Here is a 288,358-nt window from a genome sequence, read left to right as displayed (position 1 = left end):
TGTATTAATATTAAGCACAAGGAAGTATGGACTACAAAAAGGATGCTTGATTTAGAGTTAAAATATGCTTGTACATGCCTGAAAAAGACCTTATTGAGAATGTGAATTCGTTTTTTAACTACATAAAAATAATTTCACTGCTAACTTTAAAAAATAGGGAATTGTAAGCTTGCAGAAGTAAGGCTCAGACACAAAGGTGACACTTTTTTTTGTAAACTTTTATTAGCCGGTAAAAGGGTTGGAAAGACGGCCTCTCTGTTCTTAAAACGAAGAGGGGTTTCCCTGTCTCAAAAAAACGAATGAAAATGTCAGGATGTCAAATACATTTTCAGTCACTGTCGTGTCCAAAAACCCTGCTTCTGACCCTAACACTAGTAACATAAATCTTATGTGATTGGATGTTATTTTCAGAACTTAAAGTGGTAATGACAGTTCTGGCCAACAGAAAAGTTCCCATTGATGTCTGGGGTGGTCAAAACAAAAGAAATTGTCCTTTTCCACAATGTATTACTGCAATGATTAGGAGTGAGCTCCTTTCCCCTGGATTCCTTCTGGTCCTTCTTTAGGAGCTTGTCTCCTTCTTATGAAGTTTCTTTTCCTTTTCTTATCTCTTTGGATCCCAGACCCCATACCTTATTGAATTAACTTCACAGTTTTCTTAGCTTTTCATATGGGTGCTAGTCCCAGACTTTCAATGTGTTGTCACAAAACTTGATTTACTCTCCTGCCAAGCATATGATTCCTTTTTGACTTTCTCAGTTTCTCTCAGTGTCCCAAACCCTCTTATTCTCCGGCTCTCATATGGGTGCGGGTCCCAGACTTGCGATGCACTGTCGCAATAGCTTGGTTTACTCTGCTGCCAAGCATATCCCTGTTTGTCTCAGGTTCCCAGACCATCGTATTCTCTGGCTCTCATATGTGGGTCCCAGACTTGCAATAATGTCTTATTGCTGGCTTGGTTTACTCTCCTGCTAAGCATTCAAGCATGTCTTTCTTTCTCTCGTATTTTCAGGGTCCCAGGCCCTCTTATCCCATGTTCTGCACTTTTCCCAAAATCCTCTCGGAGTTCTAGCACTTCTCGGTCTGCCTATGTACATGTTTGTGTGATTTGCTTCTTCTGAGCACCAGTGCTCCGCTGTGAGACACGGCAGCGTTTGGGTGTTCTTTCGAGCCACTCACCCCTTCTTTCTTCTGGTTCAGTTTCTTCTATGATGGTTCTGCAGTCAGGAAGGCTGGATTTGCCAGGGATTGCTCAGTCTGCTCCACCCTGGACTCTTCTCTCTCCCTCTTCTGTTCCACTTCCCTTGAGGCGACTCTGCAACCAGGAAGGATAGCTGTCTGTCATTCTCTTTCACTTGCCGACTGCAGATGGTCTCTGGTCCCTTCAGCCTCCTCTGTTTGCCAAGCTTGATGGCTTGTAGGCCCTTCATTCCTTCTGAGGTTCCTCCAGAGAGGTCTGGGCACTTGGTCATCTTCCAAAGGTTCACCTTCTTCCAGATAAGCAAAGTGGTCCACAACCCCTTGCAGCACAGCTTTCCTCTTCTTGCCTCCTTGACGGAGGGTTTGACCACACTTTCTGGTTTCCCTCCTCTATTTCTACTACTGCTGCACCAATAGGAAGGTGGTAACCACTACACTGTTCAATGTGGTTCCCATAGGTAATCTTCATGCTTTCGTACTTCTCCCTCATAACAGTACTGATATAATGGCTCCCTTGTGAGTCACTGGGGTTCCTCTTTGTCACAGTACTGGGAAAGAGATCTTCACTTAGGTAATTCCTATTCTTCCTCGAACCAATACTTTCTAGGGGATCAGTAGGGTAAACATGAGCCTATTGGCAAAGGGGGTCTGGGACAGTTGATTGGCAGGGACACCACGTTCTCAGGGGATGGTCGTCACTAATCCCATTAGGGGTTTCCTCACCCTTGTGATCCTACCCTTGTGCACCACCCCCATGGGGACTAGTGTACGGTGGATGCTCCCCCCTAGCCCCATGGAAAAAGGTCTCCCCATATCGGAGAAGGGACTGCATCCACAGATTTGTTACAGAATACAATGTTCCCAATTCAAAATATTACCTGGAGCCCCGCTGGCACGATCTTGAATTCATTGTGGGAAGTGGCCCCAACTCTATTGTAGTTTTTGTGCCAGGGTGAGTGGTACAGTGGTTTCAGAGTAGGAACGATGCCTCCATTTCTTGGCACCTTGTACTGCAGAAGAATGGAAGGTCGGGGAGCCAATGGTGAACTGACCAATGACAAACTACTGCCGAAGGCGGTCTAAATGCAAGCCTATCTGGGCCCGTCCGTGCCAGAATGTGGCCAGATGCCACAGAAAGATGACAAACTAATACCTCGATTAGATTTATTTAATTCAAATTATTTGTTGCAAAAAACATTAAAATGGGCCATGATCTCCCACTTGCATCCTCCTAGTAATATTCAGAGTCATTACTGTTTAACGCAATCAAAATTTGGTTTAAATTGCATACATGTGAATTCTCACTGTGCTGCAAAAAAGGTGGATTTAATATAGAATTGTAATGCAAGAGGGGAAAACTGGACCTTTATCTCTGAATCATTGGTCCAAGATCATTCACCATCTGTTCACCTTTATCTTATACTACAACATTATAAAGTCCAGATAAAAAATTATCAATGAGGGCTTTAGCCATAATCTATAAGCAAAATATCCATCTTGAACTGCTTGATGATGCTAAATGCTCAATAGTTGATTTTCTCCACTGCCACTGGGCAATCTCAGGAACCAAGCCAACAAATGTCTCATCGGTCTATAGACCACCAGTCTTTAGCAGACACAATGACAATAATTGACTAGATTTAACCTTGGATTTGTATGTACAATATTGCAATTAACTGTTGGGGGGAATATTTAATCTATGGTGTCACTCAAATGAAGATGCCAGTGTCTCAGCAGGGAGATGATGCTGCAAATGTATGAAACAATTCACACACATAGACATATACTGAATCAAATATCTACACAGAAGCTTTACTAACTTCCCAAAAACTGTGCCAACGGGGTGGAGAATTCACCAAAGATAATTTTTCCCAGTAAGCAGGGAGATAATGCAATAAAGGAAATGACCAAAACTACTTCTGTTGTTGTGCGTACTTAGAAAAAGGTAACTCCCGAAGCAGTAGCAGTGGCACTTGCGAGCCAACAGTCCAATTCTGGCTTTGATCCTGACCTGAATGATAAAAAATATCACACAATTGGACAAAGTTCTTGTGAACTGATCGTCAAAAAAAGCACAACCTGGAATGCAAATGATGGCAATAATATGACCATAGGGCAGCAGTCGTCAAACTGTGGGGCTGCCTTCCTTGTATGGCCTGGAAAAGTCTGGGGTGGTGCAAGTCTTTTTCAAATGGGAGAATGGCACCTGTGTTGAATAGAAAATATAAGCAGTTCTGTCCTCACTTGGAGGGACCTGCCAACAGTATTTTTACTCATGAGAGACAGCATAAAAAAGGTTTGGAATCCACTTCCCTCAAGGGAAGGCTCATTACTTCCTTTCAAAAAAGGCCTAAAAACACACTATCAGAACTGCAAAAACATCATAGGCTCTTGATTTATTGAAAAGATTGGAAATCTTCAGCAGGAAATTTGCAATTATGAACTCTCCTTTAGTTCACTCTGTGTCAATATTACATCTGCATTTACTATTACCGAGATGTTCACAAAATGTACACAACTATTATTGCAAGATCTAACACACTTAGTAAATCAAAGTAATGGCTCAGGATCTCCTAAGGAAATAATAATTCACAATTTGTGTGCTCCACTTATAGTTGGATAGTTCCGTAACTTACTGAATGCCTCCTTTGAGACTGATGGTGTTTCTTCAGAACTAAAAACAGCAGTGACGAGGCCATGGGCCTGAATATTCTGGACACATTTTGTCTAATGGCTTCATTTACCTATTTGTTTAAACTATTGGAAATAACTGCTGCATGTCAGTTGCAAGAGTTCTGTAAATGAAATAACTTAGAGCACAAATTTCCATCTGAATTTCAACTCGGATTAGGTTAGGGACATAATCACCTTGATTAGTATTAGATTAATTATGATTAACAGAGGACTGTGGAGGCTTCACACCTCTTAATTTAATTGAATGTGTCCATTCCATTTGATACCATGGACCACTGCATTTTCATGGAACAACTAAACACACTTGGCATACAAGGGCAGCATAAATTGAATTCAATTGTTGTTTGAATCAAAGAGTGCATACAGTTTCTCTTTCCCCATTTGAGTTTCAGCCTAGACCCTTAATTTGTGGTGTTCCACAGGGGCCCCCATCCTTTCACCTTTGTCTTTTAAATTATGTTTTCCCTTTAGCTACCCTGATTGAGTTCTTCCACTGAACATTTTCACATAGGCTAGGCTGAATATCTATGCTGACCAAATTGGATAAAAGATGTGATGCAATTGCGCAAATGTAAAAAATTTAATCACAGCCATTCATGGCTGAATGTATCTAAACAGACTTTACTTTAATTAATTTGTATAGGGCGCAATGGAACCATAGGCATGAGAGCGCTCAACTAACATGAAAGAGTAATAAAACTGTGGTCCTGGATTTATGGATCAGAGACTATATGGGGACTGAACTTTAGCCCATCTTATAAGGATGTGTGTTCACAAATGAAACCTGTGAGGAACATTTTAGGTGTTAGAGCTGATTCTCATTTATCCCTGCATTTGTCAGGACTCATCCATCCTTCAAGTAGGGGTTTGCCATCTAAAAGAATTGAGTAAAATCTTATGCTATCTTACGTTCAGCAAACAAGTATAATTGTTCACCTGCTTTATTTCAGAACATTAAGATTGTTACAACACACTTTATGCAGGTCTCTCAGAAAAGGCTATAAATCACCTCTAATATCTGAAATATTCTGCAGCTTGCTGAATCATGAAACTAGAAAAGTATGTCACTGTATCTCCGGCACAGAAAAAGGACCACTGGCTTTTGGTGTGGAAAATGAAGCCATAGACAACAGCCATGCTCTCTTTTTGGAGAACAAGCAGCCTCAGTGTGGAATAGGATTCCAATTGCTGTCAGAATAATTCTTGACTTAAGTTAGGTTAGAATTCCATTTGGGGGGTTCTGTTTTCTCATTTTATGGGACCCTTATACTTTTGGGTGTTTTCCCCTTGGTTTTCAGAGATCGTTGACAATATGTTTGTGGTTAGAGGGACGTCTAGTGAAGTCCCCCTGCCACTGCATCCTTTTACAGTAATGGCTTTTAAAGGGTTTTATTTTATTTAGTACCAGAATACACCGTTACAATCTGAGTAAATATGAATCATCAATTATTCAGTATAGCATTTGAGTTCCTATAATGTATTCTGTTATATATCAACTAAAAACAAGTACAACATGAAACTCATTAGGTTTTTAAGACACTTGTAATGTTGTAAGGATATGAATAATATGAAATTTGATTTCAAAGAAATGTATTACTCAAATTGATTGATAGGAGAAGATGGATAATAGGGTACAAGTGGAGAGAAATGGGCAGGGGGGGATATAGAGAAAAAATGAAAATAAAAGTTACATTAGCAACAGGACAGAGTAAGAAAACACTACAGCTGTAGACATGATTAATAATATATCAATTACATCAGATAACCATTTGTATTACTTATATAGTTATCAAAAAGATGCCATCTTCTATCATGTCTGACAAAAAGTGAGGGTGAATTTGGAATGCATTATGGACATCGCATATATTATTCCACCAACCTTTTATAGAGAATCTAGTGAAATCTTCCATTTTGATGGAATTAGGCGTATTGCCAAAAGTATGAACAGATTAAATATAGCAAAATAAGACCTAATCTTGCCCTCATTAAAAGCCAGGCGACCAAGGAGCATGTTGGTCAAATTCAAGGGAATAGAGATCTTAAAGATCTGTTGAAGGGAGGTCCAGACATGGTTCCAAAATATGTTTACAAAGTGACAGTCTAAAAACACATGTCTAAACATATGTTTACCAAGGGACAGGCTAACAATAAGGGTGGGGGTGGGGGGTCTGCTGAGCCTCTGCAAGGTCATTAATCCAGGCCCATAAGGCCATGTGCATGGTCTGGGTAGAATTTAACAGTACATGTATATCAGCAGGGATCACGTAAGAAGAGGGCCGCATGAGCCAGAGCTCCCGTTCATGACAGCCAACAAGAGATGATATTGGGCAGATCTTCTTTGTGCCTGCACTAAGATTAGGTGACATTGACAGGTGCTCAGGCTGGTGCTCGCATTGAGAGCTCCCATTTTGTCCCTACGAGCCCGGCTCCCCATATGCATCTTACGTGAAGGGGGCGACTGAGGCGTTGCAAGGAGTCGGAGAAAGTTGCTGCATCACTGGAGAGAGTGTGCTGCAGAGACTGCATGGTGGCCCCCTCCCATGTGCAGTAAACCCTACTGCACCAGCACTGGTGTAACAGTGTAATGCACATAGTGCACTTGCCTGTCATTACTTTCCCCGAGAGCGGATTCGGAAACGCTGGCAGCGTACTTGCACACCCCATGACAACCACCTCTGCCCTCACCAGCACTTCTCCTTCTTTTATCACCAAAAATCATCGACTCCATACCCGCACTAGAAGACCCACATTTGCCATCACCAGCCTTCCTCCATCAATCAACACCAGTCACTATAGTCTCTAATCCTGCATCAGGAGACACTCCACACCCCGATCCACCACCCCATCCACAGCTCATCCGCCCATCCATACCAGAAACAGGTTCCTCCGTATGCACACATGGCCAACCCTCCACCCGCATTGCCCAGCCCAAAAAAAAACCACCGCCCCTACAAATACCATTCTTCTCAAATGTGCCTTAATCAACACCAGGTCAGTCCCAGCTCATGCCCCTGAGATCCACAACATCCTGACCTTCCACAACCTTCACTTGCTTGCCAAATCCAAAAACATGGCTCCATCCTGCTGCTGGCCTGCATTATTCATTGCCATCCCCACTGCCTAAGCCATCCTATGGAATGAGAGAATCATCAACAGAGTTGGCAGAGTCACACTCATCTTCAAAAACACCCTTGCCATCAGAACCACCAACTTGAGCTCATCCCTAACTGCCACCAGGTTCGTCATTTCACCAGCATGCACCATCAATCTCCACCTCATCTATCGACCCACCAGCCCCATCACCTTGTTCGAGGAAGATTCTTACACGTCATCAATCACTCATTAAAACCGAGCTCCAAACTCATCACCTTAGGTGACCTCAACCTGGGCCTCAGCGACCCCTCTGAATAAGTGCCAAAAGTGTAGCCATGTCTCTCGATTACTCTGGCCTCCTTCAGCGAATCACTGACCCTTCGCACATCCATGACCGCACCCTTGATTGGATTGCTGATCTCAACGACAACATCTACCTGACCATCTCAACCTGCCCATGGTCAGATCACCACACCATCACCTTTGACATCTCGATGGGCAAACGGCCCTCCTCCTGCCACACAATGAAACTCAATGGCCATACCGCTGCACGCAGAACCTAACCAAGGACCACCTCCTACCATTCCTCCCAGACCTCAAGAACCCAACCAACAGAACAACTGACTCTGTGGCCCTAGTTGATCTCTGCATCGCCACGATTGCTCAAGCAGTTGACATGCTTGCCCGCTCAAACAGCGCAAAGCCAAACCTGCTCTAAAGAAAACTCATGGTTCACCCCTGAGCTCTTTGCTTCATGCACTCTGAAACGTGCTGCAAAAATGACTTGGCGGAAAAAACCTTCTTCAACTAACGAAGTCCAATTCACTTCTCTCACCAAAAGGTACAAAAAGGCCATACACGCCGACAAAATCAACAGCTACAACAAGAGAATAGAAAGCACCAATTGTAATCCTTATGCTTCGGATATATTCTCTTGTAGCTGTTGGCTCTTCACTATTTTACGCAAACTCGAGTCTCCAGTCACCCTTCCCACCGTTCACACAGCAGACAACGACTGGTGCACCAAGGTGCAAGAAGCCCTTACAGGAAAAATCTGCACACGGCAGAAAAATAATCTGCACCAAGCAACAAGTCATCCGAACCAAACCACCACCCTCCTCTCACCCTGCGGCACCACGCTCCCCATCCTCCATGCCTTTTGACTTTCACCCTGTCTTGGAACTGGAAGTTGCCAACATAATCAAAAGCCTCAAGCCATCCCGATGCAAAGGTGACATTTGCCGGATCCTTGACTGTGCAGCCGACATCTAAGTACAACAATAGCTTGAAGCCAACCACATCCTCGGCATCTGTCAATCAGGCTTCCACAGAAGGCATGGCACGGAAACTGTCCTGCTTGATCTGAAAAATCTCCTAGACAACAACAAAGACAGGGGCAAATCGGCCTTGCACCTAATGCTGGATCTCTCTGCTGCATTTGATCCCTTCAATCATCAGTTTCTCTGTGATGACCTCACCACCACAGCAAACTTCTCTCCTGCAGCCACTGACTGGACCAAATCCTTCTTAGCTGACAGATCCTCTCGGGTCTTCATAGAGGAACATGCCTCCTCACCCATCCCAGTTACCTGCGGCGTTCCCCAAGGTTATTGCCTTTCCCCGACTCTGTTTAACATCTATACAAAATGCCTCTTCGATCACCAGGATGTCCTCGGCATCTCCTACACGAACTACGCCGATGACACCCAAATTCTTCTCCCCTCTCAGGCTCTTACCACCAAGACACTGCTACCAGCAAAATGAAGAAAGCAGTCCAAAGCCTTGGTAAGTTAAAATCAGGGGATGGACAGGGTTTCATTTTGAGTAACTTGTCTCTTTATTCAAAAAATAAACCTCTCTGTCCCTATCCGTTCTTACCCTATCCTAAAGAAAATAAAAAAAGTCTAAAGGATGCTCATCAGGATGTCCTACAACATAACTTCCGTCCATTGTCCAGAAAACCTAGTCTATCCTGATCTCTGTCCCTACCACTACAACAGAACAGAAGCTAACATAAACCAAGTTAGGGCCCCTTGCACTGTGGGTGAATGATGGTTGGTTTCTGACCCAGTGATGTGTCTCTGTTTGTCATGGGGGGCTCTCTGACCCCATTGCTCTGTTCAACCAAACAGGCCCCAGAATGTCTCTTTCACCTTCTCCCAACTCAGCCTTTTCTGTAAATCAATGTCTTTTCTTCCGTCTTTAGGTTTTTGCCAGACACTTTGTCCCTCTTCCAGGTTCTCCCCTAGACTCACTTTCTAGTGTTGACAGTAATCTGTTTTCCACTCCTTTTGTCGATTGGCCCTCCCTGGGGTTTCGGGTTATACACCCCAACCTGGGTGTTCTCTCTCTTTGGGCCGACTCGAGTTGAAATGATTCTTTCCCTAGCTTGGGGTGATTCGAATCTCACCCTGTCTTGGGGTCATTTGGTTCTCCTCCCGCCAGGGGGTCGATCGATTCTCACCCCGCTCTGGGGCTGCTTTCTTCTCACCCTAGTTTTGGGTCATTTGGTTCTCACTTCACCCTGTGGTCATCTGATTCTCAACCCAATCTTGGGTCGTCTTTGATCTTGCCATCCACCTCCCAGTTTCCCTGAGCACCCAAATACCTCTTTATTTCACGTGGCACTCCTCTGGTCAGGTGTTTGGGAAGGTGGTGTGGCCTCGGTCTATCAGCTTCCTTCACCTCTGTTGGAGTGAGTGCTCCCTTCCCCCAGCTCCTGGCAGGGTCTTGGCGGCTTTGCAGCTTGCTGCTCTTCGGAGGCTCCATCTCTCTCCATAGGACCACCACCCTTGGATCTTCTGGCTGAGTTCTACGGAAGCTTTGCTGAGTGTTCCGCTGCCTCCACCGTGTTTTAAAGCTTCATACTGGGTGCGTGTCCCTCCCCGGGCCACACCTCCCAAAAGGAGCATTCGCCGATATGGCTCCATGGGCATCTCTCTTTGCTTCCACCAATGCGGGTTGGCTCTCTCCCCTTCAAGGGTGTGTGTTTATGTATTGTTCTCTGGACCGGATTAAGGATGGTTCCTGAGTAGGGTCAGAAACAACAACAGCCCTTGATAAATGAAGCAGGATCTCATTACATATGTCAAGTCCCATATAATCAAATGTATTGTATTCTTGAGACAGTGAGGTCCCGCTTTCCCTGTCCCCTAAGGGGTGTTAAGATTAATAGACTCACCTCCCTAGTCCCAAAGGAGGTGGCTCCCCCTTGGGAAGAGAGGATGAATTCCTGGGATTTGTCACACAGTCTACTGCTTTGAGATGCTTTTCAAGCCTGCTCGACTGTGCTCGACTCACTTGGAGCTGCTACAGGACTTGCTGTGCTGCCTTTGGCACTCCAACTATCCTCTTTTTGAGTCAACCAGACACAGAATCGACCTAATTAAGCAGATTGCCTAATCTCGACCCAATTGCTGACTCGACTACACGGAGGCAGCTGGCTCACTACATCTCGACCGCCGACTCAATCCTACAGAAGCATCTTCTTGGCCAGACTTGAGGGCTGACTTGACCAGCTGGAAGCCATCGGCTTAACTGTTTTGATTGCCCACTTGAACCAGTGGAAGCATTGTCTTGCAGCCGACCCGACTCACTGGAAGACATAGACACAACCCATCTCGAACATCAACTCATCCCACCAGCAGCCCTCACCTCGACCTGTATCGATACCGACTAGCCATTGGTAAATCAGGACTTGTCTGTCTCGACACCGGCTTGACTGCAGTAAAGTGCCTACAAGCATGGCTCGAGGCTGTTAAGCCTACAAGTCAGGTATCTGAAGAGGCTCTGTCTCCCTGGTGTGCCTTAAAAGATCCTAGTATTTTTTTAGCCAACCTTCTCTACCTTTTCAAAGATATATTCATTAACTGGCCTTTTGCTGCAGAAATCTTTGCTTTAGCATCCACGTCTGAAAACCAAGAGTGCCCATTCACTGTAAAGACTGATTTTGCAGTGTTCTCCCTTACAGGCCTGGGCCAGTTATGTTAGTTTAAATGAAGATCCTATTTTTATAGAACCTCGGTTGGACATTTTTTTTTCTTTTAGTACCACAGTCCTATTGTTGTTTTGGAATACTTTTTTACCAGCTCAAACTCTTCCTGAAGAGAATAGCCTGACCTTGATCCACGTTACCAAAACAGGTGAAGGAGGTATACCTGTTGTACTGGGCCTGCTTCACCTTTATGATTGGGATCACTGCTTGTTTAGTAGTAATGTGGGTCTGACTAGATGCTTTAGCCACTATTCACTCCTGTACTTCTGCAGATCAGTAGTCATTTTGTCCAGGGGTACGTTTGTACAATTAATTCTGCCATATTGCAGAGGTGTGGGAAATTGTGATTTCTCGTGTGACATTTTTGGTCCAGGCTTTGTAAAGGTGTTTACTGCTGTCTATGGATTCCTTTTTCTCTGAAACCTCAGCCTTATATGTATTGTGCCATCGGTTAGTGGGCATTGGTTTGGCTTAGGCATGGGTATGGTCTCCTATGGCCCGTTACAGTTTTTATACATGCACTGTGTTATGTTTACCCAAAGTACTTATTTGAATTTATGCATATTCTTCATGTGATTGTATAATGAAGTGTACATTTTTAAGTGTACGAGTGGGGTGTATTCTCTAGGGTTAACTAATGGGAGCAACTGTCCTTCACTGCCTACCTATCTCCTCCCTAGATTTAGGCCTGACTGCTCTGATATAGCTACCACTTTAGAGAGTCTGGTCTTACTATTGGTTGGAAACCCTGTCTTGCTTTTACGCTAGATGGTTTTACATCCTTCCCAAGAGGACTGTGGAAACATCACCTTAACCTGACACACTTCTGCTTATTTAAGTTGCATACCACCCTTCCACAGCCATCAGTCCTTAAATTGCCATGGGCAATTGGATGTCTTGTACCCAACACATTTCTCTTTTAGCACCAGGTTTAGGTGATGACTGTGCTTTATACATGCAAATAAATAGAAGCAGAGAAATATACAATGAGCACAGACCCCCGATGGCTGTCAGGCGTTGGGGACCAGTGGACTGCATGTGCTTTAGGTTGCAGCTAGAGTGAATTTTCCTTCCAGGCAGAGGGGTGTGACTGGATCTAAGCACTCTTGAGAACTTATCTGGTGGCTGGGATCAGCAGGAAACATGGTGGTTCCAGCTCCAGAAGTGGTAACAGGTTGTAGGGATGCTTTCTGAAAACACACTGTAGGCATTGCATTATTCTAATAGTTGGTTGGGTTTTTAGAGTTCTGCCTAACTCAGACTAACTGGTATGTTCAATTGTCCTTGGGCTGTAAACAACCATCTTGACAAAACCCTCTCTTTGGATCTCACTAAAAAATGAAACCATGGATGGAGCTACTGCTGACATACCTAGGTGATTTATCAGCCACTCTGAATTGGTGTGGGTTTCATACACAGGTGGGGGGGCACTAACTAACTAACTTAGTTCTTGTTTTGATCTTTGCATATTAATGATTATCCACACCTCGTAGCAGTTTTAGACTGCTGCCTGCCTAAGTTCTATCTTGCACACACACCCGCCTGGGCCAACCCTTGGCCCAGCCCTTCCCTTAGCAGGCATGTCTGCACCTTCCTATACCCCTCTTGCTCTCTTGGGTTTCAGTAAGAGGCCATCAGTTGACATGACAACCCCTTTGCTTGCAGAGTAGAGGAGAGCTCCAGGAAAGCACTGCATTAAAAGGAGAGAGAAGAAAGACTTGCATCGAAACCTGCCAATTCCAACGTGACATCATGTCATTTTCCTCACCCTCCAACTTTCACCACATCAAGAAGAAGTGTATAGAAAGTGCTGCACTTAGCTCTCTTTTCATAAATGTGTCATATATTCTATTAGCTCCAAAATACAGCAGTGGTAATACCAAAAGACTTTGCGCAGAGACACCAACATGTGTTCCCCACTCCTACGCATTTCCTTATGGTCAACGTGGTTCTTCTGGACTTGGTCTTTGCATAAATGCGCAATCCCTTTGGAAAATTCTGGCACGCTCTTATAGTAGGAACTATATCGATTTATTTCTATTCCAGTTCTGTATACCGATATATACATGTAGTCGGTTCTACTTCTTCGTTTGGATTTTTCTTGTAATGGACTGTAGCAAGCCACTGGTATCGACTTTGTTAGTATGCGCCTTATTATGTTTAAATTCATATTAGCCTAACCAGGTCAACTTTTATAATTAGTTTATGCTTAATGTGTGTTATACAATTAGCATTATCTGCTACCAGTTATGATCACATTGTACATTTACTTGTAGTCCGGGTGGTCGTGTTTGATTTCTATTTGTGAATAGGAGCCTAAAACCACTGGCACATCTATTTATTTCCATAATGTTTCATTGCTTGAAGTCTGTATGTATCTAGTGCAGGCTCGTGTAATTGAGATCATTCTATTTGACCCCCCTCTCTTACACAGTCCCCATAGTCACTATGACACATCATTTATTACTTTGTTATTAACATAAGGCTTCTTGCAGACGGTGGGGGCACTGGAGAGCCTGAACAAGATGGCTGCATTTAGCATAAGCTCTTGTACCAAAGATAACATTATGCCTCTTTTCGCCACTATCCAGAAGTAGTGAATTCGTTCCATGTGGGTCTAATGCTGGCCACTGGACCCAGACTGCACAGAGAATTGGCGGGTGTAGCGCTTTGATGGATGTGTGAGGTAGCCTGCAAGGTTCCAGAGGCGCAGTGAGAAGAGCAGAAGACGCACTTCAGGAGAAACCTGGCTGCGGTGCTTATTAGCCCCAGAACTTGAAGGCTGGAGGTGTTGGGATTCTGCCGGAGATGACAACGAGAGCCGGCGGGGAGCCTCTTCGTCTCTAGTGTACAACCAGAGGTGTGTGATCCCTGCGGCCCCGGCATTGGTCTGGCACCTGCTGGCACTGAGTCTACTCAGAAGTGAGGTGCAGGTGCTGTGAGGAAAGGGGAGGCAGAAGACAAACAGCACCTGGACGTGCTCACCGGCCCCCTGAGCGGAGGGAGGAGGGGTTGGCAGGGAACTGGAAATGCACCTCATGCCAGTCCTTCGAGGATGCGAGCAGCTGTCCAGATACGCCCTGTGGCAGTGCACGGTGAGGCCTGCATGAAGAAACATGAACTGTCGTTACAACAAACGCCGCTCAATGGCAGCACAACAGTGGCAGCTGACGGATTTTTAGTTTGGGCTATTGGGTGTGGACTGTGGAGACACCTATACGCTTAATCTACTGCATTAAAGTATCGATAGGGAGGAATGGAATATGAGGAAGGACACACAGCCTGTGGGAGTTATTTGACTTTGTGCCCACCCATTGACTGCCTATGGTCACGTTAATCCCTACGGCCATTCCCACCCAGTTCCTGCCCCTCCCCGCCCAAAACACCTCCTCATAGGAACTCTTTGGGCTCACTTTAATCAAACCTTACCATCAAATTTTGCACTCGAAGTGCCTGCCAGTTTTTGTTCAAATCAGTTTTATGAGAGTTAAAGAGTTAATTGGAGTTGTAAACCTGCTACTGGTGTAATACAAATATGGTGTGAACGCCGCGGCCGTTGATCTCCCGATCCCAGGGCACTTCAGTCTCCCCTTCCCTATCGTGCATTGCCCTCCCCAGGCAGTTTGAGTCCGAACCAAGCCCCCAATGCAGCGAAGACATGGGGGCCATCGGGCAGCTCCGACGCGGAGACCTGCGTGGCTTTCTTTGTTGCGGAGGCGCGGCTATCGCGCCACACCGGCGGTCACCAGTGAGCGTCGGCCAGAGTGAGGGGGCCGTGATCTTGGGGTCGCAGTGGCGGGGACCAGTGGCGTGACCTCGGGCGGGCCGCTGGAGGTGCGCCCCCCGCTACTGCGGCGATCCTCCTGACCCTGGAACCATAGCTCTCAACTCACACGCTTTTGGCGGGTGTCACCCGCCTTGTAAAGAGCGGACTCACCCGCCAAGCCTCCTGCAGCCCTATTCATTTCAATGGGCTTCTCACCCGCCAAAAACAAAATCGGGTGTTTTCACCCGCTTTTGCGACTCAAATGGTTGAGAGCTATGCTGGAACACCTCTGGCGGACGGAGCGGCCCATCCCTCCCGGCCGTGGAGGAGGATCCTGACTGGCGCTGGTGCTCTGCGGGGGCGGCCCTCGCCTGGGAGAGAGCGGGCCTCGGGTGCAGGGCGCGCCGTATCTGAGGAGGCGAGCGGATCAATCACCCCCCGGGATCTGGTGTGTGGCGGGGGGACCGCCAGTTAAGCAGAGGACACCGCTCCCCAGGGAGCACTTGAAGGTATGCGTGAAGGAGGGGGAAGTGGCTTGCACTCTTAATCTTGCTCAAATTAATTATCTCTTTGCCAGCTAGGAGAGGCACACGTACCCCCGCACCGGATCTGGTATTTAGGGGGGCGCTGCAGTGTGAGTAGAATGGGGCATGGAGTGACCTCCTCCTCAGTGAGAACTTCCCCACAGTACGAGGGTCCTTGGCCGGGACGGTGTAGCCACAGGTCCTGCAGCACCTGGAAGACGCAAAGACCCCTTGACTCCCGATGTGGTGATAGACACGGCTCCATCTCCGGAGGCACCCCAGTGATCTTTTATTAGATCGGGGGTTGACCTTGCTTCTCTTCGGTTGGGCTGAGGCCTATCTTCCGCTTAGCCAACCCCACACATCACAGAGGCCTCGTGGTGGTGAAAAGTAATCTATCAGTGACACTGGTGCCCGCCGGGCGATCCCCCCACTTGGAGGAGCAATCTCACCATATCGCACCCACGCCCGGGAGGGGTGGGGGGACCGGCGCAGAGACATAGTCTTTTCGCTGCACTTGCATTCCCTGCTAGTCTATTCCGGATTCCTAAACCCTAAACCCTGGGCACGTTCCCAACACCCATTGCCAGGATGTCTAAGAACAAAACCAAGGACTCTCAATCCCTACAAAGACCCATAAGGAAACTACAGGAGAACGCTTTGACAAAGATATGGGCTAAGGATGTGGAGGAGGCCCAGGGAACAACTTCCAAAGAATGGCTCGCTGGAGATTCACAGGTGGATTTAGAGCCCCAAGACCAACCCGTCACGCAAACGACTCTGAAGCTCCTGCTCGCCGACATAGTGGATAAGATCACTGCTGCAGGCCAAAAGCAAATGGATGCCCTCAGGGAGGACCTGGCGGAGGGCATCCAAGAAATTAAGAGAGATATCAGTAAGATAGAGGAAAGGGTCGATACGAACGAGAGGGCGATTCAGGACTTAGCCGAGAATGCACGGAAGACGGACTCCCTTCTGGACACATTGGCAACTGCCACGCACAACCTGGAACTCCAAGTAGAAGACTTAGAAAATAGGTCCAGAAGCTCTAATATCCGCATCAGGTCCCTACCGGAGGATACTCAGGATCAGGACCTAGCGCAGGTGGTGAAGGGCATTTTTGTGGACCTCCTGGAAGCGTCAGACACGACAGACCTGGTCTTTGATAGGATACATAGAACGGGGGCCAAACGAGCAGAGCCTGGCGCTAGACCCAGGGATGTCCTAGTGGCACTGCATAGTTATTCGGTGAAGGAGAGAATCCTCTCAGCAGCACGGAAGGCAGGCCGGATTACCTATAATGAAGCGGAGATCGCGCTATACCAGGACTTGACCCAAGCAACCCTAAACAGGCGCAGAAGGATGGGGTCAGTACTCACACATTTGCGAGCTCAGGCTATTAGATATAGATGGCTGCACCCTTTTGGTCTCGCCTTTGACTGGCATAGGATGGCGCAGAGGATAACTACATGCAAACAGGGTCTCGCCCTCCTAGGGGTGGAGGAGGACGATGCCCTGCCTCCACCTACTGCGCCTTCTTCCCAGCGAACTGGGCGAAGAAATTGGGAATGGTCGGCGGTCCGGTCGAAGAGGACAAGGAAGAAACCAGACGCAACGTCTAATCACTTCTGAAGGGGATGCCACAATGGAAAGGGCAGGTTCTTACGATCTGCTCTGACGTGATCAGGGAGTGACTTCAGCACAGCATTGGGGTGGGGGGGTGATGCGGGAGCCCCAATGTTCAAGACCCGAAAGTAAAGATCCTGCAGACAAGAAAGCGCCTCGTACGGGGGGAGGCCGCCTCGATAAGTGGGAGCCTCTGCGACCCATGCTATTGGCTATGTGACCCACTATGTCCACCCAACGATCACTGCTGGTCCTTTCCCTCAACGTTAACGGCCTCAACTCTCCGACTAAGCGTAAGAAAGTTGAGCGTTTTGTTAGGTGCGAGCGGCCTGACATTATTACACTCCAAGAGACTCGTATCCGGATGCCTGATCGTAGAAGGGTGAAGCTGTGGGGTTATTCTAGGGCTCTACATGCCACACAACCTGAAAAGAAGGCTCGGGTGTTCTTGGCTCTTAGGGATGGCCTGGATCTGCATATAACGGGGAGTACCAGAGACGATCAAGGAAGGTTCCTGGTGGTAACCTTGGAGGGCGATGAACTTCCCCTCACAGTGGCGACATAATACGCTCTAAACACAGCGCAAGATAGCTATATTCAGAGCGTGCTGGGGAAACTAGAGGATTTCGCCAAGTCTCCCATTGTTCTCACTGGCGATTTTAACATAGCGTGGGATCCCGAGAGGGATAGATCGGCGGGTTGGGCGGCTTCAAAAGGGAGAGCTTCACAGCAATTGAAGGAGAAATTCAGTAATTTGGGCCTGGTGGACGCATGGCGAGAGTTAAGGGGGGGCTGGGGAGTTCACCTTTTATTCACACGCGCACCAATCCCACTCAAGAATAGATTATATTTGGGTCTCTGTCAATTTATTGGGGAGGGCGCAGGAGATCACCAAGGGCTCTACAACACTCTCTGACCATGCCCCCTTGACTATAGCACTGAGACTGAACGGTAGGCCCCCGGGTCTGTGGAAGTGGCGCTAACCGACCGTTCTCTTTAAAGACCAGGTTTTGCTCTGTGAAATCGAGGAGGAAATAAAACGCTTTTTTGCAGAGAACCCAGTACAGGAAACGTCACCCCAGGTTAGATGGGGTGCCTTTAAGGTGACCCTGAGAGGAGCAATAATAGCCCTAAAAGTAAGAAGGGACAGGGAATTGAGGGTCGAGGAGGCACGCCTGGAGGCCGCACTTGGGGAGGTCACTGCAAAAATGGGCACACATCAGTCCTCCGCGATTATGAGAGAGTATAGGGCGATTAGGACCCAGCTGGACCTAATCCAGACTCGGGCAGCGGAGCACAGCTTATTACGTCTCAGGCAGAAATTCTACGTCAAAGGGAACAAAGCAGATCGTCTTCTCTCGAGACTCCATAGGAGGGACAAAAACGAGAAGACAATACTAAAAATTAAGGTGGAGGGAGGGGGTGCCAGCTCCAAGAATGAGGACATTTTAAGGGAATTCACGCGTTTTTACACCAATTTATATGCGTCCGACTCTCTGGCGCAGTCCTCCCAATTAAATTACCGGTCAATTTGCCCCGTATAACTCGTGAAGAGATAAAATCGTTGGAAAGGGATATTACAGAGGATGAGGTTAGGGACACAATTAGAGCCCTCCCCAATTTTAAGTCACCTGGTCCGGATGGCTATGTGACTGAGCTTTACAAATTTCATAAGGAACTACTCATTCCAGTTCTAACCAGCCTCTATAACCAAATAGGGCGGGACGGCGCAGTCACAGGAACAATGGAAGAGGCGAAAGTTGTCCTCATTCATAAAAAGGGCAAGGATCCTACCGAATGCACCTCCTACTGGCCCATAGCCCTAATTAATGTGGACTCTAAGATATACGCCAAGATTCTCGCTAAAAGGTTTGATCATTTGATCCCGAAGCTGGTTGACCCAGACCAATCAGGATTTGTCAGGGGTAGACAAAGCACAGGCAATGTCAGGAGGCTAGACCACTTAATTGAGAAGGCCCACAAGAAGGAAGTCCCCGCTCTCCTGATGGGAATAGATTCAGAGAAGGCGTTTGATCGGGTGGAGTGGGGATTCCTTTTTGCAACTGTGCTCCGGATGGGGTTTGGGCCCAATTTCTTGGATAAGATTAGAGCTAACTATAGACACCCAATCCTTAGACTAGCGGTAAACGGGCAACTCTCAGAATCAGTGAGGATCGAGAGGGGCACAAAGCAGGGATGCCCACTGTCCCCAATACTGTACGTCCTGCATCTGGAACCATTCCTCTAGGCGGTGCGCTCCAACCCGTTCATAACCAGCATTCCTTTTGCTGGGGAACTGCATAAAATCGCAGCATTTGCTGACAACATGATTCTCTCCCTGACCTCCCCGAGAGTGGCGATCCCTGCAGTGGAAGCTGAGTTGGCTCACTTTGGCAACGGGGCCGGCTTGAAAGTAAACCCCTCTAAAACTGAAATCGTCAACCTCCCGGTCCCGTCAACAGAAGCCCACTCCTTGAAACATACCTCTCCATACAGGTGGGTAGATCACTCTCTCATTTATTTGGGTGTAAAACTAACGACAAGTGTGGATTACATGTAACAGGCAAACTATCCACCCCTACTGGAGAAGTTAAAAAGTAAGTTGATAGATTGGGGGTCAGTAGCGATCTCGTGGTTAGGCCGTATCAACACCTTAAAAATGTCCATACTCCCAAAGCTTCTGTACTACTTTGCCGCCCTTCCGGTACGAGATCCCTCAGCCTTCTTTAGGAACCTGAACAAATTCACATGCAGGTTTGTGTGGGCCAATAAGCCCCCAAGGTTAGCGATCAAGCTGATGAGAGCTCCCATGGAGCTAGGAGCAATGGGATCTCGCGACTTTCGGGCCTACTATAGGGACGTGCAACTGAAGGTCGCCCGGGATTGGCAAAGGGATGACAGGGGGAAAGTGTGGGGGCCCATGGACAGGGCAGTCGTAGGGGAAGATCTGGAGGGGGTCTTGTGGAAGCCAAAACAGGATAGGCCACCTCGGATGTATAAAAGTGCAATTACGGCCCTAGTAGCCAACACCTGGGACGAGGCGGTGCAACAGGCCCATCTAACGGCCCACCCATCGCCCTTTACCCCCCTATTTAAAAACCCACAGTTCACACCTGGGCAAAATGCGAAGGCTTTTCAGCATTGGCACCAAGGGGGCTGTAGGATGGTACGTGATATGTTCAAGGGGGGCCAGGTTAAGCTCTTTGATCAATGTAAAACGGAATTTGCGCTGGATGAAAGGGAAAGGTACCGTTATTGTCAACCTAGACACTGGCTCAGTCATCCCGCCCTAAAGCAAGCTGCTACCCGGGAACAAACCTCCTTTCAAAGTTATCTCCGCAAGGAGTCAGGGGACAAGCACTTAAACACAGACTTCTATAAGCACATGAAAGCAGGTGAGGATCCGCCATCCCGACCCTATGTGAAGAGGTGGGAGCAAGCTACTGGCTCGGTCATCGAAGATGAGGATTGGGGGTGGTTATGGAGGCAGATCCCTAAGTTTACAAGGGCCCTTCAAATAAGGGAAATGTGGTTGAAGTTACTCATCAAGTGGCATATGACCCCCGCGAAACTTCACAGAATGTATCCTGGTGTATCCCCCCTTTGCCGGAGAGACTGCGGATCAGTGGGCACTTGGGAACACATTTAGTGGGAGTGCCCAAAGCTTGAGAATTATTGGGCAGGGATTTGGGACGCACTTAAACATGCCTTGGGGTTCAATTGCAGGGGGAATAGAGGACTGGCGATACTGGGACTGGGGGGGTCCTTGGCAGCAATCAAGACAAAGGCAGACCGCAAGCTTTATGTAATAATGATGATGGCGGCTGCTATGGTTTTAGCTCGCAGATGGAAAGCGAAGGACCCACCGCAGGATCACGAATGGGTGACACAGATGTGGTCCCTGGTGGCGCTGGAGTGGCTTACGTATTCAATACAGGGGGATCACTTGAAGTTCAGGTCGGACTGGGACTCTCTAATTGCTTTCTTGAGGGATGGCACAAGGCAGCAGTGGTATCCACGAAGCATGTAACTCATGGGCATAATAGACGTTGCCGAGGGGGCAGTCTAACCATGTGGCAGGTCAACGATTTATTGCCCAACTGGAACGGGGGAGCAGCAGCTGGTCGGAGGTTGTGGTGGTTGATTGGGGAGTGGCGTGGCAATTTTAAGATGCTCTTGAACCTGGGGTTGGGGGGTGGGTGAAAGGGGGGTGTTGGGTTACTTGTTACATGTTTTGTTGTTGTTTACCTGTGAAAATGCCAATAACAATCAAGCCAACACCTTTTGCTTGTGAATAAGCATTAGGCATTTGCCAGGGGCTGCTATTACATGCCCAAGAACTCACACCATTTTGCACCTGCTACCATCAATGGCCAGTTAATGCCACTACAGCTGTGCCTAGCAATTGCCTTTCCCATGCATGCACAAAAGACCAAACTGTTGGCATTGCGAATGGATGTTTAAATTGGAGTGGTGTAAATATTTCCTCCAAATATGCCCAAGCAAGCAATCGTAGTGAGGGAGCCCAATACAATCAAGTGCCATTCTAAGGGAGTTCTTCCCCTTCTCCCACGATGAACATTTTTTGAATAATGGGTTAAAATTGTGCATTTTCCACCACGCTTTAAGTGAAAAATTGGGTAAAAAGCCAGCATGTTTCCATTTGGTTTTGTAGGGTAAATCATGAAAAACAAATAATAGATGCAAGGCACCAACCGTACACATGAGTCTTTGCCAACACATTTTCATGATGTCTTTGCCCTCAATATATGCCAGTCTAAATACATGTTCTCATTGGCTGTGCCCATACATTTCCATGCTGGTTGCACACATATATGCCAGTATTCCCATATAAGAAAACACTCATGTTGCCCTTGCACATAATGCCAGTAATGATACTATATGAAAACATGTCCCACTGGTTCTGACAATATATGGCAGTACCCCTACATAAGAACATACAACAATTGGCTTTGCCTTTAAAAATACCATGCCACAATATAAAAACATGCAGTAGTAGCATCAACATGTAATTCTAGCCACATAATGACACATTCTGCTTGCTTTGTCATAGATGCTCAGTAAAAAATACATGCCAAACAAATAGCTAGACTGGCAGCACCAAAATGCCAGTCTAGCCAGTTAATAACACTTCTCATGTTTGCTTTATCAAAGATGCCCAGTAAGAAAATGTCATGCCACAGTAAGAAATGGCTTGACTGCTGCACCAAAACACCAATCCTGCCACCTAATATCCTAACATCATGCTGGATAGATGCCCAGTAACAAATGCAATTCCAAAGACATAGCTAGACTGGCTGCACCAACATGCAATTCTTGCCAAATAATAACACTTATCATGTCAGTTTTATCAAAGATGGCCATTAAAAAAAATGTCATGCCACAGTAATAAATTGCTAGTCTGGCTGCACCAAAATGGAAGTCTAGCCACATAGTGTCCTGCCTCCAGCCCAGTAAAAATTGATACAGTCACATTATAATTTTTTTACTTGCCATCTTTGATCTTGCCTGCATCCCGAGCTGCCCCAAGTCAGCAGCCTGGCGTGACACAAACACACACACCACACACATCTAAACAAAATGTAATCGCCCATTCACTCACTCAATCACACAGCAATCACTCGCACACCCACATCCCATACCCTCGCTCATTCATATGTGTACCCAGCACCCACTCATGCATCATACACTCATTCATTCACACACACATACATACATTATACATTTGTCTTACCTTCAGTCCTGCTCCTAATTTACTCCTCTCTACAAGCCAGTAGCAACACGGAAGCACTCTGGCTTACAAAGCACACACATAGAAACCAGGAAGAAAAGAGCGCTTCCTTTTTTCTGCCCAACGCACAGTCAAAGGTCTAATTACCCAGCCTGCATCCACAATGGACAATGCAATGATCATGAAGAAAAACACCCCTGTCCTTGCATGGTCCATTGTACATACGTGCTGTGGAACAGAAACTGTGGATGGAAAACAATGTTCCCCTTTGCCAGTTTAAGCCAGCACAGGAGCACTCCCTCAGCTGCAGAAAGCATCTGGGTGAGCACTCACTGTTTACAATGAGCTAGCTCGGGCTTGCCATAATGTATGAGGGCTCTGGCGGTTGGCGCCCCCTTGCCCACTTGAACTAAACCATGCAAGGCCTTTCTCTTGCGGTTTACCTATGATGATCTGAGGTTGCTCCATATATTATCGCAGTGACTAGATCTGAAAGAGTACATGTTTTTTCTTAACAATGAAGGAATTTCTATTTGTTTCTAAGCACCTTTTCTACCTCTTAGAATGCCTCCTCTTAACACTAGAGTTGGCAGGGCTCAAGCCGAGGGACCACGCGTGTGGTGGGCTGCCTCCGGTCACCGGGGCGGGCCGCAGATGGTGTTGGGGCACCCGACACAGCACCAGGACGCTGCGTGCACGCAGCGTGTGAGGGGCAGGGATCACCATGCCCAGTCCGGATCGCCGGCTCCAGCGACCCTAGCTGGGGGCACCCAGCTCAGATCAGCCATGGCGTGGGGGCACCCAGGCCAAGGCGCCCAGCTTAGGCCACGATCACGTGGCAAGGCACACCATCAATAAGAACACACAGACACGAGTTGCCGCTTCCTGGGGCTCTGCTGCACTGCCGTCTGCGTGCCAGCAGAGCCCCTTTTTATTAAAGGAGCGTCATGACACAGTCATGACGCTCACGCCGGAAGACCACTAGACCAACACACAACATCCCTCCTTTAATATAACAAAGAAAAACCACCACCCACTGCAAACAAACAGCGACCCTTGGTAGGGTCTTCCTTGGTGCATTCTAGTCCGCGCAACCATTGGGCTCCTACATCATCACTGCAAAGATAGGGTGCATTCCAGTCCGCGCACCACCTACTGCTACTCATAACCTTCAACTTTTGGCACTACAAAACAAACAGGTGTGTTCCAGTCCACACACCACGGCCCCAACAGCTGGCGGATGGAGCTCAGAAGATTCTGGGATGGAATTGGCCTGTGGCACTGCTGCAGGACAGAAAGAATATATTTTCTTTATCATACTGCCTTCTCCCTTGATCTTCCACCGCTTGGACCGCAGCCACTCTGGGGGTCCTTTTCCCCTTCGACTCACTCCCCTGCGATGTCCCCGCCATGCTGGCTGGTGTCGGGGCGAGGCACACCCGTGCGAAGTGATCCACCTTCCCGCATCTCCCACAGATGGGTCCTTTCGCCGGGCAGTCCTGCGGGTGTTGAAGATCCCACCCACGCTGAGGGCATAGTGTGGCATTGGGGTCTCTCCTTGGCCAGTCTCCCCTCCTCACCAGCTTTCCTCCTTGCCGCTTGCCAACAGCTGCCACCTCCTCCAGCTTGACTCACTTCCTGGGGGCCTCGAGCTTGAGGTGTTGTCTGGATGAGTCCATGACTGAGGCCCGCACCTCTGCCAGTTCCTGGGCCCGGCCAAGGTCTAGTATCCTGTCGAGGGTCAGCGTTGGGTCCCTCAGGATTTGCTTGCGCAGCTTGGCCGAGCTACAGCCATAGATGATCTGTGCCCTGACCTCATCCTCCTCGAAATTTCCCAGGACGCAGGACAGTGCGATGCCGCGCAGTTTACCGTGGAGTGCATCGAGGCTCTCCCCTTCCTCCTGCCTCACACACCTCACCCTGAACCGTTCATAATCCCTGTCGACCATCGGTCTGAAGTATTCGTTCAGGGAAGTGATGGCTGCATCATAAGTCTGATTTGCGGGCCTTGATGTCTTGAACAGCCTCTGAACAGCCAGTCCGGCGGAGTACAGGAGTGTAGGGCGTTTGGCAGTGTCCTTGATCTCCACCGCCTCGAAGTAAAACTCCAGGTTCTCTACCCAGGGTGTCCACCAGGGTCCCAGACTGGCAGGCGCACCCAGGACATCAAAATGGGGTATTGTTACGAGCTGACCCAGACATGTCCCTTCGTCCACTGACATGATGTATGCTGGTCACGATGCCTGTTATGGCCACTGCAGTTGGGTGTGTGGATTGTTCAGTCACAGGGCTGCAGGTGGCCTGACCCCCTTTTGTGGGTATTGATGGTGGCAGGGGTATCCAGTTGGGGGCAACCCGTTGACGTATTCCCTAGGCTGGGCACACACGTTCTTGTTGCTGAAGGCCCCACCCCTGGTACTCACTGGTAATAGGCCTCAGCGGTGCCAGCCAGCGTGTACTTCCCAGCGGGCGCACAAGCACTCCTGGTGGAGCCGTTATTCCTGGGGCGTGAGGCAGATGCAGCAAACAGGATGAGTTGATGATGGCCTCTTCTCCGAGGATGACCTTCTGCCGTTGTGTTACCTCCCCTTGTGAACGGGAGCATAGAACCACTGTTATCCTCTTCGCTGCGGCCCGGTTCAACAGGCCATGCCCCTTTTTTCTTTTGTTGACCCGCTGGGTACACACCCCTTTCCTTTGTGGGCCTGCTGGGGCCACGCCCCCCTTTTTGTGGAGCACAACACAGGTGAGAATGTCTCTCTCCCCCTCTCATCCACCGCCCGCCTTGTTGGCCACGCACCTCGCTGCAACCCGGGAGTCCCTGGGGGCCTTCCCGTCCTTTCCTCCGGGCGGGTGTTTGAGGTTGCCCCTGCGGCGGGCCGGCGCAGGCAGAGGCCCACCCCTTCTGCCATTCCCCGTTGATGCCTGGGAGGGGCGGGCCGTGGACCACGCCTCCCTTTCGGCCCGCTTCGCCGTCCACGCGAACTGCTTCCGCAGAATAGACAAGGAAAAACGATATTCGTTTCTTTCTCCTTCGTTATCCTTTTCTAGGCCCGAGTGATGATGGGCCTTCACCTCCTTGCGGCTGTGGGCCAGATGGAGGGTTGGCTCTGCCACCTCCTTTGTTCGGGGCCGGAGCAGACTACTCCCCCATCGTCCGGACCACAAGGTCACCACACCCGCTGGGTGCCCCGCACGGCCGACGCCACGAACGAAGCCAGCCACCCCAGCTGACACAAGGCGACCCATGCGGATGCACCGCACAAGGTCTGTGTCAACGCAGCTGTGGCCGCCTCCTCCACGCACGCGGCTTGATGCCCCTTCAGTCCGGCTAAGGGCTTCATGGAGCCGAGCCTGTGTGCTATGCACACCCAGGGCGCAATCCTCGTCGCCAATGTAGTGGCCCGCTCCAGTGACCGGGGCGGGCCACAGATGGTGTCGGGGCGCCCAACACAGCACCAGGATGCTGCGTGCACGCAGCGTGTGAGGGGCAGGGATCACCCTGCCCAGTCCGGATCACCGGCTCCAGCGACCCTAGCTGGGGGCACCCAGCTCGGATCGGCCTTGGCGTGGGTGCACCCAAGCCAAGGCGCCCAGCCTAGGCCACGATCACGTGGCAAGGCCTACCGTCAATAAGAACACAGACATGAGTTGCCGCTTCCTGGGGCTCTGCTGCACTGCCGTCTGCGTGCCAGCAGAGCCCCTTGACACAGTCATGACGCTCACGTCGGAAGACCATTAGACCAACACACAACAACGCGGGTGAACGGCGTCTACTCATTTTTAAGAGGGTGGATGCCGTCTCCCTGTGTTTTTAAGGAATTTTCAAAAAATGAACATTTTCTACACAGAATTTAGTGTAGAAAATGTTTATCTATGCGGCCAGGACTCGAACCAGGGTCGTAAAGTTGAAAAGCAACATGCTGAGCCAGAAGACCAGATAAAGCCTATATGAAAAGACCATTAAATCTTAAAATGTAGGAATCGAGGCCTGTAATGAGCACGCGTTTTTGTCAACTGGAAGGACCTTATGTAGTTCATCTAGGCACTGGGCTGCACCAGATCTCAGTGCACAATTACATGCAATACTTAATGAGATGAAGGTTATGAACCAGTGCATGCAGGAATCAAATTCAACATTATGGAAAGTGATTAAAGAGGTCAAGGAACTCAGCTGATGCAGGAATCAGCCATCCGAGCGCATCTCGGATAAAGGTGCAGAAGTGATCTCGAAGACAACTACAAGAGACTTTCTAATGAACTGGACTAGGCAATCAAGGAATTTCAGCATTTAAATGAGAAGGCGATTGACCAAGAAAAACGCTCTAGGAGGGATAATGTCCACTCAGTGGTGTGACAAGGTCCTGACAAGGTGACCTGACCTTCCCACAAGAGGATAGAAACCATTCTCAGCCTGGGCTGGGAGGCCTACCAAAATGGAAGCCAGAGGGTGATGGTGGCAGTCGATAGGCTGTAATTCCTGTTCCCTCCGCCAGTGCCAGGTTGTAAATGGGTAGTTGCCTTTTTCATCACCCCATACCTCTTGAAATGGATGCTGGCCAGGTTCTCCCTCTGTTTCCTAGACCTACAGTAAACGCAACAGAAACGAGGAGAGACCAGCAAAGTGAGCCAATATGATTAATGCCCCACACTGATTCATCATAATGCCAACCAACAAGCAGAGAGACAGCAGGGAAACCAACAGAGAGCTTATTCGGCGGCCTGACATGCCAACGCCCCCAACACGAACTCAGACACTGTGCAGTTCAGGCCACCATTAATATTATTATTCGCTGCGACCAAGGACAGAGAAAGAGACCCGCTATTTAAAACCTTTGCTGCTTTTAGCCCCTCCCTGGTGGGGAAGACAGGGCCAGATTGGCCAGGGTCAGGAGTCCAATGGGGGTAGATGGAGGAGGATAAAAGGGCAACACAAAGCAGGAAGTTGTGGGTTGTTTGGATGAGGTTAATGGAGATGGAAAAGGTGGCAGACGAAGAGATCAGCAGGAGGATTGACGATGGACAAAAGTGTGGAGGCAAATTGTAGAATATTGAGGTATTGGTTGTTGAGTGAAAGTGGTCCTGTGTGCAAGACTTGTGTGTGAGAATATTAGGAATGTGTAGAGTGAATTGGTTGTGAGAGTGAAAGGTGTGTGAATGGGTAGAAGGTGGGGAGGTGGGATTAGTGGTAGTTTGTCGTAAATGGAGTAATAGTGTGGAGAAGGGAGTAGTAGTATGAAGTCATAACATTGAAGGGTCGAGGCAGTAGTAAAAAGGGTGAGAGACACTGGGGGGACAGAGAAAGAAGACGCAGGGAGTAGACAGTGGGAAGATGGGTGGAGTTGGGAGTAGAAAAGTAGAAAGAGACAAATAGGATACCAAGGCATGGAAAGGAACATCAGTGCCTGAGAGGAAGGAGACTGAGTCAGACAGAATGTCTGAACGTCACTTCCCCAGCTCATCTTCTAGATACCAAGAAATCAGTAGCTTAGACGCCCCTGGAGAAGTCTAGATAGATGGGGTGATTGCCTTTAGGTTCTCTCCATCAACTAGGCTACAGGTTAGACAGTAGGTGTCAATATCCACTTGATATCAACACGGGATTAGGGACACCAAGGCAGAGAAAGCTAGGCTTACAATAGTGCGGCCCCTTAACGTACAGCAACAAATTGGATATACATAAACAGAGCCACTATTTGCTTTTTCAATAACTTCTCAGCTCAGTTGTCTAGTTGAGGCAGGTGTTAATCCTATATTTGAGATAATGAAAGGATCAAGCCATAGACCGTGATTGGTCTTGAATCGAATGTCCCAGCTCCGTTTCCCACTGTGTCATATAAGTCACTTTGACAGCGAGCAAGTCCATCTGCAATAATTTGTATAGAGTGGAAATTCTCCCTCGGCTCGGTGGATCAGCGGCCGTTAACTCGAGGGCGTCTAGTTCTCGCGTGGCTGCCATGCGGGTCTGGGGATGCGAACACCAATGTCTGATTTGGATATAAGAGTATCTATCGGTCTCAGTCAGGCCAAAGGTGCTTTTACATTGGGCGAACATCAGCGGCCGAGGACCTTCGAATAGCTGGTTTAAGGAATCGAGGCCCACGGTGATCCAGTTTTTAAAGTTCGAGGGAGTGGCCCTAGGTGAGAAGGCCGGGTTGTGGAACACTGGGGCAGCTGGGCTCAGGTCTCTTGGGATGCCTCTGGATTTGCGTGCCCAATCCCATGCCTTTAGTGTCTGTTTAGTCGACGATAGGAGGGATGGCCATGTCTGTCGCAAAGAGGCTTGCAGGTGCAACAGGAAGCGGAGGGGAAGGAGTAATCGGGACTGTTCTATGTCCATCCATTTGGGGCGCCCTGACGCGATGGTCCAGGCTCGAATATGAGCTATTTGTGCCGCCATCTGATACCTATGAAGGTCGGGGACCCCGAGGCCTCCCTGGATTGGAGTGCATAGCATGGTTCTCTGTGGAATACTTGACCTCTTCCCCCTCCAAATGAAGCTAAACATCTTTCTCTGCAGTCGCTGAAGCGGAGGGTGGGGAATTATAGTGGGGAGGGCGAAGCAGGTGTAGAGGAAACGTGGTAAGAGATTCATCTTACAGGCCGCTATGCGACCTATTAACGAAATTTCCTGTGAAAGCCAGCGATCCAGATCCTTTTCCAGGGTCTTGAACAGAGTCAGGAAGTTCATCCAGTAGTTGTCTTCAGGGCAGGCAGGGATCTGGACCCCAAGGTAGGGGATAGACTTTTCACTTAATGGAATCGAGTAGTAGGTACCAAAGGACTCCTTATCTCCCCTTTCCAGGCCTATTTCCAAGGCTGCTGATTTCGCATAGTTGATGGAAAATCCTGAGACCCTTCCAAATCTGTGGATTTCTGCCATGGCGGCCCTCAATGACTGAGAGGTGTCTGTAATGGTCAGCATCACATCGTCCGCATATAGCGCAATTTTATGTTGGGAAGGGCCTACTTGGAGGCCTTTAATTCTGGAGTTAAGGCACATCTGTTGGGCCAGGGGATCCATTACCAGTGCGAATAGCAGAGGGGAGAGAGGACACCCCTGCCTAGTGCCGCACGTTAGAGGGATCGAGCTGGATAATAGACCATTTACTCGGAGGAGGGTATTCAGGGCTTGGTAATTCGCTAGTATGAGCTTCGAGAAGAGGGGTCCCAGATGAAAGTATTCCACGGCGAGAGGGAGGAACGACCAGTCCACTTTATCAAAGGCCTTGGTTGCATCCAAGGCCAGCAGGACCAGCTTTCACGAGTCTCGCTTAGCTATTTCGATCAGGTTGAGGACCCTACGGGTGTTATCCGTGGTTGCTCTATTCATTACAAAGCATGTCTGGTCTGGGTCGATGATTTCCGGAAGAATCCTCGCCAGGCGGTTCGCCAGGACCTTTGAGTAAATGTTTGCATCTAAATTTAACAGGGAAATAGGTCTATATGCCGTGATGTCTCTGGGGTCTTTTCCTGGTTTGAGAGCTAACACTGTGATTGATTCTTACATCGACGGAGTGGTGCTTCCGGAGATCGTGAAAGAATTAAAAAGTGTCGTCATAGGGGCCAATAGCTGAGGACGAAAAAGTTTAAAGAAACGCAGTGAGAACCCATCTGGTCCCGGGGCCCTTGATTTCAGGCTCTTAATTGCCTCGTCTACTTCCTTGCTGCTGATCGGGGCTTCCAGCTCTTCCCTTCTTGCGGTTGTGATGTGAGGTACGGCTGCTTCCTGCAGGTAGACCTGCTGTTCCTCCTTAGATCTTGGTGTTGCTGACATTGTATCTGCGAGGTGGGCCTCCGCTACCCGTAGTTTATCACGGTCAGCGAACTGCACTATGTTCTGGGGGTCCCGCAGGCCTATGATCGTGTTTCTTTTCTTGACTCTCGCCAGTTCTTTCACTAGGAATTTGTTAGCTTTATTCCCCCTGGCGTAGTAGCTTTGTTTTGTTTTAGCTAGAAGCTGGGCTGTATCCTCCGCATAGTGGGCCTCTAACTTCTTCTGGCTGCCTGCAAGACTCAGTAAGTTCTTGGGGACCAGTTTTTAGCTTTACATGGTGTCTCCGCCTCCCGCACTCTGTCCTCCAGGTCGCGGCGCATCTGCTGCCTTCATTTATGGTAGGCTGCACCTTGGGAAATCAACACCCCCCTCACTACTGCCTTCATTGCGTCCCATGTGTTCACTGGAGAGGTATCTTCGTTCTTATTTCCTTCAAAGAACTCCTTTATTGCTTTGGCTACCACGTATCTTGTTGACATATCCCCTAAAATTGGGTCATAAAGGGACCATCTGCGTCACAGGGTCGGGTCAGGATCATGGCCTCTGAGCGTTAAGGTTATTGGGCTATGATCTGAGAGGATTCTTGGCCCTATGAGAACTTCGTCTGTAAATGCTAAGACCTCCGGGGAAGCCAGGAGGAGGTCGATGCGTGAGTACGTTCTATGTACGTATGATTAGAACGAGTAGTCCCGTTCCTCAGGGTGAAGAACTCTCCAGGTGTCCACTACATCTAATGTCCTGAATAGCTTGAGTAGCGCTGTCGCCAGGCCAAAGTCTCTACGAGCCAGCGGGTGTGACCTGTCTGTCAGTGGGTCAGGGACTCCGTTAAAATCTACCCCGATGATGGTTTGGCCTTCAGCGAATGGTGGGAGGGCGGATTCCAGGGTTGTTATTATACTTTCCGGCATCTCTGTGCTTTGGACCAGGGTTGCTGTTGCTGTCTCTGAGGCAGTTGCTCTGACTCTCCCGGGGGATGCAGGGGACTATGGGCCGCTGAGGACTCCGGAGAGTTCGTGCGCAGGATTGATTCCGCGTCCTCTAGATGACTTATTTTACGCTGGACTCCTTAGAACGTGAATTGCAGAGTAGACGGGAACAACCAACGATAGCGTATCTGCTGGTTCTGCAGGAACAAGGTTAAGGGTTTCAGGGCTCTTCTTTTCTGCAGGGTCATCAGCGAGAGGTCTTGGAAAATCTGAAGCTGGGTGCTCATGAACGAGAGCTCATCCTTAGTGTGGCTTACCGCCGAGATGGCCTCTTTAGTGGCATACAAATTGACTCTCGTGATTACATCTGGAGGAGCGTCAGAGTCAACTCCTCTTCTTGGGCGCAATCTATGAGTGCGGTCCAGGATGAGCTGGGATTTATCCATATGTGGGAGGAGCACTTGGAAGAAGTTGCCTACATACTCTGGTAGTTTTTTATCTTGGATCGATGATTGGACCCCTCGAATACGCAGGTTATTTCTTCGGGCCCTGTTTTCCAGGTCCTCCTGTTTAAACTTGAGCACCTCATTCTTGTTCTGTAACACCTGGAAGTCGTGTCTCAGCTCTGTTAGTGCAGCGTCGTGGCTCTGGGTTTGATCTTCCACCCCTCCCAACCTCTGCTCCGCTTCCGTGAGTTGTTGGTCTGTTTGATCCAGCCGAGTGGAAAGCTCTGTCATGCATGATCGAAACTCTGCTTTGATATCCTGCATGAAGGCCTGGATGTCTTCTCTAGTGGCCAGGATTCCCTGGTCTCCCGGGGCCTTCTGTGGGGTCAGCTTCGGGGAGGGGTCCGACTTCCTCGACTTGTCCGCTGCTAGCAGCATGGTGGAGATCTCCGGGGATTTGGTAGCTTTAGGCAGCTTCGACATTCTGTGTAGTTTATGAGTGCTAAATTCCTGAGCATGTGGTGTCGGGTTGCCTGGACCATAGGGGCCTCCCACTCTGGTAGAAGCTCCCAAGCAGTTAGTTGGTGGTAAGCTGGGGTTCCGTGGGCGAACCCGGAGTGTCAACAAATGGGCTTCCAGCAGGATGAAGAGGAGTGGGCTAACCCCTCAGTGGAGCCACTCAGAGACTGGTGAAATGTGGGAGGGGGGGAGAGGGGAGCTCCCACGTCACGGCGATGAAGATCCGGAACTCTCGAGGGGCAGCGGGGATTAATGGGCTGGGGCGCCCCAGGAAGCCACTGGATGGCGGGGGGGCTGCGAGAATTGTGATCCCAAACTCTTGTGACATAAAGTTCGGGTTATGCTGGAGTCGCTGCGTCGCCGCCCCTGAGGACAGCCAAGGGAAGACAGGAAGCCAGGCGATCCTTATCAGGGTCCAGAGGGGAAGAAAAAAAGGGGGGGTCCCGGGGGTAACGTCGCTGATGAAGGGCCTCCGGCTGTGCTCAACTTATGGGAGAATGGGCCGGGGCGCCCCAGGAAGTTTAAACAGAGTGGGGGCCCGGAAGAGCACAGCCCGAGGAGCAGAGTGGTCGCCACTCCCTCAAGTGGTGGTGAGTAGTTAGCACCCCCAGGGCCCTGCTGCAGCGCTCTCACCTTCAGGAGTCTGGAGGACCCCAGCCGATGCCCCCAGCAGTCCCAGGGGAGTCAGACCGCCGCAAGACACCGGAGCTTCCATGTTCTCCTCCCGGGTAGAATGCAGCCAGTTCTCAGAAGCTCCCGCTCAACCGTCACCACGGGCTCAGAGCCCGCTCCTCCTCCACTGGCGTCGCCTCCGAGGACCGGGAGGGGGAGGGGAAGGAGGCCATGCACCGCCTGGTGCACTCGTTCCCGTACGTCCCAGAGGACCAGAGAGTTGGTAACCTCTGCGTGACCGCTGCAGCCGATGTCACTGGCCGGACTGAGGCTTAGCTTCGGCGTCTGGGGCTGGGCGGGGATGTTCTCCTGCTTGCCTCGTCGCAGCACGAAGCCCTTCCCATCAGCCATCTTGAAGGTGCCGGTCACGTCTAGGCGCGGGTGGGGAGCCCAGCAATCCGGGCCTAATTAAGGGGTAAACGGGGCTCTACTGGACTACATCAAGAGCCCTGGGTCTTCTGAACGCTGTTAATCCGCCAGGCATAGCGATCCGGTCCAAAACCACTAAGTTATAGCTGATAGCCGCGGGCTCCAGGCGGAGGTGTCTCGTGTTGAGAGTCGTGAAGATATAGGAGACCTCCGTCCCCAAGTGCCGCACAGGGAGAACCACTATTTCACTCCCTGTGCAACCTTTGAGGCCACAGGTGGAGATAATCCGGAGCCAGAACCGAAGTACTAGGAACCCCAAGGCAGCTGTGAAAAAAGGCAATGATTATATACCAAGCAGACAGGATACTACATATATTAATCAGAAGACAATCAGAGTCTTACCGGGGATCTGATGAAAGGGATGGTGAACCTGAACGGGAGGATGGTTCCGGGACTCACGTAGGCAAAGGACCCACCCTGCGGGATAGGTCTGGATGTTCTTCGCCAGTCTCCACCTGGAGAGTGTATGTATTGTAGAAGGGCCCCAGGTAATCAGATGGCAGCCACCAACTAGAAAGCGAGATTACCCGTGCAGAGGTGCAATCAGGGAGGCCCAAGAGAGGTCCGTTGCAGAAAAAGGTCTGAAGCCAGGAAGCCATCCGAACCAAAGGGAAGAACAAAAACGTGATCCAGAGGAAGTCCGTAGTTCAGTCCGAGGTGATGAGCAGAAGAGCCGATGTATCAATAGCCAAGCGTGATCCACAAGAAGTCCAGAAAACAAAAGCCAGGTCCAAGGAAGCCAGGTAAGCAACATGGGTAAGTAAGCCAAACAGTGTTTCCAGGTAAACCAGCTGTGAAGCGTAGTGTACCGGCACTGCACTGCTTAAATATCGTCTACTTCCTGGTCACATGACACTAAACGGAGTCACGTGACCGCGAATCAGGGGCACGTGACCGTCTCCTCGGGTCACGTGATCGGGCCACAACGGTACGAGCGAGTGTGTTACTGCTCGAGCGGTGGCCTAATCTCCATGGCAACTGCCAATGGAGAAACGGCCGCAACCGCGACTGTAGGGTGTATGGTGTTTGTTTTGCTAGCGCGCGAGCCAAACTGGGTTGCCTGCGTGAGCCCCGGGAGACAGGTGAATGGGAGGGACAGGTTACTAGACTGGGTGTCGGGACATGGCCGGAGGAACGACCCGAAGGCATGACAGAGCCCCCCCCCAAAGGCCCACGACCCCGTGGGCAGGAAGGATGCTCCCGATGAAACCGAGAAACCAACCGAGGGGCATGGACATCCGAGGCGGAGACCCAGGTGCGCTCTTCCGGACCAAAACCCAACCAATCGACCAGGTACTGCAGGCGACCCCGAAGGAAACGGGACCCCAGAATGCCCGAGACCTCAAAAACATCAGGCGTATCCAGGGAAACGGGGGCAGGAGAAGGGCGAAGACGCGTCGAGGACGGGCAGGGCTTGAGGAGGGAGGTATGGAACACTGGATGTACCCGCCAAGAGGAGGGGAGAACTAGGCGATAGGCCGCCGGGTTGATGACACGGGAAACAACATAAGGACCCACAAAACGGGGCAATAGCTTGCGACAGCCCTTCAAGTGGAGATGACGGGAGGACAGCCAAACCCGGGAACCAACGGGATACAACGGGGCCATGGTACGCCTAGCATCTGCGGAGGCCTTCATGGATGCCTGTGCCTCCTGCAGATGAACGAGGACCTGGGCATGGAGGGCTGACATATCCCGAACGCAGGCTGCTGCGGCAGGGTTCTCGGTGGGTGAAATGTCGGGGATAGGGAGGACCCTGGGATGTTGGCCATACATGGCGTAAAACGGAGAAAGACCAGTGGAGGAGTGTGTAGCGTTGTTGTAGGCGAACTCAGCGTAACGTATGTTCTGTAACCAGGTCGATTGTTGTTGTAGCATCAAACAACGCAGATACTCTTCCATGGACTGATTTGTTCTCTCGGTCTGGCCATCGGTTTCCGGGTGGTACGCGGAGGAGAACCGTGCATCGATGCCTAGCAGAGCGGTCAATGCACGCCAGAAATGGGATGTGAACTGAGAGCCTCGATCGGACACAAGGACAGAGGGAAGGCCGTAGAGACAGAAAACGGTATCAAAGAAAAGCTTGGCCAAGGCAGGGGCAGACGGGATACCATGACAAGGGATGAAATGAGCCATCTTAGTGAAGGCATCGACCACTACCCATACGGTGTCGTAGCCCTGGATCCTGGGTAAATCGGTTACGAAATCCATGCTCAGGGTGTGCCAGGGTCTTGGTGGCACGGGTAAGGGTCGCAGTAGCCCCAATGGACGACCCCTACGATGTTTGCCCTGAGCACAGACTGAGCATGAGTTTACGTAACAGCCCACGTCGTGTCTCATGGAAGGCCACCAACACCAGCATTTCAAGAGGTCCAAGGTGCGGGCCTGGCCCGGGTGACCATTGATCGGGGCGTCATGGGACCATTCCAGGGCTAGGTTTCTGGTGTCAGTGGAAGGGAGAACTAGGTGATCCTGTACATATGGCAGACCGTTGTGGTAAGTGGGATCCCATTCTGACAGCTGATCGGGGTGCTTTTGTACCCAAGAACGAATCTCTTCTAGTAGTGCCAGAGGGGGTGTACATGTGCAGACAACATGCCCCCGGGATAAGAGCGTGTCAGGAAACACCGGTAACGAAACCCCCCCAGAGGAGCGAGACAAAGCGTCAGCCTTGCTATGCTCTGTACCAGAGCGATGTTTAATCTGGAAGTCAAAAGCGGCGAAGAACAGATGCCACCTGACCTGTCTACTGTTTACGCATTTTAGGGCTGCCAGGTCTTGCAGGTTCCTGTGATCTGTGTATACCGTAACCTTATGTTTGGCCCCCAACAGGTGATGACGCCAGGTTCGGAAGGCGTCCATCACCGCCAGTAGCTCTTTTTCAGTTACGGTATAGTGGGATTCTGCGGGGCTGAACTTACGCGAATGGAAGGCTACAGGATGCAACCGCCCTGTAGCAGGACAGGCCTGTGACAGTATTGCCCCCAATGCAAAAGAAGAGGCGTCGGCCTCAACGACGTAAGGCTGGTCGGGGTCAGGGTGTTGGAGCACAGGGGCAGTGGTAAAGGCGTTCTTCAACGCCTCGAAGGCCTGCTGGTGTATCTCCTGCCACTTGAATGGAACAAGAGGACTGGTAAGGGATGTGAGAGGTGACACGAGAGAAGAGAACCCAGAGATAAAGCGCCGATAGAAATTAGCGAAACCCAAGAAGGATTGCAAGGTCTTTAGGGTCTTTGGTGTTGGCCATTCGAGGATCGCCCGAACTTTGGCGTGATTCATGGCCAGACCACCAGGTGTGATGTTAAACCCTAGGAATTCCACGTTAGACACATGGAACAAACATTGTTCGGGTTTGAAAAACAACGAGTGTTTTTGCAGCCGGGACAACACTTCTCGTACGTGTTGTATGTGTTCTTTCAGAGTGGGAGAGAAGACGAGTATATCATCGAGATATACCACCACAAACGTGTCTAATATGTCCGAGAAGATGTCATTCATGAAATGCTGAAAAGTAGCAGGGGCGTTGAACAGGCCGAAGGGCATGACCGTATATTCGAAAAGGCCATACCGTGTACAGAAGGCGGTCTTCCATTCGTCACCCTTTCGGATGCGGACGAGGTTATAGGCCCCCCGCAAATCCAACTTGGTATATATGGAGGCGTGGGTTAACCGGTCCAAGAGGGGAGAGATGAGTGGAATCGGGTAGCGGTTCTTCACCGTGACGGCATTAAGCTGACGATAATCTACACAAGGACGAAGGTCGCCCTCTTTTTTAGGCACGAAGAATATGGGACTAGCTGCAGCTGACTTAGACGGACGTATGTGACCCAGACGCAGCGCTTTATCGATGTACTCCTTAAGAGTCAGGTCTTCCGATAGGGACAAATAATAGATGCGGCCTGAAGGTACCAAGGCCCTGGGAACTAGGTCAATCGGACAGTCATAGGAGCGGTGAGGAGGGAGTACTTCAGAGGAGCCCTGATCGAATAGCATTATGTAATCCTGATAAACCACAGGGATGTGAGCGGTGACTAAACCCACTATATGCGAGGCAGGGGGAATGTCGTCGCCCAGTATCGTGAGTTGGGCAACAGCACCAAGTGCTAATGCTGGGGTGTCTGCTTCTCTGTCCACGGGGAGGCAGAAGTTCTGACAGAGCTCAGATTCGAAATGGACGTGTCCCGTTCCCCAATCGATATGCGGGTTGTGTTCCCGTAACCAAGGTATTCCTACTATGACGCCGAACTGAGGCGTGGATATCAGATCAAAGTGGAGGGTTTCCCTGTGGACTGATAGGATGGTTAGGACGAGGGGGGTGGTCTGTTGCTTAATGGGACCAGAAGCGAGTTCTGTCCCATCGACTGCTTGAACCGGTTCGGGTCGAGGTTTATTGATCAGGGGTAGGTTCAGTGTCTGAGCTAGAGCGATATCAATATAGTTCCCGGAGGCCCCGGAATCAATAACGATCCGCACGGGGTGGATGATACCAGGGGCAGGCTGTATGGTGGCTTCTACCTGAATGGGCCTGATTTGACCAAACGGTGGAATGATTTTCGGGGAAGGGCATGGAGAACTCGATCCTACCCCCGTATCTAGGATCAAGCTGGATGAAAAACCTGTTTCTTGGGTCTGGGTCTCCGGGGACACTCCTTCACAAAATGCCCCCCTAAGCCGCAATAAAAGCAGGCGTTTTCAGCCCTTCTGCGCTCCCTCTCTCTCGAGGTGATGGGACTCCTAACACCCCCTATCTGCATAGGCTCACCGGTGGATTCAGAGGGGACGACGAGATAGCAGAGCTGGCCGTCTGGGTGATCCACCCGGCTAATACCACCCCCAGGGTCAGGATCAGGAAGTGTCTGCCTTTCCCTGGTCACCTGGCAGGAGACTTTAGGTAGGGTTTCTGTGAGGTCTCCGAAGGATTCATCACAGTAACCTGCCTAAGAGATGCAGATGTTCAACTATCCACATGATTGCCAGGCTGATATTATATACTTTCAGAAGGCACATCTAAATGCTAGGGAGTTAGAGACACTTTACAGAGTCTGGGTGGTGCAGGGATTTCACACTCCATTTGTGAGGAATAGAGGGGTGTTTATTCTCTAAACAAGAGTGTACAATTGATATTTGATCTGTGATGAATCTGAGGGAGTCCTCACTTCTTTCCCCAATATCCTCCTCTCAGGTGGCCAGGGAAAGGCCATCACTCTGGGATCCTGACCCTGGGGGTGGATATGCATGGGAGGACTACCTGGGTGGAGGAGACTTGGGGAGTGGAGTTGAGGAACCCTTGGGTGAGACATGGTATCCCCCATTTCTCTTTCTCCATGAGTCCCATGTCCCCCAAGCTTTTATAGGCTATTGTCAATCCCTTCCCTACTTTTCCCATATATCATTCCCCAGTAAACATCAGTCAGGAACTGGGACGAGGAAGCGACAAACCAGAGACCTACATCCTCTCTTTATTGACTTTCGCACAAATTCATACAATTTAGGTACTGGGACGAGGAGGAGGCAATCAAGAACGGTGCAGAACTCCCAAACCAGCAATGAGTGGTCTAGTCCTTTTTGGACCAATCAAGTTAGCGGGAGGTTTAAAAGTAGGAAGAACAGAGAAAATGGAGGCAGCTGTGGAAGCAGGTCTACGGACTGCTGGACGAGACCCGACTACTCCTGGAAGGCAGAGTGGCAGACAGAGTGTTCGAGGACCCCTGGAAGATGCAGAGTGTATGCAGCGGGAAGCAAGGCTAAAAGAAGCTGGATGCCGGAGGCGGACCACGGAAAGGGAACCAGTGCGACCAGGTGAAACCGTAGTGTGAAGCCCGAGCTGCAGGAGACGCATCGGAGGCAGAAGCGAAGGCACGGAGAGCCACTGGGGATATGGAGCGAGGCGCCGTACGACAGAGAAAGCTTGTGGCAGCTGGAAGCCTTGCTGGAACGCCATAGCACCGACCAGTGAGTCAACCTAGACAGGGGGACACAAGGATGGCAGGCAAACATGTAAAACTTGTGAACCCCTTAATGAATGCTGAATTAAATGAAAGCAAGTACTTTTTGAATACCGATCCGAATGAAAATGAAAGCAAGAATTTTTTGAATATCGATCTGATTGAAAGCAGTTTTTTGGAATTTCCTGACATAAGGAACTGTGTAATTTGAACAAGCATTGACAAACATGCATTGGCAACAGCCATACAAATATAAGGAACTGTGTAATTTGAGAGAGAACAAGCATGGTCAAACAAGCATTGGCAAGAGCCTTGCTTATATTCATAAGGAACTGTGTAACTTGAGTGAACAAGTATTGGCAAGAGCCTTGAGAATATGTGAAATATGAGAATATAATGAACTGAGCATTGGTAAGAGCAAACAAGCATTGGCAAGAGCCATGAGAATATAAGGAACTGTGTAACTTGAGTGAACGAGCATTGGCAGGAGCCTTGAGAGTATGTGAAATCACAACAAGTGAATGGTGGCAAAACAAACAAGGATAAAGCATCATGGGGATGTGACATGTAAATGAAGCAATCACCACTGTAGAACTGAAACAGTGGCACCGTGCCTAAAAAGAATCAAAGTAAGGTGTGTCGGTTGCGTGACCTGTAATGGGTGGACCATAGGGTCTGACAACTGCGCCTACACCAAGTACACCCCTCTATGGAAAAGTCACTTACAAAGAAGCTTGTGATTGAATCTAAGGAACTTAACTATATGTGATCTGAAAGTAAGGAAATTAACTATATGAAATTGGTGAAAAGAAGCCAAAAAAGAAGAGCTGGGAAGTATCCCAAGGAATTTTGTTGTTCTGAAAGGCTTGAAAGCTTGGGGAAGGGAACCCTGTTTTGCATTGTGAACTATTTCGAACCTTGGGGAAGGGGACCCTGTGAAAACCAACAGCTGGAAGAAGCTCTGAACTTTAATTTGAACACTTCTCATTTTGATGCTGACATCTCAACACATTGTATACAAATGGATGTGAGGGCAAGTATAGGTTTTGGACACAGACAGGCATTTGGTTTGGCCTTCCTGACAAACACCATCCTTAGTTTTATTTGGGATGGGAAATCCGACCTTAGCATAGGGCAAGTTAGGCCTTTTTCCAACCCTCGTTTTGATTTAATAAAAGTGTATAACCCAATCCTTATTTCAGGTGTCTGTGTCTGCTTCATGATGCCTTCACAGATCCCAAACGTATGGCCTCTGACGAATGGTACCTAGTTCTATGGGCACTTTCTTCCAACAAGCCACTATATTTCCCAATATCCATGATCTGATGGGTGACAATCCGGGTATTGTTTCTCACTTGTTTGGGATATGTGCACCACTTATGAGTACTATGATGATTCGGAGGGAGACTTCATCTAATGTCAACCAGTAAATATAGAAAAACGTTCATTTATACAAAACAATCACCTATAGTTTCCAATGCACTACAAGAATTTCTGGGAGGTTTGCCCTATACTGACGTTTGCCGGTCATTGTGCTCTAATAGTGTTGATTTCACTTTCTTTTCCTTACCCTGGTGGTTGGTACACTTGTTTGGCAATGTGGTGTACCCTAATACAGGACCTTTGAATATATAATTCTCCCTATATCTATGTCAGATCATGCCCCATTCCCTTTTGGAAGTTACGTTCCAGCAAATCATTAGAAAACCTATTCTTTGGGGGGAGCTGTTGCGCACGAAAGGAATGGCCGCTTGATCAGAGCGCTCCGGCCCGAGAGACATCCGTTGTGTAATAAATCCTTAACCTGGAGCCTGCTGTGGGGTGCCGAGCACACCGAGACGTGTAATAGGTGTGGAGGCACCTACATAGAAAATCCTGGACCGATCGATGCCTTGGCTGCGGAGTAACGTCGAGTCACGGTTTCTGCGAGGCAGAGCTGGGACGCGCGCCGATCCCCAGAACCAGAGGATTGCAGCCTCGGGCCACTGACGCTCTGGCCATGAGGAGCATAGAGAGGAGGGCCCGCGAAAACACGGAGCATAACGCCGGAGGGGCAGCGGTGCGACCCGATCTGATTAGCCTGTCCCCACCCTTCCATATCCGCACTGAACCAAGACGCAGACGGACCGGATCGGTGCTGTGACCGCTGGGGGAAGCTGCCTTACCGGCGCGCCCCTGCAGGGAGCCGCGCGCCAAGGCAATGATGGAGAGGAACTCCCGTGTAGTGGAGCCTGCGGCCCAGATAAGGCAAGTTCCGCTCGCACCTTGTGGCCGTCCGATTGCATCCGCCTCCTGGCACGGACATTCCCTGCAACCCCGCTTCAGTGGGGAAGCTGTACTGGAGGCCAGGAGACAGCTTGACCGCGCGGACCCCTGTGGCGGTGCGGTAGGTCGACGAGAGACACAGGGATCCTGTTGTGGGGGGCCATTGGGCGTCCCACTGGCCTGTTCAGCGAACATATTAATGTGGCTGTAGGAAGCCGCCGAGCTGCATCCTGCATCAGCAGCGAACACTAACGGCTGCAGGGCGCGGGTGTCTCCCTGCGCACTGCATTGAGGACCCACTGAGTGGCCCAGCAGCACAATAAACATCACAATTCACATATCAGGCTGTGTGCAGGCGCACGTTGATGTGACTGCACCTACAGTAGAATATACTGGGACGCTGCTTGGCCACCATCCACGTGAACCCTGCTGCGCCGGGCACTGCTCGAGTTCCGGAGCCCACAAGTAAGTGAATTCCATGACTGCTGCGCCAGCCTGCATAACTGCTAATACTATAATCATTCACTAGCTATTGAAATAACAAGCGGGCTGGGCGGGCTGCTCATCACTGACGAGCCTTAATATCCTGGTCCCAGAAACATGGGAGAGCACAGTCCATTGGCAAACGTGTGCGGGCTTTATGACCCCTGCGCTGAGATATCACCTACGCAAACTTGACAAGATAGCCTCGGTTCCGGTGCAGTAACCTGGAAACGCTCTGGTGCTCGGAATAACCTAGTCCTCTACCATCCCAGGCTAATCAACGGCGGCACTCACTTCCTCCTGGGACTACCCGGGTTGAACGCCCAACGACTTGAGGGACATGGGGAACACGAGGAAGCAAGATAAATTGGCGGAAGGAGCAAGTGCTAAGAAGAAAGGGCCGATGGATTCGTACACAAGCAGTCAGGCGGGAAGCAGCGAGCTTGAACCACCGGCGGCGTGTAGCCCTGAACCCAGTGTGGAGAGTGGAGACAGGGTTGAATACCTGACCAACATAGTTCAAAATGGCTTTCTATCCTTAAACATGAAACTGGACAATATTGTAACGACCATTGAAAACCAGAGTTTACAAGCATGACCTGAGACTGACTGAGGCAGAGAACAGGATTGGAACTACTGAAGATACGGTTGCACGTCATGACCAAGATATTGCCCAGCTCAAAGAGAACCCGAATAAATTACAAAACAAGTGTGAGGATCTTGAATCGCGTTCAAGAAGAAACAACGTGCAAATTGTAGGAATTCCAGAGTCATTTGGCAAAGATAAAATGGAAATACATGTGGAAACACTCCTCAAAACCCTTTTCGGAGCAAACTCCTTCTCAGAACACTTCCTAATCGAACGTGCACAATGCACTCTAGCTCCGGTGCCGAAACCTGGGGCCCAGCCTCGCACGATTATTGCAAGACTGGCAATATGAAGAAAGCCGTATACATATATACCCTGATTTTGCTACTAGAGTTTAGGCAAGTCGAAGGTCATATGAGCCAGTTAAAAAACTCTTGAGAGCACGACAGGTCCCATACGCACTAATATTTCCGGCCAAGTTGCGAATCCAGTATGGAGGACGGGCACACTTCTTTGAAACTCGTGCCGCAGCCCTGGCCTATGTGGAGGCCCCCATTCCACTGCCCCCCAGAGGCCATGGACCAGACCAGAACGGGAGACACCCATCCGCAGTGGAGGACTGAAACTCTGTCGGGGAATTGGGTCCATATAAGTATCCTTGTGTGTTTTGGGGTGCTTGGCTCCGATGAGGGCTCCAAGCAATGTTAAGCGGGTCGTGAGCCCGGCCGGGTAGAATCATGAAGGCAACAAAGCACCCTCAGGAATGTTCCTAACAGTTATCAGGGTCCATAGTCAAGTTGGGGCAGATGATGTGGGTGGAGGGGGGGACAGGGAAAACGGGGATGTTTGGTATTATTGCGACCACCTAGATGAGTTTGAGTCTGGGGAAAAAGTACGCATTGGTGGAAGTTTTAGGTTAATTGAAATATGGTCTCGCGGAAGCTGGCGCCGCTCAAATGTTGGTAATTTGTACACTTATGGCTGTTACGGTATATCACTATATGTATACATAAAAAATGGGTGATGGGTTAAAGATAAGACTTATGTCATGGAATGTTCGAGGCCTAAATAATCCAATGAAAGCCAGAAAAGTTGGTAACTATGTCACCAGGCATGAGCCACATATTCTAATGTTGCAAGAAACACATGCACAGAGCTTGGTTAATGAGATAATACTGGCAAAATGGGGCAAATTGCGCTACTATACGAACTACTACTCGCAGTCCAGAGGAGTTTGCACCCTTATACATCACTCACTGGGCTTTCTTGCCAGAGGCCACTTGGCGGACCCGATGGGCAGGTATGTACTGGTCTGGGGGGAAATAGCAGGGAAACAGATAACCCTGGTGAACACCTATAGAACCAACCTGGACGACCCCGATTTCTACTTAAATATGTTTGAGATCCTTACTAAACACGATGCACCTAGTGTTATATGGGGCGGAGACTTCAACGTTGCACTAGACCCAGCCCTGGATAGATATGCCACAGTGAACAGGACACCCTCTAGGAAAGCAAATCCTCCTGCAATTGTCCCTGCTTGACGCCTGGAGAGTACTCCACCCAACCAGTAAACGATACACATTCTACTCTTCGGTACACGATAGTGAGTCACGTATAGATTATTGGTTTATATCTTCAAACATTGCACATGCGCTACAAAATTGCTAAATCCTTCCCTGCACGCTCTCTGATCACTCCCCGGTGATAATGGAGATCAATCTGAAAGATACCCCTAGACCAACGAGAAGATGGAGAATGCCCAGAGATATACTAAAGGACCCAAATGTCGTAGAAACCTTACATGTTGAAATTGTCAACTTCTTCACAGATGTGAGTACAAAAATAGGGATACCCCTGGTGCTAATGTGGATAGGGGGGTAAGATACTATTAACAAAAAAGAGGGCAATCCACATAGAAACCAATATTCATTTCATTGTCATTGATTCACAGAGAAAGTAATAAACTTATGGAGAAGGATTTGAATCAGTGCCGTGTAGGTCATTAGAGGAAACAACAAAATACAGGTGCACTCTGGTAACTTTGCAGTTCTGGTATATTTAAATTAAGAGAAAAATAATGAGAACATCAATGTAACAACCAAAGACATGTGACAAAAATTAAAAAAACATACAAAAAAGTTAAAGGTATGTGCAAACAAAAGATACATATATATTTACATCATTAGATTCTTAGATCAAGACAAATCACAAGTAGTCAGAAAAAATAGTCAAACTGAAGTAATAATTACAGTCATCTACACAGTAACAGACTTGTGTTTAGAGAGTAAATTGAACAAATCCTGTTGGGCAAAAAAGGAATCAGGATATTGTTATATGTAAAGCATACAGGGCTGTAGTCATTTACAGGACTGTAGACCTGTTAGCTATTTAAACAAGTCTTCAAATTTGAAGACATGTTTAAATAGCAAATTTGAAGACTTGTTTAAATAGCAAATTGCTATAGCACGCTGCAGCCCCTCACAGACACACAGCCAGCACTTTGACACTCCTTCTTCCTCCTCTCCAGGCAGCTTCCTCTGCTCCCTCCTGCTTCGTGGCTCTCCAGGTCCTCTCTGCATCCCCAGCTCACTCAGAGTGTGCCTGTGTGCTCCACCTTTTATACTTGGTGGGAACGTCAATTGGAGTGAGGTGGGAGTAGTTGTCTAGCACTGCCCGACTCTGCCTGACCTAATGGTGGGGGACAAAATGGAGAAATGCTAGGGATAAAATGGAGAATGTTCATAGGAATCCATTGCCCATTGATCCCTATGGGTAATCCTCATGACTCAACATGTTCTTCTTCGTCCCAGTCCTTTGGCAGCTAAATGGGGACATGGAATTATGGGAGTTGTAGTGTCCCACTAAAAGAGAATGAAAGTTGGGTAGATTACTGTCAGGAAAGTGGGATAACATGCCTCACCTTTAGGCACTCCCTCCTTAATCCCCGAGGATCCTCCACCCAGGTAGTCATCCCTCATTAGTTTGCCCTCAGGGTCGGGATTAGGTGATTCCGGGGGAGCAAGGTGGAAAAGCCCTTGGGATTTTCACACAGACACAAATACTTTCTAATGCGGGCAATAGACCTCTTTGAATGATGGTTTAGATGTTGAAATGTCGACAACAGACCAGACTTATTGGGGCAAACAGGAATAGGCAGGGTATTTTGGTCAAAGAGGATCAGGTTATTCATGAGTGTTTTGTAAATGTTCACACTGACTCATATGCTGGCCAGAATACCATGGCATGATGGACATTTTGGTGAAAGTTGCATTACAAAGATTTCAGAGAAAGATTTGCAACACCATGACTTCCCACTTACTCACGACCAACTTGCAAAAGCAATCTATTCCCTTGCTACAGGGATGGTCTCTATAATAGTGTTTAAAGAAGATATGTCGAATCATTATCATCCAAACTGGCTAGCATCTTTGAAAAGACTGGCAGGTTGAGTTTGTTCCTGGATTCCATGTGTGAGACAGCAATAGTAATTTTTAGAAGTCAGGTTGGGATCCCACACTGTGTAGCTCACAGAGGCCGCTGTCACTCATTAATACAGATGCAAAAATATTTGCCAAGTGCTTAGCAACTATAGTAGAACGCCAAATTCTTAAACTGATAGCTCATGGCCAAGTGGGTTATGTGGATCAGTGACATTCAAGTGACAATGTTAGAAGGTTGCAGCATATTCTCGTCAGACCCGCTATCCCTTGATGCTGGAAAGGCCTTCAACCATATAAACTGATCGTATATGTTTAAGATGCTGGAAAAATTCATCTTTGATGGATCATTTCTCAATAAAATAAAGCTGCTCTATCGTTGTGACAGGGCTTCCGTGGTCACTAACAGCTTCACATCCCCCTCCTTTATACTCTATCTGGGAACACACCAAGGATGCTCCTTATTCCCAGTGCTACAGTTCAAGCCATAAAATTCTAGCAGCTAAAATTTGATCAGATAAAAATACTATTAGGTTTTTTCCGGGTTGAGCAAGAATATAAAATGTACTTATATGCCGATGACACCCATCTTTATATCAGTAATTGTACTACCACCCTCTCCCTGGAAACTTTTCTTCTTCAGACTTTGGTCCCATAGTGGGTTATAAGTTTAAATATGACAAATTGGAGGTAATGCTGATCAGAACTCATATCTCATGGAACACTGGTGGGGTAACCACCTTCAGGCTTCAAGTACACGCCATCAAATATCTACAAATGTGTTTTACTATTAATCTAAACAGATGATATAACATTAATTATTTCCCAGTTATCGGGGCGTGGCTGAGTAGCCATGTGATAGGACGGGTCCCGAGAAGTCTCCTGACGATCCACAAGATCCTGCCGTGTACACAGGGTTAACCTGATACACAGAGGCGTAGACAAGGTAGGGCCTGAGGGGCAAGGCCCACCCAAAACCTGTAAATGCCCACTCAGCAGCGCTGTGTGGGTATTTACAGATATTTTTGTCAGTGCAGTGGCCCCAACTACATTAGCATCAGGCCCCATTTGCTAGACAATCCTGGCTACGCCTCTGCTGATACATAACTGAAGCAAATTAAAGCACTGCTGTATGAAGATGCGAGTCACATGAAGAGCCTATTCATGGATACACTGCTGCAGAGGAATCGCAGCAATGACGAAAACAAAGGTGAGTGTGTCCGGCGGTGAGAAGAAAGAAAATGGCGCCCGCAACAGAACAAAGAACTGAAAGTGAACTCTGCAGTTTGGGATGGAAGCAATCCGACCGTGACGCCTGATCATAACTCCAGGCATTGGAAGCTGAAGTAAGCAAAGATACATGAAGCGTCGTAACCCTGTGCAGACCGGGCGACCGAATGAGCAGACGCAAAAGAGAAAGACACTGTGCACACGGTCCACACAATGAGAGGCACTGAATATCGGAGCGGGTGGGATACACGAGCTGGGGCCTGCGGTTGGCAGCCTTGCAGGTGCCAGTGTGCACCAAACGAGCACCTGGACATTAGCAATATAGGCGGACACACAGGGATGTCGGTATGCCCAACGAAGGTCGGACGGAGAACCGAATCCTGACGGAAACATCAAAGGAAACAGGGTTACTGTCCCGAAAGGGGCATGAAGCATACATAAGCAGGATTTCAAACAGTACGGCTTCAACTAATATCATAGAGCAACATACCCCAAAATGGACACAATACACTGGTAACAGTAGCACAGAACGGCGAAGGAGTTACAGTAGCTTGGAAGCAGCTGCTCAAAGTGAGCCCGGACCGATCGAGACGTGTTAGCTCAGCAGTTACCTAACACGTGAAAGAGATACATAGTGTCTGCCCAGTCGCAACGATACACACACAAGCTCACACAACAGAGATCAGCACACCGGTGGCTGGAGACTCGAACGTGGAGGAGCCATGCAACAAAAACTTCATGATTGCAGGGCTGGCTCGGATGTCTAACACAGTGTCAGGAGATCTGAAGAAAGGGCACCTGAGCAGTCTGACTAACGGGCTATTGTGACATAGGAGGGTGTGTGCAGCAGTCACAAGAGGAAGCAGGTCCCAGACAAAGAAGGTACATTAATATTGGAACTAACACGGACGGACTGTTAGGCTTTCCGAGTCGGGGTAGTGCAGACTGGACATCAGAGCTTGGCACCCGTAATACTGGCCAAATGGTAGCCTTTGCTGCACTGCAGATAAATACCCCAAATTTTTGGCACCGGATAAAGTGAACAAAACAACCCTGCCGACACAGGAACACACAGTGGCGGTAGACAATTGCAGTATTGTGGTTGGAGCTGCAGCAGAAAGAGCTCTTTGCGATTGGTGGCAGAACTCATGGGAAAGCACAGACAAAACACTAGTGCCTGGCACCCGCATCACCGGCCAAAAGGAGGCAGTTGCTAGGAATGGTGAACACAGTAAGAGACTGCATGGAAGGTGCATACCCCAGCTTCTGGATACGATAAAGCGGAACAGGATAACCCTGTCAATACAGGGATAAATGGTAGTGGCAGACAATTGAGGAGTGGTGAGCAGAGCAGCAAAAGAAAAGGCTCTCGGTGAGGTGTGGCAGTATACATGGCGTAGAAACTGGGTAAACCCAAAGGAAAGCAGCCATCAAATGACATATTCACTAAACCGGCAGAAGCAGGAGACATGGCAAAAGCAGCGGGGTAGAGCACCCAGAGAGAAGTTGCCCCAGTACGTGATGACAGATACTGGAGGCCATTGTGGAATTAAAAGCGTCATGGGTATCCAAGATTGACACCGCTATAGCAGAACTTAAAACATCTCTGGAGGGCAAGATGGATGCCGTTAGTGTTGATGTCAACCTCCTGAGACAAGACGTCAGAGCATTAGCCGAACGCACAAGTTGTCTGGAGGGGGTGAAGTCAAATACGAGCATCGGCACCACTAACGCTAAGGATGTCTCTACATTGCAACAACAAGTGCGCAACTTGGAATGCAGGGCAGAGGAGGCGGAAGGACGAGCGCGGAGAAATAATATTCGCATTGTGTGGCTTCCTGAAGGGGAAGAGAGCCCCGACCCGACTAACTATATTGAAAATATGCTACTGCAAGAAATAGGCAGGAGCGCACTTTCCTAGGGATTTACAGTAGAGAGAGCGCACAGGGCCCTGTCGAAAAGACCGCCACTGAGAGCACCTCCCAGGCCAATTATCGCCAAGATTTTGAACTATAGGGACAGGGAGAGAATCCTGGAACACTTTAGTAAATGAGGTACAATCAGCACAGCGTTGGCAACCGTTACAGCATACCTGGACTACACTTTTGACTGAGGTACGTGTAAATTAAAAGAAGGTTGCAAGAGTCTGTCTTCAAATATATGTTAGTGTACCCTGCAAAACTAAAAGTCATACATAAAGGCTGGGCTGTGTTCTTTGATAACCCGGAAGACGCCACAAGGTGGATTGAAACTTTGAATTGCCCGGCAGGAGCGGATGACCAGACGTAGAAAGGAGAGGATAAGTGATGGTGTATTTCCTATATATCATATTGTCGGACTAAACGGGTGCTGCAATGATTAGTGATATACGGGTTAGGATCCTGAGGACAAAGATGGGTCCCAGAATAAGTTGAACTTGATATTGTGAGTGCACACGGGTACCCAGAGAAAAATGTATGGTGCAATGTACTGTCAGCGAAATGCAGGAGACACGGGTGCTGCTTTCTAGAAAGCGGCTCAGGGGCACATTCTATCAACCCCTAGTAGTTAGGTTAGGTAGGATGGATAAGTGAATCTGATGTTTCCCTGGCTGTAATGTTGAATAGGAATTGACTTTGGGACTTGAATATAACACAGCATATAACGAGATTAGTGGGAGAGGTTAAACAGAGAAGAGGTGAGATGTACCCTGAGCAACATACTGTTCGCTTAAGGTAGGAGACATAGGTGCCGCTTTGGATCAGCGGCCCAGAGGGACACGCTATCACCCTCCATAGGTAGGTTAGTCGGGATACTGGTCATAGGGTATCCCCCTGCTGAGCTCCAAGTAGCGGTATTGCATGTAAAGGGGCTAGATGCGGTGTAGCCTGAGATCCAGGGATGGAGTTGGGCCACAGTTGGGGATCGTTAGGAAGTGAGGTTGGGTGTGAGTTGGGCTAGTTACACAGTTGGGGTTATCGGGGGAATGGGGTGGAGGGGAGTTTGGGTAAAGAGGAACGGGGACCTGCGATCCGAAGAAGGAGCTGGGCAACAATTTGGGATGGGTAGGAAGGGGGGAGGAGGGGGATTTGGGGTGTTGAAGCGGAGGAGGGCGGAGGGAGTTAGGGGAGTTGTAAAGGGGCAAGCCTACAATCACAAGCCTGTGTTTAAGATGAGGAGGATAGGAGAGGAGGCGGGCAGAGTAGGGAATGGATGAGATGGGAGACCTGAGGATAGTGTCATGGAATGTCAGAGGTCTAACTAATGATATCAAACGGAATAAGGTCATGATGTACCTGAAGAGACAGAAAATAGATATAGCCTTGTTACAGGAAACCCACTTGACCAAAGATAAGCAGGAGGTGATGACGAGGAAATGGAACGGGACCACTGTAGGAGCAGCATATTCGGCATATGCCAGAGGGGTCATAACGTGTATAGCACCACATTTCCCATTGAAGTTATTACAGTCCATCATAGAGACAGACGGGAGAATGGTGTTAATAAGAGTGTTGATAGAAAGTGGAGAGGTGAACATCATTAACGTTTATGCTCTGAATCAGGACACCACTGGCTACTTCAGGGACCTATACGTCAAGATTAGCCCATACATGGATGGGGCAGTTACATGGGAAGGTGACTTCAACTGCACATTGGACCCCAAGCTCGACAGAACAGATAAGGTTGAGAGGCCCACCCCAGTTCCTAAGGCCTTGAGGGCCCTATTAAGTGATTTCCGACTAGAGGATGTGTGGCGAATGCACCATCCACAGAATAGAGAATATTCCCACTATTCTGCCCTACAAAACCTGCACACCCGATTAGATTATATATTTGCTGCATCGGAGTTGACAGGAGGAATGATGAGAGCGAAATACAAAGCTGTGGTCCTCTCAGACCATGCACCGCTGATAGTAACATGGCAGAACTCGCCTCCCGGGGCGCAAATCCCCACATGGAGACTCAGGGCCGAGGCACTAAAAGACAAAGGGCCTCATCACGAGTCTGGCGGTAACCCTTAAATGCGGCAGTAGCGCTATTACAGCCGCATTTAAGGGTCCGCCAGATCACAGCTCTGGAGGATTTCCCCCAGCTTTGGGAAATCTGCGGCAAATTTGCAGATTTTTGACACGATTACCGCCAGCGGGAAATCCACCGGCGGTAATAGCGCACATTTTCCCCATTGGGCCCAATGGGGAATGAGGAATTCCTGAATGGGCCCGATGGGGAATGGGCATTAACCGTTCCGCCAATCCCGTGATCCGGTGCTAATAGCGCCGGGGGTTTGGCGGTAGGGCTATTAGCGCTGGCGCTAATAGTGCCGGCGTTACCGCCCAACTCATATTAGGCCCAAAGTGTTTAGAGAAGACCTGAGGAAAGACATACGAGAGTACTTTGAACACAACACTGGTAGTGTGGGATCGTCTGGTACACTATGGGAGACATTTAAGTTGGTGGTGAGGGAGGCAGCGATATCAAAGTCAAAAGGATTGCAAGGCGGTATAATACAGCAATTACATGACGCAGAAAGGAAAGTGGAGATCAAAATGCGGTAGGGGGTGAATTCCCCAGAGGAGGCTGAGACCATACGCCAACTACAACAATATTGCAGGGATCACTGGGAAAGACTATGCAACCTAAACTATAAAAAATACATAGAAAGGCAATATGCAGAAGGGGATAATCTAGGCAGATTATTAGCCTGGTTGTATCAAAGTGAGACCCCCAGACAACCAATCAGAGCGATGCAAGGGACGGATGGGCAGACACAAGATACCCAGGAAGGTGTGAACAAATGTTTTTTTAGTATTATCAGCAATTACACACAGACATTACTGAGAGGGAGGAAATTGATGCGCTGGAAACATTGATAGAGATTAATCTTCCCAAATTTGAGGCAGTAGAAAGAGAGAACCTAGGGGCTCCAATCACATTAGAAGAATTAGAAGAAGTGATTAAGCTACTACTCACGAATAAAGCCCCAGGGGCAGATGGCATCCCAAGTGAATTTTACAGGTCACAATTGCTCCCCCCGATGCTAACAATGTTAAAAGAGGCGTTTGACAGGGGTACGTTGCCAGAGTCCCTTAGGGAAGCGATCATCGTTCTGCTTCTTAAACCCAATAAACCGAGCACAGACTGCGGATCATACAGACCACAATCAATGCTCAACCAAGACAATAAGATATTACAGCAGTGCTGGCAAATAAGTTGAGACCAGTTATAAATAAACTCGTACATCCGGACCAGACGGGGTGTGTTCTGCCAGGAGTATATCCGACAACTTGAGAAGGCTCCATCAGGTTATAGAGCAGATGGAGGGGGGCACCCAAGAGGTGGCAGTAATCTCATTAGATGCAGTGAAAGCCTTCAACTCAGTCAAATGGCCCTGGTTAATGGCTGTCTTGAAGGAATATGGCATTGGGCCCGCATATTTGAAGGGGGTCCAACTGCTATACAGCAAAACATTGGCTCGAGTCAGAACGGGAGCAACGATTTCAGAACAGTGGCAATTTAGAAGAGGTAATAGACAGGAATGCCCGTGGTCCCCCATGCTCTTCATATTAGCACTCGAACCCCTAGCGATATACTTGAGACAGCAATAAAGAGAAGTAGGGATCAGCACGAAGGGAGGGCAACATATGATATCGATGTACGCGGATGATATTTTACTGTACTTGAAGTTTCCTGAGGAAAACCTGCAGTATATTTTGGAGGTTATGGAGCGATACGCGATGCTGTCTGGCATAACAGTGAACCCCAATAAGTCTAGCATATTCCCCCTCGGTAGACATGTGGGAGTGCCACAGCATAAACTGCCGTTGTTACAGATAAAGTGGGAAACTGAGACGTTCAGATACTTGGGGATAGCTGTGTATCACAATATTGAAATTGAACACAAGCAGAACACAGAGAAGGCGGTGTCCAAAATTGAAAATAACATGATATTTTGGGCTACGCTCCCCTTGACCATGATGGGGAGAGTGGCACTGTTAAAGATGGTGGTACTGCCTAGGCTACTACACTACTTTGCGAACATACCATATATGGTACACAAGCGATTCTTTGCTAAAGTTCAGAGTATATGTAGGGGGTTCATATGGCATAACTCCAGGAATAGAATAGTGTCATGGAAGCTGAAAAACCCATATGAACTGGGGGGCATTAGATTGCCCAAATGTGAGATATACTATCTGGCCAGCCAACTCCAATACATAGCAACGTGGTTGTCGGAGGGCCCTACACCAGAGTCCGCACTGTTGAAAGCAGAGTGTACTCCTTATTTCCTTAATGAATGGATATGGCTGCCAACATCGCAGTGGGAAGGAGGGACAAGACTGCTGGATTTGGGTTGGAAAATGTGGCGAAGAGCCTGCCAGGTACTGGGGAACCTGATCCCGTGCTCCCCACAGATGCCGCTAGTGGCACTGGAAGGGATGGAGGAGCAAATGAAGAGGATTGTCAGAAGGCAATGGGAACTGATCCGTATAGCAACCCTTGACATGTGTGGCAAGATGGGAAAGCAGTAGAGTTTGATACACTGGTGGAAGACACAGGTCTACACTGAGGACAATACATCACATACGCTAGGCTGGTGAAGATCATAAAAGATACATGGTCAGAGACAGTGTTGACCCGACAGTCTGACCCTGCCATAGAAAAATTTTATGATGTGTCAGATGACGGCCATGAGGTCTCCCGAATATACAAACTGTTGATGTCTAGGGTGGGGAAGGAGATGATCCAGACGAGACGAGATTGGGAAGAGGAGGCTGGGGAATCAATGGGAGACGGGCTGTGGATAACGGTACAGGGATACCACAAGAAAGTATCAAGGAACGTGAGATTGCAACAGATTCAGTTATATGTTACCCACAGAGCATACATGACTCCTAAGAAGATAGCCAAGTTTATAAACGCGGGAATACAGACATGTCCAAAATGTGGGGAGGTGAATGCAGGAATGATACATATGTTCTGGGCAGGCCCTGAAATAAGGAGATTCTGGGGCGAGGTGGCCCACCTCATGACGGGGAAGGAGATAAATCTGGATGTGGGTGTGCATGTTAGTTGGGTTTCACAGGCCGCGTAAACTGAAACACGCGAGTAGACTCAAAGAGGTGGTGTACATACTTGCTTAACGCAGGATAGCAATGAGTTGGAAAGCAAGTAGAAGACCAAGAGTTGAGGCCTGGTGGCACAATCTGCAGAAATAGGCGGATGCTGAAACAGTGGTGTGGGGTGAGGCAGCAAACAGAGGGGGGGAGGAAGAAGTGGACATGTTAATAGCCTGGAAGCAAATAGTAGCTACACTCTATGGGTCTGACCGGGCAAGCCCAGAGGAAGACAGCTCTTCAGGGGGGGGCGATGTTGGGATGCCCAAAGGAAAGGTTGTGGAAGGCGGAGGCGTGGGGTAGGCTCGGGACAGGGAGGGGGTAGGTGGAGGGGACAAAGCAACATGAAACTGTAAATGAGATTTGACATGTATACTTGCTGCTACACAGTATGGTTATCAAGTTGAAACTAATAAAAATAAATTTAAAAAAGAAGGAAAAAAAAGAAAAATGATTTCCGAGTTATCGCCAAAATTAAAGGAGAACTGGAAAGAGGGGGCATATTACCTTTACACTTAACTGGGAGGATAACCGCCATTGAGATTAACTCATTAGAAAAACGTACATATTTCGCCCAGATGCTCCAGTGCACCCTCTCACAGTGGTAATAAGAGATCGAGAAAAGCATACCAGTAGCTTTGGCTGGGTCCACAAGAAAGCATCCCAATCAACAGGGAATAATAGGGGATTGGCTTTTCCTGACACTGATGAATATTTCCTGGCAGCATGCTTGTGCTAGGCTATTAGATGTTTTCGGATTAATGATTGCCCAATTTGGAAAGTAATTGAACAAAGGGAGATTCTAGTTAATCTCAAAATAACCTTCTTAAATTGAATTTCCTTCATCCTATCGCGGTGGCATGTGGACATTAAACATACAGCTGCGTGGGCAGAATAGCTTGAGTTTTTGGGAATTTTAGAAATAAAATGATGCTGATAGCTCTATCTCTGAAAGTGAAGTTTGCTAATCAGGCCCACTTTCATAATGCTCCATGCTAAAAAGCATAATGTACACGTGTATCTCTTCAGAGTCATTCTACTGACACCGGTCAGCAAGTGCCTCGTGGTTTGGCAAGAGGGCAGTCAATAGGTGATATGTGCATTCCTGCCAGTAGCTTTTGGGACCAAACTCCCAGCAGTCAGGATCTTCCTTTAACCGTAGGCAATCCTGAGTCTAAATTAAACCATATAAATGAGTGCACCCAGAACCTTGTGGCATAAAAATATAAATATAAGCCATGTCTGATTATGCAATGGAGGTCTCTGAGAATCCACAATTATCTGTGTCAACCCGACTAATGTGCTTTTATTGTCAGCTTGGTTTAAAGTGACTTTCCTGTTAGGGCTTCCTATGTATTCAGTGCCTGTGACTGAGTCTTGCCCAAAGCAGAACATTTGGGCTCTGCCACACCAAATCCTTGTAATTCCTGGGAAATGGTTCTCACCTTCCAGGAAGACAGGGAATGCCCCCTGGGGTCAGGGGTAGCTCCTGTGCTTCAAAGAACAGGTTTGGCTAGGCCGAAATAAATCACCCCAGTGTGGTAATTGACAGAGGCTCTTTGATAGAGGAAGACAGGAGAAGGATGCATACTTAGAGTAACCAGAAGAGAAGCATTAGTCCACAGAAGGGTCCTACCACCTTACATTTTCCCAGAGCTACCAACCTCCCTGTACCCCACTTCCCACTTCCTGCAGACAAAACACTCTGGGTATGACATTATCAGGCAGAAGATTCTGAAACATCAGCCAGGATTGTACCATTTACAGCATGCTAGAAGGGTACCAAAGCACTGTAGACGATTGCATATTTCAGGGGGCGAGACACCACATTCATCGTTGAACACTTGAAGGATTACATCTGGCATTTTATTGGGAGTAAAGTATGTTCCAAAGTCCTCTTCCATAGCAGTGAAGACTACCAAGAATTGGGCAAACCTAATCACTCAGCCATCCCAGATGAAAACTTGAGGTGACCCACTGGCTAGAAAAGGCATTTTGCGGCTGAGACCACTGGTACCCAGGAACCTGTTCACTGAAGATATTCACGATTCGTTGAAACCCTGCAAGTGCTCCCTAAAAACCATTACATGCTGGAAAGTGTAGGACTAAGGCCTTTCCCCTGGAAACCCAGGGCGGGGTGCAACAGCACCCAGAAGTCATAGAACAGCTCTAGACCCTGTTTTCCCACTTCAGTCCATTTCTTAGGTGTCTCAACTGTCTGGGAGTGCTTTTCGAGCCACTGCAATCATCCAGAGCAGCCTTTGACACTCATCACTTTTTGATCTGCTATCAGGCTGTTGAGCTGCTGACTCGACCCATCATCTGTCTGCGATTCAACCCTTTTCAAGTCGATTGCAACTGAAGAGCCACATCATTGGAGATCTTTTAGCCGACTCAACCATTTCGAGACGCCATCTAAACTAGTCGTTTTATCCACTCATCCCATTACTCCTTCAGAGGAGTATTCATTTTGTCACAGCGTATTATTCAGCGGGTAGTGACTGGCAATTCACATGAGAGAACGTCATCTCTAGGGTAGACTGACATGTTTCGGGAACAGGATATATATTCACAAGGCTATGAACCTTGTATGCATTACTTATGTCACAAAACCTGCAAAACAGTTCTGTGTTAGCTGCTTTGTGGTCTGAAGGTCTAGGGTATCACATAGATGTGCTGGATAGATCTCTATTTCTGGAGTTAGTGGCTTTATTTGATTGTAACCTAAATAATAGAGAAATGCAATTCAAACAAATCCATCACATTTATTATGCTCTGACTAAAATGTTTGCTATGGGACTTGAACACTCACCTGACCCCGACTGCTGTAGGGGATGTGGGTTGCCTTAAGTTACTTAAGTTCTGGACATGCCCTATGATGCAGACATTTTGGAACACGGTGATAACCAAATAAGGGATGTTTGCAGCTGTTTAATAGATGCAACACCTACACTGATGCTATTTGGTAAGGACGTGGAGCACTGGGTGGATGGAGAACTTCAGATTAAGCTGATACATACCATCTGGTTCCCTGCATGAAAGACTATTCTTACCATGTGGAAGTCTAAAGTGCCACCAAATGTCTGCATGTGGGAAAGACTATTATCACAACTTTGCATGCTGGAGAAAATTAGTTTTGGAAAGAGATGTTGATTGAACAGTGCTGATTGTCTGGTATCCCTAGCTGACATATTTATATGAAGAGATTGATGATATGCTTCAGCTAATTAAGCCCACTGTGCACTGTTGTGTAATATATAGTTTACATGATCATTTGCTATACCTCCACTATACAACAATGAGTGTCGCAAGTGGAGCATTGTTGTGGCCTCATATTCTTTATGTGACAGTACATACCATGCACTATTGAATTTGTTCATGCTGTGAGGAACCAGGAATGAGGCGCGGACAAAGAAGACTAATGTTTGTGGATACACATTTTTATTGAAATAATAATGAGGTTTGAGAAAGACCTCATTGTCCCTGATATAGGAGGTATTTCCCTACCTCAACCAAAACTAAAGGTCTGTCCATTGTCAAGATGTCTGAAGCAAAATTGTCTTGTGTCTGCAATCCTATCCTAGCCCTTTCACACTTAATATAACTGTAAAGTGCTAAGGGTAATGTCTTTGGCTTGAAGAAAATGTGTACACATGTTTAAGTTTAACAAATGGTGTAAATCCAACAGAAATCTCCAATGCATAGTGTTCAAAGTGCCAGGGGATGGCTCTCCTCCCCAGGTTCCTTTTCACCAAAGCAAAAATGTTCAAAAAGAATAAGCAAGTTCCTGTAGCCCAACAGGATAACTCCCTCCTCTTTGTGGTGCAATTCTCTCCCAGGGAAATGACTCTTCTCCAGGTTTCTCCTCTTATGCAATGCAGTTAAAAATCCCAAGTCTTCCTTTGGACTTTGGATTCCCCCTTAAAAATGTCACAACTTGGTTGCAGGGCCCAGACTCACTCAACACCTGGTATACTCCCCTGCCAGGTCTTTTGCACGGTTCCTTTCAAGAAGGGTTATTCCTCTTCCTTTCGGTTTTGTGTCAGTTCTCTACCTTGCCTGGTATACTCTCCTTCCAGGACTTGCAATTTCAACTTTATAGTTACGATTCCCAGAATCGCCGATCGCCTGGTGCACTCTCCTGCCAGGACTTTCAATATCACAGTCAATGGCTTCGGGCCCAAGGGGTTATTTTGCCTCCCCAAGTTCCCCTTTTCATTAGGGGTACTTGTATTTTCCTTCTTCCCCAAATACTTGGACTATGAAGATTAGCCACGTTGTAAGCCTCTCACTTGTGATTAGGAGTGCCTTCTCTCACTCCCACCGGTGCCCCGGCCTTCTACTATGGGCTCACCAGTGCTTGCATGGCTTTCGTAGCTTCTCTGACCTCCGTTCAGGTCCTGCTTCATGCCAGCTGTCTCTCTTCTGTTCGGATGGCTCAGCTACGTGGCAGATGGTGTTCTGCATGTTTCCCCCGCTTCCCTTACCAGCACGAAGTGTCTTCTCTTCTTTGTGTCGCTCGTCAGCATCTCTGGTGCCTGGGGAAGTGCGCCACCAACACAGATTCCACCTTTCCTGCTCTCCGCTCCATTCTTCAGTTTCACTCGCGTCCTCCTTTTTCTCCACGTTCACTCACAACTTGGTATTTGCCTGTCTCTCTGACCGCTTGACTTACCCGGCGTAGGTTAGCCGGTCCGATCTCGCCGTGTTGCTCAACTGTTCCTACCTTTCACTCCAGCGCTGGGAAAGGGAGTTGCTCATAGCCAATTGAATTTCCCCAACAATAGACGGCTCCTTTCGGTTCAATCGAGCGATCTTCATTCTGGTTGCCCCCTTCGTCGTGTCAGGGTTTGACATTGGGTTGGTTACTGAATATTGAAGGATACTGTCAGGAGGTTTTGTGGGTTGCTGAGGGGGATTATTACAATATGACATCAAAGCATGTGGAATTGTGGGGATATCCCTGAAAGGGAAAGGGGGATACCATGTCTCATCTGACAATGCCTCACCCCCCCCCCCCTGAGGGTCACCTCCCCCTTGTGATCCTCCCTCAAATAGCCGGCCCCAGGGTCAGGGTTATGTAGTGGCTACCATCCCCTGGCCACTCGAGTAGAGGCTAGCTCTGGGTAAGGAGTGATGACATCATTTTATTCATCATAATGCTTTTTGTTAAACACGCCTCATTTTATACTATACTATATTATGTTATATTATTTTTTGTCTGTTTATAATATTCTAGCTATCAACAGTATGTGTACTTTTTTCTCTATTACTCCCTGATAGTTATGCTTCAGGTAACTGTTTCTTCTGCATATTTTCTAAATTAACTAAGAAATAAAATAAAATAAAATAACACGTGAAAAAAGCATAAGGTTTCTTTCCTTTCTATTATTATACATATTATCACAATGCTGATGCTTGTCTAGGTTCAAATGCATTCAGAGGAATACTGACTATCTTCTTTTATTATCATCCATGAACAAATGCAAACCTTCCATTTTATTTTTCCCTTTGGGATGCATTATAGCAAATTGCATTATACATTTTATCCCCAGTTGTTTGAGTCCAGGTTTCTGAATATCTCCTTGTATGGTGATCATTTTAAATCGTTCTAGAACAAATAACGAGATCACTTTTTTTGTTGTTGTTGTCTCAATTGTAGTTATTAGCTTCATTCCTCTTGTTGTCCCCCAACTGGTCTTGCCTTTGTGGATTCAGCAGAATAGATATCTTGACACATTGATATCTTACAGAGGAACAGGCATTTATTCTACTTTCAAAATGTGTCTTTTTTAAAAAAAAATTTACAGAGGTCATTATTCAGTTTGAGAAAAGAGTGCTGGTTTAACTTGTACTGTGGCATTTTAAATAAGAGCCACGCCAGTTGTGTTTGTACCTCTTAGTCAATTACAATAATTGTGTGCATTGCTACGAACAGTATTTTGGCCATGTCCATTTTAACATACACTTTGAAATTAACAAAAGTTGGGAAGGCCCTTTTGAGCTTGGCCAAAATTAAGACACTGTACTACGCTACTGCGCTGAGTGGAACCCTCTGTAATACTGTAATATGCAGGTCATTTGACTCTGGACCAACTGCATCTGCTGTAAGAATCCTCACAGCATATCAGTGAAGATTTGAATGTGTTTGGTGACATGGTTATAGGAGTACAGGTTTCACCTATGCATAAGATGGCGGAGATGCAATTGACACATGTAGAGACATAGGGCCTGATCACGTCTTTGGCGGTAACACCGTTGGTATTACCGCCGGCGGTATTAGCCCTACCGCCGAACTCCCCGGCGCTAATAGCACCGGATCACGAGTTCGGCGGTAATGTAATTCCCCATTCCCCATTGAGCCCATTCGGGAATGCCCCATTCCCCATTGGGCTCAATGAGGAAAATGTGCGCTCTTACTGCCGGCGGATTTCCCGCCGGCGGTAATAGTGTGAATTTTCGGCGGATTTCCCCCAGCTGAGAGCTGGGGCGAAATCCGCTGAAGTCCTGATTTGGTGGACCCTTAAATCCGGCGGTAATAGCGCTACCGCCGGATTTAAGGGTTACCGCCAAAGTCGTGATCAGACCCATAGTCAGCAGTATCGGGGAGCCCCTGGTGTGGCTGTTATTGAAAGTGAGCCGCCTGAGTGGACAGAGGATCAAGACACTGGATGCGTGCTTAAGCCGGACCTAATTTGCAGGAGGAATGTAGAGCAAATTCAGAAGTTTGGTGCCAGACTCTGAGGGCTGAGTTGAACACTCCACCACAGCATTGAGAAGCTCCCGCCCCATGGTACAGGATAGTTGCTCATGGGAGTTTGGTTAGAATCCTTTTCTGGTTCTATTGCATTCTGGGAGGCTTGCCTTCTTGGACCAGGGGGGCTGGGTTCCTATGGGAAATGTGGATTCTGGAAGATGTCATAAATCTTTGACCCTCTCCGATACCACATAACATTTATCTCTGGCAAGTATATGTGTTCATGCTTTACACTGACTCTCTTGAAGCTCTGTTGCTTAGGGTCTTCCCAAAGGTTTACATCTCTGCCAACAAAATTGGGAGATGTGACCCGACGATGTGTGGACTTGGAGCAGAATCATTAACAAATCTGACTATTGTATAACAGCATGGGCTAGATAATCAGCAGTGAATCGAGAATCTCCACGGACAGTTAACACAGCTCAGAGAAGACCGCCATGGGGAAGGTCATGATTGTAATGGTGTGATAAGAATGACGACTACTTGTGACACAACCCTGGTTTTTAAGATGTTTTACTTCAAACAAATAATTTTTTTTAAAAAGGAGAAAGCACAAATCAGTTTTCAGTGTATATATTTTTACTGGATTGCCGACACGTGTTTCGACCTTATAGCTAAGGTCTTCTTCAGGGTGTTTGCTGAATATTGTTGGTCAGACTTGACTGACAACCAGACAAATTAAGTAGTTTCTCTTGTTTCATCAAAATATTAAAAGGATAAATGCCACGTTTGGTGGTCGAGGGCAAAAAAACGACCATTATGGAAGTTATGATCTGGAAATAAACCCTAGAGAAGTTGAAGTTATAGAACAAGTATAGCTGTAATCGCATGCAGTGATCCTTCTTGGTTTTCAAGTATAAGGAATAGTTTTGAGCTTGGGTTGAACCCTGTATGGTTGAATGAACAATACAGCATTTGCAATTGTTGCACGTTTTTGCATTTTTATTTGGATTGAAATCGAAGGGGTTCGAGTAAATAAAGAACCTTGATTATACTTTCATTATTTTGATGAAACAAGAGAAACTGCTTAATTTATGGGTTGTCAGTCAACTCTGACCAACTATATTTAGCAAATGCCCTGAAGAAGACTTTAGTTATAAGGTCGAAACACTTGTTGGCAATCCAGTAAAGAATAGATACACTGAAAACTGATTAGTGCGTGCTCCTTTTTTTTACGTAAAATCATTTATTTGTTTGAAGGTGAAACATCCTAAAACCAGGTGTTTGTTGCAACCGGTCGTCATTTAAATCATGTGTTTAACTTAGTGACCTCGGGTTTGTGTCACTGCCTTTGACCAATGCCGACCAACTCATCATAATTATAAAGATTAGTTATAATAGCAAGAGTTTAGGTTTTTGAATACGAAGTAGATAGCTCAATTAAGTGTTAGCCCCTACTTCATATTTCATGGTTGTAAAGGCAATGCATGGAATTCGAAGACTTGAGTCATTTGTTTCATAGACTGTGTCAATAGTGTGACATAATCAAAATCGAGCAAAATGGAGGTCTCCTTCCAGACATCAAGTAGGTACAAGAAAGATATGATGGACTTAGCGAACTTGCTAAATCCTTCAAGGCCATTGTTCCAAAAATGTGGACGAGGAACCAGGGACTTTAGACAACAAGTCTTGCAAGAAACCAAAGCTCCCACTGGTCAAATGAATCAACATATTGACCAGACCAAAAGGCACATTAGCAAAAAAAGTAAACTGTGAAAAGTTGAGTCCAATATTGGATACAGCAGTGTGTGAAATACAGAAATTCAGTGCTAAAGTTGACAACCAAGACATTTCCTCCAGCCACATTAATGAATGCTTTGTGGGAATGCTGGAGAACAGCTTGGAGAACATTACCTTCATAGAGTCATAGGAAACCATCATTGAGGGATAGATCACGGGTCATCATATGTCATTTTCTCAATTTTCAGAATTAAGTCATCAACAATAAGATTATCCAATGTGTACTTTGCCAAATGTATGTCATAATAGAAAGACATTAATAGGGTGTTTGATGTCCTAAAAGGCTCCTCCCCCCATTATTACTCGAAAGAAACAGTAACCTTTCATCTGGAATAACAACCAACTTGGCAAAATTATAAATCAGCAAAAGAAGCAATTGCCTACCTGTGGCAAAATACCCTTTTAGGCGTAATTGTCCACAATGAAGATCTGCTGCCCTCCTCTTAAGACCTGTCTCATTCTGCACACCCAATACCTCAAAGGCAAAGGTAACCAGAGTGAGGTATCACTCACAAGTAATGGGGAAAAATCTTCCAAGGGAGACTCCGAACACGCTCGCACGATATCGAAGTTCAGCTGGAATCTTATGGACAGAGTCCTGTAAGGACGACACAGAATGAACTTCACATGATGGCATAGGGTGGTCAAACAGTTTGTTTACCGCATTCCTTGGCTTTGGAAAAATGTCACCTCATTCCCACTGCTACAAATGTCCCTGATGGATGTTAGACAGAAAAGGCCTTTGGCCTTTAGGTTATCCACAGAATGTCACAGGTTTCCCCCCTTCTCACCTGTCTGTGTTCTTTATTGGAGTTCTTTGAAGGAGTCTTCTTGCGCACAGTTCGGGTCTTGTATAACCCTGTGCGAACGTCCTCGAGTTCCAGCGTGCGTTCAGTGTTCCGACTCCTGGAACGTTCAGAATGTCCGGGAAGTCCTGAAAAACGATGAAGAGTGTACTCAGAAACGGGTACACGGAGATCCGGGATGCAAGAGGTAATAAAGAGGAAGGGAGTGAATGAGGAGGGAAAATTAGGGGCCAAGAGCCAGGAACCAGGAATCAAAGAAGGTAGCGAGAGCGAACTACGGCAGCACGCGTCTAGCCACTGCAAGCGGTAGCGTTGAGACGCGCGGAGCCGCGGGGCGTGTCTTCTTTATAGAACGTGCTGCGTCCGACGCAGAAGCTGGTAAACAACGTTCTGTGTTTGACGGCCATGTTGGGAGTACTGCTGAGTGCAAGCCCCTATGTACCAGGAAGTCCAAAAGGGACGCGTCCGATGGTTCATGACACAGAACTTCAAAAGTAGGATTATAGACTAACCTGGAGAATAGGGGTGCCCGAACAAGGGTGGATTGGTGCTTTCTAGAGCTGATAGACTGGGATGGCCTATAGCTGTGACCTATCTCCTGCCCTAGCTCACCAGATACCACCAGCCATGGCCATTGAGCATGTACACTGTCCACATTGCAAAAATGCGGCTAAACGTCTGTGGCCATGGCAGTTGGCAAGGCCAACAGCTGGTATTCCATAGACAAAAGCCCCCTCACAATTAGATTATCAATTTGCACCAGCAATGGGAGCTATACCTGTTGCACCCTGAACCCCATATATTTACATTTTGTAAAAAAACAGAGAGTTAAAATGAAGAGTACAGTCAATTTTGCCTGATGTCATGCTTCACTTTTAAACTTTGTTCTGTAACGTTTACAATTGCAAGAAGGGGACGCGCATAAGTACTAATATTGTTATACCACTACATGCCATCAACCTTTTTTCACAAAATGACCCACTTATCTTTTTAGCTTACACAGGAAAAGGTGTTTTTTGGCAGCCTTCTGTTTCCATTCAAATTTACTGTGAAATTTACCAAGAATTTACCAAGAAATTACTGCAATTTTACCACATAATTTCAGTGCAAATATCTTGCATCGATGATAAACAAGATGGTGTTTTTTCATTTCTGAAAAGCCTCGGTTTCTGCAATGCACCATGCGAGAAAAGTATTTTGGCAACAGGGGCCCACGTTCCCCATTGAATTTAAAACTACTAAATGGATTTACACAAAACCAACAAAAGGCTCGATGCTTTGAGTCCAACTTATTTCTATTCATACAAACACACCCGCACACTTCGAATGAATAAGCCTGGCCCCCTATTTTAAGAATAATTTAACATGTTGGAACAAAGCCTAGAGGAAGAGCGAGCCTTTCCCATTTTAGGAGCTAGTTGCCTGACTTTATTGGCATCAAACACTGTTAAACTCGCTGAAGTGCACAGGAGATAAGATTAGAAGTCTCTAATCTTCTGCATATCCCTTCAAAAACATCATGGTCCAGATTCTCAAAACAATTGAAAATAATAAGGAGCAGAGGATGTTCCTTTTTATTTGCACTTGTTTGTAAAATGCACAGGTCGCCTTATTCTTGAAGCTGACCTGCACATTCTCAATGGGGCTGGATAGCAGCCAGTGCTGGAAATGGAACACGTGTATTGGGAGAACTGTCACCTCTCTAGAGGGGTGGGGCTGTGGGAGGGGGTGGGGTAAGAGGCGTGGCCAAAGGCCAGACTGCAACATAGGTTGGAGCCCCCACAACCAGAACACCCACATCAGTCCTTGATATGCCAAGACGTGTGACTCAGTGGTCATGCCATGCACATAGGACTTCACACCACATGCATGCATTCACTGGGAGATGTGGCAGCATTGGCTGCCAATGCGTGCACAGGTGACCTTCATCTGTGCAACGGTGGGAGAGGGATTGCAAGGCGTCTGCAATCCGGTGGCCACTGTATGTCAGGGCCCCGATGGTGGCGCTTAAACAGCTCTGTGGTATGCATCCTGTGCCTAAAAACGAGGAAAGGGGTGCTTTTTGATGTGTAAAACACAGAGCTTTGCCTCCCTGAAATCTTAACAATAGTGCAGGTTGACACTAATGAGGGCTTTGAAGTAAAAGCCATAACTGGGCTTCACAGGCCCCCAGGTCATTCCCCAAGTCTGTTTGTTTGATGTCTTATCTTTTATTATAGGGCTGGGGCAGACACATATGCAGTGCTTAAAGTGGGCTGGGGCCTGCCGGGGCCAGGCCCCGGCAGTCTCCAAAAAGTGGGACTGAGCTGGGGCCCTGCCGGGGGCCCCGTCCTACCGCAACATTGGCAGGATGCATTATCCCGTCGCGGCCGCAGCTGCGACGGGATGATGCGCCTGCAATGAAGTTAGGCTAGCTGACAGAAGTGGCAGCCAACTGCAGCGACGCTTGTGACTGGCTGCCACTTCCGTCAGTCTTAGTAACTGCCTTTGGTGACCCCTCGCGCGAGAGGTCACCAGAGTCAGTTACTGTTCCTTTGTTTCCCCAGGTCTCCGAGGCGTCTTTAACCCTCGGCGAACCTGGGGATTCCTCGACATATTTCGAGGTTTATAAAAGATGGCTTTGAAAGTACACATTTCAAGCCATCTTTTATAAAGCTTTGCCGACTGACAATTTTGTCCGTAGTCAAAGCTTTATAAAAGATGGCTTGAATTGTGTACTTTCAAAGCCATCTTTTATAAACCTGAAATGTTTAAAAAAGATGGCCTGAAAACTAGGCAAACCGTAGGGTATGCACACAAATATATATAAACGTTATATATTTGTGTGCGTAACTTACTATGGTTTGTGTACCATCTTTTCTAAACGTAGAAATATATTTCTACGTTTAGAAAAGATGGCTTGCAAAGTACATAAACCATAGTAAGGTACGCACACAGATATATAACATGTATATATATTTGTGTGTATACCCTACGATTTGCGTACTTTTTAGGCCACGCCCCTCCCACAAGCCACGCCCCCAAATGAGGGCCCCCCTCGATTTCTTACCCCACTTAAAGCCCTGCACATATGAATTGGAGAGTGCTAATGACCCCTTTCCCGGACAAATCACCACTCACTGGGAAGGAGCTATAAGCATTCAAAGCCTATCATTTTGCCTATTTTCCACAGTAAATGCGTGCATTACAATGCAATGGTTCTCCTATAACCTGTGTCTGAGCTCCATGGAGTCAATGGTCCTTCTCTGCCCAGAGTCTGATCTCTGTAGATGAAATGGTCCTTCTCTGCCCAGAGTCTGATGACATGTCTGCCCTGAGTCTGAGCTCTGTAGATACAATGGTCCTTCAGTGAGTGGTGGCACTGAAACTGCTGTGTGGTATGCATCCTTCTCCCCAAAACGAGGAAAATGGTGCTTTTTCATGTGTAAAACACAGAGGTCTGCCTCCTTGAAATCCTAATTAAAGGGGTGTTTTGTGTGTGCATAATGTATGTTGGCACTAACAAGGGCTTTGAAGTAACAAAGCCAAGCTATGGTAAAAGCCATAGCTGGGTTTCACAGGCCCCCAGGTCATAATCCGAGTCTGCTTCTTTAATGTGTTATGTTTTATTATTGGGCTGGGGCAGACACGTGTGAATTGGAGAGTGCTGATGGGCCCCTTTCCCTGACAAGTTAGAGCTCATAGGGAAAGGGCCATAATCCTTCCAAAGCACCTCATTCTGACTATTCTCCACAGTAAATAGTTTCACCACATAAGCCTTAAACAGTGTAATGCATTTAAACGTGCACTTTTTATTCAGAAGGTGCTTGTGTAAAACTATTCTGTGATGTGAAGACTAGTAGAGCAATACACAGAGATGTCTGGTTGTCTCCTGCAGGTAAGACATTTTCAAGCATCAGGGTGTTGTAAATGTTTGCAGACTCCTTGATTCCTGCTCCTACCTGCAAGGCAAAAAACCTCGGGGTCATCTTCGACTCCACACTCTCCTTCTCTCCTCACATATCTGACGTCTCTAAGAAGTCACAATACCAGCTGCACCTCCTCAGTGGTATTCTTCCTTTCCTCTCCTTCCCCCAGAAGCTCACTGTCTCCACAGCCCTGGTTTTCTCTAAGCCGGACTACTGTAACAGCCTCTATCTAAATCTGCCTGCCTCTACGCTCCGCCCTCTGCAACTCATCCAGAACAGGACTGCGAGACTTCTCCTTGGCCTCAAGTCCAGGGACCGTATCTCTGCAGGACTGAAATCTCTGCACTGGCTCCCAGTGGCTGCGAGGATTAAGTTCCAAACCCTTTGCATTGTCCACAAGGCCTTCTGGGGCCTGGGACCAAAATACCTTCAACTCTCTCTTCCTAAATATCTTCCTTCTCGAGCTCTTCGCTCATCCGCCTCCAACTCCCTCAGGGTCAGCCGCTTCTCCAAGCAACGAGTTGGGGGTAGATCTCTCCGCAGCAGGAGCCTCAGTCTGGAACAGCCTTCCTGCCTCCCTGAAACTTGAGGGGAACCATCTCCTGGTCTGGAAGCACCTCAAAACCTTCCTCTTTGCTTCTGATTTCTCTCCCTCTCTCCCCTGCTAAATTCCTGACTGAAACTGCACTGAATCTGCAACTGGACCACTCTCACTGATCTCGGTCCATGGCCCAGCCACTCTCCCCTTGCACTGCCTCCTTGGCAACCCCTGCACTGCTGGATTGTCTCTGTATCCCTACAGCCCCTCTTCCCAGCACTTGTCTGCACTTACCTTGCACTTGCCACCAGCTGGCCCTTATTATTTATCTTGTTATTCTACTACCCCTGTACTGCATTTTCCCCTCTCCCTTTCCCCTTTCACTTTCCCTTCCCCTCTGCCCATGCACTTGCACGATCTGAATGACACCTGGCCTAGTAAGATCGTTGTCTGTCTTCCCTTTGTCCCCCCCTCCCAGCTTCGTCGCGGCTTGAAACACTTGTGTATGGGCGCCTTACAAATGCCATATCATATCATATCATATCAATAAGGGGTGTTTAAAATGAATGTTGAAAACAAGTTTATGGTTGTTTTAAAAAAAATGGAGACGAGCATGGGTACAACTTTAAACTGAGAGTACCACCACTGGGGTCCGGCCATGGTGACTGAAGTCAGGGAGACCCGACATGCACTTGACGAGGAGCTGAGGGAACTGAGAAACATGCTTCACTGCAAGAGACATGCTGGCGGGTGACATTGTGAAGCTGTATTATTGTACATAGTTTGAAATCACAGCAGATATTATTTCCAGTTGGGACTAGGGTCCATTGCATTTATTTGGACTCTTTATTTTGGAAGAAGTCAAGACAAAGTAAGCCATTGTTGGCAGTAGCATGGTGTTGCGTCTCATTTCACATATGTATGCTATAGCAAAGGTACGGTGGTGGCATGCGGTAATGTCCAAGTTGAGTGATGGCACCCACAGAACAAGTCACAGAGCTCTGTCCAAGTTCAGGGCTTTGTTAAAGTGATTAACAATGGGTTTTGATCTGCAGGCTTTAGGCCGTGATGGGTGCCTGTTGGTGCCACTGGGAAAGGGCTGTACGTAATGCAAGGGTCTGGGGTAGCTACATATGACTATATGTGTCCTGCTATGACAGGGGCATGTCGGATATATTTTTCAAAAAATGTAGCAGGCGTCCTTCTCCAGAAAGAACATGGCATGATAACCTGTTCTGTGTTTTTTTTTCTCCCACTTTGAGAGGTCGAGCCATCGCTTTTTGCTCACTGTACCTTTCACAGACTTTGCATATCAGTCTTTGTCCTCCCCACATGGGCAGTCCAGCACCGAAAAAATGCATGTCAGATATAGTCACAAGCCCATGCCTCGATCAGGTTCTCATCATGCATGCCAATGTCACAGGGCCTGAGTGGCACACCATGTGAAATACCTTGCAACCAGGACATCCCCTGATGGCTGCTGCTGTGTTCCTTGGGTATGGGCGCAAATCTCCTCGGCTCTGCGTGCAAATCATGACAGTTCTGCATTTGCAGGCCACTCCTGCCAGGGGTGGACTGGGAACCTAAAGAGGCCCTGGAAATAATGTTCAAAGTGGCCCCATATTACACATTTTTACCAAGCCCAAACCTTTTCTATGAGAAAATGTGGAAATAAAATATTTGACCACACAAAAGAGGCCCAGGGTGCAGAGGCCTACCAGCAACTCTCCAGAGTTCCATATAGGGCAGTCCACACTTGACTCCTGCCCAATGCCCTCCAGAGTGGTCGATGCTTTTGAATCGGGACTTAAGAAAGCCAAATGTACGCTGTATGCTATTCTTGTGGCATTCTTGTAAATGTGCTGACCTCTGGAAGAGAGTGAGTAGGTGCCACCTCAAAAGTTAACCACCGTTAAAGCAGGAAGAGACAGGCATCAATCATGAGATCTGTTCAACCATGTGTAAGGCAGGTTAGGTGCCGTGATTTACTGAGCAACCATGTATCCAATACGGTCTTGCCTCAAACTGGCGAGTGATAGCAGAGTGCCGGTAGATGTAGCGGGCATGTGTAGATTCTGTGATAGATGCAGCGGGCATGTGTAGATTCTTTGGTAGATGTAGCGGGCATGTGTAGATTCTGTGATGTAGCGGGCATGTGTAGATTCTGTGTTAGATGCAGCGTGCATGTGTAGCTTCTGTGATAGCTGTAGCGGGCATGTGTAGATTCTGTGATAGATGTAGCGGGCATGTGTAGATTCTGTGATGTAGCGGGCATGTGTAGATTCTGTGTTAGATGCAGCGTGCATGTGTAGCTTCTGTGATAGCTGTAGCGGGCATGTGTATATTCTGTGGTAGATGCAGCGTGCATGTGTAGCTTCTGTGATAGATGTAGCGGGCATGTGTAGATTCTGTGTTAGATGCAGCGTGCATGTGTAGCTTCTGTGATAGCTGTAGCGGGCATGTGTAGATTCTGTGATAGATGTAGCGGACATGTGTAGATTCTGTGATGTAGCGGGCATGTGTAGATTCTGTGTTAGATGCAGCGTGCATGTGTAGCTTCTGTGATAGCTGTAGCGGGCATGTGTAGATTCTGTGATAGATTTAGCGGGCATGTGTAGATTCTGTGATGTAGCGGGCATGTGTAGATTCTGTGTTAGATGCAGCATGCATGTGTAGCTTCTGTGATAGCTGTAGCGGGCATGTGTAGATTCTGTGGTAGATGCAGCGTGCATGTGTAGCTTCTGTGATAGATGTAGCGGGCATGTGTAGATTATGTGGTAGATGTAGCGGGCATGTGTAGATTCTGTGATAGATGTAGAGGGCATGTGTAGATTCTGTGGTAGATGCAGCGTGCATGTGTAGCTTCTGTGGTAGATGTAGCGGGCATGTGTAGATTCTGTGGTAGATGCAGCGGGCATGTGTAGCTTCTGTGATAGATGTAGCGGGCATGTGTAGATTATGTGGTAGATGTAGCGGGCATGTGTAGATTCTGTGATAGATGCAGTGGGCATGTGTAGATTCTGTGATAGATGTAGCGGGCATGTGTAGATTCTGTGGTAGATGCAGCGTGCATGTGTAGCTTCTGTGATAGATGTAGCGGGCATGTGTAGATTATGTGGTAGATGTAGCGAGCATGTGTAGATTCTGTGGTAGATGTAGCGGGCATGTGTAGATTCTGTGGTAGATGTAGCGGGCATGTGTAGCTTCTGTGATAGATGTAGCGGGCATGTGTAGATTATGTGGTAGATGTAGCAGGCATGTGTAGATTCTGTGATAGATGCAGTGGGCATGTGTAGATTCTGTGATAGATGTAGCGGGCATGTGTAGATTCTGTGGTAGATGCAGCGTGCATGTGTAGCTTCTGTGATAGATGTAGCAGGCATGTGTAGATTCTGTGGCTCTTCAGTAAATGGGATTCCTGCTCATGATGCTGTTGCCGGCATCACACACCATCTGGATGTTAATGGAATGCTCGTATGTCTTGCTGTTGTACATTTGCCAGATGCCCAGAGGGGGCCTGGAAGCCACATGGATGCAATCAATGGCAGAGCACACCCCAGTGAACCCTGCTCTGTCACAGAATGCCCCAATACTGCTGCACTTCTTCATGCATCATGGGGTATGAATATGTATTGTTGAGATGAGGAACACGTTGAGGGCCTGAGGTATGTATTGTTACTGTGAGCAAGGCGATATCCCTACTGGGAGTCCACGGCTCCTCTAGAAGCAGCCAGTTGCAAGGACATGCAAAGCTGCCACCAGCTTCACTAGCATGGTTATGACATGTTCTTGTTTAGTAGATGCACTATGGCGACTCCCCACTGTGTTATCATACCCATGGTTACACGGGGAGGGAAGCAGTACCTCAACATGGCCTCATCTTCCAGTGTAAATATGGATGTCCTCCTCCTGTTTATTCTTTCCACCTGTTTAGCTCCTTCTTCTCCTGCTCCTCATACGTTGATGCAGCGGCACAATTCTTCATGGAACAACCAATGTGGGGATGTGTAGCTGCTGGAATGTCCTTGCATGTGATACTGTGTTGAGATTTCTGATTGGGTGAGATGTGCCACTTATTTTGGTTGGAAAATGACCTGCTCATATTCCTGACTTACTTGATTAAATGTGTGATTGGAGTACATTGTGATGGGCACTTCGTGGAACAAATAATTTGCCCTAGTTTTCTGAATAGGGGGTTGGCACATTTTCGATCAGTTATCAGGGGCACTGTCCTCCTGCATGCATAACGTGGCTGATATACATGCTTTGCACAAGGTCGTTTGCCCTGATTTTGCATGTGCTCTGTGCACTCAGGCCTCACATATATGTACGTTTCTGTGAATCGTGTGCCATCTATTTGCTGTGCATTTCTTGAGCATTTGTGGTGCATCTCCAACTTGCACCAACATTTTTTGGGATCATTCTGCCCCTACTTTTTTAAATATTTAGTAGTGCTCTTACAGCATACTCCTAAACATTTCTTTCAGAGTTGATCTATGAGGGAGATGTATTCTACAGTTCCTTCTAAACCATATGTATACAATCCTTATCTGTCTGGGAGACCTATTCTACCTAAGATGCTACAGCAGAAACAGGGGTTTTCAGCATACAGGACCCCCTTCCTTTTGTTTGTTTGTTTGTTTTATTCACTTATAATGCGCACCAGACCCGAGGGTAATAGGGCGCAGCAGTAAGGATGTGCGAAGCTTAGGTTACATGGTTACAGATAATATACAGGCAGTGGCATTAATACAGGTAATAACATACAGATAATACTATACATGGTTACAGATAATATACAGGCAGTGGCATTAATACAGGTAGTAGTATACAAATAAAAATATAAGGCAATATCAGTAACACAAATGCACAGGAATACGCAGGAGTGGGAGTGTACAGATACTGGGTGGGGAGTGTATACAAGCAGGTGGTGATGGGAGCTGGGAAGCGCTGGCTAATTGATAGAATGCTTCAGCTGGTTGATATAGCTGGATCTAAATTTGAGGTAAGATTTCTCAGCACGTATAGGATGGGGCAGAGAGTTCCATACTTGAGCCCCCGGACGGGGAAGCTGGCACCCCCGGCTTTGGTCATTTTGAATCTTGGAATGATAAGTGTGTTGACATTGGAGATTCTTGAGGGTCTGGAAGAGCTTCTCTCTACAAATCTATCTGTAAGATAGCGAGGTGCCGCATTGTTCAAGGCTTTATGCGTAAGAGATGCAACTTTTAGGAGGATTTTGTCTTGGGTCGACAACCAGTTGTTGTTACGCCTTATCTTAGATATATGTGATCTTTTAGATATACCAAGAGCTGCTCTCAAGGCATTATTTTGTAGAATTTGGATTCTATGTGGAATATATTTATTAACACCAAAATATGAAGCATTGCAATAGTCGAGTCTAGATAAAATGAGGGCTCTAGCTAAGATAATGCAATTGTCGTCTGAGATAAAATGTTTACCTGCTCTGATGAGCTTACATGTGTAAACTGTAGCTGAAGCTAATGAGTTCACCTGTTTGTTGAACGAGAGGGTGGCATCTAAGTGGAAGCCAAGTGTCTTCACTTCCTTGGCTACCTTAATAATATTCCCATCGATCTCGAAAGAAGATTAGTCCTAGTTTTCTGAGATTGCAATGTGTGCCCAGAATGATTAGTTCTGTTTTGTCATCATTCAGGCATAGAACAAGAGTTGCCATCTATGCCTGGATGATGAGATACACCCTATTTACCAAGGCCAAATCCTTGTTCTAATCCCCTGAAAGTGGGAGGAGAATCTCGGTATCATCTGCATAGTTAGTGTAGGTGATACCAAGAAGGTCCAGATCATCAAAAAGGGGCTTAGTAAATATGTTGTATAGAGTCGGGGATACGCAGGAGACCTGGGGAATGCCACACAAGATGGGGATTGGGTCCGCCACATCTGAGGGGGAAAACACCCCTGTGGTCCTATCACTGAGGAAGGATTCAACCCATGTTATAGCTTTGGAGAAGTGTGCAGCAGAGTTTAGGTGGCTACAAAGGACTGTAATCGACAAGGTCGAATGCAGCCGAGAGATCCAATAGTAGAAGGAGGGCTGTTTGACCTTTGTCCCGTAGCTCATCTATTTGAGCCTTCAAATCGATGAGGGCGGTCTCGGTGCCATGTTGTGGACGGAAGCCCGATTGCCGTACTCCTAGAAGCTTGTGGTGTTCCAATAATTTTTGCATTTGGGTGTATGCAATCTTGTTAAGGATTTTTAACAGGAACAGGACTGTCGTTATGGGGCGGTAGTTGGTGAGGATGAGGGGGTCTAGGATTTGTTTTTCCAGCAAAGGCAGTACCCACGATTGTTTCAAGTTGGTCAGCACAGTGCCTGAAGCGAATGAGGCCTTAACGAGTTGGGATATGAAAGGGGAGAGTTCTCTGGCGGTGTCTTTTATGAGTTGTGCAGGGCACAGGTCGCCTTGACAGTTGGAAGGCTTAAGAGAGAGGATGACCTCTCCACCTCCAAGATAGACGTTTTGGCGAATTGAATTGAATAGTTGGGTTTTGATCCTTAGGAGGTGGGTTAGTATTGGCTAGTGGTGGTTGATTAAGTGATGCTTTCTTAGAGCTATTTTCTTTTGGAGCATGGTTATTTTGTTGGCTAGTGCTTGTTGTATCTCTGTGCACCACATTTTGTCTTTTGTGCATGTATCTGGAATGGTTGTGGGCGACTCTAATTTCTTGAGGATGGAGAACAGCTCCCTCATACTTGAATTGTCCATAAAGATACGCTTGTTATATGAATTGCGCTTGGCCAGGAGGATTTCCTTCTTTTAGCGAGAGGAGATTTCTGTGAGTTTGTTTTTATGGTCTTCTGATGGGGTGAGTCTCCAAGTGGATTCACAACTCCTTTTAAGTTGTCGTAGATCCTTCAGTTCAGGGATGAACCATTTATTGAGGTGGGTTTTAGGTTTACTTGGTCTAAGTTTTAAAGGGGCAATGCTGTCAAGAGTGGTTGGTATAATTTTGTTGTACTCTTCAACGAGCAACTCCGGGTCTAGGTGTTCATCATGTTGGTTTAGAGTGGGTAGGACAGCAGGAATCACTTTATCCTTCATGATACTCTTTTTATTCCTAGTTGGACATGGAGGGGCCATATTAGAGGCTGGCGGGAGTGGTCTGGTGGTGTATAGATTAAAGGTCTCCAAGTAGTGGTCCGTTCATAATTGTGGGGAGATGGAAGTAATGGAGGCGGTGCAGTTGTAATCTGCTAACCAATCGAGAGTTCTCCCTCTACTATGGGTAGGTTCTAGAATTTTCTGAGTTAAACCTAGTTCAGTGAAGGTATTGGCCACAGTGATGGCATGTTTGTCTAATGGGTCATTATAACCCAGAATGAAATCCCCCAGAATGAGCAGTTGTGTGGATGTTTTGAGTTTAATGGACATTAGACGGTTAATACCTTCCTCGAATGTTCCCACCGGGCCGGTGGGCCTGTAGATGAGGTAGATAGTCAATGTCTGGGAGCTGTGAAGCGGGAGTTTGATAGCTCACACTTCGCAAGAGTTGGAGACCAGAGTGGAAGTGGTTCTCATGCCTACACTGATTTTAGCGATGATGGCAATGCCACCACCTCGCATGTTACTTCTATCTTGTCTCAGAATGGTATAACCATCTGGGATTGCAAGAGACAATAGAGGTCCTGCTGCCTCATGTAGCCAGGTCTCTGTGACAGCGAGGAAGTCCAACTTATTAGTCAGTATAAGTTCAAAGATGTCAGTGGCATGCACCGTCAGGGATCTGGCATTCATTAGTCCGCCTTTGAGTGGGGGGGCCGCTATGGTGTGTTTAGTTTTGGTAAGAGAGGTTTGAGGTGTCTGAATTTTGCTATTGGTGGTGTAAGCTTGTTGGCTATTGGTTCTTTAGTTAGTGGCAGGGAGGGATCTTGTCAGAGGCTCATGTAGTCTTGTGAGTCTTGCTCTAAGTCTTGCGTTTCTGGTGGGTAAGCTGCATGCTATGCTCGGAGGTCCGCTAGTAGATCTGCTCATAGGTCCACTAGTAAGGTAAGGTTGCTCCATGGTGGTGGAGATAGTTGTAAATGTGCAGGATAGGTTGTGTAGGAGATTCTTAGTAGTTAGGTGGGGGCTGATATCTGATGTTTGGCAGGTAGAGAGCAGTAAGTATATGATGGACCAGAGGCAGTGGGTTATGATGCTCATGGTGTGAAGCTTCTAGGACTGTTTTTTTTGCTTAGGGAACACTAGCTATATGGTGGGCGGGATGGAGGTCGTCTGGGCTGGTGGTGTGTTAGGTATACTTCATATTTTAATGGGGCGACTAGGTACAATTTGAGGAAAATGCAGGTCTATTCTAGGCCCTTTGGCAAGGATCAAGAAGAGCTAAGTTACATTCTGTCCAAGGTCATGCTAAAGCGTGGAATAAGGATCTATCCTGGTTGCTTGGCCTAGATGCCACAGACTGGGTCACATTCTAACCAATGGCATACTGGATATGAATATTGATCAGCAAAAATCATAGTGAGGCATAGTAAATCACACATTGAGTGAGTGGTTGAGCAGTTAGTATGCCGCCCGTAGGTATATGCGCCTTACAGGTATCAAGTTGGCAGAACAGAGTGTATGGTACTCAGTCTGGGCACAGTGAATACAGCAACTATGGCTAGTAGCAGCACCTAAGGGCTGGTGACAGACCAGTAGTACAATTGTTATAGACAAGTTCCCATATGAACAGTTAGCACCAGGTCTAATTCTAGAGTTTCAGGCATCACAAGAATGCAACAAATGACAAAAGGTGGTACGAGTATGGTTGAGTAATTAGGCAGCGTGATAGTGTAAATATGATATGTAACTCTGGTACGGGCTCTTACTATGCAAAATGTGTATACAGACATACGTAAGAATTACAAAGGCAGTAGTACAAGTAATGGCATAAGGGACATGTCTAATAACCACAGTCATGACAAACAGACCAGAGCGGTAACTAACGGGGAAAAGTGGATACGCCGGTCATCGTTTACGCGGTGAACTTATGATAAGGTTATATTTGGTTGGGTACGCAGGACGGGTCAAAGGGACTCCCAGGAGGGGGGCAAGTACAGTACCTTGTGTTGAACCCTGGGCGGAGGGTTCTGCAAATTCGGGCAGGGTTTCTGGCAGAAGGCAGTTCAGGCATAGGACAGGCACCAACAGGCCTTGTGAAAACAGGCCTTAGGAAAAGGAGGCCAGCTTACGCCTGCCGGTGGCTTTGGTTGGCACCTCAGGGGCTAGCCAGCCAATCAGGCAATGCGGCAACAAGGAAACAAACTGCTCAGTGCAGTAGATAATACAGCGGCCATTTTGGAGGTGCTATTTTCGAATAATCAGGGTGCTGGTTGCAGGAATCAAAATGTGCGGCAAGGCTTGCAGGACCTCGTCTGCGCTTGCAGGTTGGTCAGAGGCAGTAGTAATGCTGGAGGGCAATTATGGCACAATTGGGGCTGAAGGTGTGCAGGTCAATGCACGCTGGGTAGTCTCACCAGAATGCAGCATGGAGGTCAGGCTGCTGTTACTTTTTTTGCCAGGCACCATGTGTGCTGGAGAAGGGCGCCAGCCCTCTCTTCTGCGACGCTCATAGCTGGAGTGGCAGACTTGTGACAAAACCTGTGAGGGTGGTAACAGCCTTCACTTTTTTCATTTTATTTGATAAAATGATGCAGGAAACTCTGACTCGGAAGGTGAACTCTGCTAATCAGGATCACCTTCATAAATATTCCATGCCAAAAACCATAGTGTATCCATGTGGCCCTGCTAGGGACAACCTCCTGACAACCCCCATCAAATGCCTTGCAGTGGCAACAGGGCAGGCCAAGGTTCACATGTACATTCCTGAATGCAGTCCAGAAGGTGCCAAGAGATCCTTCAGGTAGGGGATGTCTTGGTAATCATAGGCAACCCTTTCCCAAAGTAATAACGGTCCCAGGGGCCTGGTGGCAAGTTCATATCTAAAGATAAGTAATGTCTGGTGTCACTTGGTGGCTGCTGGGATTTTGCAGTTATACAGCCACAAGTCTTTGATGCATTAGATGGTCTACCTGGTGGGCAGTGACCCTTGCATTACAAGGATGGGTGTGTATTCAGTTTGTCTGGGCTGAGCTTCGCTCAGGCACCATGTATATGTTGGGCAGGAAGCCCCCCCATTTGATGCTCCTGGGTGGCATCTCCTCTCCAGAGTAAGAAGTCTCTTTAAGAGGTGGCTGGGAATGGAAGCTTCAAATCCACCCCTCCCAGTACAATGGCTAGTTCTCACCAGGATGCTGATTACTGAAGACCATTCTATGTAGGCAGAGAGGGGAAGGGGTTCCAATTAAAGTAGCCCAGAAGAGAGATTCACACTACAGATGGTTCTTGCCATCTTGTATTTTGCTAGGGCTCCCTAAACATCCTGCCCCTTCCCAACTTCCTGCAGAAAAGGCTCTCTGAGTATGACATCAACAGGAAATTAACACTTTACACAACAGCCAGGATTCAACCCCTGATAACAGGCTTACTGTGGACCCTGTGAAACCCTCCCCTTAGTGGAATCATCTTTGGGACACTTTTGAAGAAGGATTCACCTCAAGCATTTTTGGGGATACAGACTATTCCAAAGTCCTCTGCCATAGAGGATGAAGACAGAGACTTCCAAGTAAGAGGTAATCTCTTGCCTCTAACCATCCCCATGGCCTATGTGGGATGACAAGCTGACTGGACATGGCCTACTCCAAGCGAGATACTGGTACAGTGGACCCTGCTCACTGGAGGTAACAGAACCCTGCAAGTGCTCTCTAACAACCTTGTGGACAATTCATTTGTTGAGGAATCATTTTTCGCAAGAGTCTGCATGCACCATGCGGCCCAGTCCACCACGACCTTGTAATTACCCTTTGTCCATATTTCATTAAGATGAACAGAAAACAAGGCATTTGGCAGTGTAACAATACCGGCATATAACTGGAGATTTCCCCAGTCAATAACCGTCTAGATCGGTAATTGCCCCAACTCGAACAGTATTCCTGCTATTGGGACTGAAGCCGGTAAATGCAACACTTTTCCCCACAACTTATCATCCAACGTTGCCCAGCTTACTCAATCTTCCCTTGTTTGTGCCCCAAAAACCAATTTATGAACAATTTTCTGCTTAAACAACTTCATAACAGGAAGAAAGAAAATCTCCCAAATGTATAGTCGAATTGGACAAGATGACAAGTTGCAGCTTGGAATTTTGACTTTACTTCTGCATCTGGAGCATTACCATCCTTTCCATACATGAGCCCAAATACTTATACGTGTTAACCACCTCCAGAACTTGACTTCTCAGAAACCAAACCCATGTTTTCTATTTACAGGTCCCCCTATTCAGCATCAAGATTTTAGATTTCATACTATTAATCAAAAGGTCCAATTTACTCTGGAAATCATCGACTGCCTGTAAAGCTCTTTGCAAGCCTGTACAGGGTCATGTTGCAGATGACAATGTCATCCACGTATACTAAGTATTGTACTGTTACATCTCCTAACTTTGGGGGATTTTTCCTTACAGTCTTCCAACAGGCTAGCATATCCATAATATAAAAACAGAATAGAAATGGACCAAGGACACATCCTTGGCGCAGTCCCCGATTTGTCTATATCCAGTCAGAGAAAGAACCTTATGAGTCCAGTCTGGCTTTAATTTTTGGCCCCCGGTGCAGTGCATCCAAGATACCAATTAACGCTTGTAAACAGCCACTATACTGCAAGCTCTTCCAAAGGGTTGCACTATTCACATGGTCAAATGCTTTGCTAACATCCAGGAAGTCCAGTTAAACCGACCTCCCCTGCTCCTTAGCTTGCCTCGATAAAAGTGCTAGGACAACACTATCAAGGGCAGTTCCTACTACCTTTTCGAAACTTGCTTGGTAAGGGTCCAGACAGTTGGCGCCCCTGGCCCAGATTTGTAATTCAATCAACTTGGCAAACATTTTATTTGAGGCATCCAACAGGGAGATGGGCCTATATTGCATAGGTGACAGTCTTTCTCCTAACTTAAAAATCAAAACAATCAAAGCCGTGCCCCAAGTCCCCGGTAGCTTTCTATTTACCAAGATGTTACCAAACAAATGTGACAAAAGCTGAGCCCATAGCAAGATATTTGATTGGAAAGTCAGGTTGGACAATCCATCCGGGCCAAATGCATTTGATTTTTTACTCAACCTAATCAAGGCAGCAATAACGGCCAAGTTCTAACTAAACGCTCCCCCAACTAACATGTGCGGATTAGGCACATCTAAGTGCGCCCTTCTTTACATACACTTCAGGAAAATGCTTCACCCAAATGTCTTCCGATATTGCTTGGGTTTGTAATTATTGGTCTGTCCTCTTTCACTTAATCAACTGCCAAAACCTTGTAGTGATATTGCCCAGCATGCAGCTCAACATTTATTCCACATCGTTAATCCCCATTATGAATGTATGGCCTTTTAGCCCGTTTTTGTAATTTTGTTTTACTCTTTTGACCTCGTTGAGCTCCCATGGTGTCCCCGCCCTCCGTATCGTCCTTATCTCTAGTCACATATGCTTTTTATACTTTTGAACCAAAGAATCAAAACCATGGGTATGCCCAACCTTCATTGCTTCTTTTTCCATGTGCTTTGCTGGCATTAAGCAGCCCCCCAAGACCATGGAGACACAAGGAGCAAATCCATTCAGGGAGCACAAAACGCTCCCTTCTTCACAAGAGACTCCCAATGTTGTCATCAAAGGCCATAGCTATTCTTGGCGACCACTTTACTGCATAATTACTTGTGTTAATTACAACCTGTAGGGCCCTAGTCACAGGTTGTTCAACCCTAAGGAGTGGAAGCTTACAGAAAAACATAGAATGGTCGCTTAGGTCTGTAGTTTTCACATTCAAACTTCCCCCAAATAATTTCCATTCAAAGGCTCCAAGCCTCCAACTCCTGTCGAACTCTTTTCCCCTCTCCTGAGCTTCCCTTGCCGTTTTTACCCTCATCGGTTCTTGGTACAGGAATCATCCATGCATCCAGCATTAAAGTCCCCAAGGACCATAACTGAGGCTCCCTCTTCAGGGATTTCCCCAAGTAATAAAAAAGACAGAACATTCAGAGCTTCCTCCATTTTAACGGACTCTGGGTTTAAATATACGTTGACCAACAAACACTTGCTAGTCCCCACCTCGCCCATTCCCGTCCATTCAAGCAAAATGGCCAACATATCCCTCCTATTTAGATCTATTTTATGGAAAAAATGCCCATATTTCTCTTAATAGCAATCAAAATCCCTCCAGATGGACGACTATTACTAATCTGCATGGCTGCTGCTGGTTGAATGAAACTAAAATTAGAAACCTCTCGGGAACACAGGCTGCATTTCGCACTTGAAAGTTTAAACTGAACCTCATTTCTGCTGCCAGGCGAGGAAACAGAGTGGATGTAACCTTTCACTTACCATGTTCCACCATACATTCTCTTAGCTGCCCAAAGGGGGGTTTATACACCAATAACGTGTACCCTAAAATTAAATAATTTACCAGACAGTTGCTTGTTGATAACGTGATAAACAATCAACATTAGCCCAGTCCTGTACGGATGATCTAGAGACTACTGTGGAAGTATCAGACTTAATTGCTTATTAGGGACTGATTAATGATTTCTCTTGCATCTCCAGAAGTAGGGAAACCCAATATAAAATCCTCCAGAGGCTTTATTGCAAACTTATATAAACTGTTCAGACACATGGTTAATTGGGATCACCGAAATGTTGACAAGAGTGGATTCACAATAACGACATGCTCTGGTCCTTCAAAGAATCCCAACGATTCTGGGATGAGATTGTAATTTTGCGTGGCAGTAACAGAAAACGAATTTTGAGGTAATTTTCTAAGAATTAACATAATGTTACTGCCAAACTTGTAACGAGGCCAATTGTCCTTAATTGTACGATATCAGTAAATAAAATATTGTTTTCTGCCAGAAAAGCCCTTGTGCTCTGATGGAAATCCGGGTTTGATGATATTGACCTCAGTAAATGGAAAGCCTTCCCTGTGTGGCGGAGAGAGTGGCCTTTAAAACAGATGTCTTCTACATACGCCTGGTATTCTTTGGGTTTTGCATGCCCAATGCATAGATTAATGATACATGGCTGTAACAGGTGGTTATGATTAATTAGGTGGTACTTGTAGGGATTGGTGCAAGCAAGGAAGGCATATTTGCTGGTAAGGATGTGAATGATTTGGTGTGCCCACAGTTGTTGCTGATTGTCCTATATTGAATATTTGTATATTTCATCGCTGATGCACTTTCTGCGCTGGCCTGCCGGTGTTCATCTGGTCTGCCTGCCTTGCCCTAATATGAATGCTTTGCTTCTTTCTAAATATATGACAGTGACAGCCCCAGGTCTCAGCTTCATACCTAGACTTTGGGCCTCATTAGGACCCAGGCGGTAAGGGGTTTACGGCAGCGTAAACAGCGCCGACCCTTACCGCCTGATTCCGAGGTCCCTTAGCACCATGGAGGATTTAACACCTGCTTTTAGCAGGTGTTAAAATCCATGGCGCTAAGGGACCTTGTTGTTAATTACGCCACCGTAATTTACGGTGGCGTAATTAACGCCTTCCCCACTCCCATTATGCCCTATGGGGCAAAAATGGGAATGGGGAAGGGTAAATGGGGATTGGGGACTTACCGCCCCGCCAACCTCGGAATGGGGCGGTAAATCCGCCAACCACCATGGCGTAAACGTAGTTTACGCCATGGTGGTAAAGGTACGACCCAGGCGGTAACTTACCGCCTGGGTCGTAATGAGGCCCTTTGAGACTGGAAGGCTCTATGTAGATGCAGTTGATGAAGCAATAACATCAAGCCTAAATTGATGAAGAGGTAAGCACTGCTATTTTAGTTCTAGCCGCTACCGGCAGATTTTTTACTGAAGCACTGGCACTGTTACTAATGGTGCCAGTGCTTCAGGGCTCCCGTTCCCGTGGAGTCCTATACGACTCCACGGGAATGGGAAATCACTGTTGCTCTGCCAATCGTAATATTCCTGTATTATCGGGATATAAGGCGGCGGAAATGGTAAGGTGAGTCTACCGGTAACCCGCCGGTATTACCAGCGGACTCGTAATGAGGGCATTAGTCTGTTAGCTGCAGGTGTCCGCCATGCTTGGAGAAGCATGTTGGTTCCCTAAGGGCAGCTTTTGCAATGCACTCTTCCAACCCTACCTTCATGGCAGAATTATCAAGATGTTATATGTGTTCTTTGTGATGTCATGGCAAGCAACTCTCTGCCACAAATCCGGAACCCGTTTAGCAACACAGGCCCAAACACTCCAAGGTGTTCTGAGGTCATTGGAGAAGCACTATACACAGGTCATGAAACATATGCATCTAATGGTCATTACTAGTTATATATGCATGTGTAGATGTATCACGACTGAAGGAAAAGCACGACCTTTTACTTACCTCAAGAATACATATTCACCAAGGCCTGTCACACACTCATAAGTAGACATATCTGGCATGTCTGTTCTATAAGAGATATCTTATGTAATAAGATGGATAAACTATGGGGTCAGTTGAAAAAAATGCAGGTTGAAAAGAAATGCAGAGCCTCAATCAGCTTCATTGGGGGGTTATGGCATGCCCTTGTATGGTAGTTGAGTCTTGGCAACCCCTCATGGTGTCAGCATACCCCAGGATGGCATGTGGAAAAGCGGAACTTCAACATGGCCGCCTCATCTGCCATTGCAAACATGTATACTCTCCTCCTGTGGTGACATGTTGTTCCCTTGAAACAATTGTTGTGCAGATCATACATATGCCAGACTCATGTTTATGATAACAGTTCGGCATTCTCCGGTCACAGTTCAAAAATATCAGGCTGCCAGCATGGGAGACAATGGCATTGCCTCAGCCACAAAACAAAAAACATGGAGGCCTTCAAGGGGCACTCCTATACTTGCACAAACTCACAGAGACGCGGCTGCAGGGAGGCCTGCAGGTCCCGGAAACCCCAAGCTGTTGTTTGATCGCATAAACAAAGAAACCCTCAGCTCCCTCCCTACTTTGTGTTCATGTATCCTATCTTCATGTTGGTGGCATTTCTCATTTTTCAACAGTCAGTAATGTGACTGTGAAGTGCCCTGTCATGTATTGTATATAAAGATCCCTTTACTAACTTGCTGAGTAGCAACACTTTAGACCTTTGGACTCCGATTTGCCTACCTGCATCACATGGTTGTTCTCCTGTAGAAATGACAGTTTATGTGGAGCTGTGCCTTTCCCTCTGACTCGCTGAAGCATCCCCTCCTTCCTCTAACACTTCCCTGAAACTGGTGAAGAAGACTTGTATGCTCCAGGTTAAGTGGCAATTGTAAACTGTCAAACCTACTGGTGTTTCTTAATGATATGCTTTTTTTATTTAAAGAACAAAACATGGCATAACATTCTCATCATATAGAGGAATTAACATAAACGATAAAACACTAAGCTAATATCAATTCTACTAAGTGCATATGTCCATGAAGATGCTGGGGTTGACTTAGTTGATGAATTAATGTATTGAGTGTATTGATTGATGTAGTATGCTATAGCTGGGAACTTGGAAGTGAGGAGGTCTTTTCACTGTGCCAGGCCATAGGTGCAAATGTTGCCCCCGGTCCTTATTCTGATAGATTGTATGGTGTAAAAGGCACAGGGCCTCATTACATGGTAGGCGGTAAGGGTTTACCGGTACCGGTATTTTACCGGTACCGGTAAACCCTTACCGCCTTACTACAAGGTCCCTTTGCGGGTTGGTACATTAACGCCTGCTTTTAGCAGGCGTTAAAAAACGAACCCGCAAAGGGACCGGGGTGCTAATTACGGTACCGCAATTTGCGGTACCGTAATTAGCGCCTTCCCCATTCCCATTATGCCCTATGGGGCAAAACTGGGAATGGGGAAGGGCAATGGAGGAAGGAGGAATTACCGCCTTCCCAACCTTGGAATAGGGCAGTAATTCCCCTTTCCTCCAAGGCAGTACCAGTAAATTACCGGCATGAACCATGGCGCTAATAGCGCCATGGTTTACCGCCTACCGTGTAATGAGGCCCTAGTGTTATGTTGTGCACTGTACTTTGACAGAACCCACAGAGGTTCACTTTGCAGTGCTTTGAATTGCTTGTATTTTTATATATTGTGTTTCCTTTAACATACACTTCTACACCTCCCGTATCGCCAATGCAAACAACCCATGCAAAGAACTCTACAAGATCATCTCTGAGTTCAAGACCTCCTTCTGCTCTTCCGCTCTGCCCCTCGGCTGCCATGCTCTGTGCGACACCCTCTCCGACCATTACTTCAACATAGCCATTGAGAGGAACCTCGCCATCCATGCTAAACTAGCAACCCTGCCCCTCTATTCCAACAGCCCCCTTCCACTGCCTCCAACTCAGACACTCTTCTACTCCTTCTCCACAATCTCCCATCCCGAGTTTTCAAAGCTTCTCTCCTACAGCTGCCCCTCAGGTTCCTCGGGAGACCCGTGCTACTGGCCCTTCTAAAAAACATCCTCTCCTTCACCTGTGCAGGCACCCTCACCAGATCCATAATCAACTACTCACTAACAGGTATCTTCCCACCTGAATAAAGAACCTCTCACATCAAACCACTGCTAAAAAAGCCCCCTCGTCCCCATCCAATTACTGCCCCATCTCCAACAACCGCATCATAGCCTTATTACTAGACCGCACAGCCTACACCTAGCTCAGCCACTTCACTGAGGCCCATGGCCTTCTTGACCCTGCCCAGTCTGGCTTCAGACCACTCCATAGAACTAAATCCTCCCTGGTCTCTATCTGCGATAACCTGAAAAGAACAGATGACTCTGAGGGATGCGCTGCTCTCATCCTCCTTGACCTCGCAGCAGCCTTCGACACGATTAGCCACTCCATCCTCATGAACAGACTCTGCCCTTGGCATAAGGGGCTCCGCTCTCAGATGGATCACCTCTTGCCTCTCCGACTACTCACAAATCGTCTCTTTCCACCTGTTCCCCGTTTCCCCCTGCCCAGTCCTGCACAGAGTACCCCAGGTAACCTCCCTCTCCCCCTCCTTTTCAACCTCTACCTTTCACCCCAAGCTCATCCGCTCCCGGAATCTTATCTGTTACAACTATGCTGACGACACCCAGATCATCCTTAAGATTACCACCTCCCCCTCCTCACCTCACCCAGACCTTGCATCTTGCCTCCCAGACATTGACCTCTGGATGACGAACAATCACCTGCTCCTAAACTCTAGAAAAACTAAAATCCTAATCTGTGTCAAAAACAGCTCTCCCTCCCCAACCTATCCATGGGCTGCACTCATTAGGACCCACCCCCACTGCATCCCCCTCAGTCAAAAACCTAGGGTGCATTTTTAGCTCAGACCTGACCCTCTCCCGCCACATCAATGCAATCTCCAGATTGTGCACCTTCCACAGCCGCATCCTCAAGCGGAGGTGGAGGGTGGATTATTCCTTATCTCTCATACCCCAATAGAGTTTCCACAATCATGGCCATCATCCTCTTGCGCCTAGACTACTCAAACTTTCACTACCTGGGCACACCTACATACCAGCTAACAAAGCTCCAACAGGTTCAAAAACGAATTTTGAGGTAATTTTCTAAGAATTAACATAACGTTACTGCCAAACTTGTAACGAGGCCAATTGTCCTTAATTGTACGATATCAGTAAATAAAATATTGTTTTCTGCCAGAAAAGCCCTTGTGCTCTGATGGAAATCCGGGTTTGATGATATTGACCTCAGTAAATGGAAAGCCTTCCCTGTGTGGCGGAGAGAGTGGCCTTTAAAACAGATGTCTTCTACATACGCCTGGTATTCTTTGGGTTTTGCATGCCCAATGCATAGATTAATGATACATGGCTGTAACAGGTGGTTATGATTAATTAGGTGGTACTTGTAGGGATTGGTGCAAGCAAGGAAGGCATATTTGCTGGTAAGGATGTGAATGATTTGGTGTGCCCACAGTTGTTGCTGATTGTCCTATATTGAATATTTGTATATTTCATCGCTGATGCACTTTCTGCGCTGGCCTGCCGGTGTTCATCTGGTCTGCCTGCCTTGCCCTAATATGAATGCTTTGCTTCTTTCTAAATATATGGCAGTGACAGCCCCAGGTCTCAGCTTCATACCTAGACTTTGGGCCTCATTAGGACCCAGGCGGTAAGGGGTTTACGGCAGCGTAAACAGCGCCGACCCTTACCGCCTGATTCCGAGGTCCCTTAGCACCATGGAGGATTTAACACCTGCTTTTAGCAGGTGTTAAAATCCATGGCGCTAAGGGACCTTGTTGTTAATTACGCCACCGTAATTTACGGTGGCGTAATTAACGCCTTCCCCACTCCCATTATGCCCTATGGGGCAAAAATGGGAATGGGGAAGGGTAAATGGGGATTGGGGACTTACCGCCCCGCCAACCTCGGAATGGGGCGGTAAGTCCGCCAACCACCATGGCGTAAACGTAGTTTACGCCATGGTGGTAAAGGTACGACCCAGGCGGTAACTTACCGCCTGGGTCGTAATGAGGCCCTTTGAGACTGGAAGGCTCTATGTAGATGCAGTTGATGAAGCAATAACATCAAGCCTAAATTGATGAAGAGGTAAGCACTGCTATTTTAGTTCTAGCCGCTACCGGCAGATTTTTTACTGAAGCACTGGCACTGTTACTAATGGTGCCAGTGCTTCAGGGCTCCCGTTCCCGTGGAGTCCTATACGACTCCACGGGAATGGGAAATCACTGTTGCTCTGCCAATCGTAATATTCCTGTATTATCGGGATATAAGGCGGCGGAAATGGTAAGGTGAGTCTACCGGTAACCCGCCGGTATTACCAGCGGACTCGTAATGAGGGCATTAGTCTGTTAGCTGCAGGTGTCCGCCATGCTTGGAGAAGCATGTTGGTTCCCTAAGGGCAGCTTTTGCAATGCACTCTTCCAACCCTACCTTCATGGCAGAATTATCAAGATGTTATATGTGTTCTTTGTGATGTCATGGCAAGCAACTCTCTGCCACAAATCCGGAACCCGTTTAGCAACACAGGCCCAAACACTCCAAGGTGTTCTGAGGTCATTGGAGAAGCACTATACACAGGTCATGAAACATATGCATCTAATGGTCATTACTAGTTATATATGCATGTGTAGATGTATCACGACTGAAGGAAAAGCACGACCTTTTACTTACCTCAAGAATACATATTCACCAAGGCCTGTCACACACTCATAAGTAGACATATCTGGCATGTCTGTTCTATAAGAGATATCTTATGTAATAAGATGGATAAACTATGGGGTCAGTTGAAAAAAATGCAGGTTGAAAAGAAATGCAGAGCCTCAATCAGCTTCATTGGGGGGTTATGGCATGCCCTTGTATGGTAGTTGAGTCTTGGCAACCCCTCATGGTGTCAGCATACCCCAGGATGGCATGTGGAAAAGCGGAACTTCAACATGGCCGCCTCATCTGCCATTGCAAACATGTATACTCTCCTCCTGTGGTGACATGTTGTTCCCTTGAAACAATTGTTGTGCAGATCATACATATGCCAGACTCATGTTTATGATAACAGTTCGGCATTCTCCGGTCACAGTTCAAAAATATCAGGCTGCCAGCATGGGAGACAATGGCATTGCCTCAGCCACAAAACAAAAAACATGGAGGCCTTCAAGGGGCACTCCTATACTTGCACAAACTCACAGAGACGCGGCTGCAGGGAGGCCTGCAGGTCCCGGAAACCCCAAGCTGTTGTTTGATCGCATAAACAAAGAAACCCTCAGCTCCCTCCCTACTTTGTGTTCATGTATCCTATCTTCATGTTGGTGGCATTTCTCATTTTTCAACAGTCAGTAATGTGACTGTGAAGTGCCCTGTCATGTATTGTATATAAAGATCCCTTTACTAACTTGCTGAGTAGCAACACTTTAGACCTTTGGACTCCGATTTGCCTACCTGCATCACATGGTTGTTCTCCTGTAGAAATGACAGTTTATGTGGAGCTGTGCCTTTCCCTCTGACTCGCTGAAGCATCCCCTCCTTCCTCTAACACTTCCCTGAAACTGGTGAAGAAGACTTGTATGCTCCAGGTCAAGTGGCAATTGTAAACTGTCAAACCTACTGGTGTTTCTTAATGATATGCTTTTTTTATTTAAAGAACAAAACATGGCATAACATTCTCATCATATAGAGGAATTAACATAAACGATAAAACACTAAGCTAATATCAATTCTACTAAGTGCATATGTCCATGAAGATGCTGGGGTTGACTTAGTTGATGAATTAATGTATTGAGTGTATTGATTGATGTAGTATGCTATAGCTGGGAACTTGGAAGTGAGGAGGTCTTTTCACTGTGCCAGGCCATAGGTGCAAATGTTGCCCCCGGTCCTTATTCTGATAGATTGTATGGTGTAAAAGGCACAGGGCCTCATTACATGGTAGGCGGTAAGGGTTTACCGGTACCGGTATTTTACCGGTACCGGTAAACCCTTACCGCCTTACTACAAGGTCCCTTTGCGGGTTGGTACATTAACGCCTGCTTTTAGCAGGCGTTAAAAAACGAACCCGCAAAGGGACCGGGGTGCTAATTACGGTACCGCAATTTGCGGTACCGTAATTAGCGCCTTCCCCATTCCCATTATGCCCTATGGGGCAAAACTGGGAATGGGGAAGGGCAATGGAGGAAGGAGGAATTACCGCCTTCCCAACCTTGGAATAGGGCAGTAATTCCCCTTTCCTCCAAGGCAGTACCAGTAAATTACCGGCATGAACCATGGCGCTAATAGCGCCATGGTTTACCGCCTACCGTGTAATGAGGCCCTAGTGTTATGTTGTGCACTGTACTTTGACAGAACCCACAGAGGTTCACTTTGCAGTGCTTTGAATTGCTTGTATTTTTATATATTGTGTTTCCTTTAACATACACTTCTACACCTCCCGTATCGCCAATGCAAACAACCCATGCAAAGAACTCTACAAGATCATCTCTGAGTTCAAGACCTCCTTCTGCTCTTCCGCTCTGCCCCTCGGCTGCCATGCTCTGTGCGACACCCTCTCCGACCATTACTTCAACATAGCCATTGAGAGGAACCTCGCCATCCATGCTAAACTAGCAACCCTGCCCCCCTATTCCAACAGCCCCCTTCCACTGCCTCCAACTCAGACACTCTTCTACTCCTTCTCCACAATCTCCCATCCCGAGTTTTCAAAGCTTCTCTCCTACAGCTGCCCCTCAGGTTCCTCGGGAGACCCGTGCTACTGGCCCTTCTAAAAAACATCCTCTCCTTCACCTGTGCAGGCACCCTCACCAGATCCATAATCAACTACTCACTAACAGGTATCTTCCCACCTGAATAAAGAACCTCTCACATCAAACCACTGCTAAAAAAGCCCCCTCGTCCCCATCCAATTACTGCCCCATCTCCAACAACCGCATCATAGCCTTATTACTAGACCGCACAGCCTACACCTAGCTCAGCCACTTCACTGAGGCCCATGGCCTTCTTGACCCTGCCCAGTCTGGCTTCAGACCACTCCATAGAACTAAATCCTCCCTGGTCTCTATCTGCGATAACCTGAAAAGAACAGATGACTCTGAGGGATGCGCTGCTCTCATCCTCCTTGACCTCGCAGCAGCCTTCGACACGATTAGCCACTCCATCCTCATGAACAGACTCTGCCCTTGGCATAAGGGGCTCCGCTCTCAGATGGATCACCTCTTGCCTCTCCGACTACTCACAAATCGTCTCTTTCCACCTGTTCCCCGTTTCCCCCTGCCCAGTCCTGCACAGAGTACCCCAGGTAACCTCCCTCTCCCCCTCCTTTTCAACCTCTACCTTTCACCCCAAGCTCATCCGCTCCCGGAATCTTATCTGTTACAACTATGCTGACGACACCCAGATCATCCTTAAGATTACCACCTCCCCCTCCTCACCTCACCCAGACCTTGCATCTTGCCTCCCAGACATTGACCTCTGGATGACGAACAATCACCTGCTCCTAAACTCTAGAAAAACTAAAATCCTAATCTGTGTCAAAAACAGCTCTCCCTCCCCAACCTATCCATGGGCTGCACTCATTAGGACCCACCCCCACTGCATCCCCCTCAGTCAAAAACCTAGGGTGCATTTTTAGCTCAGACCTGACCCTCTCCCGCCACATCAATGCAATCTCCAGATTGTGCACCTTCCACAGCCGCATCCTCAAGCGGAGGTGGAGGGTGGATTATTCCTTATCTCTCATACCCCAATAGAGTTTCCACAATCATGGCCATCATCCTCTTGCGCCTAGACTACTCAAACTTTCACTACCTGGGCACACCTACATACCAGCTAACAAAGCTCCAACAGGTTCAAAACTCTGCAGCAAAGCTCCTCCTCGCACTCTGGCCCAGAGCGCACCCCCCCTCCACACTCAGGGCACTCCACTGGCTGCCCATCAGCCGACATACCTCCTTTAAATCCATGTGCATTACCCACCACGTAATCCACAAGAAAGGCCCGGAAATCCTCCAAAACAAGCTCACTCGCTACCCCCCCACCCGAATCCTCAGATCAGGCTCCGCACACCTCCTTGTAGTCCCTCCTATCAGGTTCTACAGATTAGGAGGTGTCTGTTTTCTATCTTCTCGCATCCACCTTCTGGAACTCCCTCTCCCTCTCGCTCTGCCTCATACAGGATCACCTGGCCTTCAGGAAAGCCCTCAAAACATGGCTATTCCCCCCAACTTCATGATCCCTGCGCCTACTCCCCGCCTATCGCACACATGTTTTGTCCATCAGTCCCCCCCCGCACACTCGCCCCACTTGTCCATCTGTCAGCTACTAGCCTCTTCTTCTTTCCTGAATGAATGAATATTGTGCTTGAGAGAAATATGGGGAACGCAGTGCATACAGGCCCTCATTACGACCCTGGCGGAAATCGAAAAACGATGGCGGAAATGTAATACCGCCATCGAATACCGCTCGGTGCGATTATGACCCGTCACCGTAAAGTACGATGCCATTAGCGACACCGTAGTGAACGCCAACGCTAACTGCACCAAGTACGCGCACGCGCGCCATGCAAAACCGTAATTACCACCATGGTGCAACGGTACGCGAATTCTGACCCTAGCGGACATTTACTTAACGCCATCAAGCATGGCGGAAAGTACCATTCCGCCATGGTGAGAATTACGGCATCGTGAACCAACCGTAAATGGCCCTACTGAGTGCCTGTACACCACTCCCTGCCCACATTGCACAACTCCTCGTAGGTGCAATGAAGTTACACAATGCAACCAGTGAAATGTACAAGTCACCCATGCATGCCAACGAACAAATGAATGTAGGGGCTCCAGGTGCCTTGTGAGTGGCCATCCATATTTGGCATGTCACCATTGCCGTACTGATGCAGCACAGGCATGTGAAGGTCCAAGTACAGCAATATGAACTGAAATATGAGACAAAACAACAACAGGCCCCCATCGCTTGACACCAGTGTAAGGCAACATTCAAAGCAGTATCCTGAGGGAGACTGCACCAGCCCTGTACTCTTGCCAGTAAACAAACCAACCATCAGCATAAGCATGTACCACACAAGTTGGCAGAGTGACTGAGCAGCCAGGCTCATCTCAAGAGGGGCCAATGGGAGCTGCAGGGCACAGATGGCACGAATACAGAAGCTATTCCAATGGACATGACCTCAGTCTCCCTCCAAGAAACGCACGCAAACACAGGCACCTGTGACCAGCCATTTTCAGATAATCACATCATTCCACCAATCCACCTGGCTGACCGGCATCTGTTACACAAAAGCTAATCCCCCGCCCCTGAGCATGACATCATTAAAACAGTCATAATGGCAGCCCCTATCCCTGACCTTACTGGGCTTCATAGGCAAACGCGGCCAGTACAGTACCACGCAACTATACTCATAAGCCGGAACCCAATGCAGATCTTCTCACAATACATCGCTCCACAAATAGGAATATGCCACATTACTTGCAAAGAATAACGCTACACGGTTAATATCAGAATAAAAATTTAATGCACATCAAATTCACCAAGCCCATACAGCTATTAGGTCATAAACTCCAAAATATTTTTCATTACTGTGGGCGGCATCCGCAATAAATGACCAGCTTCTTCTTGTGTGACGCCCTGTTCCTTCATGGTACACAGGGGCTACATTCACGTTCAAAAAGGCAACATGGAAGCGCCTAGAACCGCAGGGCCGTCCCATTAGGTAGGCACTAGTCCAGCTGAAAGGTTGATATGTTGCTCCTAGCCACTAGTACTGCGTAAGGGCATGTGGCCCATTGGCGATCGTCCCATAAGATCGTAATGGTGCTCCACTGATTAACTCGAAGCAGCAAGTGTCGGGAGTAAAAGCCATCTGCAGGAGTGGCATACAGATGCCAGCGGCAAAAGGGGAGGAGATACCTGTCACCCAAATGAAATGAAAAAGAATAGTATGTGCATCAGAACTTCATTTGTATTACTCACTTCAATGATCACACTAAATCCACAGCCATATGCATGCTAGCCCACTCAAAAGGATTATTTCCACCCAAAAATCACTTGCGAATCACAACTATATAAATCGAGGTGAAAACACTATTACAAACGAGTGTTTGTGTGCATGCGTCTGTTAAAACAGAATCCATTAGATGGGATTAGTAACGTGCATAGACACAAGTGTTTGAAGGCGCGTCGAGACAGGGAGGGTTCAACAAGGGCAGATAGACGATGGTCCCACTATGGCAGCTCTGCATCACATAGCGCAGGGGAAGGGGATAGATTCCAAAAAGCCATGTACATGGCAAACTCTCAATTAAATCATCTGTCCATGCATCCATACATCATTCCCTCATCCCGGTATATAAACGCCTGATTATTTACTCACATAACATTTGAAATTTCCATTGAGTCTGTGCGTAATGCAGTCTGCAAAATCCACTGTGCTCCAGCCCGGAATTCTAGTGTTGTGAAGTAACATGTATTTGGAAACGTCCTGCCTTATCGTCCACTACGCTATTGCGCATCCCATGCTATTCATATCAATCATTGCATTCTCGCCATGGCCCCTGTCCCAAGGACATTAAACAATAGAATGTTATATTTGCAGTCAGACCTGTGGGCGTCTCCTCACCGCTAGCTGAAAACCGAAAGCGCTGTCCTTCGAATTCCTCATTTGCAACATCACGTCGAAAAGGCATCTGTGACCGCTTGAAATCACAAATTCATCCATGTAGTGCGGCAGTGTGTGAAAATGGCAACTGGCTTCACTCACAAATGGGACGCCCCGCCCGTCGGTGAACCTCGGTACAGTGCTGCATGAGGGTCCACCGTTAATCGAGTACTACATTCCACTGACCCTTCACAAGTTTGTTCGCGACTGCAAAGATAGTATGTGAAACAATGGGACCATAGCAGAATGAACATATAAACCAATATTTCACTGCCATCGGGATTAAATACATGATTGTAATAGCAAGATGCCATGCGTCAAATTGCAGCGTTGTGTGCGGGACGTGCTCGCCCAAAGGGGATTGCAGCTGGCACAGGTGGAATGAATCACCACAGGTGGAGGCTATACAGCCTGAAAACACATAAATTGCACACCCAACCCCCTCCCACAACCACACCCACTCCAAAATGCTACCGGCAGGACTAGCGATGTTGGCCCTGGGGGACCTGATAGCACTGCAAGTACTCCAACTTCAAGAAGAAGACGAACACCAACTACTACATCAACCGGCCGCACAGAGGAGACGCAGGAGGAGGAGGAGGGCAAGGCAGGGCCAGCAAGGCCCACCAGCACAGCCACTACCACCACGCAGCAGCCCGCAATCCCACGCCTCCGAGCTCATCCGTTCAACCTCACTGCTGAGCAGATCCACACCCTCTACCGTTTGGACCGGGACACCATAACCGCCATTGTGAACATGACACACGCTGACCTTGTCAGCATGATAGATAGCCCAACCGCCATCCCACCCCTACTGAAGGTGGTGTCTGTACTCCACTTCCTGGCCACAGGCACCTACCAGCACACAGTCGGACAGTTGCATGGCATTTCACAGCCACTGTTGTCACGGACACTATTGCAAGTGCTCGATGCCCTCCTGAAGCACGCAGACGACTACATCTCTTTACCACGCTCGGAGCAGGAGATCACAAACACAAAAGTGGGATTCCATGCACTTGCCGGCATACCGGGTTGCATTGGTGCCATCGACTGCACCCATGTGGAATTGGTTGTCCCACATGCCATGGAGGTCCAGTACCGCAACCGGAAACAATATCATTCTCTTAATGTACAAATGGTGTGTGACTCCAACAGGATCTTTACACATTGTTGTGCCCGATTTCCTGGATCAACCCATGATTCTATGGTCTTGAGGAACTCTACAATACCACGCTACATGGAGCGACACGCAGGGAACAGATCCTGGCTACTCGGTGAGTCTCATTTCATGCATGATAATGTGGGGTATGTGATGCGGCAATGACCTGGCAGGAAGGGGGGGGGGATGCGTACGTAGCAATGTCATTCCACAAACATCCTTTATTGTCCACAGACAGGTGATGCCGGGTATCCACTGAAGAGATGGCTCCTTACACCACTCCGGAAATCACAGAACCAGCATGAGGAGGACTACAACCATGCCCACTCACGTACCCGTGTAGTCATAGAACAGGCATTCGGCCTACTGAAGGCTCGTTTCCGCTGCCTCAGCAAGTCTGGCGGGGCACTCTTGTACCGCCATGAGAAGGTTGCAAAGATGGTCATGGCATGTGTCATGCTACACAACATGTGCGTACGTAGAAATGTGCCCATGCCCCCTGACGCAGAACTGCAAGCACCTGAAGATGGTCATGATGAGGGTGGGGATGTGGCAGCACCTCAAGGAGTCCGCGAGGCACAGGAGGCCCGTGAAATTCGTCAGAATATCATAGATTCATGCTTCTAGCACTCACGCCTGGTGGCTGATACATGGACACGGGACTTGTGGCACTGTGTGTGTCTGGAACATGCACAATGTGGACTGTACGCCTATAAAGGCCTCGTACACAAAGATCAATGTCCACACATCTCATTGGATGATTATGAAATGTTTATAGCATATGTGAAATTATATTACACACCCCATCGAGCCGCCACCCAAGAAAGCCCAACACCCCCCTCCACCCTCCTACCTCCCCCCCGAAAACCAGTGTCCAAAGATGCTCATTGTCGGTGGGCAGACGCTATTGCAAGCCCCCTCTCCGGGTATCAGGGGCACCCCTGCCTGTGGAGCGCAGGTTCCTCCCAGATCTACGTTGGGGGCTGCCCTGGACGGAACTTGCAACGGATGATGTCTCTGCCTGCTCACGTCCATGCATGTCCCTGGGGTTTGTGAGAGCTCAGTGAGCACACGGCGCACAGCGGCAAGTTCACCACATACGTCTTTGGACGTCGCATGCAGTTCCCCCCTCAGGCTCTCGGTGCTTCTCTCCATTTGTACCCTTAGTGTCTCTGTACTTCTCTCCATTTGTACCCTTAGTGTCTCTGTACTTCTCTCCATTTGTACCCTTAGTGTCTCTGTACTTCGCTCCATTTGTGCCCTAAGTTTCTCAGTAGATGTTTCTATGGCTGCCTTAGAACCCCCACATTCATCAGCATGCTCCTTGAGGAGCGTGGCCAGTTGCTGCTGTTGCACGATCACCTGGTCGAGGGACTGTTGCCTCTGCTGGGCCATGCCCATTTGCGGTGGTGTCACAGAGGGGCTGATCACCTCATGTTGCCTTGCCACAGGGCTTGTGGGGGATGGCCAGTCGTTGTCTTGTGGGTGCCCCTGCGTGGTATCCTCATGGTGTATGGGATGAAACAAACAGGGGGATTGAGACAGGTCATGGATGGGTCCTACATCGACAGCACCGTTGTCTGTGTCGGAGCATGCTGGCATTAATGCAGTGTCACCTATGGTGCTGCTGCCACCAGAAGCAGTGCCTTCTGTGGCATCCATTGGGGGGACCTGTGGTGCTGCTGTTGTGGGCATGCTGGCTGCTGGGGTGCCTGTTGAAGTCCCCTCCTGTGTGCTGCCACTTGATTTGTGCTGCTGCCGTGTCTTGATCCGTGCAGCTGAGGTGGAGGGTCTTTGGCCGTTGGTCTTGGCCCTCTTTGCAGGTGTGCTGGTAGGGGTGTCCTGAAGCTCGTCGTTTGAATCGGACCCTGTGGTGGAGTAAAGGAGGGCGAGCGTTATTTATGGGTCTGTGGAAATTGGAATGGCAATGTATCACATGCATTGGGGTGGTACCTGAGGGTGATTTGGGTCAGGGCCTTGGAGGTGGTTTCATTTTTGTGTGGATTGAGGATGCAGTTGTTTTGCAGCCTGCAGTTAGGGTGTGCATGCTGCACGTGTAGAGGGTGTGTTTAGGATTTTTAATTATTTATGTATTTAATGTGACTTTTAAAGTGCGCTATCAGGCCAATTTATGTGGACGTTCTCCTGGACATGTGTTTCTGTTGCACTATGTGGACACATGGTACTTCACATGATTGGACATTTTGGATTTAGCATTGTTTTATTTGGCCCACCTACCTGATTCTTCGGATGTCTGCACTCCTTTCTCCATCCCTCCGACTCCCTCTATACTCTCCATTCCAATGGTGGAGGCACAGATTTCTTCCCAGGGGGTCAACTTGATGGGTGATTCCGATCCTCCCCCGGTAGTTGTGGCAATGTTACGGTTGGCTGATGGTATGCTCCGCACGCGTATCCGCAAGTCGTCCCATCGCTTTCTGCATTGCTGTGGGTTGCGGGGTGCGGTCCCCACCGCACTTACCCGCTGTGCCACCAGGGCCCATATGGCCTTCTTGTTCGCAAGTGCTGTCCTGGTCATTTGCGTCGAGAAGACGACAGCAGCATTCTCCTGGAGGGTCTCCGTGAGCACGGTGAGTTCCTCATGGGAGAAGTGGACCTGCCGCTTGCGGTCGCACGCTTTTTTAGCAACTTTTCCCATTTTGATTGTTTTAACTAGGGTGGCTAACGGGTTGGGATGTGTCTCACGGTCGGATTTTTCATGGTTGTGTTGGGATTCTGATTTTATAGGTGTACGGCGTGCTGTTTCCCGTTCCGGCCCCATGTTTTTACTTCCGTTTCCGTATATTTACGGTCACCGTATTTTGCGATTACCGCTCATTACGGTGACCGCTATGATGGGTGGCGGAATTGCACCTAGGGCGCCGTACGACGGCGTTGAGGGGCGTTTTGGGGACATTTCCGCCATCGCGGACTTTGCACTTCCGCCATGGCGTAATGCTCGTGCCCGATGGGTCAGAATTAGCCGCACTTTACTCCATCGTGCAATGGCGGAAACGCTATTTACGCTATGGCGGTCAGGTCAGTTACTTTCCGCCAGGGTCGTAATGAGGGCCACAGAGAGCGAAGAAGAAGTCAACATGGGCAGAGATAGAGAGAAATGTAACACAATCAGGACAGGACAAAGAGATCACGATTGGCAGAGAGAGAGAGAGAGAGAGAGAGAGAGAGAGAGAGAGAGAGACATGCAGCGCAGATCAGGATAGGATAAAGAGAGCAAGATGGGGAGAGAGAGAGAGAGAGAGAGAGAGAGAGAGAGAGAGAGAGAGAGAGAGAGAGAGAGAGAGAGAGAGAGAGAGAGAGAGAGAGAGAGAGAGAGAGAGAGAGAGAGAGAGAGAGAGAGAGAGAGAGAGAGAGAGAGAGAGAGAGAGAAACAATGTGTGTGAACATGGTGGTTGCCAAGAACTGTCTGGGCATTAGGTCTGGCAGCTCTTTGATCAGGCATAGTGCACTTTGGCATGTAATGCAACACGTTATAGCAGAGCTCTGAACCAGTTAATGAGAGAGAGTGAGCAACTATTATCAATGTTACCATACTCTGAAAAGGTAAATGATCAACACTTATCAATAGGGGTGTTATTTTAGTGCAAGCGTCCTGGCACTTATTAGCAGAGTTGCCATACTTCTGAGCGGGCTTGTTATATTTGTAATTGGACTGTGCAATCACTTCTCAGCTGGGATACCCCAATCCTAATGGCACATACCCCGTACTGCTCGGTATGCTAAATTTATGGCATGGAAACAGCACTTGGACGCAGGTCTACTATACTTTTAATGGGTCGATACTGCCACTTCGCAGGATTCTTAGTATGATATACTTTTGCTGGGACATTAATGGAAATTCTTAGCAAGGTATCTCTCCTTTTAATTAGGAAGTAAATCTCTTCTCAGCAGTTCTGTTATGCTTTTATTGAGACTGTGCCGCCACTTCTAAATAGGACTGCTATTCTTTGAAACATACAGTCCCAATACTTTCCTGCAGATGTGCAGTACATTAAAGAAGTAATAGCACTGCTTAGCAGGACTGTCATCACATTTGTTTGGGAAAGCGCTACAGAGCGTCCTAGGGCATGCAACCAATGAATGTACAGACAATGAGCCTCATTACGAGGTTGGTGGTAATCCTGTAACACTGAATCCAGCGCCTGACTTCCCGGTGACACCGGGACATTATAAGTCCGGGAAGTCAGGTGCTGGATTCTGTACCTCCCCATTCCCATAGAGTCTGATAGGGGGCGCTGGGGTGTGGGGGTGTGCGGAGATGGAAACGCTGGCACAGTTGCTAACGGTGCTGGTGCTTCTGTGAAGAATCTGCCTACGGGGGCCGCTGCGCCCACCAGGGTCAGACCTGTCAGGCGCAGCGGCGCCCGCAGGCAGACTCATAAGGCCTCATTATGAGGTGGGTGCAAAGGGATACCGGGCACCGTTAAGGACATTGGTGCCGGTAATCCCTTTGCGCCCTATTCCGAGGTCCCTTAGTGGGCCCTGCTATGGGCACCTGGTTTTACCAGGCGCCCTTAGCGAGAGCCGCAAAGGGACCAGGGAGCAAATAACGGCACTGCAAATTGGGGGCTCAAATGGGAATGGGGATTGCCATTTTCAATGGGAACTTACCAGTCCCTCCAAGGTCGGAATGGACCGGTAAGTCCCCATTGAACCAGGGCGGACTCGGTACCGGTATGGGAGGTAGTCATGGCGCAAATAGCGCCATGATTACCTCCATACTCGGAATGAGGCCCATAGTGTTGCGGTCCGGAAACAAGGGTGCTGGTAAGCTAACCGACACCCTTATTTCCGGATCGCCACACTTGTAATAAAGCCCAATGATGAGCTCAGAACATAGCATCTTAATCAACTTCCAGAGGAACAAAATATTGCCGTTTATTTAGTTGGACGTTACAGTATTTATCAACATAGCGCCCATATTCTAAATGGGATGCGTAACTGTCAATTAGGGCTCTGAGTCTAGCAGTGGTCCCTGTACGATTTCCCTGAACCTTGAGGAGGCTCCCTCCTCCCTAACCCAGGCTCCCATATTCCAAAAGACTATATAAAAGATGTGTTCACTATAGTTATGGTCCACCTACTGTCTAGGCTGACCCTACTCTTTGGAGACTAAAGGCCACAGCCTTATCTCCCTCACGCACTTCCTAGGTGTAACCTGGTTGTCTTTTTGTATGCTTCCGCTTGTGACAGTATTTCACTCCTTATCCTCTCTATATCCTGACACTCCTCTTCTCTGCTCCACCTCTGCTCCACCTCCCCAGCTCACTCTGCCTCTCTACCCTCCTTTCCCCTCCTGGTCGTATCTCCAATCTGCACCTCCTTCCTGATTGTATTCTTTCTCTCACTCCACCTCTCTATTCTCCTTCCACGTGCTGGTCTTATCACTTGTCTCCAACCTCCCCCTAACTCCACCTCTCACCCCTCCTATCTCATCTTCACTTCATCCTAACTCTCCTGATCCTACTGATCCTACTTATTTCTCTCATGCTCCCTCTCTCGCTCTCTCTCGCTCTTATTCTCACTCACATCTACACATGTAACAAAAGTGGTACCCCTTTCTCAGTCCAAGCTCTTTATCTTCACCCTCTCCAAATACCCCAACACTCTCCTCTACCTGCTGCACTCTCCTTCCTGCTCCATTGGTCCCCTTTCACCACCTTTAACCTCCTCCAAACACCTTTCACTGCAGACTGACTGTCCTGGTTTGGTCTAGCCCTCCCCTCCCTGTCTAGAAACATGCCTGAACCTCCAGTATGTACTTGGGTCAGCTGTGCTCCTGGCACAATCTCTTTATTGTCTATTCCCAACTCCTCCCCTTTTGGGCTGGGATTTCTCAGGGCCTTAACTCCACCCGCTTTTCAACCTCTATTTCCTTCCAGCCTGTCATGCGGTCTCTGGCATCAGATGTTCTCTGTTCGCCTACTGTAGGTAAGACACTCTTCACAAAGTTTTTGGAGAGGGTTTCCTGATCTCTCCCATTGCTGTGCAGCTCCATTTTGGTTTCAGCTCTATCGCCGCTGCTCCGCTCTTCCCATGTGTTATGTTGGCGGGGGTGAGCCAGGGGCCCCCGCCGGCATTCACACGTGCGCTCACACACTCATGTAATGAGCCACGCCGGAGATGTGTGACTTGCTTGTGTCCCCGGCGTCAACTGACGGGGGACCGTCTTTATTCTTAACTGCGCATGCGCGAGCCTCGATCCCGCTCGCGCACGCGTACATTAGCGTATTCCCTTTTCCCACGAACAATAAACATTACCAAACATTAGAATCAACAGTGCCATATTCAAATTGCAACTGACAGTGTGTCACTGGTTATGAGGCAGGGTCATAATGAAGTCTTGAAACCTCTGCGGCGGCTTGAGCCCCGCCCGGCTCGGGTACCTGCGTGTCTCAGCATTGGGCGCCTCTGGTGTCCCCGGAGCCTCTGGCGGTCCATCGCTTCCCTGTGGCACTTCTGCGTCATGATCTGGGCCTTGCATGACGACTTCTTCCAAGTTCGCAGCTCCTATGCGCTTGAAGAACGATACGTTCCTGGTGACTGTCCCTCGTGCATTGGCGGCGGTGACCATAGACCCCTCGATGTGTGTCACTCCCAGCGGTTGTGTTTCATATGGCATCGACAATTTTCCTTCCGATCTCCGATTCCGCACCAGCACGATGTCTCCCACTGCAATCTCTTTCTCTGGTAATCCTAGCCGGATTGTCTCACTCTCTTTCTGTGCGGCCCTCTCCGTTCGCACGTGGTTGTTGTCGATCTCTCCCGGACGTCGACCTTCAATTTGTCCTCTTGGTACCCGTTTGAAAAGGGCCTCCGCAGGTGCGACCCCTGTGGATTGGTGCAGGGTCGTGCGGTATTCTCGGAGGAAGTCAAACAGGTTGCGCCGGAGGTCTTCCCCCCATTCAGCGATATGCGGAACACTTTGTTGAGCATTCGCATGAAGCGTTCTACTTCTCTGTTCGCTCTTGGCCAGAGGGGGGTGACTTTACGATGTTTTATCCCCCTTTCCTCACAATAGCGAGCAAATTGCTGTCCTTTGAACGGTGCTCCGTTGTCCGAGCATATCTCCAGGGGAAAACCATGTGCGGCGAACATCTTCTCTTTGGCTAGGATGGTGTGGTCACTGGCCGTGGAGTCAACCAACTATACCTCTGGATAGCGCGACCACTGGTCTGTCACTACCAAAAAGTGTGTTCCTCGGCCCGTGGACCCGAAATCAGCATGCACCGTCCCCCATGGGCGGTCACTCCTCTCCATGGCCTGAGTGGGCGCCCCCCTCTCCGCGGGACTCGCTGCCTGGTAGGGGATGCAAGCTCTCACGAATTCTTAGACCCTGCTTTCCAGATCAGGAAACCAGACCTACAATCTAAGACGTGCTTTCGTCTTAGCCATCCCCTGGTGACCTTTGTGGGCGAGCTGCAGGACTTTGTCCACCAGTGTTCTTGGTATCACGATCTGGTGGCCTCTCAGCAGGAGACCGTCCTCTGCTACCGACAGCTCATGGCGCGCCTTCCAGAGCGCTTGCAGGTCTTTTTGCACCCCCACGTTCCTACGGGAGTTGTTCTGGAGGACTTCACGCCACTCCCCACTGGCCACCGCTTCCTTTATTTTCAGGAATGCTTCATCTGTGTTGGATTCGTCCGCGATCTCTTGGCGCGCTAGGGCAACAGGCAATGCCGATTCCACCACCAGGTGTATAGCCTCCATACAGTCTGCCACCTCCTGCGAGTCTCTGGGACGTCCGGTACCTGGATGGCGAGATAAGTAGTCCACTGGGTTGTGTGTCCCTGGGCGGTAGAGTAGCCTGACCCCATATTCCATGAGCAAGAGCATCCATCCTTCTATGCGAGGTGGTGGCTTGGATGAGGTTAATGACAAAATCGGGATGAGAGGTTTGTGATCTGTCACAACGACAACTGGCTTCCCTAGAATGTAGATCCGGAAGTGTTTGCACCCTCACAATATGGCCAAGGCCTCACGTTCGATCTGTGAATATCTCCTCTCTGTCTCGGTGAGAGCTTTGCTAGCGTAGGCGATGGGTCGCATGGTCCCCTGAAGGTCTGCCTGCATGAGGACTACTTCCAGCCCCACCGGGCTGGCATCGACCACGATCTCTGACTTGCGGTCCGGGTTGAAATAAGCCATGGTCTCTTGTCCCGATAGGGCATTCTTGATGGCCGTGAACGCCCTCTGTTCTTTACCTGTCCAGGTCCACGCTACGTCGTTTCTGGTAAGTGCCCTCGGGGGTTCTGACAAGGAGGCTAGGTCACGAATAAATCGTCCACAATAGTTGACCATCCCCAGGAAGCTTCTGATTTCTGCAGGGGACGCTGGCGGTGCTGCTTCTTGAATATCTTTCACCTTCTCGGGATCTAGGGAGATGCCCCCAGCGTGGAATATGAATCCAAAAAATTCCAGCCTGTCCTTCAAGAACTCGCACTTTTCTTTGTGCAGGGTCAGACCGAGGCTGCGAAGTCTCTCGAGGGTGTTTTCTAGGCGCTTTAGATGTTCAGCCTCCGATCGTGCAAAGACCAGGATCTCTGGTCTTTGCACGATCGGAGGCTTTGAGTCCTGACAGGGCCCCCCTGATGGCATTTTGGAAGACCTCTGCTGCGGACGAGACCCCGAAGCTGAGCCTTTTGTACTGGTATAGCCCCTCGTGAGTCGTAAAGGTGGTAATATATCTCGACTCGGGTTGGAGCTCCAACTGGTGGTAACCAGATCTCAAGTCCAGTTTTGAGAAGACCTTTGCTCCCTGAAGTTCGCCAACAATGTCATCTAGAATGGGCGTGAGGTGACGTTCTCTCTTGATTGCTACATTGGGCAGCCTCATATCCACACAGATGCGTACTGCGCCCGGCTGTTTGGGCTTTGGGGCCACTACAATTGGGGAGACCCAAGGGGTGGATCATTCCACTCTTTCAATAATGTCTAAGTCGACCAGTGACTGTAGCTCTTTTTCCACCTGTGCCCGCAGATGGAACGGGATGCGGCGATGTTTGAGCGCTGTCGGTCTCACTGACCCGTCAATGTGCAACCGTATGGGGTCGGCCTTTAGTTTCCCTATGCCGCTGAAAATCATCTCAAAGCGTTGTAACAGACGTTCCAGATCAGCATGATACACCGCCAAAGTGAAGTGCACAATGTTCAGTGCTTCCGATGCAGCACAACTTAAAAGGGAATGTGGGCTTACGCTGGTGACGAAGAATCTCGCTTTATTTTGTTCTGTCCATGAGATACTGGAGCCACGAACACTCCTTGGATGGGAAGGGGTGCGTCTCCTCCAAATGCGTATATCCATGCTGTGGATTCTGTCAAACCTGGCGGGCCTGGGAGTGCATTGTAGTGTTCGGTTGCTAGCACACAGACAGACGCCCCAGTGTCTATGAGGACTGGAGTAGGGACTTCTCCGATGAGTACTGTACATGTTGGTTGTCGACTTCCACCAGGGCCCTTGGCAATGCTTGAAATGAAGAAAATCTCTTCTTCATCCTCTTCCTCTTCTGCGATGTTGAGGTCTTGCATGCCCTGTTCGACAGCCGATACACCCCTCACTCTCCGAGCGTTGCTTCTGCCAACTCTCTCTGGCCCTCTCGAGGCTGCTACTGGTGTTGCTGCCCCACATACCCTAGCATAGTGTCCTGGTGTGCCACACCGGCTACAGACTCTCGATTTGGCTGGGCACTCACCCACGTGCGGCAGGTCATACCCGCAGTAGGAGCACGACGGAGCAGTGCTTGGTGCTGTGGGGCCGCCTCCACTCCTCGGTGTCCATCTCGCTCTCCCTGGAGCAGAACGTCCAATCGCAAACACCTCCTCCTCCTTTCTAGAGTGTGTGGCTGCATCCATCTTCGCCCCCTGGTCTCAGCCAGTTTGTAGGCTCTCCCCGTGTCCAAAATCTGCTGTAGAGTCAGTCCAGGTTCTCTTAGGACTTGTCTCCTCAGTTTCCCCGAACTGCACCCTTGCAGCAGCTGATTACGAACCATTTCTTCTTCATTCACCCACCTGCAGGAGCTTGCTAGGTGCCTTAGCCGCGCACAAAACTGGTCTAGCGATTCTTCTTCCAGTTGTTTTTCGGCACCCATGACAAACCTGTCAAAGTCTACGTTAGCCATGGGAAGAAAATGGTCTCGGAGTGCTTGTTTCACTGCGTCATATGTGACTACTGGGATGTTGAGGGAGTCATATATTCTGTGAACTTCCGTCCCTGCCGAGTATACCATGGTGGCTATCTTCGCCTCATCCTCTGTTTCCCCCGAGGCTCTGAAAAACATTTCCAATTTTTTGACCCATAGGAGCCATTTCGGTCCTAATTTGGATGGAGAGCCCGTGGTATCAAATTCGGGCATAGGAGCCAGAGTACTGTGCATCCTGCATGGGACTGGGGCAACAGCACCATCTTGTTCTCCCTCCTCACCCATGGTGGTGTATGGTACTCACAGGTGGATGTTGTTTCTAGTGGGTGTCGAGGTGGTCTGGTCAGGTGAGCCCACTCGTGATACAATATCCTCTTCCTGCTCTTCTTCACTACTACTTTTCTTTTTCTTGATGCCACAGCCCTGCGGCAGCTAGAGCTGTGGGAGTTCCAAAAATTGGATGAAATTCAGCTGGCGCACGAGCATCCTCACGGGCCGCAACCACTGCAATCTGCGTGTGAAACAAAATGGCCGCCGCTCGTGCGCGTGGATCCGTGCCGATACGGAGCGATGTTCTTTCCCTCTGACGCCGTCGGAGCGGAGAGCTGCTCCCGAGTCGTCCTCGTCGCCAATGTTATGTTGGCGTGGGTGAGCCAGGGGCCCCCGCCGGCATTCACACGTGCGCTCACACACTCACGCAATAAGCCATGCCGGAGACCGTCTTTATTCTTAACTGCGCATGCGCGAGCCTCGATCCCGCTCACGCATGCGTACATTAGCGTATTCACTACGCAACACCATGTAGCATGCCTGTGGTATGGTATGTTAAAGGTTTATAGATCACTTTCTCAACACCATTGTAGCATCTTGGCATTAGTCAAATACCTACAATCGTCAGTCAGTCTAGCATGAATTGGGAACAGTCATGTTTTGCGTTGCCAGGCATTAAAAGCGGTGCATATAAGCTGCTGGGGGACTGTGTGCATGTTAAAATAGTGGCAATTGCCACCAACGTACCTCTGATGCTAGTTTTAGCTATTTAGAATCAGGGCCATGGTGCTTTTCCTGTGCTTATTACAGATGCCTGGTGGGGTAAGTAAGCTAGCAATTATCACAAAAAAAAACGAAGGTAGCATGACACCACTTATCAGGGTGGCTTTACTTGTATTAGTGCAGTACTGGCTGGCCTCAGAGTGGTGAGATTAGTCCGCCATTAAAAATGATTCCTATATTGTGAGGTGAGTGGACATGATGGAAAATATACCTGAGGGAACACAGAGGGGGCTTTGTCCCTTTCAAAGTCCGCCGGCGTGCTTCACCAAATATTAATGCTTTAACAGAAATGTTATACGAGATTGACTCCATCAATATAACGGTGTCATTGAGAATGACCGACCAAGAGGGAACCTTCCTCTGACGTCCTGATCCAGTGAGTGAAACTGTGCACCAAGGTTCTGCCTCGCGCCCAAGGAAAGCAACTGCTCCCATAAATAAGACTTGCGTCTCAAACGTAAGACAATGGGCCTCATTATAAGGTTGGGGATGCAGGAAAAAAGTGGCAGTGGATTGTGTACACAGGCAAATTAGCACCCTTGAAGAATTTCCCCTGATTTTATTGTGAGTGTATTGCGTGAGGAATGAAACATGTTGGGTTGAATGGGAATGGAGTAGAGTGGTAGTGAATGAACTATTGATTTTTTAAAACATCTTTGGTCAACAACTGAATTTTTTGTTACTAACAGGTTAGAGTAATCATAGCGCCTAGCCAGAAAACGTATTAGTCTTGTTTTTGTTTTTCCCTGTTGCATTCTATTTTGCCTGTTACCATTATTATTTTTTGTTACTGTCTGTCAATTTCACAGAACATACATTGTGTACAGAGCTGCCTATTTTTCGTGTTTTTGAATTTGAATTGATGTTTATGAATAAATTGACTATTTTTCTATCAACATTTTTTTTCTATTATTTAGAGTAGTTCAAAATGTGGTTGAATATTCCGAATTTGACTGATGGTTACCGCTTAGCGCCAAGTTGCACAGTGGTTCACCGTCTCTCTTGGTAAGAGTTAGAGAGAACACGTGTTTATTCCCCCCTGGACCAGAACACTGCACACCAGCACTTTTTGTGTTCTTTTTAATAGGTTTTACCTATTGTGGGGCTCGTTGCCAGTTGTGCAGGATATTAGCTGTGCCCCTACCTCTTTGTGTGTTAAAAGTAATTCTGGTACCGCCACTTTTCCCGCATCACCATATTATAATTTTGATGGATTTACTGCCGGCGGTATTACTACGTAATAAATGTGCCGATTTTCTGAGGAAAAGTGGAGGTTTTATCTCCAGCTTTTTGCTGGAGGTACATCCTGCACTTATCTGCCAAAAATCAGTGCATTTACCGCCTCGTGGTAAAAATGCCAAAAATCTCCATGGAGTGCTATGGACTCCAACAATGGGAAATTACCACCATTTGAAATTCTGTGGTAACACCACGGGACCAGGATATCAACTTCAAACGGACTACTAATGAAAAATTGACTTTTCCAAGCAGAGAGTACTGCACTGAAAATGTGCTTGCACAATAGGCGGCATACTGGATCCAGATTATGGATTTGATACAAAATGACATCATCAATAAAGAAGTGGGTGTTACCCAGGTCTATTAATATGAGATACACATGAGTGCATACGATTCTGATTAAAATCGTAACAGTGCTGTAGGCTACACATTTATAACTAGTTGATGAGTGGCACATGCAGTACAAGTCTTGTAAATCAAAGACATAGAAACAATATGACGCTGTGATATCCATGCCAGTGACTTCATGAGCAGATCAGTATTAAGAGCCGCGTGCCATGTTAAGATGGTGCATATCGCTCAAGACCATTATATAGCAGACAAACATGAGAATGGAGAATGTTCTCTTTATGGAGAAGCAGGAGCTGTGCAGCACTATCTTCGGAAAAGTAAGGGCTCTAAAGATCAAACAATGGAATTGCTAAGAAAATTTGGGAGAATGTAAATTGCAGTAGAGAAAATAAAATGTCTTGAAAATAGAAACATTAGATGACACCTAGGACCACACCCCTTCCACTCTCCACCTAGCCTGAGACTGGGTGATCTACTCCTGTTTCTTCCGGTGGTTGCTTGGGAATCCCTTGCTGACAAATTGCCCGCCCTCCTTCTCCACGTTGTTAGCTTTCCGCTTCCTTGTTTTGATCCCTTGCAATCTGTTTCTATCCCATATAGTGCTATGAGCAGGAGTGACTCTGGCCCTGGTTTGGTTTAACCCAGGTTGAGCTGGGAACCAAAGAACCTTAGTTGATGGGTTCTGAATCTTGCAGATGTGACACATGACTACTGCTCTGCAAGAGTACAGGAATGAGCTGTGGCTAAATCGAATTATCAGTCCCACACTACTACTAAACCAGCAGTGATTCCAATTATAAAGGTGAAACAGGCGGAGCCCGAAAGGTATTCCTCCTTCGCCTTGTGTGTGAAGCAGGCTGGGGGCAGGCTATATCTTGAGGAGGAATGTGAGCTGATAACAGCAGCAACACAAACAGCATCAGTACAATGGTCACGAAATCCAAGATGTCCAATCAAGGTCCAAAAAATTATAGAAACTTTAATAAAACCATCAATGTAACAAATTAACTAAAAAACAGTACAAACCCTCCCCCATAAAAGAAGCACAAAGAATACAGAACTTGTTCTCAAAGGACACTCTGAGTTAATCAGCAAGGGTGTTCAATGCCAATAGTTCAATGACATGTCAGAGTTGAACAGGCCTCTAGGAGCTTCCAGAGCTGGTGATTCTGCATCAGGTGCGTGCATTAGTTGACTGGGTCCAACAACTGGTGCAGTTCAAGCAGCAACAGCACAAAGAACGATGAAGCAGGAGATGTCTGAGTCAATGTAGCTCACAAGCGGTTTAATCCAGGAATCAGGGGCCTGAGCTGTCCACTGACATCTGGATTGCTCCGAGGCCCAATCCAGGGTCTCCAGGGATAAGGTAAGGCCTTAGTTGTGCAGTCCCACTCCAGGGACCTTGGCTGGTACCTACAGGTTATGTACAGGTTATCAGTTCCAGTGCAGACAGCAGAGCGGCCTTAGGCCACAGCAGTTAACCCCAAATGTTTGCTGGTGATGATTAGGAGGCAGAGCTCACCTCCGTCGTGGCTGGCCATGGGTGGCGAACATCTTTTCGAGGGCCGGTATCACCATTTCTGCTGATTTGGATGACGCGATTTCCACCTCCGGGTATCTTGAATGGTCATCGATAGCTACTAACAGATACGTGCCTTCCTGAACCATGCAGAAGCCAATGCTGATTGCGTCCCATCTTGAGGACCCCCGCTCTCCCGCTTGTATGGGTTCAGGGTTCGGTGGTGCACTTGTGATCTGGCACGGTAGGCAGGCTGCTATGAGTTGTTAGACCTTGGTGTCGATGTGTGGGAACGATGTGTTGGTGTCGATGTGTTGGATTCTGGCTTTGGTCCTGACCATACCTTGGTGTCCTTCATGGGCCAGCGCTATAATTCGGTCCTGTAGACTGTTGGGGATCACGATTCGTGCTCCTCTCAGGATTAGACCTTCACTGCTGACCGACAGGTCTTGTCGTACCAGGAACATTCCCGTGAGGAAGTCTCTGGCTTCGGGTGTGCGGTTGTGTACATTGCGAAGGAAGGATTTCCACTCGCCTGATAGGATGGAGTCTTTGATTAGGTCACAGCAGGGGTCGGTTTGGGTGGCTTCTACGATGTCCTCGATGTTGACCGCTTGTTGGGTTTCATAGTGTGCACGACCTGGCATACGTGCTCCTCTGTTTCCTCCACCACATTCACTTCCCCTGGCGTGGCAGCTCTCGGGTGCCTGGATAGCAAGTCTGCCGGGTTGCTGGCTCCTGGTTGGTAGGTTAACTAAAGATAATATTGCTGCAGGTGCAGAAGCCACCTCCCTATTCTGGCTGTGGGGTGCGAGGAGGATCCCATGAATATTAGTATGAGGGGCTTGTGGTACATGTAGGCCTTGAACTTCTGTCCATATAGATATATGTGGAAATGGCGGCAGCCCCACAATACAGCAATGGCTTCTTTCTCAATGTGTGAATATCGTTGTTCGGTTGGAGTGAGGGCACGGGACGCATAGGCAATTGGCTTTGTCTCTCCTGTCCGAGCACATTCAACGAGGATCGCCCCGAGGCCGACGGGACTGGCATCAACGTATAGTTCTGTCGACAGTGTGGGATCGTAGTAGGCCATTGTTGTCTCGGCTGAGAGGGATGTTTTGATCTGTTCGAATGCCTCTTGGCAAAGGGGGCTCCAGGTCCATTTTGTGTTGGATTTTGTGAGTTCTCTGAGTGGCTGGGACATTGTTGCCAAGTTGGGGGTGAACCTCCCGCAGTATGTCGTCATCCCCAGGAAGCTGCGTACCTCTGTGGGTGTGGTTGGGGGAGAGGCTTCCTTAATGTCCGCTACCTTTTGTGGGTCGTCTGACAACCCGCGCTGTTGAACACGTATCCAAAAAAAAGGGATCTCTTCTTTCGTGAATTCTCACTTTTCCCGGTGAATGGTCAGCCCTGCGGCCTCCAGCCTGCTGAGCACCATCTCGAGGCGACGCATGTGTTCTTGTATGTCGCCGGCGTGGATGAGGATGTCATCGCTGACATTGAATACTCCGGGATGCCTTGTATTACCTCTTGGATGGCTTGCTGGAATACCTCTGCCGCTGAGGAGATGCCAAATCTTAGCCTTTTGTATCGAAGAATATAAGATACGTCTGAGAGTGTGGAGGTGTAGGTAAGTGAAGATACGTCTGAGAGCGTGGAGGTGTAGGTAAGTGAAGATACATCTGAGGGTATGGAGGTGTAGGTAGCAGGAATTATACATAGTGTTAATGTGCTGTGAGAGTGTCAGGGCAGTGTCCATGGTGCAACCCAGGTGTTTAACTGCAGTGGATGCAGCGGGGGCAAGGGAAGAAGGGCAGCAGGTGAGGTGGGAGAAGAGAGCTGTCTTTCCGCAGAGCATGTTTTTTGTTTTTCTGGGTTTGAGGAAGAAGAGGTGGTTTGCCGTCATCCACTGGTCAATGTCAGTGAGGCAGGATGCAAGGTCAGGGTAGGGGGTGGCGATGTACTTGGGCATCTTAAAGATGAGTTGTCATTTGCGTAGTTCTAGCATGAGTGGTTGTGTGAGCGAAAAAGTGCAAGGAGAGGGCTCATGTAGTGGCTGAAGAGAAGAATTGAAAGGCAGGCTCCTTGTGGGACTTTGATATTGATGGGCGCCTGACAAGGTGAAGGGATGGAGGTGGGTGATTTGGCATCAGTTGGCAAGGAATGTAGAGATCCACATCAATGCTTTATCACTTATGCCGAGCGAATGGAGTCTGTCAATGAGGATGCTGCGGTTGATATTGTTGAAGGCCGCAGAGCGGTTGAGTAATAGGAGTGAGGCACAAGGCTTTGAGTCTGCAGTATTTTTTGAGGTCATCTCATATTGAAATTAGGCATGATTCAGTTCCATGAAGGGGTCTGAAGCCGGACTGGGTGGGGCTGAGAAGGTGATTGGCTTCCATGAAGGTGCACTTTACTGACCAATGCCACCTCTGCTTATCCCTATCTAAATGCAACACTCTACAAAGGTACAACTCTGTGTCAAGGTCTATGCTGTGCTGTTCCCTGAAATCCCCATAACATGCAATGCAGTGCGCCCCACTGAAGGCCTCCAACATGCACAGAATCATGTCCGATTCCACCAACCTGCTAATGCCCCATGATCTGCTGACGCTCTCTTTGCAACATCAGAGAGCCTCTTCACCTGAACCCCACTGCTTTCTGAACCAGTGACCCCTCCCACGCACTTTATCCTTCAATATATGCAGTTGCATCGCTAGGGAGCGGCCTGAGGGGCACGTGCCCCCCTTTGAAATCCTGTGCCCTCCCTTTTTTCCCCCTACCTAAGGCAAGCAGTGACCGTGTTCTCTGTTCGCAGTGTTATTTGTGACACTCACTAAGGCAAATGTATGCATATCACACAGCAAATACTCTCCTTTTGTCTCAAAGCTAGCAGTGATCTTGGCATGCATTCTGGCATCAGTATGAACATGATCATGAGCCACTTTTCGGGTGTTCCTGCCCGGCATCTGCAAAGCGACTTCCATAGTGTGCAGAGCAGCTTGCAGCCCCTCCCATCAGAATGTAGTGCACAAAACTGCTAATGATGGGCCATTAGTCACTGAATGGTTTGTGCCTGCATTCTGATAGGCGGGGAGGTGCAGTGGGATGTGGGTAGTTGATGTGTGTGGCGCTGCCCCTTTAAGGGCGCATGCACACGGCGGAGTGACGTTCCACTCCGCCATGTGGGGTATAAATAAACGGGGCATTCCCGGCCGCGGCAGTGCCACCGGGGAGCCCGAACCTGAAGCAGCTGTGTGCGTGTGTGTCTGTGGATGGGCAGGGCTCACGAGATCTCCAGCAGGGGCCGGAGAGTGCCAACAGTGGTGACGAAGAACTGGATCTGCAATCCTGGGCAAGGTGGTGGAAGCGGAGGTGTCAATCTCGATTTTTATGAGGATTGCACCATCCAAAATGCCGCAGCGAAGGATGCCAACCACGCGGCTGGCAGCCATCCAATAAACCGGGCCTCAAAGGATCACGGCTCGATTCTGGAGCGACGGTGAGCCATCCAGGCCCAATTTTTGGAAAACATAGTGGCGGATAGCTACTAGTAGCACATGATGTGCTTTGTGGTGTGAATTTTCTATATTTTCGGTACATGAAGTGTTTCTGGGCTCAGGACAACTTGTATGCTGCGGCAAAGGAAGCCCTCCACAACTATTTTCTGACTCTTACCAATGCCGATTATGAACATTTTCTCATGAGTTTGTCTCGCCAGAAGGACAACGAGACGCTGGACACATTCTATGGGAGGCTGCGTAGGCTAGCAGTTCCCTGTGCCTGGGACAATCCTGATACCATGATTAGGAACCAGCTGATTCAAGGATGTGCTTCTGGCAAGCTGCGCCGACAGATCCTGAGAGAACCTGGCATCACCCTCCCTCGCATCTTGGAATTGGGAAGGTGTCAAGAGATGTCTGAACTACGGGCGTCCCGCATGGAGGCTCGGGCACGCCCCAACAAAGTGGAGGACATCTGTGCTGTTGGCCGGGGCAGAGGGTCCGGACGTCCGCCTGGTGGGCAGCGCGACAGAGGTTCTGGGCCGGTCAACTCGTGCATGAAGTGCAGGTATGACCTCCCGCACCTGGCAGAGTGTCCAGCAGTGGGGAAGTCGTGTGGCCGCTGTGGTGCCGCTGACCATTATGCCCACATGTGTAAAGCCCCAAATCCGCTGGTTGTCCCGAAGGGTCGTGTCCGTGCTGGGTTTTTTCGCTAGCAATGCCCACCGAATGTGGCCGAGATCGAACAAGGGGACAAAAGCACAGATCTGGACGGCAAAGAAGAAGAGGAAGAAGAAGAAGAAAATATATTCTTTGTGTCGAATGTGGGCATCCTGCGTTTGAAATCCAGGCGACAACCCAGATGCCACATGCATTTCAACGAAGCATCAGTTCCAGTGCTTGTGGAAACTGGCACCTCTGTCAATGTCTTGGCAAGAGAACATTATGATGCCATGGAGTCTCCTCCTGCCTCTCTACGCCCAAAGCTTGCATCTTTACTTTTGGTGGGGCGCCCCCAATCCTGCTCGATGGGGCCTTTGTCGCAGATGTGAAGCATGGGGGGGTCAAAGATTCGAGCACGATTCTATGTCACGCCCGTCAGCAGCAACACTCTACTCAGCTGCGCGGCAGCAGGGGCCCTGGGGATCGTCACCTTTGCATACTCGGTGTATGTGTAGGATATCCACATGCTGTTGGACAAACATTCAGGTCTATTAGAAGGAATTGGGCAGATGCCAGGTGACCCAGTCAGATTGCACATAGATGGCTCCATCCAACTGGTGGCATTGAAACATCAGCGGGTGCCATTCCACCTGTGGGACCTGGTGGATCACAAGCTAGACAAGCTGGTCGGACATGAAATCATTGATAAGGTGGAGGGTCCTACTCCATGGGTCTCCCCGATTGTGATTGCACAAAAGCCAAAGAAGCCTGACTCAGTCAGGATATGTGTGGATATGCGTCTCCCCAATAAAGCGATCAAGCGGGAAAGACACCTGACGGCCACCATTGATGACATTATCACCGAGTTGCAGGGTGCACGCTTCTTCTCAAAACTCTATCCACAAGCCGGATACTACCAGGTGGTGGTCCACCCAGAATCCAGACATATTACCACCTTTACCACCCACTGTGGTTTGTACCGGTACAAGAGGCTCCGCTTCTGGGTGTCATCTGCTGCAGAGGTATTCCAAAATATCAGAGGAGCTCTCGCTGATCTCGAGGGCGTGCCCAACATCAGTGATGATATTTTGATCCGGCCCTCCAGTCGGAGATTGTGGTTGACGCAAGCCCTTACGGTCTGGGGGCGGTGCCTACCCAGGTGGACGCTAATCTGGAGGTCTGGCCAATAGCGTATGCCAGCAAAGCATTATCGGACACCGAACAATGGTACTCACAGATTGAGCAGGAGGCGCTTTTCGGTCTTATGGGGCTGCCGACATTTCAGACTGTACGTGTTGGGGAGGCCGGTGATGGTGGTCATGGAACCACAAGCCCTTGCTGCCCATCCTGGCAGGTTTATCCTCTAAACCACCCGCGAGGATAGACCGCTGGATGCTGAGGCGCTACTTGAGTACAGCGTGTCACTGGTGTACCGGCCATGCAGCAACAACGCGGCAGACTACCTCTCCAGACATCCCAGGGGTGTAGGGGAAGACCGGAAGTCCAGGTGTGTGGAGGAAGCGGACGAGCATATCCAGCTGGTGGTGGAGGCAGCGACGCCCAACTCTTTGTCGGTGGAGGAATTAGAGTGGGCCTCAGCGGCAGACGAATGCTTCATCATTCTGAAGACTGCCATGGAGCAGGGCGCATGGAGGGCAGTGATGGACTCGCTGGCCCGAAGAACACAAGAGACCAGGGTCATCCTGGAACAGATGTGGAGGGCACGGGAGGAGCTAGTGTTCTCAGAGGCTGGCTTACTACTCAGAGGAGACCGCATAGTGGTGCCACAGGCAAAGGTGCAGCAGATCATCGAACTAGCACACCAAGGACATCAGGGTGCACCAAAGACAACGGCCTGCCTCCGTCCAAAAGTCTGGTTTCCAGAGCTGGAGAGGCGGATGAAAGAATTTGTGGCATCATGCGTATCGTGCTGGGTGGCATTGCCGGCACTGAAGGAGCTGGTCATAGAAACTATGCCCGAGGGACAAGACCATGGGAGGTCTTCTATGCATATTTCGGATCCACGATCAGGGGCACACATTTCCTGGTTGTGGTGGATGAATGGTCCAGGTACCCAGAGGTCGAATTTGTTGAGTCTGTGGCATTTGAGAAGGTGGTGGTGGAACTGGAAAAAGTTGTTGCTACCCACAGACTGCCCAAGGTGTTGTGCTAGGACAACTGCGCACCCTTTCAGGGTGAAAGCTTTGCGGACCTGATGAGAAGGTACGGGATACACCACCGGAAGGTCACCCCGTTGTGGCCCAGAGCAAATGGCGAGGCTGAGTGCATGATGAGAAATGAGAACGTTAAACAAGGTGTTCCGCATTGCACAGGTCCAAGGTGAATGTCTACAGAGGGCGCTGTATGTCTTTCTGCAGGGATACCAGGCCACCCCACACACATCCACAGGGGTGGTAACAGCGGAGGCAATGTTTCAGCGGTGCCCGGGGGACATTTTAACGGAAGTGGGGGAGCGTGAGCCCGCTGTCATTGACAATGAGCAGGTGGAAAGGGGAAGAAGAGTACGTACAGAACTGGAGAACACCCGAAGGGGTCTGTAACCCCAGAGACTGGCCCCGGGTGATGAGGTGCTGGTGAGGAACCGGCACCCGCAAGGGAAGCTCTCGCTCACGTATGAGCCGGCGCCCATGGATGTGGTGGCGGTGAAGGGGTCGATGGTCACTGCGTCAGATGGAATGGCATCTGTCACCCGCAATGCCAGCTCCTTTTAAAAAACTGAGCGAGTCCAGGGCAGAGGCGATGTCAGACATGGACATGGCGGAGGTGCCAGATGAGGGCGGCGGCCCGGTTCTCCTGTCGGGGTCTCCAACCCAGGAGGGGTCGGTGAAGGTACGCCGACCCGAGAGACTGGCAGGAGGCACCCCCTGAGGACAGGGCGAGGGAAACCTGCCCGTCTCACTGACTATGTGATGGACTAAGTAAACTGTTTTTGTGCTATGGATAACCGTTGGCCGACGGTCACATGGGAACCAGGATGGCTGTCATTAAAGGGGTCTCTGGGGACATGTTGGTGCAGTGTGACGTTATGTGTGGTAGTTAGTAATCCTTTGTTCATGTGTTTCGTTGTTATGAAAAAGGAGGAGTGTGGTGCTGCCCCTTTAAGGGCGCACGCGCACGGGGCAGTGACATTCCGCTCAGCTGCGTGCGGTATAAATAAACAGGGCGTTCCCGGCCATGGAAGGGCGACCGGGGAGCCTGAACCTGAAGCAGCTGGCTCACGTGATCTCCAGCAGGGGCTGGAGAGTGCTAACAGTGTGCACAAAAGCCTCTCTGCAAGAATGCTTGTGACATCACACATTACCTTTCATAGCCCCCCCCCCACACTTTTGTCTGTGGCCCCCCTACTTTTGTCTTAGGCCCCCTCTGTGCCCGTCCTAAATTTGATTCCTGGTAACGCCACTGGATATATGCCTGAGCTCCACTGCAACAATCCTTCTGACAGGCATTGTGATATCACCTTTGACCCATCGGATGCCCTCCGATTTTTGGCCTCTGGGGCCTTATGACACACAAAATGCCCTGCGCTGTGCCCTGCGACCTTCACTTTTTTCTCTGAGCAACCTTTGCTCACACCTGACTTGCACCATGACTCCACCCACCCCCACAAGCCCCCTCGCGAACTCCCGCTGACTTGACCCTGCATATTTAGGGACCTCGTACCTAAAACAGTGCATACGTCAGGAAAGGACCACCCGGCCGTTTCTGTCTAGCCTCCCGCCATCAATCGCCTTGATGACGTGACGCCTTTCCGCCAGTAGAGCGAACAGAAATGAAAAGCATGCACGACTGTTGGTGTTCTTTGCGGGGTTTTTTGTCGCTAAGTGCGATGACTCATGTGAATACACATCAAGGTCCACACCTGCGGCAGCCCCGCATTAAATGGCAGGGCGCTTGATTCCGAGCACGTCTCTTTAATAGCAGAAGATCGCTGCAAAGTGCTTTTGTGCCCGTGACTCATGCTGCACTCCCGGTCCCTTCTAGTGCTTCCTTCCCAGCAGCCCCCCCCCCCTCTCCTAGTTCCCAGGCTTCCTTTGAGGTATGCTGCCTGTGCCTCTCCAAGCACTTAGCTATTTCCTTCTACACATTCCCTTTCTTGCTCCAAGGTATATTGCCAGACACTGCATACAAAGTGAAAGTGCGCCATAATCTAGAGGTGCACCATGAAAGTGAAGGGCACCTACCCGTCTCCATCCAATCTGGCCTTGTAGAGCTGCAGGCATAGACAGCCGAAGCAATCCAGGCCCCAACAAGGGAGAAGGGGCAGGACAATCTGCTCTCGTCCATGCCATGAAGACGTGGCATGCAGGCGGAGGCGCATGCAGTGCATGGGGACAACACCATTGGGTTAATTGGCCTCCAGCCCACCCCTCCACACCCCCTCAATTACCCACTCGGAAATTCTGGGTCATTTCTAAAGGGACCTGCTGACATTCAGAGCCGTCATGAGCAGGACGAAAAGCAAGTGATGAACTGAGTTTGGGTCTACATAATTACTTTCGTTTTGACATCAGCAGTGCCTTTTAAAACATTGCCATTACAGTGGTGCTTTTCCAACAGAAAATGCCTCTGCCACCACATCCCCAACTAACTAGCAACTCTGTGTCTGCTTCCAAGACAATTAAAATGTGTAAAACAACACATCTCCCTTTTGAAAATGAGTTTATACCCATGATGCCCACTATCTTGACATGTTTGTTTGTTTGTTTGTTTAGTATTTATTATGCCAAACGGTAACAGGGCGCAAAAGCATAAGAAGTCGTACAGCTTGGTGCATAGTTACAAAGTTACAGGGTATCAAAGGACAAGTGATTACAATCCAAAATCTAACAGTTAACAATAAGGTAAATACAATATATACAGGATCAGTGAAAAAATGCAGGTAAGATCAGGTTTGTGAAATCATTTGTCATCCAGCTCTATTAGCAATCTGATCAGGTTATGCCTAAATTTGATGAAGGATTGTTCCATTCTCAGTGTGGTAGGTAACTCATTCCACAGTTGGGCTGCTTTGACTGGGCAGCTAGAGCCTCCAATGGTGGAAAGTTTGAAGCGGGGTACCTGTAGGTGATTGGTGTTCGCTAGTCTAGTCGATCTGGTGGCAACTATTGTAGAGAATCTGTCTGCTAGGTATTGTGGGGCTTTTTTAAAGACTTTTGTGTGTGAGAGAGGCAGTCTTGAGTCTAATTTTCTCGTAAGTGGTTAGCCATCTATGCTTCCTTCTTGTCTCAGAGATATGTTCTCTCTTAGAGATGTTTAGTACGGCTCTAAGAGCATTGTTTTGCTGTATTTGTATTTTGTTAATAGTAGATTTATTTGCTCCGATGTAGAGGGCATTGCAGTAATCTAGTCTGGATAAGACCAAAGCTCTGGCTAAGGTCATGCAGCTGTTAGGTGAGAGGAAGTGTTTGCCCGCTCTAATTAGTTTGCATGTATATGCTGTAGTGGAGGCTAGGGAGTTTACCTGTTTAGTAAATGATAAAGTGGGGTCTAAGTAAAAACCTAACGTTTTTACTTCCATGGCGACTTGAATAAGGTTGTCAACGATCATGAATGATGAGTAATTCGATCCTGGTTTCTTAAGAAGGGGTGTACTACCCAGGATGAGCAGCTCTGTTTTGTCATTGTTCAGACAGAGGCCATGGGTGGCCATCCATGCATGAACGATGCAAACAGTGAGAAGACTCTCATAGTCCGGCCACTGAGGAATGATTGTATCCAGGCTATTGCCTCTCTAGAGAAGTGGGCAGCTGAGTCAAAGTGGTTGCATAAGACTTTGAGATCTACTAGGTCAAATGCCGCCAATAACTCCAGTAGGAGAATTAATGCAGGTTTTCCATTGTCTCTTAATTGATCTATCTGGGTTTTAAGATCAATAAGTGCAGTTTCGGTACCATGTAATGGTCGGAAACCAGATTGTCGTGAGCCTAATAGTTGGTTATTTTCTAGGAAGTTCTGTATTTGGATATATGCCACCTTGTCTAGGATCTTCAGCAGGAATGGTACGGTTGTAATCGGTCTATAATTAGTAGGTATAGCCGGGTCCAGGTTTTGCTTTTTAAGGAGTGGAAGTACCCAGGATTCCTTGCGGTTGCTAGGAATGGTGCCGGTCGTGAAGGAAGAATTAATTAGTTTTAGTGATAAATGGTGGTAGCTCTCTCATCTTTGATCAATTGAGCAGGGCCAAGATCACCTTTACAGTTAGAGGGTTTGAGTCCAAGGATGACCTGCTCAACCTCTATCGTAGAGACTTTGGTAAAGTGAAATTGACTAATTGGAATCGTTTTTGTAGGTGCTGTCGTGTTGGGGAGTGTGGTGTTAGTGAGTGATGCTTTCTTTGATTTGATTTTCTTATGGAGGTTTAGGACTTTGGCTAGCGGTGCTCGAAATCCGAGCACCATGTTTTATCTTTGACACAGTTATCTTGGGCTGTTATAGGGTTTTCAAGTTCCTTTAATATGGAGAATAGCTCTTTCATGCTGGAGTTCGCTTGTGTAATTCTATTGTTATAGGTCTCTCGGTTGGCCGAAAGAATCTCTTTCTTATAATGATATGACTTGTTAATTAATTTCAGTTTGTTTTCAGGAGTAGGGTGTAGTTTCCATGTATTTTCACATTTTCTTTTTTGTAGTCTAATATTTTTTAGATGTGGGGTGAACCAGTTGTTGAGATGACTTTTAGGTTTACTATCTCAATTTTAGAGGGGCTATGCAGTTAAGAGTGTTATTCATAACCTTGTTATATTCTTCAACTAGGAGGCAGGGATCCAGGTTCTCGGGTTACATTGAGGGTAGGCAAAATACCGGGGAGAAGTTTGTCAATTGTCATGTTTTTTTTATTTCTGGTAAGTGTAGGTGGGGCAAGAAGTTGCTGCGAAGTGGGAGTTTTAGAGGCTAGTGTGAAAGATATTAGGAAGTGGTCCGTCCAAATTTGGGTTGAAATAATAGGGGTGGATAGATTGCAGTTATGATCAGCAACCCAGTCTAGAATTCTCCTTTTGTTGTGAGTAGGCTCATTCACTCTTTGGGTGAAGCCTAATTCTGTCAGAATGGTAGAGGCTGCTTGTAGGTCCTTGGTGTCGTAGAATCCTATATTGAAATCACCAAGCAGAAGTGTTTGGGACAAATCTTTAAGGTTTTCTGATAGAATAGTGCAGAGATCTTCTATGAAGGTCTTAATAGGACCCGGGGGTCTATATATAAGGTGGATGTTAAGCATTTGAGAGTTGGCTGTGGGAATCTTGATTGACATAATTTCACATGAATCAACGTCAGGTGACGGGGCTATTCTCATGCAGAGCTTCGTTTTGGTGATAATGGCTAGGCCACAGCCTCAGGCTTCACATCTATCCACTCTGAGGATGGCATAGTCGTTTGGGACGGCTAGGGATAGTGTTGGGCCTGATGCTTTATGGAGCCAGGATTCTGTGATGGCTACGAAGTCATAATCGTCAGCAGAAATGACTCCTGATATTTCAATGGCATGGGCGACTAGCGATCTAGCATTTATTAGAGCTCCTTTAAGTGTAGTAATAGGCTTAACTGGCAACGGTGGGGTAGTGCTTAGTGGATTGGCTGGTCGGCTAAGAGTTCTACTTCTTTTTACCTGTGGATATTTTTGGTTATTACCTTTATGATGATTGCATTTAAGTGACGGTCCATAGGCGATTTTAGGTTGGACGGTGTTAGTCTCATATCTGATCAGTGGATCAAATATTCTAGGTAGACGTGCCCGTAGTCTAGCATTTCTAGCTATTGTGTTGCAAGGTGTAAACTGGTAAGGTGGGTTATGTTGGTGGATAATTGAATTAGGCGGTAGTATGTGACTATTGGTGATGTCTGTTACACTGCATGGTGGAGACATTGTGTAGACTAGCACTAGTGTAAGTACAGTGCACAGGTGTAGTAACTTAGCTAGTACCAAGTGCATGGTGTATAGGTATGGCGTACAGTAGAAGGTGTTAAGTCAAGGTGAGTTAGGTCAAATGGATTGGCAAGCCACAGAGCAAATTGATAGCAAGTTCAGGCTAAGTAATTGCTTAGGTTTAGGCTTTGGTCACACCTAGATTCGAAAGTCCAATCATGCAGCAAAATCATAATTAAAGTCTACTCATAGATATTGCAGTTACATGGCAGTGACCGGAACACATTATTTAAGCTAATGCTGTAGGCACACATAGATTTGAGAGTCCAAGAAAGCAGCAAGATCCACATTAGGTAATTGCTTAGGTTAAGGCTGGGGGCGCACCTACATTTGAGAGTCCAGGATGTGGCAAAAACCACAACTAATATCTACTCAGAAAAATCACAGTTGTGTGGCGGTGCCCTGAAGAGTTACCTAGACTTAGGCTGTAGACTGTGAGCCACTTAGGTACTTAGCAATGTGGCATGTGCCAGTGTTGGGCATACCTAGGTTCACAGTTCCAGAAATACACACAAAGTCATAGTTAAAGACTATACATAGTGATCAGTAGGTAGCCTGGCCCTGTGTTCGGAAGATCATATATGCATGCAGAAACAGATAGTACGGTCTAAAGGCTGTGAGCAAGGAGAATGTGAAGGCCTAAATTATTTGGCGGAATTGAGTTACCCTGAGCACTTTCCGTGGGTGACACATATAGGGTGCTGTATTGGGGCCTTAGGCAGGGATAAACAATAGTTTGGGCATTCTACAAACGTATATATATATATATATATATGCATATGCAAGTGGGGAATACAAGCTAACGGAAGATCGTTGTACACAGATGTTAAGTGAGCGCTCTAGGTCTGTACTAGTACAAAATGCAATGCAATAATGGCAACGTAGCTATTAAGCTGCCCTTGTGCTGAAGGCAAAATATGCAGACTTGGGTCGCTATGCGACTGCGTGACATTGAAGATGTGTACACTTAGAAGCGTTCAGAAGTTCAGTTGAAGCATAAGCATGCATATCGCGTGAGGTGACATGTTAGTCACTAGCGCGTTATGTATAGCGGCTGTTATATTCAGTACAAGTTACCTCTGGTTGAGGACTGGCAGGGGGTCTGGCCCTGGGCTCTGGTCCGCTCTAGACAGGCTCAAGACAGGGCCTTTAACACAGTGCCTTAAACTTAAACGAAGGAGCCGGCTTCCGCCTGCTAGTCAGCTGGTGGGCAGGTTATCGGCGCGGGCAGCCAATCAGCAGGTTCTGGGTAAGAGAGGTGACTTGGCTCACGGAATGCATACCGCCATCATGGAATGGCGGCGGCCATATGTTCAAAGGAGGCAAAGATCCGAAATTGGCACATAAAGCAGGTTTCATGCGTGTGTGTACTTACTTCTTAGCACAGCGGTGCTTGGGAGGACTCCTCTGGATAATGATAGTCAAAAGTGGTGCAATATTCATACAAGGTAACCCGGCTCCTAAATTGGGCCCCTTGGGCTTACCTCAAGTAAGGAGGCCTCCGAGCTGCTCTGGCAGCACGGATTGGCCAAGGGAGAGCTCCTGCTCGATCCCCGACGTTACGGTCATGGGTGGAGGTGGGAATAGTGAATTCCAGGCTCAAGACAGACGCCTTTAACGCAGTGCCTTAAAAGAAGGAGCCGGCTTCCGCCTGCCGGTCAGCTGGTGGGCGGGTTATCGGCGCAGGCAGCCAATCAGCAGGTTCTAGGTAAGAGAGGTGACTTGGCTCACGGAATGCATGCCGCCATCATGGAATGGTGGCGGCCATATGTTCAAAGGAGGCAAAAATCCTAAATTGGCACATAAAGCAGGTTTCATGCGTGTGGGTCCTTACTTCGTAGCACAGTGGTGCGTGGGAGGACGCCTCTGGATAAGGATAGTCAAAAGCGGGGCAATATTCATACGAGGTAACCCGGCTTCTAAATTGAGCCCCTTGGGCTTACCTCATGTAAGGAGGCCTCTGAGCTGCCCCGGTATAAATATGTAATAAACTACATATTAATACATATATTAATACATTATATGTAATAAAAGGGTTTGCTTTTATGTGGGTATCAAATGTTCTTAGCATCGTGCATTACAGCATGCTGTAGGTTTTTGACGTACAATCCATACCAGGTGACCGTGTAACACTTGCCGGTACTGTTGTTACCGGACTGGCAAACTACGAGTTCTGCTTGCGGGTGCCTTCTCGCCCGCCAGGACTGACCTGGCGGGCGTACGGGCACCCACGAGCAGGCCTCGACCGATGCACCGGCACCATTCATAAATGGGGCTCAAATGGAAATGGGGATTAATTATTATCGGCACCCGACAATGGGGAAATACAGGGTCTGCCAGGGCTGTAATGCCCCTGTATTTCCCCATTGACAGGCTGCAGCCTGCTGGTTTTACCGACAAGCCTACTGCCGAACTTGTAATGAGGCCCAGTGGGTCTCATTGCAAGTATGGCGGTGCGGTAAAAGGTGTCAGTAATGGAATTACCACCACTTTTCCCTCTCTGCCATACTATGTGTTTGGCCTTGGAGTGGTGGATTTACCTCCAACATCATGCTGGAGATAAATCCTCCCACCTCCCGTCGAAGAATTGGCAAAATCGTCAGAATTACCAGCGGCGGTAATTCTGCCAATATCCCCATGGAGTCCTATGCACTCCAATTGAATGGGGACTAACACCAGTCCACCACTTGCAATGTGATGGTAAATCCGCCAGATCAAGTGGCGGTAATGGTAATTCTGTTGGGCGGTATACCGCCCAACTCGTAATGAGGCCCAATTTCTTTTATTATGAGGTAGCATAAAAAGCATGTATAAAATGTATACGTTAACGTTCTTTGCATGCTTTTTAAGCCGTCTCCTATTTTCATAAATGTGTATAGTGGAGGGTAGGGGAGGAACTGGAATTGTCTTTTCTGTCACCCTCACCTTCTGCGTTATACAAAGGTGCAAGCATTTACACCAGCATGACATTCTCATGCTAGCGCAAATGCTTTGGATTCGAGTGGTATCTGACAGATTTTTACAACATCTAAAATCAGGCGGATTCCGAAGTGGCAAGGGGCATTGCCTCAATGTGCACTACAAAGTAAAAAAGGTAAGGCATACAGGCGAATACGCCTGCATTTACACCTTTTGTTTTGCACTTTATAGTGCAAATGACTAAAATAGCATGCCTGGGATGGGTTTTTGCAATGATGACTTGTGCAAATCTGAAAAGATCTACAAAGCAACAATATAGGAGGCTCCTGCGCCTCTAATTGGTTTGGACTCACAATTCACTGGAAGAATCTTGAATTATCACACATTCAAGGCAATTCGAACAATGTCAAGACGAAGTTCATGGAGAATTCAACCAGACTTCAATAGTTATTCATAAAAAACAGATACAATTTAATTTAATAATAAATGGTCTTAAAAACAAGCATATAAAAACTCACAAAGTGACCAGTTCTCCAAAAAAGTCACCAGTAGGCTAACAATGTGCAAAATATGCAATATAATTGTATATCTTCGAGATAGCATAATCACATTGAAAATACAGATATATACATATGAACCACTTCAGGGTTATTTAGACCATTATGCTTTAGTACATGAAACCATACATAACCAGAGAAATTTATGGGCCTCATTACGACCCTGGCGTTAAGGGTTTAACAGCGCCGTAAAAGGTGTCGGTGCCGTTAAACCCTTAACGCCTGATTACGAGGTCCCTTTGCGGGAACCGACCTTAACGGCTGGTTTTTCCAGCCGTTAAAGTAGGGACCCGCAAAGGGACTTTGGTGCTAATAACGGTACCGCAATTTGCGGTACCATTATTAGTGCCTTCCCCATTCCCATTGAGCCCTGTGGGGCAAAAATGGGAATGGGGAAGGGCCATGGCGGCATGGGGAATTACCGCCCCACCAACCTCGGAATGGGGTGGTGATTCCCCATTCCGCCATGGCGGACACCGGCATGGACCATGGTGCTAACAGCACCATGGTCCTCCGCCTGGGTCGTAATGAGGCCCAATGACTCTATTTTTCTCTACTGTTGATGCCTTGGTCAATGAGTACCTATAGTGCACCTCTTACACAGTTCCTATATTCTACTTGATACTTAACATTAGTATCTGTAATTGCCCAACATGTTTCATTCCTATAATTTTTGCAGTCGGTATTAGGAACTTCTTCAGGGGAGCAAATGGGTCAGTGCCAAATAGCACCCTGTGGCCAATTTGTGATGGTATCAAAAAGGAGCTTGACAAGTCGATATTGCCGTAGCTGTGTGCGATCTTGGAAGTAAAGTCCCAGGGGATAATAAAGCAAAGTAAAAGTCCTTAAATACTTGTCTTTAATACAAGGATTCAAATCCAGGCCAAGCCTAAAGCCAAAGAAAAGCAGACCACATTCTTATTAGTGGGGGTTGCTAATGAAGTACATCATTCATCATTAGAGTAGTTGGATGTACTAATGTGCTTAGCGTCTGTTAATGTGGTAAGTCATCCTAAAAGGGCTGCATTGATTCTCAGTGTAGCAGTCCCGTTATTCCCTAGAAACATACAAAGAGAAGGACACATAGTCCTATAATCCCAATTTGGAGGCAAATTTAGTGTTACTAGACTTCAAGTAGGTCGACCCTATTCAAGACTTACTTGACGGGTACCAAGAAGTTGTGCAGGATAGTCATCTTGTCGTTTTCATAAGCAGATGAATACAAGAAACGATGGCCTGGACTGGTAGCAGAGTCCTGTAATATGAACAATCAAGGATTCAGTGTTCGTATATTAAGGGTAACACGTTAAGTAAACTGCAGGTACGCTAGTCACTCATCTAGTAGCTGATAAAGTCCACCACTACTTTGAAAATGGAGACTGAAAATGCATGGAATCTGGGAGCTTTCAACAACGTCACTGCGCCCAGTGTCCTGGCCGGCTATGTTCTGAGTAATGGTGTAAATCACTCAGTGCTGCTAAATATGTTGCTTAGCACACAGCTTATATGAATTTACAAAAAAGAAGGGAAGAAATTGTAAGCTGTGTGCTCTGAAGTTCTAATGACTGCACGAGTTTAGGAGGGCTATTCACCTTAATATTAAATTTTAAGTCGGCAGGTTGGGAATGGGAAACCTCTACATTGTCAGAATGTGGACAAACAGTGAGACAAAGGGTGATCACGCTCCGATGGTAAACATATCTATATATATATATATATATATATATATATATATATATATATATATATACGATCACCTATGATGTGTAGGCGGTGAACAAACTAACAGCATCATAATGTTTGTGGTGTTCACAGAGCTGAGTAAAGCCAGCGTTTGTCAAGCAGAGAAGTGCGTGAGAACTGAGTACCTGTTTTCTTGACTGTGGTTCTAGTTGGGACCGCCAGGCTGCATCCAGTGAATTGACGAGCATGTGACTCGGGGAACCAGCCTCTCCACCACCCTAATGATACAGAGTGGTGAATGGACCAACTCCCAGGGTCACGGAAGACACTCTCCTGATTAACGTGACGAAGGGACTGTGCAAGCACAGGCAGGAGAGGCCACAGTCTGATGGAAGGTTACTGGATACTGGTGAAGTCCAAAAGAGTCTTTTCCAGAGGTATGTGATCCAGTGAAGAAGCGAGATAGTCCGGGATACTTCTCAGATGAATACAAGGAAAGACCCCCAGTCCACGGGAAGACAAGTTCCAGTAGATCCACGTAGCTGGTCAGGGATGACGGATCTGCTCGAGGTACAGTAGGTCCAAAGGATGAGGCACCAGGCAGGACCAAACAGGAAGAGGGAACCAGATCGGGAGGGGAGACCACCAAGAATAGGGATCCCTAAGGTATGTCCCAAAACAGTGAACGTGGGCCCCCAGGAAGCAAGAGGAGAAGCTGGCCCAGAAAGACCCAGGGAGAAGCCCAGGAAAGAAAGCGGGAGTCCCCAGGAGAAAGCAGGGAAAACTGGAAACCGGACCCAGGGAGGCTCAAAAACAGACAGGAGCAAGGAGGGCCCAGGCAGGTAGTAGGAGACTGGGACCAGGCAGGCAGGGAACCCACAAGGCAGGGAGAACAAAGAGCAGGTTGGTGCAAGGCAAGGCCAGGCACAGGGAAGCAGGAACCACAAGTGGCTGGAGCGAGCAACATGACCGAAGCAACCGCGTTGAGACGCGAATTGCAACTGCTCGCGGCTCCTCTTATGGGCCGCCGGCACTCGCGAGGCCTGAAACGCCAGCCGTTTCGTTTCCGAGCGCCGGCGGACCCAGAATGAGGCTTGGAAGGCAAGCCCTTCCCAGAGCGGAGGCCCAATCTATGGCGCATGCGCGGAACCGAGACAGTGGTTTCCTGCGCATGCGCCGCAGCCCTCTAGCACCGGCCCCAGCACCTCTCCCCCCGGCGAACGCCCAAGCGCGAAAGCGCGGGTATATCCGCCAGGAGATGGGAGAGGGAGCGGGTGCAACGGACCCCTGTCTCCCAAAAAGTGGCGTGACACTATGCCCCCTCCCAGAAAGACCCGGAGCCCCAGGCTTCCAGGGAAAACGATCATAGAACTCGCGAACCAAACGGGGAGCATGCACATGCCGACGTGGTTCCCAAGTACGATCACAAGCCGGGTACCCCTTCCAATCAACCAAAAAATGAAGCACCCCCCTGCGGTAGCGGGCATCGCAAATCTCCTGAACCTCAAATTCAGGGACCCCTTGCACAAGGACAGAAGCTGGGCGAGGGCAGGATCGGCCATAGGGATCGGCCACATAGGGTTTCAATAGGGAGACATGGAAAACAGGGTGTACGTGCCAAGAGGGAGGTAGCTGAAGACGAAAGGCCACAGAAGACAACCGTTTGGTGATTTTGAACGGACCAAAATACAGAGGAGCTAATTTGACCGGTAAATTGCGAAGTGGCAGGTTCTTGGACGACAACCAAACCCTATCCCCAACCCGAAAGTCTGGTTCCACACTCCTCTTCCTGTCAGCCTGGGCCTTCATTCGCTCCTTGGCTTCCTTCAGGATCCTGCAAGCCAATTCCTGTTGTCGTTGAATGGTTGAGACCAGGACATCAGCAGATGGAACTGTACTAGTGGGCACAGGATGAAATGGCACCAACTTGGGATGTTGACCCGGTGAGCAGAAGAACGGACTAACTCCAATAGAAGCGTGGACGGTATTGTTGTAGGATACTTCTGCAAGATCCAAGTACGACTTCCAGTTGGACTGAGTTGCGTTAGCAAAATAACGGAGATACTCCTGCAGGGTCTGATTTGTCCTTTCGGTGAGCCCGTTGGTCTGCGGGTGATAGCCAGAGCTTAAAGCTTTACGAATTCCCAGATGACCACACACCTTGTTCCAGAAAGCAGAGAGAAATTGAGAACCACGATCCGAGATAATCTTTTCAGGAAGACCATGTAGGCGATAGATCTCATGGAAAAAGGCTGAAGCCATCTGCGTAGCTGTAGGGATCCTGTGAAACGGGATGAAATGAGCATATTTAGTGAAGCTATCCACCACGACCATTATACACGTAAACCCATTAGAAGGAGGTAAATCAACCACAAAATCCGTAGCTATGGTATGCCAAGGGTATGGTGCTAATTCTGTGGGTACTAGCAGTCCCAAAGGTCGTCTTCTAGAAACCTTACATTGGGCACAGACGGGACAACTCTCGATGTATTTCTGGACATCGGTAGCCCAACCAGGCCACCAAAACTGTCGGGATATCAGCTCTCGTGTGGCTTTCACCCCTCGATGACCTCCAAGTGGTGAATCATGAAACCCATGCAAAATGCCGTCTCGAATCGTACCCTTGGGGATGTAAAGCCTCTTCCGGCAAAACAGGAGCCCGTCATGCTCAGATACCGACATTTGCCGAAGAAGGGCCGGTCTTTCAGGATCCATCCGGGTGGCATCAGCAATTGACTGTAGATGAGGTGACAACGTCAACAGGAAATGGTGAGGGGAAATCAGCGGCTTATCAGAACTGGACGTTTCTTCCGCTCTTTCCAATGATCGGGAGAGGGCATCCGCCTTCAAGTTGGAGGCTCCAGGAACATAGGTGACATGAAACACGAATGGTGAGAAAAAGAAGGCCCACCTAGCCTGACGGGGCGTTCGACATTGCAAGGAGCGCATGTACTGCAGGTTACGATGATCGGTATGAACCTCTACCGAAAAACGGGCTCCAAGTAGGTGATGCCTCCATTCCTCAAATGCGGTTTTGATGGCCAACAGCTCCTTTTCGATGACCGCATAATTTCTTACGCTGGGATTCAACTTGCGTGAGAAGTAGGCCACTGGATGTTCAACAGATGTAACCGGATCACTTTGCAGGAGAACCGCCCCAACTGCAAAATTCGAAGCGTCTGCTTCCACGATATAAGGTAAGTCATCCTGTGGGTGACGCAGAATCGGGGCGGCCATGAAGGCCGACTTCAAGGTGTCGAATGCCTGAGATGCAAGGGAATCCCACTTGAAAATGATCTTACTGCTGGTCAGCCTGGTAAGGGGCGCTGAGATTTGAGAAAACCGTGGAATAAAGCGCCTATAGAAATTAGCGAATCCCAAGAAGCGTTGTAAAGATTTTATGTCATGGGGTTGTTTCCACTCCTGTATTGCTCGAACCTTCTTGGGATCCATCTCAACCCCATCCTGATTGATCACAAACCCCAGGAATTCAATACTGGACTGGTGAAAACAGCATTTCTCCTCCTTAGCGAATAAATGATTGAGAGACAGACGGCGAAGGACCTCGCGTACATGTCCTACATGTTCTTCGATGGTACTGGAAAAAATCAGGATATCGTCCAGATACACCCAAACTGATAAGCCAATAAGATCACCAAAGATGTTGTCCATGAACCGTTGAAAGATAGCTGGGGCGTTACATAAACCGAATGGCATGACTCTATACTCGAAATGCCCAAAAGGTGTCTTAAACGCCGTTTTCCATTCGTCTCCACTTTTGATGCGCACAAGATGATAGGCTCCACGTAAGTCCAGTTTGGTAAAGATCCGGGCGGTGTGTAGAGTTTCCAGGATACTGCGAATCAATGGAAGTGGGTACCGGTCTTTGATAGTTATGTCGTTTAGTTGTCGATAGTCCACACAAGGTCTCAAAGTGCTCTCTTTCTTCTTCACAAAAAACAGGGGAAACCCTGCGGGCGACTTGGACGGGACTATGTATCCTTTCTGTAGGCAATCCAACAAGTAGTCTTGAAGCACTTGTCTCTCGTCCCGTGTCAAGGCGTACAGTTTCCCATGGGGAATCACGCTGGCCCGTAACAACTCGATTGAACAATCAAACGAGCTTTGTGGTGGTAGAGGTATATCGCCTGGTTCAGAAAACACTTGTCCAAAATCAACATATTGCAGTGGAACTTGAGAGGTAGAACACACACTGAGCCCTTTGCCAATTGATTCCAAAGGGGTCGAAGAAGCTCGGATCGGAGCGGACAAACCGCACTTCTGGGCACAGACTGCGGAGGAGAAGGTCAAAGTGTGCGTCCTCCAGTCAATTGCCGGATTATGATGTTGCAGCCAGGGTAACCCCAAAACCACCTTGTAGGTAGGAGACTTGATGACATCCAAAGCGAGATCTTCAAAGTGGTCGGCAAACTGAAGATGTAAACCCACTGTACATTGGCGGACGGGTCCAGAAGACAAAGGAGTTCCGTCGATGACCTCCACGGGCAGAGCAGTGGGTCTGGGCAAGAGTGGAATCCGGTTTACTAAAGCAAAAGTCTCATCAATGTAATTGCCGGAAGCCCCGCTATCCAACAGACCAGACACTTCCAGGGTTCTGTCTGGCAACTTGATCTGAATCTTCAAAGTCTGTAACACTGCGGGTTTCATGGGATAAAGTTCTGTGCAAAACGGGGAAAGGTCTGGGGAGGAAATGGGACCTGTCACTGCCTTCCCAATAAGTGACAGGTCCTCTAGTTTCCCGCTTTCTTCTTCTGGGGTCGTAAGGGGCACGTACCCAGATAATGCCCGGCAGCGCCACAATAAAGACATAACCGAAGTGTTCTTCTCCGTCTCCTCTCTTCCTCAGATAACGGACCCCTCATGGCACCCAATTGCATTGGCTCTGGCCCAGACTCGGTAGAACCAAACGATCCGGCGGGTAAACTGGTCGTTCTGGGAGAGCTTCTCTCGAGCCTACGTCTCTCGGCCTTTCGTTCTGCCAGTCTCTGATCAATTCGGAGCACCTGATCAATTAGATGTTGTAGAGACTCTGGTTCAGGAATGTGGAGTAGCTCATCCTTGTACTCCTCTCTAAGCCCACGGCGGAACAGAGTCTTTTGTGTGATTTCAGGCCATTGGGAATCAGTTGCCAATAGGCGGAAGCAACTGATGTATGTTATTATGTCGACACTCCCCTGTTTTAAATCCATCAGTTGATTCTGCGCAGCGGAGGCCAGGTTTGGTGTCTGAAAAACCTCAAGGAATGCTTTTTCAAAGGCTGCAAAGTCATTCAGAATCGGACTGTTTGTTACTACAAACGGAGTCGCCCAGGCCAGAGCATTCCAGGTTAGATTCCCCAGGATGTAGCCAATCTTGGCTTTATCGTTGTTGAAGTGTGTCGACCTGAAAAGAAAATGGATTCTACAGTGGTTACAAAATTCAGCCACTCGACGTGGATCTCCATCGAACTTGATTGGTGTTGTATGTGCCAAGGACCCTTCAACCTGCGAGGTACTCATCGCCCCTTGGGTTATCATCTGGCGTAGAGTCTGATTTTCCTGGCGTAAGGCGGTCATCTCCGCCCTGAGTGCTTGTAATTCATTCCGCATCTCTTGCAAATCCTCCATCTCTGGGTCTGAAGGCAGGCGTCTCAATCTGTCAAGCAGAGAAGTGCGTGAGAACTGAGTACCTGTTTTCTTGACTGTGGTTCTAGTTGGGACCGCCAGGCTGCATCCAGTGAATTGACGAGCATGTGACTCGGGGAACCAGCCTCTCCACCACCCTAATGATACAGAGTGGTGAATGGACCAACTCCCAGCATCACGGAAGACACTCTCCTGATTAACGTGACGAAGGGACTGTGCAAGCACAGGCAGGAGAGGCCACAGTCTGATGGAAGGTTACTGGATACTGGTGAAGTCCAAAAGAGTCTTTTCCAGAGGTACGTGATCCAGTGAAGAAGCGAGATAGTCTGGGATACTTCTCAGATGAATACAAGGAAAGACCCCCAGTCCACGGGAAGACAAGTTCCAGCAGATCCATGTAGCTGGTCAGGGATGACGGATCTGCTCGAGGTACAGTAGGTCCAAAGGATGAGGCACCAGGCAGGACCAAACAGGAAGAGGGAACCAGATCGGGAGGGGAGACCACCAAGAGTAGGGATCCCTAAGGTATGTCCCAAAACAGTGAACGTGGGCCCCCAGGAAGCAAGAGGAGAAGCTGGCCCAGAAAGACCAAGGGAGAAGCCCAGGAAAGAAAGCGGGAGTCCCCAGGGGAAAGCAGGGAAAACTGGAAACCGGACCCAGTGAGGCTCAAAAACAGACAGGAGCAAGGAGGGCCCAGGCAGGTAGTAGGAGACTGGGACCAGGCAGGCAGGGAACCCACAAGGCAGGGAGAACAAAGAGCAGGTTAGTGCAAGGCAAGGCCAGGCACAGGGAAGCAGGAACCACAAGTGGCTGGAGCGAGCAACACGATCGAAGCAACCGCGTTGAGACGCGAATTGCAACTGCTCGCGGCTCCTCTTATGGGCCGCCGGCACTCGCGAGGCCTGAAACGCAAGCCGTTTCGTTTCCGAGCACCGGCGGACCCAGAATGAGGCTTGGAAGGCAAGCCCTTCCCAGAGCGGAGGCCCAATCTACGGCGCATGCGCGGAACCGAGACAGTGGTTTCCCGTGCATGCGCCGCAGCCCTCTAGCACCGGCCCCAGCACCTCTCCCCCCGGCGAACGCCCAAGCGCGAAAGCGCGGGTAGATCCGCCAGGAGATGGGAGAGGGAGCGGGTGCAACGGACCCCGGTCTCCCAAAAAGTGGCGTGACAGCGTTAGATTACCTTAATTGCTCCTCTGTATCTGACGGAAGTTCACAGTGGCTGGTGGCGCATACTCCTGAAGCGAAGCAGGGAAAACCGTTGCTACGGTAACCCGACACGCTTTAGCCGATACGAACGTGTGTCTGCGCATGTGCGTAAGGCGTAGCGCTAGTTTACGGCAAAAGAAAAGAGAGAAAGCTCGCTCCTCGAGATTTAAAACGAGTGCGCATGGTCATTTTGATTAAAAGGAGTGAATGAGACAAAAGTTTGGTGATACAAGGACAACACTAGATTGCCTTAATGACTACTGTGTGTCTTGCGCCACTACAAAGTAACTGGTGGCGCGCACCCCTGGGAACGACACAGGGAAAGCCATTGCTATGGCAACCCGGAACGCTATACTTAACTTGAACGTATGATTGCGCGTGAGTGTACAACGTGACGCTAATCTCCATTAAAAGCAAAGAAAAAAGAAGAAGGAAGTAAAGGGAGTAGACCTCTCTTAGAAGTTGTGAGTAAGTGTGTATGATGGTATTGGCACAACGTAATGAACGAGGGGCAACGGTTGGTATGCATAAACACAGTCGAAACTAAAAAGTAAACAATAGAGAGTAAAGATTAAAGATCTTCATAGGGGCATCTGGATCAATCTCAGGAGTGGTACAGAAGCGGATATTATACTGCTGGGAAAGGTACCAAGTAGTGGATGGTACTGAATGGAACATAAAAATAAAAGGTTACTGTAATCAATAAAGAATTAGATCTATCAAGCCAGAAACATCCATAAAGTATAAGGATATTTGTTAAACAGGGGGGCACTATCTAGCATCGTATCATAGAGTGACACCCAAAGAGTATAGAAGTGACGCTCCTACATCTTGTTACTACAATGAGGTAGATGTTAAGCCCGTATCGAAAAAACGGGAATGCAGAGTCAATATTAGATTAGAAAATGAAGAATGGTCAGAGAATAGAATGTGTATAACTAAGGGTTCATGAGAGTAAAATTCAGGAGCCCTCTACCTAAATTCAATTCTCGGTCTCCTAATAAATGAATACGCTCCAATCAATGCTCTCATTCAGTCCCTGGGGGTAACTTTTTGTCAGAAAAATCATTTTTTGTTCTTGGACACTCAACGTGTGCTTGTCATTGCTTGAACTATTGGTTTGTCCAATTTTCAAAATCACTGTCCATCTCAGTTCTTCTGGTTTATGTCCAAGACTACTAACATGCCCTACTAGTGGAAGGTTTAAGGTCTTGTTCCTTATACAACTTTTGTGCTCTCCTATCCTTACTTTGACTTTTCTTTTGGTTTTACCGATATAAATTCTGTTGCTGGGACACCAGATTGCGTACACCACCATCGTTGAGTTGCAATTAGTTAAAATTCTTTGTTCCCATTTTTTGTCCAGGCCCAAATCAATCTCTTTGGTTCCACTGGTTTGAGCAGAGCAACTACAGTGTCCACACAGGCTGTGGCCCGTGGGTCTGGGAAGACCCCATTTCTCGGTTAATGTAGATTGTCCACTGGGTTTCAAGGTTACATCATTTCTTGTGGTTAATTCTTTTAGGTTTTTACTTCTCCAAAAAGCACATTTAGGGGTCGATAGAGGGCATTCTCCTTTTTCTAAAACATGCCAGTTGTGTCTCACGATCTTGGTGATTTCATTAGATAATCGTTTTCTTTCTTTTCTTTGTAGTCCAATAAAGCATCTCTGTTGTTATTAGATGCTCTCTTGTAAGCTGTATTTACCACTTTTTTTGGATAAACTCTCTGTAGCAAGTTACATGTCAGGTTTTCGGCTTCATTCACAAAATCTCTTTTTGTATTACTATTACTCTTCATACGCAGAAACTGACCAAATGGAAATGTTTGTCTTGTATGTTTCGGGTGAAAACTTGAGTAGAGTAGCAAAGAGTTTTTTTCTGTATCTTTGTGAAAAGGCTTGATTTGCAGTACTGATTGTTCTCTATCTCTACAGATTGTCAAATCCAAAAATTGATAGTCATAGCTTACAGTTTTAGTAAATTTCCAAAAAAGATTTTGTGCATTCAGCCACAATACAAAAGAGTCAAAGTTCAGCATATCACCTGTCCAAATCAATAAAATATCATTGATAAACCTCTTCCACAGTTTCATATATTTTCTATAAAGGTTCTGGTCCGTCATGACAACATGTATTTCAATGGTTTCCACATACAGGTTTGCTAGGGTAGGTGCCACTGCAGAACCCATGTATTTGTTTGTAATGTCCATTGAAAGCAAAATAATTTTCACATAGGGCCATCTCAGTGCACCAAAGAATAAATGAGTTGGGTGTTTTGCCTGTAGTCCTTAAGGTTAACAATTCTCTTCTACCACACTAAGGGCCTCATTACACGGAAGGCTGTGAGCCATGGCGCTATTAGCGCCATGGCTCATGCCGGTAAAATACCAGCACCGCCTTGGCGGAAAGGGGATTTACTGCCCCATTCCAAGGTTGGAGGGGCGGTAAATCCCCTATTCCGCCATTGCCCTTCCCCATTCCCATTTCTGCCCCATAGGGCTCTATGGGAATGGGGAAGGCGCTAATTACGGCACCGCAATTTTGCGGTGCCGTAATTAGTTCCGAGGTCCCTTAGCGGGTTGGTTTTTAACGCCTGCAAAAAGCAGGCGTTAAAGCACCAACCCGCTAAGGGACCTCGTAGTAAGGCGGTAATGGTTAACGGTCACCGTTACCATTAACAGTGGCCGTTAACCATTACCGCCTTCCGTGTAATGAGGCCCTAAGTGTTGCTGCTTGTTGAATTTTGGTATACAATGCCACCACATCTAGAGTTACTAGTAGGTCCATGGTATTTATCTTCATACCCTCCACCAGCCTGATTACCTCAGTAGTGTCCTATATGTAGGATGCCATTTGCTTAACATATGGGCTCAAAAAGCAATCTGCAAATTTAGACAAGGGTTCTAAAAGGGAGCCACAACCGGACACTATTGGTCTACCAGGGGGATTCTCAAGTGTTTTATGTATTTTAGGTAGGGTATAGAAGTTCGGAACCGTGGGATATGGAGGCATCAAGTAATCAGCTTCTTGTTTAGATATCTGGCCCCTTTCTGCTGCTTTGGTAACTTTGCAATTAATCAGCAATTGTAGTCTCTTGGTCGGGTCTGTAGTTAGGGGTTCATAGAATGAGATGTCACTCAATTGTTGTTCGCACTCATCAATGTAGTCCTGTCTATTGAGGATGACTATAGCTCCTCCTTTTATCAGCTTTTCTGATTATTATGTTTTGATTAGATTTCAATGATCGAATGGCTTCCCTTTCAGCTCTACTCGTATTTTGAAATTTCCGTGGAGCATTTCTATTCTCCAGAGTTTTCAGGTTACTCATGACTCTCCTCTCGAATACTATAGATTCAGGAGTGTGACTTGTAGCCGGCGGGTCAAAATCTGATGGGCGCCGTAGTCCTGTTTCATTAGTTTCACCGGTATAGGTATTCATGGGGAAAAATAGTTTCAGGTGAATTTTCCTGAATAGCATCTCCAAATCTGTTGGAACAAAGCTAAATCCTTTTGCTAGTGTATATTTCTCGGCAAAGCAGTCACAAAGTATCACCTACAAAGCAGTCACGAGTTGCACACCAGCATACTTGGCGTCTAAACTCCAAATATCTGGTTGCACACGCTCCTCGCGCAGGATATCAACAAATGGGCTTAAATCGTAACTCGTCCGCAAGAGCAGAACATTCCTGATAACATGGCTTTTTCAACAACACCTGACCACAGACAAATTCCAGTGGACGCACAGACCGATGCACAGACCTCAACTCACAGTACTGCGCTACTGTTAAAAGATGCAGGTACAATTCTGGCAACCCACACTCTGTTCAGCGCTCCACTGCTCTCAACATAGGTCCATGTTTAAGCAATATAATAACATAAAATAAGGCTGTATGTACTGTGTAAGATATAGCTATTTTCTGATTTGTCTAGAGCAGTGGGAATTTGCACACAAGATTGGTAACGTAAATTTTGTGGTTGACTGTGGTGTCTGTCAGACTAGTGTTCAAGGAGTGTGGACAGCTGTGTTAGTGTATATGTGGTGAGTCAATGTGGCGGTTAGGGAAATTAAGTGTACAAATGTGTTTTCGATTGGTGTACTTTCTATTGTGCCACGTACATTCTTTAGCTGATGGGGTTGTGTGCCTACATGTGTTGTTAGGCTGGGGGATGCTTTGTCAGGTGCCACCAGTCCTGACACAAATCCAGAGCTACAGTATCTAGTCAGTGTACTGGTACCTCCCTTCTGACTGCCTGCTGACACCTCAAATACACTGGTACTGTAGCGCCACTCAGTCTTACATGCTATTATGGTACAGTGCAGCTAGATATCAACAATATCTGTGGTCAAAAATGAGAGCCAGACACAGAGTTGTAATGTTTTCAACATTAGTGATTTTATTAAAATTAAAATAGTTTGGTTAAAGGCGTATCGGCCCCTATCCTAAAGAGTGTTTCCCTGCCTAGAAAACTAAAACTAAAGCAAGCTGACCATGTGTCCAAAATGTATCTGACCCTCACACTAAAACACACAAAAGGTGCAAGGGGGTCTCTGCTTTAAATTCAGCAAAAAGTGTTCAAAAACACATATGTAAATCCAGCAAAATAATCCTTGTATCCAGGGGTTGATTCCCTTCCCCTGAACTGTATCAGGTAGTATGTTGAAAGTGTTCTGTTCAAACAATATTCCTTTAAGATTAGTGGAAACGTCTCTTTCACATCATACTTTCTTGAGGATGATGAAATGTGTCTTTCCCTAGCAATGGTATTGGAAATGATGGCAAAAGTGAAGTGTATTTTCTACACAGCAGCTTAAGTGATGGTGTTTTAACACTTTAAGGATGATGAGAGAAAAGTATTTTCCAAATAAAGATTCCTTAAGAATAGTAGAAATGTCACTTTTAAGCAACACTCTCTTATGAATAATGAAAGATTGTCTTTTCCCACAGTGGTGTTTGAAAGGATTGCAAAAGTGTCTTCCCGATACAACAACCTCTTAAAGATGAACACCTGGTATGCTCTCCTGCCAGGAATCTTTTCACAGCGTCTTTTCTTTTCATATACTCTACATGGATAACCTGATATACTCCCTTGCCAGAAACTCTACTGCCAGGTATCCTCCCCCAAAGGTGTACTGCCTGGTGTACCTCTATCACTAAGTCTTCTTTCAACTTTCTTTTTATATTTCAGTCTCTTTCTCTTTCAGAATAATACAGTTGTACTTCTTCACTAGTTATAATGTATTGGCTTCAGGATTTACTTGTTCCAACATGCCCATTTATGGAGACTTGCTCAAGCTTTGTTTGTTAAATTCATTATTATTGTTCATTGGCTAGTGGCAATAATTGTTCCAACCTTCCCCGTATTGACTTCTCACATATGAAAATGTGTACAGATCTTGCCTTTCAATTATTTCATTAGAGTTCATTTGCTCATGCCAACATTTACTAAATCTTTACCCATATCCACATTGCATATATGGAGACTTGGGTAAATTCAGTTTTTGTTGGTACGCCCCAGGGCTCCCAGTACTCTTGGGCAGACTCACTGGTATTTGCTGGTGGTTCTGATTTATGGCTTCTAGCTGCGGTGCAGTCCGTGCTGCGATAAAGCCTCTCCCTCTCTACAGACCCAATTGCGGTGCTCCCGCCTGCTTCTGCTTCACTCGCCGGTGGAATTGCTGCTCTTCAACTTGACCGCTTCCTCGATAGTATCTCCATTTCTGCCGGCTCCTCAACTGTCTCCCATTGGCATCTGTTATGCTGTTCCCGGTCTCTCCCCTTTCCGCTAGGAATTGCCTGCCTCCTTCAGCGTAGCCTGCTCGCGTGTGTCTGCCTTCGGTTCTGCTTTCCGCTGCGCCTGCTCTGCATCTCTCTTCTTCTCCTTCTAATTTGAAAAGGCACACCATTGGTAAATGTTCCGCACACCTGATTGGTATTACAACACCTAGTCTGCACATTAGCTTGGGGTGTTTTCTGCTCCATATGAACTCCTTTCTCCTCTTCCTCGCCCCAGTACCCTAGGTGTTATGGGAGTTGGTTTCCATGGGAGTTTTAGACTTTGTTGCTTTGGATTTCTGTTCAAATTAAGATTGCCAGAAATAGGAGATGTTAAGTATTATGTATATTTGAAGTATGAATGGTATTCTGCGTAGGGTGTCTGGCAAGAGGAGGTCTTAGGGTTTTAGCACTGGAAGGTTTGGTATAAGGACAACATGCCATCAGGAATCTAGTAATTATAGGGACTTCTTCACATAAAAGGGAAGAATACTGCATCCCTCCTGATGAGGTCACTACATCTCCCCAACAGCCATCTCCTCCCATGTGATCTTCACTTATAATACCACCCCCAGGGTCAGGATCAGGTAGCGGCTGCCGTCCCCTGGCCACATGGGAGGAGATCTTAGGCTGGGGATCAGTGATGACTCCAAAGGATTCATCACAATATGCATCATTATTACCGACTGACAAATCCAACCATGCACTACAACACAACTGCAACCTTACCATGCTGGCAGTTTCCATCAAAATATACATTTTGCATTTAATATATTTTTTAGACACTGTCACTAGCACAATGGTCATTAGAGTGCACCAATAGTTGCTGATTTTGCACCAGTTCCCAAACATAGTCCTTTGGCACAATGGGATTGGGGCACCATGCAAGTAAATTTGTCCCACCCACACAAAGTTTCTGACGGTAGCCCCTTTTCTACCAAATGACATGTTAGCCCCACTTCCCCTCATGTTTCGGTCTCGTTGTCAAATTCAGCTCCTATCTATACTGGAGGGATTAGGAATGCGCCTCTATTCCACCAGATTTTCTGTGGGTAAGGATAGTTAGCCTATGTTTTAAGCTCATCTTCATGTGGCGCTGAATCTGTCTGAAGGCATTGACCACTACCACTTATGCCATTCCTGTATTTCCTGTCAGATTCTTATGATGAATGGTGTGATGCAGAAATAGACACAGAAACACAGGCATAGCTCACGCATAGCAGAGATAATCTGTGGGAGCTGGCATCAGGCTCATGCTGGTCTATCGAGCAATGACAAAAAAGAATCCCAACAGATACTTTGTTGTTATATCTCCTGCACTCTAATCGAGTAATATACTCTTCTCTTTTGATTATTTCTTGTAATGAGGAATTCATCAATATTAGTATCAGAAAAAAAAGTAACTACATAATTTCATACAAAATCGATCTGTTATGTTATATTGCATTTGTATAGCGCCTAATCCCATTGGTATGACCTCAAAGCACTGTGGGTGAATGCCATTAGAGGACTGAAGTCTGAGTTATGAGAATTAAAAGAAGGATTTTAGAATGTGTGTGTTTGCATTTTAGCCAGCACAAAGGTAGGTAGGGGTGGCTAAGTCCCTGCTAGCGACCCATGGAGATCTGGCTGGTGGATGGGTGCTGTGATAGACTGTCTGGAGAGTAGGCGAGTCAAAGAGGCTGCTAATGTGCCAAGCTGGACCGAATTTATTTAGTGGGACTTAGCTGCATTCTAATGGCAGAAGCAGTGCGTTATGAAGTTGAGTAGTGAATTGCTGCAGATGTATGTGGGTGTGCGGCCCTGCCCTGGAAGGGAAATGTTTATGTTCCATTGAGATGGGGTACTATACGTACCAGAGAGTCAAGACTGATATCTACCTGCGATGACGGTATCTAGATCGTATTATAACGATCAACTGGAATAATTTCTGAGCGTGCTAGTTACTGTCTTGTCTTCTCAAGAGATTCATATGTGCCCCCACCTACCTGCCAGGGGGGGATAGTTCGCCCAGAAGGGGAACTAGGGTAGTCAAGATGCAGAAGGGAAGAATTAGATCTTGGTTGCCTTCCGGAAAGCTGGTTGGTCCTCTATGCAGCAGATGCTAGATGAAATCGAGTTCCAGATGGTGTGAGCTTGGATTGAGAAGGAGGAGCTCCCTACTATTCTGGTTGGTTTAACGACTGGGATGACAAGGAGGAGAGCTGTGCCTAATCTCAGGTTTCTGGTGGGCCTGTAGGAATTGCGATTGTGTTGAAGATATTTTGGTCCTGTGTTGTGCAGGGCTCGTGTGTGATGCACATTGCTTTGCAGGGCAGGTGAGATGTGTTCTCTGGGGCCTTGGACAAGAAGGAGCCTTGCTGCAGTTTTTTAACCTGTTGGAGGTTTCTGAGTTGTAATGCAGGCGTGCCGAGGTATAGCGTGTTGCCATAGTGTAGGCATGAGAGGACGATAGCTGTAATTGGGGTGACTCTGTGTAGGAAGGTTCGGTAGGGAAAGATAAGTCAGAGAATGCATAGGTGTAGCAGGATTTCAACACTGAGCTGATGTGCTGTAATAGTGTTAGGTCTGAGTCCATAGTGCATCCAAGGTTTTTTACTGTGTTGGAGGTAGGAGGGGGAGGGTCTAGACAGAGCAGCCAAGGGATTAGTTGGGGGATGAGGGCAGTTTTCCTGCAGATCATGATTTCAGTTTTTCTGGGGTTGAGAAGGTGGTGGTTAGTAGTCATCCAGTGGTCGATTGCTTTGAGGCATGATGTGAGGGCGGGGGTGATGTTGGCAGAGTCCTTTGGGATCTTGAAGATGATTTGTGTGTCATCTCCATAGCTGTAGCAAGATAGGCCATGTGGGCATATAATAAAGGGCAGAGAGCTCATGTAGAAGTTAAAGAGCAGAGGAGAGAAAGAGAGAGAGGTGCCTTATGATACTCCATGAGTAACAGGGGAGTGAGTCGAGGAGAAGGCAGGCATGTGTATTATTTGGGATCTGTTGGAGACAAAGGAGGAGATTCACTTCAACGTGGAACGGGGAGTCTGTCCGTGAGGGTAAGGGGTCAATAGCGAAGGCCGCCTAGAGGTTGAGAAGGATTAGAGCGGCACAATCTTCTGAATCTGAGGTTCGTTTGGGATCATCCCAGATGGAGACTAGGCACTACTCAGTTCCTCGTAGGGGTCTAAAGCCAGATTGGGCAGGATCCAGGAGGAGGTTGATTTCTGTGAAAAGGCATAGCTGGGTGTGGGCTGATTGGTCGATCAGTTCAGCTAAGACGTGGTTGTTTGAGATAGGTCTGTAGTTGGCTTGTAGAGGGGGGGATCAATTTACCCAATTTACATCACAACAAGTTGATTCTCATCACTTCTTAATACAAGAGAATAAATATTAGTGGTTTGATTTGTGGTCATATATATTCACAAGGTATTATCCAAATTGCATCTCTAAATAATGTTTCAATCTGTTAAATTTTAGTTCTTCAGACACATTGGATGATAGCAAAGTAACCCAAAGTGTTTCAAATAATTCTATATTCTTCTTTGGGGGCTGTCCTGAGCATACACCCTACAGTGAATAAGACATCTATTTAATTATTGTTGTACTAAATTATGGGGTGTACAATAAAACAATTGAAACTTGTAACTCACCTATTGAGATGAATTACTATTTCCTCACTGGAGCAAATATTTCGTAGTTGTCTTTAATTCTGTTAATAAACATTTTCAAATAAATATAAATGCATAATCACAATATGTAAGTATTTTTTTCCTTCTTATAATCATACTTACACAATCTTGTAGTAAACACAGGCACACATATTTTCAGTAACTTGAAATGGATATCTGTAGCTAGAAACACTATTGCGGTAGTACAACCACATTTAAGTGCTTCACGTATATGGAAAGTATGGCAGAAGTGTACCTTCCTGTTGGTCATAGAGTGATGACATCACTGTTACCCACAGTAGATCTGGCAGCTAAACCCGAGCATTCATCCCAAGGGGATTTGTAATAAACTTTGCAAAGCCCTTGAAAAACCAGGGATTCCAGCATCAGAAATAGAAGAAATACTCTTTGTAGCAACTATACACTCTAAAATCTAGGTGCCATCATGGGATGGAGTTTCTAGTTGTTCAACATCATTATATTAAAGTTGTTTTTATTGACAAGTGCAGCCAAATACTCAATGTAAACATATAATGTACAATAAGTTAATGTTCTCACAGTAAAACAACATTCAACATCGTTTTCAATATCTATCAATCAATCCCTGACATAATTTCATAGTATATAATGACAGCTCCATTTCTAGCATTGATTGGTATAATTCAGCGACTATACCATGAACTTGAAAATAATAAACGTTACTTCATGATAAATACGCTTCAGTAGTGTACCTTAAATATATGGATAATATTAGTGCAGTGTATCATTTCAGCAAAACCTCAGCTATCAACCTACTTAAAAAATGTGTTTTGCTAATTCCTACCAAACTTTCAACAGATAATGCACAGTTACAAAATGGTCGGTGTATGTTTTTCTTATAATGTTTCAACACCTTATCCATAGACGATACATACTGACAATCTGTGTAACAAGTTGGATAGCTTCTGATTACATGTAACAAAAACAAAATATATCAAGTCAATTCATTCGATGAAACTAGAGATCTCACATCCAAGATTCATCCCTCTAAATGTCAAGGAATCAAGTTTTTTATGCAATCTATTTCCTTTCTTTCTAGCATCGGTTCTGTGTTGCCTCCTCTTACTGGTGATATTAACTGCTCTAATACTATTAATCGAATCTGGGAAATATTGAGGCAATTTTCCATGGAATGCACAGCTTCAAGAGATCTTGAATTTTTAGAATGAATATTTGACTACAGGGCAATACCTGAAGTGCAGGTCCAACATGCTAGTGTGGGACAGTCGTTTTGGTAAATGTGGGCCTGTTTATCTGGTCAAAGTAGGCCAGTTTGAAGAGTTGCTTCATTATGCAGCTAGTAGTTTTGACCAATGTTAATGAATACATGTGCATTCAAATGTACAATTTGCAACACATTTTACAAAAAACTTACCACCTTGGATATTACTCAAGCTTTCTGTTGCAAACTGAAGGAATTGCCATTAGCGACTGAGGGTAACTGTTTCATTAGTGCTTGTGACAATTTCCTGCCCCAGTCAGACCATTGCTATTTATTCTTACAGACTGCATGTGCTTGTTTCAGGAGTAAGTACAATCAGATGACAGCTAGTGATTTCTTTATTGGAGGGTTTCAAATGTTTTCCACAAGTAACAAGTAAGCATGAGCGACTGAGCTTAGTGAGGGCACCCACAGCAACCAACACAGGTTCTCAAGGGGGTCTAACCCCTGAAAAAAGTTTATATTTAATGGGTTAAAATTGAGTATTTTACACCACACATTCTTTAGAAATGCCAGATAGTTAGCAATCGGTTGTGTAGGTAACACATGAAAACAATCCAACAAATACAAGTCACCAACCGTGCACAGGAGTATTTTCCAATCTATTTTAAGGATGCCTTTGCCTACAATATATATCACTATACAAATATTGTCATGGTGGCTGTGCCCATACATGTCCATGCAAGCTACACCTATATGTGCTAGTATTACAAAGAATTAGCATATTTCAGTTGGTTTTGTCAGTAGGAAATTACCCACTCTGGATAGCAGCTGCATCGCTTCCTCTCATTCCTACCACACTGTCACTGGTTTCAGAGACTAGCCACATCTCTTCAGCTCTCATAAGACCTCTAGCAGCTCTTTGGTGGCATCTGTATCATTCACTTCTCCTTGGGTGAAATAGGCTTCAGGACTCTATGCGGCTCTCTCACCGGTCCTTCACAGATCTTTCCCATCTCCTGGCCTCACAGACGAATTTTCTTTGTCTCCTGTGACAGAATGACATCTGATGACGGTGGAATAGCCCGAGCTATTAGTATAACATGATGCAGGAAATCTTGTTTCTGAAAGAGAGGACTGCTAAACATAATTGCTCATGGCAAAACTATTTATTTATTTATGAATGTGTATATAGCGAGAACAAGGCAATAGCTGCAACAGAGGGCTGCAGAGTCATTAATTACATATATACAAACATTACAATAAAAATTATAATATTACAAATCCTATTCTGATAAAAACAAAGACTGTTTAAAAAAAACCCTAGATAGAACAGATCAAGAATTAAAAAGCAACATTCCAGAACCAAGATTTTAGAACTTTTTGGGACTTCAAATATTCTGGGATAACCCGTATTTCAGGGCAAAAGTAGTCCAGCATTTCACCACTGCACCAGAAAAAGAATGGTTTAGGGACACTGAACATTTAAACCTAGAAACTTGGAGGTATAATTAATCTCGACTGCAAAGACCTCCAGCACCTCCAGAGATTTGTAATTTATGAGATAGATAAGTAGGGGTCTGGAAATGAATTGCTTTAAAAGTAATACACATTTATTTAAAAAGAATTCCCAATTCAAGAGGAATTGGAAAAATATGGTCAAATTTCTTTTCACAATACAGTAAGGGGGCGCTTGAATTGAAAACCACTTTTAAGGTGGCCATGGAAGATTTTGTTAGACCTACTAATAATTAATTCCCAGGGATTTAAATGGGCCGGCCCCACCCCTGGCTAGCCCCAGCCAGCCGAGGCACAGTTACACAAGCTGCCTGTAGGTGTCTGCACTTCGGATTAGAAAAAAAGAGAATTACTGACACAAGCAGCAGGTGTAACTGTGCAATGCGGCCTGCCTGATGTCTATGTACTCGAAAGAGGAAGAGGGCTGGACCGCCCAGCTCTCCTTTTTTTCTGAGTAACTAGTCATGCTGGGTGATGACAAGTTACTCGGAAACAAAAGGAGAGACTAGGCCCTCAAGCCCTCCTCCTATTTTAAGTATAGAGACACCAGCAGCAGGCACACCTTTCATTCAAGGAACCCGTTGTTAAAGCGGGCTCCTCGAATGAAAGGGCTGCCTGCTGCTTGTGAGCTGGGGCACAGTGGTGTCACACCTTTTGGTGCGCCTAGCCCCTTCTTTTGTTTAAAAGGAAGGCCTCGGTGCATCAAAGGTAATAATGCCAGTGTGCCCCAGCGCCACCTCTTTTACCAGCCACCCTCCCTACCCCCTTAATCGAGGGGGAGCTCTCGTTAGGGGGCATGTCCTTAGACCACAGTCGCTAATGAGAGCCTCTCCTCGATTTCCAATCCCACTTAAAGGACTGTGAATTCCGAAAATCAGTGCATGACAAGGCTAAAGACTGCACCAGTAAACGAAAATGTGTTTTAGAAAGATAGGGTTTCACTGCTCTCAAAGAAAACCAATGATAATTTGCTGATTTTACCAGTGATTTCATGTGTACCACTAATGAAAGATGAGTATCTAAAAAAAAAAAACTATGATTTTTCCGAATGTCAAAGTTCAAGTATTATTGCTTCACTGAACCATTCAATAATAGAAGGATTTGGTGCTAATTGTGCAAATAATGAAAACTCCATTTTGAAGTGCTTCAGTTTAAAAAATGAGACATCATCCAAGTCTCAATATCTTGTAAACCATTTCCAAGACGTTTCAAGTCACCATCAAAGGGAATTTTTATATAAAGCTGTGTAACATCGGCATATTGATGAATACACTCATCATAATTTTAAACTAAATTTCCTAATTGTTCCATATATAAATTAAAAAGAATGGGCGACAGGTTTGATTCTTGAGGGGTCAGAGCATGCTTGACCATCTGAAACTAATTGATTATGGTTAGTTTGAAATGAACGCATCTAATTCAAGATCAATCATCAAATCACCATCCGCTGTGAGTCTCAAATAGTACGTCATGAGCAATAGTGTTGAATGCTGCTGATAAATCTAGAAGTGCCAGCAGGTAAGATCCCACATCGAACTGCAATATATAAAGTTACTGGGCCTCATTATGATTCTGGCGGTAGCTGTGCCGGCGTCATGAATTTACCGGCACACGGCAATGGGGACTTACCGGGGCATTTCAGCCCCGGCAGACCCTATAAATCCCCATTGCTGGTTGCCAGTTATTATTACTCCCCATTCCCATTTGAGTCCCATTGGACTCAATGGGAATGGGGAGGCTGGATGCCCCGGCACCATTCATTAATGGTGCCGGTGCATCCATCGAGGGCTGCTTGCGGGTGCCGGTCCGCCCGCCAGGTCGTACCTGGCGGGCGGAAAGGCACCCGCGAGCCGAACTTGTAGTTTGCTGGTCCGATAACAATGTTGCCGGTAGTTTACCGGCACGTTGTTATCGGACTGGCAAACTTGTAATGAGGCCCACTGTTTCTATACCACACCCAGCTCGAAGGATCGATTGAAAGACTGCCAGTAAATTCTGGCCTTTTATCTAATCATTTAATTGATCAGCAACCACCTTCTTTAAAAAATTACCCAAAAAGGAGAGGAGTAACTGGTTGAAGATTGTATAAACAATCCACATCTATATAAGGCCTTTTCAGTAATGGGCGAACATGCCCCATTTTCAGAGAACCTGCAAAACAGTCCTTTTTCAGTGAAAGATGTTGCTAGAGAAAAAAGGGACAACAATCAGAAAGAATTATTTAATTATTGCCAATGACACACTGACACACGGGTCAATGGCAAAATAGGTTGGTTTTGATTTCATCATTAAGGAAGAAAGTGTTTCTGAATCAGGAAAAGAAAAAGATTCCCAAAATGCGTAACTTTGCAAAGTAGGCCACCAGTATTGGATAATGCATAAGGTATCTCTTCTCATATAGTATACATTTTCTCATTGAAGAATTGCGCAAAGGCTTGACAATTCTGCTTGATTAAAGAGGAATGATTAGATGGACGAGGATTTGACATTACTTTCAATAATGCATAAAGAGATTTTTATTTGTTTGAAGCCAATGTAATAGCTGAAGAATAATGTTTGTTTTTTTCCTTATTTATAATGCGCATCATACCCAGGGATAACAGGGCGCAGCGGTTACAAATATATGCAAAGCTTGGTTACAACAGAGAAGGTATACAATCTACATACAGGTTATTAATACAAGAATGTATATAAAGACAGTAATTAATTACAAGGGTAATATACAAATGATACAGATATTTTACAGAAGCAATATATACAAAAGTTTAGCAAGAGTCAACATTTACTGGCCATTAGATTTCAGCCGCAAAATGATGTTAGATCTGAAGTTATGGTAAGATTGGTCTGATCTCAGTGTGGGGGGTGGGGGGGGAGTTCCACAGTTTGTCTGCTTTTACTGGGAAGCTTTTGCCTCCGATTGTGGAACGTTTGAAGCTAAGTATGTGGAGGCGATCTCTGTTAGCTAATCTAAGTGGTCTCGAGGAGGTCTGTTTATGGAATCTCTCGGCCAAGTAGCTGGGGGCAGCATTATTGAGAGATTTGTGGGTGAGCGACAAAGTTTGTAGAAGGATTTTGTCATTGGTTAGTGATGAGAGATTTGAATGTAGTGTTTGGATTCTTCTGATGGTAGCTTTGGTTGATCCTAAATAGAGGGCATTGCAGTAGTCCAGGCGAGATAAGATGAGGGCTCTGGCCAGGATGGAGCAGCTGCTATCAGAGAGAAATGGCTTGCTGGTGCAAATGAGTTTGCACGTGTAAGCCGTGGAGGATGCTAGGGATTTAACCGGTTTGGTAAATGAGAGATTTGAATCAAGGTAGAAGCCTAGTGTTTTTACGTCGTGTTCTACTTTGATAATGTTGCCATCAATTATGAATGCGGAGTAGTGAGAGCCACATTTTTTTAGGTTAGGGGGGCTGCCCAGGATGATGAGTTCGGGTTTATCATCATTCAGGCATAGACCATGAGTGGTCATCCATGCCTGGATGATGATGTACACTCTATTTACCAAGGCCAAATCCTTTTCATAATCCCCTGAAAGCGGGAGGAGGATCTGGGTATCATCTGCATAGTTAGTGTAGGTGATACCGAGATGATCCAGATCATCGAAAAGGGGCTTGGTAAAAATATTGTAGAGTGTAGGCGAGATGCAAGACCCCTGAGGCACACCGTAGGCGATAGGTATGGGGTCGGCCGCTTTCTGAACTTGTATATACGCTACCTTATCCAGAATTTTTAGAAGGAAGGGCACTGTCGTGATTGGCCTATAATTAGTAGGTGCAGATGGATCAAGCGTAGGTTTTTTTAGGAGAAGGATTACCCAGGATTGTTTAAGGTTGGTAGGGATGGTGCCAGTAGAGAAGGATGCATTGATGAGGTTTGTTATGAAGGGTGATAAATCTCTAGCCACATCCTTAATGAGCTGTGCAGGGCAGAGATCACCTTGACAGTTGGAGGGTTTAAGGGACAGAATGATTCTTTCCACTTCGAGAATAGAAACTTTGGTGACATTAAATCTAGTGGATTCATCAGCATTGGTCTTTTCAGATGTTTTGGGTGGCGGGAGGTCGTTTAGAGAAGCTTTTTTACAGGAGATGTTGTTTTGTAAGGTGGATATTTTATTGACTAGGGCGTGTTGGATGTCTGAGAGTCATTTCTTATCTTTAGTGCAGGTGTCAGGTAATGCTATAGGGGTCTCAATTTCTTTAAGAATGGTAAACGGTTCTTTCATGTTGGACTTGGCTTTGGATATGCGCGTGTCGAAGGATATTCGTTTGGCTAGACATATTTCGAGCCAAACGAGGCACCACCCCAGACTATCTAAAACTGTACACATCCCTCTCATTTCGCATCCTCCTAGCACTACCACTCATGGCTGCAACCCATGCGCTGTCATGCCAGACACACGGTGCACCAGGCCTGAAACTGCCTTAAATGTGATCAAACCCTGTGCCAATGCTGCCTTAAATGTGATTGCACCCTGTGCCAATGATATCTTAAATGTGACTGCACCCTGTGCCAATGCTGCCTTAAATGTGATTGCACCCTGTGCCAATGCTGCCTTAAATGTGATTGCACCCTGCGCTAATGATGCCTTAAATGTGACAGCACCCTGTGCCAATGCTGCCTTAAATGTGATTGCACCCTGTGCCAATGCTGCCTTACATGTGATTGCACCCTGTGCTAATGATGCCTTAAATGTGACTGCACCCTGCGCTAATGATGCCTTAAATGTGACTGCTATGCCAGCATTACCAATATGAACACTACTGACTCTCCACTGCTATGTGCCCTAGTCAATTCCCGGTCCCTATCAGCACACACCTTGGATGTGCACGACCTCATCGTTAAAAACAAACTGGATATCCTCTTCCTTAGTGAAACTTGGCTAAATGAAGCGTCAGGCCCTGCCCTATCCCTTGCCATTCCTGAGGGATTCTCCATCTATAGACATGATCTTACTTCCTACAGAGGAGGTGGAGTTTCTGCCATCGCAAGGGAAACACTCTCGATCAGGAGAGTCCAAGGGGACTGTTACACCTTACCAGCGATGGTCATTGTGGCAAAACCGGAGATTAGGAAGAACGGTACAGAATATCGTACTGCAGGCTCGCATAGCGACGGTAAGTTGTAAGGATGACCGCGGTCTTGTTGATTCACGCACTTCTGACGTTTTTGCGTCTGTTCACGTGACTCCTGATAAGGAAGGAAATGCAACCAGTGTACGCGTCACTACTGTCTTTACCGACGCTCCGTAAATTCGCCTCTAGGAACTCCTATTCTGACATTCTAAAACCTGCATTCTCCTTTGAATTCTAGCCCCCGTCTTTCCTTCTGCTTCTCAAACCCACAGGCTCACTCTCAGGCTCTCTCCCATCCCTTCCGTCACTTTCGAGACAGAAGTTCCACCTTTGTTAGTAAGTCCATTCAATCTCAGCTCCCCCAGCTTTATCCTAATTCCTGCTATATCTCAAACATTCATCCCTCTGTCTTTCATTCCGCTCAGTTCCACAGATCTAGGTCAGGTACCCCGACTCCTCAGTCTTCCGGATGTACCCGTGAACCTCTTCACCCCATAGTGAATCAGATTCTGATAAACACGTACATGTCTCCTCTAATCCGTGCCTTCCTTTTTCTCTACCCTTCTTACCTTGCACTTACCTGTTTATTCTTGTGTTCCGGAAAGGAATCCAATCCTCGTCACACTACAGCTCGACTAGAGGGGACCGTCCAGGCTGCTGCCTTCCGATCAGAAGAACCACAGCGACTCAGGGTTTTATTCCCCAGGAGGGTTTCCCTGGGGGTCCTGCCTCCCTCCTCGCTGTTTTCCAATTTGGGGAGAGAGGGAGAGCAGGACGTCCACGGGGGATTCCCCAATATCTGCCAAGTTGCCTCTGTTGCGGACCACGGTCTGACCAGGTTAGTGATATTAAACTTTAAAACAGCTGACAGATTACAGATAGCGACGCCATTTTTTGGTATCGGTTTACCTGAGCAGCCCGCGATTCGCGATGGACCAACAGATGCAACAACTCATGGCTGCCATGCAGTCCATGTCGTTGGAAATGCAGACCCTTAGACAGGACAATGCACAATTAAAACAGCAGGTTGGTCGTGCCTTTTCCGAAACTCCACCGTCAACTTTTCATACTGAAAAGTTTGATGGGAACCCACTTAAGTTAAAGGAGTTTCTGGACAGCTGTACTATACAGTTTACCTTTAGGCCCAGATTCTTCCCCACAGAGAAAGACAAGGTGGGGTTTGTAATATCCCATTTATCAGGCCCAGCATTAGCATGGGCTACCCCTTTGGTTACTTCAGGAATTATATCCTGCCTTCATTAACAGCTTGAAAACCATGTTTGGCTGAAAAGAGATTTCGGTATCCTTACAAGAAAGACTCCTTGATTTGAGGCAAGGATCTAAAGACCTTATTTCTTATATCATGCTCTTTAAACCATTGTCCTCTGAGACTGGGTGGCCAGATGATGGTCTTATCACTTTATTTAGGAGAGGATTGTCTGAAGAGCTCAAGGATGAGGTTTCAAAGATTCCTAGACCAGCAAATTTGGCAGAGATGATCTATATTACCATGCAGATAGACTACCGGGTTCAACAACGCCATCATGAGAAGAAGAAGAGCCCCATTAGAGAACACACTGTACCTTTGAGTGTCCAGGTCAGAACTCACCAGGAATCTATGGCATTTGACCTCATTAAGACGGCCCATTATACAGTTATCCTGGGACTTCCTTGGTTGTGACTACATAATCCTTTTATCAATTGGTCAGCCAGTACTCTTTTTTTGGGATCCGAATACTGTATCTCCCACTGTCTATCCTGCTCCTCGGTGGGAGTTCATCTCCCATCAGAGATGGAAGGATGCCAATGAGTTCAGACTATCAGCCACATCAGTAGGATTCCTGAATGCTATCAACACTACCTTTCTGTCTTCGCTACTCCTGAATTCCCGACTCTTCCACCACATCGCAGGGATGACTGTCATATCGGTCTGATGCCCGATCAACCAATCCCTTTTGGCCGCATGTATGTGCTTTCCCAGAAAGAAAAGACAGCTCTGAAAGAGTACCTACAGCAAAATATCCAAAATGGACTAATATCTGAATCCAATTCTCCTGCTGGAGCTTTGTTGTTTTTCATCCCAAAGAAAGATTCCGAAGGACTACGACCGTGCATCTATTACCGCGGGTTAAACAGGATTACCATTCCAGACAAATATCCCATGCCATTGATTCCTGACATACTGGAAGCAGTTCGAGGATCCTCATTCTATACCAAGCTGGATCTCAGAGGGTCATATCATCTCATTAGAATCACCCCAGGAGATGAGTGGAAAACAGCATTCCGTACCCCTTTTGGACATTACCAATATCATGTTATGCCCTTCGGCCTGGTTAACGCAACGGCGATTTTTCAAAGATTCATGGACCACCTCTTTGCAGACATCCTTCTTCACTTTGTCATAATATATCTCGATGACATCCTGATTTTTTCCAAGGACAGAGAAGAACACATCCATCATGTCAATCTCGTGTTAGCTCCCCTTCGGAAGAACCAACTGTACTGCAAGCCTGAAAAATGTGAATTTCACCAAAATCAAGTAACTTATTTAGGATTTGTCTTATCTTTCAAGGAATTTCCATGGATCCTAGAAAAGTTTCTTCAGTTTTGGATTGGCCCCCTCCAACCTCCATCAAAGAGATCCAGAGATTTCTGGGTTTCACAAACTTCTATCGCAAATTCATACCCAGTTTCTCTGAGACTGTCCGACCCATAACTAGACTGTTAAAGAAGGGGGTAACCTTCAATTGGGATACAGAGGCGCAGAAAGCCTTTGAAAGGCTAAAACAACTTTTTACTTCTGCAGAGATATTGGCTACCCCGGATCAAGACCGACCTTTTATTGTGGAGACGGATGCTTCACATCATGCTTTGGGGGCGGTATTACTGCAAAACAACGACCAAGGAGACGAGAAACCAGCAGCATATTTATCCAAGACATTTAATCCTTCGGAAGAGAATTATTCTGTCATTGAAAAAGAGCTACTGGCTATCAAAAGAGCTTTTGGAGAATGGAGGCATTTGTTATTGGGAACAAGATACCCGGTTGAAGTTCGCACAGACCACCAGAATCTCAAAGTTCTGCAACAAGCCTATACGACCAACAGCAGACAAGCGAGATGGGCTCATTTATTTCTGCCATTTAGAATTGAGTTTAAATATCTCCCGGGAAATAGAAATCTTCGGGCAGATGCTCTTTCACGCAAAGATTACTCTCCGTACCACTTCACCCCGGAACCGTTATTCGCTAATGCTAGATTTATAGCGATGACCACCAACTTTCTTCAAGACTTGAAAGTGGCAACGATACAGAACCAACAGACATGTGAAGAATTAGTTGACCTTCATCAGCCTAAATTGACACAAGGCTGTTATTTCCATAAAGCCCAAGTTTTGATCCCTTTGGCCTCATTACAAAAGAAGGTATTACAGATGTGCCATGATTCTAGAGCGGCTGGACATCGAGGGTATCAAAACACCTTGGAACTAATCTCTCGATATTTCTGGTGGCCTACGGTGAAAACAGATGTTCACGACTATGTGTCTCGCCTGTGTGGTGTGTCAACAATCCAAGACTCCTCGAGTTCCATCATACGGCTTACTATCCCGCATGCCTATTCCAGATCGTCCATGGAAATTTATTTCTACGGATTTTATTGTTAATCTCCCCCTTTCGTCACAACATACCACTATTATGGTAACCACCGACTACCTTACTAAATTGGCACACTTTACACCTCTTCCCAAGATTCCAAGTGCAGAACAAATGGCCAAAGTGTTCTTAGCAGAAATCTTCTCCAGACATGGACTCCCAGATTCTATTGTTACAGACCGTGGGTCCCAATACACTTCTAAATTCTGGAGAATTTTGTGTCGGGAATTGGGAATAAAAAGATCGCTCAGTTCTGGATATCATCCTCAGACCAACGGTCAGACAGAGCGCTTAAAGCAAACGTTGGAAGGGTACCTACGGTGCTTTGTATACGCAGCCCAAGATAACTGGTTGGAATTACTGCCACTGGCAGAATTTTCATACAATAATGCACACCATTCCGCACTGAATTCGACCCCGTTCTACTGCTCCTATGGTTATCACCCATCCTTTTTACCCTCCATCTCGCCTCCCACTTCACAAAGCCCAGGAGTCAACCGCTTGATTTGCAACATTCAGAAGGGTCATCGTCTAGCCTGCCAATCTTTAAAAGCCGCCCAGGATCGGGCTAAGAAATATGCAGATCGGCACCACAGAAATGTACCTCTACTTCAGAAGGGAGATCTGGTTTGGTTAGCTTCCCGGTTTCTCCCTAAACATTTGGTTCCTTCCAAATTGTCTCCTCGATTCTTTGGTCCGTTTAAGATACTCTCTCTAGTGGGAGTAGCAGCAGTTCGATTAGAGCTACCTCATTCTTGGTCCCGAATTCACCCAGTGTTTAATGTCTCCCAGATCAAGTTATCCGTTCCGGATCATTTTGCTCGAAATAACAAGTCTCACCCTCCGCCAGTAGACACAGAAACAGGTCCGGAATACAAGGTGGCCAATATCTGTGATTCAAGGTACAGAAGGTCGCCTTCAGTTTCTGATTGATTGGAAGGGATACTCTCCTTCAGAAATAACATGGGACGCAGCTTCGGGGGTCCATACCCCGAAGTTGGCAAAAAGATTCTATCGCTTCCACCCCGGAAAACCGGGTTCACCTCCCCTGAGAAGGGGGCATACTGTTACACCTTACCGGCGATGGTCATGGTGGCAAAACCGGAGATTAGGAAGAACGGTACAGAATATCGTACTGCAGGCTCCCATAGCGTCGTACGTTGTAAGGATGACCGCGATCTAGTTGATTCATGCACTTCTGACGTTTTTGTGTCTGTTCACATGACTCCTGATAAGGAAGGAAGTGCAACTAGTGTACACGCGCTACTGTCTTTATCGACGCTCCGTAAGTTCGCCTCTAGGAATCTCCTATTCTGACATTCTAAAACTTGCATTCTCCTTTGAATTCTAACCCCCGTCTTTCCTTCTGCTTCTCAAACCCACAGGCTCACTCTCAGGCCATCTCCCATCTCTTCCGTCACGTTTCAGACAGAAGTTCCACCTTTGTTAGTAAGTCCATTCAATCTCAGCTCCCCCGGCTTTATCCTAATTCCTGCTATATCTCAAGCATTCATCCCTCTGTCTTTCATTCTGCTCAGTTCCACAGATCTAGGTCAGGTACCCCGACTCCTCAGTCTTCCGGATGTACCCGTGAATCAGATTCTGATAAACACATACGTCTCTCCTCTAATCTGTGCTTTCCTTTTTCTCTACCCTTCTTACATGGCACTTACCTGTTTATTCTTGTGTTCCCGGAAAGGAATCCAATCCTCGTCACACTACAGCTCGACTAGAGGGGACTGTCCAGGCTGCTGCCTTCCGATCAGAAGAACCACAGCGATTCAGGGTTTTATTCCCCGGGAGGGTTTCCCTGGGGGTCCTGCCTCCCTCCTCGCTGTTTTCCAATTTGGGGAGAGAGGGAGAGCAGGACGTCCACGAGGGATTCCCCAATCTCTGCCAAGTTGCCTCCGTTGCGGACCACGGTCTGCCCAGGTTAGTGATATTAAACTTTAAAACAGCTGACAGATTACAGGGACCTGGGCTCGAGCTCTGTCTACCTTCTACTCAAGCTCAATTTATCTCCCAACTGCACCATTGCCTTCCACATTGTCTATCGCCCTCCCGGGCCCAGCTCTGACTTCCATGAAGCCCTAATCCATTCACTCTCGGACAACCTAAAGAAGACCTCTAAAGTCATCCTCCTAGGAGATCTCAACCTTGGCCTAAACGACCCTAGTGACCCCAACGCCACTGCCCTACACAAGGCCCTCTCCACTCTTGGATTTTCCCAGGCGATTACTGCCCCCACCCACGCCAAAGGCCGCACATTAGATTCAGTCTCTCACCACAACTGCCAACTAAATGTCAAAGAGATCACTCCTATCCCCTGGTCTGACCACCACAGTATTATATTTGACATCAACACCTCCAAAGAACCCCCCATGTCGGGTGCTCCTCTTCCTGCCGTACTCTCGAGAAGTTCCAAACTGCTCACCAGGGAAAATCTCACTCCACACCTTCAGGTGCCTGCACTGCTCCCCCCCTTCAGCAATGACCCTACTGTTCTTGCTAATGACTTTAAAAAGAGCATCACTCTAGCCATAGACATTGTAGCTCCACTCACCTTCAAAAAAGCGAAGAAAGTTAAGTATGCTAACGCCTGGTTCACCCAGGAGCTCCTACTGTTGCGCTCAAAGAAGAGAGCTGGACATACTTCCTGGAAGAACAACCCCAAAGACTCCACTAAAGCTGCGTTCAAGGTCCTGTCCACCGAATATAAGACAGCCATTATCAAGTCCAAAGCCCTATCCTTCAACATAAGGATAACCAACGGCAAATTCGCCACTAAAGAAATCTTTTCCATTTTCAGAGAGCTTGAGACCCCTACATCCCCTCCTCCCACTCTTGTTAAAGACGAGGCTTGGTGCAACAAAATTCATTCGGCCATGCTCGAGAACCTGGGTACCTTGCACTCCAAGATCCTGGGCCACCAAAGGGCTCTTAGCAATATCATAGCCAACAGCCACAGCCCACCTTCACCAGCTACTGACAGGGACACCAACCAACCCCCCCTTTTTGAAGTCATTGCCCTCCTCAGGTCTATCAAACCGTCCAACTGCAAAGGGGACGCCTGCCCAGCACAGGTCATCAAGGACTGTTCAACCCTGCCTTTTATCACCACCTTCATCAACACCTCCTTCCAGCCTGGCCACGTCCCAGCTGGACTCAAAGAAGCGTGGGTCTAACCACTCCTATAGAAAACCACCCTAGACCCATCGGTCCCAGGGAATTAAAGACCTATCACCACTGTCCCATTCCTACTAAATATTTTGGACGAAGCAGCTTACCTGCAAGTGCAAAAGTTCCTGGAGGACAACCACCTCCTTGGCCTTCGGCAATCCGGTTTATGGCCGCGACATGGCACCGAAACGGCCCTCCTTGACCTTAAAAACCAGATGGACGATCTTAGAAATGCAGGCAAACCGGCATTACTTCTCCTTATGGACCTATCTGCTGCCTTTGACCTTGTTGACCACAAGACCCCATGCCACCATCTTGTCACCGCAGCCAATTTCTCCCCCAGGGCATGTAAATGGATAACCTCCTTTCTGCAAGAAAGAGTAATGAAAGTCTTCTCCGACACAGCCTCTGCCAATCCCAGCCTCATCCAATGCGGTGTCCCACAGGGCTCCTGCATTGCTCCCACCCTCTACAATCTCTTCACGAGGCCCCTCTTCAAAATCATGGATGCCTTGGGCTTCTCATACACCAACTATGCTGATGACACTCAGGTGCTCATCACCCTCTCGGGTGATTACATTTCCGACCTTAACACCCTCAACTCCATATACGCCACAATTCAATCCTGGATGGCAGAAAACTGGCTATGCCTCAAATCTGAGAAAACCGAACTTCTGCTTGTTGGATCCCCGTCCACCCTGTGCAGTCTGGATAAGCAATATAGCTCTTTCACCGTTGACAACATCCCCATCTCAGTCTCTCAGTCAAAACCCTTGGTGTCTACCTGGATCCGAATTTGACTATGGACAGGCAGGTCAATGCCATAGCTTCCTCAGCAGCCTACCACTCTAAACTGCTCAATGCTGTGAGGCCCTATCTCTCCCAACAGAACTGCCTCTCTATCGCCAGGGCAATAATTGGCTCAAGACTTGACTACTGCAATTCCTTACTCATAGGAACATCAGGAAAAAACCTTGCTAAACTACAACTGGTTCAGAATAAGGCCCTTAGCGCCACCGGCAACTCACATAGGGACCATATCTCTGGTCTCAGAAGACAAGTCCACTGGCTCCCAGTTAAGGAAAGAATCATCTTCAAAACCCGTGCCCTGACGCACAAGTGCCTCCATGACCTGGCCCCACCCTACCTTGTCCAAAGGATTCCCAAACCCTGCTTCGCCAGGCCATTCAGAACAGCACATGCCAACATTACTGTCCCCAAAACCAACAAAGCACGTGCTGGGGGCACCAGCTTCCCCACCATGGCTACCACCCACTGGAATGCCCTACCATCACACCTTAGGCAAATCGAATCCCATGGTGCCTTTCGCAAGGCCATCAAAACCAAGCTTTTCGTGTAAACCTGCAGGCCCTTCGGGTACATCTTAAACAATCTGTATGTCTATCTTTTGCTAAAATGTATGTACCAACTCTATGTAACCTGTAACTTCAAGACCACTTGTTGGGCGGCTTCTTGTAACCCTTAAATAAGCCTTCTTACGCTCCATTTTAAGCGCCTCAATGCCCTCGGGCTGTAGAGCGCTCTACAAATGTAAAAAATAAATAAAATAAATACATTTCTTTTTTGTAAAGGGAGGACAATTTGGTGAGTTTAATCTTGTTGGCTTCTGATGGAAGATTTTTCCAGGCAACCTCACATTTTCTTTTTTGTTGCCTTAGGTTTTTTAGGAAAGGTATAAAGCATTTATTCAAGTGGGTTTTCAACTTACTTGTTCTGAGTTTGAAGGGGGCGATCTGGTCCAGAGAGGTGGTCATAATTATGTTGTATTCCTCGACCAGGCTCTCGGATCAGTGTTGTCCGGGAGTAGGCTGAGGATGTGAAGTAAGGCCGGGATGTGTCTGCCCACAGTGATATTCTTTTTTTTTTCTGGTTAGTGTGGGTGGAGCCCTAATGGCAGGAGGCGGTGGGGGTCTGTTAGTAGAAAGTATAAATGACACAAAGTGGTGGTCAGTCCAGATTAGAGGTGACATGGAGAGGATGTTGGCCTGACAGTTGTGGTCTGCCACCCAGTCAAGTATTCTGCCTTTGTTATGGGTGGGGGATTTACTTCTTTGGGTGAATCCAAGTTCTGAGAGCATGTTGGCTGTAATTAGGGCAGGCTGGTCTGATGGGTCATTTGTTTAGCCTTGATATTATACGAATAACTCCTTTCTGCTATCCTCAAAGATTTCACGCTATCTTCTGATGGATTTAAGCGCCACCTACATTCTAAATACCAAACCAGTTGGCGATTTAAGACTTCCGTAAACCAAGGGGTAGAGGGGTTTGAATGCCTCATTTTAAAGGTGCAATGGAGCAATATTGTCCATAGCTGATTGAAAAACTTCATGAATTCTAGTAAAGGTTTCAGTTACGAAATAATTTTAACTTCCATTTTTGCCAATTTTGGGAGAACTAAAGTAAGAGACAAATTATGTATTAATGGAAGGTCCCATTTTAGCGCAGTTAATCTTCTCTCTTGTACTTGATATGATAAAGGTTCAGTTGTTATTCTAAAAGTAGCAAATGAACTGACCAATCTACATTGAATAAGTGAACTAGATTGACTAATTACCCAGTCCAAGATATTACCCTTAATGAGAAGGAAAACAACAATTTTGCTGGAGATTCCTTAGGTCAAAAACTTAAGATAAAGATTTAAAATGGTAACCAGAGGAATTTTTAAACGGGATGTTAAAATCGCCAAAGAAAAATGAAAAAGATGAAGTTAAACAAGCATTGGTCATAAAATCCATAAATCATTTTCAAATATTTCACTTGAACTAGGATGGTAAATCACAAAAACCTGCATGGCTAGAGAAGCTTGAACACGCACTTTTAGTGCAATGCATTCAAAGATGCGAAAGCATTTAAAATATCTGAGAACATTTAAAACAATTCCTCACAATAATGGCCACACCTCCCTATATTCTATCTACTCTATTTTGATGAAAAATGTTATAATCCTCTGGATGTAAAACATCAATAATATGTTGAGAATGAGCATGAAACTTTCAAGACTCACCTGACGACACATTGTGGTTGCTTCGGCTGCTGGAGCTCCTGACCACTCCAGGCCGTCCACATTGCTGGCACAGTACACCATATGATGCCTCTCCCAAGATGGGGGCCGCTCTGGACACAACGACCATTCCAAGAGGGCAGAACATCTGCTTCTGGTCACCTGTTGCAAGACTCTGGCATATCTTTGTGGCTTGGCACAGGACAAGTGCGCCTTATTGCATTTCCTTGTGTCTTGCTACCTTTTCCTCGTCTTTGTGTTTCTTGCTTTCTACAGCCTTCTTTGCTACAGCCTTGCCTCCTGCTCTCACCCTATTTCCCTGGGGTTACCATTTGCTTTGTTGGTTACCATTTGGATCTTTCTGTTAACCTGCTGGCAGCTGTTCTCCTGCTATTCCAGTCACTTTATCCAGACTCCTGTAACTGGCTCTGCCATTTTCCTAGATAACAAACTTGCCGAATCTTGTGACCTGCTCCTTTCTGAGGGTTTTTCCCATCAGGTCATTTCAACAAAAATAAAAGCCAAGACCACTGGGGTAAGGCCCACACTTGACAGAAACCAAGTTTCAGTGCTAAAAACTAAGTAAACTTGATGAGTCACAATAGCGTCAAAATATAGCCTGCACATGAGATATGGCTGAACAAACATTCAATAATCAGCATTTTAATTGATCTTTTTGAACCATTAATTTTTTCCCCAGCCTTATGCTATTTTGGGACACAGGTGAGATTGTTCTCATTCTGTGACTTTATGAATGTTGAATTCTAAAATTAGAAATGCGAACAGGGATAAGAGCAGTGATGTTGCCCAGCACTGACATGATGTAATCTGCTCTTACGCCACTGGCCACTGGAGTCCCTCTGAAATCAGCAGGCATAGGAAAGGGACAGTTTTGGAGTAGTTAGAAGGAACAGATTGGCTGTGCTGGGGTGGTCACGAAAGGTCCCAATGACGAAGAGGGGTTCATGTTGCGTGTGCCATATTTGTGACTGGGGGTGCAGTGAAATGGGCGTTGAAATTGCATATGTATCCAGTGTAGTTAAATGTGGATGGGATTTGTTACTCAAGTGTTACTTTGTGTTCAAGATTGATACATATTAGATTTGCACGCGCGTAGAAAGATAAATGGCAAAACTGCCAAGTGAAATTTCAAACACGATCCAGATATGATGTCCGATGAAGGGCCCAGAGGTGCAGTGACGGGGAATTTTATAATGCGCATGCGAGGAAGTGGACTGGTCACGGGGGACCCACTGTAAAGAAGAAACCATATTCATTAAACATGCATGCACACTGAGATACATACACAGGGGATTTATAAATATGTACGTAGTGGGCTTTTATGAATCCATTTGGACTCTGCAGCCAGCAGTAAGCTCAGTGAATTTTAGATGACTGGGAAAATCTAGTTCTGCAGGGTTGAAGGCTGGAGGAGAAGTAATGATTAACCAAGCAGGTGGGCAGCTAGCAATTGGCCAAGAGTGTATGGCCTGGCAGTATCGCAAAAAGCAGATGTAATCTCTTTTAAGTTCACGGTAGCTTGCAGAAGGGGTCCAGCCATTTACTTTGACCAGTAATAAACGCGGGGTGAGGTGACGCTTGAGGCCAGAGAGACCAATTTTCCTTGTGTTTTGATTGCTTTCTGAGGATGTGGTCAGAGGCCATGTGTGCTGAATTGGTAGTCATATAAATGAAAATGTTCAGATGACACCAGTAAACCGGGGGAGGGAGGGTGTGGATTAGATATCTATCAACAGTTGAAAGGGAATCTGTTTATTCTGCTCCCTCTCATGTTGTTGAAGTATCCATGCGAACTGTGTGAAAATCATATTCAGGGTTAAAGGGTTCAGGCCACTTGTGACTTGCAATTAATTATGCTTGTACATAATTGTTTAACTGTGCAATGCTGTCACGACCCATCACAGACAAATCCCCAAAAGGGATGTGCTATGCATAAGGCCTGAAGATGGAAGTTAAGATGTTGGTAACCAATGAGAATGGAAGCATTGGAGAAAGATGGGATTTCTTTGTGTAGCTTTTGTCCAATCAGATGTGGGGTGGATTGTAATAAAATATATGGGAGGGTTTTAACAGTTGCAAAAATGTATATAATGTGTCAATTTATGAGGTTCAGCAAGACTCGGGGTAGTATGACACGACAGCGTCATCGGTTTAACCTTATTTTTCTGTGGGGGCTTTCTATTTCCCCCCCGGTTTGTTAGCAGCACCTTATTGTACCCTTTGACGGCTACCAGGCCTCGCCCAGGCTTGTTTTGTATGCACCTGCTTTGTTTGCTGCTCTGCTCGGGGCCCAAGAATTGACTATATTTTTACCCTGCGTTGTTCAGTTCCCATACTTTTTTAGTGCCTAGCCCTGGCTTTAGTTTGCCTGTGCTGGCGCCAACAACATTATGCACATTGTGTGCCTTCCCCCACTCCCCATTGGGTGTTTCCATGCCTACCTTGACCTTGGTGTTTGGCGCTGTCTTTGCTTTTGATCTATGGCTCGTTACTGTCTTCCAGCTGCCAGGTGCCCTGACATTTTCTGTGCCTCTTTGCCAGGTCGTCAGACTTGTGCCTACTTTTGTGCCTCCGGCCTGCTTTAAGTTGTACTCCTAATGGAGTGTTATGTGAAACTGGGTCCCCCGTGTACGGGTTCTCCTTACAATTGCAGCAACAAACTCACCACGCAGTGTTTTAAACCCCATTTTCAGGGTTCTTTTCTTTATTCTGCGTAAACAGAAATATTTTGTCGCTATCCCTTCGGATTGCTGCGTAGAATATTGGAGGCCCCTCTTTTCGGGTTCTCCCTTTATTTGCCTTCCATCACCTGGCTGGAATTTTTCTTGGATTCTTACATTCCCCCTATTTGCTTGGGAAACATCTTGAAAATGTTTGTTCGTTTGTTATCGTTGTTACGGCTACCAGTTGTTATGCTTTGGTCGACCATTTTGTTTACCATAGCTGCAGCCAAAAAAACCTCTGCTACCACCTTCCACGTGTCAATGTAGGAGTCGTCTGGCTGGTCTGGGTAGCTATGAGTCCTGCTCCTAGTAACCGACCACCTCCTAATATTGTGTTGCTTTCCGCTCAGAGATTCTTTCTCACAAATTGTGTCATGCTAGGGTCTGCCTGGCTGTCTTTCTTTCTTTTCACTGAGAGCTTTCTGTTCGTGTTTCATGGTCCTGAGTTGATTTGTTAGCTGGTGTAGCATGCGTTGTTGTTGTGGCATGCTTTCCTGTAGTCCTTTGGCCAGTCCCTTCTCTTCCCCCCCTCCCTTGGGTCTACGCACTTGTAGAGTTTGTCTCTGTTTCTTGTAACCTTTTCTCTTTGGTGCCACGGTGTGCGGTGCTCCTTTATCGACCTCGGAAGGATGAAAGGCTGGGTTTGGCCCTGCCGGGATTCGAACCTGCATCAATAGGCTCTGCACTGATGTCACCACGAGCGCTCACCTTCGCTGTGCTATCGTGACCTGCTAATAGTTGATGCAATTATCCTCGTGGCACCTTTGCTTCCGAATTCTGCTTTGGACTTTAAATACTTTAACTTTTATATTGCTTAAAAAATGTTGAATTCCTAAGCAGCTCTCGTTATGAACGAAAACTGAAACAAACGAAGGTTCTTTTAATGCTGGCACTTTTTAACTATATATGACCTGCGGTTAGCTGATGTATGAACGGTTTCTTCGTGCGTCTTACCACACTTTGTTGACCTGACACGTTAGTTAAACATTGTTTGCCCTTTCCCCACTCAAGGCAACATGTTAGCCTCCTGGTTACTGGCTGCAACCTACTTGTCTATTATACCTAATATGAGTTCTGCATAAAAACGTTCCTTTCTGTTTTTATTCTTCTGTGCGATTCTTTAACATGGCACTGTTCCGAAATGGTCTTGCAACGTACGCACCGCGTGCACAGTGTTGCTGGAACAAATGCGTGCTTCTCTTTTCTGGAGCTTCCTTACCGTGAGCCATGTAATTGCTTTATCTTGTTGGCCCGTTTGTGTTAAACTAAAACCTGTTTCCCTGCTCTGTAGTGTGGTTCATGTGGGAAACCGCCTGCCTATAGCTGTCTGCTCACGTGATTTTCCTGCTCCCAAACGTTCTTTTTTCGATCGTGAGTTACTTTCTTTTCGTGCCGTCTTTTCCCGACCTTGTGGTTTCTTTGTTTGCCCAGACTGTATCTGGTCCACTTTATCTTGTTCTGCGCGGTCTTGCTTCCACGCATTTCTTTAGAAGTCGCAGTAGCTGTGATTTTGTATTTATTTTTTGTTTTTTTGCGCTGGCTTCTTGGGTAGCATGCTTATGCCTTGTTGTGCCCCGTGTTCAGGGTACTGACTTTGCCGTTGTAAACTTGACTCACACTGTGTTTCTCTTAATTTGCACTTGTGCCGTTTTTTGACTCCTTCTGCTGCGGCTGTTTTCAATGAAACAATGTGCTGTCGTTGTGCAAAACTGCCTCTGCTTTGCGTCGTCTTGCTTCCAATGGGGCTGCCTTCCCCTGATGCGTTAGCCGAACCTCAGCGCGATTTATAGTTTTGCTGACTGTTGTCTGCTCTGCGTCGTACTGCTTCAAAAACAGGCTGTACTTCTTGTGTCCCATAATAACAACACATTTCTGCATGCTTTTTCGCTTCTGTAGACCGTTACCTGGCAACCCCAGCCGGGGCTTGCTTGCTTGCGACAATGTATGGAGTTTTAGCCTTGTTTGCCAGGTAAACTCTGCCTTCACCTCAGCTGTACGCTGCAATGTCCTTCTTGATGCCGGCCGCTGCAGGCGCTCTCGTCTCCCGGCTTTCTGCCCGCATGCTACTGCCAGGTTAGTGCATCTTGCATTTTTCTTTGCTCTTGTGCTCTAATCTGCTTAACTCGCAGCGTGGCTCCTTCTGCGGCTTCTGTGCCGTTGTCGAGGCCCGTCCTGGTTGGGTTAGACAGTGTTGCTGTGATGCCACAGTCCCTTGTGTTAGGGAGAATTCTCTGTAAAGGCTAATTTCCCAAACCTAGTGAGTCCCCCAGCAGCTTTGCTGGATTTTTGGGGTTCATTTTTTCTCTCCTGCCAAGAGTGAGACTCTTTTCCTCCCACTCTTAGAAATGATTTGAGGTGTTCCTTTGACTTTGTATGTGTTTTGTGGGCTATGGGGTCCTTTACCCCATAGGGCTTCATGTGTTTTCGGTATATGGGTTACACAGCACCCTCCGTGCCGTAACCCAGGTGTGTCGTAGCGACCCCCAAACATAGAGTCCATACCCTGGGAATGACTACTGTCTCCCAGGGCATGTAAAGTCACCATTGGCTTTACTAGTCTCAAATTGTGAACAGAACCAGTACAAACCATCCTATTGTGGACGTACTGGTCGGGGCAATTTGATTGCCCCGGGGTCTGTTGTTCGAGGGGGCACTGTCCAGTCCCCCCCCGACCGAGTTTTGGCTGGTGGCAGTGGATACTACTTTTTATATTCGACCGCGAATATATTCCTATTGGATTTTCCCATTGTTCGAGGCTACCACTTTTAAAAATAGCCTCGAACATACCGCCAGTTTATTAAATTAATATAAATTCATCGGTTGGTATTTTTTACCGAAACCTGGTTCCAAAAGGCATTTGTGTTCGCTTCTGTGACTCCAACCCAAGTCGAGCCCTTTGTTCCACTTTTTGGCAGGCTTCTCCACAGAAGCCTCCAAAAGTGGTGCCACTCTGTCTGGGTACCACAGGCGGTGTGGGAGGGGGTTTAGGCACCCTGGACTGAGTTGCCTCGGCAACTCAAGTCGCACACTTGTGTGATTGGCCCAAGTGGTGAGCTGGCCGGCTCACCACTTAGCATGTTTGATTGACAGCTAGGCTCAATGAATGGGGGCTTTCTGCATAAAAGTAGGGCTTTGGGTACTGGAACTTCAGAAGTCGCCACAGGACCTAAAGAATCCGAGGAGGGAGAAGCCGAGCCGATCTGCAACGATGACACCACCGGTGGAGCCCTGCTGAACCGTCTCACCACTTTTCCCGACGACAGAGGAGATCTCCAGTCCGGAGAGTCTTCTTCCTTTGACTGGTGGGGATAACCAGTTTGCCCATCTTTTTCGCCTTCCTGGACCATCTGGTGGCCACCTTGCCCGTGCCAAGCACCCCGACAACCGGAATACCACAGTTTACCACTACCGCGAAGAAAAGGGTGGTACCTTGTAACCGGGAAACTCCGCGGCTGGTTTCTTCCCTGGCAGTGCAACGACCTTCAGCTTTCCTCCACGTCGAGACCTCCTCTTCCTCTGGACGAAACACCGACTTGCACCCGCTGCCAGGAACAACTGCCCCGCTGGAGCGTTCTTCCCACTTTCAGGTACTGTGTCCCGCCTGGCTTCCCTTGCGACAGATCGTTCGGGGTGACAGTAAATCCTCGACATTCTAACCTGGTTTAGCCTGGGACCTGTTAACTAACTTTTCCTGACTTGATCTCAATCTTTTGTGAACTTTCTACAAAGACTCTTTGGGCACAACCCCACTGTGTGATCCTGGACACATTTTGCTTGCTCTCTCTAAGAGTGGGCCTGGCATTTGAACTTCCTTGCTCTCCAGTAGACTTTGCCTAACCTGCCTCAGTGTGGTTCTTTGAAAAGTATTGAAATTTGTGTGCTTTCATAACTCTGCCTTTTTCCCTCCCTTTTTAATAACTTATTAGAGTGCCATCTTATGTTAAGCGCTCACCTCTGTCTGATAATAAGTGGTGTTTCTCATTGAGACATGTCTAATAAGTAATTAGGGTTGTATATATATAATAGTGACTGTGTGTTGAATTTACTTACCTATTTGTGCTATGTGATTTACAAGTGTGTCTTTAAATAAATAATTATATACTTTTACACCAAAGCTCTGGTCAGTGTTTGCTTGTGCTACTGTATCTCTGTACCTATTGTGTATACTCTATATACTGCCTAACTCATCTTGAGAGAGGTCTGACTGCTCAGCCACAGCTACCAGGTAAATCTGGGTGGTACAGACTGCTACCAATTGGGTTTACTGCCAACCACCTGTAGTCCTAAATCTTTTGCAGTGGTCCCTAAGGGAACAGCACAGGTTTCTGCCTAACACCTTGTTGTGCTAGGCTGAGACCGCATGATGAAATGGTAATACACAGGCCTTGCCACTTCTTTGAAAGGGGGGGTCCGGGGGGAACGCAAAGCGTTTCCCCCTGGGGTTATTTTGACACTGCACAGGCCAGCGAGAGCGCCACTACCTGGAGTATTTAAGGGCAGGGAAGGTTCGGGAAGCAGGCGATGGTTGGGGACTGGAGATTGAGCAGTCCTGGTCGCCTGCTCCCGAGCCTTCCCTGAATAGATGGGCCCAGAGTGTGAGGTAGTGGTGTGAGGTAGGGGTGTTATTAGATAGTTCGGCTGGTTAGGATAAAAAAAAAAAAAGAAGGGGAAAATATATTTTTCATATTAGGTACAAATATCCGGGGGGTACCGTAGATAAGGTACCCCCTTTTCCTTACCGGAGCCTCCGCCGGTTTCATTTTATCAGCTGTTTGTGTCGGGGAAGCAGTTTTTTCGCTTCGGTTCTTCTCCGTTATTGGTGGGGGGAGGTGTCTGCTCGCAGGCGGCCTCTTTATTTTCATTAGGTCGCGGGTGGGCTGGGTAAAGGAGGAATCGTCCGGGCCACGTGCGTTGTGGTTTGCGGGGATATAAAAGAAAAAAAAAAGATAAAGGCAGCGCAGCGGGACAGCCAGCTCTTATTTCAGCTCCCGTGTCTGTTTGAAGGAGCTTTCATAATCAGGTTTGTGTATTGCTACGGGGCATTCTACCCGCGGTAGCTTCAAACTTACACGGTGAGGCAGTGTGGATCCCTTAAAGGGGACCGCACCGTTTTTTTTTAGATTGCTGATCAAATAGAAGTGTTCCTTTCTGTGTTATTACGGCCAGTAGGAAGGTTTTTCCTGCCGCTTCTGGCCCCTCACATTTTCGGCAAGGGCTGTCTCGTTTGTGGGCAAATTTTAGATTGAACAATTTAGTATTTATTTAGGGTTTTACAGGGCCCATTAAAATGTTTCCAAATTTAAGTTTAAATTGTCATTTATTACAGAGGAGTTTATTTAAATCTTCTTTTAAGAAAATCATTTTGGGTCCCCCCCCCTCTTTTTGTCAGGTCATTCTTTTTGTGTCATTGTCCCTGGGTAGGTCCTGGCTCGGGAGTCAGTACAGTAGCTACAGGTCTGCATTAGGGTACATAAGCCATTGCACAACCATATTATTGGGTGCATCATGGTGGGTCAGGGAGCCAATGAAAAGGGTTTGGTGGACGCAAGGGCTCTGAGGGAGGCCCTTGAAATTATTAGCAGGGCATCTAAGGCCAAATTGGAAGGGGCAGTGGTTGAGATCACGGGAGAGGGGGAGGTAGGTGGGGATAGGCCGCAGCGTAGAGCAGCAGCGGATGGGGACCTTGCGGCTGTGGTGGCTTGCACCCCCGCTGCCGGTAGAGGGGAGGTCTGGGAATCCAGGGGCAGGAAGATGAGGAGGGAGATTGACAGGAGAGCAGCCAGGGGAGAACTGTATATGGTCGAGGATACGGACAGGAATGTGGTGCATAATGAGCAGGGGGAGGTAGGAGATGTCGGGAGTGTACAAAAAGGTGTAGCTAAAGGGGGCCACAATGATGGGGCTGAGGAGGTGCAGATTGGAACTTCAGGTCAGAAGGGAAAGGGGGGTAAATACCTGCGGAATAGTGCAGGTGGGAGACGGAGAGAGAGGGCCCCATCATTTGGTGAGGTTAGGGAGGGGCGCGGAACGCCCCCCGGCTAGGAGGATGTCGGGCGGAGGGCGCTGTGCAGGCCCCGCTGTTCCAGAGGATGAATATGGAGAGGGTTTAAGAACGGCCCCTCCTCGGTCAGCGCAAGGACATTCTAGAGGGCGCAGCACGGCCCCTATCTATGAGGATCACAGGGTGGAGGAGAGCACACCTCGCCCAAGAGAAGAGGACCAGGAAAGGGTTTCTGTGACCCCGCCGAGAAGACATCAAAGGAGTGGCGGGACGGACACCCCGGGTTCACAAGAAGATGATCTCAACCCGAGCAGGAGCTTGCAGCAGCAATGGTATTTCAGGGTTGACGAGGCTGGAACGGAGGAATATGTGCGGCAGTGGGAGGATGAAGGATTTAGGGCAGTAAGGAGGAGGGGGAATGAGAGAAGGGGTTTTAGGTGGGATTGTGAAAGACAGGAGCTGGGGTTTGGGGGGCAAGAGGTCGGGGAACAATTGGCTGGGTGAGACTGCTGACATGTTTTGTCCCCACAGTCGGAGCCCAGTAAGAAAAGAGATGAGGAGCATCGGAGTGGAGGTCAGACCGCAGACAGGCGATGACAGGTCGGAAAGAGGGGAGAGGGAAAGGGACTGGTCAACTACATGGCAGAGGGGGGATACGAGAACGGGGGAAAGAAATTAAGGGTCTGGTCTGCATGGGGTAAGGAGAGAGATTGGTGTACAGGCTATTGGAGCCTTGGTGGGTGAAAAGGGAAATTGCTCGGTGGAAGTACAAACGGATAAGGTGGTTGAGCCATTGGTGCTCGAGGTACAGGTTTCAAAAGAAAAAGAAGCTGAAGTGAAGGGCAAGTAGAAAAAGCTACCTTACATGGGCATCACAAAACCGTTGGGGGCGCACTTGATGGCAGCGACTAAAGATAAGATTCAGGCAGGGAAATTTGTGGATGTGTTTAAGCTGCTTCATAGGGAAGTGAGAGCAAAGGAGGGTTCTAAGGAAGAAGAGAGAGAACTGGCCTTGCGCCCAAAGGTCCCAGTGACAATTGAAAATTGGACGTCAGCATTTATTATTTACGCCAGTGTTATTGAAAGAAATTTCCTGAGCGATGCGTGGCCCTCCTAAAATACATGGATGTGATTAGGAAGGCATTTACAAGTTTTGGGGGGTTCGCTTGGGTGCGTTATGACGAGGAGTTTAGAGCAAGGTTGACGGAGGACAGTCAGGCGGTTTGGGGGGAGATAGATATGGATCTGTGGTTGGAATGGATGGCGCCGACGAGGCCAGCTCCAACGGTACACACCGCAAGCAGTTTAGCCGTGCCTTACCGGCCCTTTCTTGGTCGTCCTGCCCCGAAAGGGGCGGGGGTAGGAGGCAGGGGGCAGCCCTCAGCAGCATGTTGGGCTTTCAATAAAGAAGGCTGCACGAGGTTGATGTGCAAATTTAAACACAAGTGCAGCAGGTGTGCGATCGGCATCCGGTTACATATTGTTTTCAAGCATGGGACAGTGGGATAGAGCGAGGAGCGGGGCAAAGAGGTGGGGGGGAGGGGGGAAGGACCGCATGCCAGTTAAATTGGGATGTTCTGGTAGGTCGGGCTGTTTATCGGAAAAGGAGGGGGGGGGGGCACAAGGTTTGATGAGAGGTTTTGGGGGCGATCCCAAGGGGGTAGGAGAGGGGGTGAGGAGGAAGACGCTTAGGTAGGGCGGGGGAGGGCCACAGGGGGGATGTAACTGTGGAAAATGTTAAGGGGTGGTGGCCGTCATTTGGAGGGCATGGATGACAGTGGCGAAGCCCTCACGCTTGCCGCACGACTAGGTGAGTAAGCTTTAGGGGGATGGCGGCACAGAGTAAATACGGAGAGACTGACGGAGGTTAAGAGGATATCGCAACTTCGAGCGTGCAGTAGTAGCTCTGGTTCGCAGGAGACGGCACAGGATAGGGCGGGAATTGAGTATGCACAGCACGGGAGGAAATTGGCTCATTTGAACTTCAGTGCAGCTGGGGGGAATGAAGAGAAGGGACTGCATAGACAGGGGGGTGCGGGAGCATCTCTGGTGCAGCAGGGGGAAGGGATGAGATGGGACTGCCTGGACGGGGGTGCACTAGAACCCCTGGTGCAGCTGGGGGAAAACATGGAGTAATGAAGCAAGGTGCTGGAAGAGTAAGTTATGTGGATTGGACTGCATGGACGGGGCGCAGGTTTGGCCCCTGGTGCAGTGGTGGAGAGGAGTAAGGAAGAAAAGGGGCCTGCATGGACGGGGGTGCACTAGGGCCCCTGGTGCAGGTGGGAAACATGGGGTAAGAGACGCAAGGAGCTGGAAGATTAAGTTATATGGAATGGACTGCATGGTCGGGGCGCAGGTGTGGCCCCTGGTGCAGTGGCGGAGAGGAGTAATAAAGAAAAGGGCCTGCATGGATGGGGGTACACGTGGGCGCCCGGTGCAGGGTGGGCAACACAGGACCATAGTAGGAAGGTGAGGGAAGGTGGGGGGCAAGGGTGAACAGGAAGGTAATAGGATAGAGGAGAAAGGGGGTCTACGTGGGATTAAGTGCATTGTTTAAAGGATAGGTGTGAAAGGTGTGAAATATAGGGGGCCAGGTAGGAGAGGACCGGGGGTATTTCCGTAGAGGGATAAGGGGATGGCCAGGTGAGGATGGGTTCCTGAGGAAGGTGTTACTTGTGGTGTGGGAAAGGTTAGGAGTGTGGAACTCATTGATTTAGGAGGGGTAAGGAACCTGAAATTAGCTGGTGGGGGCTTATCGGTTCATAAGGTGAAGTCTTTAGGACGGTGGAGGTCTGGGAAGTACAGGGTATATTAGGGCTTGGGTAAAGGGGGCTGTTTGAAATAAGGTCAGGGGTCTGGGGGAGGGCGGATGTGGTCCTGAATGTAAAGTGACATTGTAATTCATTTTTCAGATGCTGCGCGGAGTTTGGGGGAGATGCTGCAGCCTTGGTTTGTGGGCCACGCTTTTGTTAAGTGGGCAGGGAAGGAGGAACAGAAAGGGGTTTTTTGGCAGGCAATTGGGTTGCAGCTACAAAGTGGCACTGGTGAGATGGTTCGGTTTAGGGGGATTTCGCTGGGATCAGCTGCTGCCTATGTTGGAGGGGTTGAGGGAACGCTAGGGGTCTCCATTCTTGCAGGGGGAAAATGACCTGGTAAGAGATACAGGTGTGGCTCTCCTTAAAAAAACTAAAAAAAACAAATTAAAAGGGTTTTGCTACGGGTCCCAGAAATGTGGCCTCAAACATGTGTAGTTTGGACTAAGTTGTTGCCACGGGGAGTTTGGAGGGGAGCGAGAAGTAAGGGAGTGATAGACCGGGCAAGGAAGGGGATAACAGAGAGATTTTAAAGTTTTGTGCCTTGGCGGTGGTACAGGTTTGGACCACAAAGAAATAGTTTATGAAGGCTTCATGATATTTAGAGAGGATGGTGTCCAGTTGTCCGTTTTTTGGAAATACTCATTATTTGTCGTAATTTACTTGGTTGGTGAGATATATGGTAAAGAGTTGGAAGTAGAAACGAATGGGGTGGGGGGGTCAGAAAGAACTCCTCAGGGGAGGGTTTTTCTGGTGCTGGGGGCATGGCCCCTTTAGATGTGGGGGGAGGGAAGCACAATGGGGGAATGGCGTGGGAAAGGATGGGGGTGGTGCTGTTTGCACAAACGGGCTACCCTGGGGGAACAGGTATTGAACCTGAAGGGGCATGGCCCCGGGGAGAAAACGGGACGCCTTGAGAATTGGTAAGGAGATGGTAGGGACCAAGGGATGGTTAGGGAGGAAGTGGATTTATTTATTTCATTAATTATTTCATTGTTGGGGAAATGAAAGTGTTAATTATTAATTGGTTTGTTTAAAATAGTTTGTTAGTTCGTAAGGTCAGGGAGCCAGGTAAGCGGTTATTTGTAAGCTTTGACCTGTCACATTAAAGCGACCTTTTCCACTCTAAACGAGTCTGGGTTTTTGTGCAGTAAGTCAAAATGGCACAGTGCTTCGGGGAACACCCGAAGAGCTGATTTAGATTTTTCACCAGTTGTCTGCTCAGTTGCACCATATCCTACGAAAGTGTATGCTCCGCGGAGTTTCTCTCCCTCTAACAGTGCACTGCTGAAAAAGTCGAGGAAGCGGAGGTGTAAGTTAAAACAACGTGTCCAAGGCTGACATGTGAACTGAGCAATGTTCAAAAGTAGAGAGAGACTCTGCGTGCGCAGTGTACCCTTTTGCTTGGGTCCCTGTGCAGGGGCCCAAACTGATATCTGCCTTTCTGCTGCAAAAGCAGCTCCTTATATTGGACCCAGGGGCTGGCCTGGGTCTTTGTTGTGCCTGTGTGAGGTGCTTTCTTTGTTGGCCCTTCCTGCTTATCATGACTTAGATGCTGAGTACCTCATTGAGAAGGGGGTGGCAAGGTGTTGCTTCCCCTTGCCCTTTCTTCCTGCTTGTATGCAGTGTCATGGATTTCGGGGCTGCCCCTGCCCTCTCCCCGACCTTTTGGCCATTGGGCACAGGTTACCTGCCCCCGCCCCCACATCAGAGCTTGAAGGCTGATGAAGATAGATCATGCAGCACTCCCCCACTGTGACACCAGCGTGCCCCGGCCACAACAATAATGAAGCGCTCTATGAACACGCTGTGGACATAAAAGGCAGATGGCCTTCTGCCGTGGCCGCAACACCAACAGTGGCCTGCTGCTCCGGGAAGAACCTGGGCCGCAAGGTGGTGAAATGTCAGTTTGAATGTGAGGCCCGGCAGGTGGTAAGTGTCAGAGCTCTGTGACGGAGTAACGGTTTAAAGAGGCCGGGCCGACAGGCAAGGTGTGCAGAGGCAGCTCCAAATCGGAGCAGGTGAAACAAGAGGCCCTCCTGTGTCAGAACTTTGGGAAGCAGTCCGCCTGGCACAGATGAGACACCTGACCCCTGGTGACTGATCATAATAAAGTGCACAGGACTACTGCCAGTTCCCGTGCCCAACGTTTCGCGCCTTGAAACACTTGTGTATAGGCGCGTTACAAATGCCATATCATATCATATCATATCATAACGTCGATGAATCTCAGTGGTGCAAACGGAGTGAATGAAAGAGGGGAATTCCACCACTGCCGTCCCAGTAGGGTTAAAGGCAGCACTCTTTGTCGGGGAAGGACCATCAAAGAAAGTAGATGGCCCCGTGAAGGTCCAGGGCCCACCGGCAGGTGAAGTGCTCCGCCGCGCCCCATGTGGGAGTATAGGTTGACAGGATCCCAGGCCCAATCCGCAGTGAACCGTGTGTACTCATGGTCGGAAGTTAGAGAGGAAGTGGTTCAGGACCATGGTGACTGAGCGCGGGCTCGTATTGTACAGCAGCGTATGAAACAGGAAAAGCTGCAGGGTGAAGTTGGGGGAGAAATGCCAACACATGCTCTGCCCCTGACCTCACACCAGACGAGAAGCACAAGCAATGCAAGCCTCCATTTGCTCGTGATTGCAGAGTTCTGTTGGAACGATAGAAGCCCCTGCCTAGTGAAAATCCCGTGGCCAGTAGAAGTGGATGCGCTCCCATGTCGTGGTTCCAATACAGAAACACCCTTTGTGTACCCAGGCCTCCTGTGCAGTGAATGCTGTTCACTGCACTCTGAGGCAAAAGGGTGGGAGAAATCCACAATCAGATAAAAGTGCTGCCTACCACCCTGTCTCTGCAACTGTGGACATTGCCCTGTCAACATCCAAGGGTAACGCTGCTCCTGCCATCCAAGGTACTTTGGTTCCTGTGGCTCATATATGAGCAGGAGTCCCAGGAAAGAAGTGAACATCCGCTGTGCCAGTGCAAATAGGCAAATGCCATTGTGCACCGGTGAGGAGTATTCCGTCCCTGCAAACCAAGCCGCAGCTCCTAGGTATCCACTGACAACTGCTGACTGTTTTTGCGATTGCCCAGGCTCTCACCATCCTTGAGATCCACAAACGTTTGGCTCGGAGGATGCAAGCAGAAAAGGAAAGGGAGAAGTGAACCAGCGCCTCAGTGCTACTCCTGCACCCGGGCCATGGATGTATTGCCAAGGAAAAGAAGTAAAGTGAAAGGAAGGTTCAAACCACAACGTGAGGGTTCCAGCACAACAAGAGTGCTTGTGCGCCCTCTGATACTGGCAGCGTCCTGCCCACAACTCCTGCCTGGGGGAGTGTGGCCGACACCCTGCCAGTCGGTACCTCATTACCCCACACCCTGCCCCTAGGGCCGCCTTGCCCTACGATCCATGGACCAGGCCGGTGTAGCCCCGGGTGTGGGTTTCTGCCCAGCCCCTGAACTGGAACACCAACTGCCCATTTATCCTGCCAGAAAAGAAGGAAGATAGGATTGGCCTGGACTGCTGCCCCATCAACATCAGTGACTCCTGCCTGGGGGTGGAGAAGCCGTGGCCCAGACATCCTGCCACACTGGCTGGAGGAAAAGGAAAGAAGGAGCAGTGGCCCCTAACCCGAGCAGTATAAGAAGTGACCCAGACACCTTGTCACCTGTGTCCCGCCAACCAACATCTCACTGCTTGACACCCGCCACAAGAAGCAATGTAACGAACAAGAAAGGATTGCAGCTCTGTATGAGTGCTTGTGTGCCGGCATGTGTCTCTACAGTCAACAGACACTCTTGCCTGGGAGGAGCGTGGCCAGGAAGAGGAGGTGAGTAACATGGTGTCACACCATGTCCTGCCAACATCGTGTGGCGCAGCCTAGACACCCTGATACTCGTGTCTCCCTGCCTGCCTCAACATCAGGGGACTAAGGCGATGTGGCCCCTTGTGATCCCAGGTGCGGCTTTGTCGGTCTTTTGGAATTGTGCCATCAACAGACTGGCCTATGGTAGTGACTGTCCCAAATTGACACAGATGTGGAAGTGAACTGGTCCTGCAAGTGGTCAAAGAGGACTCGGTAAGCAGGTTTTTTAATGCTGGGAACCTGCATGGAAGGTATATATGCTTAAAGTGGCCCCAGTGAGGATGCATGTGAGGCTGTGCTCTTGCGTTTTGTAGGTGATCGATATGGTGCCAGCAGCTAACACTGGTGTCATTCAGTGGTTAAAGGTCCACTTACCCCAGGTTAATAGAGGGTCTTGTAAAATGGGGTAGAACTGCCAATATATCACCAGCAGTTTGCCTACTCTGTCACTCGCTGGACATAGGTAGAGTCCTTGCTATGTAGTATATGTCTGCAGTTACCGGAGTCCCTCTGTATGTGTCATTGGGTCATTACATGATTTGTATATGCTATAATTTCTGTGTGGCCTAAGTATTGTCATTCTCTAACAGGGGCGGGGGGGGGGGGTCAGTTCATGTTTCAGTAACCTTTGTTATGTTTGTTATGAAAAAGGAGGAGTGTGGTGTGTGACCCTCCCAAGTGTGTTGCCCTTTTAAGAGGGGAAGTGCTATGTGTGGCCCTCCCAAGTGTATTGCCCTTTTAAGGTCGTGGCCCAAGCTAATAAAAGGAGAAACTGCAGGCATGTGCCTCAGACCAGCTGCAGACTCCATAAGGGAATGACTGAGTCCGTGTCTCATGTAGGCCTGCAGGCCCACAGCGTGTAAGCACGGGTCTGCAGGCCATGGTGCTGTGTGGCCCTCTTGCCAGTACAGTGGCCAGGGTCCGCACGAGATGGGCATGGCCCGCCCTGCCCCCACAGAAGACCGGTTGCCCCCCAGTAAACCCCTGAGACATTGGCTCTCCAAGGTGCTGATGTCCATAGCACCAACGGGGCAGGCTTGATGCCAATAGCTAGCCCCCATAACAAGCATGAGGACGTGCCAACCAAAAGACATGAACCACTTATCATTAGAACACGATTAAGCCGTATCACTCAGTGCCAAAGCTGCATTGTTTATCTGTGGTCAGGAAGATCTTGAGGAGGAGGGGTGACAAAATCCCATAAGGAACTGCTTGATTGGCACCAACATTTCGTCTATGAAACTCTCGGAAGAGTCTGGGGGAAGATTTGAAGCAGGTGCAATGCTTTTCTGTACCCCCTTCCCCAGCAAGCAGGAGATTGGGAGCTAAGCACAGAGTGAGCACAGATGGTACTATTTAATTGCACCTAAATCCAGACAGTGCTTCACCAGCGGCTGCCCATGCGGATATCAAAAAGGAAATGGAGGGGCACTTTGTGTCATCAAGTCAGTAGGGGGGCAAGCTCTACCTGTGCTCCTCTTCGGCACACCAAAATAAGCCCAATTAAAAGGTAGGTTATTGTCATGTGGTCCTAATCTGTAGATCAGTGTGTGATATAGCGTCGTATTGTTTGTTGCTTTTTGCTTATGTGCAGTTATCTTGGGATGTAACTATAGGGTTTATTTTTGCTTTTGGTGCACCAAGTGAGTTGATCGACTTTGTTTTTAAGGTACTCCATGGAAAATTGGGCTCTTCGATGCCCGAGGATGCCATTTCCCGAGAGTTCTTTGTCACAGGCTACCAAAATAAGATGTAGGAAGTAGCCAACCAGTACTGAAATTGGGCAATATTTCTCAGATTCTGAAAGTGTCTCTCTTGATTCCGAATCAATGGAAACAAAAAGCCTATGCCCAAGCAGCCCCACCATGCACCTGCAGTGATTAGCTGCCCCAGACGTATTTCTGAGCTTGGAAGAGCTCTGCTCTTCTTTGTCTTTGCTTCAAATTAAAGTGCGAATAACGTGAAAAGGCCTCATAAACAGCATTGAGTGGGTGATTAAGAGAGGTGTGGGTGGTGAGATGAAAATGAGAGAGAGGCATAAAGCTTTGTGCTGTGTGCAAAAAATGATTACAAGCAGGTAATTGTGTAGTTCATGTTTTCCGCTGTGTTTCTTTTAGTTTAGATTTTAAGTTTAAAACCTGGGTAGATATGTTGTGCTTCCATTACTCTGCATGCTGATAATTGTTGGCTTCCATCAAGGATGGGGAAAATAAAACTACAATTACACTCTTTTGCTCAACATTTTACTCAAGTGATTTATAGATTGTCCTACTGGCTTAATATGCAATTTGTGCATTTTGTCAAGGGATCTCTACAAAACGGGTTAATATTTTATTTTAGCTCTGTGTTTTTCTAAAATCCTTCAAAAAGCCTATCACTTGATTGCCATAACTCCAAGCCTAGGATGGCCCCATCGCCCTGCCCTAGAGTAATTGTTTACATTTCCAACACTGCCAACAATCCTAACAAATAATTCTATGTCAAGAAGGAGGCGAGCATTAAGCTTCATCTTCTTTATTCTCTACTCTCCAGCAGTTTCAACAAATATAACTTTGTAAACTTTCAATTAAAATTATTATTTTTTTTTTTTTTAAACAAACATCAAATCCCATCAATCCTGTAGTCCCTTACCCTCTGGCCATGTGACCTAGTCCTTCCTGTTCCTCTGTCCTTCCTCTTCTTTTCCTGCTCTCCACAAGATAAGTAACTCTTTATCTTAGCTCCGTAATATTCGCTTGACAAAACGTGTTTTATGCCATTAACGTAATTGGAATTGTACACCATGGACACTAATAGAATAAACATGTATAGTAGAGCGCGCGAGCGTTAGTGTTTTAATGTTTAAAAGGGATTCGGAGGCCCCGTGTCGTAATGTACGACATCTCAGGAGCCGGCCGTACCCCTAGCAGAGCGCGAGTTCGCAGCCCCAACCCTTGGAAGGGCAGAGCTCTACGCAGGCGGGAAACTCCCCGCGAGCCGAGCAGAAACGGCCACGCGCAGCGAATGCGCCAATAGCAAACGCCTCCTACGCGGGGGCATGGCTTTAGACAGCGGAGCCACACGATTATAGAGTACTACCAGGCAAATCGGAAAGATATATCCTGCAAACATACATATTGTATAAGGAAGGTGCAGCCTCGAGCGAAGTGAATCTGTGGACGCGCCACTAAACCTAGACAGATATTTGATTCAGGCACCGGCCAGCACAATGTCGAACTTCGAGTGGAGCGAAGAGGAGCAGGAGGCAGTCTACCAAGAAGACCTAGCCTATAGCTTCAAAGAAGTGCTGGGAGCTTCACTGACAGAGGCAGTGGCACAAGGAGCGCGGCCTTTACAGGAAAGGCTAGATACCATAGAACTATTCCAGAGCCAGAAGGAAGAACGCACCAAGCAGGAAGATAGCGCATCCACAAGGGCAACGTCTAACGACCCTAAGGGGTGTAACGGGGCCCGGAAGAGCAAAGACTCTTCTGACCCCACGGGCCAACCAACAGGGGTGAGTGCAGGAGCCCTAGAGGCTACGGACGCGTTCCTCAGACTAAAGGAAGCGTTCATGAAAGATTCCCAGGTGCCGAGCCTCCGGACCCCCTACCCAGGGGAAGACAATATGGGTTGTACAGAGGAGGAACCCTCAGAAGGCTTCCTAGACGAGGAACCGCCGATATCCCCCACATCCACTCAAGCGGATGCAGATAACGAAGGGCATGAGGGGATCCAACCTCCACCTAAGAAAAGGCAACGAAAACTCCATCACCTAGAAGAGGACGAAAGGGCGGACATGTTCAAACCGGAATAAATCAGAAATCCGAGATCCTCGGAGTGGGTGCCATTGCCGAGAGTGGCGAAATACATGACGCAGAGATTGAGGAAAGCTCTCGAAAAAGAGGTCAGACAAAGACTGAGGGCTGAATGTCCGAGACCAGACCTGCCGGGCAAAGTGGCGGAAGCCCTGGAATTGGACCCTAAAATGTTGTCGTTCGTCTCCAAATCGAACAGAGACCCGAGAAACGGCATAGACCGCTCCTGGAAAAGCTGCCAAGAAAAACTCCTCGACCTGGCAGGTCCGCTAGCCAAAATAATGGACCTCACCGAACGAGCCAGAGATACAGGCGAGGAGGTAGACCCAGGAGTGCTAGCGAACTGGGCCCAACGGGCCGTATGTATACTAGGAAACGCGAACTGCGCAATTTCATCGGAGCGCAGGAGAGGCCTCCTCTTGAAAATAGACCGGAAACTAGGAGACCTGTCATCATACGAAGCCGGCGAGGCAGCGCAGGGCCTATTGTTTGGAGAGACGTTTGGTAAGGAGATGGGGATGTTCATAGGGACCTACACCTCTCTGGAGAAAGCTCAGGCTTCGATGAAGAAAAGTTTCCCAGGGAGAGTTTTTGGCGGGGCCGGTCGCTACAGAGGTTGCTCGACCGGTCGATACCAAGCATCCAGAAGGCCTCAGTACAACAGAAACCAATACTGGGAATCCAGGCAGCCTGATACCTTCTTTCCCCCAAGAGGCCGCTTCCCTAGAGGAAGACGAAGCAGAGGACAGGGAAGAGGACAAAACTTCCCCACAGGTGAGAAACTTTACATATCCACCAGTAGGGGGGAGGACAGCGATATTCTGGGAAAACTGGCGCTCGCTTTCCAGCGACGCTTGGGTCCTTCAAACGGTAAAAGGCATGTGTATAGAATTCACAGAAACCCCCGTTCAGGACCAAGCGCCAGGCCCCGTAGTCACTACGCTGACCGAGAAAAAGCTGCTAGACTTGGAATTGCGAAACCTAGCAGAGAAACAGGCGATCGAACCATGCATAGCGCCTCCAAGATTTGTGAGCAACATGTTCCTGGTTCACCGATAAGACAAAGTGAGACCAGTGATAAATCTAAGGCACATGAACAGCTGGGTGGCCTACAACCACTTCAATATCGAAGGAATCCACCAGCTTCAGAGATACGCTCAGACAGAACGACTGGCTGGCGAGGATAGACTTGAAAGACGCCTATCTGACGATTCCTGTACAGAGGGATTTCCGTCCATTCCTAGCATTCGACTGGGGCGGGCAATTATGGCAGTTCGCAATGATGCCTTTCGGGCTCTCCTCTGCGCCGTGGGCTTTCACGAAAGTGATGAAGCCGGTAGCCGCAGCGATCAGAGGAAAAGGAATTTGCATGATTATATATCTAGACGACATCCTACTGATGGCCGACAGCAGAGTGACTCTAGTCTACCAGACCGAATGGGTAGTACACCTCTTAACTTCGTTAGGTTTCCTAGTGAACTGGGAGAAGTCGGAGATGGCACTGGCGAGAAGGATAGAATTCCTAGGGTTTATTATAAACACCAGGTCGGCAACACTGGAACTCCCAAACAAAAAGATCAGAGACATAAAGAGAGAAATAAGAGCATGTCTCAGCAAAACGAGCATATCACTCCACACCGTCGCGAGAGTAGTAGGCTTATTAGCGGCATAAATACAAGCAATCTTCCCAGGGCCATTAAACTACCGAGCCCTTCAGAGGCTGAAGATACGGCATCTTCAGCAAGGCCTACACTACCACCGACTGGTACTCTTAGATCAAGAGTCCAGGACAGAGTTGGAATGGTGGTTAGCGAACATGGAGGCCTGGAACGGCAGAGCCATCTTCAGCGACCGCCCAGACCTGATTATAGAATCAGATGCCAGCAGAGCAGGCTGGGGAGCCCGGTGCGGGGATCTCCAGACAGGAGGGAGATGGAGCGTATCGGAACTCCAATTACACATAAACTGTCTAGAGTTACTAGCCGGATCCTTTGCGATCAGGGCATTTACGAAAGGGAAAGTGAACTCCTGTATCCTGCTAAAAATGGACAACATTTCGGCAGTCAAATACATCAACCATTTAGGTGGGACAAGGTCCAAATTGCTGGCGGAAATAGCCAAGGATTTCTGGTATTCCTGCCTAGAATCAGGGATCTCGGTGGTAGCCGAATACTTACCAGGTTCGTTGAATGTAGTAGCGGACTGGAACTCCAGACATCTCTCAGACTCCAGCGACTGGATGCTGAACCAGATGATTTTTCAGAAACTGGAAAAGATCTGGGGCCCAATATACACAGATTTGTTTGCGTCCAGGCTGAACGCTCAGAAAGAGAGGTTCTTCAGTTGGAGATTGGACCCAGCGGCAGCCGGAGTGGATGTTTTCCTACAAGATCGGAGGGAGCACACGCTTTACGCTTTTCCCCCATTCATAATGATGAACCGAGTACTAGCAAAGGTACGCAGAGAGACAGCGAACCTGATAGTGGTAGCTCCGATCTGGAAATCCCAAGTATGGTTCCCAGCACTCATGGAACTATTGGTAGGTTACCCGAGAATACTGCCCCAAGGAGAACACCTCCTCACGGACCCAGCTGGGTCATATCACCCTCTGAGAGTGAAGGGGACACTGCCATTGATGGCGTGCAGGTTAGCAGGAGACGCTGGAATCTCCCGGGCATTTCGGCACAAGCTGCAAGTCTCATCGCAGAGTCATGGGCTCCATCGACTCGAAGGAGCTACGACGCAGCTTGGAACAAGTGGTCGACATGGTGCAGAAGGAGAAATATTCATCCCGTTTCTGCCCCTCTAGTCGAGATCTTGAATTTCCTAGCGGAACTCCTCCAGGACGGCAAAGCATACAGAACAATAGGGGTATACAGATCTGCGATATCAGCAGGCCACCTACCCGTGGAAGGAGTACCGGTGGGAGAGAGAACGTAGCAGTAATTCGGCTACTAAGAGGAATAAGATTCAGGAAACCAGCGCAGCCGAAATATGAATCTCTATGGGACGTAGCAATAGTATTGAAACTATTTGCGGACTGGCCCGACAACAAGTATCTCTCTCTAGGACAGCTGTCCGAAAAGCTAGCCATGCTACTATGCTTGGTGCCATGCAGGAGAGTAGCAGACGTGAGAGTCTTAGAAGTGAATAGGAGAACGTACGGGCCGGAAGGCGTGACGTTCAGCTTAGCCAGAAGACCTAAAACGGATTCTAGTACTATCACATACCCGTACATGCAGGAGCACCCGAAATGGTGCATAGCGGCATGTATAAAGGAATACGAAAATAAAACAGCCGAACTAAGACCGGCAGGGACGACTCAGTTATTAATTGCGCGCAGAAAGCCACACAGAGGAGTAGCAACAGCCACCATAGCACGGTGGGTCAGAAACATTATGAGTTTAGCAGGCGTAGACATGACAAGACTCGGGGCACACTCAGTCAGAGGAGCGATGGCCTCGAAAGCACTAGGACTAGGCGCATCATTACAAGACATCATGAAAGCCGCAGACTGGGCTAGTGATACGACATTCAGAACGTTTTACTACCGACCTATTAATGCAATAGCAGGAGTAGTAGTAAGAAGCTTTGAACAAGCTTAATGCTCGCCTCTGTCTTGACATAGAATGAAGATTCCCCCTGCTAATAGCGCAGGGAGCTCTTGATTCTATTAAAGACAAGGAGGCGAGCATTAAATTCCCATCCCGAATACACAATGAATGCAATAATGAAATACAGGTTGTGAAGTACTGTTGATAATTAACATGGCTATTTCTTCCAGAATAGGGTGTGTATTCCCGCCCTAACGTATACCATTTTGTTTCTTATTGACTTAGGAGATGAGCAAAAGAACAGCTGAAAGCCCGAATAAGAGCAGGTCGCTTAGAACAGCCTCGAAAGCTCGTATATGAGAGATCGAACTGGTACAAAGCAGGAAGTTCAGCACAAGTTCAACAGTTGAGTGTGCAGTTAAAGAGAAAGTACAAGTTCAAGCAGTCAAAGAAGCGGAAGGACAGAGGAACAGGAAGGACTAGGTCACATGGCCAGAGACTAAGGGACTACAGGATTGAAGGGATTTGATGTTTGTTTTAAAAAATAAAAAATAAAAAGATTTTAAATTGAAAGTTTACAAAGTTATATTGGTTGAAACTGCCGGAGAGTAGAGAATAAAGATGAAGCTTAATGCTCGCCTCCTTGTCTTTAATAGAATCAAGAGCTCCCTGCGCTATTAGCAGGGGGAATCTTCATTAATGGAACAAAACGTGTCTATGAAAGTTCAGAGACTGCTGCCCTCGTTCACTGGAAGTATATACAGCCCAGGATTCTGTAGTAAAGTATCTTCCTTAACACTTCAGGTAATTTAGCAGGTAAGTATAATTAATAAACGTATTGTTAAGTTCAGTTACATAAAGAATATAAGAGCTGGACCCACTGGTGCCCACCACCCAGGCTTCCTTCTTCCACCTCTCTCCCTGGGTGGAACCATTAGGGCCAGCACACACATTAGCATTCTGCATCCATGCACTCATTCGTCCATTCCATTCATGATATCATTCACTCTGGCCTCACTCTGTAAACACTAGAATGCCAATACAAAACATCTCCTCTCTTTCCTGCACACAAATACAAGAACAACACATCCCGCCTGTACAATACATAAAACACAAATTGTGCACATCACAATTTGTCAGGGTCACAAAATTGTTGCCCTCAATTACATCCAAATCCATAAATAGGGTCACATCTGTGTTGCCCTCAATGACATCTAAATCCATATACTAGGGTCACATTTGTGACCCTAGTATATGGATACAATTGCACCCAAGTCCATATACTTGGGTCACATCTGTGTTGCCCTCAATTACATCCAAATCAATGTGCAGCATTAAGTGAAAAAAACAATTAAAAAAATTGAACAAAAAAATGACTGATTTAGAAAGACCGCTCTAAGCAGTCTTTCTAAATCTGTCTGTCAGCCCCTGCGACACACACGAGTGCACACAGGGACTTGAAGGCACAACGAGACCCAGGGGAGGAGTCGCAGGAGTGCCAGGTGAGTGTGTCACTGTCTGTGTGTGTGTCTGTGTGTGCATATGAAAAGTAATGCTTGTGAAGGGCGAGGGCCGGGGGAAAGTAACAGGTTGCGTGTTTGTGTGTGTATGTGGTAGAGGTCCGGGGGAGCCAGGTAGAAAGAGGGACTGAGGGGGTGAAACCCCCCGAATTGGAAGAGAACATGTGGACATGTGCTTTTTTGGCTTTTTGAGTGCTGCACAAAATCGACCGAAATAAATGTCTTTTTTTATGTGCGGCCTTCAAAAGTAGAACATTCACATGGAACCCAATATACTAATACTATGGTCACATCTGTGTTGCCCTAAATTAAATCCGAATCCATATTGTGACGAATCCCATGATGTCACTGTTTCCGAAGGGGAAAACCCCTTCCCATGAGGCCAGGATGGTGCGGCTGCTACCCAATAGTCCCCCTGAGATAATCTGGGCCATCTCAGCCCAGAAGCGGAAATAAGATTCCAGGAGTCCCAGGAACCAAGGAACAGTCAGAGTACCGTATGCGAGCCCAGTTGCCTCAAGGGAGCCAGCACTCCCGTGTACCATGCAACATGGTATGTGGGAAGGCACAGGGGCTGGGAAACCTCAAGAGGGTCATTGCAAAAGTCAGAACAGTGAGTCTGGGACTCGTACCCAAACAGTACATGGAGTTGTACTAAAGCTTGGCAGGAGAGGGAACCAAGCCTACAGAAAGTGAGAATATCGCTGGAAAGGAGAGTCTGGGACTTGCACCCAAATTGTACAGGGAACTGTACTAAGGCTTGGCAGGGCAGTGAAACAAGTCTACTGCTAGGAGAGAGCCTCCAGGCAACGTTTTCACAGTGCATCACTTGGTGAAAGGGAACCAGGTCTGCACCTAAGGGTCAGGGACCCATACAGCTTGGAAAGAACATCCAGGCAATGCTTGTGCAGTGCATCACTTGGTAAAAGGGAACCGGGTCTTCACCCAAGGGTCAGGAACTCATCCAGCTTGTAGAGAGCATCCAGGGTCGCATTTGTGTTGCCCTCAATAGCATCCATATTCATATGCTAGAATCACATCTGTGTTGCACTCAGTGAAATCCAAATCCATATACTAAGGTCACTTCAGTGTTGGCCACAATAAATCCTCAAACTATACAAAGGGTTAAATCAGTGTTGCCCACAATACATCCCAAATATCTGGCTCATTCATTTGTATAGCTCAAATACAATTATACCATACATCCACTCCCCAACAAGAGGTACCTTAAAGGCACCTAATAACATTTTCAATACATCCTGGTAATCTGGCGCACACATTTGTGCAGCCCAACACCTTTAACACTACACCACGAAAACCTCCCTTACTCACTTGTGTACCCCAATACACTGTGCAATACATCCAATCCATAAGATGTGGCACTAGAATGGCACCTTTGAGGAATCCCAGAGTATCGTCACTGCTTCCATGGGAGAGGCCCCTTCCCATGAGGCCAGGGAGGTAAGTCCGCTACCCAAGAGTTCCCCTTGTGGTGGTACTCACAGGGAGGGAATCCCTCCACGGGACCAGTGACAATCGCCTTGGGAGAATGCAGTATTCACCCCTCCCATTTTTGTTCCCTCTTTCCTTCCCCCCCACTCAGTTTCCTGTGGTCCCCAACACCTCTATGTGTCTATGTAGAATAGAGGACTTTGATCATACACACAATACTGGGATGAGGAAGAGTGAGGCTTACCCAGGTGCAGTGCCTATAGTCATTTACACGAAGTAGATCAAAGAAGGAGGCAAAAGCCCACTGTGGAACCAACATACGCGGTACAGTCTCTTACAGAATGCTACAGCGATACAAATTAAGGAAGGACTAAGTACCTTTTCAGACAAAGTTTGGGCAAGCCAGCCCTGGAGGAGCTAGAAGCCAGATGCCGGCATGAGATGTGGCAATAGACCTGAGAAACAAGGAAGGAGACGCTGCCAAGGAGGAACAAGTGTCACTAAAGGCTAAACAGAGCCAGAGCCTGTCCAGTGACGGGGGAAAGCAGAAACCCAACCTGGGGAGTGAAAGCAAGTAGAAGGCATACAGCCGGGTACGCGATAGAGAGCTTACCAATGAGGAGCCACAGAGGACAGATCGCGAATGAAGAAGAAGTGCAGAACCTCACTCAACTCCCAGGACAGTAGAAGACCACAACAACATTTCCCAAAGGTAGGGAAAGGGTCAGGATGGCTAGTGGGAAGCAGAGGGGATGGAACAAGTTAAACAGATACACACTGTTATCCCAGAATATATAAAGGGATACCTAACAAACTGTAAAAGCTGGAGCAAACTTTATGAAACATTGCATGTGGAACAGTACCTGGCAGGAGACTACGCTAGGTCTGTTAAATTTGGCATTGAATAAAACAGGGGTAGAGAACCCACAAGACCAGCATACCAGGGTCTGGGACCTACATGAAGCTGTAAAAGCTAGATGGAACAGTAACTGGCAGGAGAGTACACCAGGTCTGTTCAGTTGGACGTTGAGTGAAGCAGGGGTAGAGAACCCGCAGAAAGCACACCAGGGACTGGGACCCACATGAAGCTGGGGAAACCCCACAAAAGCAATTTAGACCAGTCAATGACCAACACAAGACCAGAGAAGCAAACAGTCAAGGGAACGAGGCCCAGAACTAGTCCGGGAGAACCCAAGAGAATAAAACATGGTCTGGGATCCACAAGAAAAAGAAAGTATGTGCTGAACAAGTCCAGGAGACCCAGAGACAGCCCAGAGGGATCTGGAGCTCAGGTAAAGGAAGATGAGAGATACCAGGAGCTGAAACAAGGGGTTGATGACCCACGTCTAAAAGAAGAGACATTTTGGGGAATTCCAAGATGTACAGTCGAGCCTGGCAGTATAGTGCACCAGACTTGACACTACAACTGTCTGGAAACCATAAAAAAGAGAAACAAGATACAAAACAAGTCGGGGAGACCCCGAGACATCGCAGAGGGGTCCGGAACCATATAAGAAAGAAAGAGAGGTGCAAGAAGTTAAGATAAGGGGTGGGGGTCCATTGTCAAAAGAGGAGGTACTTCCTGGAAAACTAAGTTCCAGATTTGAGACACCCCCTGATACAAGGAAATCATAAGAAAGTCTACTGTTAAGTCTGGCAGGATAGTGAACCAGACTTAACGCTACGGTTTGAGAGCTGGAAAGAAGAACTAGGGGAAGAGACTCCACCTTGAGATTTGGGAACAGTATTTAAAAGTCGTTCATCAGGTTTTCTTCTCAAGAACTGAACATTTAAATGCTGTTTGTATCCAGAACGAGAGGATCCTCCTTCTGGATCAAGAAGACGCCCAGATTTTCCTTACTTAAGTTTAGTGCAAGAGACGGAAATAGGTTTGGACACAGGATGGTGGGAAAATTATTTTTACAAGACATCCTGACAAAGCCAATAATATTTTTGTTGAGGCAGGGCAACCCCTCATAGAAATAGGGCAAGATAGGTTTTTCTTTTTCTTTATTTTTGATAATGCAAGCCTTTTCCAAAAAGCATACCACCACTGTGCCAGACTCGTACTTCTGCACCCTTACACATCCTATAAACAATTGCAATGCATCCAATACATAATATGTGGCAACAGTGTAGCCCATGGCCCCATGGGGCCCAGCTAGTGTGGTTTTGTGCTTGTACCCTGAGGGAACATATAGAAATAAAGACGCCGTGTTTATTTATGTACATGTCATGTGTCTGTGTTTTGGAAGAAACCATCCAGCCCACCACGCTACCTCAAGCCCCTCCCCCCCATCCATTGAGGGCCTGAAACCAAAAAATGCACTAGGTGGCATTTGGGTAGCCACCTCAGAGATTGATCCAAGGGGGGCGAGCTGCTTATGCAAGGGGCAGCTTGGCAACCCCCAGGGCCATGGAGCCTGTTGGGCTGCCCATGTGCCACACTGGACCGGCCCAGTGGAATCCCTGGCCCAGACAGCGTGCCACGTGCTGCCTGGCCAACAAAGAACAGCCTGGCCCAGGCTCTGCACGGGAGGCAACACAGACCACGCTTCCCGGCCATGCCCATGATGGCCCGCCATATGGCCAGTGAGACGCGCGCTTCAAGAAAGTCCTCTTGGGCTGCCTATGACAGACACAGCCCGGGAGGTGAAGAGCAGAGGAGAAGCGAAGCACGCTCCACCCTCCTAGGAAGTCTTAATCCTGGGTTGGCCTCGTTGGACAACCCGTGTGAAACTGAGGAGGAGGAGGAAGTCCCGGGTTGCTCTGTTGACCGGCCCGGGTTAAGAAGCCCTAGGCCGCTCAGTGGACCAGCCCGGGAGATGACCGCAGCCCGCCCCCTGCATCTAACGATGCATTGCTGAGCGGCGGGCTAGAAGAAGACCACGGTGCATGGCAGTGTTCGCAGCGGAGGTCCCCTGTAGCTGTGGGGACGCCACCTGACCTCAACATGACCATGAGGCAATGTTCACGGCAGTGTCCCCCATGGCATCAGGACACCACCTGTTTTCAAAATGGCTCAGCGGGTGCGGCAGTGATGTTAGGTGGGCCCCCCAGCCAACAGGGCTGTTACGGAGCATTCTCAAGAATGTGCTAATTTCCCTTAACTTTTGAGACCCCCAGCAACTTTGCTGGATTTCTAGGATTTTAATTTCTACCTGGAAAGAGTGTGAGCCTTTTTTCCCACTATTTCATGTATTTTGATGTGTGTTTTACTTTTCTGTTCTTTGGATATGGAGTTTTAAAACAACTCCATAGGCATAATCTTGTTCTTGTGTGTCACACAGCACCTTCAGTGCAGTGGCACAGGGATGTCTTTCAGACTTCCCAAGGTTTAAATACCTTCTCTGGGACCGACTACTGTCTCCCAGAGCATTTAAAGTTAAATTGACTTTACTAGTCTTTTTACTAGTCCCTCCAGCACACACTATCTTCCTATAGAGTGCTGGAGGGGTTGCCTAGCTTCCCCTGAGTCTAAACACTCATATAACAGTCAAATGTTACCCTTTCCCACTTGAAATGGCTGGCGGCAGTGGTTTTAAACAAACTACCATGATTTTTCCCGACCGCAAACACTGGTAGCTGAAAATCGGGTCAGCCATGTTTTCCAATATGGCACCCAAGATCTATCTGTAAAAACAGACCCTGGTCGACTTTTTTTGCCATTTCTTTTTGGAAAGGTCCTTCTTGTGTTTGTCTCTGTGCGCCAAACCAGGTTTGGTCCCTTTGTTTGTTGGCCTTTGGCGGGCTGCAATGCTGAAGTCCTCCTCTGGTGCCTGAGTGTCTGGGGTGGACAGGATGTGAGGGAGGTGCCCGAAACTCCCTGTGCTTAGTCTCCTGGGAGACCTGAATGTACTCTGGCATGATTGGCCGGCTGGCTGTCCGGCAAGGACAGCCACACTGCTGTGTGAGTTACAGCAAGGCTGGAAGGAAAGAGGGAAAATTGTTTAAAAGCAGGTCTATGGGACTTGGAAAGCAGAGTTGACCACTGGAACGAAAGAACCGAAGACGAGCTGAAGGAAGACGACTGCTGCAACTCCTGGTCCACCGGTGAAGCCCTGCTGCAGGTCCAAATTGCCTGAAAGTCCATCGACGGAGAAGCCCTTCAAGGTTAACTTCTTTCCTTGAGTTTGGTGGGAACAACCAACTCGTAAAACGCCTGGACACCGTCCCCGTACTGGTCGGATATTCTGTAGAGGGCTGTGGAAAACCAGATAGCCAGTGGGAAGTATACCAGTTTGTGGTCTTTAAGGCCCTCACACCTTAAACCGACGTTTTACCAAGCTTGTGGCCTCTTCCCTGGGCAGTGCAGGAACCTCCCGATGTCCTCCTTCTTGTCCCCACGACTGAAGCTCAGGAACAGCGAGATCTGCAGGAACTGCCAGGAACAACTGCCTCAGCTACAGCTTTTCTTCACTTACAAGGTACTGTGCAAGTGCGGTGCAGAACTCCGTTCGGCCGCGTTGAAAGTTTGTGAAACTTTCCCGACTTGGAAGGCTTGTCCTTCCCTAAACCAACATCTAATTTTTCGTCTGACCAAATTCTTCTAAGAACCGTTGCAAAGACTTAACCGTTTACTACCAGAACTGTGCTATCCTATACAAGACTCTGAACCATTGACTTTGGCCCAGGCCTAATGAATTGAATTGCTGGTTGTAGTTAACTGAAACCCTTTGCCCTGCCTATGAAAGTATTTGTGCCTTGCACCGCACCCTGAAGATAAACACAGTGCCGCGGTGCATGGCGGTGAGCGTGGGAGGACCACCACTGCCACAGGGGGTGGCCCAGAGCTGAGTAAGAGTGCGGGTGCGGGTGGCTTCATGTGTTGGACAGGGCCACCTTGAAGATAGAAGAGGGGCCAGGGCTCTAACATGTGCCATCAAGGGCAAGGGCTGCAGTCAGCCAAGCAACCAGCAAGCCATTAGCCAGCAAAGGCAACACCAGCCAGCATTGCCTTCTACCCTGCACCAGCTAAAACAGAGCCAGCACCACCAGAGACAGATGTCAAGGTACTGTGAAGGGGTGACCGACTGAAACAGTCATCCCATTGTGACATAGTGTTTTATGTTGTATATATGTTGTAAGTCAATGTATATATATATATAGGTGTAGTGTGACAAATCTAGCAACATCGTCACTGATTCTCTGGAGGGAAGCTTCTATTAAGTGACCAGGGAAAGGCAGAAGCTACTTGACTCTGACCCTGGGGGTGGCATCTGCGGGAGGACCAAGTGGGGGGAAGACAAACTCCAGAGAAACAGGAAAGTATTGAATCAAATTAACCATTCACATGTAATTTCTAATAACACCTATTTGCCTTTGCCACATGTCTGCATGGCTTATTGTGGCATAGATAAAGAATTACCAGGTTTCCATGACCTAAAACCTCACTTAGCTCCCCTCTCCCCTTTTTTAGCACTGAGATGAGGAAGAGGTATGGAACAATGAGGATGACTAGAAGCGGTAAACTAATGCTGCATTCTAGTCTTTAAAAAGTGTTCATTGAAGCCAGGAAGTTTAAAACTGACACAGTTGACCTGAAGCGGAGAGAGGAACAGCTGAGAGAAAGGCAGCTGAATGAGAGGCAGACACCAAAGTTGTTTGTAACCTGTTCTGACACCGGTCAGAGTGCTGTAGTCGAGCAGACGGAGGCAAGCAGCACAGAGGCTGCCCCGGACAGCGTGATGGGGAATCGAGCCGAGAAGAGTGCAACAATTTATGACCGCAGGCAGCTGGAGCCACCCGGCGTAAAGGAAGGCAATGCAAAAGCACACCAGCTGGCAGGACGCACGCCCAACCAACAAACAATCAAGAGCCTCCCCAAAATCAAGATGGCGCCACCGTGGGATGGGCCGCAGGTGGCTATCAGTAGCAGACATAACACAGTGTTTTCTCACCCCCTGTTCCTGCCACCTAATTGGTGGAGCGCCCATCCCCGGGTGCGAATAAACTTTGAATACCTCGAAAATGCATGCTAGCGGAACAAAGTACCCCCTAATGAAAGTTTAAAGGGATTCCCCAATCACAGTATGCAGACTCTGCTGTCAACAACCACCATTTTCCCATATCATCCTACAGATAACGCACCAGAGACCACATGCCACTTCACTTCAGGGGTGCTCCCACATTCTGCAACCTAAACACTAAGACAATACTTCCAGGTCATTTGGCAAACACCGCCGTACACCAACCATTCACCATCATACATTCTCACAAACTGGCACTCAAAGGTACCTCTACAGCTCATTACAAAACATCATAGGGTCTAGTGCTTATTAGCACCATATTTCCATAATTAATTTCACTGCATATTTTATACATGGCATTTGTCAATAGTTCACTGCTATAAGTGACACCCTTCCTATACATGACATATTATCAATGTTTTCAGTATATATAATTCCACTACCCATTCCCTAAAAGTCCTTGCCATATGCACACAGCAGCACTAACCTGAACAATCTGCAAGATGTTAATTGAATACTATGCATCACCTGAACAATGTTAACTATACCTTTCTACACTGTGGACCGCACAAGCTCCACAAAAACATTTTGCTACGCAATCTCTAGACCTATTTTGCAGTGTAATCCATACATCTCTACCCATACACAACATCAATGTCACATCAGATATAGTAATTGTAATAGTATGATCGGATGTAGTAAATGATACTGTAAAATTCAATCTCAACCTGTATGCACGCATGAAGAAATATATGGTTGCTGAACATTTTACATTATATCAAACTTGACATTTTATCAAATTGTCCTAAAAGTCCATAGATGCAGCAGCAACTATAAATCCAGAACTTGAAGAATCTAAGAAATTTTAGCACCAATGTTCACCACATTTAAATGACTTCCCGCAACCTAACATAACACATATTCCATACTTATGAACGCCAACACTATGCTGGTCGTATTATATACGGATTGGGGTTGAAAGCCCGATATGGAACTGTTCGAGGGAGAAAAGACCGAAGATTATTTTTCTGAAATAAGCTTTGCTTTTTTCTCCCCTGAACATTTCCGACTTGGCCCCCAGGTCTCTTACTTACCTTGCTGCTGACTAGCTGTGTCCCTGCGACGCCTGTTCCCTTTCACTTCCGTGATCGGGAACCGGCACTGCAGGGTCCTTTCCTTTTTTTCGGGACCAGCACAGCCCCTGCCACCAAATGGGGGATTTGGTCAAACTTTTCGGCCATTCAGTATATTCGAACGGCCTAAATTCACCCAAATCTCCCATTCGGTCATTTAATCTCTGTCTTTTCGGCCGATTCCATTATATACATCAGTTCAGCATTCTAGCTGATGGGAATACTTTCATTAAAACAGTTTTCCAGCAGAACGCTTTAATTAATGTAACATTCTAAAATGTCAATAAATGCTTGGCTTTAACTTTCAAAATCTCGTAAACCACTAATCCAGTCTAATTGGAGGTGCACCTAAAGGCTGCTCCATTACATTCACCTCATGCACCCTCGCTCCGTGCTCCGTTTACTAACAAACATCCTTCATCCCCACGCACCCACTAGGAGATGCTTCCATATACTTAACAATAATCATGCAAATGAACGCACCTACAATGGCACCCTAATCAAACCATGCATCCATAAACCAAACTATTTGACATTCCACTCATAGGCAGACTTACTTAATTCGGCCTCCTTCCAAAATACTTTTCGATCCACATGTACATGGCTGCAGTGCAACTCTGTACACCAATATCAGCAGTTTGTGCCCAATTAGACAATTGTTATCATGCTACTTCTACCTTATTTTACATAATAACAAATACTCCATATCAACATGTTCTAAGAGACTTTACATATTGGTGTAACATTCCGCAATACATTATTACGACCCCGGCGGTAAGTAATGGACATTACCGGCATGGCGCAACTAACGTGTCCATGCTGGTCTGGAACCATTAAAAGCGTTAAATTACGACCTCTCGGACACGAGCATTGCGCCATGCCGGTAATGTAATCTGCGCCATGCCGGTAACGTCGCAAAAACGTCAGCTACCGGCATCGTATGCCGTGCAAGCTGCACCACCGCCACCCTACCCACCGATATTAGCGAGCACCGCAAATAGCGGTGACCGCTATTAGCGGTGACCGTAAAGAAGCGGATCCGGAACTTACGCCATCGCACCGGAACGGGAAAGAGCACGGCAGCCATCTTTAAAAACACAATCCATTGCAATCCTCCACAACCAGTGCACATCTGACCCCAAAACCTGGCACAAACCTTCACCCACATCCACGCATCCCCACAATGCCGAAAGTTGAAAAAAGTCTTGCAATCGGCAGTGGCAGGAGCGCTTCAGTAGGGAAGAGCTTACAATGTTGGCGGAAATGCTCCAGGAAAATGCGGACATCGTATTTTCCACTGAAATGACCAGACCGGCAATAGGACGGAAAAAGGCCATATGGGAACTAGTCGCACAACGGGTCAGTGCAGTAGGAACAATACCCCGCACCACAAAACAGTGCCGTAAAAGGTGGGACGACCTCTGGCTCCGTGTAAGGCGCATACTGTCGGCCAACCGAAACATGGACATGGCAACTGGCGGAGGAGCACACTCACCAATTAAAATGGAGCCGTGGGAGGAGATATGTGCCACAACGATTGGCATCGAGAGCATCAAGGGGGTCGGTGGAATGGAGAGAGGAGCCCCGACATCAGGTGACACAGGTAGATGCCTCAACTTAAGCCATGCTAAACTCCCAGAAGTCCACTTACATGGGAATCACAATGTTGCCCAATAGGGTTCACGCAACACATCAGCAGAAGACTGCCAACAGGCATCATTGACCTACACCCTGTACACATGCAGTATGCACACTCCACTGTAGGCACCCACATTCCTGCATGCTTAACCCACCCAAAAGGGAGACAACCTGTATGTCACTGCCTCCAAAGTGCACCATCTATTCATCAAATTCATGGCAGTCATCACAATGCCTGCTCAATGTCCGCAGACCCATCAATAACACTTTGCCTCCTTTGCTCCATCACAGGCTCCCATTCGGACCCCGGCGAGGACGAGGATGGCACCACACCTGCCAAGAAGGCCAGGCCAGAGGCAAGAAGGCTGGACCCAAAAACAAACACAGCAGCCAAAATTGACGGCCACAACACAGCCCAGGGCAGCGATGATCCCCAAGGCAAGCAGCATGGTACCACCAGCAACAGACATGCAACAACTGGTGGCCCCTGAAGGGAATGTGTCTGCAGGAAGCAGTACAATTGGGGAGACTGCTGCCATTGCAGCTTGCTCTGATAGTGATGTGGGGAATGATGAGGATGACATAGAATGTCCCCCCAGTGCCCACCCTCATTCCCCCGACCTGTCCCCATGTAGTCTGCACGCTGATAACACACAGGGGCTTTCCCCTGATAACTCCTGGCCAGCCACTCCATGCCCAGTGGGAGGTGTGGAGGAGGGGAGTAGCCCAATGACCCGGCAATTGCATCATTCAATGCCCCAAAATACCAACAGTCGCTGGACCAAATATTGACAAGGCAACACCAACTGTCCTCACTCCTCACGCAGCATGTGGCCGATTGTGGAGGTGCCAGTGCTGAAATGCAAAGATGTGCCGAGACTGTGAAGGCAGCCATTCAATCCTCCAGCAAGGACATCTGTGCCGAACTTGCCGCGGTGCGGCACGTGCTCTCCGAGCTTGTACAGACAATGAGGGACATGCGTCCTAGCGAGCAGCCGAGTACCTCCTCCGCTGCCAGTTCTGCCCCAAGCAGCCCCGTCCACAGGTCGGCCAGGAACCTGCAGAGTACAGGCAGGGCTGCCCCGGGGGCCGGCAGAGGGGGCTGCCAATAGAGGCCACTCAGTGGATCAATTCCACATTAGGCACTTCGACACAGGGATCCACGCACTTTTGCGGGGAGTTGAGGGGGAGAGGGGAGTGGGTGTGTTGGGGAGTTGAGGGGGGAGTGGGTGTGTTGGGGAGTTGAGAGGGGAGGGGGTAGGCGGTGTGTTGGGGAGTTGAGGGGGGAGTGGGTGTGTTGGGGAGTTGAGGGGGGAGGGGGAGTGGGTGTGTTAATTGAATTCACATTTACAATACAATTTTTTCTTGATCACAAATCACATGTGGACATTGCTCATTGAGTATGTGTGATTTATTGGTGAACAGTCCACAGTGTCCATATCCCAGACACACACAGTGCCCCAATTGCCATCTCCATCCGTGTGTGCTAGAAACATTGGTTGATCAGAGTCCGACGCATATCACGCCCCTCCTGTGCATCGCTGCCTCCCTGAGGTGCTGCCCCATCCCCACCCTCCTCATCCTCATCGTCAGGTGGTTGCAGTTCTGCGTCTGGGGGCAGGGGCACATTTCGTCTGATGCACATATTGGAGGTCATTACGACCCAGGCGGTAAGGGTTAACACCGTCGTTAACCCTCAACGCCTGATTCCAATTTTAACGGCTGCTTTTAGCAGGCGTTAAAATCCATGGCGCTAAACCGCCTTGGTGCTAATTACGGCACCGTAATTTACGGTGCTGTAATTAGCGCCTTCCCCACTCCCATTAAGCCATATGGGACAAAAATGGGAATGGGAATGGGGAAGGGTAAATGGGAAATGGGGTTTTACCGCCCCACTCACCTTGGAATGGGGCGGTAAATCCGCCATCCACCATGGTGTAAACATAGTTTACACCATGGTGGTAAAGTTGGTGTACTTACCGCCCGGGTCGTAATGACCTCCATTGTGTAGCATGACACATACCATGACGATCTTTGCCACCTTCTCATGGCGGTACAGGAGTGCCCCACAAGACCTGCTGAGGCAGCGAAACCGTGCCTTCAGTAGGCCAAATGCCTGCTCAATCACCACACGGGTACGTGTATGTGCACGGTTGAAGTCCTCCTCGTGCTGGTTCTGTGGGTTCCGGACTGGTGTAAGGAGCCACCTCTTCAGGGGATAGCCTGCATCACCTGTATGTGGGCAACAATGTATGTGTCAGTCATGACATCAAATTCCAAACATGACATGCCACCATGGCATGCATTCAACTGTTACTTTGTACCACTTTTACATGCACAAATGGATTCACACTATGTGAATTCCTCTCATGGACTGTTTTGCATGGCATCAAACAATGTATGCAAGGAGGTCAAGTGCCTTGTGAGTGCCCATCCACTGTGTTCGTTCATGGCGTTTGTTTTGGTGACCTGGCAGGCGTCCTGTGATATCAACGCTCTCATCATGGCAACATTGCTGTCAGCCTCATGATGACCCCACTGAGCACTACTAATGTTGATAGGGACATTTTTGGAGCCTCGGTGTCTGTGTAGTGGTGTATTGATGTTTTTGTCCGTCATGTGCCTCCTTTGTGCGCAGTTATGGGGGACTGGCCTTTCAGTTGATGGTGTTTGGTGCCGTGTATTGGCTAAAGTCATTGCATGTAGGTGCATTTCGTTGAAGTCAATGTGGTCCGAATCGGTACAATGCACTTGCAGATGGTTGTGTCGTGGTTGGGACACACCTTCATTCACATGGTAGGGCTGCTTACATCGGGCATTATGTGTACAGGTGTCAGTTGACGTTTGTGCTGCTTTAGGGTATGAGCTGGCTCCATTGCCTCTGCTACTCGCAGCCAGGTAAAGTATGCATCATCCCCCCTCCTTTCAGCCAGGTAAAGTATGCATCATCCCCCCCCCCTTTCAGCCAGGTAAAGTATGCATCACCCCCCCCTTTCAGCCAGGTAAAGTATGCATCATTCCCCCCCCTTTCAGCCAGGTAAACCCCCCCCCTTTCAGCCAGGTAAAGTATGCATCATTCCCCACCCCCTTTCAGCCAGGAAAAGTATGCATTAGTACGTCAATCACCTACCCACTTCACATTTCCATGGCCATGACATGAGACTCACCGAGTAGCAAGGATCTTGGCCCTGCATGTCGCTCCATGTAGCGTGGTATTGTGGAGTTACGCAGGACCATTGAATCATGGGTTGATCCGGGGAATCGGGCACAACAATGTGCGATGATCCTGTTGGAGTCACAGACCATTTGCACGTTGATTGAGTGAAATAGTTTACGGTTGCGGTACTCTACCTCCATGGCATGTGGGACCACCAATTCCACATGGGTGCAGTCGAAGGCACCAATGCAACCAGGTATGCCGGCTAGTGCATGGAAACCCACTTTGGTGTTTGCAATCTCCTGGGCAGACCGTGGTAAGGAAATGTGGTCCATTGTGAAATGCCATGCAGGTGCCCCACTGTGTGCTGGTAGGTGCCTGTGGCCAGGAAGTGGAGCACGGACACTACCTTCAGTAGGGGGGGGGGTGGGTGTTTCTATCATGCTGACAATGTCATTGTGTATCATGTCAACGATGGTGGTGATGGTGTCCCGGTCCAAACGGTACAAGGTATGGATCTGCTCAGCGGTGATATTGAATGGACTGGCTCAGATGCGTGGGATTGGGGGCTGCCTGCGTGGTGGCACTGGCTGTGCTGGTGGGCCTTGCTGGCCCTGCCTTGCCCTCCTTCTCCTCCTGCATCCCCTCTGTGCTGCCTGTTGTTGTTGTTGTAGTTGTAGCACTTGCATTGCAATCAGGTCCTCCAGCCCCAACATTGCTAGTCGTATTGGAATCATTGTGGAGTGTGACTGGGTGTGGGAAGGGGTGGGGTGTGCTCTTTTTGTACTTGGTGAGTCTGTATTGCCTCCACCTGTGCTGATTCTGTGCACCTGTGGCAGCTGGGAACACTGCACATGGCCATTTACGGTTGGTTCGCGATGGCGGAATTAGCACCATGGCGGTAAGGTACTTAACGGCCTTTGCGATGGCGTTAAGAGCATGTCCGCTTGGTTCGTGATTTGCCTACCTTTGGGCGATGCCGGTACTTATGGCGTGGAAGGTCGTGTGCGCGCAAGCTTGGTGCTGTTAGCGGCACCGTTAACTATGATGCCGCTAATAGCACTTTCACGGGTCATGATCGGACCTAGCGGTAAATGATGCAGGTAATCATTTACCGGCATCGTTTTTTGCTTACCGCCGGGGTCATAATGAGGGCCAATATCTTGCATCGCGGTTGATTATCCTACGCTGCATAACACATTGAAACGAGAAAATAAAACATCATCCCCACCAATGAGCAGGCTACTTCCAATCAATTCCGTGCTTGAAACACAGCCTATCCTCAACAAACACGGGAGCACCTACGGTTGTTCCATTTATCCTCCAATGCTTTCTATCAATATAGTTTCCCAGCACCGCTGCATGAGGACGCCTTTAGGTCCTTTCCTTTCTTCCAGTTCACTGCCAACCCAGGTGCAACGTCATTGCTTGGCAACTAACCCCCAGGCGGCACAGTGCTCCATGCATCAGCAATCCCTGATCAGTTCTTGGCAGCCTCTGCTCTGTTAGGGCTGACTTCTTCCAAAGCAGGTAAGTCCCAGCATCCCAATATCGACTAACTCCTTGCCTCCCGCACCATCCTGCCCCTCGGGACTGCAGGCCCTTCCTCATCCACATCCCAATGGTACCACGAGCAGAGAGAAGGCAAACAAAAATGTGTTTTTATGCAGCAGTTATCATTGTGCAATGGGGGCCAGTCTTCAGACATCATTCCCATTACTTGTACACATGTTTCCAGGGCATACTTTGCAGGTTTCTCTAACAATCCAGCATATCCGATATATACCATAACAGTAGTCCATAACTTTCACTAGATAGGTTCTTGAGGGTTTCCCACCAATCCATTATCTCCATTGTGCACTCCAAAATGACAATCCATAACACTCCATGAGTCTTCAACAGTTACTGTTTTCACCGCTCCTGGGTACTCCGCAACAACATTCTATAAGCAGTCCGTGGCTGGTTGGTCTTCTCTAGGGTGGGGGTCTCTCCATTGGCTGCAACCCCCACAGCAGCCAGCTCACGTTGTCGCCTGAATCCGTTTCTGTAGTCCTTATAAAGACCAACTCATTGCCAATGTTGTAATGTAGCTTCCATGATACTTCAGGTAGGTTTGCAGGTACGTATATTTAATGAGCATCTTACTAAATTCCGTTACATAAATAATATAAGAGCTGGTCCCACCGGTGCCCACCACCCAAGATTCCTTCTTCCAACTCTCTCCCTGAGTGGAACCTTAGGTCAGCACAAACACTAACATTCTTCATCGGTGCATCCGTTCCACTCATGAAATCATTCACTCTGACCTCACTTTGTAAACACTAGAATACCAATACAACAGATTCAGACTGTGCATGAACAATATTGTTAGCTGTCCTTTCACTCAGTGTTTCTAGTTTGTGCAGAAAGTGGAACGAAGGCATAGCCTTTGACCAAGGGCTGAGCAAACTGATCTCTCTCTCTCGCCACCAGAACTCCCCCTCACACACCCACAGATCTCTGCTGAGGGGCTGGCAAGCACCAATTGGAGAACACTATAATGCGTACTGCCCTTCAAACCCCAGACAACATAAGCCAAAAGAAAACCAAAAAGACTAATCAAGGCGATTTCCAAATTTCCATTGTCCGGGCCCTCTAGCATAAGTTTGCGAGGGCCCGCTTCTCGACGCAGCGCACTGGCAGTGAGGAGCCAAGACTTACGCGTTCACTGAGCTTTGGAAATATACGTCTTTATTTAATGTCTCATCATGGCTAACTGCCAGTTCCTTAACCCACCCTCCTCCCTAGCCTAACAGTTCCCTTGTTGCTTAATGAGGCCTCGACTGAGGACTGCCCACATAACGATGTGGAGTGGATGTATACGTCCCTTTGCATCATGACATCTCCTACCCTTTTAAAATTAAGCTGGATTACACTTATCCCATTTCCTCAATCAGTCTTGTGGGTTTTATACGGCTGTGCTGAGGTCTTCCTAGGGCTAGAGGTTCTGAGGCACATAAACACATTTCTTCTGGTTGTTCTTCCTCATCTGAGGGTTCACTATCTCCTTGATAGGACTCATCCGAGTCTGACAGTCCATCCCTGTCTCTGGCTGATTCCAATCTATCAGGGATGCGACCAGGGAATCTTGTAAAGGTGAAGAGTTCCTTGTGACTTCTTGTTGGCAGTCCTCATATGCCGTCACCATGTTGACTTTTTTCAGTTACTATAAGCACTTCAGGCGCAAAGGTCGAGTCTTCCTATTGGTTCTTTGGTTGACACATTATAACTTGGTCTCCCAGTTCTATCTCGCACTCTTGTGCTCTTCTCCTCCTGTCCGTGTTATTTTTCATCTTTTCTTTCTGTTCCGAATCACGAGCCTTGACTTGTTGTTCAAGGGGTGTGGCAGATTGTTTGAGTGGGTTTTCAGGTAGGCGTGTTCTTATGGTTCGCCGGAATATAAGACCTGATGGGCTCACTCCTGTAGTGCTATGAGGAGCGTGGCGGTAGTCACGTAGTAATTGGTACAGTGCCTATTCAAAGGGTTTGTTCACCAGATGTGCTATCTGTAAAGTTTTTTTGATGTTTGCCATAAAGCGCTCCACGATGCCATTGGCCTGGGGCTATCGGGCGTGATTTTATGGTGTATGAAGTCCATGTATTGAGCAACATTTTCAAAATCACGACTTGTGAAAGGCGGCCCATTGTCTGTCTTCAGTACTTTTGGTATGCCATAGACAGATAGCATTCGCTCTAGTGCAGGAATGACGCAGTTTGATAATGTGGAATCTATGATCTGTGCATCTGGAAATCTTGAATGTTCATCAATCAGCACAATGACATATTTTCCATTTTGCAAAGGTCCAACCAAATCAACTGCCACTTCTTCCCAGACACCTTCAGGTAGTTTTAACATTTTCAAGGGATGTGGGGGTGGTTTGGTAGATACTAAAGCACATAGTTCACATTTTCCCACCACTTGTTCCACTAAGGCATCTAGTTTTGGAAACCACACGTTTTGTTGAAGATAGACCACGATGGCCCTCATGAGCAAGTGTAATCACTCGTTCTCTTAGTGTTGAGGGTATAACAATTTTTGATCCTTTCATCAGTATATAGTTTTCAATGACCGTCTACTCATCTTTCACAAGTTCCAAAGCTTTGACATCGTCCTTCACTGTTTCTTTTTCAAATCTGGTTTGTTGTTTTACAAAGGGTTGTATTGTGTTAATATGGCACCCACGGGACTGGCATCTACATTGACTTCAGTTTTCTTCTCAGCATCTAAGTATGCCAATTATCTGCTCATGTGATGTTGTCATGAATGGTTTCAAATGCTGTTTGACATTCTGCCGACCACTGAAAAGCCTGATTTTTATGTGTGAGTGTATTGCTTGCCAATAGTGCACGGACAGTAATTTATCACCAGTAAACAAGACATTACTTCTGACGGATCAGCGTCTCCCACTCCATCATCCCATGTTTCACACAGCCCCGCACCGCATGCCCATAACTGAGCCAACTTATCATATGGGCTTTTCGCCCACCCTGGAATCATCACATCGGGACATTCACCGCCAGCGGGAACTCCCTTTTTCCTGAACAAACTATTCATCATTGCAATAATGTACAAAACCTCTGTGTGTATATATATATATATATATATATTTCTTCCTACACCGCAGTCACTTGCGCAGACACGCACACACACACAGAACAGATTAATACAGTCCAGCACTCTCTGCCAAATGAAAACAACCTTTCGCTCGCAATGTAAGCAAAGCCTATCTGCGTTTAAACAGATTCTTTAATATTTGGAACAATTCATCACAAATATCCCATCCTCGTCGCCAAAAATGTATTGCTCGCCAATAGTGCACGGACAGTAATTTATCACCAGTACAGCCACAGAGCCAATACTTTGAACGCAGGTAGACAACGCAATGACTTACAAGCACGCACACTTAGAGAGTAAGTAGCACTTATACGGCTATTTATTCATAGTTAGGCATATATACAATACAAGCATAGATCAGATAAATCATAGGAAAGACAGTAAATTAGCAAGAATACATCACCGTGGGCGTAACTTGACGAAACCTCATCTCGCCAGAAGCGGCTGAAAGACCCCGATAACAGCCAGGCCGAGAGCACAACAACCCACAGGTATATCGGACCAGGGCGTCCCCCCTCCGACTGAGGTCTTTGTGCTTATCCCGTCTGATCGTTGAGGGTTTCTGCATATATGCCCTCTCAACAAGGGGTGGCAACTTCTCGAACCTTCTGGCAATGCGCTTGCGCATTGATGGGTGACCGTTGGTTGCCAGCTGGGTCAACCGACAGTAACCTCAAGGAGCAAAGCGCTTCCCTCTCCTAAACGCCCCGGAAAACAATTCCATAATTCATCTCAAAACCTTGGCGCAAGCATAGCAAACCAAAACAAACCTTGTTATCAGGTACCAGCCGGCACCTGCGGATCTTAGCTTTCCCAGCGCCGTGTCCTTGGCTGAGAAGGCCTGCATTCCAAACCCATCAGCGAATAACGTTGAAAACATGTTGTTTCGCAAAGCAAGTGCAGCTTTCCACTGAGGCATGGATAAATATCCATTATGGCTCTGAGTTCCCCCAGAATGCACTGCGCACCAGCGCCATGTTTTAGCTCGAACACCAGAATCCACCCTTGGATATTTACCTTCCATAGCCCAGTGGCAAAAGAGGCGGTCTTTAAAACCGCCGAAATATTAGAACCAAGTTGGGAATACATGGAATACAACAACAACAAGCTATTATGATAGCTAATATAATACAAATGCAAGCAAAAGCATAACACAGTGTACCTCCAATATCAGGAACCCATGAAAATAACCAATCCCACCAATTCCCAGTATGCTCTTGGGACACTTGAGAAATGAGATCCCTCAAACCTCGAATATGACTTTCAATGGATCGTGAATGGTCACTTAGATTGAAACAACACATACCTTCAACTGCGTTACAACCTAAATTATGCTTCAGCAATAAGTAATCAACAGCAGCTCTGTTTTGCAAAGTAGCTTTTCTAATAACTTTGCTGTCAAGGAGTAACTCTTCTAAAGCTTGAGAAGTATGATTGAGTGCTTTTACTGCTAAACATGCTAATTTGATCAAAGACTTGTACCCCCCAGCTGCTAAACCCCAAACTCCCACTAATGAATGGGTTAATGCTAGAACTTCAGCTTCTCATAGCAAATGCACATGTGAATCACAATCGGGGGATAGACCCACAGATTCGAAAGTTGATCTTTTGCTTCGAGATATTGCTGGGTGTAAAAGGAACATCATTAGTCCTAATCGAGTTAAGGCACATGGACCTCCAGAAATGTTAGCTGGAATGTAGGTGTATGTGATGTTGCCACATGAAAAGAGCCATCCTGTTGGAAGTTTCACATGATTCAGATGACTGGCAGCTATCACGGTATGATTGCAAGACATAGTATTATTCACACTGGTACATGTGCTTAGAACTCGTGAACACAATCGTTTCTCAAACACAGTTTGATTTTTCTGTTTGGTTAAATTTAGCTGTTGGCATTTGCCAATTTCTTTAGCATTGCAGGTCATAAAGTAGCACACATCGCCTTGAGTTACATTGTAGGTTATAATACGTGTCAAGTTTCTCCATTTGCGATCCGTTTCCTGGCAAAACCTGCAGTACTCATAGACGGAAAAGGATTGTCTGATATCAGAATCTTGAACTAAGGAATCATTGTGCGTGACGCCAAAAATGTGCTTTAGAACCGGAACTGGCGTCGGCACTGCAACTAAACACGTAGTCAGTAAAGCTTCAGCATTGGGCACATCGGTTAAGCAAAAGTGCGTAATGTTGAGTGCCTGTTGTGCCAAGTATATCCACGTATTCTCGGTTTGGGTAATCATCGGGGAATATTTTCGCCGTCCTAAAGACGCCTCTTGCATAGCTGGCATCAATGTTGTTTGCACTTGCACCTGACGTGTTCGTCGCCTTCCATGAATCCATTTCGTTGGTCTGGCTGGCTTTTCGGCATCGGTATCGAGCTGCTTTCGGACATCATTGCTCCTCATCATCGGTCTCCCATGGATCATTGGCACAGATATGACATTTTTCATCCGGAGCATCATGCCGTTTGACTCTCCCAAATGGAGTCCATTTAGTTCCACAATTACACCAGCCAGACACAGGATCTACAAGGCAAACCCAGAAAAGAGACATCAGTGTTGAAAATCACTCCCTTAGGTAATATTTGTCTGCGGGCACATACTGCCATTTGTCTTTACCAGGTTCCATTACTAAGACTACCTGGTCTTTGCCTGACGCAATAACATCTGCGGGCACTGGTGGACCACTTGGCCTTTCGACCCACACCTTTGCACCCGGTATCATGCTGTCTGAAGAGCCAAAACCACGATCCCCACGGGTAGTTAACACTGTGGGAGGCTCCCCCTTTTTAATCATGGACAACTTAACAGGGATGATAATTAGCTGAGCCACTCTATCACCCTTATGAATCGGTAACACTTGGTCCCCACTATTCATCAACATGACTTTGATCTCGCCTTGGTAATCAGCATCAATGACCACTCCCAGCACTTGAACTCCCTTCAATGCTAGTCCAAATCTAGGGGCAATCCATCCCATATGCTCTGGAGGAATTTGTACCCCAATCCCTGTTTCAATCACAACAATCCCTCTCGGGTCTAATCTGATTTCTTCATGAGAATACAAGTCTACCCCTGCTGACTCGGGAGTCGCCCGATAGGGAGCTAAAGAGCCTGGGGTAATTTCCCAGTAGAATAGAGTCTCTCTAACTAGGTTAGGTTGAATCTGTAAAGCAGGAGTCATCAGTCGCAACAATGGAGTCTCATGATTGTTCACTGGTCTATTATTCAACACTTGCACCGCATCAAACACACGGTCACGCCAACCTGCCAAACTGCCATCTCCAGATTTGCGTAGCTGTTCTTTCAACAACCCATTCATTCTTTCAATTAACCCTGACACTTCCGGGTGATAGGGCACGTGGTAGAGCCAGTCTATACTCTTTTCCTGGCAATAGTCCTGAATTAATTTGCCTTTGAAGTGCGACCCATTGTCACTTTGAATTTGCAAAGGCATTCCGTAATGCAACATGATCTGATCTAGCAACTTAATGGTATTCAGTTGTGTTGCACGCTTGCATGGCAAAACCATCATGTATCCAGAGTAGGTATCCACAATGGTGCATGCATACTGACAACCTTTGCTGATTGGCAGAGGACCGATATAATCGATCTGCCAAATTTGACCTGGTAACTTTCCTCTTCGCAACGTTCCGTGAACAACCTGAGGGATAGGCCTATGCTGTTGGTGTTGGCACACCGGACATTGCAAGATGACTGTTTTCACTACCTCTAAAGGAATACTAATTCCTCGAGCTTGTGCCCACCTGATAGTAGCCTTTTCTCCAAGGTGCCCACATTTCTGGCGAGCCCACTTGGCCAAACCCTCCAAATCGTCTTCCCGAGCCTCCGCATCCACAGATGAAATCTTGGTGTGTTCATCTGCAACAGAATTAAACCAACATTCTAATGAATCTGTAGCACAATGCGCATCCACATGATACACCGTGACTTCACTTTGTGATAACATTTCCGCAATATCTTGCCACAGTTCTTTTCCCCACAATTCTTTTGAATTAATCTTCCACCCATTCTTTTGACAGGTTGGCAGCCACACCGCCAACCCATTCGCCACTGACCATGAATCTGTGTACAAATGACATCGACCAGGGGTCTCTTGTTTCAATGCTTGGTAAACTGCGTAAAGCTCTGCAAACTGACTGCTCTTCCCCTTCCCTGACTTCGTCAAAATCTTTTTTGTCTTGGGATTATATGACACCGCTTTCCAGTATCGCTCTGTTCCCACATATCGGGCTGAGCCATCGGTAAACCAGGCATGCTCTGTCTGCTCTACGGTCAAATCGCCATATGGTACTCCCCATTTCACGGGAGACTCGCGTTTCTCGGACACTTTCGGTGGTATGTAATCTGAGGGTGGTATGTTGGCTACTTGCTCATGTAATTTTGCAACCCCACCCTTTCCTGATTTGGCTCTGTCTTGAATGTACCATTTCCATTTAATTATGCTGGCTTCCTGGGCATGTCCTATTCTGTGTGTTTTAGGAGAACTCAACACCCATTGCATAATCGGTATTTCTGGCCTCATCAATACATCATGGCCCACTGTCATTTGCTCAGTATCAACCAGGGCCCAGTAACATGCCAGCAACTGCTTCTCGAACGGAGTGTATGAGTTACCAGCATCGGGCAACTTACGACTCCAAAACCCCAATGGCACACGTTTCCTGTCTTGCTTCTGCCACACACTCCAGTTAGCATAATTGTCTTGTACAGACACATTCAATTCCACTTCTCCTTCCTTTAATGGCCATAGATCGAGCACCTGCTGCACGGTGTCTTTCGCCAACTCAAATGCTTTCTGCTGCTCTTCCCCCCACTGAAACTCATATTTCTTTCGTGTCACTTTGTAAAGGGGGGCCAGTATCTGCCCTAAATGGGGAATGTGCTGTCTCCAGAACCCAAACAGCCCTATGAACTGCTGAGCTTGCTTTTTGTTCATTGGAGTGGTAAACTCAAGTATTTTCTGTCGGGCCTTCGGCACCATTTCTCGATGCCCATTATGCCACTGAATTCCAAGAAATATCACTGTCTCAGCTGGGCCTTGAATTTTGTTCGGGTTAATCTCCCACCCTTCCTTCTTCAATCCCTCCATAATGACTTCTAACTGGTTTTGCACACTGCGCTCATCCTTGCCCTGAATCAAAATATCATCAATGTAGTGAGAGATTTGTATGTCAGGTTTATACGGTATCTTGTCTAAGTGCTCTGCCACCAGCCGGTGACAGATAGTCGGGCTATGTATGTACCCCATAGGTAACCTTGTGAAGGTGTACTGACGCCCGCTCCAAGAAAATGCAAACTGCTCTTGACACTCTTCAGCAATTGGCACAGAGAAAAATGCATTGGCTAAATCTACCACTGCATACCAAGTCCCCTCAAACTTTTGGACATTTTCAATCAAGGTAATGGCATCTGGGACTGCGGGCACCAAGGGAGGAGTGTGTTTATTCAACTCGCGGTAATCCACCGTCATCCTCCAAGACCCATCCCCTTTTTTGACAGGCCAGAGGGGGTTGTTCCATGTGGTAGTGATAGGTCATAACACACCCGCCTCTACATACTCTTTGATGGTGTCTGAAATTTCCTTGTGCCCCCCAGGAATGAGGTATTGCTTCATTGCTACCCGCTTGGTCGCCAGAGGCACCTGTACTGGGGGCATCTTCAATTTGCCTACTGTAATGGGTGTACAGGTCAATGCACTCACCCCAAACTGGTATGTTTTACCTCCAAGTCCCAAAGTCAACCCTTCCAGAATGTCAAAGCCAATTATGTACTCAGGTATCGGGACAATCAACACTTGGTATTTCTGCCTCGCCAAACTGCCTATTTTCATTTCCACTTCAGTTTGTACTGCAGGGGTCTCCTTCCCCCCTAGACCTGTAATAGTAAAGTGTCTGCCTTTGAATCGTGTCGGATTTCCGTGAATCAGAGAGGCCTCCGTCCCGGTGTCTATCAATGCTCGCACCCCTTGCGTATCTCCTGGTCCCCAAAAAATCTTAACATTAACATGGGGCCGCCTATCCACTTTTATGCGAGCAGACGCTGCCGGAGCTTGACCATAACCCTAGTCAAATTTTGAATGAGTGTAACCTGATGTCACAATATGATGAAGTTCCTTCCCCCTGAGACTCCTCACCTGGGTCTTCAGTGGGGTTCGATGGCCTCGGTCTCCTTCTTCTTTCCGTCTGGGGACTCTCTCTTTCGTCACTTGACTTGATAGTCCTTCTTCCCTTCTTGCGTTCGAAGAGATAGGGACGTTCTCCCCCCGAGGCCACCTTGCCTGCCTATGGATCTGGCAGTCAGGTGAACCCAGGGGAGTCCGTTCCTCAAACAGGGAAAAAGCCTGATGGCAGAAAAAACCCTGTGTGTTAGTCGATGGGATTGGTCGATCCGATGGGAAGACTGGAGAGGCTGGTGTAGTCCCGTATCAGGTGAAACAGCAAGTTAAACGAAGGCCTGATCTTCCTGGATAAGGGTTCGCTCCAAGCGATGCTCTGTGAGAGAATGGGGTTCGGCAGCTCGCTGGAAGCAAGGAACTATTCCAAACAGGAGGCAAATGTAAAAGGATACCGGAGGCTAAAGAGTTAAGGATAGCCACAACAGGAATCTGGAGAAAACAAGAAGAGATGAAGATAACAAGCAGGTGAGAGTACCCGAGAAATCCAGGGAGAAAGAGAGCGAGAGAAAGAGAGAGCGAGAAAGAGAGAGAGAGAGAGAGAGAGCGAGAGAGAGAGAGAGAGCAAGAGAGAGAGCGAGCGAGAGAGAGAGATAGCGAGAGAGAATAGAAGGTGGGTGAAACACCGAAAAGAATGTGACTGACCCGAGAAACACAGCGGATGTTAAACAGAGCCCACTAGACCCCGAGGTAGAAATTAAGGGAACAGAAAATCGGAAGGCGCACTCGAAAAGTGAGCCTAAGTCGGGAAACAAACAGCCGCGGAAAGGCAGACCGAAGGTAAGAGAAACTCGTGAAAGAGGCTGGACAGGAGAAAAAGGGGTCTGAACGAGAGGGGATAACCAGGGAAGGCACAGGCAAAATTCAAGGGAAAAACTCGTAAGTGAGGCACTGCAGCAAAGCGAAAGTCAATAGACCGACGAATGCGAGTTGCAACGCGAGTTGCAGGGGGCGTGGTCTCCTCTTATACCTGCCGGTCCAAGACGACTAGAGCGTCAAACGGACCGGTAAAGAGGCTCAATATCGCCTCCATCTTGCCCAGAGTTTCCACGGCCGCGGTGTGACAGTATGCCCTCTCTTCATCGACTCTCCCCCGGGTTTTCCCGGATGTAGGCGATGGAACTGTCTTAGAAGTCGTGGGGCGTGGATATGACATCTGGGCTCCCAAGACCGTTCTGCTACAGAATATCCCTTCCACTGGACCAGATATTGTATAGTTCCATGCTTGTAACGTGAATCAACCAGCCTCTCCACTTCATATTCTTCCGTTTCGGGATCTTGGTGTATAGAGGAGGGTACACGACGGCCCATGGGATCTGGATGATAAGCCTTCAGGAGGGAGGTATGAAAAACAGGGTGTATCCTTTTCAGACTGGAAGGCAGACGTAATCGAAAGGCCACTGGGTTTACTTGAGATAAAATGGGAAATGGGCCTATAAAGCGGGCTGAGAATTTACCAGGATGAACCCAACGTGGGAGATATTTGGTTGACAACCAGACCTTAGTCCCCACTTCCCATTTGGGGTTAGGAGATCTCTTCTTATCAGCATACTTCTTGTATCGAATCCTACTTGCCTCCAGCTTCTGAGCTGCTTCCTTCTGGATGGATCGAAGATCAAACAGGCGCTGGTCTACCGAAGGGACTGAAGTTGGAGGAACCCCAAAGAGAGGTATATGTCTCGGATGATAACCGTAGGTGAAGTAGAAGGGGCTGAAGCCAGTTGCCGAATGTTTGGTGTTGTTGTAAGTAAATTCTGCTAAAGTTAGAAAGGACTTCCACTTATCTTGTTCCTGATGACAAAAGCAACGGAGATATTGTTCGAGAGTGGAATTTAGGCGTTCTGTTTGTCCGTTGCTTTGGGGATGATAACCAGAGGATAAGGCTCTCTTTATACCCAAAGCACTACATAAGGCTGACCAGAATCGGGATGTAAATTGGGACCCCCTATCGGAAACTACGGTCCGAGGTAGACCATGCAATCTTACTATATCTCTCAGGAACACTTCGGCGGTTTCGGATGCAGAAGGCAAGCCAGGCAAGGGAGAGAAGTGAGCCATCTTGCTCAATGTATCCACCGTAACCATGATTGCTGTGGATCCCATAGAGAGAGGGAGATCCACGATGAAATCAGTGGAAATGTGTTCCCAAGGTTGTGATGGTAGAGGTTCTTGTTGGAGCAACCCCATGGGCCGATGAGTAATGGGTTTATTAGCCGCACATACCGGACAAGCCATCACATATGATCTGACGTCCTGGTCCATAGTCGGCCACCAGAAATATCTGGATATCAGATGTAGTGTTGCCCCATGGCCCTTATGTCCTGCCGAAGGAAGGTCATGGCACCAGAATAAGGCTTGCGTCTGGAGTTTTTCCGATGGTAAGTACAGTGATCCTCGATGAAAGTATAGCTTCCCTCTTCTTTCCATGAGGGTCATATGGTCGGGAGAGACTTCAGAGAGACTGGTCGAGCGCTCTACTTCTTGTATGAAGGAGTTGACCATTCCTAGGATTCTCTTACCAGAGAGCATCTCACCCAGGCCCTGATCTTCTTTGGGCTCCAGGCTGCGGGACAGAGCGTCCGCTAGGGCATTCTCCTTTCCTGGAAGGTAGGTTATCTCAAAGTCGAACTGGGAAAAAAAATACGCCCATCGGGCGTGACGAGAATTGCGGCATTCCATCTGTTGCAAAACCTTAAGATTCCGGTGGTCAGTGCGAACCAGAAATGGATGGGCAGCCCCTTGAAGTAAATGCCTCCATTCAATGCATGCCTGACGAATCGCCAGTATTTCTCGTTCCAACACAGAGTAGTTCCTCTCACTAGGTGTAAGAGTTCTGGAATAATATGCTACCGGATGTTCTGCTCCGTCTTTGCCTGATTGTAGGAGAGCAGCTCCAATGGCACCTCCGGAAGCATCTGTCTCCACCACAAAAGGAAGAGACTGATTTGGTTGCACTAGGATAGGAGCGGTGGTGAATGTCCTCTTAAGTAATAGAAAGGCCTGATCCGCCTCCTTATCCCATTCGAACTTCTGGCCTTTCTTAAGCAAACGGGTGATTGGTAGAACAATATCCGAGAAGCTAGGAATAAATCTTCTGTAAAAGTTAGATAGTCCCAGAAATCTCTGTATATCCTTGGGATTCCTTGGAGTGGGCCATTGAAGAATTGCCTTAACCTTCTCCGAATCCATCTGTACCCCCTCTTTAGAAAGAATGAACCCTAAATAAGATACTGAGGAGGCTTCAAAAACACATTTCTCGGGTTTGACCAGTAGTTGATGTTCTCTCAACCTTTGAAGAACTTGCGTGACGTGCCTTCGATGTTCAGAGAGGGAGGAAGAGAAGATCAAAATATCGTCTAAATAGACCACCACCGAGATATATAGCATATCTGAGAAGATCTTATCTACAAAACGTTGGAACACGGCAGGAGCATTCACTAGTCCGAAGGGCATCACCCTATACTCAGTGTCCCAAGGGAGTTCTAAAAGCCGTTTTCCACTCATCTCCCTCCCTTATTCTCAACAAATGATAGGCTCCTCGAAGGTCTAGCTTTGTAAAGATTGAGGCTCCTTCCACTGCTTCAAGTACCTCCTTTATGAGGGGCATAGGGTACCTGTCCCTGATAGTCAGGCTGTTCAGCCCACGGTAGTCTATACACGGTCTTAATTCCGTAGTACCCTTCTTAGGAATGAAGAACATTGAGGCCCCTGCCGGAGAATGGGATTCTTGTATTAAACCGTTTTGCAGATTGGCATCCAAATACTCCTTCAATGCTCTTCTTTCCGGTAGTGACATAGGGTACATACGACCAAAAGGAACAGATGCCTCAGGCTTTAGATCGATACCGCAGTCCTCGGCTCGATGTGGGGGTAGAGTACGAGGTAGTCTGTCTTCGAAGATTGCAGCATACTCCTGATAACGCGGTGGAATCGTTTGGACCACTGTCGTGAAAGTCGAGAGTGCTATCCCCTTCCTCATCAAAGGAGGGGGTTGTGATAGACATTCCTTCGAGCAGTAGTGTGACAAAAAACAGACGGTATTCGCAGACCAATCAATCCTGGGATTATGTTTACGTAGCCAGGGTATGCCCAGGATGATTGGGAAATGAGCTGCTCTTATAACATCAAAGACGATCTGTTCTTGGTGCTGAGACAAGGACATGTTAGCCGGAACTGTCTCCTTAATGATGGGACCGGAGGAAAGGGGAGCTCCATCTACCCCTTCTACAAGCAAAGGGCAGGCCTTCCGACGCAGGGGTATGCCTTGTTCTTGAGCCCACTGGATATCAATAAAGTTCCCGGCCGCACCACAATCCAGCATGGCTAAGACTTCTACAGATGGAGAGGAATCAAAGGTAAGGCGCTCAGAAAACACCATAAGGCTGTTATTTTCCGCAGAAGGATCCTGGTGGGTGGAATTTCAGGGATTCTTCGATTCTGCCCGGTTCCTTTCCCTGCTCAGGACCGGGGAGGCGCGTTTCCCGGGCGTCTCGGGGGTACCTCTGGACAATTCCGGAGCAAATGTTTCGGAGATCCGCAGTACATGCAAAGACCCAGGTCTCTGCGTCTCTTGCGTTCCTCGGGGGTCAAAGGGCCTCGGGTTGTCCCTATCTGCATAGGCTCTTCCTGTTGGGGTCGGTTAGAAGAACTAGCAGTGGGAATCCCTCCTGAGGGATGTGGTCTGAATCTCCTTCTTTCTAACCTCCGTTCCTGCAGTCTGTACTCTAATTGCAGGGATAACGTAACCAATTCTTGAAAGGAGGTAGGACGCGCCATCCTGGCTAGCTCATCCTTGAGCTCATCATGTAAGCCTCGACGAAAAAGGGTCTGCTGGGCCGAATCTGGCCATCCTGAGTCTGTGGCCAATTTGGTAAAAGTAGAGGCATAAGTCTGTACATCTTGATTGCCTTGACGGAGATCTAGAAGGGCTTCATAGGAAGAATACTGGACCTCTGGTCTCTCAAATCTGGAACGCAGCAGTTGAGTGAACTGAGAGTAATCCGATATGGCAGGATCTGCGAGTGCTATCAGTGGGGTTGTCCAAGCCAATGCGTTGCCAGCAAGGTTGGAAACAAGAAACCCTACCTTGGCTCTATCCAGTTCATATGCCCTAGGTCGAAACGTGAAATGAATCATACAAGCGTTCAGGAATTCCTTTAGGAGTTTCGGATTGCCATCATACTTCCCAAAAGAAAAAGTCAGGGGAGGTAGATCGCCTCGGGTTTCTTCTCGTGCCGCTACTTGTTGGCGTAGGTTAGCGTTCTCGGTTCGGAGATTCTGAACCTCGGCTTGAAGGCCCTGAATAGCAGTCACCATCTCCTGGTATTGTTCCAAGGAGGCCATGCCGGTTGTGTGGCGTTGCAATCTGTCACAATATGATGAAGTTCCTTCCCCCTGAGACTCCTCACCTGGGTCTTCAGTGGGGTTCGATGGCCTCGGTCTCCTTCTTCTTTCCGTCTGGGGACTCTCTCTTTCGTCACTTGACTTGATAGTCCTTCTTCCCTTCTTGCGTTCGAAGAGATAGGGACGTTCTCCCCCCGAGGCCACCTTGCCCGCCTATGGATCTGGCAGTCAGGTGAACCCAGGGGAGTCCGTTCCTCAAACAGGGAAAAAGCCTGATGGCAGAAAAAACCCTGTGTGTTAGTCGATGGGATTGGTCGATCCGATGGGAAGACTGGAGAGGCTGGTGTAGTCCCGTATCAGGTGAAACAGCAAGTTAAACGAAGGCCTGATCTTCCTGGATAAGGGTTCGCTCCAAGCGATGCTCTGTGAGAGAATGGGGTTCGGCAGCTCGCTGGAAGCAAGGAACTATTCCAAACAGGAGGCAAATGGAAAAGGATACCGGAGGCTAAAGAGGTAAGGATAGCCACAACAGGAATCTGGAGAAAACAAGAAGAGATGAAGATAACAAGCAGGTGAGAGTACCCGAGAAATCCAGGGAGAAAGAGAGCGAGAGAAAGAGAGAGCGAGAAAGAGAGAGAGAGAGAGCGAGAGAGAGAGAGAGAGAGAGAGAGAGCAAGAGAGAGAGCGAGCGAGAGAGAGAGATAGCGAGAGAGAATAGAAGGTGGGTGAAACACCGAAAAGAATGTGACTGACCCGAGAAACACAGCGGATGTTAAACAGAGCCCTCTAGACCCCGAGGTAGAAATTAAGGGAACAGAAAATCGGAAGGCGCACTCGAAAAGTGAGCCTAAGTCGGGAAACAAACAGCCGCGGAAAGGCAGTCCGAAGGTAAGAGAAACTCGTGAAAGAGGCTGGACAGGAGAAAAAGGGGTCTGAACGAGAGGGGATAACCAGGGAAGGCACAGGCAAAATTCAAGGGAAAAACTCGTAAGTGAGGCACTGCAGCAAAGCGAAAGTCAATAGACCGACGAATGCGAGTTGCAACGCGAGTTGCAGGGGGCGTGGTCTCCTCTTATACCTGCCGGTCCAAGACGACTAGAGCGTCAAACGGACCGGTAAAGAGGCTCAATATCGCCTCCATCTTGCCCAGAGTTTCCACGGCCGCGGTGTGACACCTGACTCTGCCTCTAGCATCGCACTCACCACCTTCCTCAAATCAGCATATGTCGGTTGGTACGGGGAAGGTTTCCCCATAGACCCCTCTTCCTGTTCTTCCTCAGGAGGGGCAGAAGGTGTGGTGTCCCTCTGTGGTTTAGTCACCACCTATTTCTTAACCTGTTTGTAGCGCTCCTTGGCTGCAAGCCCTCTCTTTCTGTATAGTTCGTACATGACCCTGGTTTCAATGCCATCAATTTCTTCCCGTGGCACACCATCTTTTAACAGGGCCAAAAACATGTCTTTTCTGGACACTCGGGAGTCTCTACTATCTTGCCTCCTGCCTTCAGTTCTTCTCTCACTACGCCCCTCTCTCTCCCGTGGCTTGTTATCACTCTTATCCCACTCCCCTAAATCTGCCAGTTGCCGAATGGCATCCACTACTTCATCTGTGGGTTTGCCCGTCATACCTACGAGCAAAGTCATAATGACACTTTTGTATGTGGGCGGTGCAGTCCTGATCACCATGTTTCTAGTTGAAACTGAGAGCGACACGGCCCCCATGTGTCCTGGAGCATCTATATGAATTGGCTCTTTCATAGCATGCTCTCTGACCTTTTGAATCGCCTCTTTCAAAGTATACCACTTTGTTTCCTCGCTAGGCCAATCTGTGGAAATGGGGTACTTGCGGTTACATGCTTGGGCTGCTAAATTCAACAAAGACATTTGTGAAAGTTGACCATTCTCATCGGGGGGGCCCTGCCCTTAAGACCTCCTGTACATTAGTGTCATTGGCCAAAGGCAAAAAGCGCGGTGAGTCTGCAGCATCTACGAACAACCTTGCGGCTCCCCCGTCTAGCAATCTCACCATCCATGTCAATAAGGGTTCCCCTGACTTTTGCCTCAAACGAGTAATGATTTCTCCAACCTCCTGTTGAGTGTAATCTTCCAGCGTGGTTAAATCCACAACCCCGCCTTCAGGGTCCTGCGGGTGGGGCTCAGCACGGCGTCTTCTGACCGGCTTGGCTGCCACTGCCTTTTGATTAATTTCTGCTTTGGAATCTGACTCATTTGCCGAGCTACTCTCTGGGCTTGTTGAGTCAAAGATATCTCCATCCCATTTATCGGGATCCCAATTTACATCTGCGGTAGCGATTAACGCTGCCACTTTTCTTTGGTTGACCCCTCCCCGTCTTTTTCTATACTTATATCGGGATACTCTGACTGCTGCCCTTTCAGCCACAGCCTGATATTTGTCAGCTTTATCTTTGAAAAGTTTCATCTGAATCTGCTGCATTAACGCAATCTGTTTCTCAGCAGCTAACTCTTTTTCCAGTCGCAAAATATTATCCTTCATTTCCACATTTTTCTGATGTATCTTTCGGTAGGCATGCAGGAGAGCCCAACCCCGCCTGCCTAGCGCGGCGCATTCCTTTCCCCTCTCTACTGAAATCTGTTGTAAACAAGACATTACTTCTGACGGATCAGCGTCTCCCACTCCATCATCCCATGTTTCACACAGCCCCGCACCGCATGCCCATAACTGAGCCAACTTATCATATGGGCTTTTCGCCCACCCTGGAATCATCACATCGGGACATTCACCACCAGCGGGAACTCCCTTTTTCCTGAACAAACTATTCATCATTGCAATAATGTACAAAACCTCTGTATGTATATATATATATATTTCTTCCTACACCGCAGTCACTTGCGCAGACACGCACACACACACAGAACAGATTAACACAGTCCAGCACTCTCTGCCAAATGAAAACAACCTTTCGCTCGCAATGTAAGCAAAGCCTATCTGCGTTCAAACAGATTCTTTAATATTTGGAACAATTCATCACAAATATCCCATCCTCGTCGCCAAAAATGTATTGCTCGCCAATAGTGCACGGACAGTAATTTATCACCAGTACAGCCGCAGAGCCAATACTTTGAACGCAGGTAGACAACGCAATGACTTACAACCACACGCACACTTAGAGAGTAAGTAGCACTTATACGGCTATTTATTCATAGTTAGGCATATACACAATACAAGCATAGATCAGATAAATCATAGGAAAGACAGTAAATTAGCAAGAATACATCACCATGGGCGTAACTTGACGAAACCTCATCTCGTCAGAAGCGGCTGAAAGACCCCGATAACAGCCAGGCCGAGAGCACAACAACCCACAGGTATATCGGACCAGGGTGTCCTCCCTCTGACTGAGGTCTTTGTGCTTATCCCGTCTGACCGTTGAGGGTTTCTGCATGTATGCCCTCCTCAACAAGGGGTGGCAACTTCTCGAACCTTCGGGCAATGCGCTTGCGCATTGATGGGTGACCGTTGGGTGCCAGCTGGGTCAACCGAAGGTAACCTCAAGGAGCAAAGCGCTTCCCTCTCCTAAACGTCCCGGAAAACAATTCCATAACTCATCTCAAAACCTTGGCGCAAGCATAGCAAACCAAAACAAACCTCGTTATCAGGTACCAGCCGGCACCTGCGGATCTTAGCTTTCCCAGCGCCGTGACCTTGGCTGAGAAGGCCTGCATTCCAAACCCATCAGCGAATAACGTTGAAAACATGTTGTTTCGCAAAGCAAGTGCAGCTTTCCACTGAGGCATGGATAAATATCCATTATTGCTCTGAGTTCCCCCAGAATGAACTGCACACCAGCGCCATGTTTTAGCTCGAACACCACAGTGAGGAGGTGCATGGGTTGCTCACAGTTGCATAGTCTGGTATATATATTGAACAGTTACTGGCTAAGCCCAGAAAGGATCTTAGTTCCAATTTGTTATGCAGTGGTCGAGTTCAGGGCAGCAATTTTTTCCAGATCAGGTCTCATTCCCTTTTCTGAAAATATGTGTCCAAAGAACCTCAGAGAGTCTTTCCGAAATTCACATTTTGTTCGATTAAGTTTTAGGCCCGCTGTTTCAAGGGCTGAGCATACTTTGTATAGTGCTGCATCATGTTCCTCTTTGGTTTTTCCATAAACTAGTACGTCATCTGAATAGTTGAGACAATTTGGGACATGGCGAATGACTTTATGTACTTCCTCTGGAAAGATCTCTGCTGCCGATGAAATACCAAAACGGAGTCATTTGTATGGAAAAAGTCCTACGTGAGTCACAAATGTGGTGATGTATCTGGATTCTGGAGCGATCTCGATTTGATGGTATCCGTTTGTGAGGGCTAGTTTAGGAAAACATTTGGCTCCATGTAAAAGATGAATCATATCTGTTATTCTTGGAGCTTGGTATCTTTCTCTTTCAATTACCTAATTTTCTCTTCTCATGTCCACACATAATCTGATTGATCCCTCTGGTGATTTCTTACTTACAGGCATTATTGGCGATACCCATGCGGTTGGTTCTGTTACTGGTTCTATGACGTGATGTTTCAGTAATTTGTTGAAAAGGGAATGAGACCTGATCTGGAAAAAGTTGCTGCCCTGAACTCAACTGAACCACTGCATAACATCTCGGAACTAAGATCATTTCTGGGCTTAGCCAGTTACTGTTCAAGATATATACCAGACTGTGCAACTGTGAGCAACCCACTGCACCTCCTCACACGTAAAAATCAGGCTTTTGAGTGGTCAGAAGAATGTCGAACCATTTGTGACAACATCACAAGAGCAGATATTTTTACATACTTTGATGCTGAGAAGAAAACTAAAGTCAGAGTAGATGCCAGTCCCATGGGAATGGATGCCATACTAACACAATACAACCCTGCCGAATCAAATGAAAAGGTTATAAGGGCCTATGTAAGCAAGAGCCTTACCACGACAGAAGAAGCCTACTCCCAGGCAGAAAAGGAAAGTTTAGCAGTGGTACGGGCATGTGAATATTTTCATCTTTTTCTGTATGGCAAGCCCTTTACAGTAGTTACTGGTCACCAAGCTCTCCTTACCATCTTTGGTGATCCCAAATCAAGAATGCCTCCAAGAATTGCAAGATGGGGTCTACGCCTGTTGCACTACAAATTCAACATAATACACTGTCCTGGAAAGGAAGATAATCCAGCAGACTACTTGTCGAGACACCCTATTGGGTCACCCGATGCTAGTCCCTCCATTGCAAACAATTATATCAATTACACAATACATAACCTTCAACCATTACTCATAGAATGGTCCACTCTCAGTAAATAATCAGAAACTGATAAAGCATTAGCCTCAATAACTCACTGCTTATGTACTGATAGGATGTTGTTTGCAAAACAACAAACCAGATTTGAAAAAGAAACAGTGAAGGAAGATGTCAAAGCTTTGGAACTGTAAAGGCTCACTCCCTGTGCACCAATACAGACTTATAAAAAATGACACATCCCAGTAGGGAATGAGAATAAGAGAACAAGTTGCAAGGTTAACAAGTCTTTATATAAAATTGGCATCCAGAGAACTCTGCTGCCTTGGGAGCGCTCTGGCAAACAATACACTTACATGGGATTATAAAGTAAAACAGCGTCATCGATGAGGTCATTAACATAGGGTATAACATTAGTACAGGATTGGTTGGGGAGCGGTGTTACATATAGTCCTGTATTCGCTGCTTCTTCCGGGTAGGCTGCCCAGTTGGCGGGAGGGTGAGTGTCACGAGGTCCAGCTGCCTGTGTCCAGGAGGGGTGAGGGTTAGGTCACGGCGAGATAGAGTTGACACTAACTAAGCTGGCATGAGAAACTATCACTAGACATATAATAAATGGCAATCATTAATACACCTTTGAGTAAATCTTTGCACACCTATAAATTGCATTCACATGATTACATCGTCTTTCATTGGGACTTTTATGAGATACAGGGTTTAGGGGTCTTGTCCTCCGTGATAACCTGGGTGACTGGGTGGGTCTTAGCACATCAAGGCAAGTGGGGAGTATAATGATGTATGTTAGTTTTAGGACACAATATACTGCGACAGAAGTCTGAATTTAGTGGGGGTACTCTGGGGTGGGCTGCACAGCAGGGTCACACTTCGGGTACATCAAGAGAATACCTTAGGAGGGCACAGGGTTCCATTGGCAGTCATTTTCCAACAGATGGGGTAAGAGGGCAGGAGCAGGTTTGTGGAGATGGATGAGCTACAAGTCATGGCTCGAGCTGGTTCACACACAGGACAGTGATCTCAGAGGAAGAGTGAGAGGATACATTTTGTTATTTATTTGAATTATCCCCAGTGCGTCCGTGAGAAAGGGATTTGTGAAGCTTCAGACAGTGGAAGAAAAGGTGGGGGCCATGAGCGCGCTGTGCGTGGCGCTACCGAGAGGAGAGAAGCAAAGTGTGTCCCGCAATAGCCCCACCTATGCTGATGTTAGCATAAGGGCAATGGAGGCGTCCCCGCTAGTGCGTGAGCAAGTGGTCCATTTCGTATAGAATGTACAGGGGGGGACCCAAACGGCCCTTCACTCCCTCACATTCCCCCCTTTCATTACATCTAAAGTAAAAAACTAATCCTTACGATTATTTACATTCCGATAAAACTCTGCTTCCTGCACTGCTTCGTCCCATGCATGCGTCCCTTTTATTGGCATCCAAGCCCTACAAACACTTCGTAAGCTCTGGCCTCTTCTAGCATATTCATCAGGTGTACATGTCATGTATATTCCCCCATCTCCATCCAGGTCCACCCAGACCTCTCTATACCATTGTAATTCTTGTGGCTCTTTGATTGTGGTGTGGTATAAATTATCCACCATATTCCCAGGATAGCGGTATACAGCCAGATACTTAGAGGGACCCAACTCCCCAGTTTGGATCTGTGCATCTTTCATATTTTGGACCCTTGTCGATTTGCCCATTGTTACCATCATCATTGTTGAACTAGGCATTGATTTTGCACAACATCGAATTCCCACCTGGCATACACAGAAAAATAGTAACAGGAAAACGATGAGTGGGACAAAAATGTTCATCATCAAGCTGAACCAAGATGGTATCCAGTTGAAGATGTCATCAAACCAGTTGCTTGGCTCTATTCCTCCTTCCTTCCGCATTCTTTCCCCCAAATTATGCACCGCCGAGATGACGTGGGAAAAGGTCCCATTGTCTGCGTCTTCAGAAGGTACAAATGTACAGGAAGCACTCCAGATTTTTCGGCAAACACCAACATCCATTGCTGTGAAGAGATCCAGGACGTACCGATTCTGCAGGGTCATCAACCGCAGGGCGCATAGTTCCACCTTGATAACGTTAAATCCTTCTTCAGTGTCGTTGGCCAGTTGGATTAGCTCCCAGCAGACGATCTGCAACCATTTGGCGTTTGTTCGCTCCTGAAGTCCTGGCACCAGAAGGGAAGCAAACAACGTTTCGGGAGAGTTGAAGAGCTTGTATTTATCCGGAATTTCAGCCAGGAGATCTGATGACTTGTTGGAGATGTAGTTGCATGACCTTCTTTTGCGAGACAATCTGTCTTGTAGTTCATTTTCAGATGGAATGTCGTATGTGGAGGGCTCTGTTGTTGCTGGCTGGGGTGCTGCTGATATGTCAGCCGAATGTCTCCCCCCTTAGATATGGCTTTCTGTAATCACCATTAATGCCGAATGTAGCGTGGCCCTGGCACAGGTACCCCTCCACGATGGCGGGAGATGCAAGTATGCTTGTTTGCCACATACCCAGTAAGTGTCCATTAGTGCTGCTGTCCCCTTTTTCATGTCCAGAATGATGATTGTTTTGTTGAATTATTTGTTAGAACCCATCTGTACTTTCCCTTTGCCATGAAAACAAAGCTTGTGTGCAATTTCTTTCTGTGTTTTAATGGATTTTTCAGGAGCTGTAACCAATGTGAGTTTTGCGATGTGTTGGGACCAGATTGGAGTGCAGGTCTCTTTGACTCATTGAAAGTTCTCTTCAGTTAGACCTCGCAATGCCTCTGCTTTACATGTGATTGTCTTGTCATGGCATTTGTTTTCTGTGAACCGTGTCCCTTTGATAACAAAAAATGGTTCCTTGATGCAGATCACTCCTTGTGGCTTACTCGTGCAGGTTTTTTCATTCTGCAGCATTTCTATTGTAACTGTGTGTGACTGGAAGGTGCTTCAAATCCTATACAATACCAGATGAACCAAACACTGGGCATCCGAAAAGGGAACTTCTTGGGGTATAAGAACTTTTGGCATGCCAGAGGCATGAGGAATGAAAGAACAAACATAACAGCTCTCATTCTTTGCTTGTTTAGCTGTCGCGCTCATGTCTGAGTACCATTTGTTGGACTGATCCGGGTGATGGGGGTCTTGGATCTCGTCTAATCCCAGGCCAAGGTATGCATCATAACTCTTCCCTCCCGCCCCTCGTTTTCGCCTCCTACTCCCCCTTTGACCATTTTATAGCATTTTTATTCTCTGGTACTTTATAGGAAAATGTTTTGCCCATGTTTCATCACTCCGTTCATTAGTATTTTGCCAGGACTGTGGTACTAAAGGATCTTGGGTGGTTGAGGCATTGGGACTAAAGTGCATATCCAGGCCATATGAGGTTGGTTCTTTGGTTGCGGGTGGGTTTGTATATGTCAGGTCAGGCGTACCGAACATGGGAATAATCACCATCATACTCATTGGTTTAATCATCAGCATCATAACCCATAGCACCACATATAAGAACGGGAGTTTTGATAGTTCGGTTTTTATACAACGTTGTGAGATTAGCATTCAGGGAGGCATTGTGTGACAAAATGGTCTCAACTCCAGCCCATATAAGGCTTGATCCTTCTTGTATTAGGTGTACCCCACTCCCCCCTCCTTCATATCACCAATTTGAATGACAAACTCCAGTAAAGCCCAAGACAAAATAACATTACCGAAAATACTATTGCTATGAAGTACAACCCGCAGCCATAACTGTAGTTTCTATTAACTCTATTATCTACCCTATCACTATCTAAATTGGAGTCGTTGTTAGTGAGGGCCCTCCTCGCGTCATATTTCCACCTGAAGGGGCGATATAAAAGGGTTAAGTACACAAAGACAGTATATATATATATATATATATATATATATATATATATATATATATATATATATATATATATATATATATATATATATATATATATATATATATATATATATATATGTGTGTGTGTGTATTTTCGCTTTTTCCATTAGATCACACACATTAGCATTTACACATTTCTCTACTAGTAGTCGTTTATTCAATTCATCAAGATAAAACCTTTAATAGGCGTTAACCAAATTTCCCTGATATTCATTTTTCTAATTTAACTCTTTTAACTCGTATTATAATACAGTAAGATAATCAGAAAAGATAAATAGAGAGAAACAGAGAGAGAGAGAGAGAGAGAGAGAGAGAGACTAAATAATCATTTAAAACCTTTTTATATACATTGGCCATTTTTATTTTTTCATGCACTTTTCAGCCTCTCCTTTTGATGGTTTTCTCCTTTCTCATTTGTGCCCTATGTTCCTCCTCTATATTAGGGAATTGCAGCGTCTTTTGCTCTGCTGTTGTTCACTTTGAGGTGTTGTACCATTGTGTGCCCTTCTCACATCTGAAAGAGGCACCCAGTACTTCAACCCCTTAACTTTCGCTGCGGTGGACATGCAATAAATCACTTCATAAGGGCCATGAAATTGCGGGGAGTTCCATCTCCGCACGAAACTGCGTACATATGCATTTTCTCCTGGCATTAGCTGTCCTGTGGGGCTGTCTTGTGCTGGCGTTGTTGTATCTGTTTCACTATCTTGTGTGAATGGGGGTGCTATTTGCTTTGCTATACTTCGCACTGCACATGTCATTTGGGTATGGAATTTTTTTAATTCATCCCCTAGCACTGTGGCAGCTCTGTGAGCGTCTGATGCTCTTCTTACTGGGGATAGTGGTGTCTGTATGTGCTGTCCCGTCACTATTTCGTGCAGGCTCAAATGATGGTCCTTACTTGGTTGTGTCCTGAGTTGGAACAGTGCTAGAGGAAAGCAATACACCCAGTTCGGTTTAAGTGTGTGGCATAGCTTGGACAATTTACTCTTGAGCAGGCTGTTGATTTGTTCTACCATCCCATTAGCTTGCAGGTGATAAATCGAACACAGTTTATGTTTTACTCCTAACAACGTGGTCACCTCTTTGAAGAGGTTGCTTACAAAATGGGTGCCATTATCTGACCTGATCACATCTCATATGCCCCTTCTAGAGAAAACTTCCCTCACCAGAAACTTCGCTGTGCACTTTGCGTCGGTGTGAGCACCGTGTCCAGCTTCCACCCACCTGAGGAGGCGCATACTATTACAATGAGGTATCTCGCCCCATTACATCATTCTCCCATGTCTGCATAGTTAATGTGGAGCTCCCTGAAAGGCCCTACAGGGCGTGGCAGTGTTCCTCGTAATGTTCTGAGTGTCATACCTGAACTGTATGCTTGGCATGTTGTGCATTCTATTGTTAATTTTGATAAGTGCTCCTGTAATTTGGGGACAAATCACTCTTCTTGAATGTCTGCTGCAATATGTTGTTTTGTTACATGCGTTGAAAAATGTAGTTGTTGAAATGCAATTTGTAACAATTCCACAGGCATTACTACTTTTCCTGTCATTTCCTGCCACCATATTAAGTCTGTGGGTGATTGTTTGCACCTTCCTTTTCCCCATAATTCTTGCTCATCTGGGGGTGCACGTCTTTGTAACTCTTTTATCTGCATTATGGGGGTGCAGTTGTACCCTTCCTCTTGCGCTTCTTCGGTGGGTGTTTTTACAACACATTTTAGTGGTTGGGGACTTTAAAGTATGCTGCCTCTTTCGCGGCGGCATCCGCTGCTGCATTCCCAAGTGAGATTGCGTCCATGTTGGTGTGTGCCTAGCACTTTATCAACGCTACCACTGACGGTTCCGGTAGTGCCTCAATCAAATCATTCAATAGTGCTGCATGTTGTACAGGCGAGCCATCTGCCCTCCTAAACCCTCTTCTTCGCCATTGTGACAACCCAGAATGCACTGTCATCGTCACATATTCCGAGTCAGAATAAATTGTCACTGCACATCCTTTATCTGTATGTAGTGCCTCAATTAGCACAATCAATTCCACTGCTTGTGCTGAATAGTGTGATGGGAGGCATTTCTGCACGATAACTTCGTACTCTTCCCCTTCTATTCTCACTACTGCTGCCCCTACATGTTTTTCTCCTGTCTCACTGTCAATTGACAATGACCCATCCACGGAGTATATCTCCCCCCCTTCGAGGGTATTTTCACTTGCTTTTGGAATGTCATCTTCTCCCTCATATGTGGCACAATCATGTGCTTGCATGTCTTCTACAGTGCAGGGCTCTGTAATGAATGTGGCAGGGTTTACAGTTTTGCATCTAACCACATGGACATTCGGGCTGGATATTATGATCTCATATGCTATTGCTCTTTGTGTTGTAAGTGTCGACTTAGATCTCTCCAGAATAGCAAACAGTGAGTTCACCGCATACAGTGTCACGGAACATCCTGCCCATCACAATGGTGGCGCTTTTCTCTATTGCGAAGGCCACTGCTGCGAGAGCTTGTTCGCATGCGAAGTAGCCCTGTATCACTGAGTCTAATGTGCTTCTGTGGTAGGCCAATGGATTGTGACCTAACAATGTTTTCTGTGTTAAAACTGCTGCCATCAATATTGCAATGCAGTGTGAAAAGAGGTAGAACTCCCGGTCATAATCGGGGTTCGCTAAAAATGGTGCGTGTGTGATGAGGTCTTTTAATTTAAAATATTGTGTCATCATTTCTTGGGTCCATTTTATTTGTGCGCTGTTCTTTTGTGCTTCTTTTAACCCTTGCAATAATGGGCGTGTATAGGCCGCATAGTCCAGTATCCATGCATGGCAATAATTACATATGCATGTCTTTCACTGTCTTGGGTATAATTGTGTGATGTATTGCTGCTGCTCTGTCTGGTATAATTCTTTTACCATCTTTTGAAATCAACTGCCCTAGGTATAACACTTCTGCTAGGCAGTATTGAAGTTTGCCCTTATTCACCTTGTACCCCTTTGTGGCTAGTAAATGTAGCAATGTGATGAATCTGCTCTGCACTGTTCTTCACTCTTACCGCAAATGAGGAGATCATCCACGTTTTGGATTATCGTGCTTTTCACATCCACATTACCAAGGTCTTCATTCAAAATCCTATTGAAAATGCTGGGGCTCTCGCATTACCCTTGTGGCTATCTACAATGTTCATATATGTTTCCCCCAATGTAAATGCTGTGAGATACTAACAACTGGGGTCGAGTGGCACTGAAAAAAAGGTGTTTTTCCAATCTACAACCATGAAACATGTGGCCTCCTTTGGGATACTCCACAAAATGAACGCAGGGTTAGGTACTAGAGAGAATTCTTTTTGTATGAAATCATTAAGTGGGCGGAGGTCCTGTATCATCCTCCAAGCCGCTCCTCTTGCTTTCTTGATCGGGTAAATCACTGTATTGCAAGGTGAATTCGATGTCACTATTATACCTTGTTGTAATAATGCATTTATAGTTTCTTTTATTCCTTCCTCTGCCTCTCTTGATAATGGGTATAGCTTCACTCTAGGTGGTATTGCACCTGGTTTCAGTTTTATTTTTATGGGCGTGACCTCTTGCAAAAACCCTACATTGTGTGGGCCTGTTGTCCATAATTCTGGCAGTACCTTTTCCATATCTTCATTGAATATAGTGGGTGGTGCACTGATGCTGGCAATGAGGGGGTTGTTTATTTCTCTGTGCTGAATCATTATGTTGCATGGTGCACGTTTTCCATTATAATTTCCCGATCAGTATCATTGTCAGTGAACAATTCTTCATCAGTCAAATCACGCAAAGCTATATTTGGATCTATGCACAACACTGTTCTCCATTCGCATCCATATGTGTCCAGTCCTATCACTGCGACACGTTTGCTTGAAACCTGTACCCCTTCCAAATCAATAGACAATATTGTGCCTGGCACAACATCTGAGTTCACAATGGGGCGGAACACAAAATCAGGTGGCACTCTACATTCTTTTCATGTTATCTCGGGTCCCACTCTAGCAAGTACCCGTATTCCAAATATGAACATGTCAATATCTATTGTGTTTGTCATTGTGCTCATCATTAACATGGCTCTTACTGGGCATACCCCTGGAGTGGAGCATACTATCCCTCGTTCTGTGAATGAGATGGTCATATTCAATTTACTCAGGAGGTCCCTTCCTAACAAATTTATGGGCGAATCTTCATGATATAATAGGGATGCTCGCTGAGTCTTTCCCCCCACCATTATGTCTAAATCTTTTGTGTAAGAAACTTTGAAAATAGCCCCAGAAAAACCCCTGCATTTCCAAATGTTTTCCTGAGAGCGGGAACCGGCCTTTCATAAGGCACAATTTTTCAGCTCCCAAGTCCACCATAAAGATGAACTTTTTGTTGCCTATCTCCGCACCCAGCAGTGGTTCCTCTTCTGCACATAGGGTAGTTGATTGGACTGGACAGGCAAGTGCTTTTTGTGGGCTGTCCTAATCTAGGTATGTCTCAGTTCCGGGTACTGAAAAGACATTGTATCCTACCACTGCTGTGCCACGAAACGGGGCCGGTGCATTATTTGCAGTCGTTGAAAAAATGTTAGTGTGTGCGTTTCCCATCGTATTCTGGCATGCTATCTGTGGTTGCATACCTTGCTGCTGGGGTTGCTGTCCGGGTTGCATTTGTTGTGCTCTCTGCGGGTATTCATTATAGCACTGTTTGTTTTGCCCACTCCCACCCATTGGTAACCCTTAGGGACTGCCTGGATGTGGGTGACCAAATTGCTGTTCGTTTCCCATGGGAGGTGGCCCTTGGTAATATCCCATCGGTCGCATTCGGCATTCTCTAGAAAAATGTCCCCACCTCCCACAATTCCAACATGACTCTTGGTGTCCTCCCCTCATTCCTTGTCCTCCAAATCCTCTATTTACCATTCCCCCAAATCCCCCTCTCTGTCCCCTTTACCCACCCCGTCCTCTTGCGGGTCTGCCCTGCCAATGGGGTCTTTCGTATTGCTCCTCTCCCGCCCATTGCTCTTGTCCGTTTGCAGACCAAGTTGCTGCCATCCTCGCTGGTGTATTTCCTGACCCATCCTCCCCTTCTCCCTGTCTTTCTGTGGGTAAGGCTGAATTGATAGCTGCAGGTCACTAATTTATTCTGAACCAACTTTGCTTCATCTGCCAGCCTTCTCTGTGCTATCTCCTTTTCTCTCTCTTTGATCCTCCTACAATGGTGTACTATTATGCTCTGAATCTCCGGCCATCCTTTGGCTTCTATCCCAGCTATTTTATCCAAGGCCTTCTCTACCTCCTTTGGGAGCCCTCGCTTAATTATAAAGTAAAACAGGGCAGTGGATTGGTCCCACGCCATGCGCGTTTCTGATCTCCACATGTCCTGCACCCGAAGGAGGAATTGCGCAGCCTCTTCCTCCTCTCCCATAGTGCATTGCATAACTAAATGTAAGTCTGGGGTGTCTAGGAAGTTTCTCCGCAATGCATCCCACACTTGCGCCCTCACATTGTTGAATAACGACCGATCATGGCGGTCACAGTTTATTGTTACTCCCGGGAAACCGGCCTTCACCCACACCCCATCTCCTTGATCTCCAACTGCGGACACTAATAAACTTTTTACATCCCCTATAGCCAACGGTACCCCTGCCGTGTTCTTTTTGAATGCGTGTATACAGTTCCCCGTCCCACCTGAAAGTGGAGGGAGCAGTTTCAACAAGTTATTTTTGTCCATCTGTGCCCATGGTATGTAGTGGGGCCTCCCTGCCCCTTATGTATCAGAGGTATCTGTAGTCTGGCCTTACCTCCTTTTTTACTTGCCGTTACCTTCTTTGCTTTGCTTAACAACATGTTTCCTAACCTCTGCCTTAGTCTCCCCTCCCATCTTTGGAGCCCTTCCCCATCCTCTGGGTCCTCCTGTAATGGAAGCGACAAGCCTGCCGCTGCTGCTCCTTCTTCATATTCATCTAGGTCACTCCAAACTTCATCTATCTCCCTATCCGAATCTCCCTCTCCTTGTCCCTCTCCTGCCTGGTCATCTGCGGGTTCTGCTCGCACGATTCTTATTGGTTTATCATTTAAATGGAAGAAAAACTCTCCTGATTGCCACTCGTGTTCTGGTCCCTTAGGCACATTTCCCTGTGGTGGCGGGAAGGGTGTAGATCCACCCGCTACACTCGGTGGAGGCGTCAAATCACTGGCTACACTGGGTGGTGCACTGGGTGGTGCATCTCCTCCCCTGGGCAACATCTGTCCCCTATCACACGTGGCAGCTGGGGTTGTCGGGGAACTTGGCGCAGGCACGTACATAGGATCACTAGCGTGCCTAGTTAATAATGGGTAAAGCCTGGTGAGGTCATTTTCTCCTGTTTTTACTGTACACTCCTCTGCGGTAACTCCCTCCGCCCCCGTCGAGGCTGTTCGCATCACTGCTCCGGGATGTCTCTTCAAACATCCTCATTAAATCAAATATTTCACGTCAGTTTTGCAGTTGTTTACCTCAGTACTTTGCTAACAAATGGGTTGTTATGAGATCTAACACTTTTTTCTCAAAGGACCCTCCTTCTGGCCATATTTGGGATGACCCCTCTCCCTTTATCTCTGTAAGCCATTGTTTATGGTATTTCTGTATTTTTTCACTATACATGGGGGGTGTTGACAAATATGGGCTAATGGTGTATTCCCTCCCATGGCTTCTTGGCCCAATTGTCTGTGTTTTCACTCGTCTACTTGGTACACTACACAATACAACTGACAAGACACTTTCGGTTACTCTTCTCAATACCTTCTGACCCGCACTGGGTTAAATTTCAATGACCTTTTGTACTTACACCTTTTTCAGGAACCACAAAAGACACTTTTCATCAATGCTTATTCCATAGAAACATAAGTACACACATGCTGTATCGACAGACAACACAATTGACTTCAATAACATTGAACATTTAACATGTACTACCCTCCTGTGTGAATTGCCTCTTTGTTTTACTCTGTTCTCTTATTTCTTATTCCTATTTTCTCATTCACTCCCCATCTCTGAGCCCCCTCAGGCTGCCTTCTAAAAGAATTCTGCTCCCACGGAAAAAGAATATTCGAAATTACTACTCCGAGCCTACTAAATATATGAGACTCATACATTTTTTCTTTCTCTACACTTATACCCTGCACTGGTTGAGACAATGGTACGAGGCGCCGCCTTCTACCCCCCTTCGGAGCTAGGATCCCGTATTCCTTTTTATCTCTTCATCCACAACAACCTAATGGCCATATAAAGGATAGATAAGAAAAGCCTAACAGTTTCACTCACACAGTCCCTTAAAGCCAAAATTCTAATTCCCACTATTCTGTCACCCTTATTTTTTACACCAACTATTTCACAATTTTGCTCTTCACTTGAGAATCTCGCAACCAGTACTCACGTGTCCGAGGTGGTCCGAGGGCCTCCATTCACGGTCTATCCACAATCGGGTCGCACCCCCAACCAAGCCGTGACCCGCCTCGGCGAGCAGTTGGGTATTTGCAAAGATGACGGGACCCTTGGAACCTTTCTTTTTTTGTGCGCACACTGGTCGACCATGGAGGCAATGGTTTTGCTGGGGGCGTCCCGGATCTCGCCGCATGGCACAGGGGCCTCTCTCGGCACACCCTTCTCAATCGCGTCGCAGGGGTCACCAAATGTAAAGGCTCACTCCCTGTTGCACCAATACAAACTTATAAAAAATGACATATCCCAGTAGCGAATGAGACTAAGAGAACAGGTTGCAAGATTAACAAGTCTTTATATAAAATTGGCATCCAGAGAACTCTGCTGCCTCGAGAGAGCACTCTGGCAAACAATACACTTACATGGAATTATAAAGTAAAACAGCATCATCGATGAAGTCATTAACATAGCGTATAACATTAGTACAGGATTGGTTGAGGTGCGATGTTACATATAGTTCTGTAGGCACTACTTCTTCTGGATAGGCTGCCCAGTTGGCGGGAGGGTGAGCATCACGAGGTCCCACTGCCTGTGTCCAGGAGGGGTGAGGGTTAGGTCACGGTGAGATAGAGTTGACACTAACTAAGCTGGCATGAGAAACTACCACTAGACATATAATAAATGACAATCATTAATACACCTTTGAGTAAATCTTTGCAAACCTATAAATTGCATTCACATGAGTACATCGTCTTTCATTGGGACTTTTATGAGATACAGGGCTTAGGGCTTAGGGCTTACCGAGGTGACTGTGTGTGTCTTAGTACATCAAGGCAAGTGGGGAGTATAATGACATATGTAAGTTTTAGGATACAATATACTGCGACAGGTCTGAATTTAGTGGGGGCACTCTGGCGTGGCCTGCACAGCAGGGTCACACTTCTGGTACATCAAGATGGAAGCCAAGTGTGTCCCGCAATAGCTCCACCTATGCTGATGTTAGCACAAGGGCAATGGAGGCGTCCCCCGCTAGTGCCTGAGCAAGTGGTCCATTTCGTATAGAGTGTACAGGGGGGCCCAAACTCCCTCACAGAACTTGTGAAAGATGATCTGACGGTCATTGAAAACCATTTACTGATGAAAGGATCAAAAATTGTTATACCCTCAACACTAAGAGAACGAGTGATTGCACTCGCTCATGAGGGCCATCGTGGACTAGCTTCAACAAAACATCTCCTGAGAGAAAAGGTGTAGTTTCCAAAACTAGATGCCTTAGTGGAACAAGTGGTGGAAGAATGTGAACTATGTGCTTTAGTGGCTCCCAAACCACCCCCAAAATCCCTTGCAAATGTCAAAACTACCTGAAGGTGTCTGGGAAGAAGTGGCAGTTGATTTGTTTGGACCTTTGCAAAATTGAAAATATGTCATTGTGCTGACTGATGAACATTCAAGATTTCCAGATGCACAGATCATAGATTCCACATTATCAAACTGCGTCATTCCTGCACTAGATCGAATGTTATCTGTCTATGGCATACCAAAAGTACTAAAGACAGACAATGGGCTGCCCTTCACAAGTCGTGATTTTGAAAACGTTGCTAAATACATTGGCTTCATACATCATAAAATAATCCCCCGATGGCCCCAGGCCAATGGCATCGTGGAGCGCTTTATGGCAAACATCAAAAAAACTTTACAGATAGCACATCTGGTGAACAAACCCCTTGAACAGGCACTGTACCAATTACTACATGAATACTACCACACTCCTCATAGCACTACAGGAGTGAGCCCATCAGATCTTATATTCCGGCGAATCATAAGAACACGCCTCCCTTAAAACCCACTCAAAAATCTGCCACACCTCTTGAGCAACAAGTCAAAGCTCGTGATTTGGAACAGAAAGAAAAGATGAAAAATAACACGGACAGGAGGAGAAGAGCACAAGAGTGCGAGATAGAACTGGAAGATCAAGTTGTGTTAACCAAAGAACCGAAAGGAAGACTCGACCTTTGCGCCTGAAGTGCTGATACTAACTGAAAAAAAAGGCAACATGGTGGCGGCATGTGGGGACTGCCAACAAGAAGTCACAAGGAACTCTTCATGCTTTAAAAGATTCCCTGGTCGCATCCCTGATAGATGGGAATCAGCCAGTGACAGGGATGGACTGTCAGACTTGGATGAGTCCTATCAAGGAGATAGTGAACCCTCAGATGAGGAAGAACAACTAGAAGAAATGTGTTTATCTGCCTCAGAACCTCTAGCCCAAGGAAGACCTCAGCAAAGCCGTATAAAATCCACAAGACTGATTGAGGAAATGGGATAAGTGTAATCCAACTTACTTTTAAAAGGGGAGGAGATGTCATGATGCAAAAGGACATATACATCCACCCCACATCGTTATGTGGGCGGTCCTCATTTGAGGCCTCCTTAATCAACAAGGGAACTGTTGGGCTAGGGAGGAGGGCGGGGCCAAGGTATCACGTGGGTTAAGGAACTTGCAGTGAGCCATGATGAGAAATTAAATAAAGACGTATATTTCCCCAGCTCCGTGAGCGCGTAATTCTTGGCTCCTTACTGCCAGTGCGCTGCGTCAAGAAGCAGGCCCTCGCAAAGGTTTGCTAGAGGGCCCGAACAGGTTCCAGCATAGGTACAGGACAGAGTTTTACAATGGCAGTCAAGAGGAAGATAGGAGTGCTGTGGAATAGAAGCAGGGCTCAGATAAGTAGCTGTACGAAAAGGTACACATGCCCCAGCACAGACAGCAAACTCAGATTAGCAGCCTTCCAGAATGTACAAGTACCCAAACATGGATGCAGGGGCCAGATTGGAAGCTATGCGGAAGATACACATACCATAGCAAAGCTAGAGGATATGGGTTAGAAGTTACCCAGAAGGTGCATGTATTCGAACACAGACTGAAATTAGAAGAGGTCTATGGTTCTCAATTGGTGTTGCCATGAATGATTATGTTTATTCGGAACCAATGTTCCATAAAGCACACCTTCACAACAACATGCACATAAAATCATTGTCAGGATAATCCAAGCAATCACATTTTGCACATAGATACTTTAAAAAAACATGTTTTTAATTAAAGTATTCATGGTTAGAAAAACCTTTTGAATAGATAAATAAATTGCAAATTAAGTTACCCAATAATTCATATGAATAATAAAAACAACCAATAAAAATATCCATAAAATGGGATCATACTCATGCAAGGATCACCGTAGTCATAACATAGAGGTAAACATAAATAGCATTATCATTATCACACTACCCTGAGCATTCATGGTCTGCACTTAAGTAGATAAAACATACAGTGGTCCATTCATAAGATCCTATGAATAATAACATGAAGTAAAATTGAGCTTCTTGAAACGTGGGGTCATGATCAAATTCCAGAAAAACTTCAATAAGGACCAACTTACTTTCGAATATCTGTCCAGTGCAGACACAGCAGTGCCAGTCGACGTTGCGTAAATTGACTGTTTCGCAGAATGGGCACCAGGGTTTTGGCTCTAATTTCTCTATATTCTGTGCAAAACAACACGAAATGCAGTATGTCCTCCTCTGTCTCTTGGCAAAGGGAGCGGGCGGTTCCTTCCGCCGGCGGTTCCTTCCCTGTCATTTGACCAGCGAGACATAGTTGTTCTTAATGGGAGACAATTAAATATTGCCCTGGTTAAGAGTATTCTCTACAGAAGGATTGTTTGCCCATAATAGGTACTTTTAGATGGAATCGGAGGAAATCATAGCAAGGCTTCTGTGTGTTCCCTTCTGAATTTCAAAAAGGTTATCAGTCATCCTTGAGTTCTGACACCTGCTCGCTTTTTAATGGGAAGCAACTACCCTACTAAGCAAGGTTGGGTGGGTCAAATAGTGCTCCTCATTCACTTTTATCAGCTGTTTCCTAACATAGGATAACCATGGAATGTCATACGCACCCCAATTGCTGTCTGATTAGGGATTGCGTCAAAACAGCTTTGGGGCTAGTGCACCTTCAAAGCCAATGCGGAACTGGCTCCACTGCCATATCATCTTCCAGATATGGCATGGCCAGTTCAAGGTGGACACCATAGTTCGGGGCTGATTGCGGAAGCCCCAACATTGTTTTTAGAAAACCATTCTCAATTACTTGGATTTCACGTAAATCCCCATAACCCCATAAGGCAGCTATGTGTTTAGCCATTGCCCCTACTTTACTACCGTACACCTTCTTCATCGGATCCAATGGCTTTGAGTTGGACATGTTGCCATGAATGAGCAAAGAAGCAAATTAATTTGTGGTCTGTAGTATGTGATGGTCACTACTAATATATATATATGAAGCAAGTCAGACCATGAGTGAGGATTTATTTGTAGACTTTACTATGAGGCTCACAATTCTGAAATATGTATGGACTGGCAATTTTGATCATTAAGGCACTATCCAATTAAATGTGTTGCCAAGAATCACACACTTTGGTTAAGCGGTGAGGCTGGGATTTAAGCCCAGCCTGCTACTTCAGCATTTAACCACATTGTTTCCCAGTTCTTGTAATAGAGCTGAAATTATTTCTGAATGTTTGATTCTCAAAAACTTGACTTGGAAAGTACACAAATAACATGATGGACCAACATGTTTTTAAAAAAAATAATAATAATACTATATTGAAACATGTTATGCAAAAGAAGAATTATTGCAGCTTTATTTTCTCCATCATCAATGAAAGTCTACAAGTACCAGAATATTAACTGATGTACGCCTAAAAGTTCTCGTCTGAATTTTGCTGCTGTGTTTTAAAGATTGAAACACACCCAACAAAAGAAATCGTGTGATAGGCTCACCTGCTTGTAATCAGTTTTGACACATACTTTCAGAATGTTATGATGTGATGGAGAACATTTCAAATTGTAGAAAAAGCAAGCCATGTTTTGGCATCAAATAGGAGCTCTGTTTGCATTTGGTTGGCACGCTGTACAATGGCATACTTCTGTGTCCCCGCTCTTCCACATCCCAACGCGTACACTACCACATTTGGGATCCCCCTAAACTGCAGGGACAGGGAAGGGAAGGGAAGGATTATATTGCAAGGCCATTGTAGCAAAATAACTAAATCAGCAACTTTAGCAATGTCTCTGCAGTCTGCAAACAATAAAATATACTCCGTGTCCCAGTGATTGGGCAAACCTAATTAGCGGTTTACCAAGACTCGGGCACTCAGAAGTGGTAGGCAGGGTCTCGGCAGAGGAAGAGAGGAACCACCAGGTGGTGTTGCAGACAGAATGCAGAAGGGTCTAGGTTAGGAGAAGAACTCCATGGCACAGCAGTACGTCGAGGGACGAAGAAAATCTAAAAGCAAATGCGGCCAAAAGTGGGGTAAAAATGGAACACAGGGCCGCAAAATGGTTGCAAACTCATTAAAGCAAAGGCGCTGTATCACCTTCAGTCTTTCCACAGTCTTTATTCTTTGACATCTCAGTTAAACAGAAAGTAGATTCTTGGTTATTCAGGACACCATTTTGGAGTGGGGCCTTACCTTAGTTGCTTATAAGCAGTGCTGAAAAAAAGCTTCCACGAGGCCTGTGATATTTGGTCTCCTGTCTAGGAACCTTTCAACCAGGGGCGGATTTAGATGTTGCCAGGCAGACAAACGGTGAGTGGGCCTCCCTTTCCCCTTTCCCTTCCTTCCCATTTGTTTTCACAGTCACAGTCAGACAGCGACAGCCTGCGCTCAGGGGGCCCTGCATGTTCTGTGTGAACACTGACTAAGCAATGCATCCATTAAGGTGGAGGGGCTGCCACTTTTACTATGCATAGAGGTGCCTTAGCTGCTCTTCATGAATACGAGGAGGGGGTGGGTGGTTCGGGTGTTGAGTGCTGTCTGGAGTGATGCCAAAGAAATGCATAACTAACAGGTTTGCGATTTGACCTCTAGTGAATAGGCAGTTGCAGGTCTCCCACCATTTACAAGGGCCCATTATCTCCACCTGAGCGGCAGCTGGCTCCCCATAGTCAGGCCTTTCCCCCTGGTGCGAATTTCCACTCTGTGTGTCAATGGGTGGGCAGGCAAATACACAACCTTCTGTGCCCAGAAGGAACTTTAAACAAAAGGCATCACCTAAGATGATGGCCATTTGCTGTTTTTCCATTTCACCTCCCAGTTTATTCCAAGTAGACCAAACACATCACGGGCTAGACGTGAATAAATTAACAAATTCCCGCAATAAAGCCAACATTATAAAAAATAGCTTTTGTCCCTAAAGTTTGCCATTGTGCACTAGTGATCACAATTAACTTCGCCCCCCCTAAGCTCAGCCTGTATGAGCCACCCATCTTTGTCACGTGCTGCCCACGGCACCATTTGCCTTAAATCTGCCACTGCTTTCAACACAAAACGCCTTTGTGCAAAAGAAAGAGCAGTAATGAGCTAAACAATGTCACCAGAATGTGGTTATGTAAACTTATGAATCAAATACAGCACATTCAAAGAGTGAGTTAAGCCTACCTGTCCAGTATCACAGATCTTAGTAGGCCTTGTGTCATTCAGATAGTGCAAGAGGAGAGGAGAAGTGCAAGAGGGGTCGTGGAGGGGGGATGCAGTAGGGCAGAGCTCAGGTAAGTGTTGCCGGGGTGGCCGGCTCTGAGTAAGTCCAAGGAAGGAGGAAGGGGACTGTAGGGATACAGATATAGTCCCTAGTGTGCAGTAAGCTGGGAGGCAGTACATGGGGCTACTGGCCGTGAGGCAACCTTATTAGCCCAAATAAGTGAGTGAAAAGGGTACTTCCATTGGGCTATTTTCAGTAGAGTGATTCTTTGTGAATTGAAGTCTTAATGTTTAACAAAACACTGAAATAAATAAATAAATAAATACATAAATACGGAAGTGCTAAGAGACCCGGCGTAGGTTGGAGGTTCCTAGAGGTTGTGACTTAGGCCTTGGTAGACAAGATGAAAGTTGCTAAAAGAAAGTATAGGTCTGGGGTCTTTTGAGGATTTTCCACTAGCCAAGGTTGCCATCACTCGACCAATTGTCCATCTTTTTCTGACATCACGAGCATGCACAGCCCGCAAATGAACAGATATCTGATATGCAGTATGCTACACGCTGAACTCTGCAGGGGCATTGAGCCACTGAGCTACGTTCCCAGCTTTCTGCAGTTATAATAGGCACTGGGTATGTGCTTTGTTATTAATATTCCGCTACTCGCTCTGAACAGCCGTGAGTCTTTTGAACAAGCTGCGACGCGTTGTTTATGTGGATTTTGTGCCGCCCAGGACATTGCTGGGCAATAATGCACCAAATAATAAAAATTGATAGCCATCGTGAAACTATTTTTTTAACCAGATCAGTGTTCCTGGCGTGTTAGTAAACTGCAGCGATGAGCGATAACAATTACAGAACATGAGAAGACTTTAATTGCCAGGCTGTCGTTACAGGAGTGGAAAAATTACAAGGGCCATTAAGTGAGGAATGATCATGGTAATAGGGGAATTATCAACAGTCTTGTAGCCTTCCTCAAATGAGTGAGCAGGCTTCTGGCCAAGGACTGTCCTGAGGAGGGGGTGAGGACTCCATCGTAGGCGTAGAGTCTGAGACTCCCTTCTACTACTGGAGCAGAAACCTCCCACCCAACACCATTGGGGCATAGGCCCCTTGGTTAATGATGGACCATGCAAAGCTGCCTGCGCATGTTGTTAGGATGCTCTGGAGAAGAGCGGAGGGACAGGGGTGTCCAGAGGAGCCTGACGGTCAGCTTTGTGCTAGAAGCTTTAGGAACTCGGGTGTGAGATGGGGGAAAAAGAGAAGACCGGCATAGAGGAGTGAGTAGGACTGGGATTGAGTAGAGACCGGTAAGTGGTAGTTGGTGTCAATACTAGTTTTGAAAGGATGCTATTCTGTCTCTCCTTAGCGATATTGTGAAAGTGTTCAGCCAGGGCGTCGCAGAGAGATTGGGAATTGGTGGGGAGGGATTGAGCAGCCTGGCGTCTTGAATTCTGTGATGATTCTGTGCAGTTTCTGGCTAGGGTTACCAGAGTTGAAGATTCAGTTCCCGTATACGTTTTTGTTTACTTTTCTCATTTATGACCAGTAGTCCCTTGTCAGTCTTGCAAGAGAGGTTTTGTTTTGAGTTGTGGAGTTGGTTCTGCTCCAGTGGGTGCCTGACGGTTTAGATAGATGTGAGGTGGGTTGTGTACCACCTGGGGTTGGTGCCCGGTTTCTCAGAGGTATGTCTCGTTGGAGTGAGGGGGATGATATGATATGATATGGCATTTATAACGCGCCTATACACAAGTGTTTCAAGGCGCGACGAGGCAAGGGAGGGGAAACAGTGGGAAGACAGACAACGATCCTACTAGGCCAGGTGTCATTCAGATCACGCAAGTGCAAGGGTAGGGAGAAAGGGAAACGTACCTGGGGGAAGGGAGAGGGGAAAGTGTAGTACATGGGATAGAAGAATAAATACGATAAATAAAAGCGGCCTGAAGGTGGCAAAGGCAATGTAAGAGCAGACATAAGTGCTGGTAGGGGGACTGTAGGGATACAGAAAAAGAGTCCCTAAGTGCGGGGGTTGCCAGGGAGGCGGGGCAGGTGTGCAAAAAAGTGGGACCTGGCCCCAAGATCAGAAAGGGTGGCCTGGTAACCAGTGCAGTTTCGGCCGGGAATTTCAGCAGAGGAGAGAAGCAGAGAAAGCAGAAGCAAAGAGGAAGGTTTTGAGGTGTTTCCGGAACCGGAGATGGTTCTCCTCAAGATTCAGGGAGGCAGGAAGGCTGTTCCAGAGGGAGGCCGCTGCCGATGAGAGAGATCGACCACCAACTTGTTGCTTGGAGAAGCGGCTGACCCTGAGGGAGTTGGAGGCAGATGAGCGAAGAGCCTGAGAAGGAAGGTATTTAGGAAGAGAGAGTTGAAGGTAATGCTGCCCCAGGCCCCAGAAGGCCTTGTGGATAATGCAGAAGGTTTTGAACTTACTCCTTGCAGTCACTGGGAGCCAGTGCAGAGCTTTCAGTCCTGGAGAGATACGATCCCTGGGCATGAGGCCAAGGACAAGTCTCGCAGTCCTGTTTTGGATAAGTTGCAGAGGGCGGAGAGTAGAGGCACGCAGATTTAGATACAGGCTGTTGCAATAGTCCAGCCTAGAGAGAACCAGGGCTCTGGAGACGGTGAGCTTCTGGGTGAAGGAGAGGAAAGGAAGAATACCTCTGAGGAGGTGCAGCTGGTAGTGTGACTTCTTAGAGACATCGGAGATGTGAGGAGAGAAGGAGAGTGTGGAGTCGAAGATGACCCCAAGGTGGGAGCAGGAAGAGAGCCAAGAGAGGCCGGCCAGAGAGCTGCAGGGAAGGAGGGAGAGGGCATGCCGATGAGTAGAATCTCAGTCTTACTGGTATTAAGGCAGAGGTAATTGGCGACACACCACTCCTGGATAGCAGGCAGACAGTCAGAGATGAGGGAAGGAGAGGAGGAGGCCGAGGGTAGCGTGAAAATGAGCTGGGTATCATCCGAATAGCACTGAAAATTGGGGCAGAGAGCGGCGATGCGGTGGACAAGGAGTGCCAGGTATTGGTTGAACAGCCAAGGAGAGAGGTTAGATCCCTGGTGGACACCACAGGTAGAGAAAAAGATATCGGAGAGGAAGGACCCAAGTTGGACCTGGTAGGGTCGGTCGGAGAGGAAAGAAGTCAGCCACGCCAGAGCCTGTCCAGTGATACCCAAGTTATCACGGAGACGGTTGAGCAGGATGGCGTGGTTGACAATGTCAAAGGCAGAAGAGAGATCAAGCAAGATGAGGACACGGGGTGTTGGAGTCAAGGTTGGAGAGCATGTCTTCACAGATGTTCAGGAGAACAGTTTCCGTGCTTATGGCAGCACTGAAGCCAGACTGATGGTCATGAAGACAACCAACAGATTCGGTGTGGAGGTTAAGATGGGAGATGGCCAGTTTCTCCAGGAGCTTGCCCAGGAAGGGACTGATGGAGATTGGGTGATAGTTAGCCGGGCAGGAGGGGTCAGCAGAGGGTTTCTTAAGAAGAGGGTGCACAAGGGAGTGCTTCAGGGGGGATGGGAAGACTCCAGTGGTGAAAGAGTGATTGCAGAAATCAGCCAGGGCAGGAGCCAGGGAGTCGATGTGGTCCTTGATAGTTTTGGAGGAACAGGGGTGAACCTGTTTTGACGAGACTTTCATAGATCGGACTTGTCGAGAAACCTTGTCTGCAGAGAAAAGGGGAAAGGCAGAGCGGAAGGGAGAGGGGGTGGCAGCAGAAGGGCCAGAGGAACAGCAGGAAATAGAGGGAGGGAGGCGATAGGAGGAGAGTGAGGACAGGATGTCCTGAGTTTTTGAAATGAAGTGAGAAGCCAGTGCTGTGCAGAGGGTCTGGGAAGGGACAGGAGAGGTAGAGACAGCGGCAGGATTGTCCAGTTCCTTGCAGATTTTAAAGAGTTCAGCCGAGTTGTTAGATGCCGCAGAGATCCGGGCTTGCGTATGGGCTCTCTTCTTGGTGAGAACGGAGAGCGGTATTGCCATTGCAGCATGTGGCAGGCCAGTTTGTCAGAGGATGAACATGAAGCACGCCATTTCCTCTCGGCCACCCTGCACTTGCGTTTTAGGGTGATGAGATCAGAGTCATACCAGGAGTTACACTTGGCTTTGGGCTTCAGGCGGATTCTCATGACAGGGGCAAGGATATCAAGAGTATAAGATATAGCAGAGTGGAGCATGGAGAGGGCTATGTCAGGGTGAGAGTCAGCCAAAGGGGGAGGAGGGGGTGATAAGGTGGCAGCGAAAGCCTCAACTGACACATGCTTCATCGGTCGGATGACCACGAAGGTGGGTGGCAGTGATGAAGGTGGCTTGGCCTGAGGGATAGGGAGGGTGAGCTGGGAGGATAGGAGAAAGTGATCACTCCAGGAGAGAGGAGTGGAGAGAGGGACAGAGAGGGGAAGGTCAGAGGAGATCAGAGCATCGAGAGTGTGCCCTGCAGAATGAGTCGGGCCGGAGGGGAGAATGGTGAGTGAGAGAGAGTCACAAAGGTAACGAAAGTGTCCAGAGGGGGGACAGGAGGCATCCAGGTGGATGTTGAAGCCTCCAAGAAGGACTGCCGGCGAGCTGCTCACACCCGCTATCTTCTGCAAAGAGGCGAACGGGGAGAGGACACCGGCAAGCACCAATCAGAGGGTGGGGTGGGTGGCAGGGAAGTGGAGACCAGGAAGTGGCTGCAGGGAGAGGAGGGGGGGGGAAACAACGCGCTCGGAGTGCAAAGCAAGACATTTCAAACAAAAGAACACTCACAAGAGGCCCCGAGGACCGAGTTGGGGTCTTACCAGCAGCTGGACTGCCGGGCGCTGACGAGCCATTGATCGTAAAGTTCAATGGGGAGAACATCTCCCTGTAGTGAGAGTGCTGGGAGTGAGTCTAAGAGGGAATTGGCTAGATCTGGGTTAATGGTGACTTTATTCCAGAGAGGGAGGGGTGTGAGAGGTCAGGTTGGAGCACCGGGTCAGCAAGGAGAATAAGATTGCAGAGTGATCTGTTTCGAGGGCAGAGGGGCAGGTTAGATATCAGGTTTTTGTCAGTGAATACAGCATGGGGGTGTGTCCTGTGGAGTGAGTGTGGAGAGATAAGAGTTGTCAAGTTGAGGGGTTCTAGGTTATCACTGAGAGATTGGGTCATGGGTTTGAGACATTGTCTAACCAGATGTTGAAGTCTCCTAATATGGTGAGAGAATGATGCTGAATTAAGGTGCCTGATAGGGCATCACTCAGGGAGTCTACACAATTATTTTTGTAGCCAGGAGGTCTTTATAGGAGTAGGAAGCTGTGCGTGATATAGGGGGGGAGTTGAAACTTTACTAGCAGTGATTCACAATCTGTGCTGCAGGCTAAGTTATCCTTAAGTAGGACTGGGAGCTGGAGTTTGTGGAGGATGGCCAACCCTCCTCCTCTGCTTTATTGGTTCTGTACAATCCGGTTGTATCCTGGGGGGAAGGCCTCATGTGAAATAGGTATGATATGATATATGTCATTTATAACGCGCATATACACAAGTGTTTCAAGGCGCGACAAGATAAGGTAGGGAAGACCGAGGGAGGACAAGACAAACGATCTTACTAGGCCTTGTGTCATTTAGATTGTGCAAGTGTGACAGCGCAAAGTGCAGGGGGAAAGGGAGAGGGGGAAGTGCTAGGGAGAGGGAGGTGGGAAGTGCAATCAGGGGAGCAATTACTCAGAGTAAGTGCAGCCAGGGCAGCGCAGCTCTGGGTAAGTGCAAGGGTGCAGGGGACTGTAGAGGTTACAGTTACAGCCCCCAAGTGCACGGTAGAGGCAGTGCAGTGGAGACTGATCATGGAGGAGACTGGTACCAATGAGGCTCTGAGGGTAGCCAGGCAACCAGTCGGCGCAGTAGATAGGTAGATCAGCAAGGGAGGGAGACAGAGAAAGCAGAGGAGAAAAGGAAGGTGTTGAGCTGCTTCTGGAACTTCAGGTGGTCCGGCTCAAGTTTGAGAGGCCGCCAGCGTAATCCTGTTCAATATCCTACAACTTGGGTCCAAATGTGTGTATAAATGCACCTACATGCACATTAAAACAACAGCAGTGTGTGGACGGCTGGAACAACTTAGCAGTGCCTGAGATATTGACACAGAAACAATCTCTCCGCCGCTGCACCGCTCGATTGGCAAGATGGCCGCCAATCGCGAGTAGACTGCGAAGGTGAATCTCCTGCTGCAGGCGGCCCCCGACGGAGGACTGGCAGAGTTGCAGACGCTGCCGCCACGGTTGCGATCTCGTCGCTGGGATTCCCGCTAAGGCACAAATGATCCGGAGGGCAGCCGGGAGTAAGGAGTGAGGTGCCCCTGCGGGAATTAGAGGGACAGAAACACCAGAGGCTACACCAATGCCGGCGTCTCGCAGTGAACATCAGGGGGTGCACCACTGCCTCCACCTGCCACTTTTCTCTGTGACGGGGTGCTTCCCTTGCCCTGAGGGACCTGTCTGGACCCCACCGTGATCGTGTCGGAGCCATGGAGCTGGAGCGAGGACAGAGGCGCTGACACCACATGAGCCTGATATCCGTTGGGCACGGGCCAGAGGTGTGCTGCCCCTGCCGCCTCCCATCTCTAATGTAATGAAGGCTCCCCTGCGGCCCGGGTGGTCTGCCCGGGGGCTGCTGCAGTTTGTTTGTTTAGTATTTATTATGCGCACCGGACCCTGGGGTATAAGGGTTCAGAAGGTAAGAAGATGTACAGCTTAGGGCACAGTTACAGGCTACAGGTTACAAGGTCATAGGTTACAAGCATGTTATACATGTGACAGAAACAGTTGTATAAGACACGTGGGAAGAGGCAGGCGGTAGCAGGTTCATACATTCATTTAGCATTTGTTGACATCAACCAGTTGATCACATTTTGCCTGAATTTGGTAAAGGTTGTTCTAGTCTCACAGTGGTGGGTAGTTCATTCCACAGTTGCGCAGCATTGACTGGGAAGCTGGCTTCGCCTATAGTGGCGAGTTTAAATCGGGGTACTTGACGGTGATTGGTGTTGGCTAATCTTGTTTGTCTTGTGGAATATGTTCTAGTGAATCTGTCCTTTAAGTATTGTGGGGCTTTATTATAAAGTGATTTGTGTGTGAGGGATGCAGTTTTGAGTCTGATTTTCTCGTAGGTGGAGAGCCATTTATGTTTCCTTGTTGTTTCTGGGAATGTTCAATGCTGCTTTGAGAGCATTGTTCTGTTGTATCTGGAATTAGTTGATGGTGGATTTAGTGGCTCCGATGTACAGAGCGTTACAATAGTCAAGTTTGGAGATAATAAAGGCTCTGGCTAATGTGAGGCAGCTGTGCTGAGATAAAAATTGTTTTCCTGCTCTGATTAGTTTACAGGTGTAAGCTGTTGATGAGGCTAGGGCTTTTACCTGTTTGGAGAATGATAAAGTGGAATCAAGGTTGATACCTAATGTTTTCACTTCTTTGGCTACTTGTACACGGGTCTCATCAATGATAAAGGAGGAGTAGTTTGTGCTTAGTTTATTGATAAGGGAGGTGATGCCTAAGATGAGAAGCTCAGTTTTATCATCGTTCAGGCATAAGCCATGGGTTGCCATCCATGCCGGAACGATGCTGTAGATTCTGTTCACCATTGCTAAGTCCTTTTCGTAGACCCCTGAGAGTGGGAGGAGGATCTGGGTATCGTCAGCGTAATTAATATACGTGATACCCAGATGGTCTAGGTCGTCAAACAGGGGCTTAGTGAAAATATTATATAGCGTTGGTGAGACGCATGAACCCTGTAGCACGCCGCAGGTGATGGGGATGGGGTCTGCAGCCAGGGCTGGACTGGCCCGTCGGCCAATCGGCCCGTGGCCGATACGTTCCGAGGCCCTGGGGGCCGGTTTGCTGTGTGTGGGCCGGTGTGCTGGCTGGCTTGCACGGCGCACAGCGTGTGCATTCATTAAAGAGAGGTAACACGCGGGCTCTGGGCCGATCCGCCGACAGTGTGGCGCCAGTTGTTGCAAATGCAGTGGGTCACGGCAAGGGGAGCAGCTCCTGGGCCAGGAGCCGCTCCTTTTGTTGCGATTCATTGCATTTGCAATGGCAGGTTGTTGGGGGCTGGGCCGGTCATGTGAGTTCCTGAAGTCTTCCTGGTGTTGAGAGGGCTGAGCCTGATTGACCCAACGGCCATTCAGCCCGTGGCTGCTGGACCGAAATCATGGATGAGGCACTGGGCCTGGGGCCGGTTGCTGAAGCCCACGCCTGGGCCCGCAGTCGGCGGACGTATTTTACACATTTCTTTTTTTTATTTTTTTTTTACTGGCTGGTGTGATTTCCAATACGCCAATCATGCAGTGTTAATACGTAACGCTGGTGCGCACAGAGTAGTCCTCCATTACGTGTTTGTGATCAGAGGGAATCGTCATGAGGATTTCCAAAATGTGACCGACTATTTCTTATGGCCTATTTGGCGTGGCCTGGCTGACCCAGAGTCATGGCAGGACAGGACAGGACACAGAAAATAAATAGTGCCCTCGGCTGCACAATTAACACAAGCCCGGCAATTACTAATGTAACACGTTTCACTGTTAGTACTTGCGTTCTTATACATACGTTTGTAGACAATTGAAATCGGGATTGGTGGTGGGGTGGGGGGGTGGGTCGGGGAGTTAGTACTTGCATGTCAGTGGAGGGATCGGAAGATTAGGGGGTTCAGACCGCTCATTCTCACTGCAGTTATTAGGTGTGTGTGGTTTCAGATATGAAGGGGAGAGTTAATTGCTTGTAACGTTGCGAGTGCACTAGAATAGTCTCTTTTGAATGTGTAAAGAAGTTAGCTTCCCCCACACAAGGAAGTGTCCCCCCCACACATTCTGTGATGTTAGCGCCCCTCCCAACGTTTCAAAGGTTAGCCCCAGCTCTCCCGACGAAATGTTAGTGTAGATGCACCCCTGCCTAGTCCTACTCTGTATTTCCAATTGCATGCTGGAACTTGTAGTTTGTTTTTTCCCATTGTAAGGAATAGCCTACAAGTCCCAGCATGCAGTGGGGAACAGAAACAGGACTGGCTCGAGGAGTCAGACATGTATGTGGGCAACTTGGCAGCTGTGCGAGTTCAGGGAGTAGGGTCTGCATGAAGAGTTGCGTGAACGTGGCACTCTCCAATCAGGGTGTCAACAGTGAAGTCCCTTAATGTGCGCGTGCGGGGCTGGCTATGCAGGAAGCTTTGCATAGATTGCAAGGGAACATGAAGGCCCTGACTCGGTGCTAGGGGAGTGAAGATACGCTGACAGGGGGCGAGGTCTGTTGCTGCCCCAGGTGCCCTTGTGTTCGGTTGTGTGAGTGTCCACACGCAGTCTGTGAGATTGTGTGCCTCGATAGCCCTCTGCACAGATGACTGGGGTGTGTAACCATTTCGATGATTGTGAACTTTCCGCCTCTCCTGTCCTCTGTTCCCTACACTGCTTTTCAAATGCAAAATACAACATTAATATTATCACGTTTATCAGAAGTGTGCCATGACACACCCTTCCTGCTCCTAAGCGCTGTAATAATAGGCGTTACATTATCATGAAATCTAACCCTCAGAATCAAGGCATTACCAACAGCCGGCTCGATAAATGGCTGGTAAAACAGCACAGCAGGTTTCAGTGCTTGCTGATGAGATGGGTGTGTTCTGCCGGTTCCAATCCTGCCAGGGTCCACTCAGCCTTTCATCCTTCTGAGGTCGCCAAATGCACACTAATTGCAGTTGGCTAATATTGATTGTTTATAAAAGTGTTATATTTAAAGCGCCTCAGTGAGAGTGCTATGAAAAGAACAGATTATTCTTATGATAAATGCCTAAGTGTTGAATAATGTCACCATCTTGCATTAGTGTCGCTGCTGTGAGACTCTGTTTCAGGCAGGCCAATATAAGCATCATTTCGAAAGGTTTCCATGCTTCCTTGAGAGATATACGCATCGCCCTTTTCACTATGCTGTGTGTGAAGCAGGATGATACTGGGTATGCATGTATGGGCAGGGAGATGATAGCGCTGTAATGCAGCTTGCGGGGAACAAAAATGAGGATGTTTGCAATATATATTCCTTGCCTAAGTCCCTTCCTTGGACAGGACGCCTGGGGTGCCTGTCCCTGCCACCCTCAAGCACTTTAGGCGTTTTCTTTATGGATAAACCACTGTGGATTTTGTGATTTTAGAAAAGGTGTAATGCGTGTGTGTGTTGCGAGGGGTGGGGGAATGCATGCAGCAGGGACAGCACTGGATGACCAACTATGCAGGACCTCTTTTTCCAGTATTCATATTTATAATTTGAGGTAGATCGATGTGCTCAGAATCACACATTGTTTATTGCAGGCCCCGGGATTAGAACCCGGGCTTGCCCACTATTTCACATCTTCTCGACAGAGTTTCTAGAATTCTGCAGTGCTTTCAGCAAAACATTTCGCTTAGAACATTTTCAAAGGCACACATTTTTCCTAGCATGGTTAGGTTCGCAGCCAAAGTCAGTGGCATAGTTTCCAAGGAGGCATAAAAGTCAGACGCCAGTCTCCCTGGGGACGGTACCGGTGACCACACGATAATTCATGATTTGAATGACATCATGGCCCTGAATGAGTTCCGGAGAGATCCCGCCTGTCTGCAGAGGGATGTTGCGATGATTTATGGCAAAGCCGAGACAGTATTTTATGGTCAGATGGAATTAGTGTCTCATCAGACAGAGGGATCCCCCTCCCCGTATGGGTGAGGTTAAACCCAATGATTTAATGTTCTCCATTGATTCCCGGTTTTAAATCCACAGGAGAGGCACGGGTGTATGCGTTACTTAAGGGGATTTGATGACAGACAGTGTAATCGTCAGTCACTGTGTGAAACACATTAGTAAAGTTGGTTCCCAGTTTAGTGCAATAAAAAATAAATAATTGAGGACGAGAAGATAATGTCATTAGTATATGGCAAGAAACCATCTGGGACATTTTAAAGGCATTTCAGATTGGTTTGCTTAGGCTGAAAGGATGGGCCAATAGATGACATTTCACCTCAATATGACACAATATTACAGCACGTGCTAGACTCCATGCATGTGGTCTTAAAAGGTGTGGTGGTTCTTTTCCACCAAAAGATGCCACGATCTCAAACCACCATGCACAGGGCATAAACCTGGCATCAGGGTGGCAAGGGATTTAACAGTAAAGAGGTGGTCTGTGATGGCCATCCGCAAAGGGGAACAGCTTTGAAAAGCAGTTGCCATGTTTGCCCAGGGGATCTGTGATTCCATTACCAAGGTCAGTGGATCCACAGTGGAAGAGAGGAGCATAGCAGGCATTTTGTTTTTAATAGAAACATGTTTGTATCACGCCATCATTTCCCGCTTCAGAGCACGAAAGGGAAAAGGGAAAGGGGTGCAAGAAACTAAATGCAGAAGATCTCCTCAGGAAGGGAGGCTTCACTTGTAGATTTCCAATGTCCTTATTTAAATAGACCGAGGAGCACTGGCAGGTGTTTAGGCCTCTTTGTAATCTTAGGTGGTTGGGAAGCAGGCGGGCTGGGGCAGGAGTTTTTTCCCAAAGAAATTGAGTTGATGTTAGGGGGATCTACACCCACACCTTTATTTTTTTTTCCTCGACAGCTTTATTTATTACCACAAGGCAGACAGATAATTGACATACAATGTTCCAAAGCAATACAGAGTTTGACTGAGTAACAGCAGATTCCTCTAATCCCTACCTCTAATCTAACAACCCAATATCTGCCACCCCCTCCACCATTTCCCCACACCCAGACTCAACATCAGTAGTCCACAAGATCTACACACGTATGATAAGCGTATCCATCGGTAGCATATTAATACCATATTAAAACCAGTGACTACTCTGATGTGAAATATTGTGCCCTGGGACATGTCTAAAGTGTTTTGCGAAGGCAGTTGCTCTTCCCTCCAAACTAGAGGATGAATGAGGTTGACTACCACAAGACAACAGTTGCCCACCTGCCCAGGCGCTTTATAAAATCTTGCGTGCTACAAACCAAGTGTCCAGCAAAGCCATTTTGAAAAGTTGGCCAACCTATTGTAAAGGGCAATTTATCCAGGTGTGAGTTTTTGGCATAGCATTTTCTGTAAAGTCGTGAATTGATGCGATTCAGGGATTATGGTTTGAGGGCCACTTTTTTGAGGCGATGGGTGGGCCACTTTTTTGAGGCGAGGGGTGGGCCACTTTTTTTCGGACGTCCGGGCCTATTTCTTGTCCCAGTCCGACCCTGTCACAGCTGCTGTAGGGGAGAAGACTCTCATAGTACGGTCACTAAGGAATGATTGGATCCACACTATGGCCTCAGTGGAGAAGTGAGCTGCTGTATCTAAGTGGTTGCACAGGACTCTATGATCCACTAAGTCGAATGCGGCAGATAGATCTAATAGGAGGAGTAGTGCTGGTTTTCCAGTATCTCGTATTTTGTCTATTTTTTTTTTTACGTCAATTAATGCAGTTCCTGTGCCGTGCAGTGGACGGAAACCAGATTGCCGGGAGCCTAGTAGTTGGTTATGTTCCAGGAAGTTCTGTATTTGGATGTATGCCACTTTGTCCAGAATCTTCAAGAGGAACAGCACAGTTGTAATCGGTCTATAATTAGTGGGTATAGCCGGGTCCAAGGTTTCATTTTTACAGAGTGGGAGCACCCAGGATTCCTTTAGGTTGCCCGGGATAGTGCCAGTGGTAAAGGAGGCATTGATCAGCTTTGTGATGAAAGGTGCTAAATCTCGCGCACCATCTTTGATGAGTTGTGCTGGGCATGAGTCGCCTTTACAATTTGATGGTTTTAGACCAAGTATTACTTTCACCACCTCTATTATGGAGACTTTGGAGAAGTGGAAAAGGGTGGATGGTGTAGAATTGGATGACGTTTCAGTAGTAGGCAATGGGGTGGTGGCTAATGTCTCTCTTTTGGAGGTTTAGGACTTTGTTAGATAATGCAAGTTGGATTTCGGAGCACCATTTTTTATCTTTGAGGCAGTTATATGGAGGCGTTATGGGGTTTTCCAGTTCTCTAAATATGGAGAAAAGTTCTTTCGTGCTTGAGTTGGCTTGTATAATTCTGTTGTTGTAAGTTTCTTGTTTAGCTGAGATGATTTCTTTTTTATATTGTGAAGAAATGTTAGTTAATTTCAGTTTATATTCCGGAGTGGGGTGCGCTTTCCAAGTGTTTTCCCATTTTCTTTTTTCTAATCTAAGATTTTTTAGGAGAGGGGTGAACCAGTTATTCAGGTGGCTCTGTGGTTTACTATTTCTAAACTTTAGTGGGGCGATATTGTCAAGAGTTTTGTTCATAATTTTATTGAATTCTTCCACTAAGTCGTTAGGGTTTAAGTTGTTAGGTAGCGCATTCAAAGTGGGCATAATGCTGGGGAGTAGGTTGTCTAGAGTCATATTCTTTTTGTTTCTGGTAAGACCAGGTGGTGCACAAGGTTGTTGCAGTTTAGGGGTTATAGTGTCCATTGAGAATGATATCAGATGGTGATCTGTCCAAATTTGGGGTGAGACTGTAAGGGTAGAGATTTTGCAGTTATGGTCAGCAACCCAGTCTAGAGTTCTCCCTTTGATGTGCGTGGGCTCATACACTCTTTGGGTGTAGCCCAGTTCAGTCAGGATGTTGAATGCTGCTATGGCTTGTGGTCATTGATATTGTTGAAGCCAATATTAAAGTCACTGAGTTCAATGGGGAGAACATCTCCCTGGAGTGAGAGTGCTGGGAGTGAGTCTAAGAGGGAATTGGCTAGATCTGGGTTATTGGTGACTTTATTCCAGAGAGGGAGGGGTGTGAGAGGTCAGGCTGGAGCACCGGGAGAGGGGAGGTCAGCAAGGAGAATAAGATTGCAGAGTGATCTGTCCAGATTCGAGGGCAGAGGGGCAGGTTAGATATCAGGTTTTTGTCAGTGAATACAGCATGGGGGTGTGTCCTGTGGAGTGAGTGTAGAGAGATAAGAGTTGTCAAGTTGAGGGGTTCTAGGTTATCACTGAGAGATCGGGTCATGGGTTTGAGAGATTGTCTAACCAGATGTTGAAGTCTCCTAATATGGTGAGAGAATGATGCTGAATTAAGGTGCCTGATAGGGCATCACTAAGGGAGTCTACAAAATTCCTTTTGTAGGCAGCAGGTCTTTATAGGAGTAGGAAGCTGTGCGTGATAGAGGGGGAGAGTTGAAACTTTACTAGCAGTGATTCACAATCTGTGCTGCAGGGTAAGTTATCCTTAAGTAGGACTGGGAGCTGGAGTTTGTGGAGGATGGCCAACCCTCCTCCTCTGCTTTATCGGTTCTGTACAATCCGGTTGTATCCTGGGGGGAAGGCCTCATGTGCAATAAGTATGATATGATATATGTCATTTATAACGCGCACATACACAAGTGTTTCAAGGCGCGACAAGATAAGGTAGGGAAGACCGAGGGAGGACAAGACAAGCGATCTTACTAGGCCTTGTGTCATTCAGATTGTGCAAGTGTGACAGCGCAAAGTGCAGGGGAAAAGGGAGAGGGGGAAGTGCCAGGGAGAGGGAGGTGGGAAGTGCAATCAGGGGAGCAATTACTCAGAGTAAGTGCAGCCAGGGCAGCGCAGCTCTGGGTGGGTGCAAGTGTGCAGGGGACTGTAGAGGTTACAGTTACAGCCCCCAAGTGCACGGTAGAGGCAGTGCAGTGGAGACTGATCATGGAGGAGACTGGTACCAATGAGGCTCTGAGGGTAGCCAGGCAACCAGTCGGCGCAGCAGATAGGTAGATCAGCAGGGGAGGGGGACAGAGAAAGCAGAGGAGAAAAGGAAGGTCTTGAGCTGCTTCTGGAACTTCAGGTGGTCCGGCTCAAGTTTGAGAGGCCGCCAGCATAATCCTGCTCAATATCCTACAACTTGGGTCCAAATGTGTGTATAAATGCTCCTACATGCACATTAAAACAACAGCAGTGTGTGGACGGCTGGAACAAGTCACCGAGTAGTACTGATTGGGTGGTGTCTTTGAGGATTTCTGTGAGGATGGTGGATAGGTCTTCTATGAAAGTCTTGATCGGACCAGGAGGTCTGTATATCAAGTGGAGGTTGAGTGTTTGAGAATTCACTGTAGGTGTCTTAGTAGACATTATCTCACAGGATTCGATGGTTGGTGACGGTGTGAGTCTCATGCCAAGCTTAATTTTGGCGATGATGGCTAGTCCGCCACCACGAGCTCCACATCTATCCGATCTGAGGATAGTGTAGTTGTCGGGAACGGTTGCGATTGGCGCTGTGGACCGCTGGTGTAAAAACACAATTGTCACCCTGCGTCCCGCTCCCTGGGTAAATTGACGGTAGCACCAGACCCGGGGGTTGGTCCTGCCCGTGTGTGGGGAAAGCCAGACCATCATTGACACACGCCCTGTGCCTACAACATAGGCTGGTGCGCGATCTGGACGGCACTGCGCCCTGATCCCTGGAAGAACTGGGAAAAGCACACACATTGGGTCGCAACACCTGCAGAGAAGACTCTGCATAGTAGAGGCAGGCTGCGGTGCCGACTGCCACAGCGGATGTGGAAGAGCAGCTCGGCCCTTCGCCGGCCTGCAGGTTAGACAGCGCCTCGCTCTCTCTTCATTCCTCCACCCCTCACAGGGCAGCAGTGGGGGGCCACATTACTGGATGGGAGGCGGTCAGCCGGCGGGGCACCCGAATCACGGTATAAGACCATTAATGGAACCGGAGGAGGCAGAACTGTAGGCCGACTCCCTTCAATGAATCTGCAATAAACCCTGGGCGCGCAACACGAGTGGGACCACGCCGGCGCAAAACATTTTTTCCACACTATGGCCTCAGTGGAGAAGTGAGCTGCTGTATCTAAGTGGTTGCACAGGACTCTATGATCCACTAAGTCGAATGCGGCAGATAGATCTAATAGGAGGAGTAGTGCTGGTTTTCCAGTATCTCGTATTTTGTCTATTTGGGCTTTTAGGTCAATTAATGCAGTTTCTGTGCCGTGCAGTGGACGGAAACCAGATTGCCGGGTGCCTAGTAGTTGGTTATGTTCCAGGAAGTTCTGTATTTGGATGTATGCCACCTTGTCCAGAATCTTCAAGAGGAACGGCACAGTTGTAATCGGTCTATAATTAGTAGGTATAGCCGGGTCCAAGGTTTGCTTTTTAAGGAGTGGGAGCACCCAGGATTCCTTTAGGTTGCTCGGGATAGTGCCAGTGGTAAAGGAGGCATTGATCAGCTTTGTGATGAAAGGTGCTAAATCTTGCGCAGCATCTTTGATGAGTTGTGCTGGGCAAGGGTCGCCTTTACAATTTGATGGTTTTAGACCAAGTATTACTTTCTCCACCTCTATTATGGAGACTTTGGAGGAGTGGAAAAGGGTGGATGGTGTAGAATCGGATGGCGTTTCAGTAGTAGGCAATGGGGTGGTGGCTAATGTCTCTCTTTTGGAGGTTTAGGACTTTGTTAGATAATGCAAGTTGGATTTCGGAGCACCATTTTTTATCTTTGAGGCAGTTATCTGGAGGCGTTATGGGGTTTTCCAGTTCTCTAAGTATGGAGAACAGTTCTTTCGTGCTTGGGTTGGCTTGTATAATTCTGTTGTTGTAAGTTTCTTGTTTAGCTGAGATGATTTCTTTTTTATATGGCGAAGAAATGTTAGTTAATTTCAGTTTATTTTCCGGAGTGGGGTGCGCTTTTCAAGTGTTTTCCCATTTTCTTTTTTCTAATCTAAGATTTTTTAGGAGAGGGGTGAACCAGTTATTCAGGTGGCTCTGTGGTTTACTATTTCTAAGCTTTAGTGGTGCGATATCGTCAAGAGCTTTGTTCATAATTTTATTGAATTCTTCCACTAAGTCGTTAGGGTTTAGGTTGTTAGGTAGCGCAATCAAAGTGGGCATAATGCTGGGGAGTAGGTTGTCTAGATTCATATTTTTATTGTTTCTGGTAAGAGCAGGTGGTGCACAAGGTTGTTGCAGTTTAGGGGTTATAGTGTCCAAGGAGAATAATATCAGATGGTGATCTGTCCAAATTTGGGGAAAGATTGTAAGGGTAGAGATTTTGCAGTTATGGTCAGCAACCCAGTCTAGAGTTCTCCCTTTGATGTGCGTGGGCTCATACACTCTTTGGATGTAGCCCAGTTCAGTCAGGATGTTGAATGCTGCTATGGCTTGTGGGTCATTGATATTGTTGAAACCAATATTAAAGTCACTGAGTAGTACTGATTGGGTGGTGTCTTTGAGGTTTTCTGTGAGGATGGTGGATAGGTCTTCTATGAAAGTCTTGATGGGACCAGGAGGTCTGTATATCAAGTGGAGGTTGAGTGTTTGAGAATTTGCTGTAGGTGTCTTAGTAGACATTATCTCACAGGATTCGATGGTTTGAGACGGTGTGAGTCTCATGCCAAGCTTAATTTTGGCGATGATGGCTAGTCCGCCACCACGAGCTCCACATCTATCCGATCTGAGGATAGTGTAGTTGTCGGGAACGGTTGTGATTGGCGCTGTGGACCGCTGGTGTAAGAACACAATTGTCACCCTGCATCTCGCTCCCCGGGTAAATTGACGGTAGCACCAGACCCGGGGGTTGGTCCTGCCCAGGTGTGGGGAAAGCCAAACCATCACTGACACACGCCCTGTGCCTACAACATAGGCTGGTGCGCGATCTGGACGGCACTGCGCCCTGATCCCTGGAAGAACTGGGAAAAGCACACACATTGGGTCGCAACACCTGCAGAGAGGACTCTGCATAGTAGAGGCAGGCTGCGGTGCCGACTGCCACAGCGGATGTGGAAGAGCAGCTTGGCCCTTTGCCGGCCTGCAGGTAAGACAGCGCCTCACTCTCTCTTCATTCCCCCCACCCCTTAACAGGGCAGCAGTGGGGGCCACATTACCGGATGGGAGGCAGTCAGCCGGCGGGGCACCCGAATCACGGTATAAGACCATTAATGGAACCGGAGGAGGCAGAACTGTAGGCCGACTCCCTTCAATGAATCTGCAATAAACCCTGGGTGCGCAACACGAGTGGGACCACGCCGGCGCAAAACATTTTTTTGCTTCGACCCTACCAACTGCATAGCATGATCCCTGGGCACAACGCTCCCCCACCTCTGAGCTGGTGCAGAGAAGGTAGATACTAGACCTGACTACCAAGTCCCCAACAGACGGCGATAACCGCATCAGTGCCTGCCCTCCGCTGCCCAAGAGAGATGGACCTGGACTTATAGCACCCAAGTGGGTATTACCTTTCATACAAACACCACCCACTGGTGCTGCAAAACCCCCTCCATACTGAAATACTGTAGAAGAGTGTTTGGGGCGGTAGGTGCCCCACCTGGCACCAGGTGAGACTTCGGCAGACGGGGGCGTGAGGGAATAGCGGCGGACCACCCAGGTCGACAAGTTGGCAAGGGGCACCACCACTGGGTGAAGAAAGGTGATTTAAAACAGGCTGGTAACACCACGGGCGCACTTTTACTGGGCCACTACTCTTAACACCTAGTGAATCACTTCTGGAGGACTGCAGCTGGCGGAGATGCTGTGCGACGCTGGAGGGTGAAACCAGCGGCTAGTAGAAACCTTATTGAGATAAGATTAAGCCTATCAGCAGAGCCCTGCAAACCACATATCCGTCTGAACTTGTATGCAACTACTCTGAGTCCAAACCGTCTCTTCACTAAGTCAGATAAGCGCTAACTAGCAGAAAAGCGACCACGCAGAGACGGGCAGATATCCTGACATGTGCAAAGACAAAAACAAGAAAACAACTACCCAAAGCAAAATAGAACAATGCGCAACAACCACAGCGACTCTCCTGGTGGAGCAAGCAAAACCGGGAGAAATGGCGAGTGGAGAGGAAAATATCTCCCTGAAAGATGTGATGAACGCCATTGCGGGCTCACGAGCTACCATTGAGATGAAAATGGAAGGGATAAGTACGGAGGTCTCTCTCCTGCGACATGATCTGCAGAAGTTAACCTCCCACACGGGAGAGGCCAAACCCACATATTTGAAACAGAGGAGGGTCTTCGCACCATGGGGCAAAAAATGACCAGAGTGCTGGCCCGGCTCAAAACACTGGAAGATCGGGTGGAGGAGGGAGAAGGCAGATTGAGACACAACAACATCCGCATTCTCGGTCTGCCCAAATAAATAGAAGGGCCCAGCATGGAACTATTTCTCGAACAATGGCTGATGGATCTCTATGCTCCTAAATCGTTCTCGAAATTCTTCTCCATTGAACACGCCCACAGAATGCCAACTGGTCGACCTCCGCCTGGTGCACCAACACGAACAGTGATAGCCAAACTGCTCAACTATAGAGACCGGGACGAACTTCTCCAGAGGGCCAGGACCAAAGGATCCATCACATTCAATGGATCTCGAATCGCGTTCTTTCCGGACTATACTAGGGAGGTACGAAAAGCAAGACAATCCTTTGACCCACTCAAAAGATGCCTATAGGCTCTCAACGTCAAATATGGCTTACTATTGCCTGCACAGCTCAAGATCTATCACAATGGCGCAACCGTGCACTTCACAGACCCCAATTTGACTTGGGGATGGGCGGAACAGCACATAGAAGGGGACTGGAGGCCGGACAGGAGGATCAGGAATGACAGGCCTAGGGCCCACCCTGAAGGATCACCACCAATGCGTCAGCAGAAAGGCCTGGAAACAAGAGGCAGATCCTCTCATGGACAACGATTAAACCAACGGAACTAACAATATTAGGACCTATGACCACCACCTGGGCTTGCAGGAATATAATTGTATAATAGATGAATGCAACAAAACCAGGGCCCCACTCCCTTAACCGCAGCTGGCGGCCCGACATATGAAGGTCCTCCCTCCCCCGATACGCGACTGCCCACGAGACCCAAGTCGCGGCTGGGTTGATCAGTAACGCACTTTCCCATTTTGGGATTGGAACAGCATATGTTATTAAGTTGAACTGACGGTATAGCTCCCGACCGCCAGCAATTGTTTTTCTGTTTAAAGCTGGGAACGGGTTCTAGTTGTTTCCTGGCTGATGTTCGGGCGACATATACCTCGGGTTGGGGCGGAGTATGGGGAGGGATGAGTTGGTGGAGATGTTTATTATCTTGGTTTATGGTTTGAACTTGCTAGATGCATGTGAAAAAACGGCATGTTTATTATGAAATCACAATATATAGACTGGCTAGGCACACCTCCTAGCCCACACCACACAATCTGCACAACATTTGCATTATATGCCTCCCATGACGAACAGACAACCCCCGTTAACGACCACTATTGGTTGCAAATCTCTCAAATTTCTCCCCTGGATTGTGAACGGCATGGGCTCCGGTAGTGAACGTCACCTTATTACGCAGCTTTGTAATAGACACTCCCCGGATGTTGCCCTTCTTACTGAGACACACTTAGTGGGCTCGACCTGCAATTTTGTCTGCAGAACAAATTGTCGCTCAGCATTCCACGCAGCATATACTTTAGGTTCCCGGGGAGTTTTAATCCTTCTCCATAAACGCGTACCGTTTCAGCTGCTCTCTGTAGAGCAGGACCCTACGGGTCAATTTGTGGTGCTGCAGGGCATGATCTGGGGAGAGTCTATAGCTATCATGGCCATATACCACCCACCCGGGCTTGGGGACAAACTTATGGATGAAATTACTATACTGATGGCAAATTCCAAACCAGACATGTGGATTCTGGGGGGGGGGGGGTTTGATGACGTCATGAACAACACACGGGACCGCACCCACATCCGCGGCCGCAACCCAAATACTCTCACAAAACTAGCAGCTTTCGTGTCGGCACTGGGCCTTTGCGATACATTGAGGAAACTCCACCCCGGGGACAAGGGCTTTTGATTCCCCTCGGGAGCTCATGCTTCCTTATCCAGGCTGGATTATTTTTTCATTAATTTCATTCACAGTAGAACTACTTCCCTGCAGACCACTCACCTCTAGTAATGGAGCTGCGTGTGGACAGTTCCGTGCCCCCAAGACATGGAGACTAAATAGCTACTATTTAGGCTTTCCTGAGCTCATCGAGCGCATTACGGAGAAAACTAATGAGTATTTTGAGATTAACTCTGCCACAGTTGATAGCCCAGTGATACTATGGGAGGCTTTTAAAACGGTGCTTAGGGGGGAAATTATTTCTTGGACAGCTAATAAAAAGAGGGCACAGTTGTGGAAGGTGACAGAAGCTGAGAGGCGGGGGGATGGGAGGCTAGGTATGTACTGGATACAACTCCTGAAACACACCGATCCCTCCTCAGCGCCGAGGAATGCCTTCGAAACATTGCATTAGACAAAGCCACACAGACTCACCGGGAGTCGAGAGCTCGAATTTATGAACATGGTGATAAAGCTGGTAGAATGCTAGCCTGGCTGGAGAGGAGAGAGGAAGGGCACCGGTACGTTAGAGAAGTCATGAACGAGCACAACGAAAGGGCCCACTCGGACCCAGACATTGCAGAGGCCTTTGCCAGTTTTTACGCCGACCTTTACCAAGGTCCGGCGTCCCCATGCGACTCCTCCTTCTTAGATAATGTCACACTCCCTCAGCTTTCTGAGCTAAAACAGACACAACTAGATTGTGATCTAAACGAAACAGGAATTGCTGAACCCATCGCCCAACTACAATCTGGGAAAACGCTGGGTCCCAACGGGTTCCCAGTGGAGACCTGGAAAAATTGGGCGGAGACAAGATGGCTACTCCCCTCCACAAAATGTTCCTCCATGCCAAAGAACAGGGTATTCTCCCACCGGATCTGCGGAAAGCCAGCATTGTGGTTATCCCCAAACCTGGTAAACCCCCCGACTTATGCGCCTCACTTAGGCCCATTTCGCTGATTAATGGGGAGGCCAAAATCCTTGTTAAACTACTAGCCAATAGATTGCAGAAGGTCATCTCTTCCCTAATACATCCTGACCAATGTGGCTTCATGAATATATGTCACCTCCACCGGCTCATGGAACGTGCTCCCATTCTGGATACACCACTGGCTCTGCTCGCCATTGATTTTGAAATGGCATTTGATTTGGTGGCATGGGACAGCCTCTGGGAAACGATGCGACGGATGGGATTTGGTGAGACCTTCCTGAGCTGGGTGAAACTATCATGTGAAGCCCTGCACGCAAAGGTGAGGGTGAATGGATGGTCCTCTAGACCCTTCCCACTGGGTAGGGGAACACGGCAGGGGTGCTCCCTATCCCCATCCTATTTGCATTGGCAATCGAACCACTGGCCCAATGGCTCCGGCAGGTCAACACATGGATAGGATTCAAATGGCCGGAAGGCATTGAGGATAGGGTGTCTCTCTACGGCAGGTCAACACATGGATAGGATTCAAATGGCCGGAAGGCATTGAGGATAGGGTGTCTCTCTACGCCGATGATCTTATATAATTAAGTGATCCTGCCCGTTCATGCCCAGTGGTGACGCGGATGTTGGCACGCTTCAGTGAATTCAGTGGTTTGAAGGTTAACTGGGTTAAATCATTTTATTTCCCCGGTGAAGGGCGGAGAGCACACAATCCCCGCTGACTGCCCATATCGGGTAGAATATGAAAGCTTCCGCTATCTGGGAATACTGATCTCTGTGGATCTTTCGGAATACGTGGCTCATAATTTGCACCCAGTTACTGTTCGCCTCACACACGATGTCTGGCATTGGACGCTCCTCCCCCTAACACTGATGGGTAGGGCCACGCTCTTTAAGATGATGGCGTTGCCACGCTTCCTGTATGTGCTACAAAATGCCCAACTTAATGTACCCAACTCGGAAGTTGACCGAGTCGAGAGTCTCCTTAGAGAACTTATATGGGGAGGGAAACAACCGTGTGTCACTCTAGCCACGTTACAGAGGTCTGTTTGGGAGGGGGGCATGGGTGTCCCATCACTCCAATCTTATTATTGGGCAAGCCAAATGGCGGTGATCAATGATCTACTTCATGGTGACTGAAATTTACCACACATCATGGCTGAACTAAGAAGGTGACAACATACTTTGCCACTGCAAGTGATCTATCAGACACTCACTAGACCTCCCCCGCAAACGATGACAGCACATCAGCATGCCACCATGTATTATAAGTGGAATGGTCCATATTCTGATTACTGCCCACTGTTGAAATTCATAGTCACTGTTTGCCTCTACTCTACTTGTTGAGTTTGCGAGCTCCACTTAGCGAATTACCTTTCAAACTGTATATTTGTACATTATATATTACTGTAAATATATAGTCCCCTACTTTGTACCTTGAACGGTGTTCTGTATTTCTGCAACGTCCTTATATGTATATACTGCTATATATTGTATTATTATGTAAGCCTCGCATTTGCTTATTGTTGATGCGCCCTATCCTCCGGGTTTGGTGCACGTAATCAAGTGAATAAACAAACAAACAAACAAACATATTGCCATACACTGGAAGAAAGGACACGCATACATGGGGTGGGGCATTAAGGTGACCCTGATACAGCCTCTCTGGCATCATAGCAATCTTACAGAAACAGGGAAGCTGGTGTTGTGGCCGAGGTGGAAGGAAGCGGGAATCACCAAAGTGGGAGATATTCTAGTTGAAGGAGCTGTTGCCCCATTTGAAACCCTTCAACAAGTTTGGGATCCCAATTACCGAACAATATCACTATAGGCAACTTACTCATGCCCTTAAGAAACACCTGCTAGAATTTACTAACGCACCGGAATACACCCCATTGGAGCGCAATCTTATGATGGAATGTATACTCACCACAGTCACCTCGATCCTGTATAATGCCATCATGGCATTCGCTAACCCGGAGCTGACTAACCTTAGACTAAAGTGGGAAACAGATGTGGGAACCATAGAGCCAGAAGACTGGATACAAGTTCTAATGCACCCACGCGAAATCACCATTACCTCCAAGCTTCGGCTGATACAATTTAAAATTCTTCATAGAGTCTATTATCCCAGGGTGGCGTTATATAACTGGAAGCGTGCTCCTGATCCGAACTGTCTGAGATGCCGGGTTGGGGAGGGCACCTTTATACATATTCTGTGGGAATGCCCCCGGATCAAAACCCTCTGGGGATAATGCTGTGCAACACTATGATCCTCGTGAAAAACATATCCTTAGATTCTAAAATACTGCTCATAATGCTGCTAATAAATTGGAAAGATTATTTTTATCTACAGCAGTTGGACTGTTGAAGCGCAAAATAGCTCAACGATGGGGTGCACCAGAATGCCCGACCCTCGCCCAATGGATTGCTGATGTGGACATGTGTGCAGCAGTAGAGCATAGAATTTATACGGCAAGGTTCTGCCCAACGAAAGCAAATACGATATGGGGGAGGTGGGAAGAAAGATAGTCTAGGGACCCTTGGTATTCCAGATGCTGGTTATGGGAAAATTGAGGTGATTTGATGCAATTATGCATAGGATGATTGACTATGCCTACTAATGCCGTAATGTGTTATAGCATGAAATGTGTTTGTTTGTTGGACTTTTCTTTTAAAACAATAATAAAATCTTTTATAAAAAAAAATTTGAGAGCAGATCTTCACAGGTGTTTAGGAGAGCAGTTTCCTTGCCTCTGGCTGTTCTGAAACCAGACAGATGGTCGTAGAGGCAACCAACAGATTCAGTGTGGAGAGTAAGCTGGGAGATGGCCAGAGTTTGCCCAGGAAAGGAGTGATAGAGATCAGAAAGTAGATTGCCAGACAGGTAGGATCGGCCGTAGGCTTTTTATGGAGGGGGTGCACAAGGGAGTGCTTGAGGAGAGAGGGGAAAGATCCAGTGGCGAAAGAGTGATTGCAGAAATCGGCCAAGGCTGGAGCGAGGGTGTTGGTGTAGTCCTTGATGGTTCTGTAGGAGCAGGGGAGCACCTGTTTGGATAGCACTTTCATAGATTGGACTTGCCTAGAAACGTTGTCAGGTATAGGAGAGAAAGAGAAGAAAGAAGGAGGAGAGGAGGGTTATGTGGCCAGAGGGGGGACGAGAGAGGTAGAGGGAGAGGAGGAGGAGAGAGAGGACAGGATGTCATGAGCTTTAGTGGTGAATTCAGAAACCAGAGCCGTGCAGAGGGCCTGGAAGGGAAAAAGAGCAGTGGAGACTGCAGAAGGATTGGCGAGCTGCTTGCAGATTTTAAAGAGTGTTGCCGTGTTGTTAGAGACCGTAGAGACACAGGCTTGGATGTGCACTATCCTCTTGAAAAAGACAGATAGTCTGTATTGCCTTTGGAGCAAGCGGCAGGCCAGTTGTCAGAGGAGGCGCCCGAAGCCCTCCACTCCCTCTCATCCACCCTGCACTTGTGTTTCCGGGCGGCGAGGTCGGAGTCATACCAAGAGTGGCACTTGGAGGTAGACATCAAACGATTCTCATGGCAGGGGCAAGTATGTCCAGAATGTTGGAACTAGCAAGATGCATGTTAGAGAGGGCTGTGTCAGAGTGTGAGTCAGCCGCAGGAGTAGGAGGAGCAGAGAATGTAGAGGGAAAGACATCCACTGACACACGCTTCATGGGCCGAATGACCGAGAAGGTAGGTGGCAGTGCTGGGGTGGGCTTAGCCTGAGGGACAGAGAGTTTCAGATGAGATGAAAGCAGGAAGTGGTCAGTCCAAGAGAGAGGAGGGGTGAGAGGTGTAGAGAGGGGGGATGTCTGAGGAGATGGGAACATCCAAAGTGTGTCTGGCAGAGTGTGTTGGGCCACAGGGTAGGATGGAGAGAGAGTGTTGCAGAGGTTGCGGAAGAGCCCAGAGGAGGGATCAGAAGCATTCAGGTGGGTGTTAAGGTCTCTGAGGAGGATACATTAAGAGGTAGAGGCAAGAAGAGAAGAGGAGAGATCAGCCCACTCTGAGAGGAAGAGGGAAACCTGGCCAGGTGGCCTGTAGATGGTGGCCACAGTCAGAGAGATGCCAGGAAAGATAGAGCGCCAGCAGACCAGGCATTCAAAGGAGGAGTAGGCCTGCATACGAATGACAGAAACAGGTTCCTACTCTGGAAAGATGAGAGCTACTATACCTCCAGGTCGGTTGATTCTGGGCTCGGAGTGGATCTTGTAGCCATCAGGGGGGAGAGTCTCAAAACCCGTGACAGAGCTGGCCGTGAACCATGTCTCAGTGAGAGCGAGGACATCCAGGTCAAGTTCTTCGAGGAGGTGGCATATGTCAGAGGAGTGTTTGACAGCAGAGTGAGCGTAGCGACGTGGAGCAGGTTGCCACATTTGAAAGACTTACAGGGTGTGGTACAGGCTTGAGGTAGACCAAGTGGAAGTGGTGGAGAGGCTCGACAGTGGGGAGAGGTGGTAGCAGGAGGTGGCATAGTAGCTAGAGAGGAGGAGAAAGGTGCCATAGAGCAGGCGGAAGAAGGAGGTGGCAGAAGGGCCAGAGAGGTACTAGTAGGAGTAGCGGGAGAAGGGAGGAAATTGATAAGATGCAGTAGAGGCCTATCGAAAAGGACGAGATTGGGCTGTGTTCCCTTGACCAAGATAGTGCCATTCAGATAGACATTAAGACATTAATGATGGTCTTGGAGGAGTGGAAGGAGGCCAAGAGGACCTCCCACCGAGTGCCAAGTTAATGGGAGAGGAAGTGATATGAGAGAGAGACGAGACTATGGGCCTCATTATAACATTGGCGGAATGGGTTAACAGGTGCTGCTAATGGATGCAGACCCGTTAAACCCATTCAGAGGCTATTATGAAATTTATTTGGTTCTGTCGTGATGATATAAAAAGGGAAGGTTTAGTACCGTTTACTTTTGAGACGGAGGAGGATGCTGTCATTTTCTTACAACCCCCTAGACCCTCAGAGGAAAACTGTAGCAATTTGAGTGTCCCGACCATGAAATCGAAGGAAGGATCAGATGCGGATATATTTGAGCTCCTTAATGCCGTTGCCAAATCAAAAGGACTAACATGGTTGGAGCCTATGCTCATGGCCATTCTGAATTCTAATTCTTCATCTACAATTAAAACACCTGTTACATAGCCATCCAACTACACAAACCTTAAAATCATGTCTTGGAATTCATGTGGATTTGGGAATTTAATGAGTTGGCATCACAACTTAAATAAAGATGAAATACCTATGATAATTATTAAACAGGAAACCATGAAAACTGAATCCTTGACAATGGCGGGTTACTCCACTTTTAGTTTGTTAGCTAAAAAACATTTAAAGGGACGCCCCTCTGGGGGATTAGCAATTGCAATCCATACTTCACTTAAACTCCAATCCACATTACTTTGGGATTCTGCAAGTTTACTAGGCATTCGCCTGGGGACACCTTTTAGCAGATACTCCTCATTGATTGTGATTTCTTTATACTGGAATCCCGCGAATACAACATTAGACGAAATGCTTGATGACTTGGATACATGTTTAGAATTTATTGCTGATAGGCATCAGTTGTATGAGATTATTTTAGGGGGGGATTTTAATTGTGATTGCAGAAACATAAATAAAATAAGCTCTGCTAAGTTATCAAATTTATCCTCTAGGAGAGGAGCCAAGTTCAGAGAACTTTTAACTGATTGGGACTTTGATCTCCTAGTGACCAATGAAATGAACTTGAGAACAACATAGGAAAGAGGAGAGAACAAATCAATGATAGATTTTATGTATGCCACTCATAATCTTATTACTTGTATGGCTCCTCCAGAAATAAACAATATTTTCATCAGTGATCATGCACAATTAACTACATCCTTGAAACTGAAATGCCAACAGCTCGGAGTAAATAGTACACTAGCAGTGGTGGAAATTAATCGTACTCAACATTCCATTAGATGGAATAATGAGATATGCAATCAAATTGTCAAACAGATATCGATGGAAGTAGGGAGGCAGGGCCGCGTAAATTCTAAAAGATTGTCTAGCACTGCATATTCTGAAATAGTTGCAATAGTATTGAATAGATTTCAGAAAAATCAAACCTTAGTACAACATACTCACACCTATGATCAAAAATGTAAGTTAATAAAAAAGGGAAAAAAATAAATCTTTAAGAGAATTGAAACAAGGCAAATTAGGTAATAGAAACACTCTGGAAAAACGACGCCAAATTATGTCGCTTTATAAACACAATTTAAAATTTGCGCGTATATCGAGACACAATGAGGAGAACTGTGCATTAATACGAGCTATTGTGTCATATGCCACTCGCGTCATTTGGCGCACCATAAATGCAGACTCAAAAAGTGTTTCACTAACGATGCCAAATTGTATCTCAGAGCCAATGTGGGTAAAGTATATTACTGCTAAATACCAACTACCAAATAAGTTTCGGACTGACATGAGTGTATCACTAGATCTTGTTAAAATACCACGGCCAAAGTGGAGCTTTAGCGATATGATCTGGGCAATCTCACGCCTGTCCTATTCTAAAGCTGCAGGTCCTGATGGACTTCCCCCTTGTCTTTACAAGGCGGACCCTGCAATGTGGGCAGAAATCGTCATTATGAAATTTGATTCCATCTTTGCATCTGGGGAAATTCCACCATCTTGGCTAACGGCCAATATAGTTCCGATATTTAAAAGGGGAGATCCATCTCTGCCTGAAAATTATCGCCCTATTTCTTTAATCGATACTGAGGCAAAACATTTTGCAATTCTACTTCTACAAGATCTGGAGAAAATAATTGAAGCGAAAGGCTTATATTCTAAATACCAAACTGTTTTCAGGAAAAACATGAGCACAACCTTAAATGCAGTAACTCTTGCCCATGCCATAGCTGGAGCTAAGACCAGAAATTCGAATCCAGTATACATTGCAATGATAGGTATGAGTGCAGCTTTTGACAATGTAGTCCGCAATCTGTTGTGGAGGAAAATGTTGAATAAGGGAATTCCGAGTGCTTTGATGTTTTGGATTATGAAACTCCATACAAATGCATCATATAGAATAAAAGTTTCAACGGATGGAGGCACCATAGTTACGATAAAAACAGCATTAGGGCTAAAACAGGGATGCAATTTAGCAGCAACCCTGTTCAACCTTTATATATCAGATCTGGACAAAGATTGGGAAATCAGGAGCATGTTCTCTGTGAAGGTTGGGACTATTTCTTTGAAGTGGATGGCCTTTGCAGATGACATAATCCTGTTTGACCCAACTCCGGCGGGGTTACAAAGCAAAATAACACTCTTTGTGGAATTTGCAAATGAACATAATTTGACTCCAAATCCGGCAAAAACTGCTATTATGCATTTTGGACCAAAACAGAAAAAAGGTCATTTTAGATGGCATATTATGGACACTCAGTTAACATGTACTAATACTTCAATCTATCTAGGGTATCATCTCTCGGCTCAGAGTTCCATAAACTCATGGATGGATATTCTAAAGAGTAAGACTAGACCGCTTCTTTCACAAATGAAAAAGATTTTTTCACGGTTTTGCAAATTTTCATTATTACCACTAATTGAATTTATGGAACTGAAGACCGAGAGTGTTATCCTTTATGCACTTGACATTTGTTTATGTGATTTGACGGTTATGCTAGATTGCCTTCAGGGTTCATTGTTGAAGGCTGCAATGCACTTACCGATGTCGATACCCAATGCCATCATTCGACCCGAATTGGGATTGGTCTCATTATCGACCCGGTGGAAATGGAGACAGCTTTCAAATTTTGTGAAAATTCATTACCCACCTATAAATTCGATATATGTAGACATGAAAAAGATGTTATACTCGGACTCACACATTCCGGACTCATTTCGCAAATATCAGATGAAAATGCAACATCTTTTGAGTGAAGCAAACATCACAGTACATGATGCATATTATCGCCCTTGCTATGTGAAAAAAAAGCTTTTTGATTTAGATTGGTGTCTAACTATTGATCGAATTAGGACTTATAAATTCTATCAAGAATACAGTGTATTTTTTAAAAAACGTATTCCACGATATGATCATATTAGACTATTTCCTTGTGAAACTACTAGGAAAGCATATATTCGATTCAGACTCAATCTCTATCATACTAGAGAAAGGACTAAAAATTGGAATATAAATAATACAAAAGACGTAGTGGGGTGTCGATTTGATGACTGTAATGCACCACTTGAAACATTGAAGCACCTCATACTTTACTGTCCGCATTTTAAAAGAATTAGGACTGATCGATTGATGAATTTTGTTCATATTGATTATGAAGATTGTTTAGAGTCCCTATGGTCTCGAATGATGCAAGGAGCGCATAGTGCCTTAATCTATGCAGTGGTAAGCGTGTGTAAGCACATTGAAAAGGAACTTGCAATGTCTTGAAAATTGAACTAATATTTTGTGGACAAATTTGATAATACCTCATATTTAATTAGTGATAGTGGAAATTTAACTAAAGAGGCTTACTCAGGAATGATGATGACCTTCACAAGTGTATGGCATAAATGTCAACATGAATTGTTTATATTTTATATGTAAAGATAACGATTGTTTTGTATTAGAATTTTATATCTGGATACAATGAAGTTTTTTTTGTATTTGAATTTTACATCTTTGCAAAGGTTCTTTTTTCTGTAAATGAACTAAAAGCAAATAAAGAAAAAAAAAAAAACCCATTCCGCCTCATTATGAGGTTCCCTCGCGGAACTCGATGTGGATGTCTGGTTTTACCAGACGTCCTTACCAGGTCCCGTGAGGGGACCAGGGAGCTAACAACTGGCCGGTCATAATCGGCCCATTGTTAGCTCTCTGCACCTATTCCCATTGAGCCCTATGGGGGCTCAAATGGGAATGGGGAAGGTCCGGGCCCGGGTTCCCTGTAGGGGGAATTACCAGGCCCTCCAAACTCGGAATGGCCCAGTAATTCCCCATTCAGGAAACCCGGACCCGGTTTTGGTGGCAGCCATGCCCGTATTAAGGGCATGGCTACCGCCAAAGCCGTAATGAGGCCCTATGTGTTGGGTACATAGGTTTGGTGAAGGAACGACAAAGAGGATGTCGGTGAGAGTCTGTCTGGAGGAGGCACTGATGTAGGTATTGGCAATAGGGAGGCCTGGGTTGTAGATGAGGATATCCCTCTTGAACTTCTTCCTGCCAGACTTAGTGAGAGGTATACAATAGTAGATAGAGTAGCAGTTAGAGAAGATGGGAGAAACAGAAAGCCCCATAGAGGGTGCGAGGAGGAAAGTAGGAGGAGGAGGGAGCGAAAGAGAGAGGAGAGAACGCACAGCCCAGTGCCGGCAATAAAGGTTATGCAGGGGAGGTAGAGGGCGGGGGTCACACAATAGGCAACACAACACAACAGGGGAGCAGACAGGTGACACACTACAGTACAGCAGTACCCCCAGCAGGGTGGGGACCAAGAGAGTGGGAGAGAGCTTATAAGGGTACTGTAACGCTCACCTGATTCCCGCAGAGGCGCCGGTCTTGACTGGGTGAATGCCGTATCTTCAAAGGTGATGCGTAACACACGGTTGGCTCTTTGTGCTGGACCTCTGTGCACTGTATGTCTGACTCGAAGAGTAAGATGTCTGCAGATAGAAAATATGGGATTAATGAACTGGGGTTATTGGGTGCCTCTCTCCTCTTCCCTTTCTCTTCTCCTGTAGAACCCCAAAGGTTAACACCCTCACCTTAGGTAAGTGAACGCCGAGCTCTCCATCTGCCTCGGGGCAGGGTGCCGTAACCAGTTTCTTCACTGGATAAGGGTGCAGGCCTCTTGACCTCAGAGGACTGCTGTCCGTCGTTAACTGCACGAACGGTAAGTTCTGGGCACTTCAAATGTCTTAAAAGTCTTTTGTAATGATATCTCTTGTTTTGCAGGGTTCCGGCGATGGCGGATGGCGGGCTGATGAGAGTTGAGGATCGAACCCGCGTGAGGAATAGAAGCGCCTGGAAGCACGTAAGTAAGCGCTTGTAGCCTGCTTCACGATGCGCACTAACTGTCCCTTTTATCTTGCAGGTACAAGTTCGGAGCTTTAGAGAAGCTGAAGGGTGCTGGAATACCCACTGGATTCGGCGTGGGAAGGAGTAATGGCACGTGAGTAATAAAGTTGCCCAATGTCTTTAAACGCACCTTCTTTTGTCTTTCAGATGCGGGATGCAGCGCCGAAGGCCTCCGGAGCGTGCGAAGAGCTGGTAAGCTTTTGTCTTTCAGATGCCGGAATGCAGTGCGAAGACCTCCGGAGCATGCGAAGAGTAGGTAAGCCTTTGTCTTTCAGATGCCGGAATGCAGCGCGAGGCGTTGGTGACAGCTGATGGACCAGGTAAGAGATGCGCTGCCACTGAAGACCGTAGTGCTAACCTGTTCTTTCTTTGTCTTTACAGGTGCTGCTGAAGACTGGATTCCAGGATGGTAAGCCTTTGTTCCCTTAGGCCCAGGATCAGAAGCAGAAGACACGATGAGCGTTCTGCTGCAGAGAATGCAGAATAACGCAAAGCAAGATTCATCCATCGGGTGTGGTTTAAATAGCCTCCTGTAGTGCTTAGGTGTCTCCTTCCACAGCCACGCCTAAGAAAAGAGTTCCTGCTTTCCAGAAGAGTTCCAGTGTTCTGAACCTAGGGAGTGGCTCCTGCCCCACCCAACAGGAAAAGTAGTCCCAAACAGAAGAGGATCAGGGGTTCAACTGGCAGGTAAGTAAGCAGCATGGTCTGCTGCAGGTAAGTCCACCCAAGCATTATGAGCCCGGCGCTTCCAGCGCTGGGACTGGGCATCTTTATGAGCCTGGTGCCACTGGCGCCAGGACAGGGTCCAAAAGGTCCCAATTGGGACTGGCTGGCACTCGGAACCGGGGTTATGGGTCTGCTTCCAAGGGAGTCGGGCAAGTCTTGATCTTTTGGAAGCAGAGATCATGACAGGTACACAGTTCACAGTACAACAGTAACCACAATGCAAAAACACCCAGATTCGACTTTCCTAAAAATGGGAAAAAAGGCCTAGTTATAAACACAGACAGCAGTGCAAATGCGACTTTCCTGGGGGAAAGAGAAGGGTGGCTAAGCTAGAACAATTAGCAGAGGTTCAGCAGGTGGTAAGATAAGTGAAATAGGTATAATGTGAGGTGTGGGTCAGTTAGCCGAGTGCAGTGAATACTGCCCCTGTAAGCGCACCTACCTGGTCCATAACAGTAGGTTTAAGGCTGCAGGCTCCTTGCTTCACCGGCTGACATCGGCACACACCATCTGGAGCTGCTTCTGAGCTGCCCTTAACCTCCGGGCCTTTAGATGGAGGGGCTGCAAAGGGCAGTAGGGCTGCCCTAGTGGGGAAACTTTAATGGGAGGCCAACAGCCAATCAGGTTCGGTGGGCGGGTGGGAGAAGGGCTGGAAGGGGATCAGGAAGCACGGTTCTAACTAAGAATGAAAGCCCCCAAATCACAATTCATAAGAAAATGGGGTTGCAGGGTCACAAGTAAACCACTAAACTACAGGCGCTCTGGGAACGAATGGGCATTGCAGCAACGCTGCTGGAACCAGGCTGGAGAGTGAGAGGCCACAGCCAATCAGGGTCGGTGGCGTGTGGGAGAAGGGCTGGCAGGGGATCAGGAAGTGGGAGGAAAGTGCGCTTGAAACACGGTTCTAATTAAGAATAAAAGCCCCAAAATCACAATTGAGAATAAAATGGGGTCACAGGGGCACAAGTATACCACTAACATGCAAGCTCTTGTTGGGGGAGAGGTGGTATATCCCGCCCCCTGCATCATTCCCGCACCAGGTAGATGTGGCGTGAGCCAAGGGGGGAAACACCTCAACCCCTCCTGTACATATTCGCATCACCCATCTTGGTTATATGTGTGTAAAAATGCAACTAATGCCTGCGGCCTGAACTCCAGTTTGTGTCCTTCTAAACGCCATCTTTTCCTAGGCCCTCTGCCACTCTGTCAAAATGCTCACTCTCCTTCTCCCAGCACCGCGCACAGCCAGCCCCCGCCACCTCCACCCCTTGTCAGTTCTGCGCGAATCATGTTCTCACAGAAACTCAGCCACTCGTTGCCATTAACAAGTATCAAGCACTAACAGAATGAGATCATTGCAGAATGTGAGACCAATGCCTGCTCCCGACCCAGGGCCCCATCCATCTCAGCTGACCGACTCATGCCCTTTCCACCCCCTCCCTGCTAAGTTATGGTCCACTGGCCTCGTGCCCCCCTGTCCACTTTGAATGCCTCTGCTCACCAGACCTATCCCCCAGACCACCTTCCTTCAAGTACCCACCATATACCTAATCCTGTATGGCCATATATTCTCATCTAGAACTAACATCTGTCCCCCATGTGTTTGAAGTCGTGAGGCCCTAGGGGCCACAAATCAAAGATCGAACCGTCTGATATAGCACCTGGAGAAAGGTGCTTAGGGTTTTGGGGGAGAGGGGAAGAGATCTAAAACAGGGTTGGCGTGGGTGGGGAGAGTTGGGCAGAATAGGGAGGGGGCAAAGATTGGGATCTCGGATGGAACAGAGTAGAAGAGTGGGGGTGGGGCATCCTGGGGTGGATGCGACCATAGCCCTTTCAGGTGCTCCAGGGGTCGAGAGCAATGTGGGTTAGACTGGGGGGGGGGCTGTTGAGATTGGTGTGTTGGCGAGGGCGTCCCACGCTGCACTTAGGGATGGGATTAGCAGTTTGTATAATGCAGTACATTCCCAGTTTAGCACCTAAGCCCCAGTTTGGAATTTTCAGTGTACTCCTGGTTTAACAATCCCAGTATAATACATATGTGAGAAACCCACTATGCAAGTAGTTTATAAAATCCTATTTTGCCACTGGCAGTGTGCTTCTAGTTTGGCTAACCCACACTATATCTAGTTTGACAAACGCACTATATGTGCAATTTGAACATTTCCAGTACATTTCCCGTTTGACAATCCCAAATACATTCCCAGTTTGACAATCCCAGTACACTTCAGGTTTACACAATCCCAGTATACGCTCAGTTTGACAACCCCAGAATACTGTATTTAGAACCCCCAGATCTGCCCGAAATATGCAACTCATACTGGAAAGACACAAGACACACATCAGTGCCTCTCAGAACTTAATGGCAAATATCGTGGTGCACGTATGGACAACCACACTGCTGTCAGTCCCTGGATCTAAGAACGTAAAGCTCTTGATTGGCAACAGATGTGGTTCCAATACAACTCAAACAAGCAGGTGTGGTTTCTCTTCTTATAAAACCCCCTCTCAACCGACAGGAAACCTCAAACCACATCCCATCTCCTGTACCCAGATACCATTTCAGAAGAAAGCAGCTACAAGTTATTTTCATAGCTAGTCTGCTTGGACCGGATAATGGCACGGAACCTGCTGCTAGCAGGGATTGGCGTACTGTTCCCCTTGGCCATTGTCAGCTTGTCTGAATCCATACTCTTGCAGGACTTACCTATGACCTCTGCAGGGTCTGACCGGGACATAACATTTTCTCGGGCACAAATTAAAATGTGGCCAACAGTTGCAAATGGCAATTCATTCCTTTTGTGTCTGACAGTTTGAGAAGTACCCAAGGAGGAGGTTTTTCATCAAATGTGATGCAAATTGTGCATTTTAAAGAATATTTATTCAATAACACTGGTCAAAACTATTAACCACATGGTGAAGTAACTTATCAACTGGCCCACATGAGCCAAAAAAGTGGACAGCCTTGACCCAAAAAACTGGCCCATACTAAAATGCTGTGTTTTTGGTTCGGCCTGCCCGAGCCTGGGCTTCTGACTCCATCGACCATTCCATTCTTCTTGACCATTTGGAGCTGTTGGGCTTTGGGGACACAACCCTTCCCATGATAGCATGTGTCCACACAGGGTGACTATGAGACGTTCCATCCTGTTACAAAAACACTAGCAGTGCTATTCCCTTTCACTTCCTGTGTGGGGGTGGGGGGCGGAGGGTGGAGGGTACAGTGGTATTGCTACGGGGGCAGAGAGGATTAATGACAGTTCAAGGGGGCACCAGGGAGTCCACCCACTTTTTTCAGAGGGTGGACTCAGTCCCCCTCAGCTAAAATGATAAACATTGAATATAGTGTTTGAAGTTATGCATGAAAGGCAACCACGGTGATCAAACCACAGTCGTCAGGTTTGTAGACCAGACACTTCACCATTGCACTATATACCCAGATGAAAAACAGCAAACAACTAAGGATAAAATGCTGTGTTTTGGTTCTGCAATTACCAGTGAAAACATTTGTATTGGTTCTCGGAATTTAAAACATGCACACATTTTAACGTTTTCAAAAACACTAGTAGAAGAAAATATCCTCTCTTGGTTTTGTGTGTGTGTTGATTTCTTTCTGAAAGGCAAATGCCATTCGTCCTGTGCAATTTGGGTGATTATGCAAAGCCAATTTAATGAAATATGCATATTTCACCTTGATATGCTATATGCTAATTTCTGGCAACGTCACACTCCATTGCATTTGTTGATGAGTCCCCTCACTTTAATTTTTAGGACTTAACCCCTGGGGGGCACCCACTGTACATAAAATAAAAAATCTCTCCACCAGCAGAATTTTTGCCAGTAGCATTCGATCTCCGGTCTTATCAAATGAAACCTTAAACTGTGCTGAAGATGAACAAATTTGCATTAGACTTGGTGTCGGTCCCTTCCTGCTTACCCCCTTGGTAGCTGCCCGTTTCCGTTCCTTTATGAAAGAAACTAACAACCGGCTGAACGCCATTTTTGCCAAAACAAATGGCACCAAAATGATATTATTTGCATTGACCCGGCTTGAGCATGGTTTTCAGATTTCAGCCGGTGGGGATGGATCTAGAATTCTTTATAGAACGAGATATCTATTATCCAGCAAATAGAGGCAGTTCTTAAGCGGGGGGTCTGCGCTTTTGGCTGTAGGGATATTTTGGACTACAGCACCCATTAGCCCTTGCCATCATAATCAATGAGAGGTCATGGGAGTTGTAATGTAAAGCATTAGGTAGCAGACACGTGTCCTAAATCCTGTGACTACTTACTACCTTATTGTGCTGAAAACAATAAGCCTTTACTCCTACAAGGCCACAGATGCAAAGTGGCAATGGCAGTCAAGTAAAAACTGCATTATTCCGACGGTTTCTGCATGGGCCTACCATGGAATATAACAGGTGTCTGCAGCCTGCTGCTTGTTTTGGGATATATCTATGACATGGTCCCTCACAATAGATTATGTTGGCTAAGGCTGATGAAAGGTGTAGTATAAACCATCTGGAGAACCAGAGGTTGTAGATCCCTGGTATATAATGGCACGCCTTCAGTGGATCCAGATCTCTGCAGCAAACAATGTAACTAATACAGATATACAGGATCCTATGTCTATAGGACTGGTCCCCCTACCCAGGCAATCATACTATATGATACAAGGCCAGATGTATGTTTGTCTGAAGCTGTCATGCACAGTGGAGGTTGCCTTAGGATATACAGTAGTCCCATTCGCATAGCTTCACCTGTTGTCACAGCTAGAGGGAGCTGTAGGGTTGGGATCTATAGTGGTCCTACTGAGTCAATGAAAACCTGCACTCTGGCCCGTGTACTCAGGCCTGTACACCGGTCAAATATCCAATGTATTGTTCCCAGTTCCGTTCTCAGAGCATTTCCTTTCCAGACATTACGCACCATGTGATCCTCGTCAACAAATCTTGAGAGGTCTTGGGTTTGCTGTTAGCGGTCCATGCACCTAGTCTCGAAAACTAATTTCCCTCGTAAACATGATTATCACGATATCTGTCATGCAACCCAACCAATTAAATAATCTGCTCTGGGGCAGCGTACAAGCTTTATAAAAATGGAAATGTGGTAAAATATAGCATAATTATTCTGGGGAGAGACCCCCACCACCACTGATAAAGAGAGACTGTAACATTGGGACACACTTTGCTTTACCACTAGTGTCAGAAACACCATTGAGGGTCGAGGTTGCCCTCCATCGTCTAAGACATCCAGGTTTCGATCTGGCTACCACATTATGTTGCACGCGCACACATCTCTGCAGCAGGTGCACGGCCCCATTGAGCTCTATCATGCAGGCTTACGGCATGGCAGGTACAGGTAGTCATCAGGTGTCGACTTGACAGCGGCACAGCTGGTGCTGCGCCCTTGTTGCTTGTGTCCTGATTTAAACATATAATTACAATACGTGATGCAAGAAGCGTTTGACAATTCATCATGTGTCCTGCCCACTAGTTTCTCTCTGTTTCCCCACCTCTCTGTGTGTCTCTTTCTCTCGCTCTCTCTCTCTCTCTCTCTCTCTCTCTCTCTCTTGATCCCTCTCTTCCTCTCGCAAACCACTCGGAAGGAGATACTAGGTGGCCTCCAGCACTGAGGCGAAACGAGAGTTTTTTTTAAAGTAAGGAGAACATGGGTAAAACAAGACTGTTATGGACACTATCAGCATGATTTGCGTCTGAAAAGATGGGAGCAATTAGATAAAAATCATATTGAGAGAGAAAAGTGTTCAGTGTCCTTAAGGCTACGATTGGTGCTGTTTTGATCTCGGTCTTGACCACAGGATGATGTGGGCCGATCACTCGATTCCAGGTGGGCCCTGGAGTAAGGTACCTAATAACCACACAAAGCCAATCTTAAGTCTAACCTTCTTTATTGCGCTTTACACCATTCTGTCCCGGGCTCTGGTAGACCCTCCTCTTCCTCCCTCCCTGTGCCCAGTCCTCCTTCCTCCTCTCTTAAGGTCGTCCTCGGTTTCAGAAGGATGACCTTGTTTGTTCCACAACATCTCCCCACTGCCTATCTTCTTGGTGGGTCAGTGGCTTTTGCTACAATCTGGTGTCGCTTCAGGGTGCTGAAGCTATCCTGCTTGCTGAAGTGTCTTGTCTTTAGTGCCATATATTTGCATCTCTCTCTTAATGATTTGGCGGCCACGGTTGTTCCCAATTACCAGTCACCTGGCAGCCGTTCTTTCTTCGCTCCTCCCACCGATGAAAGTCTCATCTCTCCCTCCTTATGCTTCTTGGGTTATCTATCACCTCTTTTGATGGGAAAGGAATCCCTTCCTTGCACACTTGTCCAAAGTGGTCTCTCAATGCACTGATGCCCCATCGCCGGGCACTATCCGATGTGGGGAAATTGCATCCCACATCTGTAGGACATTCTCTCCGTCTCATCCACCTGCACCCTGATGCCTTGCAGTGTTCTGCTGTGGCTGTCCGGTCCTCGCGGCCTTATTGCGCGATGAGTGGATATGGCCGCCACTTGCTACGGTCCCTTTGACTTTTCCACCTCAGCTGCTTGGTTGTCCACCCTTTCGTATGTGCAGGCCAGGTCCAGGATGGCCCCCAGCGAGAAGGACTACTTCAGGAGATGCTTCCGGAATATGGGTGAGGTGCACTCTTCTATTATTCGTAGACATATGGCCTCCTCATCATTGAAATTCGCAAAGGCGCAGTTTTGCAGTCTAATGACAAAACTGCTTATTGATTCCTGAGGCAGCTGTTGACACTTGTTGAACACATAATAGCTTTCAAAATCTTTGTTCGGTTTGGGGAGTAGCTTCTTGTTGAGAGCAGCGATGGCCATCCCATACGTCGCTCTCTCTTGTAGTGGGATTGTCTTGAGGATTCCTTTGATATCTCTCCCTATGTTCGTTAAAACCCCCAGAAGCGTTGTGGGATCATCTTCCCCCAGTGCGTTCAAGTAGTCTGTAAATTCGTCCAGCCACTCTTCCCAATCTGGGCCCTTGGCACTGCTGTGGCTGCAGTTGAAACGGTTGTGGTTTTCTGAGAAATGCTACTCTTGCTATGCTTGTGTTGCTGTCCCTTCTTGGGATTCTCTGTTCTTCCCACATTCTGTAATGTCGGCTGACGCCTAGTCTACTCCTCGTTGCCGCTGTGTTGATGCTCTCTTTTCCCTTCCTCAGTCACCCTCAGGCGCTTCCTCTGACAACTGCTCCCTTCTGACTCCTTGGCAGTGTGTGTTCGCTCCCTTACTGCTTGTACGTTTCCCCTTGGCTTCTGTCTTCTGGGTGGGTTGCCTTTCCTCCACCTATGGGCTACTCACTCTCCCTTCTCTCTTACCCATGCTGGGGTGGCACCGGCAGTGGGCAGATTGCCCCCTTCCTTCCCTCGGGCTGGGATTAGCCTTTGTGTGGGGTGGACGGACCTTCCTCTATTCGCCGGCTGATTTCCCTGAGCATATGGCCCTTTAGCAACATGCATATGTAATGGATGGGATCACACGAGAATAAATGTAAGTCCAAATAACGGAACCAACTCAGGAAGATGGCAAAGTACTGACTTATTAACAATATCTAAAACAGGGAGGTTACAACGAACATCAAGGGACGTACGCTCAATCTCTCAATGATCTCTATATAAAATATGTTTTTTATGTAAATAATACGTCAGAGTGGCATCATACTACGTGGCAATAGCGAAAAAACCTATTGGGAGTTGGGATTGGTTAAGAGAGACATATAAGTATACTTTCCTATAGGAGCTAAGATTGTCATTGGTTGTCCATTATCAGGTGGACAACTTATGCCTACCTCTCAAAAAGATGTAATTTCAGAAACATTAGGTTATAGGTCAAAATATCGAATCAAAAGGATCGAATGACAATAGGCTCGAGTCAAAAGGACCGAAAACAAAAGGTTCGAAAAATCGTTCTTTTTTTTAACATTTTTCTTTTGGGGGGTCCCCCCTAACCCCTGTTGTTGTGGGTATAACCACTTGTTTTACCTAAACTGAAACCCCCCAAAAAATATATACTTAAAAAAAAAAATTCAAACCTTTTGTTTTCGATCCTATTGACTCTCACCTTTTGCATTCGTACCTTTTGTATTCGATCCTTTGACTGGACACCCATTAGATACACAGTTTTAAATTGGTCTTCAAACTATAAGGTCCTTCGTTATATAGACTAATATAATTGTTTGGCACACTTGTGCCATGTCTCTAACATTTGGTTAATTTAGCAGCACGTAAGCCAAGACCCAGGTGCAGGCAGGTAGGACATGAAGCTACCTCACCACCCAATTAGCCCAACATCTCTCATCGCCCAAGCCTTCAGTAATGAAACTGTCTTTGTACTTGGCCTTGCAGAGTATCCTTGTCTTTGGGAATGCACAGGAGTGAGGGCACTCCTGATCGTGTCTGGGACTTCAAGTTCAAGCTCTATTTCCATCCTTGGCTCACGTGATGGGAGACCAGGATTTGGTCTATTTTGCAGCTTTTAAATGGTCTAATTGAATTAAAGTTTGGCATTCTTTGTGTTATATCATGCACCTTAATGTGAGATGTTTCATCCTCTGCATACTAGTTCTTCTTGAGAACAGATAGCTGACATTGCTTCTTGAATCTTGACTCCAGGCCAGGCAGTCTTTCCCTTCAGCTTCACGAGCCTATTATTCTTTCTGCGACACAGTTTTCTATTCCAGCATCATGAGTTGTGTCCTACTAAATTCATGATACCAATGTCCAGTTTCTATACAATGGCGGCTTCGCCTGCATTCTATTCACTACTCATAACCAGATTCTATGATGACTTAAATTATCTTTCGTTTCAGCAAATGTACATGTATTGAATGCTTGTTTTTCTGCAGCACTTTGTGCATGTATAACCTTCCTTTTCTATATTGGTAAACTCACTTGATTCTTTACTTCGCCATTGGTTTCTTCAGGATCCATACATCATCTTTAGCCAGTATCTTCAGACGTCGTGCATACTTCTTATGACATCATTAATTCACTTTCCCAACAAGAAAGCTATTTACGGGTGAAAATAAATCACTATTAGTTTAACAACGGCGTGGTAATACAAGGTGTTTTTTTATTTGACGCCTATCTAGTTAGACCCAGTCATCTGTGAATGTCGATAACAGAAAATATAAACCTTTAAATGTTTGCTTCAATCACATTTTTTGAATTTATTGGTCATTTTGTTAGGTGTATATTAACAATATATTCAAGCAAGACAAATTAACAGAAATTACAGAGATTATGAATTAGTAGAAACATTCAAAGATTATACAATTTCGAAAATACATACAAATTTGCAAAAAGCGGAGGAGCAAACCAAGAAAAACTAGAAAATACAAAACATTACCAAGGTGCTTCTCTATCGAGCTAATAGACCAACAAAGTGAAAAGTCTTGCCCATTGAACAGATTTATGGGCTCAGGGGTCTACGTAGGTCTCAAATTCTGAATATGGGAGACCATGAGCGTATCAGTGCGTGTGTCAACTTGCCACGCAAGGCTAAATACATTTCGACAGTAGTCATTTGGATGATGCCCCCTTCCTCAGGACCAAAAAGACAGAAAGTATGTAGTGACACCTGAGGAACAGAATTTTAAAAAATTAACTTATATGCGGACTCTTCTGCATCACATGCCAAGTTTAATGTTATGAGGTCATGTGGACCCCACTATATAGTGATTAGAAATAGATTTAACAAAAAGAAAAAGGAAAGAGGGGAAAGATAACTTTCCCACTAGATCCACCTACAATGCATACCACACCCTAAGTGCTGTTTATAATTCGAAAAAGTATTCTAAAGAGAAATTGAGAGAGAGATACAGGCATGCACCCACACATAGTGTATTACTCTTGTGATTCTGCAAACAAGAATAAGAAACCCCTAAAAAGAAATGGTAGCGCCAGGGAATGCTAGATCTCACCCTCTGTGAAAGAACAATAAGCGGGCTGGCTCCCGCGTGGTGGCAGGACTGGACGTGAGCTTGGTAATGAACAGTTAATCAGAGACCTATTTATGGGGTTCAAAGAGATCAATACGTGAGACAAAACAAACAATATTGCATGGTACCTGTATCGTCTATGGTCAGTGAGACCAACCAAATCGAGTTTAATACAAGGAGACGCTCTGTTAATCACACTTGTGAGAGCAATGCTCCGTACTCTGTATGCACAGTTAGCAAGTCCTGTCCAATGGAAGGAGAAGGACGAATAAAGTTGATGTCGGGAGCGGGACAACAGGGATCAGTTTGAAACAGTAGAGAAAAAAATGTCCACGCAGTGCCCTCAACCTGCTAGATTAGCATGAGGTGCTCCTCAGGGACAGGCTGTACTGTTCGTGTGCCGCTCCGTGGCTTGTGTTGATAGATGTAGTACATCACGTTCCCAAGATGTGGGGATGTTAACTTAAAATACAAAGGATCACAATGTTATAGTGGTACCGTATTGAGCGGTATGTCTAATAAGAAAAGGAGCTATCTGTAGTACACAGACTGGCGGCTTGTCCCAAAGAATAGCTTACCTGAATGTGTAGTCAACCCTCAGCGCTCTGCATTGTTCTGCACTGCACTAGGAAATGCAGCCGTATGGAAAAGAAATCCACAACATCACGTGGTTTGCCAACACTGTATATCTAGACTGTATGTTTAGTTGTGGAAGAAGTCATGATTGTAAGCGATATTCAATCAACAATACAGCCAAGTCAATGCCTAGTCTGGGATGCTGAGGAAAACCCTTATTGATGTATTTTTATATCCAGTTCAGTACTCTGGATGACAACCCTTGTATAACACCCCCCCTCTTAGAATCCCCCTGACCCCACTGAGCCAAGAAGTAGGTTTGTTTTGCAAATTAAAAGGTTTATTTGGACAATTCAACAATATATATCTATCATACTTTATAAATAAATTGATAACTGATATCACACTTCAGAATATGACCGTGATCAACAATGGATAATGTTACAGGGGTAAACTGATTTGGTTACTTAGGAGTAGTGTAGAGGATGAGGTAGCTGAAAACGCTTGATGGTTTCAAGGAAATGCAAGGTGGAATAAAATGCAGTACAGAAATAACTTGTTATGATTTTAGCAAAAGGTAATATGATCACTTTTTCTTTTGACAATTCACTCCCCCCCATGCAATACAAGAAATGGAAGGAGAGCACACAGTCTTCAAGAATCCGAACAACTCACACTTTATAATGCAATACACAGTTCCAGTTCTCCCAGCAAGCTTAGGGAAAACAGGGATGAGTTTTAAACACAGGCGAATTACTTTAATGTGGTTTGCAAGGAAGTGAAAAGGTGCTAAAATTGCTTTTAATTCCCTCTAGAGGTTCAGGGTAGGTGATGGCTACTTTATATTAGTTCAGGCGCACTTCAACAATACTCTATGAATGATTAGCAAATTGCAAACAAATTTTAGCAAAGAGAAGCAAAAAGCTGCTGATTTCTACAGATGAAGAAATCGGGCCAAATCGCGGGAAAATTTCGCGAGTGCATGTCTCGCGATTACGGGAAAAGTATAGGGAGTAGGAAGTCGGTTCTAGGTTCGTTGGAAAGCCTAAATTTCGTCCCTAGCCCAAACGGTTCCAGAGATATGGACGATTAAATAAAGGTAGTTTTTCGGATTTAAAGTAAACTCAAAATGACAGGTGACAGCTTGCAGCTGCAGAATTGACAGGTGACAGTTGTGCAGCTTTAAAAATGACAGATGACACGATTTCTAGGAGGCAGTTCTACTTAGGTTAAAATAGTTTGGATTAGATTATTTTAACTAAGAGATTGGTTCTGCACAGTTCTGCTAGGTACTCACAATATAAATTTGAACTAGGCCTCGTCATGGATCTGGTCAACACGTCCGGCTGCGGTTCTGTCTGCTCGGCGGGTCAATCAGGCACCGGTTCTGCTCATAGCGATCTGGGTCAGCTCTGCTCTGCTGGTCTAGCCTCTCTGGATTCTGGATGTAACACTGCTTTCTGGGTACTGCTACAGGTTCTTGCAAAAATTCTTGGCAACACTTCAAACAGCTCGCCCGGCTGTTGAATAGTTTGGTTAGTTTTGAGGCCTGCTGAAGAGGATTCAGCTGGTGGATTCAGGCCTCTCTGCTACAAATTCTGGAGTTAATTTCTGCTACAGGTTCTGGAGATTGATGGATTTGAAGTCTGGATCTCTGGATGTGAAGTCGTCGGTCAGCATGCTCCGCAGCAAATGGAATCGAATCTCTCTACCTGTCCCAGCAGTCTCTTTTTATGTGCTTTGAAAATGGGTGTGTGCCTGGGCCTAGCTAATCCTGCCCCTCTCTACTTGTCATTGGCCCAATTCTCCCCTCTCCCATGATTGGGGGAAGGAAATTGATTGTCATCATGATGAGGTCTGTTTATGGGTCAGAGGATCCTCCCCTGGTCAATTTGCAAACAAATCTATTTCTTACCCAAATACATATTTATCTATGTACCATTTTTCTAATATTATAGGTCCAGTTAACATATTTTCTGTAGCACCAAACCATCCGATCCCTGTCTTTGTACGATGTCGTGTCCACTGATGACAGAATTCTCCCCTTTTCATCCAGATAACGACCTCTAAACCTTTCCAGATTTTACACAAATGTGCACCAGGGATATGGGTTACAGATGATAAAGTGTCAGATTTTTAACATGCATACATTTGGAGTGAGACCCTATTTTCCGCTAGCAACCCACCAGAATACACCACAGGGTCCTAATGCCTCTTAAAATGTGCACCGAAAAATCACAAGAATAATGGTATTACTTATATAATTCTGACAAGTCCGTACTATTAATTATCCATCTTTTTTTAAATTATGCCCTGGTCAAAAAGGGGTGTGGCTTCCCACATCACATGGTGGAATAACTGGTTTATCCACTTCCCCCAAGCCAGCTTGTTCACAGAGGCACAGCTGCCCCCCAGTTTCTCCCAAGAGGAAGCTATTTTACGACTCCCCAAATATAACATTTGCCTGAGTCAAGGAAGTTGCATTGTTCGGTCCCTTCCAGTTCCCAGGTGCTCCACCCCTAATCTAATCAGAGGGTGTCAACTCCTTTTGGCAAGGGGCAGCAGGATGCAGCTAGGCCTGGGAAGAGTGGCTGTTGATCCAGTTTCCACTCCTGTCGGGGGTAGTTGTCAGGCAGAATCCAGTTTCATTAAGCCAGGTTTCAGCTAAATGCCACTTTTTGTTCCCAGTTTTCTACATTCAAATCAAACTGACAATTTTTACTTATACATTAAATAATTACTTCCTTCAAGTCATTTCAGAATATAGTTTTACATTGTATCCACCTCTTAGCAAGTCTTTCCTTGGTCTGGTTTTGTTTCATTTGTTCAGTTTTACACAAAAGTCTGGTGGTTTTAAAACGCCGGCTTTCTGATAGTGGTGAGTACTGGTAATGCAACCATTTTTGGGATTAAGAAAATGAATTCCCCACAGTTCTGAGTTGCTTTTTGGCTATCAGCATTGCCATTCCCAATGGTTTCAGGCTACTGTGTGTGTAGCCCAATGGTGGTTTTAGGCAGTGCCCTCCTGTGCTCACAACATAGGCAAAAATGGGTGGCAGCCTATTCTTCATGTTTTCCTTGTGCACTCTCTGGGGAGTTCTGGCCATCATGATGTTTTCCATGCCAGTACTGCACAGTTTTATGGTAGGGCTTGGATCCATGGGTAAAAACATCCCACAAGCCCCCCCTCTTGCGATGGCCATTCTGTCCTTTCGCTGATGGAACTCGCAAGATCTGGGATGTTCGCCTCCTCTTCTTCCAATTCCATGGATGGCACAGTTCAGCATCTTTTCCTCCCTCCAGTCGATCAATCAGTTCTCCTTGCTGGTCCTGATGGGAGGATTGGGAGGTACCCCGGGCCCCTCGGGTCTCTGCTCCCGGTCCCCGGTCGTCCTCCTTGGTCAGTCTCCATGGTTTCATCTCTCCTAGGATGATAAAGCAAAGCGGCAATACCTATTCGTAGACATTTCTTCACCACTATTAATGGTGTGGCGAACATAGACATTTTATGAATCAGAAGATATGAACATATACATTTTCTTTTTTAAATTAGGAGACAAGAACATATATATATACAAGGATCACAGAATTTTTTATGCTATATGTGGAATATTTTAGGGTTGGAACTGAATTACTCTGGAGCGGCCCCCTCTGGGATTCCAGTGGATTCCTCCAGTTGTTGCAGAGAGTGCCTGGGATGGCAACACTTTAGCTCATTTATATGTACCCACTTGTCTTCCCCTTCCGCCAGACTGCTTTTGGGGATGCAGATCTTATAGGCAACAGGGGAGATCTTGTCTATAATTTCAAACGGTCCCTTCCATGTAGGCAAGAATTTTCGCTGTTTGGCCTGGTTCCTTTGGAAATTGTGTAGATAGACCCGATCACCCACCTTATATTCCTTTCTGGTAGTTTCCTAATCATAGTGGGTTTTCATACTCTCAGCTGATCTTTCTAGATTCTGCTGAGCATAGGCAAAAGCATGCTGAAGGTGTTTCCTTAAATTCTCCACATACTCATGAGTTGTGGAGGCATTTATCAGTGTCTGCTCTTGAGTCCTGTAGAGCAAATGCTGGGGAAGCACCATCTTGCGTCCCGTCATCAACTCAAATGGTGACATTTTAGTTGCAGATGAAGGGGTAGATCTGATGGCCATTAGGACCAGAGGTAATCGGATATCCCAACTTGGCCCAGAATCTGCCACAAACTTTTTTAATATGCTCACAATGGTTCGGTTGTATCTCTCTACTGCTCCAGAAGAAGCTGGCCTGTAAGCAATGTGTAACTTCCTTTTAACCCCCAGTATCTCCCACATCTTTGTCATTACTTCACTGGTGAAGTGGCTACCCCTGTCTGACTCCATCCTTTGAGGTAGACCAAAACGGGAAAAGATGTGGTTAATCATCAGGGCAGCTGCTGTTTCTGCCTTGCAGTTTGGGGCTGGGAGACATTCCACCCACTTGGTAAACAAGCATGTAACGGTCAACATGTACTTGTTTCCTCTAGACGAGCGGATTACAGAGCCTACAAAGTCGATTTGCAAATCTGACCATGGCAGTGTCATCCCCCTCTTTTGGAGAGGTGCACGGTGCGTGAGGGATGATGGCTGAAATTGTGCACACACAAGACACCCCTTCAAGTATTGGTCGAGGTCCTGCCCCATGTGTGGCCAGTATGCAACCTCTCTTAAGATTTCCAGTGTTGTGTGAAACCCCCTATGACCGGCGGTGGCCGCATCATGGGCGTGACTTAACATCAGGCTTCGGAATGAGGTAGGAACCATCCACTGATCGTGGCCAGCTTTGGATTTCCTTACCAGCAAACTGTCTTGGATTCGGAACATTTTTGGACATTTGATCAACACTCTTAGGTCCTCTTTCCCAATGTAATCGGTATCTGTCAGGGGAAAGTTCTCAGGGTCCTCAAGGTGTTGGTAAAACCTACCAATAATTGGATCCCCCTTCTGAGCTGTAATTAAATCAGCATCAGGGGTCTCCTTACTCCATTGGGCAGTTGAAAGATCATTGTGAGCATTTGTCTGGGACCTAGTGATAGCAGTGATATGGATTTCCCCCAACAGGGACTCTATTTCGATTAGATCCCCTTGGATGGCCACGGTTTTGGCCAGCTGATCAGCTAAGTCATTTCCAGTTTTGTCTGGTCCCTCTACTTTGGAATGACCCTTGATCTTCTTCCAGTAGATGGTCATCCCATTCGAGGTGACCAGATCATCAATGTTTTGGATTAACTTCCCATGTTTCAGGGGTTTATTATTAGCACATAACATGCCTCTGGTTTTCCAATTAACCAGGTGCTCCACGAACCCGTTCCGTACATAATCCGAATCGGTGATTATGACCAGTTCGTGGAGTTGATGTTGGACAGCAGTGAGGATGGCCTGATGCACAGCCATCAACTCTGCCACCTGACTACTTCGGGGACCAATTTTGTATCCAGCGGAGGGTTCTGGTAACTCCTTCACCCAGGCATTCCCTACGCCGGCCACCAGTTCTTTCTCCCCGTTGTTGTCAACATGGTACGAGCATCCATCCACATAGACAGTGGGCATTCCCTCACACTTGTCTTCTTCAAAGACTTTGTGTGGGGAATTAAGGTATGCCTCCATGTTGTCCTTGATTTTTAGACTTTCGTCCTCGAGACAATCATGCAAGTCAGCCAGACCTTGCGCGAGGGGATTCTTCTTGTTTTGGCCATATCTGAACTCCACAGGAAAGCCTTGCATTGACAGAATCCAGGAAGTAATTCGGAATTACTCACATTTCCGGCCCGGATTCTGTCACTTTGGAGATATTGCAGAGGCTGGTGTGGAGTCTCCACTATGATGTGTTCCCCCTGGATAAACGGGCGGTAATTCTTCAATGCCCACACCGTTGCCAGGAGTGCCTTCTCACAATCGTTGAATTTTTCCTCCACAGAGGTTAAAGTTTTGCTCGCATAGGAGATTACTTTATTGACCTTGTCATGCTTTTGGTATAATACTGCCGTCAAGCACGTATTAGAGAACCCTGTCTCCAGGAAGAACTCCTTGTTTCTGACAGGGTAAGCTAGGCAAGGCGCTTGTGAGAGGCTTCATTTGAGTTGTCTTACTGCCTCGGATTGTTCTGGACCCCATTCCCACTTGACCCCCCCCCTTCAAGAGATGAATCAGGTGTCTAGTGATCTCTGCATAGCCTTCAATGAACTTTCCGCTGTGATTAGTCAGTCCAAGGAGGCTCCTTAGTTCCCGCAGAGTTGTGGGGTCTTTCAGTTTCTGAAGTGCTTCCACTTTCTTTTCCTGGGGACAGAGACCCTGAGGAGTAATCTCATGCCCCAAGAAATTAACACGGGTTCTACACCACTGTGCTTTCTGGAAGGAAAGTTTTGCTCCGGCAGCCCTCAACTGCGTCAGAACATAACGGATATCCGCTATGTGTTCTTCCACAGATGAACTTTTGATGAGGACATCATCTACATAAGAGAGGTTACCCCTCGCACCCAGGTCGGGCATGGCCTTATGTAGGAAAATGTTGAATTCATTGCCAGAGTTCAGGTATCCGAAGGGAGTCCAGGTCCATGTGTACTGCTGGCCCCCAAAGGTAAAAGCCAGTTTGTATTGGTCCTCCCTACTGACAGGCACGGTCCAGTACCCATTGGTCAGGTCTATTGCAGTGAATACCTGTGACCCCTGGATCTGGGCCAGCCCTTGGTCAATGTAGGGAAGAGGCCATCGGGAAGTATGGATCCGTTTGTTGAGCTCCCTAAGGTCGGCGCAGAGTCTCCACTGGCCGTTTGGCTTCAATATTCCCAGCACCGGATTATTGAAGGTGCTGTGTACTGGACGGATTATTCCCCGGGACTCAAGGTTCTTAATTATTTCAGTAAGGGACTCCATGGATGCGAGAGGCAAACGATATTGCTTCACAAACACTGGAGTCATTCCAGGGTCCGTGGGAATTGTTGTGGTGTGGATGTCGGTGCGACCACAGTCATATGAGTCTACCGCTACGAGATCTTGGAAATCCAAGAAAACTTGTTTCAACTTTTGCTTCTGTTCCAGAGTCACGCAGGCATCAGCTAGGTTGACTCTCTCTTCCACCATCTGCCTGAAGCCTGGAAAGACTTCTGGTTTTGCTATCTCAGCGCCTCCTCCAGCTGGGTGGAGAAGTCCCTGGTCAGAGTGCTGATTTGGACTGGAGGCTTCAGGTGGGAAAGGCAGCCCACATGGACCTGGAGAATCACCTCATCCCTCCCGAAGTCACAAGTC

This window comes from Ambystoma mexicanum, chromosome 1p (assembly GCF_040938575.1).
Source record: "Ambystoma mexicanum isolate Mex_15411 chromosome 1p, UKY_AmexF1_1, whole genome shotgun sequence".
NCBI classification, from domain to species: Eukaryota; Metazoa; Chordata; class Amphibia; order Caudata; family Ambystomatidae; genus Ambystoma; species Ambystoma mexicanum.
This window is presented reverse-complemented; position numbering follows the sequence as displayed.